The sequence below is a fragment of the Sitophilus oryzae genome, unplaced genomic scaffold, assembly GCF_002938485.1.
Source record: "Sitophilus oryzae breed Bouriz unplaced genomic scaffold, Soryzae_2.0 scaffold_466_pilon_pilon, whole genome shotgun sequence".
In the NCBI taxonomy this organism is placed as follows: domain Eukaryota; kingdom Metazoa; phylum Arthropoda; class Insecta; order Coleoptera; family Curculionidae; genus Sitophilus; species Sitophilus oryzae.
Window position 1 is genome coordinate 2772680 of NW_022147047.1, and position 288358 is coordinate 3061037.

A 288358-nucleotide genomic window follows, 5' to 3' on the forward strand; every position below is an offset into this window, starting at 1 on the left:
AACTAATGAGTAAAAAAATTTACATTTATGAGGTTTTTTACGTAAGAAAGGTCTCTTGGTAAAAATCGCTATGAGTAATAGTTCTCCAAATATTTGGAATTGAAATTATCAATACCTGTCATCATTGACATAAATTAAACACGTTAACTAAATAGTTATTAGACTGAAATCATAAATTTGAAATATTTTTGTGCCAGAAATTCAACAGAAATTGTTTTATAATATTTTTTTCGCAGAAAAATTTATGATTGATTTAAGAATAAAAAAAATTTCCCAAATTTATCATTTCAATCAAATAACTATCTACTCAACGGGTTTATTTTTTGTGTATACTTTAAATATAAATAATAATATTTTTTTTTTGTTTTTTTTATACAGGGTGTCCCAGAAATAAGTGCAAATATTTTAACTGGTAGTATAGTTCAACCCCAGAAACACGCCTATGAGGTTTTTTCACGAGAAAATTTTTGAAAATTCGAATTTTTTTGAAAAATTTTTTGGAAATTTTTTTTAGTTTTTAGTTACAAACATAATTTCTTGATAATATGGCAACATAGCTATTAGATTAAATTTACAAGAAAGAAAATCCAGAGAAGATCCAGTGATTCTCAAAATTTTAGCAAAAAATAATTTTTTTTGGAAATTTTCAAAGTAAAATAACTCCATTATTTTGGACTTATTTGAAAAACGATAAAGAGAAAATATGTTTTTTTTATCGAGATCTACCACCCCTTAAAATATTTGCACTTATTTCTGGGACACCCTGTATAATACTTTTTTTTGACATGTATTGACTATTTCCACATTCTAAATATCTTGAAAACGGTTGCTCGTAGCGATTTTTACTAAGAAACCTTTTTTACGTAAAAAATTACGGAAAAGTATATTTTTTTATTACGTAATTTTATACAGGTATGGACAAAAAGTTATGACTCTTCAAAACAGTTAAAACACATGTAGATGGCGCCTCCTACAAATTAGAGTCATATTGATATCAAAATCAAATTTCTCATGTCAAAAAACTTCCAGACACCAATCTCCATCCAAAATATTGACGTTACTTCAGAAATTATTAGGATAAAATCTCGAAATAAAAATGAAATTTCTACACCCTGTATCTCCGAAATTACGCATTATAGGACATACATTTATACAAACTTTTTTACTTAGTTTTGTCTGCTGAATATGCTGCCGAAGTTTCCGGATACCTACTATATTATACACCCTGTATAAGAACTGTCAATTATTTGCATTTTTACCTCATCTACAGAAATATAAGATTTGTTGGTATTTTCTTTATTCGTCAGAGATATGATGATTTTGCAAAAATATTTTCCCATATAAATATCTTGAGTTAAATCTTAGAAGAGACATATTTTACATTAAGAATTATAAATGTTTTGACTTATTAAAATCTTAAGATATAACTTTTTATTTGTTAATTTGAACAAACGAGAGTTAACACCCTGTACTTGACTGGTAGGTAACTGCCTACCCCAATATTATTGTTTATATATGTTTAAAGTACTCACGTCACATTAAAATCGTCCTATGCGCGAACGATGTCGCTAAAAGATTAAATAATTCGTTGTAAATAGTATTCGTAACTTTAATTAGAGTAATAGGTGATAATAAATTAATTAATTTTACTAGAGAATTGTAAAATATTGTGTAAATGAGATTGAGATTCGACAAGAGTTATAAAGTAACACGTCTATACCTTTTTGACGGATTTTTCCAGCAATATTTTGGGTACAACGTAAAACCCAATTTTTCATGGCTTTCTTACAAAACCAATTTACTTAAACCGATTAAAACACTTAAAATTATGGTAATGTGTTATGACCAGAATATTGTTGTTAGGGTCTGTATAAGTTATTTTGTTAACATTTTATTTTAAACTGTTTGTAAGGTGTTCAGGTACTGATCTGTATTATGAGTATTTTTTAGGAATCATGTATTGATTCATTATAGTTTTAAGTACGCATTAAATAAATTGTAAAAATTGTATTAGATATCCAGAAACATTTGATTATTTAATAAAAATGTTATTATTACCAATTGGATTTTTATTTCCCTGTACAGGGTGGGTCAAATTCGACGCTTTTAAATGGAAACACCCTTTTCTATAGGAGATAGACAAGAACTAATATCGGTGTCTGGAGCTCAATTTTTGTCAAAAACATGTTGGTGAAAACCGCATATCGATATCTGTTACCGTTTCGGAGTTACAGGGTGTTTTTTAAAAATATGAATTTTTAACAAATCGCTGTAACTTTTTTGATATGAAAAATGTTGTATTTTTATGAAAACATTTCCAACACACCTTTTTACATACAATTTAATGGTTTAAGTATAATTTTTTTAATATTAATAATTTAAGAATTATCAACAGAAAATTTGATTTTTTATATGGGACACCCTGTATATTTTTAATTTATTGAAAATAATTTAAAATTACCTTTCCAAAAATATAACTCTAACTCTTGGAGACGTTTTCATAAAAATAAAAAAATTTCCATAGCAAAAAAGTTACAGCGATTTGTTAAAAATGCATATTTTTAAAAACACCCCGTAACTCCGAAACGGTAACAGATATCAATATGCGGTTTTCACCATCATGTTTTTGACAAGAATTGAGCTCCAGACACCGATATTAGTTTTTGTCTATCTCCTATAGAAAAGGGTGTTTCCATTTAAAAGCGTCGAATTTGACCTACCCTGTACATTAATAAATAATAAATGACCCATAATAACGCTTAGAATAATCTTCATAATGAACTAGTTTTTGCCAATATGTAATAAGTAAAATAAGCTATAAAACAAATAAATCAATTAATTACAAAAATATTAGTTATTAAATAAAAAAAATATTATTATTTATAAAAATAAAACGTAAAGATCTTTAAAAAATGATATAATAAATATATTGTTTGTGTTAATTTAAGATTCATCTCATAAATCCATCACAATCTGGCAGCGCTTTCGCCATCGCCTGTCACTCAAAGTTGATCACGTGCATCTGAAATTGTTTTGCGATTACCATATAGCTTTTTTAATTGTTCAGATATTTAGATCAACAATTTTCAACTAAATGGTGGATGTTAACTGCTTACTCCTGGTATCGAAAAATACCTCCTCGCTTTTATATGCTTCTGATACAAATTTAAGGATTCTGTTCTTTATATTATGACATTTAAAATTTTTGTTGACTAAATGGTGAATGTAACTGTTTACTCCTGGTATCGAAAAATACCTTCTCGCACTCATATGTTCCTGATACAAATTCAATTTTTCTCCAAAAAGATTTTGACAAAACGGACCAAAAATAATTTCGACCTGGCAAATAAATGGAGCAACTGACCAACGAGTTAGAATTGCTATATTTTTTTGGAAAAACGGGCTTTGTATAGCCAAACTATAAGAGATATCGAGAAACGGAATACGGCATTCAATAAGGAATTCAACCCTCCATAAGGGTGCAAAATTAGGGCGCGAATATGTATAGGCTCTATATCACAACCGAAATATTAGGGGTTGAATTTTGGAAACGAGTTCGAAACGCTAGAGCCAGCAGAAATATCTTTGATTAATGCTATGGTGGTACAAAATTTACGCCTTACCTCTTCGCCCTTATGCGTTCCTGACAGAAATCGGAGATTTTATTTTTAGGTTTAAAAAATTTTGTGGAGTCGTTAGTCAAAAGTGAAATTTTCTCGGATTTGTACCAGGAGAACATACGAGCGACCAGGTAAATATTGGTACTCAATTTACTCTTTATCTCTTTACACTTATATGTGTTCCTGATAGAAATCAGTGATTTTGGACAAGGATTAAAAATATTCGTTCAATTTTTGTTAAAAGTGAAAGTTTCGTAACATAAGAGCGAAGAGGGTATAGACTTAAAAAGCTTTTCGTGCAATTTTTATTAAAATACGAAATATCAGGGATTTGTATCAGGAGTACAGAAGAGTATGGAGGTAATCTTAGGTATTATTTTTTATTTAAAATTCTGTCTATTTCCAGAATAATTAGTTAAGATGTTAAGTTGTTTATTATTAGAATATATTATTTTTTTGATAAAATTAAATGATTTTTGTTTATCTCCAGAATTAGACAGTATTTCTAATATAGGTAAAGGTGTGGATCCGGTGGCCGACCTTGAAGGTCCCTTCAAGGCCAATTACAATTTAGCAAATACTAGACATGCGCACATCGTCGGTGTTCCCAGAAGTTATTTTGGAATTATTTTCTATTACCTTTAACTGGTAGTATAGTTCAACCCCAGAAATACGCCTACGAGGTTTTTTTCGCGAAAAAAATGTTTTGAAAATTCGGAATTTTTAGAAAAAAAATTTGGAATTTTTTTTTAGTTTTTAGTTAAAAACATAATTTCTTGATAATATGGAAACATAGGTATTAGATTAAATTTACAAGAAAGAAAATCCAGAAAAGATCCAGTTTGAGCAAAAAATATTTATTTTTGGAAAATTTTGGACTTATTTGAAAAACGATAAAGAAAAAATATGTTTCTTTTATCGAGATCTACCACCTCTTAAAACACTTGCAGTTATTTCTGGGACACCAAGTATATTATTTGCAATATTATATTATTATTTTAATTAAACAGCAATAAAACTCTAGATTGACGTTTAAAAAATGCTTTATTAAAAATTCGGAAAAATAAAAAGATGTGTGTCCAAGTTTCTTCTTTTTTTTGGTATTTTTAAATGCTGTAGCTCCTTAAATATCATGTTCATACTAAGTTTTATAACATTCCATTAAAATTGTAGAATCAGCAACATTACTAGTTACCTTGTTTAATTCCTCTTATACATATTGAATTATTTTTTCTGCTACCTTAAGATTTTTATATCCTTACACCTAATTTATGTGATTTTCTTAGCATATCTAAAATATAAAAATATTTCTTTTTGGATTATATCATTCTTCGGACAACAGATATACAGGGTGATTTTGAACCTATACGCATAATGTTGGGAAATTATTGCTGATGACAAATAATGACTAATAATGAAAAAAAAAGTTAGTAAAATATTTTTATTTACGAAGATAACAAACTATTTGGAGTAAAAACAAAAATCGTAAATTCCATTAAATTGAATGTGCACTAAATATTTTTATTTACGGAGATAACAAACTATTTGAAATAAAAACAGAAAACGTAAATTCCCTTAAATTGAATGTGCATTACTGATGAAGTTGATAAATTTTTGTGAAAAAAAAACTCAAATTATTTCAGAATCTAAAAACATTTTACTGACATTTTTTTTTTTCATTATTAGTCATCAGCAATAATTTCCCAAGTTTATGCGTACCTATAGGTTAAAAATCACCCTGTATATATTTTTCCCCCATGAAACAATTTTCAAAAAAAAAATATAAAAATGTATGGGTTATTATATCGTCGGCTTTATGACGAAAAGGCGTATCTCGATTTTTGCTACTTTTCAGGAGAGCAATTTAAAGAAAATCACTTACTTTATTTGGCCAATAAATGTAAAGCCTTTAATTTTTTAATAGTGTTTTTGTATTAACACCTTAACGGAGACATTGAGGAAACGTTCTGAAGATAAATTGAGCGTAAATTCTAATAAATAATTTATTTTTAGTTGTTTAATAGAGACAGGCCTTTTTGTTATAATAATAATAAATTTATTTTTCCGAACGAATAGTATACATACGCCCATGTAAAATAAATTTAAAAATGACGGTAAAGTGTTCTTAATAAGAAAAAAAATGATACAATATTCACATTATGGAATACTTACAAGAAAATACAATACATACTTACAAGAAAAAATCTGAAAATCCCCAAAAAATCAGAAACAAATATTTTTAAATACTTTTATTCGCGTTGGATTAGATCAACTGAAAACAAAGACAATTTTCATGCCAGAAGCAAAGACAATAATCAATTAAATTACTCTTATCTAGCTTATTTTAATAATATTGTTTTTTATACAAAAATGCACTATTTTAAATAATATATTTTTAGTAATTTTTTAGTTAATTGAGGGCATTAATACAGGGCATTTAAACTCACGGTCCATATAATAAAAACCAAACTAAACAAAACATGTTTCTTCATTCGTTTTTTTTTTATACAAATAACTGTGGAATAACAGTTTCTGTTTACCCTGTTCAATGATAACAAATTCGACTTCCATTCTACGTGTTTATGCTGGATGATGATAGGCAAAATAAATAAAAATTTCCAAAAATTGGTAGGGATGACAATACCAATGGCCTGACAATGATAATGAGATGAAAATTATTGTATTTTTCGGGCAAGTTTTTGGTTCGCTAAAATGTTCTTAGAGAAATTATGATTTCGGGAAATTTTCCATTACGGCAATTTTCGTTTCGTTCTTTTGCTTTATATCAAAATTTTCCTTTTATTCGGCCATTTATTCTCGGACAATCTTTTGCATACACGATACAGCTATGTGCAGAGTCTAGCTCATTCTAACAATGGTTTTTGGCAAAAAAATAGACTCTAAAATCACACTGTAAAAGAGAGCTGCTGCCATGATAGAAGTTTTATTTTGTCCCAAGCAACCGTCAGAAAATAATTAGATAGAATTGTGATTTTCTCTCGCATGCATTTTCATAACTTAAAATAAAAGGACCTATCACAAATTCCATCTTTCTTTTAGTATAACAATTGGTATAACAATAATTGATATAACAAAGAGCCCTATCTCAACATACGTCTCTTCGTCATAACGAAGAATTGTAGTATCTGAGATGGGGCAAATTTTTAACTAATATAAAATGAAAAAGGTACAATATTGAGATGCACAAATTCGCTATGTTAAAATATGACCCATTGGGCATGTCATGACGTTGATATCTCAAAATCGCCAAAAATTGAGATACGCCTTTTCGTCGTAAAGCCGACGATATAATTAAGAAATCTTAACAGGTTATTTTCCACACCACAAAGCCATAATATGTAGTATTAAGTCATAAAAAATATCTCAATATCAATCCAATACCACCAATACTCTCAAAATTCAACCTTTACCATATTGTCAAGATTTTATTTTGACATTACGGGAGCAAGAAATTACAGTAAATTAAGAAAAGAATAATCATAATAAATATACCAATATCAATATATCGAGTACAGGGTATTAAATACTACTATGTATTTCTACGACATAAACCACCATCTCTCTTCTAAAGAGTAAAAGAAAAGATAAAACATAAATCTTATTTTAATCCTATCAGCATTCTTCGATAAAATATGTGCCTACAATGGCTATTAATCCACTAACATGATAATTTTAAGAAATTATGATATAAACATTATAATCTTTAACTAGGTGAAATGTTACCTCTATCTCATTGACCTGTATTGTGTTATAAGGATCATCTTCTTCTTCATGTCCCATTTGCATGTCCCATTTGCATGTTGGGGTCATTTGTTCCATCTTCTAATCGTGCCAATGCAAGTGTGTTGTCCTCAGCTCTGGGAAACAATGTTTTCGCATCCGAAAGATCTAAAATGAAAAGAAAAATATCAATAAATAATATATGAGAGAAACCAGAGAGTTTAGGAGATACAAGATAAGTTAACGAAATGCTTACCTATTTTTGTGTAAGTCCAGCGCTTCACAACTGCCTCCCATCGTCAAATTCTTGCAAGAAGGAACATCCAACATAGTTTTAACCTGAAATATTAAAATAAATATTCGTTTTTTAAGTTGAGTATAATAATATACTCATATAAAATCTTAAGAAAAGATAACAAAAAGAGGTTAAAAAATAATATAAAGTAATAATTGCTGTTCTCACCGTAGCGAGTAGTTATTTCAAAAACCAAAATAATTTGGCAACTGCTACTAATATCTGAATATTTTATCTTCTACTCCTATTCATGCCCCCATATATTTATTTCTTTTTTTCCATTTTCCAAAATTTTCTTGACTTTATGATGAAGGAAGATATAATTGGATTCCAATTAATTCCCTAGAAGTTTCATACAAAAAAAGAAAGAAGTATTAGTATTGATATACTTTAAAAATACAATATTATTTTATTGAACGAGCAATTTATGTTAGCAATTATTCACGCAAGGTGACGTTTGCGTCACGAGCCGTAGGCGAGGGGCGCAAGTCACCCGAGTGAATAATGGCTATAAATTGCGAGTTGAATACTATACTTTGTCCACGGCCATTATAATAATTATGAGGAGTGTTTGAATTTTTATTTTTAATGTTAATCTTACTATTAATTATTGTATTCATGTTTTAGGGGAAAATGTCACTACCTACTTAAAATTTGGCAATTTCAAACGTCAAAATTAACTAAAAGATAATAAAAACGTCAATAACATCAGTTGCTATGCATCGAGAGTTGCAGTCATCTCGAACTATTCTATTTTCAAATATTTGGGAAGTTTATTATTAGATGTGTTTTACGACATACCTGTATATTAGTACTTTTTTCTACCACCTTTAGTAAAATAAATTCGTTCAAAAATGATAGATCGTACCACCAGCAGCTGACTTTTGGTTGTTTTGTGTAACTAAAGTTGGTAATTTATGATTTATTTATCGTTATATATGTATTTGAATTTTATTGATGCCTCTTCAAGTTTTTTGCAATAAAACCTACTTCTACAGGCTTCTCCCAACTTTAATTGAGTACAGTTGTTGGAGAACGATAAATTGGAGTACTTTGTGTTTTTTTTAAAGTTATATATGTATTTGAATTTCATTGATATTATTTCAAGTCTTTGCATGAAAATATCGTACAAACATTCTTTAGTCAATAAGGAGATTGATTTTTGTTCCGTTACAATGGCAACTAAATTTACTAATAACGCAGATTCGGAAAACGAATTTATGCCTTTAGAAATCCTCCAGTCTAGAAAGTTTTTATAGGCAGACATGTAATGATCCTTAGACTTTTGTGGTAGCAATCCAAGACTTGTTAATTTGGCCGCCTCTGCTATCTCTGGTGGTGTACAGGGCTCATTATCACTCTCATATTAATTTTTTGATTTTAAACGACTTCTTGATATGCCACTTAATAATCACTACCTACTTAACATTTGACAATTTTAAACGTCAAAACTAACAGAAAGAAAAAATAAGAAAAACGTCAAATCATCAAAAGCCGCGCATCGGGATCATTGCCTGGAAACTTATATGATGAAATTTTGATAAAATAATTTAGTACATACTAAAAACACGGTATGTCGTTAGTGGTAGGAAAAATAATTTTTAGATGTTACTAGCTTATTTGATTGCCTGTGATATGCATATACAGGGTGTTTCCTAATTAATCTAAAAAATAAAAAATCGTTAGAAAACGGATTAACGCGGGCTCTTAATAAGTATATTTATTTTTTTCTCGACAACCGTTTGATGGACAAGAAAAACTCAAAAGATCAATTTTGGTTGAAAAAGGATGGCCAGTCAAGAAAAAAATATATTTTCTTTAAAAAAGCAGTGGTGTACCACTTATGTTAAGCAAAAATCGATTTTTTTTAATTTTTAACACCCAGTAGATCAGAAAGGAAGTACTTTAGACCCAATGGTTATATAAAAATTGTGGACAAATATAATTATAAACTAAAATTTTGTCTTAAGCGGCCCATACATTATCAAACAAATTGCGCAACGCAAGCTGTTGCGCAACGAGTTGCCAATGTATGGTAGTTTTTGATGCGTTGCGCAATTGTTTGATGAGTTTCAAGAATGTTTGAATTCTTTTGTGCAACAGGAATGTTTGCGCAACGCGTTGTGTAGTGTATGTGTGTGTTGCGCTTCGTTGTGCAATATTTTAGTTCTTTCATCCAAATTGTTTGTTTTCTTTTTCGTTTTTTGGTATCATCGACATCATCTAGGGTATATACGATAATAATTGACGCAATGGCAATTCAGGACATGATTGTTTCTCAAACAATGCACAACTTTTAATAAAAAGTTTGATGAAAATTTTACAAGTGCATGTGGGTAATGCAGTTGTGCAACGGAACGTTGCGCATCGTTTTGTTGAGCAACTTGTTTGATAGTGTATGGACCGCTGAATCAGTTGTGCAAGGCAACGTTACGCATCGCTTCGTTGCACAATTTGTTTGATAATGTATGGGCTGCTTTATAATAATAAATATTATGGTTTACCAAAATAACTCACAAATTTTCCACATATTTATACTTGTTTTTTCATAAAATAATTTCGTACTTAGACATGCAATATATTTTATTTGTACACGTCAGTTTCGATGCAAATGATTTTATCTAAAAAATATAAAAAACATATTTAAAAATCTAGAAAATTATGAAGCTGTAAGAAGATACTTTCTTACCTGTAGTGATCATCATTTTCAGCTTATTCGACAAACACTATGGTGTAGCCTCCCTCACATATTTAGATAATCTCTTTGTAGTTGGGCCCATTGGTTATCTATTGTTGGCTATGCGAGCTCAAGTTATCCCTCCTAATTTCCTAATATCATGGTCTTCTAAGTCTCTTAATTCCTATTCTTATATGATCTCTCTTGGTTATTCTCAGCATATTTCGTGCCATTGAGCGTTGTGCGACCTGCAGTTTCCTTATAATGTCCGTTTTAAATGTCCAGGTTTCGCCTGCCTAGGTCATGACTGGTAGCTGTGCTGGTAGTACATATTGGTCGAATGTTTTCTTCTTTAGATAAAGTGCCATTCTGGATTTGAATATGATTGAGTTTCTTCCATAAACACTCAATACTAACTTAATTCTTCTGTTGATTTCTGGTGGTAGAGATCCCGAGCTCTGTATTAGTTGTCCCAAACATATTTAATGTTCTACTAATTATTTGTCTACTATAGTATTGTGCTATTTAATAGAATGTCTTTTCTGTCTACTAGTTCGTTGTACATTACTTTAGTTTTTGCTTGTAGAAGATACATTAATTCTGGTTGTATTTAGTTCGTTAATTTGGGCTTGTAGTTCTTCAGGACTATTGGCAATTAGAACTATGTCATCAGCGAATCTTAGATTGTTAAGATATTCCCCATCTATTTGTAATCCTTTATTGACCCAGTCTAGTTGCCAGAAGATTTCTTCTAGTGTTGCTGTAAACAGCTTTGGGGCTATCGCGTCGCCCTGTCTTACCTGTAGTATATATCACTATATATTTTTTACACTCAATATTTTTTTTTCACATTCAAAATCTGATATCTTCACAGCACTCAACACTACCCTCCCAAAAATTCCACATATAGCGCCCTGAAAAAAAGGATATGCAACAACCAATCCACAACACCTACAGTGCAGCTCATAAAGAGAACGTTAGTCCCTGAAGAGCTTGGAGCTGAACGAATTGAGACACTGAACATTCAAAAATTTGAACTTGAACTGACGATGACCTCAAAAAGTCCTAAAAATTTCTACTGCACTACTAAACAACTCGATTCCTTTTTTCTAGGCCCTAGAATCATACCTGAACTTGAAATGAAAATACAAAAATAAGTTTAAAACATTTAGATTATTTGTATTGAAAATTTAGTTACTGAAATGCTTTGAAATAGTTTAAATCAGAGAGAATCTAATCCCAAATAACGTTAAAAAGAAAACACTAAAACAATAAGACTTGAAATCCTCGTTATCTTAGCACCCTCGATTCAACATTACAGATACTAGAATAGGATAATTATTCTATTAAATTTAGTTTAAAATTACAGACAATACTAATAGTGTCCTAGAAAGTCATAAATATCTGTATTATAGAACTTAAAAAAATTGGTTCCTTTTCTCTGGGGCCTAGAGTTATATCTGAACTTGAATTGAAAATGTAAAAATAAATTTAGAAAATTTAGATTATTTGTATTAAACATTTAGTTATCGAAATGCTAGATATTGACATGCGTTTACTCTAAAATAGTAATAATTATATAAAAGTGAGTTAAAAAAAATTAAGAAGTTAAAGAAAATTACCTACACCTACATGTTTAATTTAAGAAAATAAAAAATAACTGATAGAGATTTTCTAGATTTTAATTTGACTTAGATAATATGAACAGAGCTAGTATAAGAACATCAAATACATTCTTAAGAAAAACCGATAGACATAACAACCCAATAAAAAGACCGATAGAGAGAACAACCCAAAGGACCTCTGCTGCTTTCGAGAGGAAAGCATGTTCTTTGCTTCTGTGAGGAGCCTCCACAGAGGACGTTAGCCCCTGCGGATCTCAACCCAACGTGCTTCTGTGAGGACGCTCATACAGGGGACTTTAGCCCCGGTAGAGGTCGACTCGACACTCTGCTTCGCTTCTGTGAGGGGCCCCACAGGTGACTTTAGCTCCTGCAGGACCGCGCTCACGCCATCTCCGGGAAAATAAACGAACAACCAAATAAACCAGGAAAATTAAAAAAAAACTTACTTTTTTTGCAGAGCACTCCCCACAATGTGCATCCCTTGTACAAAAAATATACGCTCACTAACCTGAAACAACAGAAAAAAATACGTTAGTTGAAAATAATAAAAAAAAGAAATAAATCTTATAACATACCTGATTTCATCTCGTTCCATGCTCTCCATCCTATCCTTTTCCAGAAAATCTTCGTTCCAGACCTGCACCAATCGTCGTGCCTCCTCAGAAACAGCCTTAAAGACAAGCGTACCTTAAGGCAACAGTTAGTGAAGAAGGTACTACGACTGAGACCTTGCACATCGGACATCTTAAGACCACTAAAATTATGGATTTACTACTATAGGTAACAATTGTGGTAACAAGAAAGATTTAAGGTGCCTTTAACGAGATAATCTGTATAGAGTACTCTAGAGATTGAATAATAATAAACGAGGAAAATATGAGTTAATGATATTTTCAACGAAAATTTACTTTACTCGAAAATACAATTAATGATGTGTAAAACGCATTATTTTAAAATTATCAAATTTAAGTTTTATTATATTAAACATGAACAAAATTAAAAATATTTTGAATGGTTTTAGCAGAAACGTACAAGTTTATTAAAAAACATGATACCTCACACCTTTTTTAGATGTAAATTCAATTAGAGATTAATTAAAAAAATAGTAAAATGATGAGAGAAAAAATTAGATTTAATCCTATGACAATGCCCTACAGAAAACTATTACAGAGACTGGAGATTGTTTTAAATTTAGTTTAAAATTACAGAAAATAAAAATTATGTCCTCTAGAATTTTTTGAAAAGAACCTAATCCCAAATAACGCTAAAAAGAAAAAAAGCATTGTTTTAAATTTTTATAAAGAATATAGTCTCAAATAAACACTAAACCGGAAACGCTAAAATAACAAAGGCTGTGAACTCAATTTTTATGAGAGAGAATCTAATCCCCAATAACGCTAAAAAGAAAACACTAAAACAACATGGAAGACTTGGAATCTCCATTGCCTTAGCACTCTCGATTCAACATTACAGAGACTAAAATAGAGTGATTAAATTTAGTTTAAAATTATAGAAAATAAAAATTATATCCTCTAGAATTTTTGAAAAGAACCTAATCCCAAATAACGCTAAAAATATAACACTAAAACAAAATGGAAGACTTGGAATCTCCATTGCCTTAGCACTCTCGATTCAACATTACAGAGACTAAAATAGAGTGATTAAATTTAGTTTAAAATTATAGAAAATAAAAATGATATCCTCTAGAAATTTTTGAAAAGAACCTAATCCCAAATAACGCTAAAAATATAACACTAAAACAAAATGGAAGACTTGGAATCTCCATTGCCTTAGCACTCTCGATTCAACATTACAGAGACAAGAATAGAGTGATTAAATTTAGTTTAAAATTACAGAAAATAAAAATTATATCCTCTAGAATTTTTGAAAAGAACCTAATCCCAAATAACGCTAAAAAGATAACACTAAAACAAAATGGAAGACTTGGAATCTCCATTGCCTTAGCACTCTCGATTCAACATTGCAGAGACTAGAATAGAGTGATTAAATTTAGTTTAAAATTTCAGACAATAAAAATGATATCCTTTAGGATTTTTAGAAAGAAAATCTAATCCCAAATAACACTAAACAGAAAACACCAAAATAAGAAAGGCTGTCAGCCTCAATTACCTTAGCACTCCCCATTCAACACTACCGAGACTAGATAAAAATATAAAAAATAATAATTTTTGTTATAAAAATACTTGAAAAAAAGAAAATGGTTAATTGAAAATCCGATTTCCTAACACACAGTTCATTAAACTTTTGAAAAAAAAATGTTTTTAATAATAAATTAAACATAACAGAGTAAATGTCAAATTGGGTTTAAATTATTTTGAGAAATAGACACCTCAAAAAAAATTAAAGATATTATTTCTTGTAATTTTTACAAACTACAAGAAATACAACAGATTATATTATGATTCAAATCAAAGAAAGTATGAACGCAAATAAAAAGTGTGACCTTAAAATGCTGTGAAAAGCCTTAGAACAGCTCTAGAACCACGAACCGACACGACCGTTATAATTATGCTTTAGAAATGGTTCTTCTACATTTTCTCTTCATCTGCATACTGAAACAACGATAAAAAGAAGATCAGTAAATATGCCCGCGTCCAGAAAGTCCAAATAAATTCAACTCACCTCCATTCCACATCTTTTTACTGGCGATTCCTGCTACACGTCGTAAAAAGCAGTGTCGTCACACCGCGGGAGCAGAAGGACGCCCCTGGTCCCTCAGGAACTACGGACGGTTCCTGGGGAATCCCATTTAACGCGTCATCAGGATCGACAAAACCTGGAAGTACTTTTTAGTAGCAGGACATCTAACACAGACCGACTAAATTCACAAATAACACGCGCTGCGTACACGATCATAGTTCTGGAAAGATACAAAATTTCTGAATTAGATTTATGGAAAAGAAATGGACAGGTGTGTGTTCAGACTTACCTCACTATCACTGACACTAGGCTGAATATGCTGGACTACGGCCCATCCCACCATTCCGATTAGACGTCAAGAAGTATGTCCCTCCCCCTCAGTGCTGGCTGTCCATCGCGGGGTAAATTTTATATTTTGAAAGAGCTCTATCGCTTTGACATGAGATTATTAGGAAAAATTAGTTTAGATAAGATAGAGAGTTGTGCAAAATAGTTTAGATACAGCGATAGAGTCGAAATAAATTTAATGGGGCAGAGCAAAATTTAAAAAAGAAATGGTCCCTTATTCCAATCTCTTACAACAGTGAAAAGAAAACCCTAAAATAACGCCAGACTGGAACCGGCACTATTTTAACATTATCAATTCATTCATCTCAAAGACCAGTAAATTTAATAAAAATTATTATAAGTTTAATTTGAAATTATATAAAAATATAGAGAATAAAACAGTTTAAATCAGAGTGAATTTATTTTATTTATACGTGAACGGGAATACTAAAACAAGAAGGATGTTACTCTTCGAATCGTAATAGTATCATCCATTCACAAGAGACCACGTAAAAAAGATTATTTTGAACAAAAATTATGTTTTTTAGCATAGTTTTCAAAAGAGAATATATTATAATCCCAAAAAACACTAAAATGAAGACCTAAAACAAAGAAGGCTGTAAACCTCCATTGTCGTAGCAGCCTCGATTCAACATTACCGAGACTAGAATAGCATTATTTTAAATTTTTATAAAGAATATAGTCTCAAATAAACACTAAACCGGAAACGCTAAAATAACAAAGGCTGTGAACTCAATTTTTATGAGAGAGAATCTAATCCCCAATAACGCTAAAAAGAAAACACTAGAACAGTGAAAGACTTGGAATCTCCACTGCCTTAGCACTCTCGATTCAACATTACAGAGACTAGGATAGGGTGATTAATTTTTTTTTAGTTTAAAATTACAGAAAGTAAAAATTATATTCTTTAGAATTTTTAGTGCGAACCTAATCCCAAACAACGCTAAAAAGAAAACACTAGAACAATGAAAGACTTGGAATCTCCATTGCCTTAGCACTCTCGATTCAACGTTAGAGACCAGACTAGCACTAAGTAGAAAAATAAGAAAAGATGTGTACCTCCATTACCTTAGCACTCCCCATTCAGCACTACCGAGACCTGATAAAAATAAAAAACGTGAATTTTTGTTACAATAATACTTAGCAAAATGAGTGGTTTATTGAAGATCCGATTTCTTGGCACATATGCCGTTTAAGTTTTAGAAAAAATAGGTTTTAACGCTCATAACTCCAAGAAATAGAACTTTCATAAACCGTTTAAATGGACAGACCAAAACACCGGAGAGACCCAAAGGCACGGCGGGTGTTGTTCCAGTCAATTCGAACCTTTACGGAATCTTGGTCAAGCCTCGACCCTCCGATACCAGCTTGATCCTCCATTCCTGAGGACATTTGTTCCTTGGAACCCTGGCCAGACCAAAAATCACCGGGCTACAGGGCGACCCAGCTCAAGAAGAATCAGATTAAGAAATTTGACGGTGTCGTCGAGAAAAAGCCATTCGACAACGGTTTTTATTTTTCGAGTAACGAGGCAATCCGGAAAACAAGTTTATATGCCTGCGTTTTTCGGTTTCGAGAGGAGAAGTAAAAATATAAAGACTTTTACTAGTAAAAGCTTTATATTGGTGGTTAATTAGCAAGGCGACATCGGAGGCTGAGAATAACCACATAGTTTTATGACGTTCCGATCGGACAATTTAACGTAACGTCTTCTGCCACATTCCCCACACCCAAGGACCAGCGTTTACCTGCCCTTTCCGGTCCAAGAGTGCCAGATGATCCCAACCCACTGCACCCCTTTACAAGCCTCCTAGTCCTCTAATTGAGCTGAGCCCCACTCCCCAGACACCCTTTACGTTTAGGACAACAACCCGGCCCCATGGGATAGCCTGCATAGCATGATATAAGCTTACGCCCGGTAATGGAGCGGTCGAATAACATACCCACTGGCAAACTACAACGCAACGAGCACCTGGGAACCCCGGCCTGTTACCGGGGCTGTAATAATATGCGAACGAATCCAGGGCGAAACAGTCCCAGGCCTCCGAGACTGGCCCCTCGCGACAGTCCCCACAGCCTACAGATTGCATCGCAACCACCCCGCAACGCTGCTTTTTTTGTGTCTATCGATTTTAGAAAAATACGAGCACTAAAAAGTACTCGTCTTTATTATATTAAAATACTAGCACTAAAAAGTACTGGCATTTATTAGATACATCATGTGAAAGATTCTTTTAAAGTGACATTTATTTAATTATACTTTCAAATATAAAGATGAAAATCTCTGTTTTCATGGATAAAAGTCTATAAACATTTCTTATAGAGTTTCATTTGCGTTAGAGAAAAAGTGACACTTGTGATATTGAACCCAGACTAGGTAAAACGACGGATTAATCTAACACGAACTCAGCGGTCATGTCTTTAGAGCCTGATAGTAGAGACATTAAACCGCACGCTTACTAGCTGGGAGCGTTGGTGGATGTTCACGTGATAGCATTCCATGAGCCGTCTGCATGGGTAAAGTAAGTGTAGTTTGGTAATTACAATAATTGTGTGTCCCCATTCGATTGCGATCTGAAAAAAGAAAAAAGAAAAAAACTTACAAAAATACCCCAAACAACCCTCTCGCTTTTAATAATATATAATTTTGAATAATAATCAACGACTGGAGATATTGAAAGTAAAAATAAAAAATATATGTAAAACTAAAAATGTAAAATAAATAAATATACAGGGTATCTCAGTATTCGCGATTTTAACTACTATATGTGACAGAGAAAAAAATGTTTATAGAGAAAAAAGTTTCCAAATTGACTGATATATACATACATTAAGAAACTATTTATTTACAAATTGGTTGTAGAAAAAAAATATAGTAAAATATTATAAGTTAAGTAGCTGCGTGAACCCCCTGTATACTGTATATAACCAAATAATTATTCTTAATTTAGAAAAATGTGATTTGACTACAAAAAAAATAACTTTTCATAGTGTGAGCTGTTTTTGAAAAAGTGGGTGAATAATATTGTAATTTTGGTTGAGACCATATACACCTTGTTCACCACCTGAGTTTCAAAAAAATTTTAACGAAAAAATTAAAAAAAATATCTAATTAAAAATAATTTCAAAAATAAATATAGATATAAGTAAGCCAAAAAAAACGAAGAATGAAAAATTTGAAATTACAATAAAGTAGCACTATTTAAAAAAAATCCTATGAAATTATATCATTGAAATCAGCTAATATTTTTTCTTAAAAATGTACCTATATACAAATATTATAAAAAACCAATAAATATACACATATTTCTGTAGAGATTAGTTAGTAGTGAATACGAAAAATTAATAAAACACCAGTAAAATATTTCAAAATCTTCGTGTGATCTGTTTTTGGAAAATGGAGTGAATAATATCTATTGTGATTTGGGTTCACCCTATATAATGATCCTATGAGTGCTAATAAAAACTGTTACCAAGAAATTTAAATAACTATATTTAATAAAAAATTATTTAAAAAATATATTATGTAGATGTCATTAAGAAATAGTATAATAAAAACAAAATTACAAAAAAATAAAGTAGTCTGGAAAGTAGCATTATTTTAGGAAAATCTAATGAAATTATATCATTGAAAACAGCTAATAGTTTTTCTTAAAAATTTCTGTGCCAACTAAATGTCCAAAAAAGAAAACAAAAATATATAAAATATATTTCTGTAGAAATTAGTAATGAACGAAGAAATAGTAAAATATAATTAAATATTTGAAAATCTTAGTGTGTCTGTTTTTGGAGTGAATAATATAGATATATATATTATTCACTCACAATAATATAATATAATAAAGAGTAGGTGAATAATATTGTAATTTTGGTTCACCCTATATCTCTATAGGTACTAAAAAAAATTGTTACCAAGAAATTTCAGTAGCAATTTAATAAAAAAGTTTTTAAAAATAAATAGATAAAAGTCATAGAGACAAAGTGTAACAGTATAAATTAAATATTACAATAAGTACCATTATTAAAAAAACAGCTGATGATAATATAGCTTAAAAATTTCTTCGCAAATATTAAAAAAAGAAAATATATATACATATTTCGGTAGAAATTAGTAGTGGGTGAAAAGTTAATAAAATATCAGTAAACTATATGAATAATCTTGCCAGAAGCAGAAAAAAGATATTATAGTTTATCAACCCCAAGCACATCTAAGAAATAAATAAAATCTAAGAAATAAATCTAAATCTAAGTCTCTAAGAAATAAATAAAATCAATGAATTAGCAAGCAAAATTTACTACCTACAGAAAAACTATCAATAACAATAAACTACCTATATTAATTTTCTAAATGTTATTTTGTTTAAATACATCTTTTGTAAAAAAAACATCTACTCTAATACATCTAACAAGTGCTTATATAAAATGAATGAAAATATATTTAGAAAAAAGTAATCAATGCACAATTAATAACATAGACTATGGAGAAATATTTCACAAACTTAAAAAACAAGGAACCAGTATTTTAAATTTTAAAGTTTAGATCAGTTTCAAGAAAAAAATCAGCTGATTATCAATATAAATTTCAATAGTTATTCTTCATTAAATATTTCACTAATTAAAGCAGCTACAGGCAAATGCAATTCTGTGTTTTACAGCTTTCTAAACTTTATTTAGATTATTTTATAAAAGATGTAATACATAAGTATTCCCCTATTATATAATATCTTTAAGAAGAAAACATATGAAATGCACTACTATTAGAAATATTCTTCAGAAAATTCAGTGATTATTATATATTCACTTATATAAGGCTTTATTTCTAAAATACTATATACATCAAGGTATCTAAGTCTAAAAGTTATTTATTTTAATACATAGATATCCTGTACAACCATAAAAACATCAAATTTAGAAAACTGTCAATCCACAACAAATTACATCTTTTTATAGCAAGCAGAAATTATAAAAAAGGCAAAACTTTTATACACTGCCCGACAAAATTTCGACCAATCGGAAAAGAAATGACGTTACATTCAGCCAATAGAATGACTTTCAAACCAGCCGCTTTAAGAGGGTCCGATTTGTCGAAAAATATCAGGAAATTCATAGGAAAATGGTCGTACTTACCATCTCTCGAGTCCAGCTGGGCCCTACACGCGATTGTACCGAGCAAAATGGCAAAATGTGTAAAGGCGCACATTCACTCCCGGAGTGCAGCACGTCTGGATACAGCGCCCGAGCTCAGGTACGACCTGAGCTATATGACGTGTCCAGACCCATACCGATCCTTAGTCCATTCCATCCAAAGGCAGCCTGGTTTCTTTACGACTTGAAGATCTGTTGCTGTGTTCACATTCGTCATCTCCATCTTCACTGGCAGCGTGGTCGTTGGATATCCGTAAGCCTGGATAATTTCTGGTATAATCTGAAACAAGAGAAAATATCTTTTAGTTATATAGTTCAATGTTAATAATTTCCTATACAGGGTTGTTCACCACATACGACACGGAGTATTGTAACTAAACGATTAGATTTTTACAAATTGTAAGTTTTGGGTTCGTTGAAGGACTATTAGAGCTATAATTTAAAAATATTTAGTATTAAAATTTAAAATTTAATATTAAAAAAGATACAGAGTGTCCCAAATAAATAAAAATATCAAAGTTGTATTTTTTTAAATGGAACACCCTGTATATTATTACATGTTTAGTTTCTACGATTAAAATAAAGGTAAATTTGATTAAGGTTTATTACAGTTAAACCTTACCGTTTTTGAAATATTTTCAATTTTGTGAAATTGCAGTATAAATTTTAAGGCTTCATTTCTCCGAGGGTATCAAAGTTTTTAATACTAAATATTAACTAAACTTTATTTATTGATCAGTTATTGTGTTGCAATAATATAAATTTTACTACCTTAAAGAGAGTGTCTAAAAATTTATTTTAAATAATTACTAGCTTTAAACGGCAATAATTTATTTAATTTAAATCGAACACCCTGTATATTTTATGAGAATCAGATGCACAATTTAATTGTCTATCAAATTGTATTATACTATTTTTTACCTATCTCTTCAAGTTTCCGTAGAAAATGCATTTTCTTGTAATTTTGAACTCATTTATCAATATACCCATGGAATACTGATATTTTAGATTATTTTTAAAAATGTACCAAATTTTTAAGAAGTACAGATACTAATATTGTCGATATAGTTCGTTCATTTCATTAAAAAATAAAAAAAGTGTTTAAATATTTATTAATAATTTGTATGATTCCAGTATTCAAACTACAATAATTGACTGTTTGCGTTGATTAATAATAATTACCTCAAATACTAAAAAACTGAATTTTGTATGCGTATTAGACTGTGTGGTAATAAGAATAAGTAACACCTTAAAAATATTTAATTTTTTGACAAATGCTTATTTATAACAACAGAGACGTTTATTTTCATAACTTATTATTATATTGATTTCTGATTCAAATCCACATTTATTTAGAATAATTTATTAAGTATGTAATTAATTAGTATTTGGGCGGAAATACTCTGGTGGTATATTTAATTGATGATTAATGGTATACTCTTTTATAAAGATTTAAATAGTTTTCTTTTTGCATACAAATGGGCTAGTAATATTATCGTTTTACTAAAAACAATAATATTACTAGCCTGTACATTTTGTATATTTGTTGTTTTAAAAATAATTTAAAATGTCAATATTCCATATGGGTATATTGATAAACGAAAACTACGATACTACGAAAACTTGAAGGGATAGGTAAAAAGTGGTATAATACAATTTGATAGACAATTAAATTGTGCATCCGATTCTCATCAAATATACCGGGTGTTCCATTTAAATAATTAAACAAGTTATTGCCGTTTAAAACTAGTAATTATTTTAAATAAATTTTTAGACACTCTATATAAGGTACTTTAATTTTTATTATTGCAACACAATAACTGATCTATAAATAAACTTCAGTAAATATTTAGTATTAAAAACTTTGATACCCTCAGAGAAATGAAGCCTTAAAATTTATATTGCAATTTCACAAAATTGAAAATATTTCAAAACGTTTAAAAAAAGGTTTAAGCTCTGGTTTAAGTGTAATAAACCTTAATCAAATTTACCTTTATTTTAATAGTAGAAACTAAAAATGCAATAATATACAGGGTGTTCCATTTAAAAAAATACAACTTTGATATTTTTTTATTTGCGAGTTTATTTGGGCACTCTGTATCTTGTAAAAATATTTTTAAATTGTAGCTCTAATAGTCCTTCAACGAACCCAAAACTTACAATTTGTAAAAATCTAATCGTTTAGCTACAATACTCCGTGTCGTATGTGGTGAACAACCCTGTATACAGAATTTAAAATAGATCCTCTAGTTCTATACTATACATGGTCCGGCAATAGTGCGTCGAGCATCTGTAGCACCTAGAATAAAAAACTTGGGAAGTTTCAGACCTAAACTATGTACAGGGTGTCCCACTAAGAATAGCTCTCGGCTGTATCTCGGAAAGTATTAGCCGTAGCGGCTGCGGAAAAAAATATTTATAACTAAAGAGGCTAACAGAAATTGCTGGAAATTATTTTCAAGTTTGTAGAACGACCGCTAGGGGGCGCAACTGCAACAAAAAATAAGAAAATGGAGTTTTTACACAATTTTGTCTTGATAAGGTGTACTATAAGTACAGCTTCATAATCTTCAGTAAATTTTGAATATTTTTTGTTAGAGCCATTTTCCCCTATCTACCAAAATAAAGTGGTGGGAGAAGGTTAGATCTATTTTTATTTGAATATTAATAACTCTGGACTGGATGATCGGAATCCAACAAGCGAGGGCTCGTTTAAAAGAGCGTTTCTTACTCTATATTGTACCATATAAACAATAATAATTAGCTTTTGAACGTAGACGCTAGGGGGCGTTATCTTACAATTTAACAAACATTGCGCGTTTTTAAAAAAGAATTAAATACGATAGTATGTGTTATTTTAGCTGATAGTAAAGTAAAGGTAAAATAGGTAGTAAAAGCTTAAAAAGTCAGCAAAAACCGCATCTTGATATCTTCTTTCAAACCGAAGATATTAGCAAAATTATAATAAATACCAAAAAATAAGCCCTTAATTACCTTATTTTTACAATACAGTATCAGTAGCCCTTTAGATTAGGCCCATTCTAACAAAAAAATAAGACAGAAACAGTTAGGTTAGTTTATTTTAAAGTCGACGATATACCACAATTTCATAATATCAGATGTATTAATATCTAATAATTAAGATATTTATAATAGTGAACAAGAAACGATGATTCAGTGAAGTCATGGTAGGCTTTGGAAAAAAGTTGCTTTTCGCGTAATAGTATAAACGTCAAATTGTTATTAGATCAACATTTTGATAGTCTTACTAGCGTTTTTTTATCTTTTGATTGCTTTTTCAAAATGCCAACAACTTCAACTACTTCAAATAATAAAGGCATTTTGAAAAAGCATTTAAAAGATAAAAAAAACGCTGGTAAGACTATCAAAATGTTGATCTAATAACTATTTGACGTTTATACTATTACGCGAAAAGCAACTTCTTTCCAAATTGAATCATACTTCATACTCACTGAATCATCGTTTCTTGTTCACTATTATAAATATCTTAATTATTAGATATTAATACATCTGGTATTATGGTATTCTGGTATTTCGTCGATTTTAAAATAAACTAACTCTTTCTGTCTTATTTTTCTGTTAGAATGGGCCTAATCAAAAGGGCTACTGATACTGTATTGTAAAAATAAGGTAATTAAGGGCTTATTTTTTGGTATTTGTTATAATTTTACTAATATCTTCGGTTTGAAAGAAGATATCAAGATGCGGTTTTCGCTGACTTTTTAAGCTTTTACTACTCTTTACTATCAGCTAAAATAACACATACTATCGTATTTAATTTTTTTTAATAACGCGCTATGTTTGTTAAATTGTAAGAAAGCGCCCCCTAGCGTCTACGTTGAAAACCTTATTACTATTATTTTTATGGTATAATATAGAGCAAGAAACTCTCTTTTAAACGAGCCCTAGTTTGTTGGATTCTGATCATCCAGTCCGGAGTTATTAGCATTTAAATAAAGATAAATCTAACCTTTCCCTACCACTTTATTTTAGCAGATAAGGGAAAATGGTTTTAACAAAAAAAAATCCAAAATTTACTGAAGATTATGAAGCTATTATTTATAGTACCCATTATCTAGGCACAATTCTGTAAAAAATCTATTTTCTTATTTTCCATAGCAGTTGCGCCACCTAGCGGCCGTTTTACAAACTTGAAAATAATTTCCAGCAATTTCTCATGGCCCTTTTAGTTATAAATATTTTTTTTCCGTAAGCCCTACGGCTAATACTTTCCGAGATACAGCCGAGAGCTATTCTTAGTGGGACACCCGGTACATATACATATAAGCCATATAAGTATGTATTCCAGGAAAATATTTTAAATTCTATAGGGTGGCCCAAAAAAGTGTGTGAATGGATAACACTTTCTATAACCCTAAAATATGGGTATATTTCGATAGTTTATGGTATATTCGATAGTTTCAAATATATTAATAAATAAACAAAAAAAAATATTTTTCAGCCTTTCCTAAACAAATATTAAAAATACAAGAACTGTTCTGAACTCCAAACTATATTAGGTACGTACTTACTTTGCTATAAATATGGTAATCGTAAATCATACAGGATATTCAAAATTCTACACTTCATGGAACTTAACTGGGACACCTTAAATGGAACACCCTGTATATTATTTTTTCAGTACATGGAGAATTAAAAAAAAATTTTTTGTATTTAAGTAGCATGATTTTTATCTCGTATTTTACCGTTGAAAAAGCCATAATATGAAATAATACTACGAAATAATAAAAAAATTTGAAATACTTTAAATACAAAAAAAATCATTTTTTAATTCTCCATCTAATAAAAAAATAATATACAGGGTGTTACATTTAAAAAAAATTATTTTATATTTTAGAAAGTTTGGCGTAGAAATTTGAATATCCAGTATGATTTAAGATTACGATATTTATAGGAAAGTAAGTATAGACCATCTAAAGTAAATAAATATCTAATATAGTTTTCATTTCAGGACAGCTCTTGTAGTTGTAATAATTTTTTTAAAGAAATTGGAAAAATATATTTTTTTATTTATCTCTGAAATCTGAAATTATATCAAATTATCAAAATGTGTTTACTCCTATCTTAGGATTATATAAAGCTATCTGGAAGAAAGCCAAAAATGCAATAATATACGAATGTTCCGTTTAAAAAAAGCATCCCTATCCACTCACACTTTTTTGAGCCACGACTCTATAGTTAGAAATAGACAAATAATAAAAAAAATACCAATTTTTTTTATTCTAGAAGCTACAGATGTCCGACGCACTATTGCCGGACCCTGTACAAAACAGAACATCTAGAAACATAAAAACCTAAGCAAAAAGTCTCTAAGAAATAAATAAAATTAATGAATTAGCAAAGAAAATTTACGAGCTTCAGAAAAACTATCAATAATAATCCTACCTACAATATTACATAAGTACTAATTATTATTACCTTATATTAGGTTTCTAAATGTTATTTAGTATAAATACATGCAGATGTATTTTTTCAAAAGTATATATATTCTTCGATTATGTAATATATCTCAGAAAAACCATATCAAGTGCACTACTATTAGAAATATTCTTCAGAAAATTGATTGACTATGATGAATTTATTCACTTATATAAGGTTTTTATTTCTAAAGTACTATATTCATCAAAATATTTAAGTCTGAAAATGATTTATTTTAATACAACTGTAAACAGTACAACCGTAAAAAAGAACTATTTATAGCAACAGAAAGACAGAAAGTATAAAAAACCAAACAGAAAGAAAAGGAATGTTTAACAAAAAAAAGGTGGCTTTGACTTTTTCTGCTGATCTTGCGCTTCTACCGGCCGCCTTTAGATGGTCGGATTTTTCGAAAAATATCGGGAAATTCGTAGGAAAATAGTCGAACTTACCCTCTCTAAGAATCCATCTATGCACTACACATGATTTCCGAGCACAATATACAAGAAAAAGGCACTTTTCCTTAAAAATTCTGGAGAGGCAACCGACAAAGACTTTACATCGTCAACGGTTTGTCTAGAAATGACGCGTGACGAAAAACGACCAATAAAATTGAGTTTTGGCGCTCGGTTTCTGATTTTTGACGCTAGAGGGAGCGCCAACTCGCGTTTTTCTTTTGTTTTACCGATGGAAAATTATGTAATTTTATGACCTAAATTTCAAGTTTAAATGAAAATTTAGCAATATAACGCTAGATTGGAGGCAAAACTATTACCAGGGAAATGTAGCTACGTGTTTTCCGAATAAAATGACACTAAACAATAAACGAATAATGCAAAATTCACAAAGATATCGCATTTTAATTACCCCAATGTCCCTAATTGTTAATATCATAAAAATAGATTTTTGCCATAAAAAAGATTTTGCAGCTTTAAAATAGTTAAATAATAAATAGAATATCATCAAATATCGTTAATTAAGCAGTTTCAGACCTATTAAACCCATATAAATTAACATAAAACCCATAAATATGGTGGCGGTTCGATAGCCTTGAGAATCTTCAGTTAATATAACTTTGTTGTTCGATATTTTCCGAAATAATCTAATATTTAGTTAAATAGAGACTTATTACATCTATAAATTATAAAACAAGGCAGTAATACCCCTATTTATAACATCTACAAGACATCTTCTTAGTCAATGTAATGGCCAAGATTTTTTGCTTTTATTTCACCAATTTTGCTTTGAAATCAATTAAAAACCTCATTTAACATGATTCTGTGCCCTATTAATTATGTTTTTGTAGATTTTTAACAATTTCCAACCTCCGAAACAACACAAGAGTAAACAAGAATTGGTTGTCTTTTCGATACAAAATTTGTTCGATGAAAGCTTACATATTTAGTCTAAAAAAAATACAGGGTATGATTGCTCAAGTATTTTTAAGAAAAAAAAATCTCATATAAACATAGGGTCTAAAGTGCTCCCTGTCTGATCTTCAGGGTGTTAAAAATCTAAAAGAAATATATCTTTATGTTTTATCTTTTACTCTTTAGAAAAGGGATGGTGGTTTGTCGTAGAATACATTACAGTATTTAATATCTTCTACTTGGTATATTGATATACCAATATATATATATATGATATTGGTATATTTATGATTATCCTTTTCTTAATTTCCTGTAATTTTTTGTTTTTTGTAATGCCAAAATAAAATCTTGACAATATGGTGAAGGTAGAATTTTGATCGTCTTGAATTGATATTAAGATTTTTTTTGTGTCTTATTACTACATATTATTATGCTTTGTGGTGTGGAAAATAACTGTTAAGATATCTTAATTATATAATAAATCATATATTTTTATATTTTAGATATGCTAAGAAAATCACATAAATTAGGAGGTGTAAGGATATAAAAATCTAATTTTTCTGCTACCTTAAGCAGAAATTAATGCAATATAGAGTACCGCGGCAATAGTAATATTGGCTTTACCAAATGAATTATAAACCAGAATTAATACGAGAAAAAACTTTACTGTACGTCGAAGAAAATTCATATATCAGTATAGTCTTCAGCAATTAGGTAATCTAGTATTACCCTAATCTGTGGCTATTCACCCCGACGAAAAATCCCAAGTGTCATCTTTCATAATATAGAAATACACCAAGAAATTCACTACTGCGATTTAATTTATTTGAGTAAAGTTAATTAATTTTAACTAATACCAGCAATTGTAACGTTATTTACTGATTATGAAGCTACTTGTTAAAGGTAAGTAATAAATAGTTTTGTTTTGTCATGGCAACTATGATTTGATAGGGTAATTGCATGATACAAATAGGGTTCCCAACCGTCCCGGTTTGGCCGGGATTAACCAGGAATCAGAAAGTTTGTACCGGCGAAAGTTTTGTCTTGGCCGGGACAAGCCGGGACCTGGTAACTAAAAAAGTGTGTACTACACACATAATATATTTTTTTTCTAATATTTAATGTTTTCTTTCAATTATTTAAAAGCTTAAAGATAATTGTCCCGGAATCGCCGATGCTCAAGTTGGGAACCCTAGATACAAAGAATACAAGGTATGATATTGCGCAGGTTGGTCACTACGTCACAGGTGATAAACGGCACCATTGGCAGGCAAGCTCCGCGCGCCAATTTCAAATTTTCAAACAGATGACATTATAAATGTGAAAATAATGTTTCAAATGTCAAGCTCGATGATTTGACATAACTTTTGGGGTTATGTCCTAATTCTTCCCTATTTTAGGTCTTTTTTTATTAGTGGCAATTGGACAATATGATTATTTTTTTTGTATGACGTATGACGTCACAGGTGGTATGCGCAAACTTAACGAAATTGGAGCCGCTATCGATCATACCTTGTTTTCTTTGTACCATGGGGTAATTGTATTAAAAATATAGGTAAAAATAGAAAAAATGGGAATAAATCGCAAACTATTAAAAATAGGGATATGACATACTTAATAAAAGTTGAAGAGTTTTGTTAAATCTATCAGAAAAAATGATAATATATAGGGTGTCCCATTTAAAAAAATTGAGATTTTTTAATTTTAAGTAGTTGAAATTCACAAATATATTTTGAACACCCTGTATCATTTAACTAAACTATCTTTACGTATATCTTTTTTTTCATCTCTATAAAACTCTGCTAAGAAATTTTGGTACTCCAACTTCAGACACAATGGAACCACTGACAATCTTTTACCACATTGCAATTTAACATTTGTTTAAATAAATTGAAATATTACAAAAACTATTAATTTTAGGTATATAACATTATATACAAAAAAAGTTATGGAATTTTACGCAGAATCTAAAAATAAAATAAAAAATGGGGTGTTGCATTTAAAAAAACATATGTTATAGCCGCCACACTTTTTTGAAGCACCTTGTATACTCTATAATAATTTTAAAATGTGTATCTTAACCATCCCTATAACTTTTATATTAAACATTTTTTTGTAAACCTTGAAACAAATGAGATAATGGACTTTACTCTATTGTTGACTCACCCTGTACATAGGTACAATAATAACTCTGAACAAATTCATTTTTGACCTTTGTCGATATTTGGTCTACTAACTCAAATTTTGGCTTTGAATTTGCCGTCATTATACATATGTAACTTAAAAAAAACTTTTTTAGTTTAAAACAGTTTAAAACCCGATAAAAAATAATCCATTTATTGTCCAAATTTTAGCGAAGGGGGTGGAAAATGGTACCTAGGGTACCAATTTATTTTAACACGGCCCTAGGCACATCTGGCTCATATTATAGTGCATTTTTATAACAGAACTATTAGTCTAAGAGCTAGCAACGTTTTCAAGAAAGTATTTTAAGAAGTTTTGATATATCTTTTACTATGCTCTCTGGAACAGCATGCGGCCCGTCTGGCTGCCGATACCCGTTGCGTTCGCTACTGCGCATCGAAAGAAGATCCTATATTTTTTGTTAATTTAGTCCTATAAATTATAGTATTGAATAGAAGTCGAACATGTCTCCATAGCGCAGTGCGTAGAGTTTCCGACCACGAACCGATTGTATTGTATTGTATTGTATTTGACTAAGAGTGGGTCCCATAGGGGACCCTCCACTGAGGCCGCGAGGGCCTATTGTGGCTCAGTTTCTACAAGCTCTAATTTATAAGAGCGTCAAAGTTCATCCTCAAGACCCAGCCTCTTAATATAGGCCGTTATGTCTGAGGGCGATATGTCTCCTAGGTCTGATAGGTCTAGCAGGGTTTGCCAAACATCTCAAACCTGGTCCTGCTCCCAGCGGGGCAGGTACACATAACGTGCTTCATTGTTTCATCATCTTCCATACAGAGTCGGCATTCGGCGTCTTCCACCAGTCCCGTCCTCTGTAGGTGAGATCTCAGCCGGCAGTGGCCCGTGTACACTGCAGTGAGCACACGCGTTCCATTCCTACCGGCCTTTAGGAGTTCTCCTGTTCTATGTTTGGATGGCCCTGCTAGGATTTTCTTGGCATGCTCCATTCCGGGACTGTCATTCCAGTCTCGGAATGTCTCACCCCTAACCCATTCACAGAGCCTGTCTCTTGCGAGATTTTTGGGAACGCTAAGTGTCGGTTCTGGGCCCACGAATGGCGAGCCTGCGCCAATTTTGGCGAGGGAATCAGCACGTTCATTACCCTCTAGGCCGACATGTCCCGGTATCCATATTAGCGACACTTTGTTCCTATCTCCCAGTATATTGAGTAGTTTCTTACAATGAAGAATCGTCATAGACGTGCTTTTCGTTGCCTCAAGTGCTTTCAGCGCAGCTTGACTATCCGAAAATATGCATATTGTTTTCCCGGTGTATTGTTGTTCTACCAGCAGTTGCACACAGGTTTCAATAGCATATAGCTCAGCTTGAAAGATCGTGATGTGTTTTCCAAGACTGTGGTAGATCTCAGTCTTTGGACTGCTGCAGTAAATTCCTGCGCTAGATCCTTTTTCGTTTTTGGATCCGTCCGTGTACCAACACATTTCCGCATGTAATAAGCCGTTTCCCGGCTTATCCCATTCGTCCCTATTCGGAAACAGGACGTTGTAGGTGCGCGTCAAGAGTTGGACTGGTGGTGTAAGATCCGAGATCATTCCCATAATCTCATCCGACTGTAGTTCTTCTATTAGCGGTTTTGTATGAACATAATTGTTCCTTGGCTTCCTCGTTCTATATTTAGAAACCTATATGTAGCCCATCTCGCCTCTCTTTCCAAAAGAATTTGAAGAGGAGGTAGATCGAGTAGGGTTTCCATAGCTTTTGACGGCGTGGAATGGAAGGCACCAGTCACCGCTAAGCATGCTTGTCGTTGTAGTTTCGACAATTTATTCTTTGCCGTTATTTGGTTGGCTTTCTGCCACCAGGCAACTGCACCATACGTGATAATAGGTCTGATGGCCGTCACGTATGATTCAGAGTTCGAATCCGGGTCAGGTCAAAGACTTTTTTTATTTTATTTTCGTTTATATTCTGATAGTCAAGTATTAAATAATTCTGGTAATTAAAAAAAAAAACAAATATTTAATACTTTACTATCGGAATATAAACGAAAATAAAATAAAAAAGTGCTTGCCCTGACCCGGATTCGAACTCTGAATCATCGGTTCGTGGTCGGAAACTCTACGCACTGCGCTATGGAGACATGTTCGATTTATATTCAATACTAGAATTTAAAGGACTAATAAAAATATAGGATCTTCTTTCAATGCGCAGTAGGGAACGCAACGTTTACCGGCAGCCAGATGAGCCGCATGCTGTTCTAGAAAGCATAGAAAAGTTCTTGAAAAGATATATCAAAGAGCCAGATGTCTTAAAATACTTGTTTTTCCGACGTTGCTAGCTCTCGTACTATATTGCTAGCGATTTTTTCATTGATATGGCATCACTGGTTTTTTCAAATATATTGTTAAGAATATAATATTATTTTAATATATTTTTTACTAGTTTAATTTACCAAAAAAAATATTGTTGGCGAAAAAATATCAGCGATTTTGAGATGCAGTATATAATGCACTGTTATCAAAACAAATACATTTAGTCAATACCTTAGTAAAATTTCACACATAATAATTTTATTATTATAACAGTGACAATAATTAATGTTTTTTTTATTTTTATTACTATTTTCCTTAATTTTTAAAGCTAAAATTATACATTTTTGAATAACCTTCAACAGTTCTTATTTATACAATTTTCTCTTCAACTTAGGACATCTACATCTGTACTGATTGGTGATGGGGTAGGAATATACTGATTTGAAGCTTGGTATGTCTTCAAATACTCTGCTCCCATTTCCTACAATATTAGTAATGATAAAAACGTAACAAATAAAACCGTATACAGGGTCCTGCAACAGTGCGTCGGGGTACCATCAGTAGGTTTTATGAAATAGAATTGAGAAATTTTGTTAAACTCGCCAGGGCAGAGACAGGCAAAGACAAAAAAGTTCATTGTAGAACATTCTCTAAAATTCACGGTAGACCTGATAAGCAATAACAGGGCATTGTAAGCTGAATAGGGAATAATGTGGACTAGCTTCTACGTCCCAGTAGTCAACTCGCATACCCAACAATGTTGCCGTTTGCTGTCGCCTTATTTTATGAACGGTTTACATATTATACAAGATATTATACCGTATATGTACCCTATAATCTAGGAAATGAACATTGATGACATTCCCCATATAATTTATTTGGTTATTAAAGTGAAACGAATACCAGTATTTCTTATAGCAGTGTTTGCTGCAAACGCATTTGCTTAATCGCAGTTTCGTGTGTTTTAGTGTGCTTCGGAAACACGTTAAAAATTTCATCCGAATCAGATAGAGGAAATAGCAACTTTAAAAACTATATGCATTTACATGCGAATTTTATAATAAAAATTTTAGTGCAAAGAAAAGTTTGTAGTTCGGGAGCACAACGTATAAAAATAGCTTTCCGTAGGAAACTTCATGAAGGGAAGGTGCCAGTGGAGTTGGTTTATCAGAGTCGCCGCTATTTAATCCATTTCAATTTTTTTTAGCTTGTTAGAAAGGTAATGTAAAGAGAAAAACAATTAATTCTTCAAAGTATTGCGAAAAAATAATATTTTGGTTGCTGGTTGGATTTAAAGTGAAAAAAATTTAAAAATATTGTGTTATTTTATTTTGGTAAAAATATGGTCTACGTTATATGAGTTCATGTATTTAAAAAAAATTTAATTGATACATTTGCACATATATATTAATAAAATTACAAATCGGCATCGGCACACGGTGGTGAACATCGACTTTTAAGACACGAACATCTAATTAGTTGAACAAGAGACTCTGGAGCACATGGTTCTACACACAAAACAGGGGTAAGCACTCCCTCTTCCAAATACCAGCCGTGTCCAACTGGATTAGAGATAACTGCATTTGGTTCATCATCTTTTGACCACACAAAGGCTTGAAGGTTAGCTCTCTTAATTACGAGTACAAGGGAACCTCTAGTGGGGGGTAACTTATCTCCAAGCGCTTGTTTGGCAGTATACATTGACCAACGTAATTCTGCAAGTGATTTTGTTAGAGTGCTTGCTTTATAAACTCGACAAATAAATATTTCTAGCTGATGCAAAACATCATCAGGTACTAAATCACTGGTACCAAGTTCCTCCAAGGCAGTAAGTTCTTCTTCACTCGCTGAAACAAATGCCTTCCAGTATGACAACTTTCCTTTTCCAAACAAACTTCCGGTGGTGTCACAACCAGATATTGCATGGAACCCGGGCAGTGCTGAAGACTTTAGTGGTCCGAGTGAAATATATATGTTTTTAACTGATATTGCCTCGCCTGACGATGGTACAAAAAAGGTGTTTTCGGGAAGCCTTGCATAGCGCCTCACTAGCAAAACTAAAATATCTGTATCATTAGCAAATACCAGTAGTGTATCTGTACCTTTAACTTTTGCATTAATAGCATGAAGTTTAATTTTTATGTCGGCTTCTTCTTGAGTAATCTTTAAACAATCCAAAGAGCAGTGCGTTGTAGAAACTTCAGTGCGCGTTGATATGTCAGTTGTGTCACATATTTTGTACTGTGTTGCGACCAAGTACGTGTCGAAAATAAAATGAAGTTCGTCATATTGCCAGTATTTCCTTTGGATCTTTTGGGCGAACAAATCTGCAAGATCTTTACAAGTTTTCACTGCGCTAGTTTTATCAAGAGCCTGCAATTCTCCCATTGCATCTACAATTGCAACGCAGTTATTTGATTGGTGAACTTGAGCAGATGACAAAGAATCTTTGGCAGTGGATTCCACTACAGACTTGAAGATTTGAATTAATTTACTTTTAGCTGGGCACTGATGCGTTGTTCCGTCTAATGCAAACATGGATCTGGGCACAGCTGACATTTCATGTTTTCCTAAGGTTGTGCGTAGGTCTATTTCACGTTGAGATCGTGCGACAATGAGAAGTCAAGCAAAAAGAGAACGGTCTGCATTTAACTCTGTAAGGGATCCAGCAATTTTCACTTTTTATTTGTTTCTTGTTGTTAAAACATAGTTTAAGTTTATTTTTTTTATAGGTGCCCAAAGACTGACTGATCCATTATGAAGTCTATCTGTCTTGAAGGCTCAAAATAAGACAAATTTGAATCGGTTCAGCAGGGAGATATGTCACTTGGTTCATAATAAAGCGACGGTCATCTTGGATGACGTCATCATAGCCACACGCAACATCTGTGAAAGTGTCACCATCGACATTATTGGACTACACGTTTTTATCTATCGATTAGTACCACTAGTACCTTCACTTCATTAACTGTCCCACGGGACACATAATGCTTTCGTACTATAAGGCATTTAAAATCACATGCACAAGTGGCACAAGGTAATTGACCAAATTATCAAAGAAGTGAGACAGAGTCAAGTGAATTGTAAGCATTATCATCCAGGATATTAGTAATGATGGTGCATAGACTTTGACTGTGTCTTTCTTTGTTCTCTTTAAGAATGGAAAATTTGATCTTAATATCCTTGATTGATGGATAATAATAGAACTGTTTTAGGTCATGGTTTAAATAATACCAATATCACTGTACAAACTGTTATAATAAAAATACCCTATGTGTGACTTTGTCAGTAGGTTTGAAGATGACTTACATGAACATTTTAAAACAAATTACCTGAACTTTTCCTCAAAATAAACAAAATATAATATCTGAATTCAAAAATAATAGATAAAAATATTGCTAGATCATTTAACTAACATTCAGTCCGAATAAAATGCAGTGAAAATTAAGATCTAGCAGCTTATCATAAGTTTTTTTTACTAATAAATTATCAATTAATATAATTTATTTTCATAAATAAAAATATTTGAATTTAATCTATAAACAAAATTTAAATCTCTCGAAAATATTAAATTATAACAGAATAAACAACCTACACTAAGGGCTCAAACTCACTGACGACCAGGTCGCAACGACCTGGCCGTCGGCTGGCCGGATGTATTGCGTTTTTAGCTGCGGCCAGATGAACGACCAGTTTCAACAGAGTTGTCAAATCTAACGATTTTTTACGTTTTACCAATTAGAAAATATTGTTTCAGAAATGTTAAAATATCCGAGTTAACTAAAAAGCGAAGTTGCTATTCACAACAAACAAAAAGCATTGTGTACGCGCGACCGACAAAAAGGGAGATATTCTGTTTCTTTTTTCTGATATGGCGCCCTTATCGACTTTAGAAGTAAACATATTAGGGCCATCGTAAAAAAAGATCGTCAGACACTGGCTCTAAATATAAGCAGGTAGAAAGTTTAGCTTCCAGTTATTTCAATGTTTACAATATAACGAAGAATCTACAACAGTAATTACTTCTATTTTTATGAATATTTAAGTTGTTTTCTTAATTTTTTTTTCAAAATAATGTACCTAGTAGAAATATAGTCTAATGAACCCTGTTTGAAAAACGTTAAATTAAATATCATATTTAAAATACAGTTGTCCTCCTTGTACATGACTAGAATACAACTAAAAAAACTAATTTAATAAAAAAAAACAAGTGGTTGTAGAAAAACTTGAAATATTATTTTTTTTATTTTTTAAACATCGAAACTCAAAGGTATAATAACAGGTGTTATACCAACCATAAATAGAGTAGGTATGTCATATAAAAATGTTTTTACTAGAATCGACCCTTGATAAAAAAAGGGATTAGATTTAAGTTTACCTTTGATCCAGTCTGTATACTATTTGGATTTTCTGCACGTGTGCAAAAACTACACTAAAACCCTAAAACACTATATCTTATAGAAAATAAAATATTGTGGCTTGAATTTGAGGGATTTCATCTGAAAAATTATTAATTTGGAAGAAAACCGGCAACAAGCGGCAGAAAATAATAATATTTCCGTGCAGCCTTCTGGTCGCCACGACCAACGGACGGCCAGGACGTTAGTGTGCGCTATTTCATTTGATTTAATGGTTTTAGAGGTAGGTGCGGCCTGGCCGGTGCGACCTGGTCGTCAGTGTGTTTGAGCCCTAAAGCGCACAAAACGTCATTTCAAACTGTTCATTTCACTTATTCCTACTTTATCTAGTATTCTGATTACTATTAAGAACGTTCTAACAAAATAAACCAAATAACAATCAAACTTTGAAATAAACCATAAAAATAAACGTCTCTAGTTTAGGTGACAATTGAAAATCGTGAAATTAAGAGACAACAAACGGCAACATTGTTAGGTATGCGAGTTGGCTAGTGGGACGCAGAAGCTAGTGCCATGTGCAGGTTCTGTCAATCTGAAGAAGAAACGACAAAACGCATTTTATGTCGGTTTCGACACTCAATGTGGTAAATGTGCGGTTCTCGGTAATAGGCAATGATAAGCCACTGCCAGAGAGCTATATGGAGGGTTCAGTCTCCATGTTGCCAGACTTTGTGAAAAGTATAGAACTGGGGAATGTAACCTAAGGATAAGAAGACGACCTAACCATAGTTATTCGATTTTTAAATTCATCGTTACCAACCATGGACATATTACGCGCCGGGCTGACTAACTGGAATTTAAATTTCTCCGCTGGGGATTCAGGTGGTAGCTTTGTTGTAAAAAATGTCAAGTTGCAACATTTATTTATTTATTTCCTGACATTGTCATTAGTTTTGACACTTTAGTTTTGTATTACGAGTTTTTGGTTTAAATGAATTGTGTTGTGATACTTTAAGCTTAACTTTCTTTACTAACAGACCTCGCAGTCAAACATTGTTCTTTTTAGAACATCTTTTAGAGCGAAGTGTACAAGACAGCTGAATAGCCAATGCAAAAAACTCATCGCAACCTTATTAGAATATTTCGAAAGGGAAAGCGGCAGTAATGGCCCTTTATGTCACTTTAGTGCTGTTAAGGAGGTGAGTTTTGTGGATGAAATGAATTTATTTTTGTTTCCTAAAATATTTTGATTAAAAGAAAATATGTAAAAGCGGGCAACGCTGTGCCGGTCAAGCTTATAATCACGTGACTAAAAGTTTAATTGGTATGTATTGGTTGTGTATGCTTTCGGTTTACACTTAAATAGAATGCCTAAGTTTTTTTTATTATAGGAGCTACAGATGCCCGACGCACTGTAACAGTTTTTGTTGTTTGTAGTCGTTTTGTACCTGATACATCTTTTTCGTTACCAACGCCCGTTGAAATTCATCGCTTCTTGAGAAATTCCTCGCTCCATACCACGCAGCCAAATTCGGACTGTTCATCACGTTGATGTTCACAGTCGATTTGAACGGTCTCACTGAAACGAGATCGGTGACCAGTCTCTCTTTGAGGCCGGGCAAATTTGCTAAACTGCCCGTCACGATCACGTTCGAGGCTAATTTTAGTTGGTCTTCGGGTTCAAAAAGCGAGATTACATAAGCTAAAAATCAGAAAAAAATACTTATTACAGAAAGACCGGATTATTTTAATTTTTCGTTTAATTTTAGCATTTTCATATCTATCAACTAATTCATATAAATTATTCAAAATGAACAACTTGCTTCATTTTAAGGAGTTCTATAATATGTTTCAAATGAGTTTTTCTCTAAAATAAAACGATCAAATTTAATTCATCATTTAAAAAAAACAACGCTTTATTGTACAAAAAGCGAAAACAGCTTCATCGACAAAGGATTCACAAAACAAAAAAGCACAAAAACAAATATACAAATAATAAAAAAAAATGTCATACAATACAAATCAATTCAAAAAAATTTACGTCATAAAATTACAAATAAAACATATCTAGACATTGCAGAACACAGGCGTATCTAGAAAATTTTAGAAAAGGAAAACTGTAAATGGATAAAATCATGTTATATATCATAAAATCAAGAGTTATAAAATATTAAATTTTAAATACTAGACATTTAACCAGTGTGCGAGATGATCATAATTTTAAAATTCAAAATTGTTCAAATTGTTCAAAAAAATTGTTAAAATGATTAAACATCAATAAAAAAGTCGTTTACCGCTCTCTCTAGTAAGTATGATTTCAGAGCTTTGCGAAATGCGGGAAAGAATGAAAGTAACTTGATATTCGAAGGCAAATGATTGTACATTTTCTTGGCATTGTACAGTATTGAGCCCTTAACTAGCTCTGAGCTTGGGGTTGGCAGATAAATATCGTGCTCCGCATTCCTAAGTGTATAGTTGTGAGAAGGCCTTTCTGGAATAGAGAATATGTGCTTGCGGATTAAGCAAACGGATTCAAAAATGAATAAGGAAAGAAGAGTCAGTATTGTGAAATTTTTAAAGAAATTCTGACAGTGAGTTCTACTGTTTAGTCCCAATAAGTATCGAACTGCTCTCTTTTGAAGTTTGAAAATACGATCAAATTTTGTCGCGCAGCAAGTACCTCAGAATGGAAGGGCATAACGAAGATGCGACTCAAAAAGGGCATAATAGACCATTCTAGAGGTTGATGAGTTAAGTTCCTTAGAAACTGATCTTAGCGCAAAACAGGCAGAGCTTAGTTTCTTTGATAAGGCTTCGATGTGTAAGTCCGATTTTAACGAGTTGTCTACAAGTCCTAAGAATCTCACAGAGTCCACGACGTCAATAGTGGTGTTATTAAGTACAAAAGGTTGTATAGTACTTTTATATGACAAAACTTTAGTTTTTGAAAGGTTGAGGCATAGGAGATTAGAATCGCACCAAGATTTAATGGTGCGTAAGTCACTGGATATAGTAATATATAGTGCCGTAACATCTGGGCCGCTCCAAGTGAAACTAGTATCCTCCGCAAAGAGGCAGATTTTACCACTAATGTCTAGATTTGCAATGTCGTTGATAAACACCAGAAATAAAATAGGGCCAAATACTGAACCCTGAGGGACACCACATTTTATAGGCTTACAAGAAGACATAGACGTATCAATCCTCACAAGCTGCCTTCTGTTGCCAAGATACGACTTAAGCCATTCGAGCGGCACTCCCCTGAATCCATAGTATTGCAATTTGTTAATTAAGATATTATGATTTACACAGTCGAAAGCCTTAGAGAAATCACAGAAAATTGTAGCTGTAGAGTGATGGTTATTCAGGCTAGAGTATACATTATTAAAAAGGTCGAACATAGCATCATTTGTGCAACTGTTACTTAGAAATCCAAATTGATGGGTATAAAGTACTTTATATTTAAGGATAAAAGATAGAAGCCTTCTTTTAACCAATCTTTCAATGATCTTAGATAATGTGGGCAGGAGAGCAATTGGTCGATAGTTCGAAGCTTGACCTTTATCTCCTCCTTTATGCAGAGGAATAATTATTGCTGTCTTAAGGCAGTTTGGAAAAACTCCTTTTTGGAATGACTCGTTAATTAAAGTAGTAAGATAGATTAATTAAACTGAACATTGTCATTGGTAGATATGCCAATGCGACAATGATTAGAATGGTCACTAACGGAATTAGTACTGGGAGAATTGTCAGATCAGGGGCTTGGAACACCCTCAAAAAGGAAATACCACTTCTGCAACTCCCAGTGGACGATATGCCAAGAACGTACAACTTTGACAAACATGTCAATGTAGTATTGAGCAATAAGAAGGATTGGAAGAGCAAAACGCTTGCCCAGCAGTTAAAAGACCATACCATAACTTGGTATACTGATGCTTCCAAAACCAATACGGGAACAGGGATCGGAGTGTTTGGGCCGAGAGCTAATTACTCTGAACCAATGGGCACTTACCCTAGTATCCTACAGGCAGAAATCTACGCTATCGAGAGATGCGTACAACTTATCTTAGATAGGAACTATCGGAAACAAGAAATAGCCATCTTATCTGATAGTCAAGCAGCATTAAAGGCGATCAACTCAGTATCAATCAATTCGAAATTGGTCAAAGAATGCATAGAGAAGCTGAATAAATTAGGCAAAGAAAACAAAGTCCTCCTACACTGGGTGCCTGCTCACCAAGGGATAGAAGGCAATGAAAAAGCAAATAATCTAGCTAGGAAAGGAGCGAACACTCCACTAACTGGACCAGAACCGTTCTGCTTTCCAAGTGGTAACCAACTCAAGGCGGAACTCAAGAACTTGGAAGATTCCATTCGCAACCTGGAATGGAAATCTTGCAATGGTCTAGGACACTCGAAGAAGTTTCTGAGGGCTTATGATCAAGAAAAATCACAGATCTTCCTGGGTCTGAGTAAGAACAATCTTTGGATTGTCACGGGGTTTTTAACAGGACACTGTCTCCTCAATGAACACCTCAGTAGATTGAAACTAAGAAGAAACGGCGAATGCAGATTCTGTGGGGAAGATGGTGAAACACCAGTACACCTCATCACTGAGTGCGCCGAGACTACAACCATTCGTGCCATGAATTTTGGTACGACTGATATTGGAGATGGAGAACTACCCTCTATAAAACCGTCCCAGATACTGGCTTTTGTCAAAGCCCTGGGACTGTATGATGAGTTATGATTCAAGAAAGGGGGACACAATGGATCTAAGGTAAGGTCGAAGTGATTAACCCCCCTCCCACTCATTCTAAATTCTAAAATTCTAAAGATAGATTAATGTGCATTCCGGAAGTTCAGAGAACATTTTGAGAGTAAGCCCATCAGTCCCAGATGAGAATTTATTTTTAATACTTTTAATTGTACTACGGAGCTCATCTAATGCTACGGGCGTGAAGAAGAAACTGTGTAAATTCTCATTTGCTTTAGGGAGATATGAAAGTGAATCATGGGAAGGAGTTATGGTGTTTACTAAATTTTTAGCCACATTAACAAAGTAAGTGTTTAAATCTTCAGGTGAATTAAAGACTGTGCCAGACGAAGAAGTCTTATTCCTTAAGTCATTTATAATAGCCCAAGTCTCTTTAGCAACATTACCGGATTTGGCTAGCCTCCCATTATAATAAATGTCCTTGGCAGCTTTTATAGTCTTACGATAAACCCTTCTATAAAGTTTCACGTAATTATGAAAGAAAACGCTGTCTATGAACTTTTTAAGGTGAGATAATGAGCGCATGTCCTTTGCAGATATACGCAAGCCTGTCGTAGACCAGGGTATACCTTGCTTACTTTTGATAGGCCTAAGAGGAAACGCCTGCACGCCAGATTAGACAAGGTATTTATAAATCTAGAAAATTCGGAATCGACGTCAGCCGAGAGGACAACCCACTCAGTTGTTAGACATAGGTGGTGAAAATTTAGAAAATTTTTATCCGAAAAAATACGGCCCAATTTGCGCGAGGTATTTTTGCATTTGGATTGTGGCAAAAACATTGTCAATACTGCCGCATGATCAGAGAAACCTGAGTGAAAGACTTTACACTCAATGAATTCCGGGTGAAAAGACGACACGACATAATCTATAGTACTAGAGCCAGTTTTAGTTATTATATTCTAGTTGGTGAGTCAACATGCATGAGTATACCATAAGAATGAAAAATGGACTGGAGAGACACCCTAGCTGCACACACACTGGAAAATTCAATATTTAGGTCGCCACACAAAATCAATTTACTTTTTATAGGTAGGGATTCAAGCAAGCTTAGCAATTTTTAACTGAAAATATGCACATCAGCGTCAGGTGTTTTGTTTCTGTAAATACAAATAATATAAAAAACAAAAGCATTATGATAACCGACGGAAAATTCAAAAAAATTTTCGGATATTAGAGTATCGAACTTAGTTACTGCCGTAAAGTCGTTGTTAGTAGACATTATCATAGTACCTCCATGAGATGAGTTACTTCTATTGAATCTAAGTTACTGTAGTGTAATTTTTGGATATGGAATATTGGAACACCCTATATAGCACGGAACATGCACGGAACATTCATTTTAAATTTTGATCTATTTTTTTTAATTTTTTTTATTGAACTTACCAATGACTTCGGATAATCCAGCCTCTTGACTGCCCAGCATGTACGGCTTAAACAGTAGTTCGGGAGCCCTGAATATTTCTATTCCAATGTGAAGCTGATGCGTTTCTCCTGGATTTGAGGACTCGCCTAATTCCGAGGGTTCGTGAGCTCTCAAAACCTCATCAAATTCCACGAGTTTTTCGTTTTCAGCCTCACTATCGGAATCGCCACCTGAAATTACAGACAAATAAATAAATGCTTATTGACGGTCAATTTTTACAAAAATAAAACATAAAAATAATGAACAACTCGATAAACAACAGTATCGCAAAAAATTGTCTTTTTATTTTTCTTATTTCTTTCTTTTTGTATTTTTAGTTAATTTTCAAAATAAAAATATATATTTTCCTTACCATCTTTACTAATAGTTTTGTAAATATCCCAATCCTCATCTCTCAGGCCAAAATCATCATTTCCTTTCTCTTTCCTGGCCAACTGAGAAATAATTCTCATCCTTTCTTGACCAGCTGCAGTCCGTCTTTTAGCCATATCTTGCTTCCTTTGTTTCCTGATCATTTTCTTAGTCAATATTTCTTGTCTCTACAAAAAAATAGAATCTAAAAGAAAGTTAAAAAAGAGGAAAAAAATGCCATAGAAATTAAATTAATGAATTGTTTCTATCCATTTTATTTGTGAATATTTCTTGTTACAGTTGGGGGTTGGAATCTTTGGTTTTATAACAGCAAAATATAACACTAATTCACTATAATACATCAAAACACTTTACTTTTACACTGGGCTCAGTGAGTTTTAATCATCTGTTGATGATGCTAACACGGTTAGTGAAACGTGCATCTAGTTCAAAAGTAAAGTGTTTTGGTGTATTGTGGTGAATTAGTGTTTTATTTTGCTATTTCTTGTCTCTACAAAAAAATCCAGAGGAAATAAAATACTTAAAAAACTTAAATAAAAAACAAATATGACATGAAAATTAAATTAATCTTGTTTCTTAAACCGTTTCTTGGTAAAAATTTCTTGCCTAAAAAAAATAAACACAGCAAATAAAGGAAAAAACAAAAAAGCCATAGAATTAAAATTAATATCTTTTACTTGGTGAATAATTCTTATCTCTACAAAAATCTACAGAAATAAAATCACAAAAAAAATTACATAGAAATTAAATTAATCCTGTTTCTTAATCATTTTCTTGGTAAAAATTTCTTGCCTCAAAAAAAAATAAACATAGCAAATAGAGGAAAAAACAAACATGGCCTAGAATTAAAATTAATATCTTTTTCTTGGTGAATAATTCTTATGTTTACAAAAATCTACAGAAAAAAAACACACAAAAATGACATTGAATTTAAATTAATACATATATTGTTTCTTAATCACATTCTTGGTTAATATTTCTTGTCTCTACAAACGAAAATTCAGAAGAATAAAAAAAGAAAAAAAAAGAACAAAAATTACAGAAATTAAATACCTGTCTTGTTTCTTAATAATTTGCTAGGTAAATATTTTTTGCCTTAAAAAAATAAAAAAGCAAACAAAGGGAAAATAAAAAATGACAGAAATAAAAAACAAAGAAAAAAAAACAAAAGTGCCATAAATTAAAGTAAATTCATATCTTTTTGTTTTGGAGGTTTGTTAATAATTTCCTTAGTATATATTTCTTGCCTCAAAAAAAAATAAAAACAGTAAATAAAGTGGAAAAAAAAACAAATATTACATAGAAATAAATAAATAAAATGAAATATGAAATAAAAATAAAAGAAAAAAACAAGAACTATAGAAATTAAATTAATATCTTATTTCCTTATTACTTTCAAGGCTGAATATTTCTTGTCTGTACAAACAAAAATTCAAAAAAAAATTAGAAGAAATTAAATTAATAAGAATCTCGTTTTTTAATAATTTCATTGGTCAATATTTTTCGTCCCAAAAACATACACACCACAAACAAAAGAAATAAAAAAAAATTAAAAATGTAATAGAAATTAAATAAAAATCTATCCTTACCATTTTTCTGATGTTTTGTAAGAACATATAAAGTTCTTTTTCACTTTCAAACGCCATTTTACTATATTTTGATTGTTTAGCGGGCGGTTCTTCCACTTCTTCCAAATTACTTGCAGCAGCCAGAATTTTCAGTTTAGTTTTCTCAATTCTATTGTTCAAATGCAAAATATTCTTTTCCAGTTCTGACGTACTCTTAATCTGAAATTCAGTCAATGTCCTTTCCACCTAAAAATTAAGCCAAACTATCATTTAATTTCAAATATTATTAATTTTTCATACTGTAGCTTTATCAGCACCATACTCAATCATTTCTTTAATATCCAACAACTGTCCAATTTTTTCTTCGTCTTCCGCCAATCTTTCTTCCCTTTTTCTTGCGTTAATTTCTGTTAATCTTCTTGCTAATTCCTTCTTTCTCTCTTTTTGTTGCTCAACTACAATAATAAACTCCAAAATAACACTAATACATCTAATAAAAACTTAAATTTACTTGTAACTGCTGAATTAACTACTGTAGCTGTGAAAGGAAGCTGAATTTTTATAACATGCTCCTCGTAATAATCTGGATTAGCCCATTTACTCAATTCCACTCTGTAATCCACCGCAATTTTACATAACCTACATAGTAATTCTTCAGCTCGACTCAAAGTGATTGAGGTAGCATGCGATGGGTATTTTAACTGTAGTATACGATGTAGAAATGATATAATATGATATCCACCTAGATTATATTGACTTAGATAAAAAAAAATAAGAAATTAACATTTTACCTGTATTCAGTCTCCTGGTATTTTCAAAAACTGTTTTGTTATTAATTACTGGTATTATATGACATGACTGGTAACCCACATTAACGATCAAAACATCTTTTAAACCTTCTGGTTTAATTTTTTCATGATAAAAGTGATGCGCAAATAAGGCATCTATCCCATAACACACTCCTGGTACATCGTAACATTCGAACAATAACTCAGACATTACTAAAAAAATCTAACAAATATTCTACATAAAAACCCTTATAGATGTGATTTTCTTACACTGTCTGGATGAATTTGGATTTAGCACAGCTTCAGTACAAACTATTGGATGCGGCACACAGTTTTCAGTGTTAATTCCCAAATGACTGAAAGCATAATCAAAAAGATGTTCTTGTGCTTCGAAATGCGTGACCACATTTCTATCAAATTGTGTTTTTAATTGAAATCTTAATGCTTCGATGTTAACAATGTCATTGCCGACTTGAAGTTGAGGAGCTTGAGTTAATTCTACGGACTCTTTTTTCGATCTTTCTCGTCGCGGCTTGGCTATTAGGTTTTTAAATTGTAAAAGAGGTTCGGTACTCGTAGCCCAACCAACTCTAGCCATATAAGATCCTGAAAGAAACATTCTTAATATGAAGTAGAAAAAATTTAGGAAATAATTGCCATTATCGATTATAATTGGTACTGAATTATTTCTCAGAGCAGGCGTATATTCGTGAACAATATCGGGTACTGTTTTAGCATCTACAAATTGTAATATTTCCATTTTATTGTTGCTTTTGATAATATAAAAACAAATCAAGTAGGAATCCGTTATTTACAAAAACAAAAGCATAATTTGAGGTTAATGTTTTGACCACAGAATATATACTGTTTTGACGTGTTTATGATAGGGACTAGAAACGGGTTGCTTTAACGATAGTTTAAGTGATCGATTGTAGCAGAATTATTTATTTTAATAAAAATAATAAATACAGTGTGACCCACACAAGACCGGGCACCCTCCATAAAATCTGTGTTTATAGTCCGATTTTGATGATTTTTTTTTCAAATATAAAGTTTCAAAAAATGTACTTTAGGGCTCAATGTCATGTTATTTCACAAAAAACAAGGCCTACTTAATAAAATTTTTGTGGTGAAAAATTTGCAAAATCATATTAGCGATTTTTTTTCAAAAAATTTGAGTACACCCCTACATTCGGCATCCCCCAAAACAGTTCTGTACCAAATTTCGTTTAAAAATATTAATTATTAATAATTCTGCAGTTAAATTAAATAATTCCCTATTTTTGCCAATTTAACGATGAGTTATCACGTAACCCTTGAAAAAACAATCCACAACAATGGGTTTTATTAGCTGTCAATTCTTGCAGCGTAGAATTGAATATTAATTTAATAGCACGCAGAAAAGTGTTGTATCAAGAAATATTATTTGCATTATGGAACAATTAAATATTAGGGATAAAATTGAAATTATTCGTTTAGTGGGTGATAACTATCTTCAAGCAGGAGAAGCTGCCAGAGAATTTAACAACAGACATCCCGACAGACCTGCAGTAAGTAGAAGCACGGTTCAACGAATAAATAGAGTTTTTAATGAAACTGGTTGTGTGTCAAAATACTTACTAAAAAACAGAAGGCCGGAACATCGAATAAATAGGCGGAATGAGGAAATATTAGAATATTTTCGTAACAATCCTCGTGCAAGCATTAGAGGCGCCAGTGTTGATTTGGATATACCAAGGGAAAATATTAGGAGATGTTTGCGAACTAATAAAGTTAAACCCTTTAAACCAAAGATTTTACACACTTTGGAAAACGGAGATGATGTTAGACGATTAGAATTCTGCTTATGGGCTCAAGCAGAGTATTTAAATAATAGAAATTTCTTAAAAGAAATTTTATTTAGTGATGAGGCAACATTTAGTACAAACGGAGTAGTATCCTCTCAAAATTCGCGATTCTGGGCAGTCGAAAACCCTGAATGGGTGATCAATACAAGAAGACAGTATTCTCAGAAATTAAATGTGTGGTGTGGCATACTTGATGATAGAATCATTGGTCTATATTTTTTTGAGAGAAATTTGAATAGTCCAACGTTTTTGAATTTTCTGATTAATGACTTTTGGGATGCAATACATAATTTACCATGCCAAACCCGTTTGAATTTAAAATTTCAATTGGACGGATCACCTGTGCACAATGCGGCAGTTGTCAGGGAATGGTTAAATGAAAATTTTGAAAATAAGTGGATAGGTTGAAATAGCCCGCTTCTTTCTTTGGGGTTTCTTAAAGCAACAAGTTTACAAGTCTAGACCTCAATCTGTAGATGAATTACGTATTAGAATTACAGAGGCTTCTGCAAATATTACACCACAGCAGCTTAGGAATGTAACTGTTAATTTAAGAAAAAGATGCGACAAATGTATTGAACTGAATGGAGGGCTGGTAGAAGCAACTAGAATTATTTGAATATGTTTAACTTATTATTCGGTTATTGTGTTGCTTGTAGTATTTTTATCATTGTTTGTAATAAAACTCGTTGTCGTGGATTGTTTTTTTCAAGGGTTGCTTGATAACTCATCGTTAAATTGGCAAAAATTGGGAATTATTTAATTTAACTGCAGAATTATTAATAATTAATATTTTTAAACGAAATTTGGTACAGAACTGTTTTGGGGGATGCCGAATGTAGGGGTGTACTCAAATTTTTTGAAAAAAAGTCGCTAATATGATTTTGCAAATTTTTCACCACAAAAACTTTATTAAGTAGGCCTTGTTTTTTGTGAAATAACATGACATTGAGCCCTAAAGTACATTTTTTGAAACTTTATATTTGAAAAAAAAATCATCAAAATCGGACTATAAACACAGATTTTATGGAGGGTGCCCGGTCTTGAGTGGGTCACACTGTATATATTGGCTATATTATATCATAGAAAAACTAAAAAATGATATACAAGTAAAGTAATATTAAATTATGATCATAGAGTTGTAAAATAATAAATTATTGTAAAATATTGTAAATATGAGATAACCAAAGATTAATGATAAGGGAAGGCCATTTGAACTAAAAATAATGTTTTATTTTTTTATCATATATTTTTATAAACTGAATTATAAATTAGTTTAATATATTATATATGATTTTAATATTTTCAAAATTCCAATTTAAAAAAATAGGAGAAGATAGAGTAAATCTGAACAAATATAGCTAATTTAGTAATAATCTTTTAAAATGTATGTAATTTCATACCATGCTTGATCTGCTTTTAATGAGACATTTCAATTCCTTTATAATAAGTGTTTTAATAATTCTGGAATTAGATCATTTTTAAAATCCAATAAAAATAATATTTAATTATTTATATAACTATTGTTTAAATATATTTTTATTTAAAGAAATGAACATGTAATAATTTCAAATTATCTGCTATACTGTCCCTTTGCAAATTATCTGTAAATGATATAGGACAGACATATATATTGCGTTTTAAAAATATAAACTATATGTATGCCTTGCATTTAAAATAAATGATTCATAATGAGCTATTGCATAATCCATTCTTGACCTTGCGTATGCAATAAACAAAATAGTTTGTTTTAAATTATATCTAGTATGTTATAAAAAATGAATTATTTTTTCTGACACATAAGTGTGGTAGGCCAACTTGAAAAATGTGATTAAAAATAAAACGTAGATATACAGGGTAATATTTTTCTTTATACAATGTGAGTCTTAGATAAGTGCAATTATTTATTATTTCAGGGCTGCTAGATGTCGATAAAAAAAAACATATATTTTCTCTTTACCGTTTTTCAAATAAGTGCAAAATAACGGAATTATTTTACATTGAAAATTTCCAAAAAAAAATATTTTTTTGATTAAATTTTGAGGACCATTGGATCTTTTCCCGGTTTGCTTTTTTTGTGAATTTAATCTGCTACCTATGTTGCTATATTATCAAGAAATTATGTTTTTAAGACTCACCCTGTCCAGGGAGAGATAGAAAAGATGCTTTATGTTAAAAACTATATAAATACGTCTTCAATAGCTTAAAACTAAAAAAATAGTATTATACAAGGGCGTATGATCGAAAAAAAAAAAAAATGGCGCCGGGAGGCACGTGTATAGCCGCCTATACTAAAACATGTTAATAAAAAGTTGATGGGCAGTTCTTTTAGTTTCAAAGTAAAGGAATTTTTCCAATTTTTTTATCTCAAAAACTGCGACTTTGACTGATTTTGATGTTATTACAAATTTTGTTGCAAATATTATTCCTAATCTTAAATTGAAAACCGCGTTTCGCTAGCTACTGTAATTTTGGAGTTACGATTTTTTTAAATTATCAACCCCCTCCCATACCCCCTTACTATCCCCACAACCCCACCAAAAACTAATGGCCAGATTCTCGGGTGCCACAGTATTTTTGTGCCAAATTTGGTTAAAATCGGTTTAGCGGTTTTTGAGTTATCGTGTTACAGACGGACAGACACTATGAAAATATTTTGTATTTGGGTCATTTATGACCCAAATGACTTATTTTGAGTGAAATTAAAAAAACTTTTTTTTTGCCGATCTTAATAGCCTACGATACCTATTGGTATGGTCGGCTAAAAACAGCTCGAGACAGATCAATGCTATCACATCTCCTAAAAAATAATTTTTCATATAAAATGACAGCGATATTTCTAGACAAATGTTAAAACACTATTTGTTTAAGCAAAAATATGAAAACTTAGCTAAAATCATAATATGTTAGAATGGGCCAAGTAAATAACGTCTAGGGCTTGACTTCGTCAAAATTATCATCGATTGCTATTCCCCAGCCTTCTTTCACGCCGTTTTTTTTTCGATCATATATATTTAAATCATCTGGCATATTTCGGTATAAAAATGACAAATCGTAAATAGAAATATTACTTGTAGCTTCATGGGAACGTTTGAATAAGAAGACTAAGGAAGGAGCATATCAAAAATCTTAGGTATACCGCGATGGGCTTCAAAGATGGCCGACTTAAATTCCGGTTTATCAGTGTCTTTCTAATTTTATTTAAAAAATGTAAAACTATGATGTAGGGTAGACGTGGGGTAGACTCAATAATTTGTTGTTTTATTTTACGTTGTGAATAAATGTTGGTAGTTATTAAAATTGTTATAAAAATATATAATTCTAATAAAAATAGAAAAGTTATAATAAGTATTTATTACCACAAACATCCGATACGCTACTGAAGCAGGTAAGTCAAATTAACGTATCTAAATTCTTTGACATCTAATCTTTGACAAGTAATAAATAAAAGCTAAAATGCAAGAAAAATATATAATTTAGTTAATTTAAGTGAATTTTATAAATGATCGGTTTACTACACGTGTGTATATTATATAGTCACTTACTAGCGAAAAGTTGTTCCATTATTTCACTCAATTTTTGCCGAGATCTACCGCACGCTACACAACCAACTATTTTAGAGTCTTCTTCGATAAATCGCGATAGTGTCACTGTTAATTTAAGTGCTGCCACAATTTCCATCTAGATTTACTACCTTTATACAACTATCATAGTAGTAGAATAAATAATAAATAACATAAAATAAGCTCCTTAAAGACTGACAAATCCACAAAATTTCAAATCAAATTCAAATGTGTCAAATGAATCGTCAAACAGAACTGTCAAGGATCCCCACCCTAGAGTGCTTTTATGGCACTTTTTCCGCCCACCATGCATGAATACATGGATAGCATTATGCTCCTTAGTCTTCTTATTCAAAGATGGAAACAATAGGTTATGTGTCGTCAAAATCACATTAAATAAAATCGTCAAAAAGACATCTAACGAAAATGATTATTAACTTTTGGTACACTTTTCGAATGGAACCGTCAAAAGCACTCTCTGTAATTGAGATAACCTTTCAACCTCAGATAATTTAACAAAATTACATTCTGAAAGTAAGAAAAAACTGTGTAATGCATCAGTTTTTGGCGGGTAAAAACCGACTATTTAAATGGGTTTGAAGCGCAGGCGCTGGCATATTCTATTTTTGCTAAAAATTTCGAAACTATAACGCAATATTGCAGGAGCGGTTTCTATGAGCGTTTAGTCAGAATCGGGACTAGGAACTGTCGGGACTCTTGGGATAAATTTAGAATTCCGGGATTGCGAGGTACAAGACGCGTGTTTAAAGTTTTGTAAGACAATAATGCGAAAGAGCTTTTTTTTCATAGTGCGAAAAACGTTAAAATAAGGATAAAGTGACTTAAGTAACAGTGATTATAAAAAGAAGACTGGGAATGGAAGCAATTACTTTATTTTTTCTCTGTAAGTTTTTTTTAAAGAACATTAAATGTTTTTTTTTCGGCTTTAAAAAAAATAAAAAGAGTATCTACAGTATGTTCCCGGATTGTCTTTACAAGAAAAAACACTTTTTTATTTTTAACATTTTGAGAAAAATGGATTCTTTAAAAAAAACTGCTTGCTCTAGCTAGAATGGTTATAGTCTTACAAAACGTCATATTTTTTGCTCAATGAAAACGTTAAAGAAGCACAAAGTCCTTTAGTAAAGACGATACGCGGACATACTGTATATAATAATCATTTTTGAATTATTTGTTATAATCTTTTTTTTTTGGTATTTTTGTTTTGTTTGTTATCAACAGTAACAAAAAACTATTAATATATAATACGAGATATTGATTGACTGGATTATTGGTTGACAAATTGAAATGTAGAAAACGGGAAATATATTTTAGATAAAAAATACTATCAGGTAGATCTCATGGCAAATATACAGAGTTATATTACACAGAGTATTTATTGGTAGCTAAATGATTACAAATTACAATTTTAGAAATTGTGACCGGTGAGGTGGTATACAAAACTACTAGAGCTATACAACTTAAAATTATTTTTTATTTTTCGTAAGGTATAGAATGTCCCAAAATCCCGAATGAATAAAGTCATATTTTTAAACGTAACACCCTGTATATTGTGCCATTTTTCGTTTTACGATAGAAATAAAAGTATTTCGTTTAGTGTTTGCCTCACTCCTTCGCATCTTTTTAAAATCGTTTTTGAAATATATTTACAATTTTGTGAAAATGCAGTAACAATAATTTTAATGCATAATAAAATATGATTAAAAAAAAACGGCGTCAGCAATGATGGTTATGAAATAAAGATCGCTGCCATTTTATATGTAAAATTATATGAGGAATGTCATCGATGATGTTCATTTCAAGCCCACTGGGCGCCTTTTTTTTCGATCATACGGTATATATAAGCGCGTATTATTATTCTGTTTAAAAAAAATGCACAGCTTATTAGTAGTGGCGGACTAAAGGGGGGCGGTAGGGGCGGTCCGCCCCGTGCCTCATCTTTTAGGGGGCCTCCGAATCTTAATAAATCATTTTTTATTCAACTGGAAAACAAGGCCAATTCAGTTCAGTAGTTATGAAGCAGTTTGTAGGAGGAGTATGCAAACCATGCGTATACGCAAACTATAAACAATAAACAGTATAAATGGGAGCAGATATTTACTTAATTATTATCAATTATCAGGCCCCAGTAATTGTCAATGGCATTTTCTATTTAGGAAATTAAATCAAGGGGTAATTTTCTTTATTTAAAATATCGAATAATTATTATTTTTTATATATTTTGAGACTGAATTTATTTATTTTAGCTTTTAAGTGATTTTTCAATGGTTTCATTATTTATTTTTACTGAATAAACATTTCAAATTGCAACCAATGCACAGCATAACTTCTTCTTAATAGCTTCTTTACCGATGATGAGCAGTGCCGTCTTTAGTATATCGGGAGCCACGGGCCTGAGACAGCAAAGGAGCCCCTCGAATCTTGGAGGACTTACAAAATCACTCTGACTGTTTTCCATCATAAGTTGCCATTAAATACTTGCGAACATTCGGTCGGGGATTTCCTGATCTAATACAGCATGGTCCGTGAATGGTATATGGCTCGTCAGCAAAATTATGTTCAATAATTTAATACCTCCAATTTATTACAGTTGGGGTTGGAACTTTTGGTGTTATAACAGTAAAATAAAACACTATAATTTACCACAATATACACCAAAACACTTTACTTTTGCATTTACTTGTTTTATTATATCAAATTGCATTCGTTTTTCAATTTAAAAATATTATTATAAGCTTTAAAAAATCGATGTTGTCGTTTTTGAGGCCTTTTTAGAGCTGGGGCCCTTAATACTCTGGGGGCCAGAGCCCATCAGGTCCTTACGTAAAGACGGCACTGCTGATGAATAACATATTTATATCTATATGGATTTTTATTTTAATTGTTACAGTATACAGGGTGTCCGGAAAAACGATTTATTTTAGGTACAGGAACATGTATACTCAAAAACTAACAAATTTTAAAAACGAAAGTAACAAAAAAACCTTTTCACGAGTGAAATAAAAAAAGTGGATTTCCATTTGAAAAAAATGATTTATGATAATTTTTTAATCGCTCATTTGGACAATTTAATTTTTGAAAAAGATAGCCACATATCTTCTCTTTATGGTACAGTGGCTGTGGCAATCACTAAATTTGACGTTTAGGCTATACATGTTGTTAACTCGACAGTTACTTATAAGGGAACAGAATGGCAACACTGCCTATTGAGAACTTTTTGAGAAAATTTTTCTAAAAACATATTCCTAGATATTTTTGAATATTTAATACAAAATTTTGAAAAACCTTTTTTCGAGAAAAAAATCATCGTGTGTTCCCTGGGATCGAAATATACGACACCGTAAAATATTTGCACTTGATTGAGACTTATCACCCTGTATATTAAAGATCTTTCTGGTAGTATTTTTTGTCTAACGAGATATTCCCGATTACTATACTGTATGTACTTCACCCTGTATACAGGGTGGTCCGAACTGTATTCCAGAAACTTTGGCAGCATATTCTGCAGTTAAAAAAAGTAAAAAAGTTCGTATAAATGTAGGTCCTAAAATACTTAGTTTCGGAGATACCGAGTGTAGAAGTTTCATTTTTATTTCGATTTTTTTCAAATAATTTCTGAAGTAACGTCAATATTTGGATGAAAATTGATCTCTGGGAGTTTTTTGACATGTCGACTAAATAGTTATTAGCCTGAAAAGATAAATTTGAAATGTTTTTGTGCCAAAAATTCAACAGAAACTGTTTTATCATCATTTCTTCGCAGAAAAATTTATGATTAATTCAAAAAAATAAAAATTTTCCGAATTTATTATTTCAGTCAAATAACTATCCCCCCAACGTGTTGATTTTTTGTCAATAATGACATGTATTGACTATTTCCATTATAAATATCTTGAGAACGGTTACTCGTAGCGATTTTTATCAGGAGACATTTTTACGTAAAAAGTCATGGAAATGTATATTTTTTCGGACGAAAGTTATGACACTTCAAAACAGTTAAAACACATGTAGGTGGCGCCCCCTACAAATAGGAGTCATATTGACATCAAAATCAAATTTCCCATGTCAAAAAACTGCCAGACACCAATTTTTATCCCAGTATTGACGTTACTTCAGAAATTATTTGCAAACGTTTAAATAAAAATGAAACTTTTACATCCTGTATCTCTAAAAACTAAGCATTTTAGGACATACATTTATACGAACTTTTTTACTTATTTTTATGTGCAGAATATGCTGCCAAAGTTTCCGGAATACAGTTCGGACCACCCTGTATATTTTTGAAAATAACTTTGACTTTAAAATTGTTTATCTTATATTAATTGAAAAATCTTTTTATTTATATTTCATAGACGTTATAAACTTATACAACAGGCGTCATATAAACTAATTATTATTATTTTTATACCCTAAAACTTACAGTATTGCTGTGAAATTAGGCTCTATATGTATATTTTCAACAAGATTTTTGTTTTAACGATCATTTAACATACTCTCGGTATGAGTTTCATTTAAAATTTTAAGAATTCCAAAGTTGTAAACACAATCCTTCATTAATTAACAGATCATAATAAAAAGTTTTATTTAGAGTCCTTTTTAAACTGAAAATTCATCAAAACAAAAAAATTGCCAATGATATAATCCAGAGAAATAGAATTTGATTCAAGGCCAAAAGACTGACCAATTAAATTCTACGTAAAAAAACATACATTTGGATTTAGGTCACTGCCACCTATGATTTATGATAAACAGTCCACTCTGAAATCTAGCAATCTGTTTTTCGTGTGGATTTAAATTTAGAATTTTTTCAAGATTCCTGACCACTAAAAGTGGGATAAGAAATGTAAACTTTATAAATAAAAACCTTAATGGATACGAAGTGGTAGCAGTAAATTTTTGTTTGTAAATATTGAGGTTTTTGAAAGCCTATTTTAAATTTTTATAGCTTTAAGCTTAATTTAATTTGAACTGTTTTCAATCAACTACAGAAATAAAAAAGGTTTGTTAAATAATGCTAATATAATTACTAGAACTAACTGAATGTGTATTGTTAATAATGGTCTATTATTACATAATAATTGTAACAATAGCTTCTAATTTGTGATAATTACACTGACTCAGACTAAATACAAATAAGTTGGTATTAAAATGTAATTTAACGAAAAAAATGCATACTTATTACTTTGAAACCAGTTGGAATTTTTTAATTCGTGTATATTGTTACTAATTGTTATTTACGAAGAGTAAAATTACAGCTTTAATGTTACTAAACTACTCGGTGATTAAATAAAATCGTCAAAAAGCGTCATAATAGGCGCAGAAATATTCTCTTTATTTTTATAATGTTGAACAATAAATAAATATGTGAGGTAAGAAATTAAGTATTTATTATAGTGAAATTTTTTTTTAGTTTTTAGTTAAAAACCCTAATTTCTTATATAATATTATGGCTGCATGGGTAGTAGATTAAAATTTACAAGAGAAAAACCCTAGAAAAGATCCAGTGGTTCTCAAAATTTAAGCAAAATTTTTTTTGGAAATTTTCAAAGTAAAATAACTCGATTGTTTTGGACTTACTATATTCCAAAAACGGCAAAGAGGAAATATGTTTCTTTTATCGAGGTCTACCAGCCCTGAAACAGTCCTGACACACACCGGAAAAATCTAGGGATATCATTTTATTAAAGTTAAAAATAATTGTTTTGAATAAACAACCACATATTTGAAGGCCGATTCTTTCTACTTCGATTGAAACGAAGTAGTCACACTAGTTATTTCAAAATTTGGGATATTTGCAGAAGTGTTTGTGCATTTTATGTCAAATCTATAAAAAGCACCTAGCATCAATTGTTCGAATTTAACCTGTACTGGCTATGTTTTTATGATAACTGGCCAGAATTCATTCAAATAACTCTGTTTAGTATTAAACGACATTATGGAGCATAGACATCTTAACAGAGACGAAATGCTAAGGGCCATGGGTATGCTCGAAGCTGGAATGCGCCAAATCGACGTAGCTAGAGCCTTAAATACAACGCAAAGTGTAATATCGCGATTAAGTGCACGCTACCGTGAAAGTGGTGATGTTGCTGAAAGGCACACATGGCGACATCGCATTACTACCCCTCAGCAAGATCATTTTTTACAATTAAATGCTCGACGCCGACCGACTCTTACAGCACCAGAGCTTAGTTTAATTCTCCAGGAAACACATAATGTAACCGTTAGTCCTGACACTGTTCGCAATAGATTAAGAGAGGTCAACTTAAGAAGCAGACGCCCCTGGAGAGCTCAACCCTTAACGAGAGGAAATCGAGAGGTACGATATTTGTGGGCTCAAGATCATGTTCAGTGGTCGAATAAACAATGGGCCAATGTTCTCTTAACGGATGAGTCACGCTTTGGAATTCATCCGGATTCGAGAAGGCTTAGGGTATGGAGAGAATCGGGAAATCTTATTCGGTTGGATCCTGGTTGGATCATGTTCAGGAAGTGCACCGTTATCGAGGTGGAACAGTTGTTATGGTCTGGGGAGGAGTCCAGTTAGGCCGAAAAACCGATCTCGTTTTTCTTGAAGGAGGAATCACATAGCGTGATTTAATTCTTGAGCCTGTCGTGTTACCATATGTCAATGATTTTGGGAGAAACTTCATTCTCATGCATGACAATGGACGGGCTCATACAGCCAGAGTGGTAAGTGACTTTATCAATGCTCATCAATTAAACGTCTTACCCTGGCCGGCACAATCTCCTGACCTCAACCCCATCAAGCACGTATGGGACGCGGTCCAAAGAAGAATTTTGAGAATGGGTATGGCTTGTGAAACTCGTAGGGATCTGGTTCGGGCCGTGAATGCAGCGTGGCAGGCTCAACCTGATCAGGAGCATGGAGAGACGATGTAGGGATGTAATGAACAGTAGAGGAGGTCATACCCTTTATTAAGTAAAAATGGTTTTATCTTTTTTTTTAATTCACAGTTTAGAATAAAAAAAATATGTGTATTTTTTGAGTTCAATAAAAATCAAGGTAAATTTGAAAAATTCGGTAAATTTCGCATTTTTATTTCCATTACGTCCTGTAAACTATTTGTTTATTTTAATTTTATTATATCAGAAATGCAAATAATAAAATTACTGACGATGGCTGGATAAAATTGTAATATCCCTAGACTTTTCCGGTGTGTGTATTTGCACTTATTTTTTAGACTTATCCTGTATGTATAACACAAAAGTGTGATCTAATTACTACATATTAAAAAATTATTCACAGTTAGTTTAGTACCTTAAGCTCGTTATTGGAACTAATGGTATTATTGGATGTTAACTACTAATTGAAAAATTCTTACTCTAATGTATGTACCTAATACGCGTAATGGGAAGTACTTAGACTGTCTACATCGAGAATATAAATTAGTACACTCATCAACAAATAATTTGTTATGCATAATTTGTAACATTCTTCAATCTTTATGACAGATACCTAATATTATACTGGGCGGTGCAAATTTTGAATTCTTGAAATATAATAATAGTTGACATGTACCAGCAAGGAGTCTACCGAAGCCAGTAAAATTTTGTAATACTATACAGGGTGGCGCCTCTCATACGCCGCGGAAGCTCCAAGGAGAACGGTAGTTTATATCGAAACGAAATTTTGGCAGCTTATATAGGTTAACTGAAAGCATTTTATAAAAATATATAGAATTATACAGGGTGTCCCCCTGTAATTAATTCCCAATTTTTTTTGGAAGGTAAATCTTTGTTTGAGGGGTAGGCAACCTTAATAGTATTTTGAAGAGACATGAATTCTCCATTGAATATCGGAATAATATACTTGGTGTTCCATTTAAAATAAAAGAGTAACATGCTTTTAAAGGTGACCAATGTTCAATATTAATTTTGTCTCACCCTGTATAACTTTTTGGAGTTTTTTTAAGTTTTAATTTAATTTAAAAGACAGTACTTAATTTAATTACATATTAGGCTATACCGGGTAAATTCCAATTTAGGTAGCTTTTATTGTAATTTAAAAATTGTTCTTTATCTTAAGAAAATGTTAAATATGTCAAAAACCTTACAGTTTAGTCATATACTTCTCTTATAAAACTCACCTTTATTTTTCTCCCAGAATCCGAAAATCAATTAATATATAGGGTGTTTCATTACAAAAAACACAACTTTGATATGTAACTTTTTTTGGGGACATCCTGTAGAACTCTCTATATTTTTAAAAAGTGTTCTGAATTAACCTACATATGGTCACAAAATTTCATTTCAATAGTAACTATCTTTCTCCTTGGAGCCTCTGCGACGTATAAGAATCGCCACCTTGTATTAATTTTTATTAGCTTTATAATCGAGGATGGCCAATTAAATTTAAACCATTTAGTTCTACACAAACAGGCCTCTATTCAAATCAAAACTACCGGTAATTTTTCAATTAGAGCCACATATCATCCATTAATAGCTATTAGAACCACTCGAAAAGATAACCGCCGTCTCTTATACCAATTTCCATTTGCTATAAATCAAATGCTCGGTTGAGCGCGTTCAAAAAACGGTTTCATCTTGTATTAGTTCAATAGAATCTGGGCTAGTTCCTGTGCTGGGTGAATAATGGGCCACTTGTTGAAATTATGTTGAATGTGTGTGCGTAGGATCAGATTCGCAAAATGTACTGTGTGCCACACCTTTTCTTTACCGCACCCTTCTATTATATCGGTTATTTTTTCAGGCCAGTGCGGTATAGTTCAATAAATACTCCTAGCTCAATATTCAAATTAAATAAAAAATATATTGTAATATTGTCTATGTATTTATTTCTATGTATTATAAGAAATATAATCAATTCACAATAAAAAAAAATATATTATAATATTATCCTTAATAACTTTCATGAATTTTAAAGTTCAGTATACCAGTTTCTCAAAAGTGGCCTATTTCACGAACGTTCTCAAATGGCTTAAAATTTTTTTTTTATAAAAGTAATTTATGAAATTACTTCATAAATTATTTGGAAAAATCATCGAAATAAAGTTGAACTGTATCTCCAAAACTAAGCATTTTTCGAACATACAATTATACGACCATTTTTACTTATTTTTATTTGCAGAATATGCTGCCAAAGTTTCCGGAATACAGTTCGGACCATCCTGTATATTATAATTAAGGATGTAAAACTAGCGTCAAACTCGTAAAACCTATTCATTCCTTATACTGTCATGGTTAAATATAGAATCAATCTAAAAGACTTAACTAATTACCATTTTTTGCACTAGCGTGCTATAATTTCGTGCGGTAAACCCTTAAGCTAACCCCACCCTGTACTTATTCCACCCTACTAATCTTTTTAAGTTATATTCGCGACCTAGATTTGTCCAGTGACTTAAATCCAGTATACAGGGGAATTATTATATAAAAAATTGTGTGTGCACTATGAACGCATGTTTGAAGCGGAACTTCTTACTTTCGTCTGTCTGTCTGTTCCTCTGAGAACTACATTTAGGTACTTCTATCCACGTGCCGAGTTTGGTTCCAATCGATCCATAATTAAGACAAATCCTGATGATTTAGAGGCATACGTTCGAAACGTCGAAGGCGTCTTCCTGAAGCCCCGATTATGCTGAAATCGACCCACATTTTTCTTCAATATGCTAGCTCACATAAGTTACCACTTTTCCTCTCGCGTCTCGTGTGTCACGGCCTTTCCTGAAATACATTCTCGGACATACTTTACGTTTGTACTTAAACAAAATTCCTAAGTTTTTTATTCTAAGAGCAACAGATGCCCGACGCACTATTACCGAACCCTGTATATTTGTTCTAAATACTGGCGAATGCGCCGGAATATACCATTGGAAGAAATACACATTCTCCATCCCCTACAAAACCTCTGTCAAGCGCGTCGCGCCGCACGATGCTTCTCCTCCCTCCCCAAACAACAATTCTCCATCTAGCAACCCGATCCCCGCACCACCGACGTTCTTCTGTTCTCCTGATGGCCAAAGATCACTTGTGGCACTTTCGACATCGCACGTCAGAGCGTTCCCGCGGTTCGGCCTTGTCTTAAGCCTTTCCGGGCGACACCAAAGGCGACACGCACAAGAAAAACAGGAGAAAAAATTGTGAAATTAACTTGGAACAGGTGTCCGTGTGGCGGTGTGCACTTCCCCGATTATCTTTCAATCGGCTGTGCAGTCATGCGTGAATACATTGGAAATAAAATCCACATAAGCATCAAGGAAACATAACGGGGAAGAGATAAAAGGACACACATGGTTTCGGGAGGAACGTGTGCGTATAAAAGGGCAAGTGGAGAAGATAATTTAAAAGAATCATCACATGTGAAACAGGATATTTGTTCATTAGCCAAAAAAAAACATATGATTTTTGTTTTGAAAACACACAGGTTAATTGAAGAAATAACATAGCCTGTGTAAACGTTTGTACAAGACTGGTTCTAAGTGGTTTTTGTGGGAGTTATATGTAAGATTTTTCGATATTCGATCGGTATTATGGGGGGATTGCGATAAATTGCAACGGGGGGATTTGGGGAAATTAAAAATGATGTGTGGGAGTGTTTTCAAGTTACGTGGATTTTCTATGGGGAGCGCAGAAAGGCACGTAGGTATGTGCTGAAGAGTTAGGTCGCTGGTTGTACGGCATGAGATGTGATGGCTGATATAGTAGAAGGCTTTAGAACAGGGGTCGGTAACCTTTTGTTATAAGAGGGCCACAATTAAAAAAAAACACTCATATGCAAAATAAACGGAACGGAAAATTCTTGTTGTATTTTTTTAACTTTAGCCCTATTTTCATGAATTTTTTAGCAAACTATATACAGGGTGGTCCGAACTGAATTCCGGAAACTTCGGCAGCATATTCTGCAGATAAAACTAAGTAAAAGAGTTCGTATAAATGTATGTCCTAAAATGCTTAGTTTCGGAGATACAGGGTGTAGAAGTTTAATTTTTATTTCGATTTTTTCCAAATAATTTCTGAAGTAACGTCAATATTTGGATGAAAATTAGTGTCTGTGAGTTTTGTGACATGGGAAATTTGATTTTCATGTCAATATGACTCCTATTTGTAGGGCGCGCCACATATACATGTGTTTTAACTGTTTTGAAGAGTAATAACTTTTCTCGTCCGTACCTGTATAAAACTACTGAGTGAAAAAATATACATTTCCAAGACTTTTTACGTAGAAAATGTCTCTTGGTAAAAATAGCTACAAGCAACCGTTCTCTAGATATTTAGAATGGAAATAGTGAATACATGTCATTATTGACAAAAAATAAACACAGGTTCAGTATAGTTATTTGACTGAAATATTTTTTTTTAAATTAATCATAAATTCTTCTGCGAAAAAATAATAATTAAACAGTTTCTGTTGAACTTTTGGCATAAAAACATTTCAAATTTATAATTTCAGTCTAATAACTATAGTCTATAAAATGAATAACTTTGAATTTTGACCGTTAGTTTTTACCAACACGGCAAATATAAAATCCCTCTGTCAAAAAAGTTACTGATATTCTTTAAATTGAGTGCCAGAACGAATCAGACAGGTAACTCTTTTTACTTTCGTGAAATAGAAAACGAAAATAATAAAACAAGTGACAGTTCTTCCTCTTCTACCAAAAATCAACACGAAATGTCATATTTGTCAAAAGTAAAATGTCATCAGCTTTTGACATTTCTAAATATCAGGCCAATGCCGTCTCTAATAGAACAGCCTCGGAGCGAGATTTATGACGTCACGCTAGTTAGATACTATGGATTAATAAATACGTTTTAGAATACATGGAAAACATAACTATTCCTCGTATTTTTGAAATCAAATGAAAATCAAATTTCTCATGTCAAAAAACTCCCAGACACCAATTTTCATCTAAATATTGACGTTACTTCATAAATTATTTGAAAAAAACCGAGATAAAAATGAAACTTCTACACCTTGTTTCTCCGAAACTAAGCATTTGAGGACATACATTTATACGAATTTTAATTTTCAGAATATGCTGCCGAAGTTTCCGAAATACACCCTGTATAAATCTCTCAACATTAATTTATAAACTCAGTTTTTTTAACTGTAGTATTTGGCTTATTACACAGGGTTAATTGAAGGGTTGTTTTTATCCTAATTTTAAAACACCCTGTGCAATAATTTCGTGAGTAACTTTTCTTAAAACATCATTTTTTCGATCGGAACCATGCAACCATGTCCATGTCCCCTCAGCATTTTTGTTTTTTGACTCATGTCCTTGGTTTTTAAGAGCGAAATGAACTTGCCATCAACAATTTGTAATTTTTAATCATTATTTTATGAGGTTATTTTTTAGTATCACGAGGTGGCTTTGGTGACCATTATTATAAAGTCGTATCGACAGTGATTACAACTCAGAACACCAAACATTAAAAATATTTCACATAGAAGATTAAAAAGTGACACAATACAGGCTTGGTTTTAATAAATATTAGTAACACTCACAGAACTAAGGATATTAAAAAAAAATACTGTAATAACCAAGTGTACAAAAAAAAACGAAGAAATGAATTCAAGTTATTTAATAAATAGACGAAGTTGAGTTTTATTAAAAAAATTAAAACCAAAATGAAAATAAAAAATATAGTCACGCACATAAAAAATAAAAATAAAACAAAAAATCTCATGCAAACAAAAATTTATTATTAATATATTTTTTTAGATAAATAACAGAAACTAAAAATAAACAAAAGAAATAATAAGAACAAACAAAAAAAGCAAAAATATACCGAGCATGCAAGGAAATACCTTTATCATTATAATTATACAGGAAAATATTCTTCAATCCTCTACATCATTTTTTAAAGTTCAACTTGAGTGGTCAAATGGAATTGCAACTGTAGACTTTGACGTAGTCTTGAGCCCAAACTTATATCCACCTGGTCGAAGTTACGAATAGCCCTTTCTGCTATTACCTTATTGGTTTGTTTCAGCCAGTTGACCATGTTGTCAATTGTCCTTTGTTTTTCATCTTCTTTCAGAACCTACATTTAAAATTAAAATCCTTTTAGATTAATTTATTCAATCTAAGGACTGAGGAAGGAGCTATTACTATCTATATATTTTATATTCATGCATTAGAGACGTCATGACCATTTTTTGACATTTGTGAGCAAAAAAAAATAAATAAAATAAATGGTAATAACAAATAAATAAAAAAAATAAAAAAATTAAAAAATAAAAAAATAAAAAAATAAAAAAAATAAAAAAATAAAAAATAAAAAATAAAAAAATAAAAAAAAAAATAAAAAAATAAAAATAAAAAATAAAAATAAAAAAGAAAATATTATACCCTCGTCCACAAAAGCCCAGCCTGAGTAAAGTTATCTTCTGAACCGTTGTCTGTTCTTTGAGTGTGAGCAGATAGAGGTATAGAGGGATAGAGAGCCTTAGCTCTAGGGTCGTTCCTAGGTCCGTTGAAACTGTTCGGGAAATAATTGGGAGCCCCGCCCTGGCTTTTGATCGTGGCGAATCCGTCTCTGTTGAAATTATGTATCATCTAACGAATAAAAAAGAACAACTGCATAATAACATTGAAGAGATTTATATATAATATAGAAATTAATTATTAATATTATAAAAAAACGGTTTTCTGTAACAAAAATCGTAAATAAAATTTGGCTCAATAATGAGATGTGTTTTATAAATAAATAATAAATATCTCATTAATGAGATTGGTTTGTAAATGAGACTTCTGGAAAAAATTAAAAATAAATTATTATATAAATATTATTATTTTTGTGAATAATTGCTTGGAAACAATAATTATTTTTTTTGCATTTCTTTCTAATTCAGATTATATTTCAAAATTGTAAGTATATGACAAAAATGTTTCTTATAAAAAACTTTCCAATAAAATAAAGTGTCGTTTTTTACTCGGGAATTTTATATTAACTTGATTGACCTAAATACCGGGTGTGTCTCAAAAGTGGTTCACTCCTATAAGTTTTTTATTTTTTCAGATAAAAAAAACGAGATTTGGTATGTTAGTAAATATATGACATAAATTAGGATTGATTGACGTATTCAATTGTTTTATGTAACTTTTTTTGTTTCACCGCAAATGAACTTTTGATTTTTAAATGGTACCCTCCTTTCAATAAAAAGGTACCCTCGGTATATTTTTACTTTATTCGATAGAAAATGACACTCTGAATAGAATGACATATCATATGTCAACTTTTGACTTTTTCGCTTAAAAAAATAAATCGTACTTTAAATTTCAACCTAGAGTGTTATGGCTGTATTGAAAAACAATTGAATATGTCAATCAATCCTAATTTATGTCATATACTAACATACCAAATCTCGTTTTTATCTGAAAAAATAAAAAACTTAGAGGGGTGAGTCACTTTTGAGACGCACTCGGTATATGTTTTTTTTATTGAAACATAGCAAAATAAAAACACTATATCACCACAATACACCAAAACACTTTTACTTTTACACTGGACGCGCGTTTCGCTAACCATGTTAGCATCATCAGCAGATGATTATAAACTAAAGTACAATCTACAAGTTGAGCGTTTATATACTCGCTCAGTGGACACCGAGTGAGCGTGGCAAAATCTAGCCAACCGAGTCAGAGCCCACTGAGCGTAACAGTTAGATTTCCGCCACTAGAGTGGTAGGAACAAAGAACTTGAAGGAATTGGACCGTTGTCTCTGTTCATACTATCTTTACATTTATTAATTCTGATGCTTTCATATGCATCTAATTGCCTGTAATTTGAGACTTGTTTAATTAATTTTAAATTATTAAGATCTATACAATGTTCTTTATGAACAATATGTTCGGCAACGCAAGATTTATCCGGTTTACCATATCTATCTGAGCTAAATGTTCTTTAAATCTAGTTAATATTGATTTTCTAGTTTGCCCAACATATTTCTGATTACAATCTTTACAAGAAATTTCATAAATACCCGACCTTTCCAGTGGAGGTGTTTTATCCTTTGGATTACCTAATAATTGTTGTAATTTATTATTAGCACTATACACAAGTTTATAATTTACATTCTTCAAAATTCCTTTTAGACCACGGGATAACTCTCTATCAAACGGCATCGAAAAATATTTAGACGTGTCTTTCTCCACTTGAAAAGTCGAATTTTCAGAAATCATTAACCTATACCTACGTTTTCTAATTAATTTATCAACTAGTGAAGGAGAATATCCATTACACTCAGCTACATTCCTAATGTAATCTCTTTCTATTTCATATCTTTCTTTGGAAAGTGGGAAACTAAGTTATCTATGAACTAGGAAATTTAAACTAGCCATTTTATGTTCAACACTATGATGTGATTCATTAGGAATATATCTGCGTGTGGTCGTATTTTTCCTATAGATATTAAATTCCAGGCAATTATTAATATTTCTAATAACTCATACATCTAGAAATGGTAATCTGTCGTTGTTCTCAATTTCATGCGTAAATTTAATGGAAGGAAAACGATTATTTAACTTAGAAATAACATTATCTATGGTGTCTGAATGTGTGTCAAAAACAGCAAAAATATCATCCACATACCTAAACCATACTCTTGGAAAATACTCAAACTGATTCTTAGCCTCCACTTCAAACCTGCTCATGAATAAAATAGCCAAAAATGGAGACAATGGATTACCCATTGCTGTACCGTCCCGCTGTTCAAAAAAGTTGTTATTAAATTGAAAACAATTTTGTTTCATACATAACGATGTAAGCTCAATATATTCAATCACAGTTTTGTTGTCGAGACCATTTGCGTTCAGTAATTCCTTCAAGTAGCCTAAAGTATGTGGAATTGGAACACTTGGGAACAACGAAGATACATTAAAGGAGACCAAAATTTCACCTTCATGCAATGTTATATCTTTAATTTTGTTAATGAATTCAATATTATTTTTAACTGAGAAAGAAGGTTCATGATCAGGTAAATTTTCGAACTCCCTTGATAACCATTTTGCCAAATTATAAGTCGGAGAACCTACAGCCGAAACAATTGGGCATAGACTTGTCCGGTTTATGAATTTTTCCTCTTTTTTTTGCTTGCAATTTCCTCTTTAAAGAAAGATCAATAAGGGTGTTACATTCTTTTAAAGTTTTTTTAACGTCTGCTACCTTCTTAGACAAATTATTCTTTTTCAAATTTATGTAGGGGCCATTATCGATTAAGTTGTTAACCTTATCGTAATAGCCTTTTTTATCTAATTTAGCAACCTTATTTCCCTTATCAGCTTTTAGGTAGAAACATTCTTTGTTACGCAAACTCTTGACAATATTGTGCTCCTTGTTAGATTTTAATGATTTACTTGAAACGATATTTTTTGAAACATACCAAATTAAAAAAATATAATTGATTTTTTTATTTCTATTTTTAATTTTTAAATATTTGAAACAATACTTACGGAAGGAGGGGCGTTGACAGCTAACTGAGTATTATTAACGCCAAGTCTGTACCTGTGCGTATCAGCGTAATTGAAAGTACGTCCCTGCAACATTCTGTCTGGGGAAAAGTCGATACCTAAAAATATTATAATCCTAAGTTTGACTTTCTTGGGATATAGGTTCAGGAAAACGCTGATTAGGTTTTCATTTGGTTTAAAAATCTTTATTTGGTTGTAAAAAACAAACGTTTCGGCTAACAATTTAGCCTTCATCAGTGTCCTCTCACAACAAAAGCAGTGTCGAATATTAATATCCAAAACCACACTTACAAATTATCACACCACACAAGTGTTAATAAATTTCGGTGTTAAGAATAATAACTTTTTAAAATGTTATGGTGGTTTAATCAATTCAGAAATTTTTGTTTGATTAATTGTAATGAACATTATGTTATGTGTGCTGTGCTAATTTTAAGTGTGATTTTGGATATTAATATTCGACACTGTTTTTATTATGACAGGACACTGATGAAGGCTATAATGTTAGCCGAAACGTTTGTTTTTCAAAACCAAATAATGATTTTTAAACCAAATGAAAACCTAATCAGCGTTTTCCCGAACCTAAATCCCAAGAAAATCAAACTTAGAATATTTAGAAACAAGGTTCAAGAACTCAAATTTTCCAAGAAAATATTAAACTATGTTTTATAATGAACTTCATCTTAAGAATCTAAATACTATTGCAAAATCAGCCACGCAATAAGACCCAAGCAGCATTTGGACGTCAGGACAACGTTGTGTCACGCGACCAAACGTCGGGGCGCAACGTCGGGACAACCTCGTGCCAACCCTCGTCAGCACTAGTTTGGAGAATAATTTTTGGGTCGAAACGACGTTGGATACCGACGTTGGCTAGCAGCCTAATTTAGTACAAACTGCAACGTTGTTTAAAATTCCTAATTCATAGAAATACAAAACTATAATAATATGGCGTCTAAGTCGCGTTTTATCCTAAATTGGGATAATTATAGTAAAAATATTATTTTTATGATTTAGTTAGAGACATATGCCAGATGACAGTAAAAGAAAACAAAACAAAAGTATTTAAGTGTGGAGGATGTTTGAAGATCATAATTATTGAAACACTTTAACCGACTCTGTAACTCGTTACCCAAGGCAAAAAAGTTAAACGCAAACAACTTTATTGATAAATGTATTGTTTCTATTTTGAAAAATACTAATGGGCCTTAAAATTAAAGAAGTTTTAAAAAATTTCTTGAATTTTTTTTAGTAAAATGAGAATAATTTATTCGCAGTCGAAAAAATTGTTTCCGCGTGTTGTTTAGGGTCAAATATTTTAAGTTAATGTATTCAAAAAGCAGGAATTGCTATTTTAGGAACGAAACAGTTTCTTATTCAACAACATGGCGGCTTTCACTTTGTTGTTTGGGAGATTAAGATGGACTAGTTCGAGTAGTCGCATGCCTGGACTAATAAAGTCGTAATAATAGTCGCAAGATTGCCTAATTGAGTCATCCTAGAGTCTAGCTTGTGCCGACCTCTATATTCTAAATAAACGAGGGAGTGGATAAAGTATCGGTAATATGTCGATGTATATTTAAATTTAGTTTTAAATGTACCTTTCTTATGTCCCATTTTAATTAAGTTTTTTTTATAAAAACAAAAACAGCACTGAACTGTCTGACTGAACAGAACAATGAAGTGAAAATTTAAGATTTAAGGTTATGGTTCAATAAAGGTTCAATACAGTTGCAAAAAGGTAGTGGCTCGACGTCCTACCAACGTAAGAATAAGGAAATCTAAACAACATTGGAATTAGTAAAACAGACGATGTTTGCATAAGGTAAGCTAGGTAAGGTTTGCATAAGTAAAGCTGTAGATCCTGAAAGTGACGTCGGAAAACTCTTTATTGCCCAACATTGTAACTACGTTGTCCGAATCACCTAAAGATCACTTAAGCAAAAAAGGTTACAAGACAACGTTTATTCGACGTCGCAGAAGCTTTTACTTTGTTGTAGTACTAGTTCAACGTCGGCACAACGTCACAACAACGTTTACATTTATTTTAATACCCAAGGTACGGAGCTAACTATTTTTTGTAACTAATCCAACGTTGTGTTTAGTAAACATGTGGTCGCAAGTCGTGAAAATGCTACTTGGGGACCATCAAGAATTTAGGCGACCTAGATGGCAAATTTAGGCGACCTAGATGAGATTAGAATTCAAATAAATTAAAAAAGAAGCAAATCAAAGATAAAGAACAAATTGACGAGATTAAAAACAAAGAACATATTCAATCGCTTTCATCATCATCATTTTCAGCTTATTCAACCATTTCAACTCACATACTTAGAGATACTCTCTTGGTAGTTGGGCTCATTGTTGTCTATTCTTGGCTATGCGGGCCCAAGTTATCCCTGCTAATATCCTATTATCATGGTCCCATCTCAGGTTTGGTCTTCTTCTAGGTCTTTTAATCCCTCGTGTGTACCAAGCTGTAATTTTTGTTGTCCATTTGTTGTCTGTTCTTTTTGCCAGGTGTCCTACTCATTGCCACTTTGGGGATTTGATTCTTTGGATGATAACCTTTGAAATTTTTTATTACCTAGGTCTTTTGTTGTATTCACTCTATTCTTTTATGGTCTTTGTTGGTTATTCCCAGCATATTTCGTTCCATTGAGCGTTGTGTGACCTGCAGTTTCCTTATAACGTCCGTTTTAAGAGTTCATGTTAACTTAATTCTTCTGTAGATTTCTGGTATTAGAGATCCCGAGTTGTGTATATTAGTTGTCCGAAATTTACATATTCTTCTACTATTTCCAGTGTTGTGTTATATATTAGAATATCTTTTCTGTCGATTAGTTCGTTGAATATTACTGTATTTTTTGCTAAATGCATTTTGAGACCTACTTTATTGCTAGTTAGTTAATTTGTTTCTAGTTCTACAGGACTATTGGAAATTAGGACTATGTCATCAGATAATCTTGGCTAAATATTCTCCATCTATTTTTAATCCTTTGTTGGTCCAGTCCAGTTGACGGAAGATTTCTTCTAGTGTTGCTGTAAACAGCTTTGGGGATATCGCATCTCCCTGCAGCATTCTTTTGCTAGTTGGGAACTCTGGGGTTGTTTTATATATCATTATATTCTTGCTTTGGCTTCTTTGTATATATTGGCGAGAGTTGTTTCTATGTAAGGCTTGGCATTATTATGTCGATCCCATGAAAAATACAAAAAGTCTCGCCACAATACAAAAAGTAATGAAATCCCATGTAAAACCAAGTTAGTTATTTCGGTTAGTATCTATGAAAACACCTATTGAACAACTTTGTTATAATTTTTTTTTGATCAATAATTGCATTCGTCTTTATTTTTATAACAATTATAATGACTTAACAATTGCACGTGAACATCGAATAATTTAGTTTAGATTTTGAATCATATGTAATAAATAACTATTCAAAAACAAAAATTAATTGTGTGAATCTTCGCCTGATGCAACTCTGGATGCTTCAATCCCATCTAAAAATATCCGTGTGAATATTACAACGGATTTTTATGGGACAACAGCGGGGACAACATTATTTTCGAAAAATTCTCACGAAAATACGCGTGTTTCTCTATTTTTACACTGAGATCTATAAATAAACGCCTAGATTCTTTTTTCTATTGGATGCTTTCGAGAATAATGAGATCCAATTAATAAAAAATTGCATCGCGCTGCTCAAGAAGATATTTTTAGTTTTATGATACATAGATGCAGGGTCACACTAAATATGATATATGAGATTGATAGATACGGATATTCTAGAGTTACAGAAAAATTAAATTATCGTTATTTTTTGATGTTATTTTTTGATATCACGAGGTGGCTTTCTATATTAAAATTTAAAAAATGTTAAAAAGTAACCATACAGGCTTGGTTTTAATAAATATTAGAACTAAAAATGAAAGTTCCAGGGCTGACACTTGCTTGGGATCATCCTCCACAAGTGGCACACAAGCTACCACCTTCTCCAGCAAGGGTCGGGAGCCTACCTCTAGACCCAATAAGCGACACAAGCTACCGTTTCGTCTACCCGGCCTGGGTCAACCAGGCGGGCTAGACGATCCTCTGAGAGTAGGTCTTAGCGGAGCAGAAGCACGGTGATACCTCCGACTGCTCCACGAAGGACTTGCTCCAGAGGAAGCAAAAGCGAAAACACTCCTCCGAAAAGGGGAGAGTAAAGAAACCAAGAAACAACCTGACTCATCTCCAAAGAGCAAGAGAGGGAGCGAGAACCTCTCACCTCTTCTCCGGCAGGGAGAGAAAAAAGCCAGGATGGAAAGCTGTCCAACACCGGGAGACAAGCAAGGACATTATCACCAGCTTTGCCGCTATTGCTGGACAAGTGAAAATGGCGGTGCTGCCAAAGGATTTCCCAGAGGTTGCTCGACCCAGAGGACGACCAACCAGCAAACGTCTCTAGAGACGTTTGCTGGTTGGTCGTAAGAGGCTATACTGGACGAAGTAGTGGCGATCGGATCGCAACACAACGATCTACAAAATGTGGGTCAGCTGCGTTTTGCGGGGATACACTGTCGGGTGGGCATGATCCTCATAGATTGTGTATCTCAAGAATCGGTGTTGGTACACGGACGGATCCAAAAACGAAAAAGGATCTGGCGCAGGAATTTACTGCAGCAGTCCAAAGACTGAGATCTACCACAGTCTTGGAAAACACACCACGATCTTCCAAGCTGAGCTATATGCTATTGAAACCTGTGTGCAACTGCTGGTAGAACAGCAATACACCGGGAAAACAATATGCATATTTTCGGATAGTCAAGCTGCGCTGAAAGCACTTGAGGCAACGAAAAGCACGTCTATGACGATTCTTCATTGTAAGAAACTACTCAATATACTGGGAGATAGGAACAAAGTGTCGCTAATATGGATACCGGGACATGTCGGCCTAGAGGGAAATGAACGTGCTGATTCCCTCGCCAAAATTGGTGCAGGCTCGCCATTCGTGGGCCCAGAACCGACACTTAGCGTTCCTAAAAATCTTGCAAGAGACAGGCTGTGTGAATGGGTTAGGGGTGAGACATTCCGAGACTGGAATGACAGTCCCGGAATGGAGCATGCCAAGAAAATCCTAGCAGGGCCATCCAAACATAGAACAGGAGAACTCCTAAAGGCCGGTAGGAATGGAACGCGTGTGCTCACTGCAGTGTACACGGGCCACTGCTGGCTGAGATCTCACCTACAGAGGACGGGACTGGTGGAAGACGCCGAATGCCGACTCTGTATGGAAGATGATGAAACAATGAAGCACGTTATGTGTACCTGCCCCGCTGGGAGCAGGACCAGGTTTGAGATGTTTGGCAAACCCATGCTAGACCTATCAGACCTAGGAGACATATCGCCCTCAGACATAACGGCCTATATTAAGAGGCTGGGTCTTGAGGATGAACTTTGACGTTCTTGTAAATTAGAGCTTGTAGAAACTGAGCCACAATAGGCCCTCGCGGCCTCAGTGGAGGGTCCCCTATGGGACCCACTCTTAGTCAAATACAAATACAAGAATCGTTGAATTGGTTGGTGGAAATCGCACCTAAGCGTAAAAATTGGCAAGAGCCGGAACTGGTTGCAGTGAAGGGAGAAAACATCCCTAAAGGGGCGGCCATTACGGTCTTTCTGCCGAGGAGCAAGAAACACATCTTCGATCTGCACAATCTTCGACATTAAGAACCATATTCAATCGTACAAAACAATAATCACCAAAGCCACCTCGTCAGCAGCGGTGGATACAGAGGGGGGCCCCATGGGGCCTGCCCCCCTTAAATCTATGAATTGGGTTAAATATTGCGTTTTTGGGTTAAAAATGGCGACCTAAAAAGCATATTCAACATTACTTTTTATTTCGGTCCCCCTCCCCCTAAAATAAATTCCTGTATCCGCCCCTGCTCGCCATTATGAAGAATAACATTAAAAGTAAAGATAACTTGAAAACATTGCAAAATGTTTGTGGAAAGTTCATTTTGCTCTTAAAAATTAACCAAAGACATGGTTCTGACGAAAAATAATGTTTTAGGAATATTTGCTCACAAAATTATTGTACAGGGTGTTTTAAATATTGAGTAAAAAACAATCCTTCGATTAACCCTGTATAATAAGTAAAGTACTAAAGTTTATAATAAACAGATTTTTCGAATTAAAGTTGATATGTTTATACAGTGCAAATATTTTCAGGGGTGGTATATTTCGACTCCAGGAACACGTCTATGAGGTTTTTTCGCAAAAAAATATGTTGACAATCGTGCATTTTCTTTTAAAATTCACTGTATATTTTTCGAAAACTTTTTTGAACTACCTGTTCACCGCAAATTTTCCCACGGTATAATTTCTTAATCTCTGAAATTACCATAGTTACGGCTACTCCATGGTTACGGCACTAAAAGGGATGCAAATACAGAAAAAATCCGGTGGCTCTCAAAATTTTTTCAAAAAAAAAACCATTTTTTTTTAATTTTCAAACTTAAATAACTCGGTTATTTTGGACTTATCTGAAAAATGGTAAAGAGAAAATATGTTTCTTTTATCGAGATCTACCAGCCCTGAAAATATTTGCACTTATTTAAGACTCACCCTGTATATAGTTTGCTAAAAGAATCAAGGAAATTTATATTTAAGGGCATTGTTATATTTTTTATATTTTTAAAAATATAACATATCAGACTTGACCAAAATTTTTTTCGTTGTGTTTTTTGCATCTGGGTGTATAAAAAATACACAAACATTTTGTTCTCTGATTGTTTAAGTAGGTATTCTGTGAGCATGAAGTGTGCAGTGAAGCATGCAGAAATGTCTACATAAAGTGCTATAAAAATAGTTCACTAAAATCCATAAATTTAATGCTTGCTGAAACGCTGGTAAATATGTCTAGTAAATTATGCCAAAGTGTTAAATTTAATAGGAGAATTTCGTAGCTGTCAATTTAAACTAAATTTAAAATCCATTTTATTTGATTTTATCGATTTTTGACATGATATATGTTTTACAGACCAGCCTAAATAATATAAACGTCACTAAACTATTTTAGATAGAATATAAATACATACATAGAAATAAATTGATTATTATTACCGGAAAATGTTATCAATAAATGAGTTTCTAAAACGTTGTTTTTTACTTATTTTAAATGGAACACTCTGTATTTTGTGTCGTAACTAAATTTTTATTTTTTATTCAAATTTATGTGTTTTGTTATACATATTTTATTTTTATATACATATAAAAAAAGGTTTATTTATATAAATGTTGCATGCTTTATAAGATGCAAGTTTTTTAGTCTAGAATACCCGATGTACTATTGCCGGACCCTGTATAGTTTCATTTAAGTGAGTCTTTTAGTCAATGAAGTGATGAATTGAATGTTTTTGTATCTGTAAGATATAAAAAATAATTATTAACACATATATTTTACCTGGAATGATATTTGCAACATTGTAAGCCATCTGCTCCACGTCAGCAAAATAGTTACTAGGGTTTTTATTCAAAACAAATCTTCCAACGGGAATCAGAGGATAGTCTCCGTGCAGCCACACTTTGGTGTCGTCAAAAGGGTCGTACTTGTTAGCCGCAGCCTGCTGGGGAGTCATTATTTGCACGTAGAACGTCCACGAAGGGTACTTTCCACTCTCTATGGCGTTGTACAGGTCCTCCACGTGGTAATCTGGTACCACTCCGGCAATCCTGTCGGCATCGGCTTGGGTCAAGCTTGCCACACCTAATTTTTTCAAAATATAATAAGTTTAAAAATTGTTCTTGTTTCTATAAAAATTATACAGGGTATCCCAGAAATAAGCGCAAGTGTTTTAACTGGTAGTATATTTCGACCTCGCAGAAACACGCCTATGTGGTATTTTTTTGCAAAAAAAAAATTATGAAAATTTGGAATTTTTTGAAAAAAATTATGTAATTTTTTTTAGTTCTAAAGTTAAGTTAAAAACATAATTTCTTGATAATATGGCAACATAGGTAGTAGATTAAATTTACATAAAAGAAAGTCTAGAAAAGATCCAATGGTTCTCAAAATTTAAGAAAAAAAAGCATTCTTTTAAAGGCCATGGGATGATAAGAATACCGAATCGGCCCCAGAAAGAAATCGGGCTCATAATTTCAGGAAATATTTGTACCCATAAAATACTTCGATACAGCAAGTGTCAGATTTTTATCTATAACCCTGTCTGAATAAATCGAAAAATACTGAAAATCAGTAAAAAATTGTAATTCTCAGCGTCTTGTGAATCGAATGATCTAGGGACCGGATATGTTTTGGGGCTCGATGGTAGCTTTTTAGAAAAAAAAATAAAAGCTATATCCGTCCCCAAGAACCTAAAAAAACGAGGTTTTATTCTTCATTTTAATTTTTTAACCGTGTTACGATAACCGTAAAAATATGAAACTATTTTTTTGAATTCCTCATTCAATTTTCGATCAAATTATCGGCTTGGGAATTTTTTTTAAACGGTACTACACATCGAAAAAAAAAAATAAAAATCGATTTTTTGCCCAAAAATCGATTTACAATATTAAAATAATTACTATTATACAGGGTGGTCGGAACTGTATTCCGGAAACTTCGGAAGCATATTCTGCAGATAAAAATAAGTAAAAAAGTTCGTACAAATGTATGTCCTAAAATGCTTAGTTTCGGAGATACAGGGTGTAGAAGTTTCATTTTCATTTCGACTTTTTCCAAATAATTTCTGAAGTAAAGACAATATTTGAATGAAAATTGGTGTCTGGGAGATTTTTGACATGAGAAATTTGATTTTCATGTCAATATGGATCCTACTAGTAGAGGGCGCCACGTACATATTTCTTAACCGGTTTGAAGAGTTATAACTTTTCTTCCGTACCTGTATAAAACTAATGGGTAAAAAAATATACATTTGCGACGTTTTTTACGTAAAAAAGGTCTTTTGGTAAAAATCGCTACGAATAATGGTTTTCGAGATATTTGGAATCGAAATTATTAATACCTGTCATCATTGACATTAATTAAACAGGTTCACTAAATAGTTATTAAACTGAAATCATAAATTTGAAATATTTTTGTGCCAAAAGTTCAACAGAAACTGTTTTATCATCATTTTTTGCAGAAAAATTTATGATTAATTAAAAAAAATTCAAATTTATTATTTCAGTGAAATAACTATCTACCCAACGCGTTTATTTTTCGTCAATATAATGACATGTATTGACTATTTCCACTCTAAATATCTTAAGAACGGTTGCTCGTAGCGATTTTTACGAAGAGATATTTTTTACGTAAAAAGTCACAGAGATGTGTATTTTTTTAGCTCGGTGGTTTTATACAGGTACGGACAAAAAGTTATTACGCTTCAAAAGAGTTAAAACACATGTAGGTGGCGCCCTCTACTAGTAGGAGTGATGTTGACATCAAAATCACATTTCTCATGCCAAAAAACTCCCAGACACCAATTTTCATCCAAATATTAACGTTACTTCAGAAATTATTTAGAAAAAATCGAAATAAAAATGAAACTTCTACACCCTGTATCTCTGAAACTAAGCATTTTAGGACCTACATTCATACGAACTTTTTTATTTATTTTTATCTGCAGAATATGCTGCTGAAGTTTCCGGAATACAATTCGGACCACCCTGTATATTAAGTAGAGTTAAAGAACATATGACTCAGATAACATATGGTAGACCGGATAAATCTTGCGATGCTCAGCATATTAACATTCAGACGATAAAGATCATTGTATAAGATATTAATAATTAAACAAGACGCAAATTACAGGCAATTTGATGCATATGAAAGTCTAATTCCTCCAGTTTCCTGTTCCTATTGCTCCAGTTTCGGTAATTAATTATTAAATCGGTTGCTTTTGATTCTCTTGGCTAGTTCTGCCACGCTTGGTCGGCGCCAACTGAGCGCCTATATAAACGCTCCATTTGTAGATATTAGTTTAGTTCTAATCAGCTGCTGATGATTTGTGTGTTTTGGTATATTGTGGTGACCTAGTGTTTTATTTTGCCATTCTATTCTATTATAACCAACAACAAATGACATTTGTTGTAGTGATGGGCAAAACTGTTATTTTTAGATAACAGTTGAAACTGTTATAGTTATTTATAAAAAACAGCTTAAAATAACAGCTTAAAAATAACAGGTTTCTTTATTTTACTGCTAAATATCTGAAAGAGTATGAGACGGTCATCGCCAGGCGTATTAACGCAGTTGCAAGTTGCAACAATGACGTGTTCGGTGGTAGTATTTCCAGGGTGTCAAAACATTTCTAAATATCGATTGTTATCTAAAATACCTCTCTAAAAACGGTGGTTATTTACAAATAAGCGCTGTTTACAAATTGCGATATAAAAAAAGCCATAATTAATATCAGCGTCCCGAATTTATTTAGTTGTTTTTACTAGTACAATAATCGCAAAAGTTTTGTATTTTATCATTTCACGAGTTGATGATCCTGAAAAAATCAATTTTTGAGCAAAAAATCGATTTTTAATTTTTTTAGATGTGCGCGGTACCGTTTAAAAAAAATTCCCAAGTTCATAATTTCTTCAAAAATTGAATGGGGAATTAAAAAAAATAGTTTCATATTTTTACGGTTATCGTAACACGGTTAAAAATTGAAATTAAGATATAGCTCTTATTTTTTTCCCAAAAAGCTACCATCACGCTCCAAAACATATCCGGTGGCTAGATCATTCGATTCACAAGACGCTGAGAATAACTTTTTACTGATTTTTAGTATTTTTCGATTTATTCAGACAGGGTTATAGATAAAAATCTGACACTTGCTGTATCGAAGTATTTTATGGGTACAAATATTTCCTGAAATTATGAGTCCGATTCCTTTCTGGAGCCGATTCGGTATTCTTATCATCCCATGGCCTTTTCAAAATAAAATAACTGGGTTGTTTTGGACTTATTTGAAAAACGGCAAAGAGAAAAAAATGTTTCTTTTGACCAGATCTACCATTCCTTACACATGCACTTATTTCTGGGACACTCTATATAGAAAAGAGTACCTTGGTCGCTTAAATAATGAAACTTGCAATAGAAAAACTCTCCTTTGGCGTTGATAAACGAGAATGTATTGGCGCCATAACCGTGCATTTGCCTGTAGCTAGCGGGAATGCCTCGGTCAGTAAACATCATCAGAACCATATGCGTAGATTCCGCTCTCAGCGAGACAAAGTCAAAGAAAGCATCATAGTCAGGGCGAATGTTTGTCACCGGATTCCTATAGAAAAATAGTTATTTTTTTATACAAGACAATAAAATGGTACGATAAATTCAATTTTATCGTCGTGTATAAAACAATATTTTTTACCATAGCGAGTTACATTTTAAAAATATTCTTAAATTATTATTTCAAGGAATTTATTACGAGTAGAAAAAATATTGTGCTGGGTTGGCGTTGGTTTCTATGTAATTTGACAAATAAATAAAGCTGTCTCATGGCTGAGAAACTTAAATGGAAATGACGGTTCATTAAAAATAGTTTTTCCTCCAAGATGCAGAGGCGCAAAATATTAAAACTGTCAATATTATCAATGCAAATGTCAATATCTGACAATAATAAAATTTGATTTTTAACTGTCACTCAGAGACGCTTCTGTTGTGATTTTACGGTTTGATTTCGTTTTGATTTGTCGAATTATTGTAAAATTAAATTCCTTCAGAGTTTTTGCCAGTAGTCTGTTTTAGACAATGTTTTTTAAAAATGGTGGGACAATTTGTGTTTTGTATAGACTCTTAATTATTTTTTATCATGGAGTTTAATTGTTGTACACCTGGTTTCCGAAGGATATAATGGTAAGTAAATTAAACATATCTACTTACAGTTATAGATTTTTTAAATTAGTACTGCTAATAAATGCTACTTGCTGAGCAGTTATTTAATTTTTTTACGGTGAATTAAGGACGCGCGTTGAGTTATATTAGCATGATCAGCAGATGATTACATCTAATTTAATTTGTTTTTATTATTTCAGGTCTCAAACGGAAACAAACTGGGAATCTTGCCTACACCAAAATTATATAGCCGTTTCCAATTCACTTCAAAGGGAGGAAAATTATGTAAAACTGCCTGCTATTTGCTGAAAACCGCCAAAGATTAAATTATAACTGTAACAACTTAATATATACTATTTCTAGTCTTTTTAATATATTTTTTTAATTAATATCCGACATAAGAACACTTTGTATGCTTTTAATTAAGTTGATTTATCGTTTATAATATGTTCGACCTAATTAAAAGCACACAAAGTGTTCTTACATGTATGTCTAAATTTATTTTAAATTAACTAAAACAACCCCCCTTCCCCGCACCCCTCTCTTCCATTAGTATTTCTTCCTCCGACTACCAGAGGCGCCCTTGTATAATAAGATTGAAATGTATTATAAGTTGCCTATCTATTTAATAGTATAAGTCTTTCATCTATGAGCTGTCTCTTTAGTTGTCAGTTTTCAGTCAATATTTTTTAATTCTTGTTCGTGTCGATTGCTGATTGAATTGGAGCCAGAAATGGCTCAAAACAAAATAAGTAAATTACCAACAGATATTCAGGCTGAGGCGACAAATGCCATATCCAAACTACTTTCATTTAAATCCCGAATAACTTGAATGAAAAGGAATACAAAAATTTTCAAAAATGGAAGCAATTAAAAAACGTGCGTGAAGACATAAAGTTTTTAACCTGTCCTCGCTGTTAGAGTATCATTTAATCTACCCTTGTGGTTAAAGTACTATTTTATCCACTATTTTTGATAGACAGCTGCTATGGAAAATATATATTTAATTAGAACTAAATTAGGCGTATTTAGTTCTAATAATAGAAGATTATTTTCTTTTATCTATGGTTCTAATCATCTTTTGATGATGTTAACATGGTTAGCGAAATGCGCGATTTTTTTCGTAAAAAATGGAAAATGGATGTTCATGCAAACGAGGCTTTATAATTTAAAAATACAAATAAATTAACAGTTACACGGAAAAAATAATAAAAAATGGCCTATTACCTTTTGAGGGCATGTATGAAGCTGGGAAAGTTGATAGCATCGTTAACGAAAAATATGGGACTGTTGTTCCCTACCAGATCCCAAATACCGTCTTCAGCATAGAACTTGATGGCGAATCCACGGATATCCCTGTAGGTATCCGGATATCCCCTCTCACCGGCTACTTGAGAAAATCTGAAGACACATAAAATAATCAAGCAAAAAAAAATTAAATTACTTTAAGAGACATAATTAATATAATACTTAAAAACATTTAGCGTAAAAATATATTTGAATCATCTTGTATATTGTTACAGTTATAAAAAAACGCTGAACTGAAAACATTAAATAAGAAACCAAAAAAACTTGATATGAAGTACTATGTAATAAAAAACGGCGTTAAGATGGTTTGAAACTGACGATCGATTGGTATTCCCCATATAATTTTACATTTACATATAACAGCGACTAGTTAATATTGGTGACTGCGATCTTCACCGATCTTCATTTCCAAGCCAACTCTGACGCCGTTTTTTTCTACCGTATTATACACTGGTTCACCCTCTATATTTTGTTAAACAAATAATAACAAGTTTATTTCGATACTTTATTATTTCTGTTGAAATCAGTTTGTATCTGTGTATTACAGTTATTATAGATATATGTTGGGATAATGAGACGTTGAAACTAGGAAGAAAAAGACTAGCTTCACACTTGTCTCTTTCTAAATTAAAATTGAAAGTTTCCATCTGTCAATTATACGGAGGAAAACAAAATGTTGATATTTTAGTGAAAGTTTGAAACACTCTGTGGAATATTTTAACAAAGCAAAGAATTTAAAAATAATTTTATCGTCTACGTACGTCTTTTCCCGATAGTTTGTTTTTGATTCATCTCAATAGCTTTATTTTTATTGGAGATATTCGCTTTTGAATAAGTCAGTAATTATTACAGCAATTTTAGTATTGATTTTGGGTCCTCATCAACACACTTATAAAATATGTAGTGTATATCTTTTTTGTAATATCACAGTCATTGAAAAGTGAAAAGTCATATTATTTTTTATTGGCGTTTACTTTAGTAGAGATGGTTTTAAGTTCTGCTATTGCTGCTTTAATTGATCATGGTAGATATAAACTTTAGGACTTAAAACCCATATCTGTTAGAATAACTGCCCAACTTACATAAATTATAAACACTATACACTATTGTATAGGTTTGTTGACTAGGACCAAAAGCAAAGGAATGGCTTTAATGTAAAAAATTCAAAAAAATGTTAGTGTCTTCTTCAAAAGCGAACTCTCCAAAAAAAATAAAGCTATTAAGATGAATCAAAAAACAAACTATCGAGAAAATAAAAACCTAGATGACAAAATTATTTTTAAATTCCTTGCTTTGTTATCGTACTCCACAGGGTGTTTCAAACTGTCACCAAAATATCAACGTTTTGTTTTTTCTCGTATAATTGAGAGATGACAACTTTCATTTTTAATTTAGAAAGATATATTAAAAAGTCAAATAATTTAGGTACAAATTGCTTAAAAATTTATTATGAAAATTTTAAGGTGCCCGTTTTTCGTACCGGTGAGTGTAGTTGTTATATTTAAAAAAAAACATTAAAGGAGTCTCTGAATGCCCTAGGATTATGTTTAAAACAAAATAACTTACCTGACAGCAATGGGCGTCTTTTTTCCGATATTGGAAAACACAGTGGCGGCGGTGTATCGGGTTATATCGTGGGTAACCTCGAAATATCCGAACGCCCCTGCTCCTTTGGCATGTACCACTCTCTCTGGTATCCTCTCTCTGCTGAAATGAGCCAATTCATCCAATAAGATCCAATCTTGCATCAGGGTGGGTCCGTGGTACCCTACAGTCTCGCTAGCTGTTTTCATACCTACAGGATCACCACCACTGGTGGTAATGACATCTGTATTATCCTGAAAATTGATTATTTAATTAAGAAATGTCATTCAAAAAAGCATAAAGTTAAGAGTCCATTTCACTAGTCCGAAAAAGTAGCAAAATAATGCGTTCGGCATTTAACGTTTTACGTAAAACTGGCTAGGGATTTTTACACAAATGAAGAAGGAAATTAAAGATAAAGGATTATGCTATATCCGTATTGTAGCACATTTTTAGACAACTTCTTTATTTTTAAGATTTTGATGGTCAAACATCATCAAAATATTCCTTATGTTTGGACTAAATTTTCTCGAAAATAAAGACAATTTAAAATCTCGTTGCAATACGGAAATAGATTGAAGTTTTGTGATTACAGTGATATATAATTTATATGATTTTGTAACAAATTGCTCGCTATTTTATGGTAAATGTTGAACCTCTGCAAACCTTAATTAAGCCTTCCAAGCACGAGTGTTTGGAATTTTTGGTGTGGCTTAACACGACAGGATCGGGTTACACCTAGGGAGATTTCTGAAATATAATATACAGGGTGGTCCGAACTGTATTCCGGAAACTTCGGCAGCATATTCCTCAGATTAAAATAAGTAAAAAAGTTCGTATAAATGTATGTCCTAAAATGCTTAGTTTCGGAGATACAGGGTGTAGAAGTTTCATTTTTATTTCGATTTTTTCCAAATAATTTATGAAGTAACGTCAATATTTGGATGAAAATTGGTGTCTGGGAGTTTTTTGACATGAGAAATTTGATTTTCATGTCAATATGACTCCTACCAGTAGAGGGAGCTCCTACATATTTTTAACTGGTTTGAAGAGTAATAACTTTTCGTCTATACCTTTATAAAACTACTGAGTAAAAAAATAAATATTAGACAGTTAAAGCACAGCCAAAGACGTAGACGTAAAAGTGTCGTTTGACATGTACGCTTGCGCAGTGAGAAATTCACTTGCGTTTACGGATACGTGATACGTATCTTTACGTGCCTTTACGTACGTACAAAACGCAAACGTATCGAGCCGAAGGAGTTTCGATTTTCACCCGAATGATGCCGAAGGTACAAATTCACAAACAACTCGTTTCCACAACTGGCTAGTAATTAAGTTATTTCATAAATTTGGGGGCTAGATTAAGAGAACTGGGCCTATTTTATTACAATAAATTAGTATGAAAATATTAAGCATCATAATAAACTCATTTTGGAATCTATCTAATTAAATGCTAGTTCTTAGCCAAAGTCCATATGAGGATTCTAAAAGATGGAATCTAATAAATAATCATAAAACTGTGTCTGTTTTCCAATATTTTTATTACTAAGAGCATTTTAAGTTGTAAGGACTACTTTCGGTAATAAAATAATTTCCATTTATAATTTTCTTCATTTTTCGATATTACTTTTATATATTTAATGTGGAATCAATGGAATAATAGATACCGGGTGAATAGAAACATAGTGGTGAATAGAAACAAAATTTCTGAAAAAAATCAAATCACGATTAAAAATATTCAAAGTAAAAAGAGTCGACATATCTAATTTTTCTATCATTGGTAATACACAATAAAATGTAAAAACTATATTTTTATCTGTGGCAGCACTGTTTCTGTCAATCAGCTCATCAATAAATGTGAGATCGATTTATCACCTATTTTGTATGGCGCGAAAACTTTATAAATAAAATATTTATTTTTAAAGTAATACATAAGCTGGTACATGTAAGTTGTCATATTATATGTATTGTTATTTATTGTTAAACCTACTTAAATATGTAATAATTTACTGTTTCTAATCACCTTGTTGGAAGTAGAATAGATAAAAACATTAACATCAATGTGTGTTTCTATTCTCCCCAATAGCAGGTGAATAGAAACACAAATGTTATTTTTATTTAATATTTATATGCATATTTTTCAAAAATCAAATTATATGTATACGCAAAGAACAAACAAAGACCCATGTTTTAAAATATTCGGGAAAATAATACCACATTTTTATCAACCGGTATATCGCTAATAGCCTACGAAACTGTTTCTATTCACCCCATTTTACGGTATCCATTTTCAATTTTAAAATTAAATAAATTGTTTCACAAAATAATTTGGAATTACAAATTGCGTTACGAAAAGTACCATTTGCGTTACGAACGTCAAAATACTTGCTTTAACTCTTGTTTACACGACAACGCAACGGCAGACGTAACGTAGGTTTCTGCGATACGTGTCGAGAGATACGTATACGTATTGTACCTTGCTTTAACTGTCTATTTACGACGTTTTTTTGCGTGAAAAAGGTCTCTTGGTAAAAATCGCTACGAGTAATGGTTCTCGAGATATTTGGAATCGAAATTATCAATACCTGTCATCATTGACATAAATTAAACATGTTGACTAAATAGTTATTAGACTGAAATCATAAATTTGAAATATTTCTGTGCCAAAAGTTCAACAGAAACTGTTTTATCATCATTTTTTGTAGAAAAATTTATGATTAATTAAAAAAAATAAAGATTTTCCAAATTTATTATTTCAGTGAAGTAACTACCTACTCAACGTGTTTATTTTTCGTCAATAATGTCATGTATTGTCTATTTCCATTCTAAATATCTTAAGAACGGTTGCTCGTAGCGATTTTTATAAAGAGATATTTTTTACGTAAAAAGTCACAGAGATGTATATTTTTTCGCTCGGTAGTTTTATACGGGTACGGACAAAAAGTTATTACGCTTCAAAACAGTTAAAACACATGTAGGTGGCGCCCTCTACTAGTAGGAGTCATATTGACACCAAAATCAAATTGCTCATGTCAAAAAACTACCAAACACCAATTTTCATCCAAATATTGACGTTAGATACTTCAGAAATTATTTGGAAATAATCGAAATAAAAATGAAACTTCTACACCCTCTATCTCTGAAAGTAAACATTTTAGAACATCTATTTACACGAACTTTTTTACTTAATTTTATTTGCAGAATATGCTGCCGAAGTTTCCGGATTACAGTTCGGACCAGCCTGTATATTTCCTTTGGCCATACACCCGCTTTACCCGACTCCTGAGAGGGACCCGAACAGTACAGCGTAATATACTCTAAAGCTCTTTTCATTTACACACTAACTATTTTAAAACATTATTTGAAAAATAATTTTCATCGTAGGAAAATTTTCTATTTAATTCAGTTTTAAAATTTATTAAAGTAATCGAAAAAAAATATAGCAATGTACTTACTTCATGTTTGTTCGAGTACAGCAACAGCTGATTGGCTGCAGGTGTTCGATCATCATAGTTTTCGTGGAAAGACATCTTCTTGTTTGAAAACTTCCCCTTGCTTGAACAACATCAACTGAAGCACCTTCGGCTGGATCCAAGACTTTTATATCAAGCGAATTATATTTTTGTTCTCACATTATGCATTTTATACCGCAGCGGACGATAAGGATATTGCCGAAAAAAATGCGTAAACCGCACGAAAATATTTTCTTGCAATATCAATCTTAACCAAAAACGTAAATATAATATGAGAGCATCGTACCCTGAAGAAACCTAAAGATTTTTTATGTAAATATGATTAAATAAACATATAATTGAATCTAAAAATAATTGAGATTGTCAACTAGTTGATAAAAAAACTTAGACTCATGTTTGAATCTTATGTGTACAAAAAATTATTATTAATAATAATAATATATAGTTTATTGAATACTAACAACACACCTCTACAATTCATACAATACAAAATCATAGTTTTTAGTACCCAAATGGATACTGGAATCATTTCAAAAATATTCTAGTCCAGATCCATAAAAAATATATTATATCCGTTCACTTATTGTACTGTGTTCTTAAATTCATAATTACAATTCTAAACTTAGTTTACCCTAATATAAACTACAAAAAAAACATAAGCATATATATGATCAAAGACGGGAGAAGAGGAACAGCAAAGAAACAAAAGGTATCAATGAAATAAGGTTTGGGCAGGCACTCCAGCCGGAACAAACTATAAAGCCTTACTTAATAATGACTTGTAGGAAAATTTGAACGATTCAGGTGAAAGATTTCTTAAATAGGCAGGTACCAAATTATAGAGTTTGTATATGTTATAAGTAAACGACCTCTGAAATATTTGTGTTCTATGAGCAGGAGGCGAGATGCGACCTCCAAATCGAAGGTTGAGATTATGAATGTCGGTCCTATATGATATTTTCTGCACTAAATAGGGAGGGCAGTTATTAAATATAATTTTGTGAAACAATATAACTGAGTGAAGCTTGCGTCTCTCTAACATGACATCCATGATGCACTTTACAGTTTATGAGATATTCGCGAGTATTTTCTAATTCCGTATATGAAACGGAGACACGAGTTTTGTGCTTTTTGTATACGTCTTATATCAAACTGGTCTAAACATGGCCCATAAACCGCATCAGCAAAATTAAAATGTGAAAGAACAAGTGAATCGGAGAGTGCAATCTTGAGTTTCTCTGACAGAATATGACGATGAGGAAACAATAGTTTTAAATTAGTATACGCTCTTTTGAGGCATTTAGTAACGTGAGGTTTAAAGCGTAAATTGCTATCAAAAGTAAGACCCAAATTTCGAGCTACATCAACACATTGAAGAGTACTATCTTTTATTTTTAATTCAAAATCAACAGAAATTGTTTTATTATGTTTTCCAAACACCATAAAACACGATTTACTTGGATTGATATTTAAAAGAGATGCGCTTCCGAAAACTTACTTAGACTTTCCAAATCAGTATTTAGAAATTTTGAAGCATCGGCCGATTTATCAGGATTAAATGACATTACTAATTGCGTGTCATCGGCATATAATTGGCTCATGCTATATTCAATATACTGAGATATGTTGCAAGTATACATGCTATATAGAAGAGGCCCCAATATAGAACCTTGCGGCACGCCACTATCAATATATAGAATCTCAGATTTTCCTTTATTTGTTTCCACATACTGTCTTCTATCCGCTAAGTAATTGCTTAATAACAAAGTTGCACCCTCCGAAAATCCTAAGTAATGCAATATCGAAACTAAAATTTCATGGTTAATTTTGAATAAAAGCCTTAGTATAATCTAAAAGTACCATTACTGCTGTTTCACCCTTATCTATAGCTCTAAAAATCTCATTTGTGACATTGAGCAAAGCTGTTGTACAGCTGTAACCCTTGCGAAATCCCGATTGACTAGCTAGAAAAAGATTGTTTTGGTTCAGACGATCTGTTAGTTGTAAACACATAATCCTCTCCAAAATTTTTGATAAGATTGATAAAATGCTTATTGGCCTCATGTTTAAACGATGTTGGGTTTGTTATCTTAGCGAGAGGAATCACTTTTGCTATTTTCCAGCAATCTGGAAATTGAGATTCCAATAAGCATGAATTGATTATATTTGTTATGAAAGGTAATATTCTGTTTAGACATAAGAGCAGCATATCCAGTGAAATTTCATCCACACCGACTGCTGATGATTTTATATTAATAATGCTGTCCTTAACTGTACTTTCTGTTACTGAACAAAACTCAAACAAATGCAATAAATTCGGATGCGTCTTGTTTAAATAAGAGTTTATAACGTTTCTGTCCACTGAATTGGTATTAGTAGAGAATGCTGAAAAAGCTTTATTGATATCATCAGGAACGTTTAGTAAATCAGGGATGGTATTATTAGAACTAGTGGCACAAATGTTCAATTCTCTAAATTTTCTCCACGATAATCTCTGATTGAACTTAATTTTTTCAAGTGAAACTTCAAAATATTGTTTTTTTTTTCATAATGTATAGCTCTATTCGTAAAATTCCTCAGTTCCTTGTAATAATTCCATTTAGACTCAGACCGATCGTTTTTGAAGGCGTTATAGGCTTTATTTTTTAATTTGACCATTTGTTTAATAGTATCAGTAAACCATGGCTGCCTCCTTTTTTCAATTATTTTATCAATAATATTATCTATTAATAATATTATCTATTTATCAATAATAATATATATATTATAATATCAATATAAAAAAGACAGTTAGAATCTTAGAAGCATTATGAAATCAAAAATGTAGAAAAAATAACACAAGTGAGTAGAGATGTCCAAAAAATATGCTCATCTTTAATTCAAAAGTATTCCAAAATTGACGTGTATTCCGTTGCTTACCTTGGTTATGGTTTTATGTTCCCTTTCTATCGGTTTCCTGAGAGTTTTCTTATTACGGAACACGGTTCCTGAAAAATTCTGTTATAACTGTCACCAAACTAACAAGCGCGAGAAGGCTGTTTTTTCTGGTTTTATTTGTCAATCAATGTCATTTATGTGACAGAAATCAAGCAAATGTTGGAAGTTCGGGTGAAATTTCTCATTTAATTTCTAAAATTTGTAATAATATTTTGTATTTACATCCAAAAGCAATGAAGGTAGGCAGTAAAGGTAAATAAATTTTATTAACTAAATAGAATGACTTTTTAGGATCATTTAAATTTATCATGCAGCCATTGTTTCTTAAAGTCAGGAACATTTAAAGAAAACATGAAAAACAAGACAACAAGTAATCGTGAATGTTTTGTAAGGTATTAATTAATTATTAATTATTCGTTTCTTTGACCTGCATACTATATATATTTTGTTTTTACTCTTAAGTAAGTAAAAACAAAAAAAATATATATAAATACTGATTAGAGTTGTTTATTTATTATTGATCTGTTTTAATATTGGACCTGCAAATCTTCACTTGAGCTGTCTAACGAATTTAACAGTTTATTAAGAAAGTACTTTTCAATATTAAACTCCATTGAAAAGAAGAAGCAAACGTAAAAGCAGAGAATAGGATCATTAAAAATGCATAAAAGATAAATTTTATAATAGAGGTATTGAAATTTAGAAAACGTCAACATTTGACGTTTCCAATATTTTACCAAACCATTCCGTATCAAACCGATGTTTTTCAGGAACCGCTCTTTACCGTAGTTTACCGGTCTGGTTCGCCTGATTTTGCAACGGAATACAGCCTTAATTCCTATAAGGGAAAGACAGCTTAGTTGTCAAAAATTACTCTAGTTAGAGTAGTTTAAATTGTCCAAAAATTTACGAATACATTAAAATGTAAGTTCAAATAGGAATCAAATAAACTAAAATAAAGTAAATATTTTAGAATTCTATTTCTTGTATTAATTTAATTAAAACAGAATTGCGTCACCTAAATAAATCAAGTAAGCTTTCTAAATGATTACTATTTTGTAGTTTTTTGATGAAGATTGGCGTGCATTACTGGTAAAGTTGATTTATCTAGGTCATTGTAAATAAAACACACCGAAGATGTAAAAATAACTTATAAAATTGTGTTACGTAATGACAAAATAACTTGAGAATAGTATACACGGTGGTCCAAACACCATTCCGGAAACTTCGGCAGCAGATAAAAATAAGTAAAAAAGTTCGTATAAATGTATGTCCTAAAATGCTTAGTTTCGGAGATACAGGGTGTAGAAGTTTAATTTTTATTTCGATTTTTTCCAAATAATTTCTGAAGTAACTTCAGATGTGTCAATACGATTCCTATTTGTAGGGGGTTTTAACTGTAATAACTTTTCGTCCGCACCTGTATAAAACTACTGAGTAAAAAAATATACATTTCCGTGACTTTTTACGTAAAAAATATCTCTTGGTAAAAATTGCTGTGCGCAACCGTTCTCAAAGACATTACGGTCAGCTCCAACTATTTGAGCACCAGGATATCCAACTGAGGGTATCATCTGAGCCATCGTGCTCGGATCCCAGATACATACAGTTTGAAATAAGCGAAGGTGAAAGAACTCTCCTGCAATATAGGGATCCAAAGTGCACAGATTGGAAAGGATACAACCGCTCACTCGTGCATCTGCTGGAACCCACAATTGCAAAAGTGAGAGATCGCGATGAGATCGAGATTGCAGCGAAACAACTGCGGTGTGCAATCATAACGGCTTATAGTGAAAATTGTCCACTTAAAACAAAGAAGGATAATAGGAAGTCCTCTTGCTGGAACAACAAACTGGACAAAAGAAGAAAAGAAGTGCGACAGCTCTTTAATCGCGCTAAAGTGTCAGGTAACTGGGAAACCTATCGTACGACGTTGACGGAGTACTATAAGGAAATAAGAAGGGCGAAGAGAGAGTCTTGGAGAAGGGTCTCTGGGAGTCTGGTCGATCTACCCCAAAGCACCAGAATTCACAAGATTCTCTCAAAAGAACCAGTGAATGAGCTAGGGACGATACAGCGTCCCGACGGTAACTTCATAGAGTCCAGGAAAGAAACGCTAGAGATTTTGGCCCAAAAACACTTCCCAGGCTGCCTGATTCTAGGTGATGAAGAACGACCTCCCCCAATACTCATGAGTCGCAAAAATCGGCCCACAAAAGAGGATTGGGAGATAGCGAAGAAAGTAATCACCTATAGGGAGACTAAGGGGGCCATCGAAAGTTTTGACCCATTTAAATCTCCAGGAGAGGACGGGGTGTTCCCGGCCTTATTGCAGAAGGCTGATAGCATTATCGTCCCTCGCTGAGTAAGGATCTTTAGGGCAAGATATTCTTAGACATTGAGGGAGCATTTAACAATGTTACCCCTCAATCGCTCCTAGGCGCTGTAAAAGCCCGAGTAGTCGAAGCAACCATAACTGAATGGATTGAGCAAATGCTCAAAAATCGAATAGCAACGACCTCGCTCAGCGGTGAGTCCGTCAGGTTTGTTCCGGGCAGGGGATGCCCGCAAGGAGGAGTTCTCTCTCCTCTTCTGTGGACCCTGTTAGCGGATGACCTGATGGCTTGATACAATATTGTTATTTTATTGGGCTGCTTAGCCCGTTGATAAATAAATAAATAAATAAATATATTAGGAGATGGGAACAAAGTGTCGCTAATATGGATACCGGGACATGTCGGCCTAGAGGGAAATGAACGTGCTGATTCCCTCGCCAAAACCTGGCGAGCCTGGTGCAGGCTCGCCATTCGTGGACCCAGAACCGACACTTAGTGTACCAAAAAATCTCGCAAGAGACAGGCTCTGTGAATGGGTTAGGGGTGCGGCGTTTCGGGACTAGTATGACAGTCCCGGAATGGAACATGCCAAGACAATCCTAGCAGGGCCATCCAAACGTAGAACAGATGAACTCCTAAAGGCTGGTAGGAACGGAGCGCGTACGCTTACTGCAGTATACACGGGCCACTGACGGCTGTGATCACACCTACAGAGGATGGGACTGGTGGAAGACGCCGAAGGCCGACTCTCTATGGAAGATGAAAAAACAATGAAGCACGTTATGTGTACCTGCCCCGCTGGGGGCTGGACCAGGTTTGAGGTTTTTTTTGTTTTCTGTTTGGTAAACCTACGCTAGACTTATCAAACATATCACCCTCGGACATAACGGCCTATATTAAAAGGCTGGGTCTTGAGGGTGAAGTTTAATGCTCTTTTTCTATTAAAGTGCTTGTAGAAACTGAGCCACAATAGGCCCTCGCGACCGCAGTGGAGGGTCCCAATTGAGACCCACTCTTAATCAAATACAATACAACCGTTCTCAAGATATGTAGAATGGAAATAGTCAATAGAAGTCATTATATTGACAAAAAATAAATAGGTACGTTGTGTAGATGGTTATTTGACTTTTTCAAGACAACATTTTTAAATTAATCATACATTTTTCTTCGCAAAAATGAGAGTTTCTCTTGAGCTTTTGACACAAAGCCATCATCAGAAATATAGTCAACATGTTTAATAATTTATATAAATGATGACAGGTACTGATAATTTCGATTCCAAATATCTCGAGAACCAAGTAACCAGGAGACCTTTTTTATGCAAAAAATGTCGCAAATATTTAAAAAAAAGTTAATTTCTTCAAACCAGTTAAAAAATATGTTGGTGACGCCCTGTACAAGTTGGAGTCATATTCAAGAGACATCAAAATCAAATTTCCAGACATACAAAACTCCCAGACACCAATTTTCATCCAAATATTGACGTTACTTCATAAATTATTCGGAAAAATCGAAATAAAAATGAAACTTCTACACACTGTATCTCCGAAACTAAGCATTTTAGGACATACATTTATACGACTTTTTTACTTATTTTTAAGGCAGAATATACTGCCGAAGTTTCCGGAACACAGTTCGGACCACCCTGTATAATTATTTATAACGACTATTTCCATGAATTATTTCAAAATCTCAGCAAATCTCTGTTTATTTATTTCTCCGAGACTTCTTATAATTCAATAGACGTATTTAAAAAATCTATTTTTTTTAAGTTTCTATCAGAACTCAATGTGGTATTCCTGATCCAAATGCAGTGCCTCTTTCAGTCTGCTTCCGAGCGTTTTATCCACTTGTTCAAAATTAGAAATGGCTCGTAACTGAATGACTGTTGTAGTGCGTTTCAGCCATTCAACCAAATTCTCGACCAGTCTTTGTCTTTCGTCTTCTTTCAGTACTCTGACGTACAGTAGACGAGGTTGAGTGAAGTTGTCATCGTTTCCACTGTCGATTCTGGCGGTTGAGAAGAAAAAAAATGATATTTTTGTAAAACAAAAAAATAACAAAAAAGTTCTTAGGTTTAAGAGATGATTGGAGGAATTAAAAAGAAGGGTAAAAATTGGTATACTGGGTGTCATTCTATTCAGAGAGTCATTTTCTATCTCTTAAGGTAAAACAGTTACGATGGTGCAATTTAAAAATCAAAAGTTGTAGTCATTTCCGGTGAAACAAAAATTGACCAAAAACAATTTTATACGTCAATCAATCCTGATTTATGTCATATACTAACGTATCAATTCTTATAGGCGTTTATATAAGTTATAGGGGTGAGCCACTTTTGAGAAATACCCGGTGTACGAAATTAACCATTTTAGAACAAGCGAAAACTTTTTTGGAGAAAAAAATGTCGATGACAAAATGTATAGCATAGTATTTTTACTCTATACAAAGTCAAAATTTATAAATTTATTTTGAACACTGTGTAGTATCTGGATAAAAAAAAACATATAAAATATCCGACCCTTTTGGAGGACCCTGTATATTTAATAATAATTTTATATTGCGTACCTGTATAGAAATTTAAAATTTTAGAGGTTCAAAAACGGTTCTAATAAAGAAAATTAAGTTACAGTAAAAAGCAATATGTTTGAGGGGGATGGATATACGAATCACTTTGATTTTGTACGTATAAGAAAAAGAAACATTTTTTATTTAATATTGATAATGATATGATCGAAAAAAATGGCGTCCAGTTGGCTTGAAGGTGACGATCGATGACATTCTCCATATAATTTTACATATAAAATGACAGCGATCTTCATTTCATAGCCATCGCTGACGTTTTTTTTTTCGATTATTCGGTATATTGTTGCATTTGAGAAAGAAGAGAAGAAAACACATTTCTAAACTAAAATTTCTCCTTTAGAAATTTCTTCTAAAAGAGAAAATAAAAATTCAAATAGAAGAATTTTCTATACAGGGTGAGTCTTAAATAAGTGCAAATATTTTTATGGGTATAGTATTTTTCGCGAATATTTTTTTTTGAAAATTTGGATTTTCTTGAAATTTTTTTTAACTTTTAGTTACAAACATAATTTCATGATAATAATGGCAACATGGGTAGTAGATTAAATTTTTATCAAAGAAAACCCAGAAAAGATGCAGAAAAAGGTATGAATAGAAAATATATGTTTCCTTTATCGAGATCTACTAGCCCCAAACATCTTTTTGCTCTTATTTAAAACTCACCCTGTATAGTAATTGCTGGGGACAATACAACAATAATAATAAAAATTAGAAATTTGGTGGTTTTTCCTAAAATATTAACTAAAGCGCTAACCTTTTAGCTTCTCCATGCAGTGGTATGCTTGGTGACAAGGCTTGAGCTCTTTTATCATCTACAGGCCCTTCGAAACTGTTAGGGTGATAGTTTGGAGCACCACCCTGACTATTGGTCGTACCGTATCCGTCACGTGAGTAATTGTGAACGACATAGGGCCTGTTCACAGGCAGCTGGTTGTAATTTGGACCTAAACGGTACTGGTGAGTGTCTCTGTAGGCAAACATACGTCCTTGCAACATGCGATCCGGAGATATCTCTACTCCTATGTTTAAAGAATGAATTCATTAGGAGAATCCGGGTAAGAAAAAGGAAGAATGTTATGGAGTAATGCATGTTGGTTAGGTTGTAGATGCAAAAAAACAAAATAAATTATGCGTGTCCAAGCGTTTTCCCGAAAGACTAACCGTTTTTTAAATAACAAATATTGTAATATTTGAGGAGCGTTTTCACCCTCTTGGAATTTGAGATTCAAGAAACCCCTCCTTATCCAAGCGTTTTCCGGAAAGGCTAACCGTTTTTTAAATAACAAATATTGTAATATTTGAGGAGCGTTTTCACCCTCTTGGAATTTGAGATTCAAGAAACCCCTCCTTATCGAACATCTACACCCCACAGTCAATCCGTTTGCCAAAAATCAGCTTATGAAATTTTACCATTACATTTTTAGAAATAAATATACCGGGTGTTTCTGAAAAGTGGTTCACTTCTATAACTTTTTTAATTTTTTAGATAAAAAACGAGATTTGGTATGTTAGTATAGGACATAAATCAGGATTGATCGACGTTTTCATTTATTTTCGGTCACTACCTATTTCACCGGAAATGACAACAACTTTTGATTTAAATGGTACCCTCGGTATTTTTTTACCGTATATGATAGAAAATGCCATGCTAAATAGAATGATATATTATATGTCAACTTTTGACATTTTCAATTTAAAAATGGCCATAAATAAACGTAACGTCAATTTTACTCCAAATACCAAGTATGTGGTACCAAATTATTTGTAAAAAATGCTTTTTCCAAATATGCTGAGCCAGCCTCGTACCATTTGAAAAATTTGAGTTATCATTAAAAATACGATTTGGGCATCTTTTAAGCGGTCATGAAAGAATACGAAAAAAAATTACACGATCAAATATATGTTTCCAAAGTTCTGTGATTACAAATTAATAGTTTTAACTCAGTCTTGGCACTCTAGACTGAAATTTAAAATTCTATTTTTATTTAATTGGAATTGTCTAAAATTGACGTATGGTATGTCATTCTATTTAGAATGTCGTTTTCTATCAAATAAAGTAAAAAAGTACTTAGGATACAATCTAAAAATACAAAGTTGTTGTTTTCCGGCGAAACAGGAAGCGACCGAAGGTAATTGAATACGTCAATTAATCCCGATTTATATCATATACTAACAAACCAAATTTCGTTGTATTATCTGAAAAATTAAAAAAGTAAAAAAAATGAGCCCCTTTTGAGAAACACCTGGTAGAATCGGCTGAAAATGAAACATACAGGTCTTAAAAATACACTATAACAAATAATCTACCAAAAGACCCCTGTGACCCTCCGCCTGCTAAATATTGATTCTTCAACGACAAAAGTTCTTAAACTGTTTACCGGTTAATTTATTTATTAAAATGCTTGCACTCGAAATCCGGGCACTCGAAAAAACAGCGACTACCTAAACGCATCCTAGATCTATAGAGCAAACTGGTTGTCGCATTCTTCCCCGCATCTCAGTCCTCGGGACCGATGCGATGGGCTGTGCCGTCGTTTACGACTTGCTGCTACGAGTATATAGTGTGAATTATATATGTTCGCGAAGTTTTGTTCGAGTAGCTTGGACGCAGCTTTACAGCAACAAAACAAATAAATATTCGGGAAATACAATAATATTCGGACAACACTGTAGAAAATCGTACCTGGTATCAAATGAGCCACATCCATAGCAATCTGCTCGATCTCAGCATAATAATTGGTAGGGTTCTTGTTCAGCACAATCTTCCCTACGGGTATCAACGGATAGTCAGCATGCAACCAGACTTTTGTCAGGTCAAAAGGGTCGTAGGGACTTTTCAGAGCTTGGTCATGGGTCATCACTTGAATGTAAAAGTCCCACGAAGGAAAATTTTTAGTTGCTATGGCATTGTACAGGTCTCTGGTGTGGTAGTCCGGATTTTCGCCAGCTATTCTTTGGGCGTCTCTGGCCGATAAGTTTTGGATACCTCGAGAAAAATAAATAAATCAATTAAAAAGAGAAATAATGTACCGGAAAAAACTCAGCGAAATAAGTAAACATAGAAAAAATGCTCTATATCAGGTTTTTAGTTTGGTCTTTTTTATTTTCTCGTTTATTTTTTATTGAAAACATATTTTCAAAATAAATTTGAATGTTTTTTAATGGTATGCTATAGATTTTTTAGGTCAGTGGATTTTTTATTAAATTCCTATTAGAAATATACCACTGTGTTACATTGTATACCGAGTGATTTATAAAATACATTCAGATGCAAAAAACGCAACGAAGAAAATTTTGTTCAAATTTAAACTGTTATATTTTTGTTATTTTTAGCCCTATTTTTATTATTTTTTTATCAAGCTGCATATAATTATATCAACTTTAATTTGTAAACTGAGTTTTTTATAAACTTTGGTATTTGGCATATTATACAGGGTTAATCGAGGGGTTGTTTTTTCCCCCTAACTTTGACACACCCTGTGCAATAATTTCGTGTGTAGATTTTCCTGAAATATAATTTTAGGGTCAGAACCATGTCTCCTGAGAATTTCGTTTTTTGGATCATGTCAATACATGCCTTGGTTAATTTTTAAGAGCGAAAAGAACTTGCCACCAACAATTTGCAATTTTTTCAATTATAATTTATTTTTGAAGTTTTTTTTCAATATGACAAGACAGCGTTGGTGATTATTGTGAACTATATACTACTATGAACGGCCCATCACGTTCGAAGTTTGGGAAATGCTTGGCAGGAGGCAGGGGTGGATGGGCCGGTGAGCCGGTCTTGATCAGAGCTCAAAAAAGATTGGTTTAGCAAAAATTAAATGGTTAATCTTCTAACTAAAATTATGTAAGATTCTTAGTGACTGACTAACTAACTAATCAATGATCATCAATATAATCGTTAGTTGCTTTTAAACACATAAACACCAATTTGTAAAATAACTATTGTTAGATGTCCTCCTCTGAGACACTTATAATTTTAATAAACATCTGTTGTTTGTTGTTCCATTTGAAATGTTTTATTATACAAGGTGAGTCAATAAGTGCACCTTATTTATTGTGCTGCTTTGTGCAAATATTTTCAAGGCTGGTAGATATGAATAAAAGAAAAATAATTTATTCTCTTTACCGTGTTTCAAATAAGTCCAAAATAACCGAGTTATTAAAGTTTGAATTTAAAAAAAACTGATTTATTTTTAAAAATTTTGCCACCTCAATCTTTCTGTATTTGCATCTCTTTTTGTGCCGTAATATCAAATATTAAGAAACTATACCGTGGGAAAATTTGCGGTGAACAAGAACTTTTAAATTTTTTTTTTAAAATATACAGGAAAATTTAAACGAAAAGTTTTTCAACATCTTTCTTTACAAAAAAGATATCAAATAGACATGTTCCTGAGGTCGAAATATACCACCCCTGAAAATATTTGCACTTATTTAAGACTTTTATTAAAACACATTTATATCCACTGCTTAGGTATTGTCTAGATTTTTTTCGTTTGAGTCATGGCATTATCATACAAGATGCCAAATGTAGAAACTAGGAAAAGTTACGTGATGAGAATTATACCAAAATTAAAACACGTATACATGACGAAGCTGCTGCTGTACGAGAAAAGAGAGAATTTCTTTCTACAATCTGTAAGAAAGTATATACCTGGAAAGCTAAAAATAATGTATTTCACAGAGGATTGCGCCAGCTGAACTGAATGAATCAGGAAGTCTTAAAGTTTCTCAAAACCGTGATTCAAAATATTCAAGATCAAATTAATTACCGTTATCGATAATGGAAATAAAACAGTAGGTAGAACCCTGTGAAACTGAGCGATTTTCTAGTAAAAATTCAGTCATGTCCGACCCGATATATTGATCTTTATAAACATTTTGATCAAGACAATTTCAATATTTTTAAAAAATCGGAGGCAAAAGAGATTTTTTCGTCCGAGCGAAAATCACCATTACTTGAGGTGATTTGACCCTTACCCAGGGTGTCCCAGAAATAAGTGCAAGTATTTTAAGGGGGGTAGATTTGGCCAAAAGAAACATTTTTTCTCTTTATCGTTTTTCAAGTAAGTCCAAAATAACCGAGTAATTTTACTTTGAAAATTTAAACAAAAAATGCTTTTTTGCTTAAATTTTGAGAACCACTATTATAAAAAAAAATAATAGCAAAAAAAAAATATTTTTTAATAATAAAGAATAATAGCTTCTGGTGTTCGTAGAGATAGTCGAGTATTTCTATCCATAAAACTTTTAAACCAGTCCGGCCCAGCCATATTAGTTCTAAGCCAGCTGGGGGAAGTCAGCTTTGTATTTGTTAATTCGAGTTTTACATCATATTGGTAAGCTAGTTTTCAAACTTCTGTTGGTAGTAAACCAAAATATATTTCTGAACTTCTGAGTAGATAAGAAGCTAATTTATGTTCTGTTTCTTGTGAGAATACCAATCTAGGTTTAACGTAATCCAATGAACAACTTTCGTTGTTTTGTTTTTTCTGACATCCCTGGATAAGGACGTCGGACACAAATTGAACATTTCGCTTGCTTTACGAATGCTCGATTTATTCTGCAGTACTTGTTGCGGTTCATAAATTTCTTGACTAGTTGTACCTCTTTCTGTTTTTCTTTTATAGTTTCTCTACAACAAAGAATATTTAGAATTTTTAAAATATGAAGACGAACGGTACAATAAAAGGCATGGTAATTTTTTGGGGTAAGATGTTACATGTAACAACTTACCCCAATAAATTGTAACTACCTGCCCCATGGCACGTTTTTAAATATAAATTGAAGTCAGCATTAATGGATATCGATAGTAGAAGAACACAACATTGCAAATTAAAGGTAAATATATTATGAACGTTCAAAGTAAACATTTTTGAGAAAATAAAAAGTATAGACATCAGGAATCAAAAATTTCGTAAAGGATTTGTTTACTTACTTGGTTCAAATCGAGACACATGCACACAACTTAGCAGTTTGGCGCTTGGAGAGTCACTGATAATTTTTATGTAATGCACAATGTTATAAGAAAACAAATGAGTCCACTTATGTCCATCAAAGAGTTTAAAATCTTGGTAAAAAAAGCGTGTGTAACTTCTTACCCGTGTAACAACGTGCCCCCCGCTCCCCTACTTCGCTTGATTCTAAAAGAAGAATGGGAAAACATAACGCGATATGATATATGCAGCCTCAATGACAGTATGACCGGACGCATACAGGCAGTTATAGCAGCCACGGGAGGCAATACAAAGTATTAGGGTATTTTTTACATTTTTTTTTCTGTTTGTATACTTCAGTATTACAGATGTTTTCCTTAATATCGCTATTAATGTTTATGAAAACCAGGACTGTATCGTTAGTCTTTAACGTTTTTTTTTAATTTACTATTATAGAGTATCCGATGCAGCATAATATAACGTTATGACAATACTCACCAAAACCATCTCGTCTTTTAAAAAATTACATCAAAAGTAATGATAACTGAAAAAATTGCAAATTAGTCGTGATCAGTTCATTTCGCTCTTAAAAATTAACCAAAGCATGTATTGACGTGATCCAAAAGAACAAAATGCTCAGGAAACATGGTTCTTACCGTAAAATTATATTTTAAAAAAATTACACACGAAATTATTGCACAGGGTGTTTTAAAGTTAGGATAAAAGAACAACCCCTCGATTAACCCTGTATAATATGCCAATTACTAAAGTTTGCAAAAAACTGAGTTTACGAATTAAAGTTGATATAATTATATACAGTTCGCTAAAAAATGCATGCAAATAGGGCTAAAAATAACAAAAATATAACACTTTAAATTTGAATGAACAATTTTATTAAAAACTTATTTAAAGCTCAGTCAGAATTTTGAATAATTTTTTATTTGACGTACCGTATAATAATATTTTCTTCAAAATTTAGGTTACTAAAGTTTGCTACGTTGTTTCATTTATACAGGATTACTCAAAAATTAAATTTACACAACATTGACAATTTATTTTAAATCATAAGCAAGCAGAGTTTACATTTTTTTGTCCCGTTATGCATTTGTTATGCCTGAAATGCTTCGTTTCGGAGATACAGGGTGTAAAAGTTTTTTTTTTCAAATAATTTTTGAACTAAAGTCGATATTTATTCAGACCACCCTGTATATCATTCGATCTAAAACTATACAACTTTAGTTTGAAAATATATTTGAATAACACTGATGTAATATTAACAAAAATATTTTTAATTTAATATTTTAAATAATGTAATTGTTAACACGCATTTGTCTACCTATTTCTTTATCTCACTGTATATTTAGATACCTTGATTGGTAATGAAATGGTACTTGATCCAATGCACCACGCCTTCTTTGTTCACAAACGAATACGTATGTGAACCATACCCATGCATATTTCTGTAAGATTTGGGAGTACCCCTGTCAGAGAACGTAATCAGTGTTTGATGGGTACATTCGGGTCTTAGAGAAACAAAATCCCAGAACATGTCGTAGTCTGGACGAATATTTGTTACCGGATTCCTAATGACAAAAATTATTACAAGAATGGAATTTACAAAAAATACATTTGATAGTAATATCGTTTTGAACAAAAAATATATAATTTTTTTATTAGCAGATCTCAAATTGACAATGCAGAACTTCCCCACTATATGTAAGTACGTCAGAAACAGTTAAAACTGTTCATTTACACTTGCAGAGTTATTACACTGACATAAAAAAAACTACTAACTGCCATCACAGTTTAAAGAATATACATAGTATACTAGCGTGTACCGGCCACTTCCTTCGCGTCGAATTAATCATTTGTAATGGTGATAAAGCAAAGCAAGAATTTCCATTACATCTTGCTTTGCTTTATCACCATTACAAATGATTAATTCGACGCGAAGGAAGTGGCCGGTACACGCTAGTATACTATGTATATTCTTTAAACTGTGATGGCAGTTAGTAGTTTTTTTTTTTATTGAATTTCAAGAATTTCCATTAGCATACAAACTGAAGAAAATTTTCTCACATTTATGTCAGCATGAGAAAAAACAATATGGCGATATTATTATATGTATAACTTGGTAATATTTGAGGCGTAGTTTCATCTCGTAGGAATTTGACTCTCAAAAAATGCGTTTGCCAAAAATAAGCTTTTTACGTCAAGCAGTTTAAGCAGAATCGTGGTTAATCAATTACCCAACTTTTTGGAACACCCTGTATGATTTAAAAAAAATCAAAATATGTAAAAAACAAAATAAATTATGCGTGTCCAAGCGTTTTCCCGAAAGACTAACCGTTTTTTAAATATCAAATATTGTAATATTTGAGGGGCGTTTTCACCCTCTTGGAATTTGAGATTCGAGAAACTCCTCCTTATTAAACCCCTACACCCCATAGTCAATCCGTTTGTCAAAAATCAGCTTTAAACGTCAAGCAGTTTAAGCAGAATCGTGATTACCAAATGGTCATATTTTATGAAACACCCTGTATAGATTTTTAAAAAATCCAAAAATATGTAAAACAACAAAATAAAATATACCTACGTGTTTAAGAGTTTTTCCGAAAAACTCACCGGTTTTTAAATAAAAAATATTCTAATATTTGACAGGTGGTTTCACGCCCTTAGAATTCGAGTTTCGAAAAATCCCTTCTTATCGAACCTCTACACCCTAAAGTCAATCCGTTTTCCAAAAATCAGCTTTTTACGTCAAGCGCTTTAAGCAGAATCGTGATTAATCAATAACCAGATTTTTCGAAACACCCTGAATACATATCTAAAAAATCTTAAAATATGTAAAAAAACAAAATAAGATATACGTGTTTAAGCGTTTTTTCGGAAACTTGACCGTTTTTTAAATAAAAAATATTGTAATATTTGAGGGGTGGTTTCACTCCCTTGGAACTGGAATTTCGAAAAATCCCTTCTTATCGAACCTCTACACCCTAGAATCAACCTGTATGCCAAAATTGAGCTTCTTACGTTGAGTGGTTTGAGCAGGATCGTGATTAATCAGTGAGTCAGTTACTTAAGGATTTTATATATTAGTATAGAAATTCTTTAAACTGTGGTACTATCCGGGGACATTCTGTATGTTAGATACTAATTTAAAACAGTGTTAAATAATAAAATCAGTAGAGTAATTCTAGGCTGAAGATGGGAAAGTATACCTTTTCATTACATGAATAAAACTGGAGAAAACAGCTGCGTCCTTAACAAAGAATACGGGCGTGTTGTTTCCCACTATATCCCAAATTCCGTCGTCTGTGTAAAATTTGATGGCAAATCCTCTAACATCCCTTACAGTATCGGCATAACCACGTTCTCCAGCCACAGTCGAAAATCTAGAAGTGTTTTATTGAATTTTGTTACTTGAATAAAAATTCTTTGAAATGAGGATTTTTTGGTCATCTTGACAACCCCGTATTCGTTGTATAGACCGGACGAACAATGTTTAATGGAAAATAATTGACTTTGAAAATTAAATATTAAAAATTTATCAAAAATCGAATTTTTGATTAATTAGATAGATTATTTTTTTAGAAGTAAAAAATAATTAAATACCAACTTTATAAATATAATATAATATATTTTTTAATCACTGTACATTGACACCAATATCAATAATAATGAATATTTTAACTTAACTTACTATATTTTATTTTCTAAATATTTGCTTTCAATTTACCTCATCGCTATGGGAGTTCTTTTACCAATTTGAGCGAAGGGTTTGGCAGCAGTGTACTTGGTTATATCATGGGTGACCTCGAAGTACCCAAAAGCACCCGCACCTTTGGCGTGGACCACCCTTTCCGGGTTTCTTTCTTTGGTGAAATGACTTAAGTCATCTAGAAGCATCACATCTTGGAGCAAAGTTGGTCCGTGGTAGCCTACCGTTAAACTAGCATCTTTGGTTCCTATAGGGTTGCCAGAGTTCGTGGTTATAGAGTTTTTTTCACCCTGTAACAATAGTAGTCCTTTGTTATACGCAGCATATTTATACCATTGTCGTTGGAAACATATTATGCAAATTTTAAAAATGGTGAATAAGTTTTCCCCAAATAAAATTTTCGGATGAGTTTTCTAAATAAAATAAAAAACTGCACTTATTCTTCCAATCAAAAATATTTGACATTCATTAAAATGAATTATTTTATTAATGGAAATAACAGTCTGGTACATCCCAAAGGGCGGAAATTCATCAGTCTGGCTGAAAATTTGCGGATGCAAAAATTTGACAGATTTTTGAAATCCATAACCCTTAATTTCCCATGTTTGAGATTTAACGTATCCTTTGATAATATCATAAACTTTAATCAAAAGCAAGTTTGGTTGATTTACGAAATTGGAAAATAAGTCTGGATGGCGACCTCTTGAAAATTGTAAAAATTACAACATTTTTGCTCTTATTTTCCCCGATTTGAAAATTTGTCACATGCTAAATAATACTATAATTTCATGGGAAATACACGTCTGGCTGTCATTTACAATCACGAAAGCCCCGCCAGACTCACAAGTTAGGTCGTATATTTCGTATTTTTAGATGCAAAAATTGTTGCCACTCATACTCAATAAAAAATGTGGACAAGTCACCTTGACCACATTTTTTATTGCTATTGCTCAAAAATTAAGGGAGAAACCAAAATAAAGCCAAGAGATCAATTTTGTAGAGAATTACATTTCCTACCACAAATATTTGATATTTATTAATACAACGTTCTTATATCTCTAATAATTAGTACAAAAAATCAAAACGTTGAGAAAAGTGTTTGTGGCCAAAGTCAAATTTTGCCCGAAACCAATATTTTTCTTACAAATTATAAAAAGTAAAAACATGTAGAGATGACAATAATCACCTGTATAATTGAACATGCCGAATTTAGCGTGCCTGAGCGTTGGACGAGTCTGGCAAGGCTTTCGAGATGTTCCACATGAGCCAGACTATATTTACAGCTGTAATTATAATATAAACTATCATCTGATAAATTTTTAGGATTGCGAAAATAAGGGCGATGGTTTTAATAATTTTTATCTATTTTTTCACCTGCCAGACATACCTATTACTCATTCTCACAGATTAGCCAGACTATTTTTTTTCTTAAAAGACAAAGAATTTATAAATTTCCTCAATTTTTTCATTTCTAAGATAACATAACTTACTTACTTCATGTTTTTCAGCATACTCTACTAACTGATTGGCCACAGCATCTCTAACAAAAGCTTTTTTAGACATTATATAGCACTATTTTCTCTACCAAGAAAAAAAAACAGAAAAAATAACTAGAATTTCTAATCTGACTATGGAGATATAAACACACTAAACTATTATTTTTATTTTCCTAAGTTTATATAATATTTCCGGGTCTAGTAATCTGACCGCAAAATTTGGAACCCGAAAATAAAGAAAAAATAGAAACATATTATCTATAAACGTGTGTGTATTGTGGATAAGAACCCCAGCCATGAAGAATAACAATAACACAAAATTCCTTCGAAGGGTTGATAAATGTTTAGTCTGACATTTAAACCGAAAAGGTCCTTTCTGATGATTGAAGGGATAATATGGGTGTTTATACAAAGTACTTAACATTTAAAAATCTCATATTTTTTAATCATAGAAAATGATAATAAAAACATTGTCATCATAGGATATAAAATAAATATCAAGGATATAGAAAGTGTCCCAGGCTGAGTGTCTTTTTCGATAAACCGTAATAGTGTCACTGTTAATTTAAGTTCTGATACAAAAAAAATCCTTCTAAATTCACTACCTCTAAACTAAACTAATTGTAGAATAAGTAATAAATAAGATTAAATAAGCTCAGTAAGAACAAACAAATCCACAAAATTTCAAATCAAATTCAAATGTCAACAGAACTGTTAAGGATAGTAAGGACTATGGTGATTCTGTCCACCATGAATAAATATATTGATAGCAAAAAATGTTTATACCTTTATGGCGGATCTCTGCAAAAAAAGTTATATGGGTATATATTTATACCTTGCGATATTGATGATTGATTCCGATATTGATATCGGAAAAGGCCAATATCGACTCTGAAATTCAGCACAGAACTAGCAGCGCCTCAAGAGCATTCTGGAAATTAAAAGACAGATTTTTCTACAATCATGACTTGAGCACAAAAACGAAACTTGCAGTGTACCGAGCAATAATAATACCCACCATGTTATATGGAGGCGAAACCTGGGTGCCGTACCGCCGACACATGAACGCATTAAATAAGTTGCAACAGAGACACCTTAGACAACTGTTAAGAATCAAATGGTACCACCATGTCTGAAACGTTTCAGTCCTTGAAAAAGCAAGCTGCGAGAGCGCTGAAGTCATGATTACTAAATCCCGCTTAAGATGGGCTGGCCACGTATGCAGGGTGCAAGAAAACCGCCTACCGAAATCTCTTTATTACGGTGATCTTGTAGAGGGTAAGAGGAAACCGGGTAGATAACTCAAAAGATACAAAGATATTTTCCATGAAAACTTAAAGGGGGTACTATGCAGCATCAGTGGGAGGACGCAGCGCAAAATAGAACGCAACGGAGGAGAATTGTTAACTCAGTTAACAACGACAACCAAAAAGTAAAGAGGCAACAAAGTATGAGATGTTTGAATGTCCGGAGTGCGGAAGAGAGATAACATCACGCATCGGGCTTTTCAGTCACAGAAAAGCTCATGAAAGAAAACGCCTTGCGTAACCACCTTCTGATGCGTGTCAAATACTCGTCAGCGAGTAATGGCAGCAAGTAAGTAAGTATACCTTGCTGGCAAGCGAAACCTTGGCTCGGCGTTTGCATGTATAGAAGTGAATCGCTATGGCAATCTAGTCGGAGAGGGTAAAAATACGAAGTATTTATTACATAATCACTTAATTTGACGCTAGATTCCATGCGCTTGGAACAATACTTGCCTTCTGTCTTTATTCAGTACATCTTACTTTACTAAGCGTTACCAGCAAAGCCACAAAGGCTCTCATGATATGCAGAAGACTGGCGGGAAATAGGTGGGGCTGCGCCCCTAACATTTTGCGCTGGATGTATACCATGATAGTAAGCCCCATGATTACTTATGGAGCAGTTGCTTGGTATACAAAACTAGAGCAACGTACAGCAAGGCAAAACCTGTGCAAAGTACAGAGACTGGCATGTATCTGCATCACAGGTGCCATTAGAACATGTCCAACAGCAGCAATGGAGATCATTCTAGACCTAACACCACTGCACATTGTCGTCAGTAGTTATGCCAATGCGACAATGATTATAATGGTTACTGACGGAAACAGTACTGGGAGAATTTTCAGGTCAGGGGCTTGGAACACCCTCAAAAAGAAAATTCCACTTCTCCAACTCCCAGTGGATGACATACCAAGAATTTACAACTTTGAGAAACACCTCACTGTAGTATTGAGTAATAAAAAGGATTGGAAGAAAGAAACGCTTACTCAGCATATAAAAGACCATACCATCACGTGGTATGCTGATGCTTCCAAAACCAAAGCAGGGACAGGGATAGGAGTATTTGGGCCGAAAACTGAATACTCCGAACCAATGGGCACCTACCCTAATGTCCTTCAGGCAGAAATTTGCGCTATAGAAAGATGCGTACAATTTATCTTAGATAGGAACTATTGAAAACAGGAAATTGCCATCCTATCCGATAGTCAAGCAGCACTTAACGCGATCAACTCAGTAACCATCAATTCGAAGTTGGTCAAAGAATGCCTAGAGAAGCTCAACAAATTAGGCAAAGAAAATAAAGTCCTCCTACTCTGGGTGCCTGCTCACCAAGGGATAGGAGGCAATGAAAAAGCAAATGATCTAGCTAGAAAAGGAGCGAACACTCCACTAACTGGACCAGAACCGTTCTGTTTTCCAAACGGGAACCAACTGAAAGCGGAATTGAAGAATCTGGAAGACTCCATCCGTAACTTGGAATGGGTGTCCTCCAACGGTCTAAGACACTCGAAAAAGTTCCTTAGAACTTATGACCGAGAAAAATCAAAGGTTTTCCTTGATTTAAGTAAAAACAATCTTCGGAACGAACACCTCAGTAGGCTGAAACTGAGAAACAACGGCGAATGCAGATTTTGTGGGGAAAATGGGGAAACACCAGAACACCTTATCACTGAGTGCGCCGAGACGACGACCATTCGTGCCATGAACCTTGGTACGTCTGATGTCGAGGATGGAGAGCTGGTCTCTGTGGAGCCGTCTCAGATACTGGCTTTTCTTAAAGCCCTGAGACTGTATGATGAGTTATAACTCCTTATAACTCAAGAAAGGGGAACACACAATAGATCTATAAGGTCGCGGTGATTAACACCCCTCATAAACATTCTACATTCTACATTCTACTAAGCGTATTGACCGTACTCTTCATACACACGAAAATCGGCACCCAAGACCAGAAATGCCGACCCTTACTATGGATAGCATTACATTCGTTCCTTAATATTTTTATTCAAAGGCCATCTCTGACGGTTTTTTTGCGATCATGTGGTATATAAAATTACCATTATTAATATTTCTCAAGATTTAACTAACAACAAAAATTTAAGGCTCATGTATTTGCACTAATTAATCCATATTTTTCGAGCGATTATAAATTGACAAAGATTCTGATACTTATATTAATAAAACCATATTATGCCCATATAATTAAATTATTTTCGTGTAAATAAAATAAACTCCAAATCTGGTTTTATACTGAAGTATTATACACGTGTCTAAATAAGGGTATTTATTCTTCATCCCAGACACGTGTGAATGATGCTCGTGAAGTTCTGCATCCCTGATATCATATGTGTCTGCTTATGTAGGGGGAAACCTGTTGGCTGCCTCTTAACCTTTACATATTGGCAATGGGAAGGAATTTTCAAGAATAATATAAAAATAATGTCATTTCGATATATTGGATATTTTGTTTACAACTTTGCATCATTGAAGTCCATTTATTTTCCACTAAATTTAATTTGTCTTTAAAAACTATAATAAATCGATTCTAGTGATTGTATTAAAAAAGTGTTGGTTTGGTCTTGATTTGTTCAGTTGACATGAAAGATAAGTATCCTAGTTTTGCACGGTTGCTCGACCACCGCTCGACTCTGGAAGACCAAAAAATGGTAAAATTCTTGGACTTTATTCAGATTTTCCCTTATAGTTCCGAAACGTTGCCTTCTAGCCAATATTTTATTATTACAAAAATTAAAGACCATTAAATTCTGCGTATAATGAGTATCAATTCGTTCAATTCGGTCTAGTAGTATGGCAGAAACCGAAATATGAAGAATGGTGATATTTACCTATTTTGCTGATAAACGCATTATAGTGACATTCAAACGTTCGTGACACGGAAACAATCATTCTAAATAATATACCATACAATAAAAGTTACAGAGCATCAAATTAGCATTTTACACCAACATTTTCGCGTTCTGTCGTTCAACAATTCTGCGTAGAATGTGTGTAAATTCGTTCAATTCGGTTCAGTAGTATAGCTAAAATTGATGCTTAAAATTAGCTATTTTTACCAGTTTTGTCACTTCAAAAGGGCATTTCTTATCCAACGACTGTAATTAGAAATTAGACCGTTTCTATGATAATATCATTTCGATTTCATTCTTTGATAGATTGTTATTGATAGAATTTTAATTAATGTCATATTTTTTGTTAGTCTGAAACGTTAAAGCACAAAATTTATTTAGTTCAATGCTGAATGATGGAAATTAAGTATGGAAATTTGAAAAAGTATAAACGGGATTTGGTTTGGTTTGGTTTGGTTTGGTTAGATTGTAGTTGTCAGATTTTTCCCTATATAGTAAGTTTCATAGTTCTATATAGGTCAACGGAAAACACCCTATAAATTTTGATTCCGTTGAGAGTGTCGAAATACATGTATACTACTTTAAAAGTTTGATTTTTTTTACAGATTTGAGGGACTGTAGACTGAGTATGTGGTTTTAATTTCAACTCGATACCTCGACGCGTTCCCGAGATAAAGGTTCTTGACAGACGGACGGACAATAATGTGATCCTATAATACGTGTTCCGTTTTTTTTCATTTCAGTTACGGAACCCTAAAAACACAAATTAAGTTAAATCTGTAAAATGTAATATTACGGCAAATGAGACCAAAATCCATTCAAACTGAAACGCATAAATCGAAAATGTCAAACCCCAAATCCGTACCTATTATAAAGCCCCTAGCCGTTTGACACCACTTCGAATCGTGCACAAAAACGACATTTGAGCATTCCCGGGATAATCCGGGATGTGCACCGCCGCATCCTCCTGTTCTCCTGGTAGCGTTATCCAGGTTTGAGCTCCCACGCCGCTTGGATAAGGTCCCGAATCCCAGATTTTAATCCAGGATTAGGCGACAAAAGTCTGGAGAGGCGAAGCAGGGTCGGTGTTGGGGAGTTTAGTTGTGTCGATGTTCGTTCAGGGTTGGGATGAGATTAGACTGAATAAAATAAGTCTGGGTAGTTGAATATAGACTGAATAAAATAGGTCTGGATAAATAAATGTCATAGACAAAATGTTTCTAATAAGCATCAAAAAATTGAAGTCTCTAAACATAAAAACGATAGATTTTAGTTGATTCATTCTATTTATACGTTGCATAGTCTAAATAAATACTATAGAATTAAAAAAAAACGTCGTCAGCGATAGCTTGGAAATAAGGAAAAAGATGTCATTTTATATGCAAAAATATACAGTGTGTTTCAAAAAACATGTGTCATCTCTCGTGGGGAGATTCCCAGAGTAAAAATAAGATTTATTTTTCATATCAACATAGGTCCGATTCTGCTTTGTTTCGTAGCTACAGGGTGTTAATCCTAATATTTTTTCGATTTATTATAATTTTCTTCCAATTACTTTTCGCGTTTCGAATGAAATTTTGAGGGTAAAAGTTACTGTAAATGCGACATATTTTAAAGCTAAAAAAGTGTCGATATATCCACCAGGGACGTGCATATGGGTTACCACTGATATATTTTCCTAAAAAATGCATGTACGCCACTGACTTTTTTTCTCTTGTTAGCGAAATAGTGTACACAGTTTAATGCCGATTAAAAGTGTCTCTTGATATTTTGTCGATTTCGGCCTATTTGATGAGATAAACGCAATTTTATTAATTTGCCGCAATCCAAGTCTAATAGCAATTAAAACATTTTAATGTCATTAACTTGCGAAAGTTTTAAATAAGTACTAATTGATTCCTCATAAAAAAATGAATTAAAATCCTGTAGAATGGGTATGAAAATGCATAATTTTACAGTTACAGGATGTTAAAACTTTTAAAAATTAGGTTTTTTGTAATTATCTTAAATACCATTATTTTTTTATTTGAAATTTCTGTAGGTTGGATTAATAGTAATAATAACTAATAGTAATAATATTTAATAATAAATTAGGTAAAAAATATAGGGTGTCCCAGAAATAAGTGCAAGTATTTTAACTGGTAGTATAGTTCAACCCCAGAAACACGCCTATGAGGTTTTTTTCGCGAAAAAAAATTTGAAAATTCGAAATTTTTTCAAAAAAATGTTGGAATGTTTTTTAGTTTTTAGTTAAATAAAATAATTTCTTGATAATATGGCAACATAAATTTTAGCAAAAAATATTTTTTTTGGAAATTTTCAAAGTAAAATAACTCCGTTATTTTGGACTTATTAGAAAAACGATAGAGAGAAAATATGTTTCTTTTATCAATATCTACCACCCCTTAAAATACTTGCACTTATTTCTGGGACACCCTGTACATTATATTTTATTTTTATTTTAATTTTATTAATTGTGATCAATAAGATTGCGTTTATCTTATCAAGGAGACCGAATTCGACATCAAGATATATCAAGATATAACTTATAATTGGCATTAAACAGCCTACACAATTTTGATATCAAAAGAAAAAAAGTCAGTTGCGCACATGTTTTTTTTTAAATATTCCAGTGATAACCTATATGCACGTCCCTGATGAATTTATCGACACTTTTTTAGAATTAAAATATGTACAGTACATCTGCTGGATCTGTGTCTATGAAAGGAATGCGGACAAAAAACATTTAAATAAACAGCAATATATTTTATACGTCGACTTGACGAGTACGTCACCCCAAATCGCTCCGCCCACTCATTTTATTGGCTACTTGCAAAATTGGAAAAAGGAATTTTTCCATTTTTTTTATCTCGAAAACTGCGATTTGAAAATTTGTTATACATAACATATATTATCGAAAAATGCAAATCGCAAAAAACGGCACAAATCAAAATACTTATCAAAAATATTAATATATGGACAAGACTGTAATTTTGTCATTTACTTGTCAAATATAAATTAGAAGAAATATGAAGTGATTCGACTAAACGCTGTAACACAATGCTTTCCAGATTATCCAAAGCCAAAACTTTACTCGGCAAAATCTGTTATATCAAGGCGTCGCGCGTCGGCGTCAGCGTCGGCATCGCCGAGCGTCACGACGCTCACATTCCTGCTATCCTGCTAGCCAGTGAGGAGCTTTCTGGAAAACTAAGGACGCTACGTGCGTATCCAGACGTTCCCTCTGGATTCCTCTGCAAAAATTCCATCCTCAAAACCTTAAAAACATCCAAGTTCTATAAAAAAAGGTTCATTTTTAAAACAAGTTTTTATAATGTAATTTATGTTGAAAAAAAGAAAACTGGGATCAGAATCGTTAATTTTCTTCTTGGAAAACATGTTTATCTTACAGTAAATTCCTTACTTTTTATCCTCACAGAGTTTTAAAGGCGTTTCTAAGTAGAAATCCCAAAATAATTCGCAAAAATATAATATGATAAAGAATATAAAAAGAAAATGGTTTAAAATATTGTTTAAGTTCGATTTTATATTAAAAAAAAAAACATTTTGTTAAATGTGAGGTAATTATACATATGCCCCAAGCTGGGGGTGTTATATTTACTTTTTCTGGAAACTAGCGTTTCAGGGAATAACTTCTGGTCGCCTGTCTGTGAAATGTCGCGCCATCCTGAAAATTCCTGAAACTACAGTAGTAAGTAAATACAGTAGAAGACTGGAGTGAAATGTTTGGTTACGTATTATAAACGTGTAGATCTATTTTTAGTGTAGTGGAAACTATATAGATTTTTTAATCAGTTCGATTTAATAATAATAAACGATAACATTGTGTTCTATGGAAGCGTATTTGGGGTACATTTTTTATCAGTTTTGCTCGATTTTTATATTGACAAATCTATTTTTTTTTTTATTTAATTTGTATTAGTTTTTGTTAATTTTTTAACTGGTTGACTTCGTACCACCTGGAAAGTGAGAGTTTTTATTAATTAATCTTGCGGTATAGACATGACTGGTTGACGATTGGTTCCTTGAAGAAAAACTCACATTACAAGGTAAAGATATACTTTATAGGTCGGTCAACATTGCAATAAACAATATTTATAGTTATTTAAAAAAAAAATATTATTTCAAGGATTTTATTACTAGTAGAAAAAATGTTGTGCTGGGTTGGCGTTGGTTTCTATGTAATTTGACAAATAAATAAAGCTGTCTCTTTAGTTGTCAGTTTTGAGCACAAAACATCCCCCTTTACAACTTTTTCTTTAATGGCCATAAGCGGAAGTAAAAGACCAACCGCCCGAACAAACACTAGAGGCGCCACTGGTCATCAAATGGTGTAAAAATTGCGAAATTTTAATCATCTAATTTTGACACAAGGGGTCGCGCTTAATTTTTTCAATTTTAATTCAATATTCATCTATGATATTCATTGTTTTCAAACTATATGATTAGACTTTGTTGTATTTTGTGAATGTATAAATGTTTTCTTAGTATAAAGTTGCACTATAGTAATTTAAATTATATTACATACATATTTAAGATTCAAATATTATGACATATATGTCAGTTGCCGTTTTAAAATATAATCTTGATAAAAAGTTAGTTATTGTCAAAAGTAGTTAAAATCATGTTAAAATATTAAAATTTACAAGTTATAATTAGATATTTTATATTATTTCAACAACAAACACATAATAGTACAGCGTAATGTTGATATGCAGGTCCAAAACAAAAAGTGCCGTTATATTTTTCAGTTTTCGTTGTCAGCCGCGGAAGTTTCAGTGATTTTAGTGTTGTCGGATATTTTTATTTGTGAAATAGAAATATTGCGTTTGGATTGCAAAACTAAAAGTGGAAGTTTTATTGCAATGTAAGTAAGCGTTTGTCCATTTTATATTTTACTTTTTTCATGCCTACGACAAATATAGATATATTGAAATTTTATAATTCGTTTTATTTAAAAAATGTTAGAAAACAAGCTTGTAATCCTGTAATTGACATAATTGTTATGTAATATATTCCATTTAAATGTAATATATTACTTTGCAATTAAAAAAATGTAAATTTAAAAAATATATTAAAAATATATACAGGCATTAATTGAAATTTTTGGAGTGCGAACAAACACGAAAGGCGCTTTATTATTTACTTTCATTTCTTAACATGACAGACGAAGTTCTAAAGGGGAATATTTTGTGGTTTTGAGTCAATATTTTTTAATTCTCTTTCGTGTCGATTGCTAATTGAATTGGAGCCAGAAATGGCTCAAAACGAAATAAGTAAATTGCCAACAGATATTCAGGCTGAGGCGACAAACGCTATATCCAAACTACTTTCATTTAAATCCCGAATAACTTATGAATAACTTAGGAATACAAAAATAGTACTATTTTATCTATTTTTTTTTTGATAGATATAAGGCAATTGTAACAGTTGCTATGGATTTTTTTTTAAAAAGCAACACATTTTTTAACATTAGTTTTCTTTTAGATGCATAATTAAAAAATAAACATTTTTGACAGCATCTTTGTCCACTGTAAATCAGTGACGTACTAGACATTATAGAATAGAAATTTAAGAAAAAATAGTGAGAAAATGGAATATTCAAGTCAATGAAACCTACAGAAATGTTTGATTCGAAATATAAATTAATATACAGGGTGGCGCACCTCATTCGCCTCGGTTGATTATACGAAAACGAAAAGATGTAGACACAAAATATTTAATGGGTATATGTGGGAAGACAATGTGCATAATTTAAAATCAGTTTGAAATGTACAGGTTATGTCAGAACTAAGATCAACACCAAAGTTACTAGCCGACCATACCAATAGGAATGGTAGGCTATTAGGATCGACAAAAAAAGTTTTTTTAATTTCACTCAAAATGAGTTATTTGGGTCATAAATGACCTAAATACAAAATATTTTTTCGTGGTGTCTGTCCGTCTGTCCGTCTGCCCGTCTCACAGTGCTTCGTCCCATGGACAAAAATCGAAAAAAAAGTAAAAATTTACTAATATCTGAATATGTAATTTTATACTTATAGCAATGTTCAACCATCCCGTATATTATTTTTCATAAACAGCGTTTTTTGTTAGCAAATATTTTCACTAAAAATAAATTTTGCGATCATTATCTTATCCGTGAAAAGAATAACATTCATAGTAGTTCTGTATATTATGGAGTTAAACGGTACGTAGTTAATTGAAAACCACTATGGATATTGTTAAACAAGGAATGTACTTTAAATTTATTTCTAAACAAGTTCGTGATTGTTTAGTTTTAATTTATTTTTTAAGATGATTCTTAAATGGGTATAAAAATTTTACGTTTTCAAACTTCAAAAAGGCATTTAAAAAAAACATATCAAAACATATCGTATTTATATGTGTTGTCATATTCATACACTTTTAATTTTTGTATAGTTCACCTGCGTCTGCTTGCGACGAACTTTATTTTATAATACTTTTCAGATGGAGTAAAATTGATAAGCAATGCCGATCTGGTTAATACTTGGCTTGATCATAAGGACAAGAACTCAAAATTATTTGTATTTCAAAAAATGTGTTCTTTATTAGATATCGATCAACCTTCCAGTCAAATGAGACACCACTTGTGCCTGAAAAAGCCCACTATGTTGGAGCGAAACGTCGCATAAAAATTTTCCAACTTTCAATTTATTATAAAACCTCATGCCCAAGAAAAGGAAAAAATAATATATGGATATGGTCTATTAAAGAGGTAACTATTAATATCCGAACCCCTCATACCAGCAAGAAGAACAGTAACAACGCGAAAAATTTACTTATTAGAAAATGATGTACAGAAATATCTTATATGTGAGGATACTTCATCTACTTGTGATTTGGATACTATAAATTTGGAAGATTCTGTCAGCAGTGATTCTTCTGAATCAGAGTAGTTACGATCTATGCATTTTGTTGTCCTAAAGTAAATTTATAGTATCTTAAGTTTTTTTTTAATTAAATATAACATTAATGTTTCTTTTTCATTAAAGAAAAACATATTTATCTTATATTAGGCTTATATTGTAGGAATCATGTTCTAATGTTATTTCAATTCTTTTTTATCACAGGGATTTATTTAATACTTACACCGTTTTCATACTATAAATTATTATTTCCTTAGATGGAACACAGCTCCAACATTTTTATTATTTATAAGATTTTTTTCATAAACGTGGGACTAAGAACATCATCATTTAGTACAATGAGAGTACTCATCATTTGTGTCAAATAAACCTAGTTTGAATAAATTGCCTACTATAAAAGAGAAGTTTTGCATTTTTGTCCTCTAGAGCCATATGTTCGAAGCACTGTGCGTCTGTCCGTCTGTCCGTCTGCCTTCTGTAAAACGATAACTCAAAAACCGCTGAACCGATTTTAACCAAATTTAGCACAAAAATACTGTGGCACCCGAGAATCTGGCCATTAGTTTTTGGTGGGGGTGGAGGGTTGGTAAGGGGATATAGGAGGGTGTTAAAAATTTAAAAAAATCGTAACTCCAAAATTACAGTAGCTAGCGAAACGCGGTTTTCAAATTAAGATTAGGAGTAATATTTGCATCAAAATTTGTAATAACATCAAAATCAGTCAAAGTCGCAGTTTTCGAGAGATGTATTAACATATTTTAGTATGGGCGGCTATACGTGCCTTCCGGCTCCAATTTTTTTTTCTTATGGAACACCCAGTATTTTATTCCATTTTTGGGATTCTTGGGCCCAAAAAATGCATATATTATGAGGGTTCAATATGTTTAAAATCTTTGGATGTTGAGATATTTAAATATACATGCTATGCAGTTAGTAGCTATTTTCAAAATCGAAATTAATTTATGGACTTTATTTAAATTTATAGCAGTTTACTTTTATTTAATTTGCCTACAATAGTTTAATAAAAAATATTTATTAAATATGTAAGTATTTATTATTCTATCAAGAAAAACCAAGAAGTAGTTCTTTGATTTATTATACGATGACTTGTAGATATATGGATTCTATATCTTTTATAAAAAAGCTAATTAGGACAAATTCATTTTCTTCACTTCCAACGACAGGTTTCTGCCTGTCTGCCTGCTAGGTTGTATTGCTTATAAACCAGATTACCAGCTCTGCGAAATAGGAGGGCTTATCAGGAAGATTCATATTTGTATATCTTTGAGTATAAGCCCTTGAGGTCAAGAAGCAATTTTCTTCACAAAATAAAATCACTATTTAGTAACATATCCATGGGCGCCGGACAGGGGGGGCAAGAGGGGGCATTTGCCCCCCCCCTGGATCACTGAAACAATAAAAATAAAATCTTCTTACATCCATCTGTAAAAAAAATAATCATTATTATGAAATTGTTAGGTGTTACCTGTAAAATAAAAATGTGGTAATTATTGGGAAAACTGGAAATCGTCCGATTTTCACCAAAATTGGTATACACACTATTTTGAGGTCGTAGATTACGAATCTATTTTTTTCTTGGCGGTCTCTTACCGTTTTTCAGAAAAACGGAAAATTATTTCAACATTGCATTTTTCTTTATTTCGGCTCTATAAAGTAATAATTTCACTATATTTTCATTATATTATAGTTTATCTAAAAGCCACACTTGATTGGGGAAGAAAAGTGTCCAACATTTTACTGAAAAACACTTTTCTTAACAAAATAGCAAAGAAAATTGAGACCAGATGGAAGTTTGACATTTGATATATCCTTCTTTCTCTCTCCTATGTAATAAGAGAGACAAATATATTCTAGACCTAATCTAGAAATTTGAAAATTTACAACGTTGCCATATCTTCTATTTTTTCGGGTGATTAGGGATTTTAAATAAATTACCTATTATGAGATCGACAATAATTAAATATACACCTATATCCACAAAATTACGCGGAAGAGTTTTGATTGCATTGGTTTTAACTTCTTTGCGGAGGGGGTTAATCTTTTTTTAGTTAATCTAATAATATAACAACAAAAGATTAACACCCTCTGCATGGAAGTTGTAACCAATGCAATCAAAACTCTTTCGTGCAACTTCGTGGGTATAAATAGTCAGATCTCGTTGGTAAAATAGCAGTTATGGGAAGGAGCCGTTCTTCTGGCGACCGCCTTTCGTAATTCCAGAATGAGCGAAAAAAACACGCTAAATTTAGGTTTAGCATTGGCAACGTTGCTTTAAATGCCAGAAACACATAAACTTACTTCGGGTTTCTCTTATTACCGATTCTGAACCGTCCTAGAACTGTGATGCGTATGCGCAGAAGGAAATATGAAGACATTATTTCATTTGCGCATGCGCTGCAGAGTTCTTGGACGGTTCAGAATCGGTAATAACAAGAACCCGAACAAAGCTATAATCTAACATTTTCAGATTGTTTACAAATTTATTTTAGCAAATTTTCCTCTATTATGCATGGAATTGGTTAAAAAAACAAGTAACAGAAAATAGCAAAAACATTATTGATTATTGAATACCTAACAAAATATGTGCTAGAAAACCTTAAAAATATGAGAAATTAAGAAAAATTCGACATTGAAATTATTTTCCGTTTTTCTGAAAAACGGTAAGAGACCGCCAAGAAAAAAGTTCAGATTCGTAATCTACGACTTCAAAATAGGGTGTATACCAATTTTGGTGAAAATCGGACGATTTCCAGTTTTCCTAATAATTACCAAAAATGTCAATTTTTTATTCATTTTTACCTTGCCCCCCCCCTAAATTTCATTCTTCCGGCGCCCATGAACATATCCATTCGTTCCGCCAGCCGTTACTGGTTTATTTTTCTTGATTAAATCTGAGCTAAATAACTATGCTATAGGAAACCCAAATATAGTTTGAAAGAGCATTTGAATCTGCTTAGATTTATTTAAAAAATATACAGGGTGTTGCATTTGAAATAACAAAGTTTTTATGTAAAATAAATATTTAAAATAGGTCAGCAATTTTTCGTGCTCCTGTATTTAAGGAAGCAATAAAATTTTCCAGTAAAGTTTATTTCTCTACCTTTAAACTCAGCACAAGAAATAATTTTGAAAAGTAATGTACAGAATGGTGATAATACATATAATCTAGGTATTCTATCTTAGAAACCAAAGATTTTAAACATATTTAACCCTTATAATAAATATCCTTTTTTAGGCCCAAGAATCCAAAAATGAAATAAAATACCGGGTGCTCCACAAGAAAAAATAAAACTTTGGTATAGGGATCTTTGTTCTGAAACACCCTGTATATTTCAAAATGATTTTAAATTGTGCACGTTGTCTCACCACATGTTACCTAAAAATATTTTGTTTCTACATCTTTATCCCAGTGCAGTTATGACATTCACCATGTTGAAATTGCAAACATTTTTAGAAAGCTGCGACCATTGAAAATAGTTAGCCTTAGTAGCCTTTATTAACATACTAAAAGTCCCCATTTGTCCGATGTGTGCGTCATCAAAAAAAAATGGCCGCCATCTTGAATTTTGGTACTTTTTGGGAAAAAATGTAAATAACTCGAAAACGGTTTGTTATAGCGAAAAACTTCAAGAGGTAAAATTTAAAGCGAATAAAAGACTCTATTAGAATCAATAAAAAATAGTTTATTATCCTAATGCAATGACGTACAAAAAAATTTTGAAAATCGAGCAATTTTTAAAAGAAATCACCGAAATGCAAATTACTAATTTTTTAAGCTTATTAGCAAATAACATGGATATTTAGCATCAATTCAACTGAAATATAATCCTTGTGATATTTTCAAGAAATATTTTTTATTGGTGGGTTAATAGTATTTCAAAATTAACAAAAATTGTAAAAGTTATCCTTGACTAAATACATGTGTACCAATAATGCGCGAAAGCAGTCTCCATCTTGTCCCGGTCGGGGCTACTTGCACTTAAACCAAGGTCTTATTGTTACCATTTTGTAAACAACTTGTTTTTAAAAATACAGTGACAGTTTGAAAAATTAGGCTACAGGTTGGAAGAAAAAAATAAAATGTAATGCAAACTGGCGACTTTCAAAACATTGCAAAAAGATCCTCATCTGCGACAAATTACATCCGTTTTTTTAGATCCTGCAGCACAAAAATCTGAGCTAGTCGAAGCTGGAAATACATTCTTATTTTCATTATATGGACGACATAGGCTAGCAAAAGATTTAGATCAGTTGAGGTATTTTAAATATAAAGCTCTTACATCTCGTCAGGTACTTATAGTAAAAATTTTGATTTAGCTGCCTTACCTCCAACAACTAACGCAGCTGAAAATCATTATTTTAGAACCTATTTATAAATGCAGTATTGACTAAATAACGGAGAAGAGGGAACAGAATGTGGATGGAGTAAAAAAACGGATACCTTAGTTCCAACAAAAATGTCAAACGCAGTGGCACCAGAATTTGTATTGAAAATGATTTACTGTAATTGCAAATCTGGATGTAATAAACTATGTAAAATTGCGATAAAAAAAACAGTACAAGAATTAGTAGTCCCAGATGGAACTCCTGGTCTATAAGGATATTTGAATTATATTGATTTTTTTTGGATTTAGCCAATAACACTGTTTTTTTGTTTATCCCTAATGCATCTGCAATGCCCCTTATGGGAACCCCATCCCTTAATCGCGTAAATATAATCGATTTTTGCTCTGAGGTTAAAGGCATTTTTTAAAAATTACTTGACACTGACACAAGAATATAGACCAGCAGATTAAATCATATTTTGTTGTACTATTTTTTTTTAATCGCAATGGTACATGTTTAAAATCCAATATGCCATGTTCATGCTTGTGTGGTAACTGTAATGGTATTTCTTGCGAGAACCAACAAATATCGGTCGATGAAGAACAAATCGAATAAAATTGTAAATTTCATTTTCTTCTTCTAGAGATCAAGTTGGTAAAACATTATTATTAAAATGGTGATAATTTGAATTATTGTTATTCGATTTGTAGGGGTATGTTTTAATGTATTTATCATAATGAAAAAGTGTTAAGATTTTAGGTTAAGATCGTAGATGATATTTATGTCAAATAGACATTCGCAAGTAGTTTATTACATTTTATTTTTTTCTTCCAACCTGTAGCCTAATTTTTCAAACTGTCACGGTATTTTTAAAAACAAGTTGTTTACAAAATGGTAACAAAAAGACCTTGCTTTAAGTGCAAATAGCCCCGACCGGAACAAGGTGGAGGCTGCTTTCGCACATTATTAGTACACATGTATTTAGTAAAGCAGAGTTTTGACAATTTTTGTTAATTTTGAAATATTATTAAACCACTAATAAATATTTCTTGAAAATGTCACAAGGACTGCATTTTAGTTGAATTGATGCTAAATATCCATGTTATTTGTTAATAACCTTAAAAAATAGTAATTTGCATTTCGGTGATTTCTTTTAAAAATTGCTCGATTTCAAAAACATTTTGTACGCCAATGCGTTAGGATAATAAACTATTCTTTATTGACTCTAATAGAGCTTTTTATTCTCTTTAATTTTTACCTCTTGAAGTTTTTCGCTATAACGCACCGTTTTCGAGTTATTTACATTTTTTCCAAAAAAGTACCAAAATTCAAGATGGCGGCCGATTTTTTTTGATGACGCACACATCTGACAAATGGGGACTTTTAGTATGTTAATAAGGGTTACCAAGGCTAACTATTTTCAATGGTCGCAACTTTCTAAAAATTTTTGCAAATTCAAAATTATTTGCACTGCCCTACTTTCCGTTTTCGTAGTATAATCAACCGAGGCGAATGAGGTGCGTCACCCTGTTTGTATAGAGAACAAATGACAAGAACTGTCAAATCGATTCTCAATAATTCTAGATTATTGGGTCAATCATTTATCCGTACCACCCAAGATTGACAAAAAAAAACTCTCAGTTCACTTCACAAAGCTAGAACAAAGTAAACCAGGCCAGGAATTTAATTTAACAATAAATATTCCCTTTTTTAATATAAGAAAAGCATAAATGTGCACAATTTTCTTTTAAATTATACATATTTAAGCTGTAATATATGCTTTTTGGAGTGTTTGGTGGTAAAATTACGTCCAAATCAGCCGCATTCCAATACCCCTTCGTCTTTCTGCTTTTCTGCTCCCAAGAATCCTCAAAAAGAGACGTCCATTATGCGATCCAAATTCCTCTTCTAAATTCCATCTCTCTTCCCGCATTGCATACACCCCTCCATACAGCTATCTGTCTCCTTTTACAACGCTTACACACATTCGTTCTGTCTCTTGTTCTTATTTAGATATCCATCTCCCTCTGAGTCTCTCTTAAAAGACTCCATATTGTACACTCTGTACTGGTAAGCGAGCTTACTACTCTTTTTATTCTTATTCGCTCTTTTCGATTTCATTTCAGGTTCCATTGGCGTAGAGTTAGTAACTATTTATAGATTAGGTTAACTAATATTTTTGATATAATTTAATTTGTTGAGCTATCTAGGCATTCTTTGACCAAATTCGAATTGATGGTTACTTCGAGTTGATTGCTTTTAGTGCTGCTTGACTATTGGACAAGATGACTATTTCCTGTTTCCGATAGTTCGTTCCTAAGATAAGTTAGTAGGTGCCCATTGGTTTGGGGTACGTAGTTTTCGGAGTAAATACTCCTATCCCTGTCCCTGCTTTGGTTTGGGAAGCGTCAGCAATAGTATGTATATACGTTCTGGTATGGTCTTTTACCCCTATTGAGGTTCAATACTACAGTTAAGTTGTTCATTCTTGGTATGTTATCCACTGAGAGTCGGAAATGGAGTGAGATGGAATTTTCCTTTTGAGGGTGTTCCAAGCGCCCCTGAGCTGACAATTTTCACAGTAGCTTTTCCATCAATGACCATTCTAATCATTTTCACATTGGCATAACTACCGACAACAATGTGCGATGTTGTTAGGTCTAGAGTGACCTCCATTGCTGCTGTTGGGCATGTTCCCATGGCACCTGTAATGCAGAAGCATGCCGGTCTCTGTACAGGGTGACTCGAATTCGACGCTCATCATTGGGATTGCGGAAACCGTAAGAGATACAGGATCGGTTAAATGGAGGCAAAGTTGCGCAATTTGATGCTCAATAAAATGCCGTATTGCGTTTTGAAAAATTTCGAATGCTTCGGAATATATTCGAAAAAAAAAACCGGAATTTTCAATTTTGTTTTCTATTGTTTACCAGGCTTACCAATTTACCGTGTACCAGGCTTGCCTGTATCACCTCGGTTAATTGAAACAGAGCAGTTTCTGTGGATCTACCCGCTCTATATGCATGCTGACTATCGTGCAGTGGTGTGATTTTCTCCAACTTTGTCCACTACTTCCTCCATCGTTTTTAGTGTGAACAGTATGAACGATGCGAGACTAATAGGCCTAAATGATTTAAGGTTGGCCCAGTCAGTTTTGCCTATTTTGGGTATAAAGGAACAATTCCATCTGCTCCTGCTGCTTTATAAGGCTGAAAGGTATCAAGCCCATTTCAGTTTTTGCACTTATTACTAGCTTGGCCACCTCCCAGTCTTCCCTGAAACGATTGTATTTGAGTTCGGTTGGAGTTACTTGCATATCAATAGATAGATATGCTACCTGGAAAGTGTGTATGAAGTAGGAGGTAATAACAATAGCCGCTATATTGACTCGCCCAAGCTTGTCAATAAAATACAAACAACTAATCCTCGAAAATTTCTGAAATTTTAGTGACCTCTTTGAATTTTCAAGAGATGTGCAAATAAACCGTGCATATGTCCACGTAATTTTTTTCATTATTTTTGTGACAAAAAAAATAAATTCTAAAGAACGCCACTGTTACACTGAATACAGTCGAACTGAAACCATCTGTGTCTCTCCCTCTAGGCCAAGTTTAAAGGGCTTTAGAGATATAGAGACAAAAGAAAATATTATAGGACCGCCCCAGATGGTCACGAATGAATTGACTACTGCACTGCGTTACCTACAGGGCCATGTGCCGAGAAATATGTCTCTTTGGAGGAGGCTGCTGGTCCATAGGGTCGCTCGCGCGTTAGTTCTTGCAGATGACGTCAACAACTTATCAGGGTCTCAGCAACGGGATGCTGGTAAAAGGGAGACGAAGGTTTTAAAGATTTTAGAGCCGGAGAGAGATTAAGGAATGTCGTAAAAGAAGCGGCAGAGAATCTACAACCGGAGAGGTTTTCTTTAAATTTTTCTTTAATTTCTTGTACTCAGTTGCTTATTTTCTCGAATTTATTTCTATTTTTGTTAATATTTACGGTTTGAAAAATATACGGAGATGCGGTTTTCGCTGAATTTTTAAGCTTAATAAAATTAACTTAAATTACATTGTATTGTTTTTGATTTTTTATTAAATTAAAACACTGTTAAATTGACTATAAAATAACTGTAAGACACAATCATTATAAATACTTACTTACTTACTGCCATTACTCGCTGACAAGTATTTGACATGCATCAGAAGATGGTTACGCAAGGCGCTTCCTGTCATGAGCTTTTCTGTGACTGAAAAGCCGAATACGTGATGTTATCTCTCTTCCGCACGCCGGACATTCAAAAATCTCATTACTTTGTAGGCCAGTCAATCTGGAGGTTGAGGTGGAAAAAATTAGTAACCAACCGATCTCAACGGAAATGTGTAGATAATGATCTCCTATTTAACCCCTCAAAAGTCCCATTCGGTCCCAGTGGGGGAAGTTTGAAAAAAACCGCCGCCATCCTGGATTTTTTAGTTTTTTTCAAATATCTCCGTTCGCTTAACTTTTTTCGAAAAAACTAAAGATACGTTTTTTATAGAGAATTAAATTTAGAATATTTTACCTTTAATCATTTTTTTTTCTAAATTGAATAGTAATAGAGATAAAGCAATTTTTACTATACGTTTTATAAATTTTCCATTGTTTTTAAACCAATCAGCTTTAATTTTTGCGTTAACAGTATAGTGTTAATATAGATAACCAAGTATAAATTTAAGCATTAAAACAATTAAAAATAACGTTTAAATATTATTTATTAATTAAAATTATTGTTAAAAAATGATTATTAAATTAAAGTTATTAAATGAAATCTGGTATGGCCGTCATCCTGAGGGTCATTTTCGTCCTCAACTAAAATACAAAAGTTTGTGCAACAGATTCCGTAGCACTAACCACACCGTTGAAGAACATTTAAGACCCAGTTTTCTACAAGAGCAATTATTATTGAAGCACTGACTCTCTTTGCAATTGCAAACAATTTTAGTAGGTCAGGAGGAGCCACATCTTCTGTTGATTGAATAGGTGTCAGATGGCCTTTCTGATCTTTCTTTCATCCATATTGTAAAGAATATAACTTGTTCCCAATCTATTCTTCATGTGGGGACATACTGTATGACTACCTTCGTTTATGTTGTTTGTGCTTGTGTCAGTAAAACATGTTTTGACCATGTTTATTTTAATTTTCTATCCATACATATACTAATTAAAACCGCATTAATATTACCCGCAAATGTAGAATAGGAAGGGGATTGTTATGGGTGGTGGATTTTTTTAGAGCGTTGCCGTTTGTTTCTTCATTCACTGCAACCCTACCCCAACAACCAACAAGTCTCAATTTCCCGCTTCTGCCTGCGAACCAGCCGAATCGACAACGCCGCCGCAAACCCGAGCCGATCGGCCTTTCGGGCCGGACCGCCACTGTGGGGCCCCTTCGGGATGAATACGGGATTCTCCCTCGACAGGAGCGCAGGACATGGGGAGGGTAAGGCGTGGCAGAGTGGCGCGATAAGGGGTTCGCATCGTGCGGGATGCGCCTGCAACGCGACCAGGCGCGCAGTCGACCAGGCACAGAATGCAGTAAAGTGCAGCGGAAGCGTGTGTGGCTGAGAGCATGCAGACCCGAATTTCAATAAACAATGCGTCTATACCTTTGTAGCCAGTTCATTTCTTCAAAAAAACTTCTGGGTTTTTCGCGACTAGATAAAGTGTTTTTTTTTTAACTTTTAGCCTTATTTCCGTGAATTTTTTCGCAAACTGTACATAAATCTATCAACTTTAATTCATACATTTAGTTTTTTTATAAACTTTAGTATTTGGCTTATTATGCAGAGCTAATTGAAGGGTTGTTTTTTACCCTAACTTTAAACACCCTGTGCAATAATTTTCTAAAGTCTAGTCTCCTAAACATTTTGCTTTTTGACTTATGTGTATATACATGCCTTGGTTAATTTTTAAGAGCGAAATGAACTTGCCACCAAAAATTTACAATTTTTTTGAACCTTGATCATTACTTTATGACGTTATTTTTTAATATCACGAGATGGCCTTAGTAACTATTTAAGGACCAAGCGAATATTCATAATTTCGGCTATCTTTAACAAGATTAATGACTTACGCACAATCTTCGGCACTAAGAACCATATTCAATCGTACACAATAATAATCACCAAAGCCACCTCGTCATTATTAAGAATCACATAAAAAAGTGACGATAATTTAAAAAATTGCCTAATGTTTGTGTAGGTTCATTTTGCTCTAAAAACTAACCAAGGCATGCACTGAAAAAAGGGATCTCTCAGTCGAATTGAATATGACTTTGACCCAAAAGATTGGCGCTTTTCAATAGGGCCAAGAACGACGTTTCTTTGCCCAAAGCATTAACTATCTTTTCATAAGTTTTAAAAAATTACTTTAGAGAATAGAAGAATCTATCTGTCCAAAGTATTTCACTATTGACCTAAAGTGAATATGCAAAAAAGTTCTTGCTACAAGAACAAAAGTCTCTTTGATTCATGCAAAAATTCTTGATTGAAAAGGGTCATTTCTTGATTAAAGAGACACTTTTCTTAAACCAATAGCGAATACTATTGACTCAGCTAAAATTTATTTCGATATAAGAGAATTCTATACATCATATACAGGCATATTAGATACGTGGTAAATTATTTTCTGATAAATTTACGTTATTTCTGCTTCTTCACTCCTTGGTATTTTTTGGGGTGGTTCATCACTCTACAAATTACAAAAAAATGTTACATCACGATTAATCAAAGTAAAGCAAATAAATTATTAAAATTATAAGCTTTGGTCACATTTTGAATTTTTTAATACGACGACTTGAAATTTTAAAATATTTGTAATTATTTGCATAAAAAAATCGATACCTATATTCTTATTCTATAGTCACGCATGCATTATCTAAACAGGTGCATTAAGTAAATGTCTCTTACCTTCAAATATAGTAAATAAATGCTCTAATTTCCATTTTTTCAGAAACTCCTTTAAAGAATCTATATATCCTAAAATTTGTCCATAAAAAATGACAAATACATGTTAACGATCACTAATTTGCTATACGATATGCGTTTAAAAAGCAAATTATGCAAAATTCCAAGTGAACTGATTCCAAGCAACAAAACCCGTGCGTACTATGATGTGCGACCTATGAAATGCGACGTACGACTGATTGGACTGCCGACTGATTGTATATACCGTCCTTCGTCATCGTCTTTGCATCTCGTTATTATTTTTCATCAAAAGAGTATTTAGCTATTGGAAAAATGGCCATGTTTCTTGAATGAAGTACTTCCTAGCGTATTTCTGTTATTATCTTAAAACAAAGTAACTTGCACTTGGTTGAATGAAAATAGATTCAAGAGAAATTTTCGAATTTTTCAAGAGAATCAGTTTTCTTGAGTTAATAGAGTTTTTCTTCAGGCGAAATATTTTCTTTTACGCTAAAATAAATTCTCTTGCCACTATTTTTTTTTTTCAAGAACGATGACGACTTTAGTTCTAGTCTATCTTTTTTATCAGTGTGTGTTGGCATGAGTCAAAAAATAAAAAATTCAGGACACATGGTACTGACCGAAAAATAATGTTTTAAGACGGTCCTACACAACGTGGCGAAATCCTTCCAACGTTGGACGCACGGACATTCGCCACATCGTGTGGGGATGCAGAGATCCATGATCCAACGTTGGAAGCAAGTTCGGGCTCTGGTCGCGTCTGTAAACTTCGCGCGTCAAAGGACCTTCCAACGTTGGAAGCAATTGTTCGATGCGTTCCTACAAGGAAGTTTTCACGTGGCTGATATTTTACTGGGGATCATTAGCGGCCTAGCTTTTAACCTTTCCGGGACCGTGCGGGGTATTTTAGGTACCCCAGATGCATTTTTTCTTTAATAACTTTTACAATTTTTATTTCTCGCTTTTTGCCTGTCAAGTAATCCTAGAATATATTCTATTACAAAACCCTTTTTTAACAAAAATAGCCAAATATTTTTTTTATTTTCGGCGAAAAACTGAAATTTACTGCCTGGGGTACCTCCGTTACCCCGCACGGCCTGCAGTGATTCGAAGTTCTACACGCACTATTCATGTTTTTTCCTGTTGGTAACTTTGTATGAAGACGTAAACAAGTTCTATATCCAGTTTAGCATTGGTATTTACTGTGATGTAGTAAGTTAGTGTGTGTATTTATTGGAAAATGGCGCAAAAGGAATATACTGATCATGAGCTAATAAAAAAGAAATTCCTGCCGAATTCGCTTCGAGAGCTGCGAAGAGCAATCCTTCAGCACAAGGACTTGTACTTCTAAACGTTCTAAGAAGTAAATAAAATGGTAACAAGTTTCACAAAACTGTAAAAACAGCAATAAAATTAGTTCTTGCCAAAAGCACATTTCCTATAAATCCTGCTAAAGAGATTCAACCTAATTCAAACCGAAGATGCGGCCAAAACATTCCGGACATAAAAACCGAGATGCATTAAATGGTGCTTGGCTTGACATTTCTCAACAAATGAGCATGGTCTTGTCCATAGTAGAATTAAAGAAAAAACTGAAAAAAGAGAGTCTATTATGTCTTATATTATATACCTTTCCCTGCTTTTATTTAAAGATAGTATCCACCATCTCCTATTACGTCTTCTTTTTTTGCTTCTGTTGCAACAGTTTAGCGCAACTTAAAACTATCATACCAGCGGCAATCCCAGCACTTAATATATTATCCGTATCTGCCGAAGCCAAGAGTACGTACGACACTGAGTTAATTTCACAAATGTAACGCCAGGTTTGCGTCCAACCAAACCAAACCAAACGTGGCGCTACATTTGTGAAACTGGCGTTGGAAGAGGTTGGAAGCATCGTGTAGGATCGTCTTTAGGAAAATTTGCTCAAGAAATTATTGCACAGGGTGTTTTAAACATAAGATAAAATACAACTCTTCGATTAACCCTGCATAATAAGCCAAATACTAAAGTTTATAATTAAACTGAAGTAAACGAATTAAAGTTGATATATTTATATACAATTTGCCAAAAAACCAAGGAAATAGGGCTAAAAATAAAAAATATAACATTTTAAACTTGGCCAAAAGTGTTTCCGTTGCATTTTTTGTAGGTATCTGATCGAAACATTGGCTGCAAAGAAGTCAGAGAAAAAAGAAAAAAATAATACGAATTTGGATACGAAAAAAAGTCAAATCTCGAACCACGGTCTCGCTCGCGGTTTTTGTACAAAGGGCCTAAACTCTCCACGCCCTTCTGCAGTCCTGGTAGCTTGTTGACGTCATTATCCACGCTACCCTCCTACACGAGCTACCTGCGGTGACCCTTCGTGCGGTGCTAATGACCTTGCCAGTGGAGGGTCCCTTGTCAGAATGACGTTTGCTTTTCGACAGATGGAAATGGATGGAAACAATAACAACAGCCTACTTGTTTTGAGGGTTGTGACTTTAGGATGTGGGTACACAAATTGAAGAAAATGTGTCGAATACACTGCTCAACAAAATAGAAAAAAAAATGTAAATAATATCCGTCAGGCTGCTAAATAAGCTTGCAATAAATTGCAACATTATTTTCAGCTTATTCAACCATTTTCAATTATGTTGTAGTCTCCCTCACATATTGAATATGATTGAGTTTCTTCCATAAGTACTCCATGCTAACTTAATTCTTCTATTCATTTCTGGTAGTAGAGATCCCGAGCTGTGTAGTAGTCAGGGGTGGATGGGCCATATGGGAAAACGGGAAAATGGTTGGAAGATGGGCCGGTCCTGATCGGAGCTCAAAAAAAGATTCATTTAGCAAAATTTAAATGGTTAATCTTCTAACTAAAGTTACGTAAAATTCTTAGTGACTGCCTAAGTAACTAACCAATTTGCAACAATATAATCGTTAGTTGCTTTTAAACATAAACACCCATATGTTAAATAACTATTGTTAGATGTCTTCCTCTGAGACACTTCTAATTTTAATAAACATCTGTTGTTTGTTGTTCCATTTGAAATGTTTTATTATACAAGGTGAGTCTATAAGTGCACCTTATTTGTGCTGTTTTGTGCAAATATTTTCAGGGGTAGTAGATATGAATAAAAGAAACATAGTTTTTTTTTCTTTACTGTGTTTCAAATAAGTCCAAAATAACCGAGTTATTAAAGTTTGAATTTAAAAAAAAATATATTTATTTTTAAAAAATTTGCCACCTAAATCTTTCTGTATTTGCATCTCTTTTTGTGCCGTAATGTCAAAGATTAAGAAACTATACCGTGGGAAATTTTGCGGTGAACAGGAAGTTCTAAAATATACAGGAAAATTTAAAAGAAAAAGCACAATTTTCAACATCTTTTTTTACAAAAAAAAATCATAGACGTGTTCCTGGGGTCGAAATATACCAACCCTGAAAATATTTGCACTTATTTAAGACCCATTCTGTATAGTTTTACTACTATTCTCTTATTAAAACACATTTATATCTACTGCTTAGGTATTGCCTAGGTTTTTTTCGTTTGAGTCATGGCATTATCATACAAGATGCCAAATGTAGAAACTAGGAAAAGTTACGTGATGAGAATTATACCAAAATTAAAACACGTATACATGACGAGGCTGCTGCTGTACCAGAAAAGAGAGAATTTCTTTCTACGATCTGTAAGAAAGTATATACCTGAAAAGCTAAAAATAATGTATTTCACAGAGGATTGGGCCAGCTGAACTGAATGAATCAGGAAGTCTTAAATTTCTCAAAACCGTGATTGAAAATCGTAGCATATTCAAGATCAAATTACCGTTATCGAAAATGGAAATAAAACAGTAGAACCCTGTGAAACTGAGCTATTTTGTAGTAATTCAGATGTCCGACCCGATATTGATCTTTATAAAAATTTTGATCAAGACAATTTCAATATTTTTAAAAAATCAGAGGCAAAAGAGATTTTTTCGCCCGAGCGAAAATCACCCTTACTTGGGGTGATTTGACCCTTACCCAGGGTGTCCCAGAAATAAGTGCAAGGGGTAGATTTGGTCAAAAGAAACATTTTTTCTCTTTACCGTTTTTCAAGTAAGTCTAAAATAACCGAGTTATTTTACTTTGAAAATTTAAACAAAAAATGCCTTTTTGCTTAAATTTTGAGAACCACTGGATCTTTTTTGTATTTTCTTTCATGCAAATTTAATCTACTACCTATGTTGCCATATTATCAAGAAATTATGTTTTCTTAACTTAAAACTAAAAAAATTTCCAAAGTTTTCTTCAAAAATTTCTTCATTATTTCTTCGTTATGGTCATTTTGTTTCTGTGGATTCGGGCCGGTTGCCTGTTATTCCCGGGCCGGTTTCGACTTCCCCATCCACCCCTGGTAGTAGTTGTCCCAAATTCTCCTTTTCTACTATTTCCGGTGTTGTGTTACTTATTAGAATGTCTTGTCTGATTAATAGTTTGTTGTACATTACTTTTGTTTTTGCTAAATTCATCTTGAGACCTACTTTATTCCTGGCTGTATTTAGTTCGTTGATTTGTGCTTTTAATTCTTCAGAACTATTAGCAATTAGGACTATGTCATCAGCGAATGGTTAAGATATTCCCCATCTATTTTTAATCCTTCGTCGGTCCAGTCCAGACGACGGAAGATTTCTTCTAGTGTTGCTGTAAACTGCTTTGGGGATATCGCGTCTCCTTGAGGTGCTCCTTTACTAGTTGGAAACTCTGGGGTTGTTTCATTTATTCAAATAATATATGTATGATTCAAGAAGTTGACATCGAAATGACTACTATTTCCGTATTTTAAAGGAATTTTAAATAATGTTTGATTTTCGAAAAAAATTAGTCCAAACATAAGGAATATTTTGTTGATGTTTGACCATCAAAATCGTAAAAATAAAGAAGTTGTCTAAAAATGTGCTACTATACGGAAATAGTATAATCCTTTATCTTTAATTTCCTTCTTCATTTGTGTAAAAATATCTAGCCAGTTTTACATAAAACGTTAAATGCCCAACGCTTATTTTGCTACTTTTTCGAACTAGTGAAATGGACTCTTAATGTAAACTATATCATTTTTAAAGTACAAACCAAAAATCTGAGGAATAATTATGTTTTCCATGTATTCTACAACATATATATTAATCCGTTATATCTAACTAGCGTGACGTCATAAATCTCGCCCGTATGCTGATCTTTTAATAGAAGGCACTGCTCTAACCATGATTGTTTTTCGGTTGCCGAACCGCCATACAGAATCGCAATGCGCGCTACTGAACGTAACATTCGACAACTCTATCGTTCGGTAGTGAACCGAATCGAATTTTCGGATCCGAAACCGAAATAGATACAGAATAGGGTTCGGGTAAGCGGGTGTGTGGGGTCGGGTAAAGCGGGTGTGTGGCCTGTAAGGCTTAGCCCGATCCTGTCGCGTTAAGCCACACCCAAAGTTTCAAACACACGTGCTTTAATTAAGGCTTGATTAAGGTTTGCAGAGCTTCAGCATTTGCCATAAAATAGTGAGCAATTTGTTACAAAACCATATAAATTATATATCACTGTAATCACAAAACGCCAATCTATTTCCGTATTTTAACGGAATTTTAAATAATGTTTGATTTTCGAAAAAAATTAGTCCAAACATAAGGAATATTTTGTTGATGTTTGACCATCAAAATCGTAAAAATAAAGAAGTTGTCTAAAAATGTGCTACTATACGGAGATAGTATAATCCTTTATCTTTAATTTCCCTCCTCATTTTTGTGTAAAAATACCTAGCCAGTTTTACATAAAACGTTAAATGCCCAACGCTTATTTTGCTACTTTTTCGAACTAGTGAAATGGACTCTTAAGAGTAAGTTTATTTAGAGCAGTGTAGTTACTTTCAGATACCCTCATCTCATCTCTTATCTCCATTTCGCCTTAACGGCCGTCTTTGTGGTTGCTCTTTCTCTCGGCCAACCCTAATTATTGACAAGCTTCCACTGGGCCGAAACATTGTACTTTACTCTTCCAGCTCGACACTGCTGCTCTCCTATTGAAAAGTTGACGTCATTTCACACACTTGGGGCCTCCTTCCCACGGGGGTTCTTTCAACTTTAGCTCGCTACACACAGACTGACAAGCGGTGTTGTTATTATTTCCGCCGCGTGACGTCATCGAATGCATAAGATGCACTGACTGCACCGCCATCAATCGCAATGCGTACGAATAATCAATCGAGTCGCATTGACACAAACAAGTATTGTTAGCAAGCTTTTTTTTCGCCATTTGTAGCAGAGGTTGTAGCCTTATTTACTCGTATACAGGGTGTCCCAGGCTGAGCGTGCATTAGAAGTTTCTAGATATCATTGTTTTACAACGAGATATATCCATTAAAAATATTTTCAATATGGCGGCACTTCCGGAAATACTGAATTCGAGCAACGTTCTTGTTTTCAATATATTATATATTATACCGATATTTTTTATTGCATACTAATAACGAATCATCCATATTTCCGCCTCTCTTGAGAGTTTTTTAGGATAATTAGGGTATGCCAAGTACGTTTAAATAAAATTTTACTTTATTACTAATTTTACCGTTGAAAGAACCATATGAGATAATAGCTTTGTTCGGGTTCTTGTTATTACCGATTCTGAACTGTCCTAGAACTCTGCAGCGCATGCGCAAATGAAATAATGTCTTCATATTTCCTTCTGCGCATACGCATCACAGTTCTAGGACGGTTCAGAATCGGTAATAAGAGAAACCCGAATTAAGCTTTTATTTTAAACGTATTCGGGGTATGCACTGTGTTGTAACCCTACCTTTTAACATATTTTTTATATTTACTACATTTACATCTTTAACGATATTCTTCTTCTTCTTAAAGTGCCCGTCCATTGTCGAATATTCCTGAGCCATGAAAGTTTTTTTCTTCCTATTCCCCTTTTTCCTTCGATTTTTCCTTGTAGGATAAGACGTTGGAATTCATAACGAGGACCACGCAGGATGTGTCCCAAATAAGACGTCTCTCTTTTCTTAATGGCGTCGAATAGTTCACGGCTAGTCAGACCGGCTTTTCCAAGGACTTCTTCATTTCTTACCAGGTCTGTCCAAGGGATTCTAAACATTCTTCTAAGAGTCCACATTTCAAATGCCTCCAGTCTGTTTATCGAGGTTACTTTAAGAGTCCAGGCTTCGACACCATACAACAAGACGGACCAGACATAACATTTAACCATTCTATATCTGAGTTGAAAGCTGAGATCATTATTCGTTAGGAATTTTTTAAGTTTAAGAAAAGTTGATCGAGCTTGTTCAATTCTGCTTCTGATCTCGACTTCTGGATCCCATCTGTTTGTAACGAGGCAGCCTAGGTATTTAAATTTAGTGACTTCCTCTATTAGAATGCCGTTTAGATATAAAGGGGTGGCAGGGATGTTATTTTTGCTAACCACCATAAACTTGGTCTTCTTTGAGTTAATTTTTAGGCCCAGGTGCTCACTTTTCTCCTGAACCATATGCAGAAGTGCTTGAAGGTCGTCAGCGTTGTCTGCCAAGATTACTGTGTCATCGGCATATCTAATGTTATTGATTGGGATGCCATTTACTCTTATACCAATTGTACACATTGACATTACCTCGGCAAACGCTCTTTCAACATACAGGTTAAATAGCATAGGTGAGAGAATACAGCCCTGCCGTACCCCTTTCTTTATTTCAATGTCTTCGGTGGTTTTAAAATTTTGAAGCCTTACTTCGGCAGTTTGGTTCCAGTACAGGTTAGCTATTATTCTGATATCTTTATTGTCTAGTCCTAGGTCTTGCATGTATCTTATCAACAGGTCATGTTTCACATTGTCGAACGCTTTTTCGTAGTCAATGAACACAATGAATACATCCCTTCCCCGGTCGAGGCAGTTCTGGACCAGTGTTTGTAGACTAAATATAGCTTCTCTCGTGCCAAACCCATTTTTAAATCCAAACTGACTGTACCCACTGGCTGCTTCACATTTTTTGTATAGCCTAGTATGTAGGATGCGTAAAAAGAGTTTTTAAAAATGGCTCATGAGGCTTATCAGTCGGTAATCCCTACATAATTTTGCATTGGCCGTCTTTGGAAGAGTGATGAACGTGGATCTCAGCCAGTCTTTAGGGAGTTGTCCGGTGTCATATATGATGTTGAAAAGCTTGACTAATTTTTTCATGTTATTTTCGTTTAGCATGTGTATAGTCTCTGCATACATATCATCTGGCCCGGGAGCTTTGTTGTTCTTCATTAGTTTCATGGCATATCTTACTTCACTCTCCAATATGCTTGGTCCCTCCGGTATATTGTTAATAACTTCGGGCGTACTCTGCGTTCTGTCGTCACTGAAAAGGCTGGACACGTATGATTTCCAGGTTTCCTGTAACTCTTAAAACGCTGTGTTAAAAACACTAATTTTTAATCAAGGAGCCTTGGAAAAATAGATTTGATCCTCTAATGTTTTTCGTGTCTTGTATGGCCGGGTAAAAAATGCCCAAATCGTATTTTTAATCATCATATCTCAATTTTTTCAAATGGAACAAGGTTGGCTCATTAGGATATTTGGAAAAATCATTTTTTACGAATAATTTGGTAACACACACTTGGCATTTAGTTAGTACTAAAGTTGACATATGCTATGTCATTCTATTCAGAACATAATTTTCTATCAAATGAAGTAAAAAATACCAAGGGTGTCAGAAAAATCAAAAATTGTAGTTATCATTGGAATGAAACAGGAAGTGACCGAAAAGAACTGAATGCGTCAATCAATCCTAATTTATTTCATATACTCACATACCAAATCTCGTTTTATCTGAAAAGATAAAAATGTTATAGGGGTGAGCCAATTGAGACGCACCAGGAATACGTAAAAAACCATGAAATATACGTAAATAAAACATTTGTTAATAATGGACTTGGTCACTTTGTCTTGTATACCAACGATATTTCAATCATTGTTGGTAAGTAAATCCGATTTTCCGAATTTATAAGCAATTTAGTGTGTTAATATTGTACTCGTACAATGCATACATTAATTTTGTTTTGAGGTGTAAATATTATTGTACGAAAACTGTAAGTCAATGAACCTAGCTCAGTTGTAGGATAGAATAAACAAAATAAAATTGCGGTTTTTCATTCTGCCTGTGATTAGCAGTTAAAACAACATTATAAAACCACACTTGTTTGTTATTTTATTTGTTTATTTCCAGTTTAGACCGGAAATTGTAACAACTTTCAATAGATTCTTTTGATCTAACGTTATAAAATTAGTTAAATTTGTTTTGTCTTACAAAAATAAACTAAAGTAGGCTAATGAAAATCCAGGTCCGTATTTAAAAAAATATACTCGATGATGTTATTTCGGAAAAAAAAACGTCGTTATGACATTTAATAGTACCGTCTTATAGAATGAAGAGAAGTGACAATGATACACTGAAAAATCTCTCGGATCTCTCAGTCGAAATGAATATGAATTTGACCCAAAAGATTGGCGCTTTTCAATAGGGCCAAAAACGATGTTTCTTTGTCCAACGCATTAACTTTTAACATTAAGATCTTTTCATAAGTTTTAAAAAATTACTTTAGAGAATAGAAGAATCTATCTGTCCAAAGTATTTCACTCTTGACCCAAAATTAATAGGCAAAGAAGTTCTTGCTATAAGAACAATAGTCTCTTTGATTCATGCAAAAATTCTTGATTGAAAAGGGACCATTTCTTGATTAAAGAGACATTTTTCTTAAACCAATAGCGAATACTATTGACTCAACTAAAATTTATTTTGATCTAAGAGAAGTCTATACATCATATACAGGCATACTACGAGGTATATTATTTTCTGATAAATTTAGGTTTTCCTGGTCTGTAGTAAGTAAAGTGATATTATTTTCCTCGATAGTAGTTATTTCTGCTTCTTCACTCCTTTGTATTTTTTGGGGTGGTTCATCACTCTACAAATTACAAAAAAATGTTATATCACGTTTAATCAAAGTAAAGCAAATAAATTATTAAAATTATAAGCTTTGGTCGCATTTTGCATTTTTTAATACGACGACTTGAAATTCTAAAATTTTTGTAATTATTTGCGTTATAATGCATTATCTAAACAGGTAATTAAAAACAGGCATTAGATAATTGTCTCTTACTTTCAAATATAGGAAATAAATGCTCTAATTTCCATTTTTTCAGAAACTCCTTTAAAGAATCCATATATCCTAAAATTTGTCAAATGCAAAAAATGACAAATGCATGTGAATAACGATCACTAATTTGTTATACGATATGCGTTTAAAAAGCAAATTATGCAAAATTTCAAGTGGAAAATGCCAAGCAACAAAACCCGTCCGTACTATGATGTGCGACCTATGAAATGCGACGTACGACTGATCGGACTGCCGATTGATTGTATATACCGTCCTTCGTCATCGTCTTTGCGTGTCGTTATTATTTTTCATCAACAGAGTATTTAGCTATTGGAAAAATTGCCATGTTTCTTAAATGAAGTACTTCCTAGCGTATTTTTCTTATTATCTTAAAACAAAGTAACTTGCACTTGGTTGAATGAAAATAGATTCAAGAGAAATTTTCGAATTTTTCAAGAGAACCAGTTTTCTTGAGTTAAGAGAGTTTTTCTTCAGGCAAAATATTTTCTTTTACGCTAAGATAAATTCTCTTGCCACTATTTTTTTTTCAAGAACGATGACGACTTTAGTTCAAGTCTATCTTTTTTATCAGTGTAGAGTGTCATTTATCTCAAGAGTCTATTACCACAGCTATTACGCTGTACTTTTCGGGTTGCTCTCAGGGGGCGGGTAAAGCGGATGTGTGGCCGAAGGAAATATATATTAGGTATATTTCAAAAATCTGCCTAAGGCTTAGCCTGATCACTGTGCTTTAATTAAGGCTTGATTAAGGTTTGCAGAGCTTCAGCATTTGCCATAAATTAGCGAGCAATTTGTTACAAAACCATATAAATTATATATCAGTATAATCACAAAACTTCTTGTAACGGAATTTTAAATTATATCTTTATTTTCGTGAAAATTTAGTCCAAACATAAGGAATATTTTGTTGATGTTTGACCATCAAAATCTTAAAAATAAAGAAGTTGTCTAAAAATGTGCTACAATACGGATATAATATAATCCTTTATCTTTAATTTCCTTCTTCATTCGTGTAAAAATTCCTAGCCAGTTTTACATAAAACGTTAAATGCCGAACGCTTATTTTGCTACTGTTTCAAACTAGTCAAATGGACTCTTAAAAGATTTTTTTTTAAAATAATGTTACTTTTGAAATGCCGTTCAATTCTTCGTGTGTATAGAATCTGTTAACACTTTCCTTTTATAAACTTGACGGTGGAAGAAAAATAAATAAAAGGAATACCTTTTTTAATGACCTGAATATCGCGCCGTGCTTCCTATATACACAACAACAAACAGAAGGTAATTTGTGTAAACATGATGGAATCGACCAGTAAACAGATCACCAGTGGATGTTTATGCATTCTTTTACGTCTAAAAATATATTGTAGGGTAGATGGAATCATTTTTTTAAGGATGGTTTGGTTTTACATTATCATTATATGTTATTAGTTATTAAAACAATATATTTTTAATAAAAATAGATAAGCTGTAGTTGTTTAATGACAAAAATATCAGATTTTTATTTTTATATCAAATATGTCAAAAACATAAGCCGACGAGTCATATGTTTAACAATCAAATTAAATAAAAAATACTCTGTAAAGGTTATTCAGGCATATGCACCAACTACCGAAAGTACAGATGACGAATTGGAGAACTTTTACGAAGATGTATCCACTGCTCTACAAAATGGAAAAACACACTATAAAATGTTAATTGGAGATTTTAATGCCAAAGTTGGTAGCAAACAAGATGAAGCGGAAACTTCAGTCAGCTATCATGGATTGGGAAGCCGAAACGAAAGAGGTGATACACTGATAGATTTCGCACACCACAACAAATGATATATAATGAACACCTTCTTCAAGAAAAGAAACAGCAAAAAGTGGACATGGACCAGTCCAGATAGCAAAACCAAAAACGCAATAGATTGGTAGACCAGAAAAATCATCATAATCAGCAATAGAAAAGATGTAATCAAAGACGTAAGTGTATTAAACAGATTTTCGATAGGAAGCGATCACCGCATTGTAAGAGCCGAGATAAAAATAAATATAAAGAAGGAAAGAACTAACATGATACTCAAGAAAAACCACAAGAAATGGGTAGCCCCTGAAAATAAAGATTCTTATAAGGAATGTATAGCCTCAAATCTAAATTATGAAAATACTAATACGATAGACGAAATATACGAAAACATCAAAGGGGCCACTCAAACAGCTATCGAAAAATTTTGTCCCAAAAAAGTAAAAGAACAAAAACTGAATCAAAGAACAGAACTTTTAATGAAACAGAGAAGAGATATGGAGGACAAGAGTACACAAGAATATAGAACTTTAAACAGAGAGATATCCAAAGAAATCAGAAAGCATAGGAGGCAACAGAATACGGAAAAAATTAGGAAAGTCATAGAGAAGAATCAAAGTTTGAAGATATTGAGAAATAGTACAATGGGAAGAAAAGAAATACAAAAGATCAAGGATATGCACGGCAACAGGAAATCCTACACTCTATTAAACTTTTCTATCAAGAACTTTACACATCAAAACAGCAGGGGATCAGAACCGACATCCGAAAGGCAATAAATCAGGGGTCGGAAGAAATTCCAGAAATAACCGAGGAAGAAATTATCAGTGCCCTTAGAGATATGAAAAACAATAGAGCTGCCGGCGACGATGGACTGGTAATAGAGTCAATCCAAGAAGGAGGACCAGAAATCATCAAAGCTTTAAATGTCCTATTTAATAAATGCATTGAAGAAGAAATAACCCCATCACAGTGGAACAACGCAACCATCATTATTGTACACAAGAAAGGTGACGTTACAGACCTTAAAAACTATAGGCCCATCAGCCTTCTTAGCCACGTATACAAATTATTTACTAAAATACTCACCAAGCGTTTGACAAATAAAATAGACTTTTTTCTTTCGAGCGAACAAGCAGGTTTCCGATCAGGTTACGGAACAAATGACCATCTTCTAACAGTCAAGGTCCTTATCGAGAAATGCATTGAGTATAATAGACCACTAATGCTTGTCTTCGTGGATTTCGAGAAGGCCTTCGATTCGGTAGACCAGCGGAAGCTTCTAGAGACACTAAGTGAGAGTCGCATCGATCATCGATACTCCTCAATCATAAGACATATATATGATAATGCCACGGCAAACGTCAGAATATCGACAAATCAATGCACAGATAAATTCAATATCGATCGAGGGGTAAGACAAGGCGACACACTGTCCCCTAAACTATTCGTTGCTGTGCTAGAAAGTATGCTAAAAATGATAAACTGGGATTCAACAGGAATTAACATCGATGGCAAATTGATAAATCATCTCTGTTTTGCAGATGACATTATTTTAATAACAGACAACATACAGGAGGCACAGAATATGCTGGATATGCTGAATGATGCTTCGGAAAAAGTCGGTTTGAAAATTAACTTGTCAAAGACACAATACATGACAAACCTAGTACTAAGTGGAAATTTAAACATTAATAACATACCTTTGGAACAAGTGCATATATATAAATACTTAGGGCATGAGATCGGTATTAGAAGGGATAATCAGACCCACGAAATTCTACGAAGAATAGGTTTGTCGTGGGCGGCATTTGGCAAACTAAGGCATATACTGAGATCTGATATTCCCATATGTTTAAGAAGAAAGATCTTTAACCAGTGTGTCTTGCCTGTCCTCACGTTGGAGCTAAAACGCTTACTTTGACAAAAAAGAACATACATAGAATACAGGTCATGCAACGGAAAATGGAAAGGTCTATGTTGGGAGTTACACTCAGAGATAAAATACCCAATCATACAATACGAAATCGAACAGGAGTACGAGATGCGGTGATATCTGTCTTACATCTTAAATGGAATTGGGCAGGACATGTGGCTAGGATGACAGATGGACGGTGGACAAAGCGACTTGTGGAATGGAGACCGAGACACGAGGCCTATAGAAGCAGAGGACGACCTCCTAGTCGATGGACAGATGACATTAAGAGGGTGGCTGGAAACTGGATTCAAGTGGCACAAAATAGAAGGAAATGGCTAGAGTTAAGGGAGGCTTTTGTTCAGCAGCGGACGGTATAAGCTAAATGATGATGATGATGATCAGATCGCTACTAAAACACCTAGGTCAAAATTTTTAAGTAATTTAATTTGAAAAAGTTACCTACCTCCTGTGAATAGCATAATATAAACTACTCAAAATAATTATTATCGCATATTTCCTAAATAAAATATTTATTTGAAAAACAAGACACTCTGAATTCCCTGACTTACGGTTTTAAATATTTTGGATACTGTGAAAGGAAATTCGAAACAATACGCCTACGCGTTAAACTGTAATTTTTAGTCGGCCGACTATTTAGTTGCGAACGTAAAAACAATACATATTTATAGATAGGCCGACTATTTGATTGCATGTGAGCGCGGCTCCATAAGGATATATTGGTTACAAAGATGTAACTAGTCAGCCGATTAAAAATTGCCTGTCAGCGTATAGCCTAAGCCTACGCAATGCAATCAAATATTGGGCCGATCGGCTCCATAAGAATGTATTGTTTTCACTTTTGCAACTAAATAGTCGGCTGACTAAATGATTAAATGTAAGTGCGTACCCTATTTATCCTAAAAAAACTCTCAAGAAAGGCGGAAAATGGATGCTTCGTTTAGAGAAATGTAATAATTACTTTTATTCAAATATGCGATAATTGTTTTGAGTAGTGTACTTCTTCCGTAATCTTTTAATTCTAAGGCACAAACTGAACAAACCAGAACAACCCTTATTGATCGGTTGTTTACCTTTATCCTCTCCCCCATTCTGTCAGCCCAATAGGATGTTGACAACGTTTTTGAATATGTTTATTTTATATTACAAGAATGTATAAGTATAATATAACAATTTAAATACTATGCTTAGTGTTACCGGATTATGCGTGGGCTCAGGATAGATAAGTTGTACTTATAGAAAATCCCCTGTATGTTTTAAAGGTGAAGGTTACGGAAAGGGTGATAAGCAGGGTTCGGAAGTAGTTAATTAAGACGTAATTTACCTGATTAGCTACGTGCAGTTTTTCTTCAAAAACTACGTCTTTTCCCGTTCATTAACTACATGAAAACTACGTTAATAAACTATTTGGTATTACCAACTATCTATTGATATTATGAATAATTTTGCTTTGTATGAGTTATGAGGAATCTATATAATATAATTAGTTATACCGTATGATCGAAAAAAAAAACGGCGTCCAGTTGGCTTGGAAATGACGATCGATGACATTCGCCATATAATTTTACATATAAAATGATAGCGATCTTCATTTCATAGGCATCGCTGACGCCGTTTTTATTCGATCATACGGTATTTAAAGCCATATTTCTTCTGTTTTCTTAAATACATTATGTGCTTTCGAAAGCTTCAACTTATTATAACCTCACCTCAAACCTTTGACATTTGAAAGTTACATACATACAGGCACAGAATATCTAGCTACGCAAGATATGCGTAGCTAGATATTCTGTGATACAGGGTGGCGCACCTCATTCGCCTCGGTTGATTATACGAAAACGGAAAGATGTAGAAACAAAATATTTTATGGGTATATGTGGGGAGAAAATGTGCACAATTTAAAATTATTTTGAAATATACAGGGTGTCTCAGAACTAAGATCTATACCAAAGTTATATTTTTTCTTATGGAACACCCGGTACTTTATTTCATTTTTAGATCTTTGGCCCAAAAAAAGACATTTATTATAAGGGTTAAATATGTTTTAAATCATTGGTTTTTGAGATATTTAAAGATATTTAAATTTGCATGCCACAAGAGAATTGATTATCAATACCCTGTACATTACTTTTCAGAATTAATTCTTGTGCTGAGTTTAAAGGTAAAGAAATAAACTTTACTGAAAAATGTTACTGTTTCCTTAAATTTATACAGGGGTACGAAAACTAGTGATCTGCTTTAAGGATTTATTTTACATAAAAACTTTGTTATTTCAAATGCAACACCCTGTATTATTTTAAATAAATCGAAGCAGATTCAAATGCTCTTTCAAACTATTTTAGGGTTTCCTATACCTATCTGTCTCAGATTTTCAATAAAAAGCGATTTTTAAATAAAATGGCAATCAAGATGGCTGGTATCACCATGGCAATTTTCTAGTCACAGTTAGTAACTATTTTCAAAATCGACATTAGTTTATAGACTTTATTTAAATCTATACCAGTTTACTTTTATTTAATTGACCTACAATAGTTTAATAAATAATATTTATTAATATGTAGTAGTTCTTTGTTTTATTTTACGACTAGTGTGTACCCGCGACTTCGTTCGCGTCGGATTAATCATTTGTAATGGTGATGATCAAGCAAAGCAAGAATTTCCATTAACATACAAACTAAGATAAAATTTTCTTACATTTATGTCAGCATGAGAAAAAACAATATGGCGATATTATTATATAACTTGGTATAATATTTGAGGGGTAGTTTCATCTCGTTGGAATTTGACTTTCGAAAATCCGTTTGCCAAAAATAAGCTTTTACGTCAAGCAGTTTAAGCAGAATCGTGATTAATCAATTACCCAACTTTTTGGAACACCCTGTATGATTTTTTAAAAAATTTCAAAATATGTAAAAAACAAAATCAATTATGCGTGTCCAAGTGTTTTCCCGAAAGGCTCGCCGTATTTAAAAAACAAATATTGTAATATTTGTGGGTCGTTTTCACCCGCTTGGAATTTGAAATTCGAAAACCCCCTCTTTATCGAACCTCTACACCCCACAGTCAATCCGTTTGCCAAAAATCAGCTTTAAACGTCAAGCAGTTTAAGTAGAATCGTGATTACTCAATGGTTATATTTTATGAAACACCCTGTATAAATTTTTAAAAAACCTTAAAATATGTAAAACAACAAAATAAAATATACATGTTTAAGAGTTTTTCCGAAAAACTCACCGGTTTTAAATAAAAAAATATTCTAATATTTGAGGGGTGATTTCACCCCCTTAGAATTCGAGTTTCGAAAAATCCCTTCTTATCGAACCTCTACACCCTAAAGGCAATCCGTTTTCCAAAAATCAGCTTTTTACGTCAAGCGCTTTAAGCAGGATCGTGATTAATCAATGACCAATTAATCAATTTTTCGAAACACCCTGTATACATTTTTAAAAAATCTTAAAATATGTAAAAAAAGAAAATAAAATATACGTGTTTAAGCGTTTTTTCGGAAACTTGACCGTTTTTTAAATAAAAATATTCTAATATTTGAGGGGCGGTTTCACCCCCTTAGAATTCGAGTTTCGAAAAATCCCTTCTTATCGAACCTCTACACCCTAAAGTCAATCCGTTTTCCAAAAATCAGCTTTTACGTCAAGCGCTTTAAGCAGGATCGTGATTAATCAATGACCAGATTTTCAGAAACACCCTGTATACATTTTAAAAAATCTGAAAATATGTAAAAAAGAAAATAAAATATACGTGTTTCAGCGTTTTTTCGGAAACTTGACCGTTTTTAAATAAAAATATTCTAATATTCCACCCCCCTTTTTACCCCCTTAGGGGATGAATTTTTAAAAATCCTTTCTTATCTTACGTAAACATCATAAAAGGAACCCCTGTGCAAAATTTCAGCTTTCTAGGGTCAAGGGTTTGGTCTGGGCGTTGATGAGTCAGTATCAGTCAGGACAGTCAGATTTATATATATAGATAACTTGTAGATATATAAATTTTTTATAAAAGAGCCAATTACGGCAAATTCAATTTCTTCACTTCCAACGATAGGTTTCTGCCTGATAGGTTTTTTTTATAAACTACACTACCAATTCTGCGAAACATGCAGGAATGTTGACAAGTGGTTTTCCAAATTAACGCTTATCAGGAAGATTCCTATTTTGATATCTTTGAGCATTAGCTCTTGAGGCTAAGAAATAATTTTCCTCGCAAAATAAAATCACTAGTAACATATACATTGGTTCCACCAGCGGATATGGCTTTATTTTTCTTCATAAAATAAAGAATACTTACTTATTAAACTATTGTGGGTAAATTTTAGTAAACTGTTTAAATAATAATATCCATACACTACTGTCGATTTTGAAAATAGTTACTGTCACCGGAAAATTGCCATGGTGATACCAGCCATCTTGATTGCCATATTATTTAAAAATCGCTTTTTATTCAAAATCTGAGATAGATAGGTATAGGAAACCCTAATATAGTTTGAAAGAGCATTTGAATCTGCTTCGATATATTTAAAAAAATACAAGGTGTTGCATTTAAAATAACAAAGTTTTTATGTAAAATAAATCCTTAAAGTAGATCACTAATTTTTGGTACCCCTGTATAAATTTAAGAAAACAATAACATTTTTCAGTAAAGTTTATTTCTTTATCTCTAAACTCAGCACAAGAATTAATTCTACGAAGTAATGTACAGGGTGAGTCAAATTCGAAGCTTTTAAATGGAAACACCCTTTTCAATAAGAGATAGACAAAAACTAATATGTCTGGAGCTCAATTTTTGTCAAGAACATGATGGTGAAAACCGCATATCGATATCTGTTACCGTTTCGGAGTTACGGGGTGTTTTCCAAAAATATGCATTTTTAACAAATCGCTGTAACGGTTATGCTATGGAAAATTTTGTATTTTTATGAAAACATTTCCAAAGCACCTTTTTACGTAGAATTTAATGGTTTAAGTTTATTTTTTTTTAAATTAATAATTTAAGAATTATCAACAGAAAATTTTATTTTTTATATGGGATACCCTGTATATTTTTAATTTATTGAAAAGAATGTAAAATTACCTTTCCAAAAATATAACACACTTGATATTTTGCTCGATTCCTCTTCGAGATTATAGAGTATATAAAAATTCGCCCGCTTTAAATAAGTAGGCTTTGAACGGCACCGGCTGTAATGCAAAAAAATTCTATCTGTGAGCATCAATTAAAACTAAAATAATATTTGCTATGAGAGATGCAGAATTTTATAACAATTTAAAATATATTTAACCAACATCGACACCTTGAAACTATTTATATCTAATAACAATAAAAATAAATAGGAAATCAAGACATGAGATTTTGCTACAGGTGTTCGACATATCAACCGTCTTCTGTTGTGGACACACGGGGTCGTTTTTGAACGTTTCTCGCGGAATTCATTAACTCAGTGGGGGTGAAAGATACCCTCTCATAACTGCTAAGTATTTCTAATTCTTGTCTAGATTATACGGAAGAATAAGAAACCTTTATTCTTCCGCAAATTACTAGAGGAGGTAATCACTGGTAATCGGTATTGTTAATTTGTCTTTTTATCATTTGTTATAACATTTATCTGGGGAGTAGGTCTGTTTCCCTGTAAGAACTCTCGCTTTTCACCCTCCTGTCTACTGGAAAACGGAGTTTCTAGAAGGGACATCATAATGTCATATACATGGTTCATTTTAAAGTCTGATTATTACAAAATAAATCACTAAACTCTGAATTACGGCTAGATCACACTACTTGCTACTCACAAAAGCATAAAACAAACTGACCGAACAGACGTGACGTTTAGTAATTTCCCGAAATATCTAAAGTTAATTATTTTGACCAGTATTGCGTGGATGCCAAGAGTTCATATTATTCAAATTTATTCTATACTCTCTTCGATATACGATATTATTTCCATAATTATTGACGGGGTATTTCGTGAAGATCAATTAATAGATTAATTTTAATTACAAAGAGCATTATAATATCGCATTATCTAGCCATATCAAGCACGAACTATTTTTGAACTTAACAATCAAGTTTGTAAAGAATGGATTTTTTCATGAATCTGGCAACAAGCGATTTGGCTGTCGCCTCTGCAGCAGCTATTTTCACGCTTTCCCTCCGCTTCCCCGACCCCCTGATTTCAATGTGTGACGTTTTAGTTCATTGATAAAAAAGGTCGGCAGAGGCGCCAAAAATTACGCCTCAGGAACGCAGAACGAAAAGATGCATTGTAGTCCAGTTAAAACAGAAACGATATGACGCGATCGGTTGGTTTAGACCGGTCGAAAAGTAAAAAGCTTGGTATATTTTAATAAAATTATTCAATATTAATATTGCTATAATATAAATATACGATTAGCTGGAAATAAATTTGTGTACTACTAAAGGCTAGAATTTCGAGGTGAGGCGGCGCCTCAGTTGCCTCACCTGACGGGCCGCCACTGGAAAAAAATATTGTTTTATACACGACGATAAAATTGCTCCCGAAATTAATTCACTCGCGATTTCATCGCTCGTGAATTAATCTTTTCGGTCGACGATAAAATACCATTTTATCGTCTTGTATAAACAAATAACTATTTGTTTAAACCTGAAAGTGAATTTATGTAATTTCGAACAAACTTCTTGACACTTGATCCTCTAATAAAATAAAAAGAAAAATACAAAATTAAATACAATCCAACGAAAACCAACGTGAAAATAATGGAATTAAGACTAGCGCATTCGTTGCATATAATATGAAAGTACTACAAAGTCAATGAATGGTTTAATTTTCAAGCTGCAAATGACCTTTAAGTGGGTGGAATGGATATCTTACCAATGATCATGAACGCTTTGTGTTTGTTTACTTTACAGTTCCTTATGGTTCTGGCACCCTGGTACGTTGTTGACGTCGATTTTCAACCTGCTGTGTCTTCTTGCCTCGTACAAACGAATAATTTTTTAAGCCTTCCCGGATTTTCATTAAATTTTCCCTTTTAATTATAATTATTTAAACATTAAACTCATAAAACGTTTTCATTTAACTTAAGTTCATTATTCTACCGTAATATTCAGGCAAACAAGTATGATAAAAACACATAAAAATATATAAAATATTAAATTTGATTTTTTCTTTGGTGTTTTTTATATTCCTTCTTCAATATTTTTCTTCATCGGCCCTCAAGACAAATAGACTCAAACAATAGAGATGACGTAATAAAACATCAGGAATACAGAGAGCTGAAGAGATACACAGGCAGCTGACGAGGTTACAACGTTTTACATGGGGTCTCTTTTATGTGTATGTTTGGTGTATGTATACTACAATAGTTTGCGTGATGGTTGATAAGAGAGAAGTTCTGATTAAGTTTCAATGAAGAATACAGAATGCATTTTTCTGAAAAAAAAAAATAAAAAGTGTTTTCTCTTGTAAAGATAATCAGGGGACATACTATAGACATAGTTATATTTCTTTTCCCTTTGGTCACTAAAAATTCAGATTCTTGTTTTATACCCAATGAAGTTACAGGTTACAGGGAGGTGAAAAGTGCCCTCAATTACTTTAATAAAAGATGGTATGGCTAATGGCTGTGCTCGATTTGGCTTAGATTGTGGTGGTAAATGTCATTAGCGTAACTAGCAATTCATCTCCTGGGGGGCCTAGGGTTGAACAAGGGGAGCCTAGGGATTTTGTTTTTTTTTAAATTAAGAATAATATTAAAAATAAATACATATTTTTGAATAAAATGTTTACGTGAATTTGTCTATCAATAAATTTGATAGACTTGGCTATATCAACCCGTGTTTCCGTGGATTACTTAAATACCTACCTACAAATTTTGTAAAAAAAATAAAAACTAACACACATTTTTTGACCACAGAAAAATAATATTAACTAAATAAAAATGGAAAAAATAATTTTTACTACATCACAAGCAAATAAAAATTAATATTTAGCCAAGAGTCATCGTTCAGTCAAAATTCAAGATTTCTCTGGGGGGTGTCCAGCAGTACCAGGTGGGGGGGCGGCGCCCCCGGGCACCCCTGTAGTCACGCCAATGGTAAATGTCCAAATTATCGTCACTTTAAGAAAACATCTGAGTTCAGTTAGCCATAAAATCCGAATGATTAATATAAGACTTAGAAGAAAATTAAATATGACCCTAGGGAACATTTTAATTTAAAACTTAATAAAACTTTAATAATTTGACTAATATTTTCAAATATTTTCAAGAAAAACTAAAAAAAACACACAATTGCTCTTGATAATATGGCAACATCTCTTAGATTAGTCTCGTAGATTAAATTTACAAGAAAGAAAAACTTAGAAAAGATCCAGCGGTTCTCAAAATTTAAGTCAAAGTAAAATATCTCAATCATTTTGGACTTATTTCAAAAACAGTAAAGAGAAAATATGTTTCATTTATCGAAGTCTACCAGCCCTGAAAATATTTGCACTTATTTAAGACTCACTCTGTATATCGTCATCAACTTTTTTCGTCATATTTTTATAAGTGTCTTCTCAAACAAAATCCATTGTTTTATACAAAAGTTTATTTAGGAATTGCATAACATAACAGAAAGAAAAAACAAAAATAGAACATAAGCATTCAAAAAAATAAGCATACAAAATAAAATCTGAATTAAGAATATCTCCGATATCAACTTAAAACCAACATAAGCATTATTAGTGAACATAATTAAACATTTTTATAAAAGAGAATAAACAAAATAGTAAAATCATGTATTAGTAGATAAATAATATACTTCTAACTCTTGAAAACTACTTCTAACTTGAAAAAATATTTTTACTTTAGCATATCAGTAGGTACATCATAAACACCTTTTTTATTTATTTCGTTTTAATTTTTGTAACAATATCACGTTTAACATAGTCCAAATGTCTTCAGAACTGAAGAAAAAAGAACAATCATACACTTAAAATTTTACACTTTCTTTAAGGATAGTATTCTTTCCATGAGTACAACAAATATTTGGAACTATTTTACTTTTACACTTGATTTTTAAATTATAGTTATAGTCACTTTAAGTAATTTTGAATCTAAAAAAAAGAATAAAATGACTTATATTTAAGAAAAACTTATATTACTATCAAGTGAATAAATCCTTTAGCAACGAAGAAACTATTATTAAATGAAGTATAAATGCTTTTATATAATAATAAGTAGTATTCTTAACTTTTTTAAAACTTTTACTTGAAATCGGTGTATTAAGACTTTAAATAAGTATATTATTCTCGGCGCGAGAATAACACCCTAATTTCCAAGAGTTACTATTCTTATATTAAGTGACCATCCCCAACAGCAACAACGCAACAGTGCATTCCTGATTCCTATCTTCATTTGGTTTCTGTTTCTCCTCTGCGACACGAGACGCGCCGTTTATTCTAATAAAGACGCGTTTTTTTGTTATCGTTTGTGCTTGTGATATGTTAAAATGGAGGACCTTCTTCAGGCATGGGAGATGGCGGATTTGATCCCAAATTTTCAAGGTAATTTTAGCAATAATCCTACATTATTTGATGACATTGGTTTGAGGTTAGGGGACTCCATTTTAATATGCATTATTTTTTATACATTGGTGGGATTGGTGGTAAACTAGGTATGTACGCGTTTGGAATGATTCAATTATGTTTTAACAATTTTTATTATCGTTTCTCGTCTTCAATTAGCGATGCCGCTGTTCAATATCTACCTATATTGGGAAATTACACATTTTTATTGTATTTTCTTATTACGAAAAACATATAATTTGGTAGGTGATGTTTGGCTAATCTAATTTAAAAAGTATTTACCATATTCGGGGTTATTCTGGTGATGTTACAATATTCCATGCCTATTGGAAATGGAAATTAAAATTTTTAGCATGTCCCAACTCTATTATATTCATGTATGTTACCGGGCAAACCCGATTTTAGGATAAACTAGTTTTTCTGAGCACGAATATTAACCGGGATCGAAAAACTATATAGTTCTTAATTCAAAATTCGGTAACGTGTTCCCTATGCTTTCGGAGGTTCGGGTTCGATCTTGTTAGAAACTCTTGTTTTGGTAAAATCTTTTCTTAATTTCCATTTACAATAGGTATGGAATTTTGAAATATTACCAGAATAACCCCGAATATGGTTAATACTTTTTAAATTAGATTAGCCAAACATCACCTACCAAATTATATGCTTTTCGTAATAAGAAAATACAATAAAACTGTGTAATTTCCCAATAAAACTGTAGATATTGGACAGCGGCATCGCTAATTAAAAACGAGAGACAGTAATAAAAATTGTTAAAACATAATTGATTCATTCCAAACGCGTACATACCTAGTTTACCACCAGTGTATAAGAAATAATGCATATTAAAATGGAGTCCCCCTAACCTCCAACCAATGTCATCAAATAATGTAGGATTATCGCTAAACTTATCTTGAAATTTTGGGATCAAATCGTCATCTCCTATGCCTGAAGAAGGTGCTCCATTTTCACATATCACAAGCACAAACGATAACAAAAAAACTTTATAATTTTATAAACTACCTAGTCGGCGCGTCTAGTAACTAACCTAAAAGTAAGAAGAGGCTTTATTTTATAGTAGGTGATATTACACTTGAATAAAGTAATTATTACATGTACACAAAGAATTTCTATACTTAATGCAATCATTTGTTAATTTACAAATAAGTATGAGTAGTACTTGAAATAAGATTTTATCTCGAATTGTCTGGAGTGTAGTTATAATCTTAATTTCAATACTAGGTAAATCTTAAATAAAAGATACATTTTCTTAGCTTCTAAGGATAAGGTTTTCTTAAAAAGAAGTATAACTAGATTTGCGGAATGGGGAAACTAGCATATCGTTGGTTCAAGATTAATAATCTTTAAGCCAGTTTAGCTTTTTTTCCGTGTACACTGGTCATTGTTTCCGGCGCAGCCCTGTAACAATGCTGGCAGATTCAGGAGCGGACATAACAGTCAGGGCCAGTCAACTGAGATATACGACCCTGAACGATCTTTTTTTGGGGTAGTAATTTCCTGGGGCGCTAGATGGCGCATTTTTATTTTAATTTTTCTAGTTGCCTAACAATTGCGTACAAAATTGTTTTTATAGTTGCCTAAATAGGCCTATTAATTATGTTCTGTCATTGTTCTGTATGTCAAATCAGTTTTCCGTTTCCGGCTTCCTCCTTCCTCTTCGGTTGTGTTTTGCAATTGAACGGAGATGTGCGTTTCGCTGTTTTCTGGTTGTTTGGCTGTGTTTTTTGCAATCTTCATTTTACAATCGTGATTTTGTATTTTTGAATTTTTTTGAACTTTGTTTTGTGTTTGATTTTTAAGGTCTTTATTAAAGGTAAGGTTTAAGTTAAAGGTCTTTGATTTATTTAACAATTTTATTTAATAATCCGAGAAAGTGAGGTGAGGTAACCTAACCAAGTCCAAATGTTCCTGAATTTTATTTTTTAACAATGTAATATTTACAACGCCATATATTTTTACAAAAAAAAAATTGATCAACTCCATATTTTTGTACATAAACTCCACAATGTGATATTACACAATTGTTCAAATCCATATGTAAAAAATACATGTAAATAAAACATTGTTTCTAATGGACGTCACTTTCTCTTGTATTCCAACGATATTTGTTATGTGTTCTTAAATCTGGTACTATAATAAATATTATACTTTTTAATCTGTTGTTTTATTTGTTTGCAAAATGTTTCATGGTATAATTTTCTGTAAATTAAAATAAATTATTTATTGTAGGTTTTTATGCACATAAAATGATATAAGCAAACCATTTAATACTTTACAATAGTTTAACCTGGTTTAACCTTTATATATAAATCTTGTTTTTTACCATTTGACTTGTTTGCCAACTTGGGACCAATCAGATGACTACACATTATTTTGTAGTAATCTGATTGGCTCTAACTGGCGAACAAACCAATACGTCTTGCTTAAAAATAAATTGCATTGCTATTTAAATTTGCCGCCACATTTGTTACTTTCCTGGGTGGCTAGATGGCGCCACTTCAATATACAGATTACAGATTTCTTTACAAATTTGAAACCGTTTTGAAACTAAAAAATGCATGGGAGTTAGCGTTCTTCTTTAGTGTGTTCTATGATAACAGTTTTAAGGCGATCAAGCTCGGCTACTGACAGTTACATTGAAAATTCAATTGAACAGAAAACCGAAATGGCAAAAAGAATCATGGGACAAAAAGATACGCCAAATAAGAAGTTAAAAGCAGTTCACGTAGAAGCAAAAGCTACCAGCATTGCCAGTACAAGAAATTTACTTATTCCGACTCCTACAACTTGCATTTCCCTTATAGACGAAAAGTTGGATGCCTCTTGTATTCACTTTAATAATTTAAATAATTGTTACCTTTAAGATTTATAATAAATAAATATTTTCATTGTTTCTAACGTTTTATTTTGTACTTTTAGATACTAGTGCCTAAAAGAATGTCATTTCGAATCTCAAATAAATATCAAAAACTGTCAATTTTGTAACGCTTTCACAAAAAAATATTTAAAATCATAAATTCTGTTTATTGACGATTTTCGGCATTGGAGAATGGCCTTGTGGTTTACCTTGCGCAAGGGTGTCGGAAATTAGGACAGAAAGGGCAAAGCGAACAGGAGTGCAGGAAATTTAAGATGCGAAACAGCCCTGAAACGGTGCGTAAGGGTGCGTGAAGGGATAGAATTGGACCTTCGCCGTGACCTAGTCTCGAGGATACGCAGAAAGGCACCCCAAAGAATAGGGTGCGAAGGGTGGTTTGTCCCTTAGTCGTTTCGTTATTCGACTAAAAGATAAATGAGTTCGTTGATGTCAAAGGGGATGGAGATATATTTAGGACTTTTTTTAAATATAGACAGATCAATACGGATTTTTACATTATTTTATTATACCGTGTAAATCCCATGTAAATTTTAAAAATGATGAATAAGTTTTCTCTACTTTATTTTGCAGAAAAAGTGTATTGGAAACTTTTTAAAGAACTCCTTATAAAGAAGCAAATTGTTCATTCTGAATGATTTATACGAATTCGTTCTTGAGTTATAGGAGATAATGAGTTATATTCTCTATAATTAGTTACAAAAAGTAGTAAGTCGTAGATAAGTAAACACACTTGCTTCAAATAGTTATTTTTTATACAAGACGATAAAATGGTATTTGAACTAATTTCGGGAAACGATAATGCAATTTTATCGTCGTGTATAAAACAATATCTTTTTTCATAGCGTAACTCGCTTTGAAAAAATATTCAGAAATTATTTTTTCAAGGAATTTATTACGAGTAGAAAAAATATTGTGCTGGGTAGGTGTTGGTTTCTATGTAATTTGACAAATAAATAAAGCTGTCTCTTTAGTTGTCAGTTTTGAGTCAATATTTTTTAATTCTCTTTCGTGTCGATTGCTGATTGACTTGGAGCCAGAAATGGCTCAAAACGAAATAAGTCAATTACCAACAGATATTCAGGCTGAGGCGACAAACGCCATATCCAAACTACTTCCATTTAAATCCCGAATAACTTATGAAAAGGAATACAAAAATTTTCAAAAATGGAAGAAATTGAAAAACGTGCGAGAAGAAATAAAGTTTTTAAGCTATCTTCGCTGTTAAAGTATCATTTAATCTACCTTTGCGGTTAAAGTTCGTTTTATTTTATCTACTATTTTTGATAGATATAAGACAATTTTAACAGTTGCTATGGAAAGAAGATAATTAATTTATTAAACCCTAAACAATTCACAAAATTAAGTACTTAATAATTAAAAAAATTGCCGACGTTCTTCACACCCCGTCCAATAATTCTTGATGTTTGGAATATTTAAATGACTTAAAATTATGCTTCTTCAAATTCGCAAAGCAGTGGTACGATGTTTTTCGACTATTTCTCCAAGTATTCTGGTACTTTCTAGGTTTTGATATTCCACTTGTTACAGAATTTTTAATTCACTTTCATTTATTATTTCTCCAGGATCCTCATCAATATTAATCTTCTTTTTATATTTATCAGTCTTTAATAACTGTTTGTGTTGGAATTTATCTCTTACATTTATAGTTTCCATTAACTTGTTCGGCATATTTGGAAAATAAATCCTTTAGAGCCTGTAGACTTTTTTTTTCATATATTACCGCTTAACTATTTAATAAATTATATTTAAGACGTATAAAATGAATATTACAAAAAAAAATGATTTCTTTTAAAATTATTTTTGGTAACAATAAAGTCAATTTGATATTAAAAGGTTGAATTTGAAGATGGCATGTTTGTTTATTCTGATCAGCACCGTATTATTTTTTTGGATAATTTAGTACGTTTGAATCTCTCATAGCTCAAGAACGAATTCGTATAAATCATTCAAAATGCACAATTTCCTTCATTTTAATGAGTTCCTTAATAAGTTTGAAATACATTTTTCAGTAAAGTGGGGAAAACTTATTCGTTATTTTTAAAATTTACATGGGATATCCTATGTCCAGATGCAACAGACTGTATGAATAAAAATTGAAAATTACGAAAAATCTGAAGTATAATTTTTCAACAAATTAGTGACTAAAAAAAGTTAAAGTTAAAGTTTCATTCAGCGTAGAAATGTCTTTCTTTTCTAATTTCAATGTTCAAACGTCAAAATTTCCGGTAGTAATTTTCAATTGGTAGAAAAAGTTAACAAACTTTTAACTTTTTCCACTAATTTGTATCTGAGATACAGCCGGAGTCCATTTTTAATTAATATTAAACTAATTAGAATAAATAATTAACTTGGAAAACTAGGGAAAAATGTTGTCTTTAAAAAAAGAGTTTTGATTGTTGAAAAATGTTGATTTGTTTCAGGTCTGGCATCTCTGTCCCACGCTTACGACCAAGAACTTTTGGAAAAAGGAGAATTAAGGAAAGCATGTTCCAGAAGAGGAAACGCCATACAACCTGTGAGAAGAGTCAATAGTACTACCAGGTAGGAAACCATATACCTAATATACTTAGGTACCATAAGTCATCTGCACCATTGTGGCATAATATTAACTTCAAATAATAATAATAGTGTGATAATAGGCAAGAGGCTAATAGCCTACATATGAGTAGAACTCCTGAAAAAATCAACTAAATGTCAATAAACATTAAAAAGTACCTAATTGACAGAGATATATTTTGTATCTCTTTCAAAACTAATTACGAACATTCCCATCTGTCAATTATACAAGGGAAAACAAAATGTTGATATTTTGGTCAAAGTTTGAAACATCTTCTCGACAGTTTGTTTTTTGCTTCATCTCCATAGCTTTATTTTTGTTGTAGATTTGAGACATTTTTTCGTAACTTTTACATTAATTTTTACTTTTGGTCCTAGTCAACAGACCTAGTAAATTGTAGTCCCGAGACAGGCCTTCTTGAGATAAGATTTGCTTAGTTTAACCTCCTTACAGTCCGTTCACTTACATGAACGTGGAATTTATTATTAGGTGCCTTAGGTGCAATTTATTATAAATTTGATAAACGACGGTTTCTTAGCGATAAACTGACAATAAGTCGATCGTTTCGATTCGAAGTTCTCATATGAAGGTTCCTGGACGTCTAACATATGAACTTGAACATGTCTCGAGGAAGCGACTGTACTGTACAGGGCGAGTCAACGATAGAGTAAAGTCCATTATCTCATTTGTTTCGGGGTTTACAAAAAATATTTAATATAAAAGTTATAGGGAAGGTTAAGATACATATTTTAAAAATATTATAGAGTATACAGGGTGCTTCAAAAAAGTGTGGCGGATATAACATATGTTTTTTTAAATGCAACACCCTATTTTTTATTTTATTTTTAGGTTCCGCGTAAAATTCCACAACTTTTTTATATATAATGTTATAGACCTAAAATGAGTAGTTTTTGTAATATTTAAATTTGTTTAAACAAATGTTAAATTGCAGTGTGGTAAAAAATTGTCAGTGATACCATTGTTTCTGAAGTTGGAATACCAAAATTTGGTGTGAGAGTTTTACGGAGATGAAAAAACAGATATACGTAAAGATATTTTAGATAAATGCTACAGGATGTTCAAAAAATATTTATGAACTTCAACTACTTAAAATTAAAAAATCTCAAATTTTTTAAATAGTACACCCTATATATTTTCATTTTTTCTGATAGATTTTGCAAAACTCTTCATCTTTTATTAAGTATGTCATATACATATTTTTAATAGTTTGCGTATTCCAATTTTTTCTATTTTTAGACATATTTTTAATACAATTACGCTATAACATCATAGTAACCGTGACAAAACAAAAATATTTATTACTTATTTTTAACAAGTAGTTTAATCGTTAGTTACAATTGTTATTATTAGTTAAAATTAATTATCGTTACTCAAATAAACTAAAATCGTAGTTGGGAATTTCTTGGTGTATTTCTATATTATGAAAGATGACTTTCCGTCGCAGCGAATAATCACAGATTACGGTAATATTAACTAGATTACCTAATTGTTGACGACTACTGATATAGGAATTTTCTTCGATATATAGTTTTTTTTTTCTCGTAGTAAATAATATGATATGAAAATGTTTTCTAGATAATCTACATTTATTCTTATAGTACTTAGCAAAGTACTATATAATATGTAGAACTGAACCAAAAAATATGTTTATCTTGGCTTGTTCGTGTATATCAGTCACACTGACTAATTCATTTTCAGGAAAATCTGTAACTATTATCTCTACCTTCTACTTATTCTCATTACAACAAATTAAATTAACATTCACGTTTTGTTCTTAACTTGCTTAACAGACATATGGAATTTTGATAATTATTATTCTTTGTCATGGTAACTATGATGTTATACCGTAATTGCATTAAAGATATTGGTAAAAATAGAAAAAATTGGAATAAATCGCAAACTATTAAAAATAGGTATATGATATACTTAATAAAAGCTCTTCAACTTTTACTTTTTTTTTACTTTGCAAAATCTATCAGAAAAAATGAAAATATATTGAGTGTACCATTTAAAAAATTTGAGATTTTTTAATTTTAAGTAGTCGAAACTCATAAATATATTTTGAACACCCTATAGATACTATGAACACCCTGTAGGACTTTACTCTATCGTTGATTCACCGTGTACTTTGTGCACACCTAAATCTGTTAGCGATACAATTTTGATCTCTATCAGCTTCAATTAAAGCAACTATAGCGGATACAACTTCTGGCCTTAAAACCATCTCTGCTATAGTAACTGTCCAACATCCAACAGACAATAATATAATCAATAACAGTGACATACATTAATCATAAACATTACTTCATAGGTCTGTTGACTGGGGCCAAAAGCGGAGGTGTAAAAATTACGAAATTATTAATGTAAAAATTAAGAAAAAATATTAGTGTCTTCTTCAGAAGCGAATATCTCCAAATAATAAAGCTATTGAGATGAATAAAAAATAAACTAATTTACACCACTAATTTGGAGCCTCTGAACCGAGGGGTGTCTCACTCGGGTAAAAAATGTACACGTACTGCCAAAATAATCTTTCGCTGTCAAGCGACTGCCAATGACTACGAAGAAGACTGCGTATGACGGCCATGTAATTATTATAGGCGACTGCCATAAGACTGCCAATGACTGCCAGCGACTGCCAAGAAAATGTACATGTAATTCCAATAGTGAGACACCCCTCGCTCTGAACATAGCCCAGACCATAAATTTTCTAATAATTTAAAAAAAGCACAGAATAATCAGTACAATATTGTTTCTCCAGAAGTATATTGTGAAGAGTGAAAATTATTCTTTCTATTGTAGGTTGATTGAATTAAGAAATCTAATGAGTTCCGAAGTACGACTGGGTACCATCCCTATAGACGCCTACCTAGTAACTTCTAGCGACGAACACCAGGTGGGTTTAGGTCGGTAAGTACTTTTAGAGCACACAGATAAAAAAGAAATAACAATCGCACCCCACATAATGTATATACCCAGTTTGTCCAAGCCCATATATAGGTTGCAGTTTTTTTTTATTTTTTTCAGATAAAAAAACGAGATTTGGTACGTTAGTATATGACATAAATTAGGATTGATTGACGTATTCAATTCTTTTCGGTCACTTCCTGTTTCACCGGAAATGACCACAGCTTTTGATTTTTAAACAGCACCCTCGGTATTTTTTTACTTTATTCGATAGAAAATGACACTCTTGAATAGAATATCACATTTCAACTGTTAACATTTTCTCTTTAAAAAATCGCATTTTAAATTTCAATCTAGAGTGCCATGGCTGTGTTAAAAACACAAATTTTTAATCAAGTAGCCTTGGAAAAATATATTTTATCGTCTAATGTTTTTCGTGTCTTGTCCTAGCAGGTTAAGATATGCCTAAATCGTTTTTTAACCATATTTCAATTTTTTCAAATGGAACGAAGCAGGTGGCTGCTTAGCATATTTACAAAAACATTTTTTACGAATAATTTGGTACCACACACTTGATATTTCGAGTCAAATTGTCGTTATGAATTGCATGTTACATTTTCAAATAAACCATATGCGAAATTGCGAAACTATGCAAAAAAAAACTATTCACGACTTCGCTGTAAAGTCAACAGTGCAGTGGAGCCAATATTTGGAGAATTCAAAAATTGCATTTCCTGTTTCCAATGACGATTGACGATGCACAGAAAGAAAACCTAGAAAAGATCCAGCGGTTCTCAAAATTTAAGCAAAAAACATGTTTTATTGAAAATTTTCAAAGTAAAATAACTCGTTTATTTTGGACTTATTTGAGATACGGTAGAGAGAAAATATGTTTCTTTTATCGAGATCTACCAGCCCTGAAAATATTTGCACTTATTTAAGACTCACTCTGTATAATAGGACCACAATGTCATAGGTCTTCTAAAAATCAACCCAGTAGTTAATTTTTATTATATCTAATTTTATGTTAAGTTATAAAAGCAGATGGATCAAAAGCGTGGGGGCATTGGGGGCAATATTACTTTCCGAAAACCTGGTCTCCTACTATGACTGCCCTTTCAAGTTCTAATTTTAAACTCCCACGCAAAACAGAGAGGGTGCATAATTTCAATGAATAAGGGTGAAAATTCTCAGTCATAGAAAGAATAACTTCGATTTATATACCTATTATACGTCATATTTTTTTTCTCCTAACCTTTGAATAAGAAGATTTCAAACCAATATTTTCAGAACATTTAGTTATCATTATTTTCAATCCATTTCAGAGTGTTGAAGTTGATGAATTCGAACGTAGAAGAGAATATATCTCTGGTTTTAGTGGAAGCTATGGAGACGCAATCATCACAATGGACAAAGCAGCGTTGTGGACAGATGGAAGATATCATCTCCAAGCCGATGAGCAAATAGACTGTAATTGGTTACTTATGAGAGAAGGACATAAAAACATTCCAACAAGGTCTGTATGCCCTCCTTGAATATTCCTCTTTCTTTTTCTAATTTTAATTTTTAAAGCATTACTCCGGTTTGCACGAAACTCGGTCTTGGCACCATTTTTGCCGATTCTTAGGTAAAATAGCCGGTAATTGTTGCAGAGACGGTTTTCGCCTATTTTTGGATTATATAAGAAAATTTTTATATACTCACATTCTATTGTTTTTAGAGATTGCAAATTGCAAATATGCTGAGGGAGAAGAGAAATTGTGTTTCTTTAAGTATTTTTTCAACCAAACAAACTTAAGGGACCGGGGAGAGAATAATAGGGGTGCTGGGCGGGGTAAAAACAATATTCTGATTAAATATACTCATAACACAACCATTTTACAATCCTTTAATTAAGCTTTTAATGTAAATTTCTTCAAAAAAACTATGAAGAACTGTTTTATTCAGAAATCATTGGCAGGTTCCATTGAAGGCTTTGAATAAGAAGATTAAGGAAGGAGCATAATGCTATCCATGTATTCATGCATGGTGGGCGGAAAAAGCTCTCTAGGGTGGGGATCCTTGACAGTTCTGTTTGACGATTCATTTGACACATTTGAATTTGATTTGAAATTTTGGGGATTTGTCAGTCTTTGCGGAGCTTATTTTATGTTATTTATTATTTATTCTACTACTGATAGTTGTATAAAGGTAGTAAATCTAGATGGAAATTGTGGCAGAACTTAAATTAACAGTGACATTATCGCGATTTATCGAAAAAGACTCTAAAATAGTTTACAACTTTTCGCTAGTAAGTGACTATATAATATACATACGTGTAGTAAACCGATCATTTATGAAATTCACTTAAATTAACTAAATTATATATTTTCTTGCATTTTAGCTTTTATTTACTACTTGTCAAAGATCAGATGTCAAAGAATTTTGATACGTTAATTTGACTTACCTGCTTCAGTAGCGTCTCGGATGTTTGTGTTAATAAATACTTATTATAACTTATCTATTTTTATTAGAATTATATATTTTTATAACAATTTTAATAACTACCAACATTTATTCACAACGTAAAATAAAATAACAAATTTTTGAGTCTACTCCACGTCTACCCTACATCATAGTTTTACATTTTTTAAATAAAATTAGAACGGCACTGATAAACCGGAATTTAAGTCGGCCATATTTGAGGCCCAACGCGGTATACCTAAGACCTCTTCTTATTCAAAGATTGAAGGATATGCTGAAGGGTGAATTTTGACAAACATTGTGAATTGATGCATAGTTGCCAAATCAGCTAATAAATTGTCGTGAATTTCATGCATCCTTTTTTTTCAAAGGGAAAAATGACGTCAATGTTTTTATTTAATATTTTACTTACTTTAGTTTAACATATTATCTAAATCGCCACCAGCGGTATAGAGAATTGCTTAGTTATAGCGGTTTTGTTGGTTTTGGTTTAGATTGAGTTGGTCTTGTTGGTTTGATTCTTTGTTTTTTTTTCGTAGGTTAGAAAATGTTTTCTCTTATTTTACCAAAATTACATTTTTCCTCAACTCAAGCTCTTTATGTTTGTCTCAACAGCATTAGAATCTTTGAATAAGAAGACTAAGGAAGGAGCATAATGCTATCCATGTATTCATGCATGGTGGACGGAAAAAGCACCATAAAAGCACTCTAGGGTGGGGATCCTTGACAGTTCTGTTTGACGATTCATTTGACACATTTGAATTTGTGGATTTGTCAGTCTTTACGGAGCTTATTTTATGTTATTTATTATTTATTCTACTACTGATAGTTGTATAAAGGTAGTAAATCTAGATGGAAATTGTGGCAGCACTTAAATTAACAGTGACACTATCGCGATTTATCGAAAAAGACTCTAAAATAGTTGGTTGTGTAGCGTGCGGTAGATCTCGGCAAAAATTGAGTGAAATAATGGAACAACTTTTCGCTAGTAAGTGACTATATAATATACATACGTGTAGTAAACCGATCATTTATGAAATTCACTTAAATTAACTAAATTATATATTTTTCTTGCATTTTAGCTTTTATTTATTACTTGTCAAAGATTAGATGTCAAAGAATTTAGATACGTTAATTTGACTTACCTGCTCTACTGAAGCCCTACATCATAGTTTTACATTTTTTAAATAAAATTAGAACGACACTGATAAACCGGAATTTAAGTCGGCCATATTTGAGGCCCATCGCGGTGTACCTAAGATTTTTGATATGCTCCTTCCTTAGTCTTCTTATTCAAAGATTAGAATAGACACTTCATTTTATAGAAAATTCAGTGGGACTGGCAACATTGCTTTCCCTTCTGTCGGTGTCATGTCAAATCAAGTGTTGAAATTCTCATAACGTCAAATATGTGTCAAATTTTAAACTAAAATATTTTGAAATTCCGTGCATAGTCTATATTTTCTCAATTTTTCTATATTTGTATGTCATGTTTTACCCAGTTTGTACACTTTTACCCCACCCAGCACCCCTATTCGCTCCCCGGTCCCGGAGTTTGTTTGGTTGAAAAAATACTTAAAGTAACATAATTTGTCTTCTCCCCCAGCATATCTGCAATCTGTAAGGTCAATAGAATGTGAGTATATAATTTTTTTTCCATATAATACAAAAAATAGCCGAAAACCGTATATGCAACTGTTACCAAATAGCCTAATGAAGGTATAATAAAATAGTTCTTTCTTTCTCTACAGATCTCACTGGTTAAAAACTCATTTTCCAAATGGAGCCAGGCTGGGGGTGAACCCCAAACTAGTGTCCGAATACACGTGGAACCAGTTCAAACAAGAACTGAATAACTCCAAAATAGAGCTGATAGCTCTGAATGTTAGTTTGGTCGACGAAATTTGGCCTAAAGAAGAAAGAGGACAGATGAGGACGAAAGACGCATTTGTGTTGGACATTAAATATACAGGTAAAACCCAGAAACATACAGTGGGACAAAGAAACAAATTGGTAAACAAAATAAGTTGCTCAGAAATATTGTTTCTTGAAGAAAATGTTTTAATTTAAAGTAACATTGTCAATAATTATGTATGTTATTGTTATTTCATATACAGGAGAGTTTAAAAACACGAAATTATGTCAATTATGTCAATTCAATTTAAAAACAACATTCAGTTTATTCAACCATTTCCAATTATGGTGTAGTTTACTATTTCTCTTAGTTACAGGCAGGTAAAAACTACAATATTTTAGTTTTTCAGGTAAAAATTACAGTACAAAATTGGAAGAAGTACGGAGGCAGGTGAAAAAGGCCGGCGCCGAAGCAATGGTCGTAACTGCTCTGGATGAAATTGCTTGGTTGCTGAACATTAGAGGGAGAGATACCCCATTCTCGCCCTTTGTGAGGAGCTACCTCTTCCTGGACATGGACAACATTTTCATGTACGTCAATGCCAGCCAATTGGTGACCAATGAAGTTCTCAGATATCTGCACGCGGAATCTTCATTCAGGCATTACGACACAGTACAGTAAGTATTTTGTTATAAGCTTGGTGAATACCAGTTGATTTTAAAAATTTCGATCAAAGCGCTCGAACGGCAGAAGTCAGAGGTTTTCGCTCTGTTTTTCAAGCCGTCGCGTCCCGGTTGCAGTTCATGTTGATCGCATTAAAATAATATTGAAATCGTGGCTTTGTCATAATATTAAATATTTTAGCTTTTTGCTAGTGCAGTTATTGAAACTATAAAACCCTCAGATACGAGGTTTGTGGGATGTAACGCTGTTTCGGGTAAAAAGTATCATCGATCGTCATTTCCAAGCCAAATTGCCGCCGTTTTTTTTTCGATAATACAATATACAGGGTTCGGTAATAGTGCGTCGGGCATCTGTAGCTCCTAGAATAAAAAACTTGGAAATTTTGTTTAAGTGCAGATCTAAAGTATGTACTAGGATGTATTTCAGGAAAATATTTTAACTTCTATAGGGTGGCTCAAAAAAGTACGAGTGGATCGGGATGTTTTTTTTTAAACGGAACACCCTGTATATTATTGCATTTTTGGCTTCCTTTCAGGTCACTTTACATAATCCTAAGATATGAGTTTCTGAGATATTATTAAATAACTATAAAAATATACATTTTTCATCCTTTCTTAAAAATAGTAGAAATGTCCTGAAATCAAAACTATATTAGGTAGGTATTTACTTTAGATGGTCTGCACTTACTTTGCTATAAATATGGTAATCGTAAATCATACAGGATGTCCAAAATTCTACGCCAAACTTTCTAAAATATAAAATAATTTTTCTTCTTATTTTTTTTAAATGGTACACAATGTATATTATTTTTTCAATAGATAGACAATTAAAAAATACACATTTTTTTGTATTTAGAGTATTTTAAAATTTTTAACGGTTTCGCAGATATTCGCGGTTTGATATTTCATTTGGCATTTTCAACAGTAAATTTTTATCAAAGCCACCCAATGATTTTTCTCTCGTATTTTACCGTTTATTTTTGGTTTTGGTCTTGCGTAAGTCTTGCACTGTCGGTCTTGGTCTTGCAGATCTAAAGTTTCAAATAAGTTTTTCCTATAAATAAAATAGGGAACTTTTTTTCGTCGTTTTAAAAAATTGGATGGACATGGGATTCACACAGATCAACACACGGCTTAGATTTAAATCTTTATTTTTTTCAGGCTCAGAAATTACTCAGATATTTGGCCAGACTTACGAACCAAATCACAGCGCTACAAGAAGATTTTGGTACCTTCTCATTGCGTGTACAGCGAGGGGGCAAGCCATGCGATATACGAACATATTTTCCCCAGCAGAAGACTGCCAAAACAATCGCCAATTATTTACTTGAAAGCGGTGAAAAACTCTGTGGAAATTGAAGGCATGAAAATGGCAAACATCAAAGATGCCGCTGCGATGTGCGACTTTTTTGCATATATAGAAAAACAGGTAAAGTGGAAATCTTTTTTTGTTCTAAAAAAAAATGGTTACGATGTAACATAAAGACCTCAAGAGTCTATTAGGCTGTACTGTTCGGGTCGCTCTCAGGGGTCGGGTAAAGCGGGTGTGTGGCCGAATTAAATATATATTATATTTCAGAAATCTGCCTAAGGTTTAGCCCGATCCTGTGTGTGTGTTGTTAAGCCACTCCCAAAATTCCAAACACGCGTGCTTTGATTAAGGTTTGCAGAGCTTCGGCATTTGCCATAAAATAGCGAGCAATTTGCTAGAAAATCAAATAAATTATATATCACTGTAATCACAAAACTTCAATCTAGTTCCGTATTGTAACGGAATTTTAAATTGTTTTTATTTTCGAGAAAATTTAGTCGAAACATAAGGAATATTTTATTGATGTTTGAACTTCGAAATCTTGAAAATAAAGAAGTTATCTAAAAATGTGCTACAATACGGATATAGTATAATCCTTTATCTTTAATTTCCTTCCTCATCTGTGTAAAAATACTTAGCCAGTTTTACACAAAACGTTAAATGCCGAACGCTTATTTTGCTACTTTTTCGGACTAGTGAAATGGATTCTTAAAGACGACATAAGGCTTCACGTGAACAGTCAGTTAATTCTTAAAGCACTTTTTCACGAGCTAAAAGTCAACTGATCAAGTCACTTAAATTCATTTCGCATCAGTGTAATATGACCGTCTAAACTCGAATAATCTATATACAGGGTGGTCCGAACTGTATTCCGGAAACTTCGGCAACGTATTCTGCGGTTAAAAATAAGTATATACCTAAAATAATAGCTCCCGTATATAGCGTTTAACGCCTTGGGAGTAGCAATAAGGTACAGCTTGCCATACTAGAGCCGTTCGGTATACAAAATCTAAGCCGTAAAATGCTTAATTTTTGGACATACAGGGTGTAGAACTGGGAGTTTTTTGACATGAGAAATTTGATTTTAATGTCAATATGACTCCTACTTGTGCCCTCTACAAGTAGATTACCTACTTATTTTTTAACCGGTTTGTAGAGTAATAACTTTTCGTCCGTACCTGTATAAAACTACTGAGTAAAAAAATATATATTTACGACGTTTTTTACGTAAAAAATGTCTCTTGGTAAGAATCGCTACGGGTAATGGTTCTCGAGATATTTGGAATCGAAATTATCAATACCTGTCACTATTGACACGAAATAAACATGTTGAGAGACTAAATAGTTATTAGACTGAAATCATTAATTTCAAATGTTTTTGTGCCAAAAGCTCAACAGAAACTGTTTTCTTCATCATTTCTTCGCAGAAAAATTTATGATTAATTGGAAAAAATAAAAAAAATCCCAAATTTATTATTTCATTCAAATAACTATCTACTCAATGTGTTTATTTTTTTTCAATAATGACATGTACGAGGCTGGGCTGAAAAATAATCGGCCTAGGTAAGAAAACCCAACTTTTTTCGGCAAAACTCAATTTATTTCTCAACGTAGTCCCCGTTAAGCTCTATACACTTTGTCCAACGATTCTCCAATTTTTCGATGCCCTTCGAATAATACGATTTTTCGAAGTCCTTAAAATAGGCCTCTGTCGCAGCGATGACCTCCCAATTCGACTTAAATCTCTTACCACCGAGCCATTTTTTCAAGTCTGGAAACATATCTGTTTTGCTGGGCGTCAAATCTGGGGAGTATGGCGGATGAGGAACCAATTCGTAATGCAATTCATACAGTTTTGCCATTGCGACTGCACATTTATGCGCCGGTGCATTGTCCTGGTGGAAGGGCACTTTCTTCTTCGCTAAATGCGGTCGTTTTTGCTTCAAATCGGCGTCGAATCGGTCCAACAGCTTTGAGTAATATTCGCCGGTGATCGTTTTGCCCTTTTCAAGGTAATCGATATGGCTTTCTTTGGCTTTGACTCGCCCTGAGAAACCCATCACTGCTTTGAGTGTTCCTTCGTCTCTGGCGTATTGTGATGGATCCAAGTTTCATCCACGGTTACAAAACGGCGCAAAAAGTCCTTCTTATTGTGGTTAAACATTGCTAAACACTTCTTTGAAGTTGTCACACGGTTTCGCTTGTTGTCGGCATTGAGGAAATGCGGCACCCATCTGGCAGCGAGCTTCCTCATTTCCAAATATTCGTGCAATATATTCTCCACTCGTTCACGTGAGATGCCCCCAGCCTCAGCAAGCTCGCACACTCTTACCCGTCGATCGTCAATTACCATACCATGGATTTTATCGACCACTTCTGGTGTGGTGACCTCTCTTGGACGACCTGGACACCCATCATCAAAAATTATCGTACGACCGCGTTTAAATATACACATCATCCAGTTCGATTTTGATCTCATCCTTCGTTTTCTTTTTCAAAAACAAGAATCTAATCACTGCGCGATATTCGATTTTATTCATTTTTGTAAAAATGCAAAATCTGTTCGCCTTCAATCACTGTCAAGTACAAACTAAGTGACGCAGCTCGCTGAAAATTTGACAGAAGTCACTTGAAACATAGTTTTTACGAAAAACAATTGCATTTGTTCCTAGCGCCGCCAACTCTTGCCGAGGCCGATTATTTCTCAGCCCAGCCTCGTATTGACTATTTCCACTCTAAATCTCTTGAGAACGGTTGCTCGTAGCGATTTTTACCAGGAGACATTTTTTAGGCAAAAAGTAACGGAGATGTATATTTTTTTACTCGGTAGTTTCATACAGGTACGGACGAAAAGTTATTAAAAACCCTTCAAAACAGTTAAAACACGTGTAGGTGGCGCCCCATACAAATAGCAGTCATATTGACATCAAAATCAAATTGCTCATGTCAAAAAACTCCCAGATACCAATTTTCATCCAAATATCGATCTTACTTCGAAAATTATTTCGAAAAAATCGAAATAAAAATGAAACTTCTACACCCTGTATCTCCGAAACTAAGCATTTTAAGGAAAACATTTATACGAACTTTTTTACTTATTTTTCTCTGCAGAATATGCTGCCGAAGTTTCCGGAATACAGTTCGGACCACCCTGTATAATAAGATCGTTCTCTGATTTCTAGATGTCGACAGGGCGTGTATTCACCGAAGCAATATTGGCAGACATCTTGGATGCTTTCCGTTACGAACAGAACCAGAGCTTAGGGAATAGCTTCCGTACGATCGTTGGATTCGGTCCCAACAGTGCCCAACCCCACTATATCCCCACCAAAAATACCAACAGTCGTATTTTTAACAACGGTACATTGGTCATAGAGTCTGGAGGCCAATATTACGGTAAGTACAGGGTGTTTAAGTATATTTTAGCCAATAGCTAACTCTGAAAATGTTATTATGCTTAGCACATCGTATCGCGGATTCGCTACACATATAAAGGGTGGTAATTCTAGTTCCTTGGGAGGAACTAGTTCCTTAGTCCTAGTTCCTCTAGAGAAATAGTTCCTTGGACTAGGTATTTAGTTCACAGTAGTTCCCGACTAACATTGATATCCCCGTTCCCCGTTGCTTACTAATGGTTTTTGTTGTCAGTCAGAACTATTCACAGTATGACCTGTATAATTTATATAATGTACAAAATATAACGAGACGTGTAATTGCGTATGTTAAAAACATATAGGTAAGTTTTATTACAGATAAAAAAAACAAAAAAGAAGCTTTTAGAAAGAGTTTAAAAAACTATATCACAAATCAATTGCAGCAAATATACGAGAATTTTCCGAAAAATTGCATTTTTCCTCACTTCAAGCTTTTTGTTTTTATCTAAAAATTCAGAATATCTACTTCGCTTTATAAGATACTAGCGTGTACCCGCGACTTCGTTCGCGTCGAATTAATCATTTGTAATGGTGATGATAAAGCAAAGCAAGAATTTCCATTAACATACAAACTGGATAAAATTTTCTCACATTTATGTCAGCATGAGGAAAAACAATATGGCGATATTATTACATAACTTGGTTATATTTGAGGGGTAGTTTCATCTCGTTGGAATTTGACTTTTGAAAAATCCGTTTGCCAAAAATAAGCTTTTTACGTCAAGCAGTTTAAGAAGAATCGTGATTAATCTATTATCCAACTTTTTGTTGTGACACCCTGTATGATTTTTTAAAAAATTTCAAAATATGTAAAAAAACAAAATAAATTATGCGTGTCGAAGCGTTTTCCCGAAAGACTAACCGTTTCTTAAATTACAAATATTGTAATATTTGAGGGGCGTTTTCACCCTCTTTGAATTTGAGATTCGAAAAACCCCTCCTTATCGAACCTCTACACCCCACAGTCAATCTGTTTGCCAAAAATCAGCTTTAAATGACAAGCAGTTTAAGCAGAATCGTGATTACTCAATAGTCATATTTTATAAAAGACCCTGTATAAATTTTTAAAAATCTTAAAATATGTAAAACAACAAAATAAAATATACGTATTTAAGAGTTTTTTTCCGAAAAACTCACCGGTTTTTAAATAAAAAATATTTTAATATTTGAGGGGTGGTTTCACCCCATTAAAATTCGAGTTTCGAAAAATCCCTTCTTATCGAACCTCTACACCCTAAAGTCAATCCGTTTTCTAAAAATCAGCTTTTTACGTCAAGCGATTTTTCGAAACACCCTGTATACATTTTAAAAAATCTTAAAATATGTAAAAAACAATAACAAAAATATACGTGTTTAAGCGTTTTTTCGGAAACTTGACCGTTTTTTTTAATAAAAAATATTGTAATATTTGAGGGGTGGTATCACCCCCTTGGAACTGGAATTTCGAAAAATCCCTTCTTATCGACCCTCTACACCCTAGAATCAACCTGTATGCCAAAATTGAACTTCTTATATTGAGTGGTTTGACCAAGATCGTGATTAATCAGTGAGCTAGTCACTTAAGGATTTTATATATTAGTATAGATTTCTTAATTTAGGGACCTAAAGTGAAACATCCCCATAAAATAATCAAAGAACAAAATAAAAATCAAAAACAGTATCCACGGCAATTTTCTGTGGTAATTACGCCGGCTGTGGCAATAGACAAGGCCGAATCGATCGTTGTCGTCTTGTATTATATCTCGGATCTGCCGACTGAACAGATTCCCGTGAACTAGTTTTTTAATTAGTTCCTTTCAGTCCTTTCGGTCCGGGATAGGTAACATACGACTGGCACTCTGCACTCCCGCCTAGCATAGGGCTAAGATCGCGCTGGCCGATCCGTCGCCGTATTGTATATCGGTCACAGTCTCGATCCCGGAATAGGTTCTGAGGAACTAGTTCTTTGAGAAAAAGGGAACTAGTTCCTTTCATTCCGGGGTCGGAATAGTTCAGTGGAATTAGTTCGTTCACGAACTATATACCTCTAACCCATATAAATAAATAAATAAATAAATAAATAAATAAATAAATAAATGCCTTTATTGTCAAAAAATTTTTCAATTTGTGGACAAAGGTAAACTAACAAACAAAGTAAAAAATAACAAGGTACACAAACAAACAAACAAAAGATAATACAAAACATTATACAAATAATATTGTCAGTCTTATTGTTAAAATAAACATATATAATGTTTACAATGTCAAAGAACAAAAAAAATTAAAATAATATTCAAAAATATTTAGCCAATTTATAGCAAAATATCAATGACCTCTAAATAAATTAATTTCGATGTCATTCGTAAATATAGCAATAGCAAACATTAGACCAGTGTTTTCAAGATCAAATTCGATTTTCAATTCAAATATAATTCATTTACGGCGTAGAAAGCCTTGTCTAGTAAATAAGAGTTCAATGATAAAAATGATGTTATGGATTTGATTTCAAATGGCAGGTGATTGTGCATTTTTTTCGAGTTGTATAATATTGAACTTTTAACTAACTCTGAGCGTGGGGTAGGTAGATAAAGATCTTGCTCCGCGTTCCTGAGTGGATAAGTGTGAGATGGCCTTTCTTGAGAAGCTGGTACATGTTTACGTATTAGGCAAACGGATTCAAATATAAATAAGGAAGGAAGAGTCAATATTTTTAATTCTCTAAAAAAGCCCCGGCAATGAGTTCTGCTGTTTAGTCCCAGTGAATATCGAACAGCTCTCTTCTGGAGCTTGAAAATGCGGTCAAATTGAGCCGCACAACACGCACCCCAGAATGGAAGGGCATACCTGAGGTGCGACTCAAAAAGTGCATAATAAACAGTTCTAGCCACTGACAAGTTAAGCTCTATTATTTATAAATAAGTAAATAGACTACTCCACTTACCTTATTACCTCTTCATAAAACTTTCACTATTTTCATCCCTAGAGGGCACAACTGACGTCACACGAACTCTGCACTTTGGCAAACCGGACGACCTGATGACGGAGGCATATACTCGCGTCCTGGTTGGTCAGATGACGTTCAATTCGCTCACTTTCCCTAACAACATGAAGATGGCGCACGTGGACGTCTTGGCCAGGGGTCCATTGTGGGAAATGGGATTGGATTACTTGCACGAGAGTGGTCATGGGATTGGATCGTTCCTGGGAGTGAAGGAATGTGAGTAACAAACGATCAAAAAATTTTGTGACCAAGTCATTTCTTTGACCTTATAAAAATTGCAACTATATTTTCATATTTATTTGTTTACTTAAATTTGAAAAAAGTAAAATCAAAATTTAACATTTGGAACAAGTAAAAATCGCGCTTCAGTTTTCCTATATTAAAATATTTCTCAATGCGAAATGCGAGTTTCAATAAATACAGGGTTGTTCACCGCACACGACACGGAGTATTGTAGCTAAACGATTAGATTTTTACAAATTGTGAGTTTTGGGTTCGTTGAAGGACTATTGTATTGTATTGTATTGTATTTGACTAAGAGTGGGTCCCAAGGGGGACCCTCCACTGAGGCCGCGAGGGCCTATTGTGGCTCAGTTTCTACAAGCTCTAATTTACAAGAGCGTCAAAGTTCATCCTCAAGACCCAGCCTCTTAATATAGGCCGTTATGTCTGAGGGCGATATGTCTCCTAGGTCTGATAGGTCTAGCATGGGTTTGCCAAACATCTCAAACCTGGTCCTGCTCCCAGCGGGGCAGGTACACATAACGTGCTTCATTGTTTCATCATCTTCCATACAGAGTCGGCATTCGGCGTCTTCCACCAGTCCCGTCCTCTGCAGGTGAGATCTCAGCCGGCAGTGGCCCGTGTACACTGCAGTGAGCACACGCGTTCCATTCCTACCGGCCTTTAGGAGTTCTCTGTTCTATGTTTGGATGGCCCTGCTAGAATTTTCTTGGCATGCTCCATTCCGGGACTGTCATTCCAGTCTCGGAATGTCTCACCCCCTAACCCATTCACAGAGCCTGTCTCTTGCGAGATTTTTGGAACGCTAAGTGTCGGTTCTGGCCCCACGAATGGCGCGCCTGCACCAATTTTGGCGAGGGAATCAGCACGTTCATTTCCCTCTAGGCCGACATGTCCCGGTATCCATATTAGCGACACTTTGTTCCTATCTCCCAGTATATTGAGTAGTTTCTTACAATGAAGAATCGTCATAGACGTGCTTTTCGTTGCCTCAAGTGCTTTCAGCGCAGCTTGACTATCCGAAAATATGCATATTGTTTTCCCGGTGTATTGCTGTTCTACCAGCAGTTGCACACAGGTTTCAATAGCATATAGCTCAGCTTGGAAGATCGTGGTGTGTTTTCCAAGACTGTGGTAGATCTCAGTCTTTGGACTGCTGCAGTAAATTCCTGCGCCAGATCCTTTTTCGTTTTTGGATCCGTCCGTGTACCAACACATTTCCGCATGTAATAAGCCGCTTCCCGGCTTGTCCCTCGTCCTGTTCGGAAACAGGACGTTGTAGGTGCGCGTCAAGAGTTGGACTGGTGGTGTAAGATCCGAGATCATTCCCAGAATCTCATCCGACTGTAGCTCTTCTACTAGCCGGTTTTGTATGAACATAATTGTTCCTTGGCTTCCTCGTGCTATATTTAGAAACCTATATGTAGCCCATCTCGCCTCTCTTTCCAAAAGAATTTGAAGAGGAGGTAGATCGAGTAGGGTTTCCATAGCTTTTGACGGCGTGGAATGAAGGCACCAGTCACCGCTAGGCATGCTTGTCGTTGTAGTTTCGACAATTTATTCTTTGCCGTTATTTGGTTGGCTTTCTGCCACCAGGCAACTGCACCATACGTGATAATAGGTCTGATGGCCGTCACGTATAGCCAGTACATATTTTTTGGGGGTTTAATCCCCAGTGTCTACCACAAATTCGGCGGCATGCCCATAGAGCATAGCAAGCCTTTTTTGATGTTTTTTCCAGATGAGAGGTCCAGCTAAGTTTTTTGTCCAGGTTTAATCCCAGATACTTAACTTCCTCCGCAAACGGAATTGTCTCACCAAGAAGAATGGGCGGTTTCAGTTTGTCTGTTTTCCTTCTTCTGGTGAATGGTATGATCACGGTTTTCTGTGAGTTTTGGGTTCGTTGAAGGACTATTAGAGCTACAATTTAAAAATAACTCTACAAGATACAGAGTGTCCCAAATAAGAAAAAAATATTATAGTTGTATTTTTTTTAAATGGAACACCCTGTATATTATTCTATTTTTAGATTCTGCGATTGAAATAAAGGTAAATTGGATTAAGGTTTATCACACTTAAACCTTACCGTTTTTGAAATATTTTCAATATTGTAAAATCGCAGTAAATTTAAGGGTTTATTTCTCCAAGGGTATCAAAGTTTTTAATACGAAATATATACTGAAGATTATTTTTTATTGTTCAAATATTGTGTTGCAATAATAAAAATTATACTACCTTATACAGAGTGTCCAAAAATTTATATTAAATAATTACTAGCTTTAAACGGCAATAACTTGTTTAATTTAAATGAGACACCCTGTATATTTTATGTGAATCAGATGCACAATTTCATTGTCTATCAAATTGTATTATACCATTTTTACCTATCTTTTCAAGTTTTCGTACAAAATGTATTTTCTTATAATTTAGACCTCATTTATCAATATACCCATGGAATATTGACATTTTAGATTGTTTTTAAACAACAAATGTACAAAATGTACAGGTACTAAAAACGATAATATTACTAGTTCATTTGTTCACCACAAACAGAAAACTATTTAAATCTTCATAAAAAGTATACCATTAATTAAATATACTACCATTATTTCCGCCCAAATATTAATAATTACATACTTATTGGTGTTAGTTAATAAATTATTCTAAATAAATGTGGATTTGAATCATAAATCAATATAATAATAAGTTATGAAAATCAACGTCTCTGTTGTTATAAACATTCGTCAACAATGAAATACATACATTTTTAAGGTGTTACTAAAGTGTTACTTTTTACCACACTGTCCAATACACATACAAAATTCATTTTTTTAGTATTTGGAGCAATTATTATTAATCAGCGCAAACAGTCAATTAATGTAGTTTGAATACTGGAATCATATTAATTGGTCCTCTTTCACAAATATTTAAACAGTTTTTTTTATTTTTTTCTGTGCTCTTTAAAAATTTGTTACATCCTTAAAAATAATTTAAAATGTTAATATTCCATGGGTTTATTGATAAATGAGGTCTAAATTATAAGAAAATGCATTTTCTACGAAAACTTGAAGAGATAGGTAAAAAATCGTATAATACAATTTGATAGACACTTAAATTGTGCATCTGATTCTCATAAAATATAAAGGGTGTTCCGTTTAAATTAAACAAGTTATTGCCGTTTAAAGCTATAGTAATTATTTTTTATTTATTATAATTTATATTATTGCAACATAAAATTTAGTAAATAAAAATACTTCAGTTCAATATTTGGTTTTATAAACTTAAATAATTAAATATATCAAAAACGGTAAGATTAAAATGCAGTAAACCTTAATCAAATTTACCTTTATTTTAATGGCAGAAACAAAAAATGTAATAATATGCAGGGTATTCCATTTTAAAAAAAAACAACTTTGATACTTTTTATTTATTTGGGACAATCTGTATCTTGTAAAAATATTTTTAAATTGTAGCTCTTATCAGTGGCGTAGCAAGGCGGGGGCGGTGGGGGTGGACCGCCCCGGGCGTCGACCCTCCAAGTACCTGCGGAGCGACAAAAAATTGTTATTAGGGCGGCGGACGGAATCTGTAGGGGCGGCAATCCTCTCTCCTAGAGTCACTCCGCCCCGGGCGACCCTAACCCACGCTACGCCACTGGCTCTAATAGCCCTTCAAAGTATCGAAAACTTACAATTTGTAAAAATCTAATCTAATAATAATATAGCAGCATCTTGTTTTCAGGTTTGACATTCAGATATACACACAATGTTCAAATTGGCTTTTATTTTGCTATACTACAAAATAAATCTTAATTTGGAATCATTTATTTACAAAAAATCACGCGTCAATAGTCAATAACATTAATGGTTGAATAGGTTTAAATATATCCAAAAAAATCCTTTATGGGTTTTTCGCCACTGCACTGCAAGAAAAAGCTACAAAATAAAATAGTTATTTTTGGTAAACACTTCTGCGTTAAACCTGAACGGACGCACGGTGGGGTATTAGCATGAAAAAGGTGATCGAAATTCGAAAAAGCAAATGTGTTTAAGATTTCCCAAAAATAGATAAATGATAAGTTAAATCATCTCTGCCATGAATGGCGTTGCTATGGGTGTGTTTAGATGCATTCATTTGTTTCAACGAAACGTCAAAGTTGTTACTTCTCACAGATAAGAGCAATAAGAGGTAAATGGCTAAATTTTATGTTTAAAATTATAAATTGTTGTTGTTCTTGTGCTCTTTTTACGTTTATATTGTCGTTTTGATTGAAAATGGCTCAGCAAGCTGCAGGTATGTATTCTAAAAACCTATTATTTATTTTGATATTCTCTATACTAACGATTTTTTTGCAACTAAAAGTTAGGCGTTCAGAAAATTTGATTAAATTTGTGACATTTTTATTATACTTAGAGATTTAGTTGCGCATTTCGAAGAATTCAGCATATTGTCTATATACGTTTTACTTAGTAAACATTGGGCTTTCATACTGTAAAATAAAATACTGCGACTTTTTGCGATTTTGCTGATAAAATGAGAAAAACATTCTTGGTTTCCTCTAATTTGCCAATCAGTGATATACTAATGCGAGGTGTAAACCGCGATGGCATTGTTCTGTACAAAGCGATCGAATTAGTGCCATTAGCAGTATAGCACAATTTGGCATTAGTAGCGACTTTAGTGGTATGGGCATTGTTCGCGGATCAGTCGTAACATTAGTAGTAGTAGTTGCGATATTACTACTGGCACTGACCGTGGAAACACTGGAACAGTGATATTTCTTTCTTTTTTTAGAATCGACGAATTATCCTTTATTTTGTTCATATTATTTCCTCTTTAATTGAAAATAGCAATAATTTATATAAGGTCTACATAAAAAAATTTCGATCAACTATCAGTGTCAAATACCCCACTGTGGGACGCTGCTTGTCAGAAGTTGTAAATAGGTTAAAAAAAGGTTTAAATTTAATTTAAATATATTTTTTCAGCTCCTATATCAGTACAGTACGATTTGGAAGTGTCAAACAGACAGACATTTAAACCAGGCTACTTTCTAACCAATGGTAAATACTTATTATTATACAATATGTAGATTATACAAGGTGTGGCAGAAATAAGTGCAAGTATTTTAACTGGTAGTATAGTTCAACCACAGAAACACGCCTATAAGGTTTTTTTGTCGAAAAAAAAAATTTCCAAAATTTCAAAAAAAAATTTTGCAAAAAATTTTGGAATTTATTTTAGTTTTTAGTTAAAAAAACATAATTTCTTGATAATATGGCAACATAGGTAGTAGATTAAATTTACAAGAAAGGAAATCCAGAAAAAAACAGAACCACTGGATCGGTTCTCAAAATTTGAGTAAAAAATCATTTTTTTTTGAAATTTTAAAAGTAAAAAAAAACTCCGTTATTTTGGGCTTGTTTGAAAAACGATAAAGGGAAAATATAATATGTTTCTTTTATCGAGATCTACCACCCCTTAAAATACTTGCACTTATTTCTGTGACACCCTGTATATTTTATACAGGATGTTCCAATAACCGTTGCCTTCAAATGAAACAAGAATGAAACCGTGCAACAGTCAAAAATAAACGCAAAGGTTAATTGATTTAAAATGTGTGAATAAGTTTATTATGATATTTTATTTGTGACACTGACAGAAGACTCAATATTTTCGCCAACTAGATTATTATCAAAAATACGCATTAATTAAGTCCAAAAAAAAATTGGGACCCTGTATACAAGCTATATAAAATTGCAAAATAAAAAAAGAAAAATAATAATTCATATAACGGAAAATAATAATTTCATTAAAATAGGTCCAGGGTATTACAAGGAAGGATATTTTGGAGTCAGACTGCAAAACATCTTAGAAGTCATAGAAAAACCATGGTTAGAGCATACATCAGGACATAAATACTTAGGTTTCAAGGTGATTTCATTGGTTCCCTATCAACTCAAACTTATTAAGCTGAGCTTACTATCTACACATCAAGTAAGTACACTTTTTTACATCAGTAGGTTTACAATTTGAGTACGTTTTATACCTACAGGCACAGCTCATTCAGTACCAGCTGTTAATTTTTGCTTGTTTTTGAATATTTGCGTTTAAGAGTCTATTACGCTGTACTGGTCGGGTCGCTCTCAGGGGTCGGGTAAAGCGGGCGTGTGGCCGAAGGAAATATATATTATATTTCAGAAATCTACCTAAGGCTTAGCCCGATTCTGTCGTGTTAAGCCACACCCAAAATTCCAAACAAACGTGCTCTGATTAAGGCTTGATTAAGGTTTGCAGAGCTTCAGCATTTGCCATAAAATAGCGTGCAATTTGTTACAAAACCATATAAATTATATATCACTGTAATCACAAAACTTCAATCTATTTCCGTATTGTAACGGAATTTTAAATTATGTCTTTATTTTAGAGAAAATTTAGTCCAAAAATAAGGAATATTTTGCTGACGTTTGGCCATTAAAATCTTGTTACGTTTTTCGTCGATTCCGTGTGGATAGAAAATCACAATTTATTTAAACACTATTTATTTAACACTAATTAACAAAAACAATCACGATAAAAGACTTATAGAACTATTTACAAACGATTTATAACTAAGAATTTATTTTGAATTTTAGCGCGTCAACTGCACTCGTCTATCTATAACTGCCCTCTCTAGGCCACAGCCGCCGGCTTTTATACCTACAGCTAAAGATTTCTAGAATAGTCCATAGATCGTTAGGTGCATAGAGAAGGTTTCGAATGTTCTCGTATGTACTACTCCATTCCAGTGGGACTCGATTCTTCTCGAACGAATGAATCATTACGGTGTCTATTCTTTAATGCGATGTTAAGGTCATCTGAGGGCGGGACATATAGTTAGGTTAGGTCGAGTCCACACGGGTCCGCAACACTGCCCCCTTCTTAGGTACATGCTCGTCCCGAGATGTACACGGTGAATGAAGGTATTTGCAAAGCTGGCCCCTGGTACATTGAGAAGTCTGGTAGAAATAGCAGTCTACAGTTTTCTCTCCCAATCTCAACTCTTGGTTTTAGCAGCAAACGAGGATCTCGATTCCCGTAAATCTGAACAAGACTTCAATCATGTTCCGGATTGTACGCCAACTCAAACCATCGAGTCCACATGCCAGCTTCGGAATGGCTAATCGTGTAAGGTTGTTGTTTAGCAGGGCTTCTCTCAGTTCAATCAGGGTCTTCCATAGATTGAGATAAGTCGGCTTACTTGGGAACCATTCCTTGGTGACAAGGTAGAAAATGTGCCTTGCTTGACCATGTTCATTGTCGGTTAGCCTCAAGACGCTTCCAACCTCTGGACCCTGTCGGCGTAGTTCTCCGACACACCCAAACTTCTCATTGAACGTCGCAGCGATTCCTCTGGACATCCGCAAATCTCGGGTCACACAGTGAGCGAGCGAATAATCAGGAGGCACGGAGAAGAGGTCTCGTTGTTCTTCTTTGGTCACACCATAGCGAGCCTTCTCACTGCTGTTGTATCGGGCTATGAAACTATCAAAGGACATCTCCGAATCAGGGGGGTCAAAGCTGCAGGTTCTCACGGTCCCAGCACGATCTTCTATTTCGCCTTGGTAGGGGCTCAAACGGTTGAAATGAACTATCCTCGGTTTTTCTTTTGACAATTTTCTGATACGGTATACGACGTCATTAATCTTATCCATGACTTCGTATGGGCCTTCCCACGAGAATTGTAGCTTCGGAGATAATCCACGACGTCTCTGCGGGTTGTACAGCCACACCAAATTCCCTGGTTGGTATCCCCCATGCTCAGCTTGAATGTCGTAGTGTTCCTTCATTCGGTCACTAGCGCTTTGAATATTCAGGCGGACTCGCTGATGGATCTCGTCCATCCTTTGACGTAGTGCGTGGACATAATCTTCTCCAGCGACATCTTCTCCCGGTCGGCAACCAAACTTCAGATCACAAGGTAGGCGCACTTCCCGTCCCATAACGATGCTGGCTGGAGTTTGCCCTGTAGATTCTTGGACGGATGAACGGTAGGCCAACAGGAACAGGTGAAGAAATTTGTCCCAGTCTCTATGGTGGTCAGAGACTACTTTAGCCAAATAACGGTTGATGGTTCTGTTCATGCGTTCAACCATCCCATCAGATTGTGGATGCAGAGCAGTCGTCCTGGTCTTGCGGATGTTAAGAACTTCACAGACGCCTTGGAACAGATTGGACTCAAAGTTTCTTCCCTGATCTTCATCGTTCGTCTCCGGGAAAGGACCAGCCACGTCGATCGCTATTCGTTCGAAAGGACTGCCTACATTTTACTGGCGCATTGGGGTTTTACCACGCTTTTGTGGCCCATTGATGGCGGCGCAAACGTCACATTTCTTGCACCTGGCCCTCACGTCTTCTTTGCAGTTCACCTAATAGAACCGTTCACGCAGCTTGCCAAGTGTCTTGGTAACACCAAGATGTCCACCGCTGGTTCCATTGTGAACTTCCTCCAAGAGTTCCGGGATTCTCTCCTTTGGAATGACGATCTGCCTTCTCTCTTCTTGTCCCTCCGGTCTCTCGATCACACGGCGAAGTAGTCCGTCATCTATTACCAAGGAATTCCACTGGGCCCATAAATACTCCGTAATATATAATATATTCTAATAGTCTCGATTTTTTCCCAATATTTTTTAAATAATGGAGCCAAGAAACTCGATATAACATAATATCAAATATTTGAATTGACGGCTGTTACTTGGTTTATCTCCATAATCAGACGGAAATAAATTAAAAGTGATTCTTAAATCCACGATATTGAAACATTTTAATTATCAAATTTTTGACCATGTTTCGCTAACACAATCTTGAGAAATACAACATAGTCTTGAGAAAGCTACTGTGTTAGCGATTTATTTTTCATTTAATATGAAATAAGCAAATGTCTAGGTAGGTGTACAGATTAAGATGGCATGATGGTGTGATTAGGGATGTCAATCCCGGGATCCCGAAAGAAAGCTTGCCTAGAAAAATATATTTATTTTGCCCAAATGATGGTTTTTGTCCATTGGTTTTAGCAGCGCACGCCAGAATAGCTCGCAAATGGCAGAATCTGGCAGAATGTTTTCCTACTGACTTGTCAATTATGGTTATATTACCTTTATACAGGGTGTCCCAGGCTGAGCGTACATTAGAAGTTTCTAGAAAACTACAATACCTAGAACAGATATTTTTTGCACATCATTGTTTCACAACGAGATCTAACGAAAAAATCTCCGATCTAGATATTATGGTTCTCTAGAAACTTCTAATGTACGCTCAGCCTGGGACACCCTGTATACACACATTATCTTTATAAATTATAGCCTATGTGTTATTCTGATGTATAAGCTATATTACTGTAAAGTTTCATTAAAATCCATTCAGTAGTTTTTGCGTGAAAGAGTAACAAACATCCATACATACATATGTACATACAAACAAGGTTTTGATGAGATTATAATATTCATTTTTAGAGACGTTGGTTGAACAGATACAACGAAGAAATACGGCAAGAAGTAGGGGCCGAATTGAAACGTCAAAACAAAATGGAAGGGTTCTACTGGATGATGGAAAACACGAAATACATTCCAGAAAATGGAATTCCAAGAACGCCACTGGCCAATTCCCTGCTCGTTTTGGGTGGTTTCATCATCAGGATGATCGTGGTCAATTAGGTCCATTTATTTAAAAAATGATTAGCTTTTAAGAAAATTATTTTTGTATTATTTATGTCGTCGTCTTATACGTATTTATGTTTTGTAGTGATAAAAAAAAACAAATAATTTATACCACATTGTGTTCACTGAAAAAAAAACAAATACTCAAAAAATCTGCTAGTAATAGAGGCACTAAAAGGGTGTTCAAAATTCGAGAATGATTTAAGAATATTTTCACCAAAAGAAATGACAGTTAAAGCTGCTCTTTATTTGAAGAACAATTTACCTAACCAAGAATATGTACTTTTTCATTTTTCTAAGTGCCGTGTGGATTTTTTACAGATACGTGTATATGTTTTTCATTCTGATATATTATCAATACATGGCATGTTTCCAACTTTCCAACTAAGACATATTTAGGTTATATTATACCTGCCTGAAATCTCAGTCTTGAATTTGGGACACCCTATACATATAAAGACAAATTTTTCAATAATGTATGTATAGACTTACAACAAAATGACCTTTACAATATTTAAAACACCCTGTAACAATATGCAATCAATAAACACCTGTTAAATAAATACCTGAATTTAAATAAATCATTTTTATACAGGGTGTTTTAAAAAACATGTGCCATCTCTCGTGGGGAGATTCCTTACGTAAAAATAAGATTTATTTTTTATATCAACATAAGTCTGATTCTTAGGCCAGTGCAAATAATTTTGAATTTGCAAAAATTTTTAGAAAGCTGCGACCACTGAAAATAGTTAGCCTTAGTAACCCTTATTAACATACTAAAAGTCCCCATTTGTCCAATGTGTGCGTCATCAAAAAAAATCGGCCGCCATCTTGAATTTTGGTACTTTTTTGGAAAAAATGTAAATAACTCGAAAACGGTGCGTTATAGCGAAAAACTTCAAGAGAATAAAAAACTATCAGAATCAATAAAGAATAGTTTATTATCCTAACGCAGTGACGTACAAAATTTTAACGCAGTGACGTACAAAAAATCGAGCAATTTTTAAAAGGAATCACCGAAATGCAAATTACTATTTTTTAAAACTTATTAACAAATAACATGGATATTTAGCATCAATTCAACTAAAATACAGTCCTTGTGACATTTTCAAGAAATATGTATTGGTGGTTTAATAATATTTCAAAATTAACAAAAATTGTCAACGTTATCCTTTACTAAATACATGTGTACTAATAATGTGCGAAAGCAGCCTCCACCTTGTTCCGGTCGGGGCTATTTGCACTTAAAGCAAGGTCTTTTTGTTACCATTTTGTAAACAACTTGTTTTTAAAAATACAGTGACAGTTTGAAAAATTAGGCTACAGGTTGGAAGAAAAAAATAAAATGTAATAACTACTTGCGAATGTCTTTTTGACATAAATATCATCTACGATCTTACCGTTAACTTGTAATCTAACTTTTCAAATCTCTAGAAAAAAAAACGTTGTTTGACGATTCATTTGACACATTTGAATTTGATTTGAAATTTTGTTGATTTGTCAGTCTTTACGGAGCTGATTTTATGTTATTTATTATTTATTCTACTACTGATAGTTGTATAAAGGTAGTAAATCTAGATGGAAATTGTGGCAGAACTTAAATTAACAGTGACACTATCGCGATTTATCGAAAAAGACTCTGAAATAGTTGGTTGTGTAGCGTGCGGAAGATCTCGGCAAAAATTGAGTGAAATAATGGAACAACTTTTCGCTAGTAAGTGACTATATAATATACATACGTGTAGTAAACCGATCATTTATGAAATTCACTTAAATTAACTAAATTATATATTTTTCTTGCATTTTAGCTTTTATTTATTACTTGTCAAAGATTAGATGTCAAAGAATTTAGATCATAGTTAAATGAAACAAGTTTAGATTGGAAAGTGCCCATAAGGACAATGTAAACACTATTTGGCGCTATTCTTGCAACGGTCGCGACCCAGAACTTTTGAAAATTTCGGAGCGGTTCGGCTTTTTCCGGAATTATATCGCCAAATATTGTTTATTCAAATTTATTGTTATTTTCGTTTAATTTTATAAATGAAATACAATGTGTTGCATACAAGAAACTTTATTTTATATAAGGACGCATGTATGAAATACCTATGAAACATTGCAAACTGACGTTATGCCACGATCCACGATGGTTTTTGCAGTTCACAGTTCACAGCACAGCTTTTTAAGCATTTATCTATGATTTAGATACGTTAATTTGACTTACCTGCTTCAGTAGCGTATCGGATGTTTGTGTTAATAAATACTAATTATAACTTATCTATTTTTATTAGAATTATATATTTTTACAACAATTTTAATAACTACCAACATTTATTCACAACGTAAAATAAAACAACAAATTATTGAGTCTACCCCACGTCTACCCTACATCATAGTTTTACATTTTTTAAATAAAATTAGAACGACACTGATAAACCGGAATTTAAGTCGGCCATATTTGAGGCTCATCGCGGTGTACCTAAGATTTTTGATATGCTCCTTCCTTAGTCTTCTTATTCAAAGGTGTCACGTAATTTTTAAAAAATGCCTTTAACTTCAGAGCAAAAATCGATTATATTTACGCGATTAAGGGATGGGGTTCCCATAAGGGACATTGCAGATGCATTAGGGATAAACAAAAAAACAGTGTTGTTGGCTAAATCAAAAAAAAAAAATCAATATAATTCAAATATCCTTATAGACCAGGTGTTCCATTTGGGACTACTAATTCTTGTACTACTTTTTTTTATCGCAATGGTACATAGTTTATTACATCCAGATTTGCAATTACAGTAAATCATTTTCAATACAAATTCTGGTGCCACTGCGTTTGACATTGTTTTTGGAACTAAGGTATCCGTTTTTTTACTCCATCCACATTCTGTTGCCTCTTCTCCGTTATTAAGCCAATACTGCATTTGCAAATAGGTCCTATAATAATGATTTTCAGCTGCGTTAGTTGTTGGAGGTAAGGTAGCTAAATCAACATTTTTACTAAGTACCTGACGAGATGTAAGGGCTTTATATTTAAAATAGGTACCTCAACTGATCTAAATCTTTTGCTAGCCTATGTCAATCATATAATGAAAATAAGAATGTATTTCCAGCTTCGACTAGCTCAGATTTTTGTGCTGCAGGATTTAAAAAAACGGATGTAATTTGTCGCAGATGAGGATCTTTTTGCAACGTTTTGAAAGTCGCCAGTTTACATTACATTTTATTTTTTTCTTTCAACCTGTAGCCTAACTTTGTTAATTTTGAAATATTATTAACCCACCAATAAAAAATATTTCTTGAAAATGTCACAATGATTGTATTTCAGTTGAATTGATGCTAAATATCCATGTTATTTGTTAATAAGCTTAAAAAATTAGTAATTTGCATTTCGGTGATTCCTTTTAAAAATTGCTCGATTTTCAAAATTTTTTTGTACGTTATTGCGTTAGGATAATAAACTATTTTTTTATGATTCTAATAGAGTTTTTTATTCTCTTTAATTTTTACCTCTTGAAGTTTTTCGCTATAACAAACCGTTTTCGAGTTATTTACATTTTTTCCCAAAAAGTACCAAAATTCAAAATGGCGGCCGATTTTTTTTGATGACGCACACATCGGACAAATGGGGACTTTTAGTATGTTAATAAGGGTTACTAAGGCTAACTATTTTTAATGGTCGCAGCTTTCTAAAAATTTTTGCAATTTCAACATGGCGAATGTCATAACTGCACTGGGGTCGTATCTGCTTTGTTTCGTATAGCTACAGAGTGTTAAAATCTTAATATTTTTTCGATTTATTATAATTTTCTTCCAAGTACTTTTAGAGTTTTGAAGGAAATTTTGAGGGTAAAAATTACTATGAATGCGACATTTTTTAAAACTAAAAAAGTGTCGACATATTCACCAGGGACGTGCATATGGGTTATCACTGGAATAGTTTAGAAAATTATAATAATAAATCGAAAGATTATTAAGATTTTAAAACTCTGTGGCCACGAAACAAACCAGAATCGGGCCTGTGTTGATAATATGAAAAATAAATCATATTTTTACGTGAGGAATCTCCCCACGAGAGATGGCACATGTTTTTGAAACACCCTGGTATAATAAAACCTTTATCTTATTAGCATTATGCCAACATACAGGTACTTACATTTTTACAGATATATCACAGGGATGAAATCATAGATGAAATAAACAAAACTTTCTAAAAAAACTACTGTTCAGGTAGTAACTCCAAATGTATACCTAAATACTTAATATTTTTTCTAAGAACTTTTTTTTAATATGTTTGTTATAGAACTCTATTTTTAGCGCACCTATATCTTGAATGAGAGTATCAAAAACCGTACTCTCTGTAAGCATTGTTGTAAAACATGTATCCAAGCATCCAATGCTATTTGTATGCTCTTGGTGTACTGTAAACTCGGCCAAACCATTTCCATTACCTATTGATACTAATTTTACCTAAAATTATTTTTTTTCTAAAAAATATGTTGTTTTATAAAGTTATAAGGCAAACCTTATCAAATACAGTGTTAAATAGTTTACTATTTTTTATGTGACGAATTAATTCATGTGCTCTCATCTTAGTAAATGTATTAAAAATGATCATCTAATATAAAAGAAAAAAAAAAAGTGGAAACCTTTATACAATGCGCTCCAATTAAGAAAACTTCATTTATTTCCTCAGTTCTACTAAGCGAAAGTATTTTATAGCACTATTTTTTCTTTCCTGGGGCTTCAGAAACAAACGAATTCTAAATACGTTCTTTTGCAGAAAAATTATTCTAATTTTAAATTGCCTCCTTTGATTTTTTTTATCAAATGTTTTCGTTCATTGCAACTACGATAAAGTTAACCCTAATAATTATTCTATGGTTAGCCTAGTAGTTCTTTTGGCAGCAATTCCATAGATCAACTATTGCGCAACTGTCAAAATCGAATTTATAGGTTTTGAAATTTGAAAATATTTTTTAAAAAATGGATTTATCCGACGAAGATATAATAAAAATATATAGGGATTTGCAAGTAATTAAAATCTCAAGCATTATCCTAATTATTTAACCATTAATTACTACTATCGAGATAAAGTAAGTAATCACACTATGACTGCTTTATAGAATTGTTCAAACAATCCACAAACTCGCGAAAATCTGTATAAAGAATTAAAAGATTATGAAGCAGAATTGGATAATTGCAGATATAAAGACTTTAACTTACATAAAGAACTAAAGTTGCTGTATAGCAATGATAATTTCGACATCACAGCCCAATATGTATGTTTACAAGGTAATTTGTTGTTTTCAAATAAACTTTTTGCCATATTACCTTTATAACATGTTAAAGAAAAATTGCAAGGCTTGCTAAACGATACACTGTTGTTTGAAAAAGAGTTTAACATATTAAAGACCTCAACAAACTGTGAAATGCAAGAGTTTGCAGCACATTATGAGAATGATAATAAACTACAAACAGAATTACACGAATTTAAATTAGATCATATATATGAGCAAATGAAAGATGAAAATGACAGACATAATATAATAGGTACTTCTATATCGATATTTTCTAAAAGATTGTGTATACATGTTATTTTTTAGTACAAAAATTACAGAGTGAATTAGAATTACTTGGAGCATCAACAGCTTTAGAGGAGGATGATATTGAAACAGAAATGCGCAAAGAACTGGTGGATTTAAACATGAGAATCAGGCAGATGCATCAAATAAATTCAAACATCCAGAGAGACATAGACGAAATAAAAAACAAAAAGGTGTGGTCCTTTTTGTGCTATTTTTGGAGATATAATTTTAATTTTTTTAGCAAAGAGAATATTATAACACAGATGATGTAAATGAATTACAAAACATTAAAGAAGAAATAATTATAAACTTGGAACCTGAAAATAATAAAGAAAATTGTTCCGATTTAGTTACAGTGCAAATGTCTACCAGTTTAAAAAAATCTTCTGTAGAAAAAAAGAAGAAAAATAAAAACTTGAAGAAGTTAGAGATAATTCAAGCACCCATAATTAAAGAAACTAACAGTAAAAAGAAGCGTAGAAAATTGTATGACCCAGATGATTTAACTTATTTGGATAAGATTGAATTAAGGGATTAAATAGGTTTATAAAACAATACTACCTATTTGTACTTAAAAATAAATTTATTTAAATCATAAAACTATTTTTTTCTTCTACTATAGTATTAAAATATCATCTTGGTAAAAAATAAATGCTTTTTAAAAAAATAATTACTTTGGGTTCATCATAAACTTGGTATGAGATCCTTTAACCAGTAATGTTCCTGTCGCTTTGTCTTTAATAGCTACTTCTAAAAAGGCTAAGGTTTTTCCTACCCTAATTGTATTAGCTAGAATCTGTACTTCATCGCCCACTTTAGCACCCTTAATATACCTAAAATATTATTAAAAAATAATTTCTTTCTTAGAATAGAAGGTACAAACTAACTCCATATTAATATTCACAGATACATTAGGCACTTGTCCATATTTGTGGGTCATTAATGCATAAGTTGACACACCGTCTACTAAAGTAGCGGAAAGACCACCGTGGAGAGTTCCTAAAGCGTTCGTATGCTCATCCTCGACCTTCAATTCGGCATTGCATTTCCCATTTTCTAAAGAGATGACTTTGATCTACTTAAAATTGAATAAAACATTCAAATAAATTACTTGGGTAATCGTGGATTTACACAGACCTTACTCAGAACTCTTTCGAAGCCTTTGGTGTTCTGTAAAACTTTTGATAATTGTGCTGCTGTAAGAACCATTTTTACTTATTTAATATATTTAAAGAACTTTTCTGTTTTTAAAATTATATAATAAATTTTGACATGAAAACGACAAAACGACCGGTACTTGTCAGATTATTAGTGCTGTGCTATATTAAAGTTAATCTATGGTCATATCGAACTTTTATTTGATCCAACCCATAGATAGTAAAGGAAATAAATTCATATATCTATGACCTAACCACGATCTAACCTTAAATTTGCCTTGTTTTGTCAATATTTTTATTTTTATTTGCAACCTTGATTGGCAATAAATGGCTTTAAAAATTGAAAACGAAGATGGATTTTTAATAGACACAAAGACATATTTTAACAGTATACTTCCGAAGAACGGGTGTGTGTCAGGTATAAATGAAAACTTATTTAAAATTTTCACACCCTATTCAACAAAAAACATTTCTAAAAGAAAGAAAAGTTTGAAAAAGCAAGATAATGAAACTAAACAAAATGAAAACGAAAGCATTTACTGTGATTTTAAAAGTGAAGTTCAAACAGTTAAAGAGAAATACTTGAAATTTACGAGTTATCTTAGAAAAAGAGGTTTTTTTCAAGAACGCGAAGCTGTACAAATTAAAAATATTCTAGCTTTAGAGACCGCAGAAAAAGTATACTTTGAATCGGGAAAAAATATAATTAAAGATACTACTGGTTGCAATTATGGGCCTGCTACAGTACAAACCTTGGACAGTTCCAAGTTTCTATTCCCAGAAAACTGTAAATTTTACAGCAAAGATATTTCTAACATCGAAACACATTTAAAAGATACAAAATTTGATGTTATTCTACTAGATCCACCTTGGTGGAACAAATACATTAGGCGGAAAAGGAAAAAGTCTTCTGAAGCATATAATATGATGTACAATACAGATTTAGAAACAATACCTATAGAAAACTTACTTAAAGATGATGGTTTAGTCGTTGTTTGGTGCACAAATTCATTGCAACACTTGAACTATTTGACCGAAAACATTTTTCAGAAATGGGGTGTTAAATATGTTAGTAAATGGTATTGGGTAAAGGTTACTATGAGTGGGGAGCCAGTTTGCAAATTTTCTGAACCACCAGGTATAAAAGGAAATGCATAATTAAAGAATAGTTGGTATTTCAAAGAATTATTTTAGGTAAACAACCCTTTGAGCAAATTATTTTTGCTTGTAAAAATCCAGAAAAAAATCCCATCCCTGAGTCAGGAAAATTACTTATTAGCATACCTAGTGCCATCCATTCTCACAAACCACCTCTAATCGATGTTATTAGACCATACATGCAAGAAAATGCAACATGTTTAGAAATATTTGCTAGATATTTACTACCGGAATGGACCAGTTATGGTAATGAAGTGTTGAGATTCCAGCATGAATCTTTATATGATTTTAAACAATAAAAAGATTATACAAAATCATTTATCTTCTTAAATATCAGATATACCATGTTCTCAGGTGTTTATAATAACAAAAAATATTCATATTTACAAAAAATGTACTTTTCTGTTAGAAAAAACAAATTCTATTTGTAAGTTGTTATATATCTTGTTTTCTAATGAACTTACAGATAAATTTGGTGATTTTGACAAGAATATAAGTTTGTTAAGATTGCCTGATTATACTGGGCATATTAAAAAACAGTATTTTTCTGAAATATCTTTTAATCAAAAAAAAAATAATTTAATAAAAAATTGTACCTTTAAAGTGGTGAATAAAAAAGAAGAGAACAATTGCATAACATTCAGTTATTTCATTGAAAAAAGTTACATCCAAGTCTATTCCCTGTGAATTAAGACATACAATCCTAAACAACCCAGAACAGCATACTAAAAAAAAGCAAAAAAAAAATCAAACACATTAAGAAGAATCAGGATAAAGAAAAAATAATTTTACCTTAAATTTAGGGTATTCATTCATAAGAATAGTGACCATTCCAACATAAGGTAAAAATCCCCTTGCCCTACCGACAATATCTTTCTTAGTTAACCATAACTGACCTGGTGCATACAGCCCTCTATCATCAACACTGTTATTATCACCCTTAGTTAAGAATTTTACAGTCTGGTTATCTCTGAAAATTTATCTTTTAAAATTGATGACTTAATAAACAGCCAAATAGTTACTTTTCATGTAATTTCAATACTCTATGCACTATAGGAATGTCTCGACCTTCAACTTTGAAAACAACAATTTCTCCTACCCTCACTGGTTCTTCGGGGTAATTTGTTAGAAACAGTAAGTCACCCCTATGAAATGCTGGTTCCATACTACCTATAATACAAATTCTAGCATGATTAAAACGTTCCTTGGTATAATACAAAGCTCTAGAATAAAGAGACCTGACAATACAACTACAATTGGACTCTCACTGCCTGTTACGACCATTAAACCCTTCCATATCATTAATGCCGACGAAACTATCATTCCAAAGCTTAAAACCTGGTATAAGAACTGAAACAAATACATATTATTTTCGTTAAACAAAATCATATATTTAGTAGATACTTCGCATCTGGAAGTGCCGGGTAGAGAACGTGCTGAAAATGCCTTACCTGTCTTTTGTTCATACGTTGCACATCGTCGAATAGTGTGGCGATATCCATTTTTGAAATGATTACTGAAATTTATTGAAAAAGTGTACAATAATTCAGCTTTAGTGAATTTTCAAATCCACGTCAGTTAATATCAGGATAATTTTTTGACAACTAAAAACAAAAGTTGGGTTAACAAACTTCAACGCCACAGAATACAAACTTCTTTGCATTAACATCGAATCCAAGGCTCGAAATTTGAAAAAAAATCCATTTGAATAGAATTTCAAACAAAACAATTAAAAATTTAATTTATTTAACTGAAATATTATTAATGTATATATTAAATAAATTCAATTATTCTTTTTCTTTCATATCTTCCACTGGCTCGTCTTTTCTGGTATTCCATTCGTCCACTATAACTTGTAATGGAACCAAAGTTTCAATGCTGTTCTTAATTTTCAGCATTTCCATTTTACACAAATTATCAGCTTCAAATATTTTCTGTCTGTACATATTTAACGCTATTTCTTTGTTTATTTTCGCTTGAATCATATCGTGCGACAAATAATTTTCCCAATTTATTCGAGATAATTTATTCTCTAACTCGATGGTTTCTTTAATTTCGTCCTTCCAAAGAGCTTTTTCTTTACTAACAGCCCCTTTCAATGACTTTACAGAAGCAGATAAAGATACCAATCTTTCTTGAAGTTGCGTACATAGAGATTTGCTTTTTTCTTCCAAGTCCTCAAGAATTTCTTTTGAATCGTCTGACAAGTTTGAGCTTAATAAATATTCTTCAGTTGTCATAATTGCTCTATATTTCTTTTTAAGAGAAGTTTATAACAAAAATATTACAAACGCCATAAGAGGAAGATAAGAGGGAAAATTTCAAAATTGACATTGACTTGACAGGTCGCAATCTGGCCAATCGCAAACAAGTTTGCAAAGCGCAAGTCTTTTTTCCTTGTTTGTTGAATTTGACAAGATGAAGTAAGTTTTTCGGTGAAATTCTTTAAATATAATAATCATCTTGTACTATTATTTAGTTTTAGTGTTAAAATATAGCTAAACAGAAGATATGGAAACGTTTCTACTAATGATTTTTGTGTTTTTAGGATCGGACTTTGCGCCTACAGTGGATACAAAATTCATCCTGGCCATGGCAAAACTATGGTCAAAGTTGATGGAAAAGTAAGTTTACTACACCTTCTATGTAAATCTTTCTTGTTTTTATTGAGTCAAGCTCATCTCTTCGTGTAAAATTGCTTTGAAAGTAATGTTTTGATTTTGACAACTAATCATAACCTATTTTCTAGACCTTCACATTCTTGAATTCAAAATGCGAAAGGGCCCACTTAATGAGGAGGAATCCTCGTAAAGTTACGTGGACCGTACTTTACAGACGTAAACACAAGAAGGGCCAGGAAGAAGAAGCCACCAAAAAGCGTTCGCGTAGGACACAAAAGTTCCAAAGAGCCATTGTTGGTGCCTCAATAAATGAAATTAATGCAAAGAAAAATCAGAGACCCGAAGTAAGAGAGGCTCAAAGAGAACAAGCTATCCGGTAAATTAATTTATTTTTACTTATGTGGTATATTGTGTAATATTTTTAATTAATAGTGCTGCTAAAGAAGCCAAGAAATCACAGAAAGCAGCCAAGAAAGCTACTGCTCCGGCTAAACCTAAGAGCGCACCTAAACAGAAAGTGGCTAAAGTTATTCAAAAAGCAGCTCCCAGAGTTGGAGGAAAACGATAAGTTATATTCTGTATTAGGCTTTTTTAAAATAAAACATTAAGAACTAGTCAGTATTTTATTGTTGTGTTTTAAATATCTACCTAAAAATACGTAAAATCTGAGTCTAATTTATAATAATAATGTTTTAAATGTAAATTTAGGGGCTATTTGGTTTTTAAATAAATGATAAAATTATTGTGAATCAGAAAATATGTTGTGAATGGGGCTGCATATGATGTAGAAAACGCACAGAAATTTTTTTTTTGGTTACATGTGGCAGTGGCTACTGGTGGCTACCCTGATTTCGTTTTTGGCGGGTAACTGAATGGCTATCTCTGATTTAGTTCATAATTTAGTTGTAAAAGTGCATTAAAGGATTTTTATCAGATTAATAAATCTTTTTCGGAGTTATATCCATTAAGAAATATTCTGGAAGTATGCCTCCAAAAAGGAAAGTTGCAGTAAGTATCAAAATTCTTATTTTTTTACTACCTATATTTTCAAGGTTTAACCTCAAGGAATTGTTTTTTTTAATTAAATAAACCTATAATTTGAATTATTTATATACTTTAATGACATCAAATCATGAATAATACACCAACACTTTTTCGTAATCTGTTTTTAAGATATTTTAAGCATTGTTTTACCACTAATGCATTTTGTAATGAAAGATATTCCTTAACTTCTTGTGTACCAAAAAAAACCCTAAGTTCAACATTTATCAGACTTTATGTACGTATTGTTCTTGCATTTTGCAACGCAATCATATTTATATAATCTTACCATGTGTCTGTTTAGGATAAGAAAGAGGCTGGTGAACCCGCACCAAAAACTAGAAGGCAGAAAGCTACAAAAGAAGCAGAGATTGAACCCAAAAAAAGCACCAAGGCATCTAAAAAAGTTGCAGCAGATTCAGAAAAACCAGCTAAAAAGGAAAAAGATACCAAAAAAGAAACCTCAGCCTCTGCCACAGCTAAAAAAAGCACAGAGACTAAACAAAACCAATCTTCGACCAACTGGGAGGATACAGATTTTGGCAATTTGAAAAAGAACAAAAAAGGTAAAACCCACTCCCTGAAAATCACTTCTTGGAATGTGGACGGGATTAGAGCGTGGCTAAAGAAAGGTGGACTGGATATAATTGAGCACGACAAGCCGGATATATTTTGTCTCCAGGAAACTAAATGCAGCGATGCCAAGTTACCTGAAGAAGTAAAAACTGTTGAAGGGTACCATAAGTATTGGTGCAGCAGTGAAAAAGAAGGTATTATAAATTGGTTGATTCATAAAAAAAAGCATAAATAATTTTTTTAAATTTATATAGGATATGCAGGGGTAAGTGTTTACAGTAAACAAGAACCTTTATCTGTTAAAAATGGATTAGGAGATAAAGAGCATGATAATGAGGGCAGATGTATTACTCTGGAATATGACAAGTTCTATTTGGTGAATGTCTATGTTCCAAATGCCGGTGAGTATATATTATAGTTGTGTTTTTTGCTTTAGATAAACACAATTTACACAAATCACACCATAGAAGAAATATTGTGATTTATACCTACATTTTTTTTTTATTTTTACTCCACTTTTGTATAGGATCAGTCTAAAATAAGTGCAACTATTTTAGGGGTAGTATATTTCTACCCCAGAAACACGTCTACGAATTTTTTTACACCAAAATTTTAGAAAATTTGGAATTTTTTGAAACCTCTTTTGGAATTTTTTTTGTGATTTTTAGTTAAGAACAAGAAAGACAACCCAAAAAAATATATAATCCTTGTTTATCTTTATTCTGATTGGTTGTTTAATTTGAATAAAATTCCTGCTTCAAACACTAGAAAAAGCAGAATAAAAAAAAACCGTTCTGTCATCTAGTATAGTCTTAATTCATAAACGTCTTAGGTTGAGATACTTTAAATACATAATATACAAGTTCAAATAATATACAGGGCGATCCGTTCCCTAAAAAGCTCCATAATATCTTAATACTCTATGATTTTTACTATAATCATGTCTACAAAATACACTGGCAATGATCTGTCACATTTTAAAGATATATTTTTCATAGATTTACAGAGGAATTCAAATTGCAAATATATTTTTACATTTACACTATGCAGGGTGAATCTTAAATACCACCCTGTATAACATAAAATATACAGCAAATTGCATATTATAATCTGTAATTTGTGGTTTTTAAAATAGATATACATATAACCATTTTAAGCCTTAATCTTACAGGGTGATCACAAATATTTAGCCTGTAATATGGGTTTAGGAAATACAAACTTCATGTCAAAATATCACAGTTTTTTTATGGTTTTTGTTATTTTTGAAAATTAGAATAATATGGTGGTTCAGACGGAACCCCTAAACTTTTAATAACTGTTTTCTTAAAGCAATATTCAGGGAGACCGAAAAATAATGTTTAAGGAAAATTTGTTCACGACATTGTTGCACAGGGTGTGGTGAAATAACACATTCTGTATAATAAGCCAAATACTAATATTTATAAAAAACTGAGTTTACTAATTAAAGTTGATATACAGTTTGTTGAAAAAATTATGAAAATATAGCTAAAAATAAAAAAAATATATAACACTTTAAACACAGCTGTAAATTTGAAGACATTTTTTTCTGCGTTTTTTGCATCTGAGTGTATATTTTTCTATTCTAGGTCGTGGATTGGTGACATTACCAAAACGTCTAAAATTTAATGAATCCTTTAAAAAATTCATTAAAAAGTTGGACAAGAAAAAACCGGTTATAGTTTGTGGTGATATGAATGTGGCTCATAATGAGATTGACTTGAAAAATCCAAAAAGCAATAAGAAAAATGCTGGATTTACACAAGTTAGTTTTTTTTGCGTTATAATATCATACAAAAAAATGGAAAATGTAAATGATTTTTTTGTTGAAAATAGGAAGAACGTGATGGTATGACAGATTTCTTAGGTGATGGATACATAGACACCTTAAGAGAATTCTATCCAGATGTAAAAGATCTGTATACTTTTTGGTCTTATATGAGCAGTGCCAGATCCAAGAATGTTGGATGGTGAGTATTTTGTAGTGATCCTTATTTTTAACATACAGGAGGTCCTTATTTTTAACCGAGGGGTAAACACATAGGGCAAAAAGTGTACACCTACATCCTCTATCCTTAGTACATCCCCTACATCCTCCAGTACATCCTCGGTACATCCCCTACATCCTCGGTACATCCCCTACATCCCCTACATCCTCGGTACATCCACTACATCCTCGGTACATCCCCGGTACATCCCCTACATCCTCTAGTACATCCTCGGTACATCCCCAGGAAATCCTCTCATGTGTACGCCATACATTTAGAATAATTTTCGTGATGAACCGTTTTACGTATCTATAAAATACTTTTCGAGATATACTTATCTTGGACACACTGTATATATTTTTTTAAAATTTTATTTGAATGGTAAAAAGAAAGTTAAAATTTTGAACGCTATTATCTCCGAAACTTTTAAATATATAAAAAAAAGATGAAGCACCATTTCGACTTACATTTACTAGAGGGATATAAAAATTTACAGGGTGTTTTTTTATTTAAAATAACAAAATTAAGGTTACTTTACTTACGACGAAACCGGAGTTGTTATTTATGTTAGAGCGATCTCCCACTTTATTACGAGCTTTATTATATGTATAACTACACAAAATTTCTCAAACCTCTACAATTTATTGGCTAGTAATATAGTTGACACCTAATATTTTTGTTGAATTCAAAAGGATAAAAAAAATCAAAACCATTTAAAAAAATTATATGGGGTCATCGAGAATCGAACTAAGGCGCGCCAACCCATATCAAATCTTGCCAGAGCTGTAACAATCTCGGCTATTATTGTGCCTACAACAATTCGCCGTTACTTTTATTATACAGGGTGAGTCTTAAATAGGTGCAAATATTTTCAGGGCTGGTAGATCTCGATAAAAGAAACATATTTTTTCTTTACCATTTTTCAAATAAGTCCAAAATAACCGAGTTATTTAAGTTTTAAAATTTAAAAAAATGATTTTTTTTTAATTTTGATAGCCACCTGATTTTTTTCTGTATTTGTATCCCTTTTAGTGCCGTAACCATAGAGTAAAGCTGTAACTATGGTAATATCAGAGATTAAGAATTTATAACGTGGGAAAATTAGCGATGAACAGGCAGTTCTAAAAAGTTTTCGAAAAATATACAGGGAAATTTAAAAGAAAATGCACGATTTTCAACATATTTTATTTGCAAAAAAACATCATAGACGTGTTCCTGGGGTCAAAATATACCACCCCTGAAAATATTTGCACTTATTTAAGACTTACCCTGTATAACAGCAGTTTATGCCTCGGTTTATGCAGTTTATGTCGGCGGAAAAAATAACCTAGTCATGCGTAAAGCCCTATATTATGTGCAAAGTTATCAATCTCGTGTTTTGAACCCTAAATAAAAATGAGATCTAGTAGCTACCGAGGATCTACTTTAACAGACCTAAAAATAGGCAACGTTAAAGGCATTCGCATTTATGAACTTCGTTTTTGACGTATAGAGGGTACAATAATAATTATTTACACACACTTCCCTTTAATTCATAACGCTTACGGCACTATGCAATAAGATATGAACACACATGCCAAACACATTTTTGCATAAACTTATACCAGAGATATGGATTAAAGTCTATATATCTGACTTATACATACATTTTGCGAGATATTTTGAGGTTATGAGTAGGGGTGAGCCACAAAGCCTTGAGTATCGATATTTTTATCGATATATCAAATAAAGGTCCATTTTCACTCCCATGAAATTTGTGCAAATCGGCTTGTGCAAACTTTATTTAATAAATTCATTGAGAAAAACGGATGTGCACAAGCTAATTCACATACGTGAAAACCAAGTAACGATATATTCGTCCACAAATATCGATATAGCTATCGATATAACAGATACCGCTATATCTCTTTATGAATACTTCATATCGGAAATATCTATAACTATCTATATTCTCAATATCGATATTCGATCCTATTTGATTTCGTACAGGGTGGTTGTAAAATATTGAATAAATATCAACATCTCGAGAACCACATTTTTTTGGAAATCGCTCGCCCACATCAATTATTTTAATTTTTCCGGGGCAGATTATGCAAAAAATGAATATTATACAGGGTTTCTCAAAAATGCTATGTCCAAAACAATTTCTTTTAATGGCAACCCTCGTGGCAACATAATTATTATTTTTCTGCATTTTTGAATTGCTCTTAAAATTCTGAATATTTTCCATGTAAGTGCTATACCCAAATCCAAGCTTTTTGGAGTTATTCGCATTTAAAAATTAAAAAGTAAAAAAAAATATTAGAAAAAAACCTTTTTTAAGAGGATACCGAAGAGGATACCTTATGGAAAATGTATTCAAAAGACAACCCACAAATTTGGATGACTTGAAACATCGCATTCGGCAAATTACGCCCCAAATAATTCGAAATACATCCCCGGTAAATCCTCGGTACATCCCCTACATCCTCTAGTACATCCTCGGTACATCCCCTACATCCTCGGTACATCCCCTACATCCTCTAGTACATCCTCGGTACATCCACTACATCCTCAGTACATCAACTACATCCTCGGTACATCCCCTGGAAATCCTCTCATGTGTACACCATAAATCCCCTAAGTGTTCACCCCTCGTTTTTAACATACAGGTTACATTTCAGATTGTCTTCTTGATGGGCACCATGCTGTAATTTTTGTGGTCCATCTGTTGTCCGTCCTTCTTGCCAGGTGTCCTGTCATTGCCATTTGAGGGATCTGATTCTGTGGATGACATCTATTACCTGGGGTGCAACTTTGTTCATGTTTCAAAGCGATAGTAAAGTAATTTGTAGCTTGAGGCACTATGTTCAGTAGCAACATCGATTCGTAGCGATATTCTGATTTCTCGCTTTGTGGCGAGGCGACTGCCTAGACATAGCCTAAACCGTGTCGCACACGTGTGCAAGAGTGTGATAGTGATATCATATTTCGCAGCATTTGAGCGACAATAGTTTTGCAATGAACATAGTACCGATCTGGTTTCGACATCGCTTCGAAACGATCGGTTGCTAACTTGAACAAAGTTGCACCCCTGGGTCTTTTGTCATATCCACTCTATTCTTTTATGGCGTCTCTTGGTTATTCCCAGCATATTTCCTTCCATTGAGCGTTGTGCGACCTGCAGTTTTCTTGTGATAGAGTTTCTTCCATAAGCACTCCGTGCTGACTTAATTCTTCTGTTGATTTCTAGTAGTAGAGATCTCGAGCTGTGTATTAGTTGTCCCAAATATATATATTCTTCTATTATTTCCAGTGTTAATATTTATTAGAATGTCTTTTCTGTCCACTAGTTCGTTATACATTACTTTAGTTTTTGCTAAATTCATTTTGAGACCCACTTTATTGCTGGCTGTATTTAGTTCTTTAATTTGTGCTTGTAGTTCTTCAGGACTACTGGCAATTAGGACTATGTCATCAGCGAATGTTAGATGGTTAAGATATTCTCCATCTATTTTTAATCCTTTGTCGGTCCAGTCAAGCGACGGAAGATTTCTTCTAATGTTGCTGTAAACAGATTTGAGGATATCGCGTCTCCCTGTCTTACTCCTTTGCCAGTTGGGAACTCTGTTGTTGTTTTGTTATAAATTTTATATTTATATATATTTTATATATAATTAAATTCATTTATTTTATTGCTTTCGTTATTTTCATTTATTATTTATTTTTTAATTTTTACATTTTTTTCATTGTTTTTTTTTCTCGTCACTTTTTTAGTATATTGATTTTTAATATTTTAGGAGACTGGATTATTTTATCTGTTCACAAAGAATCAAAGATAATATTTGTGACAGCGTAATCCGTGACAAAGTATTTGGATCTGATCACTGCCCAATTTCCTTGTTTTTGAACTTATAATAAATAAAAATAATAATAAATAATCTCAAGCTTCTGTATTTGCTTTTTACTTAATATTTATTTTATTTGTTTTACTTATTAGTATTATTCGCTTTCTGAACCGTTACCATATATTTTAAGAAAATATACATTTTTATATTATTTTCTGAATGAATTAAAACTGCTTTTTTTAGTTATTACTTTTAATGTTTTGTATTTATTTTGAGCTCATCTTAATTTGAAATGTTAACCATTGTTTTATTACTAATTATTATTATGTATTAGTGTTAGTTATAAATTGTGTAAGTTCAATTTTTGTTTTTTTTTGAAAAATAAAAACATTTTTGTATTATGTTGTGATTTTATTTCAAAAAATACTGTTACGTTTTTCGTCGGTTCCGTGTGGATAGAAAGTCACAATTTATTTAAACACTATTTATTTAACACTAATTAACAAAAACAATAACGATAAAAGACTTATAGAACTATTTACAAACGATTTATAACTAAGAATTTATTTTGAATTTTAGCGCGTCAACTGTATATTTATAACTGCCCCCTGTAGGCCACGGCCGCCGGCTTTTATACCGACAGGTAAAGAACTCTAGAATAGTCCATAGATCGTTAGGTGCGTAGAGAAGGTTTTCGAATGTTTGGTTTGGTTTGGTTTGGATTATGTTTAGGATTGATTGACGTATTCAATTGTTTTCGGTCACTTCCTGTTTCACCGGAAATGATTACAACTTTTCATTTTTAAATGGCACCGTCGGTATTTTTTTACTTTATTCAATAGAAAAAAAACATTCTGAATAGAATGACATTTCATATGTCAACTTTTGACATTTCGCATATGGTTTATTTGAAATTATAACTTGCGGTTCGTAACGAAAAATTGACTCGAAATACCAACTATTTGGTATCAAAAACATTGGTACCAAACCACACCCTCGTTCCATTTAAAAAAATTGAGATATGATTAAAAATACGATTTGTGCATTTTCTAACTGGTCAGGACAGGACACTAAAACATCTATTTTTCCTAGGCTCCTTGATTAAGAATTAGTGTTTTTAACATAGCCATGGCACTCTAGATTGAATTTTAAAATACGATTTTTTATTAAGCAAGAATGTCAAAAGTTGACATATGATATGTCATTCTATTCAGAATGTCATTTTCTCTCGAATAAAGTAAAAAAATACCGAGGGTGCCATTTAAAAACCAAAAGTTGTAGTCATTTCCGGTGAAACAGGAAGTCATTAAAAACAATTGAATACGTCAATCAATTCTAATTTATGTCATATACTAATATACCAAATCTCGTTATTGTATCTGAAAAAATAAAAAAGTTATAGGAGTGAGCCACTTTTGAGACGCACCCGGTATAGGTTTACTCGGGTTTTCTTCTTTCATTCAGATTTATGAAAAAATATTTTTATGAGATTTTAAATTCAAAAAATAAAACACGCACATACAAATTTTATTTTTATTTATTACTTTATTTATTTAATACCTACTTAAATATAAATACTATATGTAAAGTAACAAAATTAACAACTTAAGAGTTCAAATAATCAATTTTATACACCACACAAAATCTCTGCATCTTCCTCCTCATTCTCTGCAGAACCTAACGAGATCATTTCATTATGGAAGGGATAGAGCTTAAAATTGCCTACTTTTTGACCGTCCACGTAATGGTAAGACTGAAGACACTTTGTGCAAAGAAAGGTCTTCCTTACTGGCAACCTATCGCTATCACAAACCCACCAAAATGCTTGATCGTGCGTACAGATGAAACAGTGACGACCATGAGTCCTCTTCATTGACGTTAAACGAGGATATCTGTAAAAGTTTTCAAAAAGAGCTAACTTGACGCCTTTTTTTTCAATCATTTGGTAAGTATACCATATGAGGGCTAGTAAGTCTAATGCATGCGACAGAGATAAATATAAATGACTGGTTGACATACAGAGGGAGAGACAAAATAAAATATCGGCATACAGTGTTGCCGGTTTTTATGTGTGTAGAAAAAAATAAGCTATTTTACTATAAATTCTAGTATTGAATATAAATCGAACATGTCTCCATAGCGCAGTGCGTAGAGTTTCCGACCACGAACCGATGATTCAGAGTTCGAATCCGGGTCAGGTCAAAGACTTTTTTATTTTATTTTCGTTTATATTCTGATAGTAAAGTATTAAATAATTCTGGTAATTTAAAAAAAAAACAAATATTTAATACTTTACTATCAGAATATAAACGAAAAAAAAAGTAAAAAAATCTTTGACCTAACCCGGATTCGAACTCTGAATCATCGGTTCGTGGTCGGAAACTCTACGCGCTGCGCTATGGAGACATGTTCGATTTATATTCAATACTAGAATTTTTAAGGACTAATAAAAATATAGGATCTTCTTTCAATGCGCAGTAGGGAACGCAACGTTTACCGGCGCACAGTGGGGTATTTGACACAGATAGTTGATCGAAATTTTTTTATGTAGACCTCATATAAATTATTGCTAATTTCAATTAAAGAGGAAATAATATGAACAAAATAAAGGATAATTCGTCGATTCTAAAAAAAGAAAGAAAAATCACTGTTCCAGTGTTTCCACGGACAATGCCACTAATACCCCCCATAAGTAGTAATATCGCAACTAATACTACTAATGCTATGACTGATCCGCGAGCAATGCCCATACCACTAAAGTCGCTACTAATGCCAAATTGTGTTATACTGCTAATGGCACTAATGCGATCGCTTTGTACACAACAATTCCATCGCGGTTTACACCTCGCATTACTATATCACTGATTGGCAAATTAGAGGAAACCAAGAATGTTTTTCTCATTTTATCAGCAAAGTCGCAAAAAGTCGCAGTATTTTATTTTACTATATGAAAGCCCAATGTTTACTAAGTAAAACGTATATAGACAATATGCTGAATTCTTCGAAATGCGCAACTAAATCTCCAAGTATAATAAAAATGTCACAAACTTTAATCAAATTTTCTGAACGCCCAACTTTAGTTGCAAAAAAATCGTTAGTGTAGAGAATATCAAAATAAATAGTACGTTTTTGTAAAATTAAAATGGCGCCCGACCTTGCCAGAGGCCTCGGGAGCTGACGCTGACACACAGACAAAAGACAAAAGAACAAGACGCCGACGTGCATAAAAATGTTCCGTAGCAGAAATTGACAGAAATCATATAGAAATATTCAGATTTTTGTCTAGGACAGTCTAGAAGGCCATGCTTTCTGCCTGGGTAGAACCGCGCCACAACTGTTTCCAATTTTCCGGTTTACTGTCACCCCCCTGCCCATAGCAACGCCATTCATTGCAGACATGATTTAACTTATCATTTATCTTTTTTGGGAAATCTTAAACACATTTGCTTTTTCGAATTTCGATCACCTTTTTCATGCTAATACCCCACCGTGCGGCGGCCAGTCGGACCGCATGCTTTTCTAGAGAGCATAGTAACAGATATATCAAAGAGCCAGACTTAAATACTTGTTTTTCCGACGTTGCTAGCTCTCGTACTATTACTACAAACAACAAACCATTAAAAACGCCAGAATTGTCCCTGAAGTCACCTCTTTTGTTTGGAACATAGATTTTGCTCCACCCTGTATATGACCGTTACACGTCCGTGTATTCTTTTGTGATTGATATAAATTTATATAAGGTCTAACTCAAGATAATGATTTTACTTTAATATGAAAAGAAATTTTTAAATAGTGACTGTTTTAGAGGACAGTAAAAAAATTCTAAAAAAAAGGTTACTGCAACGTCTTTTTTTTGGGTCATAGTGCATAATTTAATAAGGTTCAACTGGAAGCAATAATGTAATAGTGACTTAAAGAACTGAAACTTCTTACTAACAGCTATTAAATTGAAAAATTTGAAGGACATGTTTGAAAAAGTGAAGTTTGAAATGTTGAAAAAGTAATAAATTAAAAAAATATTTTTTTTACGGGTAAAAAATAGTTTTTACATGTAAAAAATAATTTTTTAGCCTTTAATTTTTACTCCCAGCGCGAGTAAAGAAGTTCCACTTCAAATATTAATTTGTCTCTTACCTTTTTTGTACAAGGCAGTCATTTTTTTGTAAAATCCTACTGTCAGCAAACATAACAATATGCTCGCAATTCCCTTGATGTATATAGACATATCCATAGCCCAATCGTGTCTTTAGTTTATCAAAAGTCACCTAAAACACCATAAACTCATCAATAAATTCAACTTCTACACGCATGTTACATTTTTCCGCATTATTTAACTTAAAAAATACAACAAAATATACCCTAACTTACATTCTCCATTGAGTCAGTTTTAAATTCACCAATATTATTTTCTTTAGCCCATTTTCTCACAACTTCCGAATAATCTATTGCTTTTGGATGTTTCATATCATTATAAAATACGTTCTCTATAAAAAAACACCTAGAGGGATATTTTTCCTAAAAAAAAATCAAAGTCAGGGTCATAGATAAAAGGCTTATAATATTAAGTCAGGGTTAAATGATTTAAAAATGAGACATATCATATTTAGATAAAAAATGAGACATTTAAATAAAACTACTGAAAATTTGTATTCAGGCTAATTTTTATGGGAGAAATACTTTAGTATTTTAAAAAGTTGTAACTAAGAAAAAAAAGGTTTTGGAAAATGTCTCATTTTAACAGGTATATTTATTTAGACTCAAAAGAACATTTTACTTTGGCATTTAGATGTTCAGTAAAATCTAAGGTGGTAGTCTCAATTTCTTTGATAATAAAATTATCCGAAGGGCACTGTATAGCATTTGCCAAGTCCAATAGTGTGTTGGTGCCTAATACTTCAATTACATACTGTATCTTTAAGTCATCAGATGTTACTCTATTTTCTGTCGAAGAACAAGAAGAAAATGGTGTGAAAATGTTTATAGTGTTGATAAATGTTGAGCTAACTTGTAAATCCTTGACTAAACCTGAATCTTCCTAAAATTATAAATTCTATCGCATAAAGTAGATTTTAGTAAGTAAAAACATACCACTTTGGGGTCAAATTCGACTCTTCTAATTTTTAATTCATAGAGAAGTTCTTTTGCCAAATGATTAAACTCTTCTTTGCATTTCACTGTCTGGAAACTCCTAGCTTCTGGTATTAAGGGATGTACATGAGGAATTACGTGACTTTTAGGCACGTGTTTCAAAGGTAATTCTGGATTTTCTTCGGGAAGTTTCAACTTATCTGTACTAAAAAACTCATCTATTTTATTCAAATGGATAGTTTAATAAGCGCAGAAACTCACGTGCATAATTCTTCGAGATTCTTAAGTTCTTCAGAGCTCAGTGCCAAACCAAAATCTTCCTTTAAAACCGTTTGTACTTCATCCAAGGTATGTGTTTTTTCCGATTTTGGTATGTAACAATTTTTCATGAACTTGTCAAAGTAATTTTTCATATGTATCACTTCGGTGGCATTGTAATTTTCTGGAGGATATAGATTTTCCATTTTGCATTCAATTGTTCATGTCTTTTTATCTTAAAATAAGGAATAATTATTAAAATTATTATTCAATAATTGTTTACAAAAATGTTAGGTTAGATTGTTTGACGTTTAGTAATGCAACTAGTAATACATATCATTGTTTGCGCTGTTGCATAATAGAGAATTTAAAGTTGTGGGAAAATTTAAAATTTGAATTTACAGAGAAGTAGGTATATTTCTCAGAAGCAATGTATAAAATATTGGTTTGCATTTGCATATTGAGTAGAGATTATATTATTCATCCTTTTATCACTAAGGTTTTCAAACCGAAGGACCATGAATTGCATATATGGTGGCATTATATACATTTGTTTAAATAAAATTTAAAACTAATCTATTTAGGTAAAGGTTAAGGAAATAAGGTGTACAGATAAGGAGCTTTAACTGGAAGTTTATCGGAAAATAACAAAATAAAGTGCATTGTTGACAAGGTCGTCGGTATTAAAAATGTATCTGGTTCATTAACAATCAATTTGAACGTTTTTGTTATAACAAATTAGTTAGAAAGATCGTGTATGGTGATATTTTAATGTTTTCATTTGAAAATTTCCATGAAATAGTGTCAATGTTACCGAGAAAATAGCAGTTTTAAGGTATAACGGTTATCTATTGTTAAAATTTCTTTACAATTTAATAATAAATATTTTCCAGGAAATATCACATTACAGAAATTAATCAAAAGCAAAGAAACATTTATATTTCATATTTCCTAATAATTATAACGAATTTTAATTTTAAATAATCTGTAGGATCTATGTGATGCATTGTTATCTCTCATTGTCTTTGAAATATGCAGGGAGTTTCAGAACTAAGATCCATACCAACTTTATATTTTTTCTTATCGAACACCCGGTATTTTATTCCATTTTTGCATTCTTGACCTAGAAAAACACATTTATTATAAGGGTTAAATACGTTTAAATTTTGAGATATTTAAAGATATTTATATATGCATGCTAGAATAGAAAAGATTATCAACACCCTGTACATTACTCATCAGAACTAATTCTTGTGTAGATTTTAAAGGTAGAGAAATAAACTTTATTGAAAAATATGATTGCTTCCTTAAATGTATACAGGGGTACCAAAAATTGCTGGTTTATTTTAAATATCTATTTTACATAAAAACTTCCTTATTTCATACGTTCGGTATTTTTTAAGATAAGTTGAAGCATATTTAAATGCTCTTTCAAACTATATTAGGTTTGGTTTGGTCAAACTATATCTGGCTGAGATTTTGAATAAAGAATGATTTTTCAATAAAATGGCAACCAAGAAAGTTAGTGTAGTCATCGCAATTTTCTAGTGATATTTAGTAATTATTTTCAAAATGGAAATCTTCGCCTGTAATGTCAGTCAAACGTACAGTCTCACCACAAAAAGAATAATTTTTACTTCTAATAAAACAATATACCATATGATCGAAAAGAAACGGCATCAGCGATGGCTATGAAATGAAGATCGCTGTCATTTTATATGGCAAATGTCATCGATCGTCAGTTCTAAGCCAACTGGACGGGTTTTTTTCGATCATATGACAGAATCCTTGACAGTGATAGATGTGTCTGTCATTTTAATTTCAAAGAATTTTATTTTATTTTTCAAAGCAAAAAGTGGTACAATTAGAACGCAAAGTAGGAAATAATATGTGGCATTTATTTAAGACTCGCCCTGTATTTAGAGTGACAAATTATAAATAAAATAAAGTTAAAATTTGGTTTAATATAGTGTAATCAAGAAACATTTTCTTACTGTCAGTCTTATTGGGTTATTCATTTTGTAAATTAGCAACTGAGAAAAAAAAATGAAACATATTCTAGTATATGTAATATATATTTTTCCATATGACATACTTTTTACATCAACCTAAATTTTAGTATGTGACATTTTTGTTACATAAATATATGATAAATTAGTGTTTTAGTTTATCAGAAATCGCCTTATTTAAAATGCACTTTTATTTGCATAATTTTAGATATTGAAATGCAATTCTGTAAGGTCAAAGAAAAATAGGCAATGTTGATTTTTGTGACATACTGACCCACAAATTTCCGAATATTGTTTTTAATATAATTAATAACCAATGTCTAATTGCTGCTAAAGTTATATAATAAATTAAATACCTTTTCTTGACGATTACATACGAAAAATTTATATCTTATTGATCTATTGTGTCCCCATTTAATCATACAGTTTATATGATGTTCTTCCTGTTGTTGGGGGGACAGGATTTGATGAAGTTCATTTATTAGATAGGTTTTTGATGAGAATGGGATTTTACTGAGTAGTTTTATACAGGTACGAACGAAAAGTTATTACTTTTCAAACCAGTTAAAGCACTTGTAGGTGGCCCCCTACAAATAAGAGTCATATTGACATCAAAATCAAATTCCTCATGTCAGAAGACTCCCAAAAACAAATTTCAATCCAAATATTGTTACTTCATAAATTATTTGAAAAAAATCTAAATAAAAATAAAATTTCTACACCCCTGTATCTCCAAAACCAAGCATTTTAGGACATATTATACGAACTTTTTTATTTATTTTTACTTTTTTACTTGAAAAATATGTTGCCGAAGTTTCCGGAATACAGTTCGGACCACCCTGTACAGATCTAACTCATAAAAACGACTTAAATAACGTTATATTGATTTAAGTCTTTACAAAAATGACTTGTGTTGAATTAAAACGATTTAAGCAGTGGCGTAGCTACCTAGGGGCTAGGCGGGGCAGTGCCCCGGGACCCTCAAGCTCAGGGGGCCCTCGAATCCTTACCAGAAATTTCGATCGAACTGAACTTTTCGAAATTTCTCCCATTTTTAAAATAAATATGACAGGTACGTTGCAACCTCACTTTAATCATGACAACTCAGTTGAGAGAAATTCAAAAGTTATGCCTAGGGAATTCCCCTAAATTCTTTCTGTAGGTTGGCAGTGTTGTCAATTTGACGGATAGTGATATGTGCGTTTTATGTGCAGTGTATTGAACGACATCAATTATGTATCCAAAACTTTACAAACATGGAACATTAATTTAGGCGAGGCGAGTAAAGTTTTAGCAGAGACCAAAGCAAACTTGCAAATTTATAGAAATGATTTCGAATTACTCAAGTGCAAAGCCAGTGAAACTACAAGAAAATATGGTATTGATACCCATTTTCAAGAAAAAAAGGCAAAGAAAAGTTAAAAAAACATTTTGATGAATTAGCTGCTGTTCACCGATTTCCAACCCGAGAAAAAATATTTAAAATTGAGATTTTCAATAATGTACTAGACACTGTAATATCTCAATTATCGATTTTTTAACACCAACATTTTTATTACATGTTGATGAAGCAACTTTATTACAAAAGTGTGACGAATTCCAAAGAAAATATGCAGATATAATAGGCCCTAGTTTTTTACTTCAATTTACTAATATTTACCACCTAGTTTTACCTCAACTAACTCAAGCATGGACTGTTCACCAGTTATGTAAGGAAATAATGAGCAAATATGGAGTGCTAGAATGCGACCTAACGGGAGTATTTACAGCAATGTTATTATTCTTTACAATTCCTGTCACTTCTGCAGCAGCTGAAAGGTCATTTAGCAAATTAAAAATAATAAAAAATTATTTAAGAAATAATTTGGGCCAAACTCGACTCCGACATTTATCGCTAGTAGCAATTGAAAACAAAACCGCATCAAGCCTGGATTTAAACGAAGTCATTGCTACTTTTGCGAAAACTAAGGCTAGGAAAAAATTGTAAATATAATTGTTATTTAGTCAGTTGGTAGGCCCGACCTTTATATAATAAACCCTTGAATCTTCTCTATTTCGTTTTATTAGCCAAACCTACACCAAGTATTAATTGTAATTTATGTTGTTACTGTTTAATATTTTTATTACCTGCCTTGCAGTGCAAAAAAAGAGCTTCCCAAGTAGCATTTTCACGACTTGCGACCACATGTTTACTAAACACAACGTTGGATTAGTTACAAAAAATAGTTATCTCCCTACCTTGGGTATTAAAATAAATTTGAACGTTTTTATAACGTTGTGCCGACGTTGGACTAGTACTACAGCAAAGTAGAAGCTTCTGCGACGTCGAATAAACGTTGTCTTGTAACCTTTTTTGCTTAAGCGATCTTTAGGTGATTCGGACAACGTAGTTACAACGTTGGACAATATTGAGTTTTCCGACGTCAGTTTCAGGATCTATTCCAACGTTATGCAAACGTCGTCTGTTTTACTAATTCCAACGTTGTTTAAATTTCCTTATTCTTACGTTGGTAGGACGCCGAGTCACTACCTTTTTGCAACTGTATTGAACCATAACCTTAATCTTAAATTTTCACTTCTTTGTTCTGTTCAGTCAGACAGTTCAGTGCTGTTTTTGTTTTTATAAAAAAAACTTAATTAAAATGGAACATAAGAAAGGTACATATAAAACTAAATTTAAATACACATCGACATATATTACCGATAGTTTATCCACTCCCTCGTTTATTTAGACTATAGGGGGCACAAGCACAAGCTAGACTCTAGGATGACTAAATTAGGCAATCTTGCGACTAGTATACTACCTGTTAAGGCCGAACTGCGACTTTATTAGTCCAGTATGCAGTATGCGACTATTCGAACTACTCCATCTTAATCTCCAAAACAACAAAGTGAAAGCCGCCATGTTGTTAAATAAGAAAATGTTTCGTCCCTAAAATAGCAATTCCTGCTTTTTGAATACATTAACTTGAAATATTTGACCCTAAAAAACACGCGGAAACAATTTTTTCGACTGCGAATAAATTATTCTCATTTTACTAAAAAAAAAATTCAAGAAAATTTTTAAAACTTCTTTAATTTTAAGGCCCATTAGTATTTTTCAAAGTAGAAACAATACATTTATCAATAAAGTTGTTTGCGTTTAACTTTTTTGCCTTGGGTAACGAGTTACAGAGTCGGTTAAAGTGTTTCAATAATTATGATCTTCAAACATCCTCCACACATAAATACTTTTGTTTTGTTTTCCTTCACTGCCATCTGACATATGTCTCTAACTAAATCATAAAAATAATATTTTTACTATAATTATCCCAATTTAGGATAAAACGCGACTTAGACGCCATATTAGTTTTGTATTTCTATGAATTAGGATTTTAAACAACGTTGCAGTTTGTACTAAATTAGGCTTCTAGCCAACGTCGGTATCCAACGTCGTTTCGACCCAAAAATTATTCTCCAAACTAGTGCAGACTAGGGTTGGCACGAGGTTGTGCCGACGTTGCGCCCCGACGTTTGGTCGCGTGACACAACGTTGTCCCGACGTCCAAATGCTGCTTGGGTTAAGTAGCTTAGCATTTTTAAAGTATTTGTATATTTCATATTTTTATTTGATAAAACCTAATCAGTTTACAAAGCAGTGGGGCCCCATCTTTAAATTTGCCCCAGGGCCCTTGGTTACCTAGCTACGCCACTGGATTTAAGTCAAAGACTGAAGACTTAAATCATTTGAACTTTATGTTGAATTTGACTTAAGATTTAAAAATCATTTTGATTTTAGAAATGATACTTAAGTCTTTTTAAAACTGACTTGTTGCACCTCTGTAGAGGAACAACCTTTAAAATACTCAAAAGGATTTATTTAAGAGACAACCTGTTTAATAAATTTGAATATTTTCTGAAAACAATTAAAATAATATTGTCTAACTTTAGTCTGTTGTTATCAGCACCTTCAGACCTGTAATTAAGAGATCTGAAACACACATCGACAACCGAACGGAATTAATAACACTGATGGCGGCGTCTTATCATCTCGAAACGTTGCGTAAGTGTGTCAACCGCGTGCATTTTAATGCATACAGGCGGCGATGTCGACCCTGAATTTCAGTCAAGGCCAGGGATGGGTAACAGATGGCATAATTTATAATTTTATTACATATATTACACTGTATTTTTATTATACGCTGTGTGTTAATATTTTTTTGCGTTATGGTAGGTATTTTTTTAAAACTCTATTACGCTGTACTTTCGGGTCGCTCTCAGGGGTCGGGTAAAGCGGGTCTGTGGCCGAAGGAAATATATATTATATTTCAGAAATCTGCCTAAGGGTACGAACATAGTGGAGGCAGGTTTCTGCTTTCCGGCAACCAGCGTCGTCTCAGGGTACCTATTCTTGACCACTCGCATCTTCAAATATCGCTCGCATCTCGCATCTCCTAAAAAGCCATATAACAATACACAGATGCGTAACTATGCGTATATGCATCACGTGTATTGTATATGGCTTTTTCGGAGATGCGAGCAGGGTTCGGAAGTAGTTAATTAAGAGGAAATTTACCTGATTAACTAACCTAACCTAACCTAACCATATTCAAACGCCGCGCCCGCCGCGCCGGCGCCGCACATAGGGGTATTTGGTCTATAAACCTGGCCAAAAGTGATATTTTTTTTAATTTCATTTTTTATCTTTGAATACAAATCTATAAATACTAAATGTAAGCACGTTTATTAGCTTTTTTTAAGTCGTAAGTTGACTATCAAATAAATAATATATTTCAATTATAAGTATGAATTATCTTGAGTGTATTCTGAATATTTCTAAGATTATAAAATAGTGGAATTGTTTGTAGTGCTTTCTTTGTGCAAATTGTTTATAATAACTGTCATGATGGATACAGAGCCAGCTGGCAAGTCCTGTTTTATTCCATATTTTTATTTTGAAACGTTTCCTTCTATTCTATTTCTTTATAATATTTTATATTTAAAAAATCAGAGGCATTTCTATAAGGTGTAAGAGTATTCGGCAATATTCCGCATGGAAATTAGTATCCGTTCAATGCTTAAAGTCTCCAGCTCTGGAATATGTACAAAAATCTTGCCAATATTTGCCACTGCCAAAATAAACATTAATTTAAATGGATTCTTAAAGGAAATAGTCTTTACCCTATAACACCCATCCTCGCTCAAATAGCTTCTATAATATACAAATTACTTTCTTGTTCTAGCATCCTCATCCAATTGCTTGGTTTTGCACAGAATGGCCCTATTTGATCGGTGGAAAGGGTTTCAGAGCAGAGGAAAAAATATTGTGTAGGAAAAACAAAATGGGTTTCCATATTAGCAACCTCTCCTCTAATTAGTAATTAATATTACTAGCAAAAAAATCATAAAACATAATTTTGGCCAACTTTTAGTTCTTAATACCCTCTGTGCGCCGTCGGCGCGTGCAAAAGCAGAAATAAATAAATTTTCGTTCCGGTAAAAGCGAGAACGCCGATGAACGCTGGTTGACGGTGCCTGCCTGCTGTCACTGTGAACTAGCCGATTTGATAACACGCTTTAATTTTTCAAGGTTATAAGCGCGAGGCGGCGCGGCGCGGCGCTACTATGTACCCATATACAGGGTGTCCCAGAAATAAGAGCAAGTATTTTAACTTAACTGGTAGTATAGTTCAACCCCAGAAACACGCCTATGAGGTTTTTGTCTAAATAATTTTATTTTGAAAATTCGGAATTTTTTGAAAATTTTTTTGGATTTTTTTTTAGTTTTTATCAAAAAAAAATAATTTCTTGATAATATGGCAACATAGGTAGTAGATTAAAGTTACAAGAAAGAAAATCCAGAAAAGATCCAGTGGTTCTCAAAATTTTAGCAAAAAATCATTTTTTTTTGGAAATTTTTAAAATAAAATAACTCCGTTATTTTGGACTTATATGAAAAACGATAAAGAGAAAATATGTTTCTTTTATCGAGATCTAACACCCTTTAAAATAATTGCACTTATTTCTGGGATACCCTGTTTATAACGATACACGTGATGCGTATACGCAAAGTTGCGAACGATGTCAAGAATAGGTGCCCAGATTGGCGCTAACTACCAGTAAGCGGCAAACCTGCTTGCACTGTGTTCGCACACTAAGGCTTAGCCCGATCCTGTCGTGGTAAGCCACACCCAAAATTTCAAACACACGTGCTTTGATTAAGGCTTTATTAAGGTTTGCAGGGCTTCAGCATTTGCCATAAAATAGCGAGCAATTTGCTACAAAACCATATAAATTATATATCACTGTAATCACAAAACTTCAATCTATTTCCGTATTCTAACGGAATTTTAAATTATTTCTTTATTTTCGAGAAAATTTAGTCCAAACATAAGGAATATTTTGTTGATGTTTGACCATCAAAATCTTAAAAATAAAGAAGTTGTCTAAAAATGTTCTACAATATGGATATAGTATAATCCTTTATCTTTAATTTCCTTCTTCATTTGTGTAAAAATATCTGGCCAGTTTTACGTAAAACGTTAAATGCCGAACGCTTATTTTGCTACTTTTTCGGATTAGTAAAATGGACTGTTAAGAATAAAAATATCTAAATATATGAAATCTATCCTTCCAGTTTTCATGCTAGAATAGTGTAAACTCAAGTTTATACTTGCTAACTTCTGACCGAAACGTTGTGCTAATCAAAATAAATAAAGACAATGGAAGTTCGAAACTCACTTAGTTTCAATATTAAAGAAGTTTGGCTGGCGATATTCACAAATTTTGTATGTAAATAAAAGAAGACAATATCAAATCGGTTATTTTTAGTATTCTAACTTTTTGTCGACTGGAAAGTCAGTTACCGGGAGCGGCTATAAACTTAACTTTTAATCCATATAGATTTTTAATTTTTTCCTTTCGTTATGAGCTTAAAAAGACCACTAAAATCAAACATTTAAAGTTTATAAAAAAATGTTGTGATAACGGTGAGTGAATCACTATCGATATTAAAGAAGTTTGACTAGCAATAATTTATAACCTTTGAATTATTGTATAAAATCAGATAATATCAAATCGATTAATTCTAGTTTTCTAACGACTTTTGTTTTGGATTTTCGTTATAACCCATATTTCAACTTTAAAAATGTTCAATTCATGATTTTACCAATGCTTATTGAAAATCATGTTCTTGTCAATTTTACTATGATAGGGAATTCAAGGCGTTTGAAGAGTGGATGAAAGTAAAACATGTCAAAGGTATAAACGAAACTATCTTGCTTGCTTACTTCTTTGAACTACAGAAGAAATTTGTTCCATCATTCTTTATGGACTAAGCATTCAATGCTCAAGTCTATTCTACAGATTTATAAGTAATTGAATTAGTAATTTATGAAAAAAGCTTAATAATTTCTATAAAATGGTGTGGCTTTGAAGTTATAACACACTAGTTACCACACTAGTTCTGTATAAGTATTGGCTGTTGGATAAATTAATATTTTTGCTTTATCCACAACGAAGTTACAGGGTGGTCAAAAGTACCGCTAATACCTTCGAGAAGAGGATGGACAAAAGGATGCTCGAGTTCCCCCAGATGTAACATTTGCTAAAGTTTTTTAAATATCGGTAATATCCTGTAATATCTATATCACATGTGGTTGTAAATAAGATATTTTAAGCAATTACAAAAATAAAAAAAAATTGTTTAATTCCTTTTATTTATTCACCCCGTTTATCAAACTAGAGTAATAAATAAACAATTTACTACCGTGAAACCCAACCCTGGCCAGGGCCGTACTACCGATAAGGCTGCCATTGTGAATCACCTTACGAAATATCAAATTCATCGCTGCCAGGGCCAAGGCCTAAGGTAATCTCTCGATCCCTTCCAAGAGGAGCGACTTTGAAAAAAATGTTACGTAGCCGTACGCTTATGCAGCTCGGCAATCGTATAAAAAATAATGGTTCCTTGTCGCCTTCCGTCAATTCGTTGCGTGCGGTGTCCAAACAAGAGTACTACCCGCTCTGTCACTTGATTTTAAAACAAGAAAAAAACCAAAACAAACCGGAAAAATGAACCAATTCAAACAAGAAAGGGTTTTCATAGTGTTAGTGATTGTTTTTTGTGTTTTATTGGAACATATTCAAAGTGTACCTTTACAGGTAAGTACTTTTTAGTTGATCCGTTTCGATTTAATTTGAATTTTGGCGGAATTATTCGGTTCTTCGGATGGAGATGATTTATTTAAAATGGAACACCCTGTATATTATTGTATTTTTGGCTCTCTTTGCGACCATCTTACATAACCCTAGAATATGAGTAAATATGTTTTGATAGTTACGGAGATATTCATGAATAAAAAAAAAAATATATATATATATATATATATATATATATATATATATATATATATATATATATATATATATATATATATATATATATATATATATATATATATATATATATATATATATCTAAGGTGTACCATATTTCGTTCGCGTCGAATTAATCATTTGTAATGGTGATGATAAAGCAAAGCAAGAATTTCCATTAACATACAAACTGGATAAAATTTTCTCACATTTATGTCAGCATGAGAAAAAACAATATGGCGATATTATTATAATAACTTGGTAATATTTGAGGGGTAGTTTCATCTCGTTGGAATTTGACTTTCGAAAAATCCGTTTGCCAAAAATAAGCTTTTTACGTCAAGCAGTTTAAGCAGAATCGTGGTTAAGAAACTACCCAACTTTTTGGAACAGCCTGTATGATTTTTTAAAAAATATCAAAATATGTAAAAAAACAAAATAAATTATGCTTGTCCAAGCGTTTTCCCGAAAGACTAACCGTTTTTTAAATAACAAATATTGTAATATTTGAGGGGCGTTTTCACCCTCTTGGAATTTGAGATTCGTGAAACCCCTCCTTATCGAACCTCTACACCCCACAGTCAATCCGTTTGTCAAAAATCAGCTTTAAACGTCAAGCAGTTTAAGCAGAATCGTGATTACTCAATGGTCATATTTTATGAAACACCCTGCATAAATTTATAAAAACTCTAAAAATATGTAAAATAACAAAATAAAATATACGTGTTCAAGAGTTTTTCCGAAAAACTCACCGGTTTTTAAATAAAAAATATTTTAATATTTGAGGGATAGTTTCACCCCCTTAGAATTCGAGTTTCGAAAAATCCCTTCTTATCGAACCTCTACACCCTAAAGTCAATCTGTTTTCCAAAAATCAGCTTTTTACGTCAAGCGCTTTAAGCAGGATCGTGATTAATCAATGGCCAGATTTTTCGAAACACCCCGTATACATTTTTAAAAAATCTTAAAATATGTAAAAAAACAAAATAAAATATACGTGTTTAAGTGTTTTTTCGGAAACTTGACCGTTTTTTAAATAAAAAATATTGTAATATTTAAGGGATGGTTTCACCCACTTGGAACTGGAATTTCGAAAAATCCCTTCTTATCGAAACTCTACAGCCTAGAATCAACCTGTATGCCAAAATTGAGCTTCTTACGTTGAGTGGTTTGAGCAGGATCGTGATTAATCAGTATGTCAGTCACTTAAGGATTTTATTATATTAGTATAGATTTATCAGCTCTTTTAAAAAAATTATTAAAAATACAAGAAGTGTTCTGATATCAAAACTATATTAGGTATTTATTTTAGATGGCCTGTACTTGCTTTGCTATACCTATCGTATTCTGAAATCATACAGGATGTTCAAAATTCTGAGCCAAACTTTCTAAAATATGAAATAATTTTTTTTCGTTTTTTTAAATATTAAAAAATTAACTTTTTTTATATTTAAAGTATTTTAAATGTTTAACGGTTTTGCAGATTTTCGCGGGTTTATAATTTCATATGGCGTTTTCCACAGAAATTTTTTTATCAAAACCACCCAATGATTTTTCTCTCGTATTTTACCGTTGAAAGAACCATATGAGATAATAGCTTTGTTCGGGTTCTTGTTATTACCGACTCTGAACCGTTGTAGAACTCTGCAGCGCATGCGCAAATGAAATGTCTTCATATTTCCTTCTGCGCATACGCATCACAGTTCTAGGACGGTTCAGAATCGGTAATAAGAAAAACCCGAAGTAAGCTAATACCGCGAATATCTGCCAAACCGTTAAAATTTTTGAAATACACTAAAGACAAAAAATGTTAATTTTTTAATTCTCTATTTAAAAAAAATAATTTTATATTTTACAAAGTTTGCCGTAGAATTTTGAACACCCTGTATGATTTAAGGTTACGATATTTATAGTAAAGTAAATATAGATCATCTAAAGTAAATGCCTAATATAGTTTTGATTTCAGGACAGTTCTTGTATTTTTAATAATTTTTTAAGAAAGGCTAAAAATATATATATTTTTTATTTACTTATTAATATCTCTGAAACTATCGAAATATATTTACTCATATCTTAGGATTATGCAAATTAATCTGAAAAGAAGCCAAAAATGCAATAATATACAGGGTGTTTCATTAAAAAAAATAATTCCGATCCACTCGCATTTTTTTGAGCCACCCGGAGGATGCTAAAATATTTTCCTTAAATACATCCTAGTACATATTTTAGGTTTGCACTTAAGCAAACTTTCAAGATTCCCAAGTTTTTTATTCTAGGATGTCCTTTGCTCCATAGCCGAACCCTGTAGATATTTATAATATTACATTAATGCAGTTGACATAGTTTTTTTAAACAATACACCACTTATACCTATACAGCTTGAAAATCTCTGCAGTGGAAAATTGTTTGATGTGCTAATTCCGAAGCCACAATAATTTAGTTATTATCTTTATTATCATTATTCACATTTAAACATAGTTATTAACAGGAAATTTTTATAAAAAAAAATATTTTTTTTAGAATGAAACAAGACATAGAAGATCAGCAAGTCAATGCAATTGTGGTAAGTTTTATATAAATTAAAAAAAATACTATATCTGATTCATTACCAAACCACATATTAGGGCAAACTAGATCTACAGGGTGGTCCGAACTGTATTCCGGAAACTTCGGCAGCACATTCTGCAAATAAAAATAAGTAAAAAAGTTCGTATAAATGCATGTCCAAAAATGCTTAGTTTCGGAGATACAGGGTGTAGAAATTTCGATTTTTTTCCAAGTAATTCCTGATGTAATGTCAATATTTGGATAAAAATTGGTGTCTGGGAGTTTTTTAACATGAGAAATTTGATTTTGATGTCAATATGACTCCTATTTGTATGGGGCGCCACCTACACGTGTTTTTACTGTATTACTCGTAGCGATTTTTACTAAGAGACCTTTTTTACGTAAAAAATGTCACAAATGTATATTTTTTTACTCAGTATTTTTATACAGGTACAGGTTGCTTCAGAAATTATTTGGAAAAAATCGAAATAAAAATGAAACTTCTACACCCTGTATCTTCGAAACTAAGCATTTTAGGACATACATTTATACGGACTTTTTTACTTATTTTTGTCTGCAGAATATGCTGCTGAAGTTTCCGGAATACAGTTCGGACCACCCTGTATATTAAGTAGAGTTAAAGAACATATGACTCAGATAACATATGGTAGACCGGATAAATCTTGCGATGCTCAGCATATTAACATTCAGGCGATAAAGATCATTGTATAAGATATTAATAATTAAACAAGACGCAAATTACAGGCAATTTGATGCATATGAAAGTCTAATTCCTCCAGTTTCCTGTTCCTATTGCTCCAGTTTCGGTAATTAATTATTAAATCGGTTGCTTTTGATTCTCTTGGCTAGTTCTGCCACGCTTGGTCGGCGCCAACTGAGCGCCTATATAAACGCTCCATTTGTAGATATTAGTTTAGTTCTAATCAGCTGCTGATGATTTGTGTGTTTTGGTATATTGTGGTGACCTAGTGTTTTATTTTGCCATTCTATTCTATTATAACCAACAACAAATTACATTTGTTGTAGTGATGGGCAAAACTGTTATTTTTAGATAACAGTTGAAACTGTTATAGTTATTTATAAAAAACAGCTTAAAATAACAGCTTAAAAATAACAGGTTTCTTTATTTTACTGCTAAATATCTGAAAGAGTATGGAGACGGTCATCGCCAGGCGTATTAACGCAGTTGCAAGTTGCAACAATGACGTGTTCGGTGGTAGTATTTCCAGGGTGTCAAAACATTTCTAAATATCGATTGTTATCTAAAATACCTCTCTAAAAACGGTGGTTATTTACAAATAAGCGCTGTTTACAAATTGCGATATAAAAAAAGCCAAAATTCGGCCACTCGTCTATAGTATATACCTACGCCCTAGATCCTGAATTGCGTAGCAGTGTACAGGGTGTATCTCACTCGACGGGCGAGAAGCTCTTAGTTATGATTTTACCATTTGCGGTCAAAAAATAGCAGTATAAGAAAATGTGTAGTATATTCTTCATAAGTAAACCAACTACACACTTCGAAAGTTCGAGTTCGAATTAATTTTACACTTAAACTAGCGTGTACCCGCGACTTCGTTCGCGTCGAATTTATAATTTCTAATGGTGATGATAAAGCAAAACAAGAATTTCCATTAACATACAAACTGGATAAAATTTTCTCACATTTGCCAAAAATAAGCTTTCTAACGTCGAGCAGTTTAAAGCAGAATCGTGGTTAATCAATTACTCAACTTTTTGGAACACCCTGTATGATTTTTTAAAAATTTCAAAATATGTAAAAAAAAAAAACAAAATAAATTATGCGTGTCCAGGCGTTTTTCCCGAAAGACTAACCGTTTTTAAATAACAAATTTTGTAATATTTGAGGGGCGTTTTCACCCCTGTTGGAATTTGAGATTCGAGAAACCCCTCCTTATCGAACCTCAACCCCACAGTCAATCCGTTTGCAAAAATCAGCTTTAAACGTCCAGCAGTTTAAGCAGAATAGTGATTACTCAATGGTTATATTTTATGAAACACCCTGTATATATTTTAAAAATCTCTAAAATATGTAAAACAACATATTAAAATATACGTGTTTTAAGAGTTTTTCCGAAAAACTCACCGGTTTTAAATAAAAATATTCTAATACTTCAGAGTAGTTTCACCCCCTTAGAATTCGAGTTTCGAAAAATCCCTTCTTATCGAACCTCTACACACTAAAGTCAATCCGTTTTCCAAAAATCAGCTTTTTTACGTCAAGGGCTTTAAGCAGGATCGTGATTAATCAATGACCAGATTTTTCAAAAACACCCTGTATACATTTTTAAAAATCTTAAAATATTATTCTGAAAATTTTTCAGAATAAATATATACCTAAATATTGAAACTTAATAAGTAAGTACTGAAACATACAGCGCCATAATATCTCGACCTCCGTCCGTTATGCTTGTAACAGGTTGAAACAGAATGTATCTAAAACAACTGATGCGTTATTCCCCAACCTGTTTCGAACCTCCATCGACAATCGACCGATGCAGCAGCGTTCCTTTTCCACACCTATTATCTCGTCCGCCGCCCTGTTATGCTTGTAACAGGTTGAAAAACAACATATCTAAAATGACTGCTTCTCCAACCCGTTGCGAGCCTCCATCGACAATCGACCGATGCAGCAGCGTTCCTTTCCCACTCCTGTTATCTCCACCGCCAGGCGTTATGCCCGCAACTGTTTCAAAAAACCTGCTTCTTTTATATCCTATTATTTTTAAGCTGTTGTAAATACGACCATTGACGGTATCGGTATCGACCGAAGCAGCTACGTTCGTCGTAGCGCTTTCGTCACTCCGTTGTCCGTTGTCTCGCCGCCTGTATCGATGGTTGACGAAATAACATGTTTTCCATCCATACTAGTTGTTTTTTGGAATTGCTTCGAGCAGCATAGAATTTCGAGGTGATGCAGAGCGCCAACTTCGTTTTTCCTTTCACGAGCGGCCGATCTCTACGTGTCGTTATTTTATATCTGTTATTTTTTAGAAGTAGTAACGGTTGCGTTATGTTATTTATAAATAATTGTTATAAAATAACAGATAGTTAAATAACAACCCATCACTAATTTGTTGACAGATGGTTTTTTTCTTGTAGATTGCGGAATGGTCAGAAGACAGATGCGGGTAGTGGGAGGAAACATTACAAGATTGCACGAATTCCCTTGGATCGCTGGATTGAGCCACGGTGGAGAGTACCACTGTGGAGCTGCTCTTATATCCAGAAAACATCTGATAACTGCAGCACATTGTGTGAATGGGTAAATATGACCATGTTTTTTTTTTGGTAATTTCCGTGATAGTAATTTTAATGAAATAAGAAGTAAAGTCTAAATATTCTTATTTTAAAATTTTCTAGAAATACCATAGATTTCTAGCTTAGTAACTGCAACACGGATATATCTTTTGTAAAGAACTCGAATCTAGAGATTGTGATATAACCACTAGGGTTCAGAACGGGGATATCACTAATGTGTATTACGGGTACTCGAAACTACCACGAAATGACTTGAAAGAAAATGATTTAAGACAAGTACTAAATCAATTGAACTTTATGTTGAAACTGCTTTAAGATTTAAATCTTTTTGAATTTACATATGACTTAGGACTTTGATTGATTTTTTAGCAGCTCTGATGACTGCAACTGGCAGTAACTTAGATGAGATCGATGTTTCATCATCATCATCATTTTTAGCTTATTCAACCATTTCCAATTATGATGTAGTCTCCCTCACATATTTAGATACTTTCTTTGAAGTTGGGCCAATTGTTGGCTATGCGGTTCTAATTTATCCCTGCTAATTCTAATATCATGGTCCTATCTCAAGTTTGGTCTTCCTCTAGGTCTTGATTCCTCGTGGGTACCATGCTATTAAATGCTGTATTTTTGGTGGTCCATCTGTTGTCTGTTCATTTGAAAAACGCTTTTACCATCTTTTGACGGGAGATGCATTAATATCTCACCGACACTTTACGACATCGTCTGTAGATATAGAAGAAGTTTTGCTTGCCGTATCGGTGAGAACCAGCCCCTGGACAGCCCACCTGATGAAGGGTAGGCCCAGAAACCGGTTGTGGGAGTGGAGCTTGGTTCCCCCCTTTACGACAAGCAAAACAATTTTCTTTTTACTTTTTAGTTTTTTTTTTAAATTTTTTCTCTACTTTCGATTTTTCGAAATTATATATATATATATATATATATATATATATATATATATATATATATATATATATATGTATATATATATTTTTATCTTATATAAATAGAGAATGTGTCCAATGTAATTGATACATATTATGCAATTAGATTTGACGTAAGGGACCTATCAGTGACGCTTGGCGACCATGACCGGACATCAGCAGACCGATTCAATCACATAGAGGTGAGGAGACTGAGATCTGTCAAAAAGCACGAACATTTTGACGTGTCCACGTACAACAACGACATCGCCATATTGGAAATGGACATACCGATCAGTTTCAGTGACAAAATGAATCCTGTATGCCTGCCAAATGCCGGTAAGTAACATAGAAGGTTTAAAATATATTTTTTTGATTGGATACTTCCGAGGATCTGTCAAAATTTACTATTTACTATACTAAACACTAGTGCATTGTTTTATTAGGAGTAAAAATGATACCTCTGGTGGCGAGGCTGTAAATTTGACTTTGTGCTCCAAAGCGAGGCACAAAAAAAGTTCATTCTTCAATGTCACAAATAATTTTTTTAACAATTTCTAATGTATCAATATAAAAAGTTACAGTTGGGGGTTGGAACCTTTGGTGTTACATAGCAAAATAAAACACTAAATCACCACAATACACCAAAGCACTTTTACTTTTACACTGGACGCGCGTTACGCTACTACCGTGTAAGTAATAATACATTGTACCGTAAGTAATAATACATATCAGTGAGTCTTTTTAAATAAGTGCAAATATTTTCAGGGCTGGTAGATCTCGAGAAAATAAACATATTTTCTCTTTACCGTTTTTCAAATAAGTCCAAAATAACAGAGTTATTTTATTTTGAAAATTTCCAAAAATTTTTTTTTTGCTTAAATTTTGAGAACCACGGATCTTTTCTTGGTTTTCTTTTTTGTAAATCTAATCTATTAACCATGTTGCCATATTATCAAGAAATTATGTTTTTTAACTAAAAGTATATCCAAAAATTTTTTCAAAAAATTCCAAATTTTCGAAAAAAAAAATTATAATCGCGTTTCTTGGGCCGAAATATGCTACCCCTAAAAATATTTTCACTTATTTAAAACTCATCCTGTATATCGAGCAACAATGGGTACACTATACTTAGCTTCAATTTACTGAGATTACCGAAGATTGTTCTTACTTAAATCAAGGAAACTCTTTGATTTCTCTCGGTCGTTCTGAGAAATTTCTTCGAGTATTACAGTTAGTGGTTGGAACGTTTAATGTTACAACAGGAAAATAAAACACTAATTCACTACAACACACCAAAACAATTTACTTTTGCACTGGACAACACATGATTAAAACAGTTTTAATCATCTGCCGATGAATGAAGGTCCTCTGCCTTTCAGTTTTCTATTTTTTTCTTATTATTAGAAAGAAAAATTCATATCTCGGTATCCACTATTTGGAAAACTATGTTAGAAAAAATGCAATAATTTTTTGTTTCAATGTACCCAAACATAACAACAAAAGTTTAAAACATTTCTTTGTTCATAGACACTCAAATTTGTACAAATTTTCCCGAAATTCAAAAAATAAATTGGAATTGTTTTCGAAATATTAATCAAAAACTTAAAATTATTGTGCCTTGAAGTTTGACGATGAATATTTTTTAAACGGTCAATTTAATCGACTAATCATAAGAAACCTTTTTTGTAGAGCAGTGAATTTACCACAAAACCATGAGTTGCTCGTATCATGATGATTTTTTGTTAACGCGTTATAAAATTCACGAGAAAAAAGAAATCTGCACTAAAATAATTAAACTTCAACCTTTAATAACTTTCGAAGAGTGAGGTTTACGAAAAAATTGTGAGAGACCTTTTTTGTAGAGAATTCAATTTCCTATAAATATGTGAGACGAGATATTTTTTCCAAATAATAGAAAACTGAAAGGCACAGGACCTTCCTATTCAAATTAAAAGCTCATACTTGGAGTGAATTTTTTTGAGTGTCTACCAATCTTTTTTTCAAAGTATAAAAAGAAAAACATAGTCGATGTTTTTGATGTAATTTGATTTGATTTCTTTTTTTGTAGATTTTGTAGATTACAGTGGTAGAGTCGGCATAATCGCAGGATGGGGCAAAACAGAAGAACGCGGTGACACTTCCGACGTCCTCAGGAAAGTCGCCGTTCCAGTCTGGAGCAAACAGGAATGCTACAACTCCGGATACGGTGAAAGGAAGATTTCCGAAAATATGTTTTGCGCCGGCTACGTCGAAGGACAAATTGACGCATGTCAAGTAAATGAAAATAAATTTAACATCAGCGGCGTGCGGTGACAATTATAGGCGGGGAAGCGAATCGGTAAAAAACCCTATTTCGAGACATTACTTTTAAACACGCATACATCACAAACACAGTCGAAATTATTGTCCACAAGTCGAGGAAGGCGGCCTTATTATTATTAAATTTGTCGTTTGCGTTCGAGGTCAATAACACCTACATGAAGGAGGGATAGGCGACCGGCGGCGATTTCCAGGCGCGCATCCATGCGGTAAAAGGCTAATTAAATTTACTACGTTTATGTAAGGTTTCAAATAAATAATTTTAACAAATTAAATTAATCTTTTGTTATAAAGTAACAGTATTATTAACGTTTAACTATTTATTTTTTTTATCTTTAAAAAGTTTAGGGAAGCGGTGCTTCCCCCGCTTCCATGCACCGCACGCCGCTGTTTAACATACATTTTTATTTTTTATTCATATTTTTCTTTTAAGGGAGATAGCGGTGGTCCTTTGCAACTCAGCAACAGCCTGGGTGATATGGAAATCATTGGTAATTATGAATGATATATTTATTTTGAGTGATTCTTCGTAAACAAAAAAAAATAATTATTGTTGTTTGTGTTTGGCGCCAGGTGTCGTGTCATGGGGTAGAGGATGTGCCAGACCAAACTTGCCAGGAATCTACACCAAAGTAGCTAACTATCTTCATTGGATTGAAGAACAACTCGAAGGCGACTGCATATGTCAAAAAGGAGGAAGATTTTTTTAAGACATCTGTACAAATCAGAGGGGTAAAAGCATGTCACGTATAAAAATTAGACTAACAAATATACACTTACTGGCACGAAAAACGGGCACAATAAAATTTTGATATATTTTAAAGTTTTATTTGTTGTGTTTTAGAGGACCGAGATTGATAAATGTTTGATAAATGTTTGATAAATGTTTGATAAATGTTTAAGCAATTTGTAGCTAAACTACTTGACTTTTTAGTGTCTCTTCCTATTAAAGTAAGATTTCAGAGCGATCAGACATAACTTATTTTTACAAGGATGAAACCTTAGGCTCTCAGTAGTGTTCTCATGTGCTTTGAATACCGGTGTGTTTGTGTGGGGTTCGCCCTGTGAAACCTTGGCAGATACCAAATGAGAAAGGTAACTAAAAGAAATAAATGAACTTTACTTATTTTTACATGTCTGATTTTTACATATGTTATTAAGTCAGCTATTATAAAGTTATATTTAATCAGTCAGACAATTTGTAACGACCAAACATCCTCTAAACACAAAATATTATTCAACTGTGACTATGAGCGCGGGAGAACTATGGGTTTCCGAGTAGGGAATGCAATCCCGCACCACAATCTCAATCCCGCAAACCCGCGGGATTAAAATAATCAATCCCGCGGATCCGCAAAACTGCGGGACTGTAAGCAATAGTCATACATTTGGTCCTAAATGGTACAAAAAGCATTGTACATTTTGCATAGGCCCACAATATATTGATATAGCGTGTATCTTAAACTAGCTATACAGAAATTTGGACCGATTTATACAGGGTGTTCAAAAAATATATTTAATATTAAATAAACTTAAATTTTATTACAATTTATCTACTTAATTTATAAATAAAAATATTATTAATTATATTATGTTGAAGTTTTTTAACTTGTGTTAGTTATCTGCTTTTAGATACACTCTATATCAATAATTTTTTGGCATATGGAGAATGTACAAAACTTTTTGTACCACTTAGGACCATATATATGACTAAAAATGCATATTTTTAGAAAAAAGTCAATTTTCCTTATAATAAAAAAAATTAAAAAATCGATCAAATTGTTTTTTTCTAATTTCAATACAGATTAGTCGTACTTGGTAAAAATTTCGATTTTTTAAAACTCGTAAATTTGCGGTAAAAAGATTCATGACCAAATTTTTACTCTCTTATAATGTATATGAGAATTCGCTAAATATATTTTCGAAAACCAATAGCAACTTAATCACAATAGATGCATCTAAAACCTGGTCCAAACCGCATTCCAAAATCTTTTTTAGTTCAAGAGATATTCAACTTTAAATTTACCCTAAAATTTTGCTTGTGCCGATAATAATGTCCGGCAGTTTATTTGACGAAATTGTCCACAAGTACTAGTTAAACGGGTCCCCCGGGTTTCGAGCGTCGACTCATCGGTCCGGAATGAAGGGGTTTGACCTTGATCGAGATCGATTCGGTTACCCAGTAGTAATGTGCCAATCCCGCGGATTCCCCATGATAAATCCCGCAACTTCGATCCCGCGGAATCTAAGAGGGATCCCGCATTTGCGGGATCCAGCATTGACGGGATGGCATTCCCTATTTCCGAGTAAAGTATTTAAATATTTTAAAAATACTTACTGCTTTCGATTTAATATTTTTGCATCTCTATTTAACTACTGTTTTTTAAAGTAATAATTAATAATTATCAAAGTAAATTAATTTATTGAATATAAACTACTCAAAACAATTATGGCATATTTTCTAAAAAAAATATTAATTTGAAACACAAGACACCTAAGACACCTTGAATTCTCTGACTTACGTTTTTAAATAGTTTGGTAAGAGGAAATATTGGAAACTAAGCCTGGGCAAACATGCAATTCTTAGTCGGCCAACTATTTAGTTGCAGATTTGTAAACAATATAATTCTTATGGAGCCGTGCTCACATGCAATCAAATAGTCGGCCGATCGGCTCCATAAGTATGTATTATTGTCCATAAGTATGCAAAAATATTAAATCGAAAGCAGTATTTTTAAAATATTTAAATACTTTACTCGGGAAACGCATAGTTCCCCCGCGCTCATAGTCACGGCTGAATATTTTTTGTGTTTAGAGGATGTTTGGTCATTACAATCTGTCTGACTGATTAAATATATCTTTATAATAGCTGTCTTAATAACATATGTAAAAATCAGCACATGAGAGCACTACCTAAGGTTTCATCTTAGTGAAAATAAGTTATGTCTGATCGCTCTGGGATCTTACTCTATTATAAATGGGTCGATGGCCCAAAAGCAAAGGTATGCTAAAATTGCTCTAAATCGTTACTGTCTTATTCAAAAACGAATACTTCGAATAACACTCAAGCTATTGAGATGAATCAAAAAACAAACTAGGGAAAAAAGATATGTACCTAGAAAATAAATTAATTTTTAAATTCCTTGCTTTGTTAACATATTCCACAGGGCGTTTCAAACTTTTACCAAAATATCAACATTTTGTTTTCCCTCGTATAATAGAAAGATGCGAACTTTCATTTTTAATTTAGAAAGAGATACATACTGCTTAAAAAATCATCAAAATCGGCCAACTAGAACAAAATATATTAAACTTAAAAATACATTAAATTTTTTTTAAGGTGGCCGATTTTGTGTAGTACAGAAAGGTTTTTCTATTTATGTTATAGAGTAGGTAATAATATTCTAAAATTATTTATCAAGATAAATTAGTTTTGTAATGATTAAGAAGTATTTTTTGGTAATTTGTAGGTAAAAATGTAGGACTCTCATAGAACAAAACCAATCCAGTTGAAAGAAACAAGAAGGTTACAAATAGAATACAATGGAAATAAAAAAATAAAAATACGTAAAAAAAATTGACAAATGAATCAATACTGCGGAACAAATAAAAAAAATCTTTTAGTAAACGATACTAAATGGCAGGTATATAAGTTTAGTTTTAAACAATATTTGTTTTTGGTCGGTAATTCTATACGTGCAAGTAAAAAATAATAATTGGAGATAAATATTCAAATACACACACAAAAAAAACTCGTTAAACATTTTGTCCAAGTTATTGAAATTACTATTTTAATTATTACTTTATTCAGTCTCTAATTATTATTATATTGTATTACCTATATATGTGTTGTTGATAGGTACTATTTATTTAATTTTCTGTAAATTTACGGTTTTTTTGGGTTTGTTATAAGATTATTTAATAATTACTGTATTAAATAGTCTTAGAAAAGTCACAAAAATGCCTTTCAGTGTTTGATGTTCTAGAGAATTTAATACAAATATTAAATTATTTGATATTTATAGGACATAAAAAGAGCAATATTTGCGATATTTTATAAGAAAAAGCTTTAAAATATTTGACAGATATTTAACTTTCTTATAACTAAAACAGACTTAAAACATTATTCACTTCCTATAAATTGATAATTTTTAACTGGGTTAAGGACTGTCCTTACTGTCACAATGGAACTTGTTGACAATATAAATGCATTTCTCATTGATAATTTCTAAAAAGATACACAGGAAGCTTTTAGGAACTACCAATATAATACTATATCCCTATTGTATTAAAATTAATATAATTTAATGTGTCTTTAACCCTGAATTTTTGATATCAGTTTGCGTAACAATCAGACAAGGTCGATATCGAACTGTACAGTATGTCCCCGGATCGTCTTTATAAGAGAAAAAACATTTTTATTATCAGTTTGAAATAAAAAAAAAGACATTTTTTGAAATTTTTGAAATTGAAAAAGTATTAGCGGAATTAATTATATTAGAATACCCAAAAAAACATATAAAGAATGCATTTTTTTCGAAATGTTAATAATATACCGGGTGTTTCTCAAAAGTGGCTCACACCTATAACTTTCTTATTTTTTCAGACAAAAAACGAGATTTGGTACATTAGTATATTTGTATATTCATAACAAAATCAAATAGATACATATTCGTGAAAAAATGTTTTTTTTTCCAAATATACTAATGAGCTCATTGTTCCATTTGAAAAAACTGAGATATGATTAAAAATAAAATTAGGGCATCTTTTAACCAGCCAGGACAAGACACGAGAGACATTAGATGATCAAAACTATTTTCCTAAGGCTCCTTAATTAAAAGTTAGTGTTTTTAACACAGCGATAGCATTCTAGATTGAAATTTAAAATACGATTTTTTTAAAGCGAAAGTGTCAAAAGTTGACATGTGATAATACCCAGAGTATCATTTGTTATCGAATAAAGTAAAAAAATACCAAGGGTGCCATTTAAAAATCAAAAGTTGTGGTCACTTATAGTGAAACAGGAAGTAAAAGAAGAAAATTGAATACGTCAATCAATCCTTATTTATGTCATATAACTAACAAACCAACTGTCGTTTTTTTATCTGAAAAAATAAAAAAGTTATAGGGGTGAGCCACTTTTGAGAAACACCCGGTATATTTTCGTTTTGTTAAGACCATCAGTGGACATACTGTATATATTTATAGACTGGATGTCCTCTACAAAAAATATTTACATATTTATACAGAGATACAGAGCGATCCTTAAATATGTCCAGTAACTTAAAGGCAATTCTTCAGATACTTTGACATAAAAAAGTATTTGTAAATATACAGGGTGATCGAAAAAAATCATTTTTATAAATATATGTAATGCAGCGAAAGAGTGAAAGAAAAACAACTTTCTATTGAAAAAAGCTACAGCTGTGGTGTAAAAATATATTTGATTCGGCCTCTATATTTAAGAAAACGTTTTTAAATTGTACTCTATTATTGCTCGCACTATTTATAAAATTACTGGATTGAAATTATCAAGCTTTTTCATTATCACCCTGTAGATATTATTATCAACAATGATTTTGTCTTTTTAAAACTTGACATTCACAACTGGGTTAAGGGATTTCTTAAATGTCATAATAAATCTAAAACGAAACTTGAATGCATTTTTGTCATTGACAAGTTCCAAAAATAATCTAGGAAATGAATTTTCAATCAACCAAACAACATAAATATATTATTGAATTATTGATATTGTATGTAAATTATAAAAAGAATTATTGAATTTTTGACCATGAATTTTTGCATCACTTTTTTTAACACCAGACAAGGTTAAAAAAAATAACATAAGATTATTGTTACAAGCGAATTACTGACCTTTAACAATGCAAGGTTATTGAGAAAGCATATTAGCAGCTTCTATTACAACCAACAACAATTATGTCTACGAAAATAGAATGTAGAGTGTGAATCGGAAAAATAATCAAACTTTCCACATAGTCTTGTCTATTTTCGAACATTTCCAGTATTATATAATGTGTTATTGTTTAAATTTAGTTTATGTAAGGTTATGTATGTAGAAGATTATTTACAATTTTTTTAAAGGTCTATGAAACAAATTTATGGCATTAATATATATTTACTATTTAAGAATATTTTCCTAAACAGCAACTATAGTATTAGAATTATTTTCTGTTTAAATATACAGGGTAGCCCATTAGTGTTACCTCTATCTCCGATTGACGTTTATTGTTCTATAATAAGACCCGTCATGGTAGTACTTCAAAACATCAATACATATAATCAAAACTATTGTTGCCTGTAAATAACTAGAAATTAAATAACTTTTAATGAAAAGAAATAAAATAATTCTAATAAGTTTAAAACCATTAAGAAAAAATCCATAAATGATAAATTTTAATTCTAATGTAAATATATAACTAAATGTTATTATTATTACAATTTTATATATTCATAATACTTTCATTTCACAATCTTCATTATTCTTCTTACCTTAATTTTGGATATCAAGATAAATCTGAAATTATAAAATTAATTATAGAATTTGTATTATTATTGATTAACACGCAAAAAAAATTTTCAACTGCAAATAATTCGAAAATAAACTGTAATTTGGCAACATCGACGATGTGCGCTTGCGTAGTATCGATGATCAAAAGCAGCAAATATGGGCTTCAAGGTCAGCCACCGGATCCACACTTTTACCTAAATATTTTATATACATGTCGGAAATAAAAGGTGGTTATAAAAAGTCTAGCAATATACAGGGTATTTCAAAAAACATGTGCCATCTCTCGTGGGGAGATTCCTCACGTCAAAATAAGATTTATTTTTCACATCAACGTAGGTCCGACTCTGCTTTTTTCGTAGCTACAGGGTGTTAAAGTCTTAATATTTTTTCGATTTATTATTATTTTTTTCCAAGTACTTTTAGTGATTCGAATGAAATTTTGAGGGTAAATAAGTTAATTTAATATATATTTTAATGCTAAAAAAGTGTCGACATATTCATCAGGGACGTGCATATGGGTTATCAGTATAATATTTTTCAAAAACTGGCCTATCCAAAAACATTTGCGCCACTGCCTTTTTTCTTTTGATATCAAAATTGTGTAGGCCGTTTAATGTGAATTAAAAATTATCTCTTGATCATGATGAAATAAACGCAATTTTATTAATCATAATTAATAAAATTAAAATAAAAATTACCTACTTTAATAAATTACATATTTTGCCATGATATGCCATGAATTTTGGCACGACTGATTTCGGAGATGGAGAACTAACCTCTATAAAACCGTCTCAGTTACTGTCTTTAGTCAAAGCCCTGAGACTATATTATGATGAGTTATAACTCAAGAAGAGGGATACAATAGATCTCTAAGGTCGGGGTGATTAACCCTCCTCCCATTTGGTTGTTTTTTACCATAACTTTAAAACAGCCTGTGCAATAATTTCGCGTGCAAATTTTCCTAAAATATAATTTTACGGTCAGAACCATGTCTCCTGAGCATTTTGTTTTTTGAATTATGTCAATATATGCCTTGGTTAATTTTTAAAGCCGAAATGAACTTGCCATCAACAATTTGCAATTTTTTCAATTATCATTTCTTTTTGAAGTTGTTTTTCAATATGACAAGGCGGTTTTGGTGATTATTGTGAACTATATACTACTATGAACTGTCCATCATGTTCGACGTTTCGGAAATGCTTGGCAGGAGGTTTAGGGGTCGCGAAGAGCTACCAGCTTTATTAAATGAACTTCGTTTGGTCCTTAAAGAAGAATGAGAAAACATATCGCAATATGATATATGCAGCCTCAATGATAATATGAACGGAAGTACAGGGTGGCCTATCGAAAACGTTCCGCAAGGCATAACGGCTAGGGTATTCTTTTTTCAAAAAATCCAAAAGCACGTCAATTTTGTTTGTTGTTGTTGAAGGAATTTATCCTTATCATTTACTCTGATAAATGTTTAAATAAACTTTTCAAATTTCAATCCTTCATATTTTCTCAATGACTAGACCGATTTTAAAAAACGAGGCGAGGAAATATAGAGAATAGACAGCTCTTTTCATTGCGGCGCCACTTGATCCCCTTCCCATTTGAAAAAAGTTGGGGGATGACACCCCCGCTTAGAGGGTTGAAGATTTTGCAATCGTTTTTGGGTCAAAAGTTGTCCTCCTCACAAACAAAATTGACGTGTTTTTGGATTTTTTGAAAAAACCCTGTATACAGGCGGTTATAACAGCCAAAGGGAGGCAATACAATTTATTAGGTTATTCTTTACAATTTTTTTCTGTTTGTATACTTGATTATTAAAGATGTTTTCTTTAATATCGTTAGTTCTCTTATCGTTATTAAAACCAGGACTGTATCTTTAGTATTTAACGTTTATTTTTAATTTATTATACAGTATCCATTAATGCAGCGTAATATGACGTTATGACAATAGTCATCAAAAACTATCTCGTGATATTAAAAAATTACATCAAAAAGTAATGGTAATTGAAAAAATTGCAAATTGATCGTAATTACTGCACAGGGTAAAATTATATTTTAGGACAGTTCCCACACGAAATTATTGCACAGGGTGTTTTGAAGTTAGAAAATAAAAACAACCCCTCGATTAACCCTGTATAATACGCCAAATACTAAAGTTTATAAAAAATTTAGTTTACGAATAATTAAGGTTGATATAATTATGTACAGCTTGCTAAAAAATTCATGAAAATAGGGCTAAACATAACAAAAATAATAACACTTTAAAATTGAACAAAATTTTCTCCGTTGCGTTTATTTTTGTATCTAACAGTAGTATATTCAAATCTCGAAAGATATTGAAATACAAAAAAATGCTTGAATTGAAATGTAAACAAAAATAATTTGTCTGTACTACAAGATTGAAAAAAAAAAACTCACTTCACTTCATTTCAGACCATACAAAGTTAGCCGTATCATCTAGAAAAAAAATCTCCATTGTCAATATTATAACTGGAAACACTGCATCCAGCTTTGACAACCGATTCGGATGCACCGGGTGCACTCTAAATCCGCGCAACTTTGTCGCTTTGCGAATAATCCAGAAAATGCAATCATCGTCGCCCGACGAACTGTGCTAACCACCCGATCCCGAATTAACAACAAAGCCCCCGGATTCGTATCCAGCGCCGAAAATCCAACTCACCGGAAACGGGAAAAGGTGTGTATGTATCCGATCGGTTTGATCCTTTTCCGGACTGGATCGCGCGAAAAACAAAGCCGCGCATGCAACACCGTGAAGTGCACACCAAGAAACGTGGAAAATCTGGATGAAACACGGCTAGAAACGGACGAAAATCTGAAACGGATGGCTGATAAGTTCGAAAAAGCGTGAGAGTAAAGGAATAAAGGTCTGGATGTGGGTCTAATCGGGCATAGAGCGGTATAAAAAGTGCAGTTGATGTTGCTTCGATGCGACTAACAGGGAGATTTTTTATGTATAGATGTAACAGCATTAGTTTATTAGCGATATAATTGAAAAAGGTGCTTCTCCTGTAGCGTGAGTTAGGCTTTCCTTTTTTTTTGCTTCATAAGTAAAAAAGTATATCTGGTTTCATAAGTAAAAAAATATATAATAATATTTTTTATATAAACAGATATTATCTACATCAACAAAACTTACCTTAACAGCACTTAAGGGACATAATATTTCCCATTCAAAATATTCTTATAAAGTTACGATGATTTTTTGCGGCTATTAAGCTATCTTGTACAAGGCCAAGTAAGCTCTTTCGTATATTTTGACTCACCCTGTAGAGGAAAGGGTGTGTCAAAATACGTTGTATCATGTTTCAATGAATTTTTTATATGTACAGGGTTAGAAAGAGGTCGAGATCAGTTAGTAGCGATCCGATTTTTGTTATATGTATTATGACGCACTTTGTATACGAAAAGTTTGCAACAAATGAATTTTTTTCTTATTGTTGTACTTAAACGACTTATTAAGCTGTCCATTATGAAATTTCGTTATTTTTTATATATACAGGGATAGAAAGAAGTCTAGATCGGTCAGTAACGATCCGCTTTTTGTTGTATGTATTTTCACGTATCCTGTATATGAAAAGTCTGCTACACTAATTGATTTTTATAACGACTCATTAGGATGTTTATTATGAAATTTTATTCAATTTTTTTTAGTGTGTGCGTCTCACCCCTATAACTTTTTTATTTTTTTTGGATAAAAAAACCGAGATTTGGTATGTTAGTATATGTACAGGGTGGATCAAATTCGACGCTTTTAAATGGAAACACCCTGTTCTATAGGAGATAGACAAAAACTAATATCGGTGTCTGGAGCTCAATTTTTGTCAAAAATTTTTGTTTGTTTTAACAAATCGCTGTAACTTTTTTGCTATGGAAAATTTTGTATTTTTATGAAAACATTTCCAAAGCATCTTTTTACGTAGAATTTAATGATTTAAGTATGTTTTTTTAAAATTAATAATTTAAGAATTATCAACAGAAAATTTAATTTTTTATATGGGACACCCTTTATATTTTTAATTTATTGAAAAGAATTTAAAATTACCTTTCCAAAAATATAACACACTTGATATTTTGCTCGATTCCTCTTCGATATATAGAGTATATAAAAATTCGCCCGCTTTAAAAAACAAGTAGGCTTTGAACGGCACCGGCTGTAATGCAAAAATGGCTGTAAAACGAAAATAATATTTGCTATGAAAGATGCAGAATTTTATAACAATTTAAAATATATTTAACAAACATCAACACATTTAAACTATATAATAACAATAAAATTACTGTTGAACTAAACAAAGTTGCCTAAAAGTAAAAAATGAAACGTTAGAAACAATGAAAATATTTATTTATTATAAATCTTAAAGTACATTATTTAAATTATTAAAGTGATTACAAGAGGCATCCAACTTTTCGTTTCTAAGAGAAATGCAAGTCGGAATAAGTAAATTTCTGGTACTGGCAATGCTAGTAGCTTCTGCTTCTACGTGAACTGCTTTTAATTTCTTATTTGGCGTATCTTTCTGTCCCACGATTTTTTTTGCTCTTTCGGTTTTCTGAATACTTACGAAATACATATAAGAAATTGATACCATCTATTGGTCCCTCAGTAATCGTAAACACTCTTGGAAAATGAGTTTTTGTATTCGGAATCTTCATACTAATAAATGACTGACAATCTTTAATGGCATCTACGGTCAAAAACGTGGTTTCTTCCCTTCCAAATACTCCAACGATTAAGGCAACTTTAGCTAACAGGAATTCTTTGTCATCGGCTTCTTTCATAAAGCGTTCTATTTCCAGTTTTCTAAAAAATTTTGATTTCTTTGCCTGATATCCGGAAGCTTTAGAAAACCAAAATCAGAAAAATCTTCCTCGGTCATATTTTTTTATAGAACATCGATCTGCTACCTTTTCTAAATTGGACAACAGATATATCAGCAAGGTAAGGCTTATCTTTATTTCTCAATCTTGATTTGCTTTCTCCACTAACCCATTTTAAAATGTCTTCATTTTTCATGTCATAAACATTTCCCCCAGACACGTGTTTCATTGACATTTCAACGCCATGATGTACTTAATCCGCACTCAAGAATGTATGTCCGGCTTCAAAATACTCGATAGTTATGTCATTTGCCACTATAAGATTTGAATTCACCATCGAAACAAGCATTGTAAATAAGATTCAATTCTTATTCTTATTGTCGCACCAATATAAGATATGATCCACGTCTCTTTCTTCAAGAAGTGCCTTGTAAAACGTAGATGCTATCTCTTCTGCCTTCCTACCGGCAAGTGCCTTGTTCCATAAAACAGAAATATGTTTTTTGGTACTCTTTGAGGACTTGTCTTCCATTGTGGCGAATGTTTGGTGAAATGCTACAATGCGTCTTGTAAAGCAAGTTTTTTTGCTCCCCGGTATGCGAGGAAGCATAATAACTTTTTGCAAATCTACGCTTCGGATGGAAGTTGTCATGACAATACTATATTCCGTCCTTGATATTTTTGCTTTTTCAGACTGCTCAGTCCATTTCTTGCAACACGTTTCTTGATATTTAACAGATGTTTCTGTAAGACTGGGATAATAATTATTGTGCAGAAATGCAGTTGTGGACTGTATTAATTTTAAATTTTAGTTTGACTGGTCTTATTTTATCAATGAAAATTACGTTAATAGCTGGGAGAAACCGCACAGAGAAATGAGAAACCTGCTCCTACCTTTAATGGTCGTCTCAGACAGCTTCAGAGGGCCCTCTTCTCGATCTTGATCTTCTCAGCGCTAATTTTCACACATACACTAACATAAATCGTCTTTGAAGGGATTTAACTTTTAAGTTCAGACTTTCGGCGCGTACCGGTTAGCTGACCAATTTCGTCGTACGACGGTTTATAATAGACGGTGTGCCACACTTCCTAGTGTTCGGGCATGCGTACACTGATGTTGCAGGAAGCAGGTATAAGTGCGGCAATTTAAAATTTAAAGAAATTAAAATAATTAATCTTAATCTAAGAAATTACATAAAAGAAAATAATTTTATAAGAAATATTAAGTTTCCTTAAGAATTATTGAGGTTTGACTTACTCAGTATATTACGAGGTGAAGCAATTTTTGTCGCAGAGACACTTGTGGGGTCTATATCTTATCTTCGCTTACTGCCTTTTGCCAAGTATTCCTGATAACCTGAAATCAGATGTTTTTTCGGTAAAAAGCAGCATCTTATTATAATTCAATTTACAGCCTTTTGCCAGAGCATATTTTTTAAATTTCGTAATCTTAAAATATGTAATATGGAAGTATGTCAAAAAAAAGTTACATACTGCTACTTGCCTTGTTATGACAGGCAATTTTATCACTTACTGCTAGATTCCATGAAGATTTTTACACACTTAAAACTGAGGTAGCATGTCTTAACCTATTGCAAATGATAAAGCACTTACTGCTAATGCTGTTTGTAAGAAAATCGCGATTTCGTAATAAATGTCACTTACTGCCTTTTTCCATTTCACGGCAGTACTGTTAAAATTGCCTTATATCTATCAAAAATAGTAGATAAAATAGTACTTTAACCGCAAGGGTAGATTAAATAATATTTAACAGAGAGGAGAGGTTAAAAACTTTATTTCTTCTCGCACGTTTTTTAATTGCATCTATTTTTGAAAATTTTTCTATTCCTTTTCATAAGTTATTCCAGTTTTATATGGAAGTAGTTTAGATATGGCGTTTGTCGCCTCAGCCTGAATATCTGTTGGTTATTTACTTATTTCGTTTTGAGCCATTTCTGGCTCCAATTCAATCAGCGATCGACACGAAAGAGATTTAAAAAATATTGACTCAAAACTGACAACTAAAAAGACAGCTTTATTTATTTGTTAAATTATATAGAAACCAACGCCAACCCAGCACAATATTTTTTCTACTCGTAATAAATTCATTGAAATAATAATTTCTGAATATTTTTTAAAACGTAACTCGTAAATGGAAAAATATATTGTTTTATACACGACGATAAAATTGGATTATCGTGTCCCGAAATTAATTCACTCGCGATTTCATGAATAAAATACCATTTTATCGTCTTGTATAAAAAATAACTATTTTCGAATACAGAGTTAATTTTTATCTCCAATATTCAGTATTAATATGTTTCATATACATATGATAAATCAGAAACCGTTTATAGCATACGAGTATAATTTTTACCAGCTAAAACAATACTATTTTTTTAAGTTACGATCTACCTCGTATACACAGTGTCGGCTTGTTCAAAACGTACTGGTTCAGCGAACACTAAATCTACCAGATCCAATATAAATATATAACGAGACAAACAGACATTAAACGTAATCAATAAAACCGCGATAGCCAATCAAAACGTTCGCAAGTTATAGAGCACATAACATTACCCTACACTCCTTTCCTTCACGAAGAGAACCAAGCCTTTGTAATTTTCTTTGAAATGTTAACTCTAACAAAACAATACTCCAATAAGTCTTTAGCGGGTGAAATACCATAAAAAAATCGGTTTTGGGTGTGGTGGTTACGTAAAATTTGAAAGTCAGTACAAGGAGTATGGACAGATTTTTATTTTTTCCATGCAATTTGTGTTTTAGTATTAATAAAATAATAAAAAAAAAACAATTTTTTCTTTTAAACGGTACATCAGAATTACGTCATATGGTACATCAGAATTACGTCATATGGTACGTCATATTTCGAATTAATTGGCAATAAATAATTTATTGTATTTATTAAAGAAAATATTTTTCACTCATCCATTCAATTTTTTTTATTTTAAACGTAATTTAGAGCCAGGAAAATATATATTATAAAAATAAAAACCTTGCTATTATTTTTTTTAATTTGGATCCTATAGTATATCGATCAGAAGTGTAAATTTGTTTTTGGGTTTTAGAAGAGCCGTATCCTTGCTTAAAACAAAAAAGCAGCCACCAAACTAGCGCCGAATGCAAAGATTTTTGAGGTGGCACTTCCCAATTAATCATTTTTGTTATATCTCTAAATAAAACAACAAAAACAACTCTCTAGTTTATAAAATGAGTGCAGGCAAACAAAAAATGCATGAGAATATATACAGAACAATCCATTATGGGCCACCTTGTTATACCTAAAAGGAGTACTTCATCGTTTGTGATCCTTTGTACCCATGAGATTCGCAGCATCCGTCTGTATACATACATTTCGAAGGCTTCTATTCTCTTTTCGGTCTGTGAATCCAGTGTCCAGCTCTCACATCCACAGAGTAACACAGAGAAGACGTAGCATCTGGCCATTCGAGTTCTGAGATCCGCACTGAGGTCTCGTCTTGTCAAAAATGATTTCATTCTCATGAAGATTTTTCTCGCTTGCTCAATTCTTGAAAATATTTCTCTTTTCGAGTCGCACTGACTATTGATGTTAGCTCCTAAATACTTTTATTGAGGTCACTTGTTCGATTGTTTGTCCCTTGACACGCAGGTGTGCATATATTGGAGTCTTAGAAAAGACCTTTGAATAAGAAGACTAAGGAAGGAGCATATCAAAAATCTTAGGTACACCGCGATGGGCCTCAAATATGGCCGACTTAAATTCCGGTTTATCAGTGTCGTTCTAATTTTATTTAAAAAATGTAAAACTATGATGTAGGGTAGACGTGGGGTAGACTCAATAATTTGTTGTTTTATTTTACGTTGTGAATAAATGTTGGTAGTTATTAAAATTGTTATAAAAATATATAATTCTAATAAAAATAGATAAGTTATAATAAGTATTTATTACCACAAACATCCGATACGCTACTGAAGCAGGTAAGTCAAATTAACTTATCTAAATTCTTTGACATCTAATCTTTGACAAGTAATAAATAAAAGCTAAAAAGCAAGAAAAATATATAATTTAGTTAATTTAAGTGAATTTCATAAATGATCGGTTTACTACACGTATGTATATTATATAGTCACTTACTAGCGAAAAGTTGTTGTTAAGTTGTTTGTTGAATTTTTGCCGAGATCTACCGCACGCTACACAACCAACTATTTTAGAGTCTTTTTCGATAAATCGCGATAGTGTCACTGTTAATTTAAGTTCTGCCACAATTTCCATCTAGATTTACTACCTTTATACAACTATCAGTAGTAGAATAAATAATAAATAACATAAAATAAGCTCCGTAAAAACTGACAAACCACAAAATTTCAAATCAAATTCAAATGTGTCAAATGAATCGTCAAACAGAACTGTCAAGGATCCCCACCCTAGAGAGCTTTTATGGTGGCTTTTCCGCCCACCATGCATGAATACATGGATAGCATTATGCTCCTTCCTTAGTCTTCTTATTCAAAGGAAAAGACCAATAGTTTGATCTTGGAGACATTGACATTGACAACAAACATCTCACTAGTGGACTTCTTGTATATCGTTGGCTATTATAACCGTATCATCGGCATATCTGATATTGTTTATTGGGATTCCATTGAACTTGATTCCGCCCTGGATTTTCAAAAAAAATGTCTTGATTTCGCACTGGAATTCAAAGAAATTAGAGTTAATTTAAAACCGTATACTATTCTAGCTTTATAATTTTATAGCGTTTTTTCAAGTTTTATTAAAAAAAAACGATAATTCTATTACCCGGCTGGATAGCTGTGGCCAATAAACCAAAATACTACTACATCTATATCTCTGACTACTACTAACTGCTAATAACCAACAATTTGTTTTGTGTGGTCTGTGGTGTGTTTTTGTTTAAATGTTTTGTTCATTATTCATGTTGGGGATTTATGTTAATCGTTAAGCAAACTCATATAGAATATGTATTTCTTTTGCATAATCAAAATTGTTACTCTAAATTTTACATAACCAAATTGTCACTCTAAATCGCTGTCTTTTTAGACAGATGTCACTTGTCTTGTCATTATTCAATTCGTTATTCGAATTCTCAGAATGTTGTGAACAAAAGTTTCATCTTAAAATAAAACTTTCATCAATCACAATTGTTTATCTCCATCATTTACCGGATTAATTAATATAGAAATTACAGTTCAATTACAAACAATTCATTATTTACAGTGATTTACAGTAATTTTATTAAATCATACGAATATTCTCGTTGATTATTGGTTTGAAATAAATATGACAGTGTCCTTCAATAAAAATGCTAGTTACTAAATCTAAACTCTAATTCTGAGATGGCCAATGAACTATATACTTTAACCTAGAGACCTAGACCGTTATTCAGAAGCTTCAAACCTATTGATGAAAATATGCATGAAAATTAACTTCCTAGCACACAAGGTTGGTACAATATCAATTATATTATAGTGATTTTCTTAGACGCGTATGGCACATATCGTTACCCAGTGTTGCCACAAGCTTATTTTTCATCGTGGTATTTTTGATAACTGGAGTACGTTTTTCATAAATAGAAACACCAAAATTACAGCCGTCCATTACAGTTGTAAAACAATAGGCTCCTAAACGGCGCATAAGGTCGGGTCAAACTGCACCACTAAGACAGAGGCGTAGAGAAAGCAAGTAGACAGAGGACCAGGAAAAAATCGCGTTGCGGCTGCATCGCCACGTCTATTTAAGGGGGCGGCGTGGGTTGCCTATACACTCCCAGAAACGTGTGAAAAAATCGCGGCAGGACAGAACGAATAAATCATAATTTTATAACGCGGGTAGACTCTTTTCACGCTCACCTCAAGTTTAGTTTGGTTTTATTTCAAGTTTTGTTGACAAATAAATGGCATAAGAATGACTATATATATATACGATATTTAATTTTTTAAATTTCGATTATTACGATGTATTTTTAAGAAAATCGAGCTGAATTAATAGTTATTTTTTAAACAAGACGATAAAATGGTATTTTACGATAATGCAATTTTATCGTTGTGTATAAAACAATATTTTTTTCCATAGCGAGTTACGTTTTAAAAAATATTCAGAAATTATTATTTCAAGGAATTTATTACGAGTAGAAAAAAATATTGTGCTGGGTTGGCGTTGGTTTCTATGTAATTTCGCAAATAAATAAAGCTGTCTCTTTAGTTGTCAGTTTTGAGTCAATATTTTTTAATGATCTTTCGTGTCGATTGCTGATTGAATTGGAGCCAGAAATGGCTCAAAACGAAATAAGTAAATTACCCACAGATATTCAGGCTGAGGCGACAAATGCCATATCCAAACTACTTTCATTTAAATCCCGAATAACTTGAATGAAAAGGAATACAAAAATTTTCAAAAATGGAAGCAATTAAAAAACGTGCGAGAAGAAACAAAGTTTTTAACCTATCCTCGCTGTTTAAGTGTCATTTAATCTATCCTAGCGGTTAAAGTACTATATGTTATCTACTATTTTTGATAGATATAAGGCAATTTTAACAGTTGCTATGGAAAAAAATCATGTACCTACTCAGGTCTACAGTCCTTGAAGCTGTGAAAAAGCCAAACTTCTAAGTTAACGTTGTAACGAAAATATTTTCGTTACATTTTTCCTTTTATATCGTTTATCCGTTTTTTTATATATTATGGATTTTTTGCGGAACCTCGATAGTGGTACACATCACTAGCGATGGTTGTTAGTTTAAATTGTTTAAATATTTTATATATTTTCTGGTTGCCTATGGGTTACCGATAATAATTGGTTTATTTTTAATGAAAACGAAGGTTTATTATTAATATTTTGTTTAGATTAATTTCGACGCGAACGATGTCGCGGGTACACGCTAGTTAAAGTATGAAAATGATTGTCATGTAGGAATAGAGATAAAGTATCCTATCTCTTAAACTTCTCTTGAAGAAAGAATGTTGTCCCTAGTTTAGTACGTCGATGATATTTCATTTCCTCCCGTGATCCCGTCCGAAACCTCGATTTTTCGGCAACAGTCCCTTCCTCACTAACCCCCCGCTCTACTAACCCCCCTCACATACCCTTACAGTGCAGCTTCGTCTCGACAACAGCTCTCTCTCTCTCTCTCTCTCTCACTTCCATCCATTCTAATCCACTATATCTCCATCCTTTTCCGTCACGTGCATTTCCTTGTGCATCCGATCGGCGCCGAAGAATCCCGATAGCCGCCGGCCGAGTTTTTGTCTCAGCAGGCCAGTGTGCCAGCAGGGTATCAGTGAGGTAGGTCGGAGAGGGTTTGTGGGGTTGCACTGGCGGCTGACGGCCGTTTGTGCAGCTGCAGGAAAGGCGAATGTGATCGATAAAATGTGTGGGGGAAAATGGTTTGAAGAACTGAGCATAGATGGCGTTGGAGGACGGATTTTCGGGAAGGAACGTTGTTTCATTATGATTGTACAATATTTTTCTTGCTATGAACTCACAATTATTTTTGGAACAACAGTTGATGTTATCAATGTGAAAAAAATAATCGGGTGTCTAAATGGAGCAAATCAATAACAAATCGAAGAAAATTCAATATACAGGGTGGCGCACCTCATTCGCCTCGGTTGATTATACGAAAACGGAAAGATGTAGAAACAAAATATTTTATGGGTAAAATTGGGAGGCAATGTGCACAATTTAAAAATTATTTGAAATATATATAAAGAACTTAATCGCATACCAAGAGTTATATTTTTTCTTAATGGGAAACCCGTATTTTTATTTCATTTTTGGATTCTTGGGCCCTAAAAAGGCATTTATTATAGGGGTTAAATATGTTTAAAATCTTTGGTTTTTGAGATATTGTTGTGAACATACATTTAATATGGTTATATGTATATGTATATTCGACAAATTGTATAAAATATTATTTTTACCCTTATTCTACGGCTATGCCTAAAGAATTTAAGGTACGAAAAATACCATCAACATTATTATTCTTCTCAGAAAGATGGGTGATGCAAATAAACAGAACCATTACCTTAAGGTGAAATTTGGAAGAAATAGTCATAATAGTTGCATCATTTTTAGTTTCCCTTTGTATTTCGTTTACTTTCAGACGCGATGCCTGGTTTCTATTTACTTAAGAATTGGTCATGTTTGTCCCTTTGCAAACCACCTGAAAAATATTATTAAGAAATAGTAGGTACGCCCGTGGATTTTCGGAGAGGGCATTCTCATAAAAGCACGGTCACAGAAGGGACCGGGGACATTTCATAAAAATTTTTCATAGACGTAATACGCTAAAATTTATATTTGTATTATAAAGTTTTTTTTTAAAAATAAAAAGTAATAACAACTTAGTAAGAAATTTTAATTATAAAAAAATAAGAATAACATTCCCAACCAGTGGTGATACCAGTCAAATAGAGAACTACAATATTTGGTGGCAGCGACTACAAGATTGGTGACGACGGTGGTCCAATCCAGGATAACGACATTGGTGGCAGCGGTAAAAACTACCAAGGTTTACTGAAGGTGCGCCAGACGCAGCAGAAAACATACCAGTTTTTGGAAGAAGATAGAGGCAACGGGCAGTTCTTGACGGTGCACCAAGAAGCAGCAAGAAGGCCCGACACGAGACGTAGACATTGGGGACGCTGAAGGAGCGCCAGACGCAGCAGCAAGTCTACAGGGAAGCTTTTGTTTTTACCAGATGATGACGGGGTTAGTCTTTCATTTGTTTACTGTATTGTGACGCTACTGTTTTTCTTCTGATTTTAGTTTTTTTTTTTTTTTTTTTTTTTCTTTTATATTTTCTGCAAATGAAAAAAAAAAAAAAAAAAAATATTGCTTAAAATTCGTAAATGATTTTTTTTTCTCTCTTCAAACTAAAAATACATCTATAAAAATAATAATTAATTCTTAAACTAAAGTAATAATCATTAAATAAAATAATAATAATTGGCAGGAAGTAAAGACGCAACTGATGTTCTTGAATTTAATAAAAATTCATTTGATGGTCAGGGTGACGCAAATTCACTCCAATTTTTTTCTTAAAAAATTTTTTTTTTTTTAATAAATATTAAAATTGTCAAAGTGGATCAAAAAGAATTACTAGTAGAATTTAATTTTGTACAAATAAGGAACCGAGAGGTAACACAATATAAACAATTTCAAATTGGGAAGAATAAAAGATTTCTTATTAGAGCACTTTACTGATAAAACACCACCATCGTATTTTCTAACACAAATAATAAATATAGCAACATTTTAGGGAAAATGTAAAAGAATATGGGCGATAGAATAACAATTCTCTTTTAAATAAATATAAAGAAGAACGTGTCACTTAAATTATGCAAATAACGAAACTACTGTTTTAATAGAAAAATTTAAACTCCATTTTAGTCATTACTTTTTAGAAAAGAACTCAACGATGAAAAAATTCAAAATGCGTAATTATTGCCGAAAATCATACATATTTAGATAAAGCTTATCATTAGCAATTGAAATGGAACTTGAGAATAATGACAGGTTTAAATACTCGCAATTTTAAAAATATAGGTTTGTAGAGCGTGGAAATAGACAATTAATAATCATTCTTCTAATAATTCCTGTTTATTTTTGGGTTTTAGAAAAATAATCATTTAACATCACAGTGTAGACAGCTTAGGCAATACGAACAAAAATGTAACTAATATAATAGAAATGTACCTAGCAATAATCAGACACGCCCACCGCAAAATTTTAATAGCAATAATAATTTTTTCAAAAATAGACAAAGACGTAAATAAGTCTAATATAATCAAGGACGTTCACTAATCGAAACTACAAAAATCAAAATTTTAAATTATAAAATATTTTGAAACATCTGGTGTATTAACCTAAGTTACAATATAACATAATAATCCTCGTCAAATTACAATAATAAATATTCTCAGAATCCAAGAAAATTTAATAACTCACAAGTTCCTCAACGGTAGCAAAATGTTTCGATACCTCAACAATCTCAAAATTTTTCCAATTACAATAATGAATTCAGTACTACCAATTTTAATAGTTCAAATAATAGATCACCAAACAAAAAAATTCAAACTATAAATTCTCAGTCGTTAATCAATTCAGCAGATAACTATTTTTCAAGAACCGAGCACATTCAAAATTTTTCGGGAAACGAAAGCGAAGCCTTGGTCGCGAGCAGCCGATTAAGCGCTTCTCTTAAAATTAGATAATAGCTTTTCTATGAATTGAATTACACACTAACCTGAAGCATAAAAATAAATTAAAATTGAGCAAAACTTTATTGACATACCGCCATAAATCAGTATATTTTTCCGATATTACAATTAGATAAATTAAAAATCCCTTCTTTTAGATATAAAAGATAAAGAATTACATCCTTTATTAGATACAGGGGCAGTTATATCTTTATTGAAAGAATGTATCTATTTACAAAATAATCTTAAAATTAAATAAAACTTGCATTAAAGAATTAAAAGGTATAAGTAAAGAACCTGTATTTACTAAAGGTGTTTTTAACACCAATTAAATTAAACAAAATAACAAGCAATAACTCATCCTTTTAACATTGTGCCAGATAGTATACCGATTAAAAGTTATGGACTATTAGGACGCGATTTTTGCAAAAGTATAAAGCCAAAATAAATTACGAAGACGGAGTCATTAATTTTGAAGACAATTTTTTTAAAATTTTGCCTGTCAAAGCAACACATAATTCCCTGCCGAGATTGTCAAATTATTGTAACTGCTCTAGCTAATTTATCTTCGTTCGAAGGCATAGTAGTTTCTAAACAATTATCCGAACATTTATATCTAGGGTCAAGCCTAACAAAAATCCAGAACTATAAATGTTTAGTTAGCCCCATATTAAATATTTTCTAATGAAGCTCATAACTATCCATACACCTAAGTGAATGTCCGAACCTATTTTTAATGAGTACGAATTTATAGAAAACATATAATTATGAATTATCGATCGTTTTGCTAAAATAAGAAAAGAAATTAATCTAGACCAATTAAATGAAGAAGAAACTAATTAAGTATTAGATAATTTGTAGAGATTTTTAAACGATATTTTTTACTTAGAAGGCGATAAACTAACAAGCACCAACACAAATAAACACACTATAACCGACAGAAAGTAATAAAGGTCCTATTAACGTAAACCTTATAGATTGCCTATCAAACATAAAGAAATAATTAATGAACAAACTGAGCAATTGTTAAAAGACGGGGTAAATTCCGCTTCGGACAGTCCCTGGAATAGTCCTTTACTAGTTGTTACTAAGAAAAGCGACCCATTATCACCTAATTTTAGAGTATGCGTTGATTTTCGAAATTAGAATAAAATTACCATTGGAAACGCATATCCTCAACCTAATATAGCAGAAATTTTAGACCAGTTAGGAAAATCTCATTATTTTACTACATTAGATCTTACTAGTGGATGTCATCAGGTAGAAATGGACGAAAAAGATAAAAATAAAAAAAAAACCGCTTTTAGCACTAATACAGGACATTACGTTTAAAACAGAATGCCTTTCGGTTAAAAAGGAGCTCCCGCCACATTTAAAAGACTCATGAACACAGTTTTTAAGCGTCCTTAATGGTATGGAAAATGCTTTAATTTATTTTTTTTTTTTTTTTTTTTTTAAAAAACAAAATGAACATAACGATAGATTAATTAAAGTTTTTCAAAGATTTGACAACATAATTTTAAACTTCAACCTTCGAAGTGTCAGTTTTTACGAAAAGAATGTTTATACTTAGGTCACATTATTAAAGAAAACGGCATTAAACCAGATCCATCAAAAATTCAATGTGTAACAAACTTTCCGCAACCTAAAAATTCTAAAGATATAAAATCTTTTTTAGGGCTTGTAGGATATTATAGAAATTATCAAAAAATTTCCTAAAATTGCTAAAACTTTTAACCGAATTATTAAAAAAGATTCTGTTTTTAATTTGGGTATAAATGCGAAAAATTCTTTCCCAAATTCTTAAAGAATAGTATATACTTTTCCACCTGTTCTCCAATACACAGATTTTACCAAAGAATTTAATTATAACAACAGATGCGAGTAATTTCGCAGTAGGAGCAATTTTATCGCAGGGTAAGGTTAATCATGATCGTCCTATAGCGTTTGCTAGTAGAACTCTTAATAAAGCAGAACAAAATTATTCAACTTCAAAAAAAGAGCTAACTGCAATCGTCTGGGCAGTAAAACATTTCCGTACATATATTTTTGGCACAAGATTTAAAATTTGGTTACAGATCACAAAACCCCTACCTATATATTTTAATATCAAAGACCCTGGTTCTCGTTTGACGCGTTTTAGAATAAACTTGAAGAATATGACTAATGAAATAATTTATAAAGCTTGGAAAGATAATACAAAAATGCTGATGCATTGAGTAGAATAGTTAGCACAACGAATGTCAATTCTATTATTACAATTATGAAAAATTTAAAACACATCTCGAAAGCCATATAATTATTAATTCCAAAGTCAAAGAAAAAAACACAAATCTGTTTGAAAAACCACAACTTAACCTATAGATTGATCTTGCCAAAATTATCAACAAAAACGACATTAAAATTCTAGAAAAAAATAAACAAATTAATACATTTTTAGAACATACGATAACACAAATCCTTTAGACATGCGGTCAGTTTTTCAGTATCAACAAAATAATTGTAAATATATTTTCTATTAAAGAAAACGAAAAATACATTCATGATATTAATTATGAAAATATTTGGTCTTGCTTACTAACTTTACGAAATATTGTATTACTCTAATTCGAAAAAACCGACTATCATTTATGAAAATATCATTACAACTCATTAGTCAAATGGAAATCGTTCTTCCTATGATAAGAATAAGTATTTTAAAGACCTCTATTCAGAAATTACAATAATTTAACAACAGTCTTATCAAACCCTCAGATGCTGAAAAAGTTGTATTAATTAAATCGAAAATCACATTGTCCATTAGGAAGTCATCAAGGGTCCAATCCCCACATATAAAAAATTATCTCAATTATATAAATGGAAAGGTATGAAAAAGACATAAAAGAGTTTATAAAAAATGTGAATTTGTCAAAAAAATAAAACAGATCTCAGAAACAAAAAAATGGCCTAATGGTAATTACGACCACGGCATCAAAAACGTTCGAAAAATGTTTTTTAGAATAAGTGGACTACAGAAACCGAAAATGGTCACAAATACATAATAACCTTTCAGGATGATTTTAACAAAATATATTAATTAATAACCTATGAGAAATCAAGAAGCTGTAACTGTAGCGCTTCATTTTGTAACGAATATTATATGACATTTAGGAATACTGACAATGCTAGTCAACAGATCAGCGGGTCAAATTTTTAAAAGTGAATATTTTTAAAAGTACTTGCAAGTTTTTAGAGATAAAAAAGATCCAAACAACAAGTTATCACCCAGAGTCAAACGGAGCACTATAACGCTCTCATAAAGTTCTAGAAGAATATTCAAGACACTTCATTAAGACATATCAAACAGACTGGGATAATTGGATTCCCTAATGCAACATTTACATATAATACTACACATCACACTGCTACACAATTTTCTCCATTTGAACTTTTATTCGGACATATTCCTACATTACCAACATCAGTTGAACAACCACCTAAAGTCAATTATACTTATGATGATTTCATAAAAAATCTAAACAAAAAATTGCAACATTCTAATCAATTAGCTAAAGAAAACTTATTAAATGTAAAAACAATATCAAAAAAGTAATTACGATAAAAACAGTTATACCAGAATATTCGAAATTGGAGACAAAGTGTCTATACTCTTACGACGAATCAGTTCGGCGTGGCAGAAGTAAAAAACTTTCCGCCTTGTGGATTGGTCCATATACCATTATATTAAAAAAATTCAGATGTAAATTATCAATTCAAAAGGAAAATAAACAAACTATTCATGAAAATAGATTAAAATATTTTATTATTAAACTAAACATAATCAGTATATATTAAATTATAAAAACTAGAAATTAATAATTTAATTAGCTTATTATTAGTATATAATATTTTGTTTTAAGGTTAATTTTATTTATAAAATTACCAAGTATCCTAGCAGTAGTCCACTAAGAATACAATATAACCACATATGACTTGAACCCTGGAATACACTTTGAGCACCTGGGCGAACTAAGGTTTTTTAATAACAAATGAAAACTAGTAACTTTTGTTAGATTAGAAAATATTAAAGTAATAAGTTATTATCAATTAAAGAATTACGTAAGTATACACAGATTTATGCAATATAAGAAATGCTCAATATCATATATATTTGTCAGTTAATTTTTGAAAAGTTTTTTTTTTTTTTTTTTTTGGAAAAAATTGAAAAGGAACTAGAAGTCTTACACGAATTGATCGGTCATAGTCATTTATCAGAAAAGTAGAAAAAACGAGGTTTTCAGAATATTGTAAGAAAAGCAAACTAAAGTTTTATTCGGCGTTTTAGATGAAGAAGATGCTAAATACTATAATGATAAAATTTCACAGATGAATAAAGACGAAACTTCAGTACTTCCAACTTTTAAAAAGAACAAAACAAAAAAAAAATTGTTCAATCAACAATAAATTAATTTCAATAATACTATTGGAACTTTAGATTTTTAACGAAAATTTATTAAAAAATAATATAAAAAAGATTAGCGATGAATTAAGCAAAGTCAAAGAAAATTTCATTTTCTAATATAAAAACCGGCATAGAAAAACACGTCACTATTTTAAATATGATGCTAAATCAATTACAATTAGAAATCATGACGATTACGAATGCTATTTTAGTAGCAAGAAAGGGAGTTTACACCCCTCAATATTAACGCCATTAAGGTTAATTAACGAATTAAAAGATGTGTCCGAATCTATACCTCATGGATTAGAATATCCTGTACCATTAAATCGCTCAAAGTGCAAATCCAATTCTAAATGTTATCGAAGTTCAAGTTTATTTTCGAAAACAACGATTAATATATATTATATAAACCCTTAAATTGAAACAAATTTATTCTATATTTATAAATATCACCTTTCCAAAATTAAATGTCAAATAACCAGTTTATATTAATTCAATCCTCATCTATATATATCAATTGACGAAAGCAAACAGCAGTTTATTACACTGTCTGAAATAGAATTTAATACTTGTTTAAAATTAATAGAAAATAAATTTTATTGTGAATGCAACAAAAACCATTTTCTCTTGCTCATTTGGCAGATAATTGCGAAGTTAAATTATTGCAATTCACAAATATCATACCTGATATCTGTGACAAACGTATAATTCAGTCAGATAGACAATTTTTATTTAAACTACAAACCAGTAACACTTGTTTATTTGCAGTTCCTCATCCAGAAACTCTTTACGATAAATCAGTAATAATAAAAAATCACGTAGATGTAATACTAAAAATTGCGGTAGTGTCACTATAGGAAAACAATGTAAAGCTTATAGCGCATCATCAATGCTAATCCTTCATGGAAATACAGTCCAGTCTAATATTTCAAGTGATTTTATTCCACCATTCGACATTATTGATAATTGTTGCGAAAGGATAAAGGAAGAAAAAATAAACATAGTGAAAAATCTTTCTCACGAACATTAATAGAATTAACAAAGCACATCCCCGAACTTAATGTAGCGAGCCATAAACTAGAAGATATTGAAAAGTTAGGTGATCAGAAATTCTAAAAAAGGAACTTGAGTAACAATTTATACATTTGCAGCATCTGTAATTGCCTATAGCTTAGCTCTTCTTGCTATATTTTTATTATTTATAAATTGTATACAAAATGTACTAACGAGACGACAGACTGTTGCGGAATTATTCCAAACTTATGCATTAGAGTTAATCAGTCTGTGGAACCATCTTCTAGAAATAGTGATAGATATGTTGCTCATTATAATCGTATTATTAGCCAAAACTCTGAAAAAGTAGGTAACTATGAAAACACCGAAGAAGAGAATGTTAAATTACAGGCGCCCTCGCGCAGACCCATCGGGTATGTACCATCAAGGCGACCATTAAAAGAAAAATAATTTCCGCATTTGATACATTTTTAAAATCTGGCAATGAGTTTATAAAAAAAAAATGTTAGTTAGTTAGAATGTAAGTTGTTATATTTAGTAGTTAAGACTTGTATAATCTTATATAATGTCTTTTATTCATTTCCAATCTGATTATACTAATTAATTAAATAAACATTGTTGACGATTTCATATCACTTTCACCTCATGAAATCTCTCATTTAGGGGGGAGGTGTTGTGAACATAATTGTAATATGTTATATGTATATGTATATTCGACAAATTGTATAAAATATTATTTTTTACCCTTATTCTACGGCTATGTCTAAAGAATTTAAGGTACGAAAAATACCATCAACATTATTATTCTTCTCAGAAAGATGGGTGATGCAAATAAACAGAACCATTACCTTAAAATGAAATTTGGAAGAAATAGTCATAAATATTTTTTTTTTTTTTTTTTTTTTTTTTTTTTTTTTTTTTTTTTTTTTTTTTTTCTTTGTTTCTATTTTACTTAAGAAATGGTCATGTTTGTCCTTTTGCAAACCTACCTGAAATATTATTAAGAAATAGTAGGTACGCCCGTGGATTTTCGGAGAGGGCATTCTAATAAAAGCACGGTCACAGAAGGGACCGGGGACATTCATAAAAATTTTTCATAGACGTAATACTGCTAAATTTATATTTTGTAATTAAAAGTTTAAAAATAAAAAGTTAATAACAACTTAGTAAGAATTTAATTATAAAAAAAATAAAGAATAACATTCCCAACAAGTGGTGATACGAGTCAAATAGAGAACTACAACATTTGGTGGCAGCGACTACAAGATTGGTGACGACGGTGGTCCAATCCAGGATCACGACAATATTTAAAGATATTTAAATATGCATGCTACAAAAGAATTGATTATTAACACCTTGTACATTTCTTTTCAGAATTAATTCTTGTGCTGAGTTTAAAGGTAAGGAAATAAACTTTACTGAAAAATGTTATTGCTTCCTTAAATTTATACAGGGGTACCAAAAATTGGTGATCTATTTCAAGGATTTATTTTACATAAAAACTTTGTATTTTTTTAAATAAGTCAAAGCAGATTCAAATGCTCTTTTAAACTATATTAGGGTTTCCTATACCTATCTGTCTCAGGATTTTGAATAAAAAGCGATTTTTAAATAAAATGGCAATCAGGATGGCTTGTATCGCATGGCAATTTTCTATGACAGTAGTACTTATTTTCAAAATCGAAATTAGTTTATAGACTTTATTTAAATAGTTTAATTTCATTTAATTTACCTACAATAGTTTAATAAATAATATTTATTAATATGTATTTATTATTCTATCAAGAAGTAGTTCCTTGATTTATTTTACGATAACTTGTAGATATATGGATTTTCTATAAAAGAGCCAATTACAGAAAATTCAATTTCTTCACTTCCAACGACAGGTTTCTGCCTAATAGGGTTTTTTATAAACTACACTACCAACTCTGCGAAATAGGAAATAGGATAAGTAGTTTTTCAAAGGAACACTTATCAGAAAGATTCCTATTTGGATATCTTTGATCATAATCTCTTGAGCTCAAGAAATAATTTTCCTCACAAAATAAAATCACTAGTAACATATCCAAATATCCATTCATTCCGCCAGCAGCTACGGCTTTATTTTCCTTCATAAAGTAAAGAATACTTACTTATTAAACTATTGTGGATAAAATTTAGTAAACTGTTTAAATAATAATGTCCATAAACTAATGTCGATTTTGAAAATAGTCACTAGAAAAATTATTCTATTTCTATAAAGTTTATTTCTCTACCTTTAAACTCAGCACAAGAACTAATTCTGAGAAAAGTAATGTACAGGGTGTTAGTAATCTATTCTATTGTAGCATGCAAATTTAAATATCTTTCAATATCTCAAAAACCAAAGATTTTAAACATATTTAACCCGTATAATAAATACCTTTTTTATTATACGGGTTAAAGAATCTAAAAATTAAATAAAATACCGGGTGTTCCATAAGAAAAAATATAACTTTGGTATGGATCTTAGTTCTGAAACACCCCGTACATTTCGAAATAATTTTTAATTGTACACATTACCTCCCCACATATACCCATAAAATATTTTGTTTCTACATCTTTCCGTTTTCGTATAATCAACCGAGGCGAATGAGGTGCGCCACCCTGTATATAGGTTTCTAAATATGGCACGAGAAAGCCAAGGAACAATCATGTCCATTCAAAACCGACTAGTAGACGAATTACAGTCGGATGAGATTCTGGGAATGGTCTCAGATCTCACACCACCAGTCCAACTCTTAACACGCACCTACAACGTCCTGTTTCCGAATATGGACGATTAGTATAAGCCGATAAACGGTTTATTACATGCGGAAATGTGTTGGTACACGGACGGATCCAAAAACGAAAAAGGATCTGGCGCAGGAATTTACTGCAGCAGTCCAAAGACTGAAATCTACCACAGTCTTGGAAAACACACCACAATTTTCCAAGCTGAGTTATATGCTATTGAAACCTGTGTGCAACTGCTGATAGAACAGCAATACACCGGGAAAACAATAAGCATATTCTCGGATAGTCAAGCCGCGACATAGCCATATCACCCTCGGACATAACGGCCTATGTCTTGAACTTTAATGCTCTTTTTCTATTACAGAGCTTGTACAAACTGAGCCACAATATGTAGCCTCTCATCTGCTGAGATGAGAGGCTACTAGCTTAAACATCTTGATATCATATTCTGTATCCTGTAATAAAAATATAATGTAATTTTTAAAACCAATTCAATAAAAAATAATGTAATCAATATAAGTCCTGTAATAAAAATTAAACATCCTTCTTTTTTCTCCTTTACATATCACAATACACATATGCCTATAAACCCATCCACCACGCCATAACACAGTAACTCTTTCTTCTTCGCTAACCTTTGACCTCCCGCTACCCATACACCACAAGGTAGTACCACTACCGTAGGTACCCGACGATCCGATAACATCCGCCAAACCGGACGCGTATCGTTACAACAGCGTTCACGACGATACCCAATCCGATCGATCGCATCGATCGATACGATCTACGACCTACGGCGCCAGGGCATCGGAAGCCGCCCGCATCTATCTACGACGGTCGACGGTAGCGCACGGTCACGACCGATGTCGATACGTTGATGCTGCTGCGCGGTCGTCGGTAAATAATATTTGGCGACGGAGGAGATCGTTATCTGCGCAGACATGAGGATAATCGTGAGATCGGAGAGCTACAGGTACATTGAAAACTCTTTATTTCTGTTATAATTATAATGACTTGGCAATAATTGTACAGCACCATAATTATCAAAGAACAATCTACCAGCAAAATACTACTACTACTGCTACATACATTCTGCCATTAATTGTTGACATTTGACACGCTCAGAAGATGGTCACGCAATTCGTTTTCTTTTATGAGCTTTTCTGTGGCTGAAAAGCCCGATACGTGATGTTATCTGCCTGCCTCACTCTGGACATTCAAAAGTCTCATTGCTTTGTTGCCTCTTTACTTTTTGGTTGTCGCTCTTAACTGAGTTCTCTCTAACTCTCTCTTAACAATTCTTCTCCATTGAGTTCTATGTGAGTTGCTTCTTCCCACTCATTTTGCATGTTAGTTCCCTTTAAGTTTTCGTGGAAAATGTCCTTGTACCTTTTGAGTTGGCGACCCGGCCTCCTCTTACCGTCTACAAGCTCACCGTAAAGCAGCGATTTTGGTATGCGTTTTTCTTGCATTCTGCATACGTGACCATCTGCTAAATGACAAAGTAAAGTGTTTTGTGATGATTTAGTGTTATATTTTTCTGTTCTAACACCAAAGGTTCTAATTCCTAACTGTAATAATCTGCCATTTCTAATATTAAGTAAATCTAAACAGTGCCCTTAAGAATATTTTTTTTATTTTTTTAAACAATACCCATCCCAAGAACTGCTTGACAATAGAAACTGCTTTAAAAAACAGTATAGAAGGGCAATTAAAGTCGCGAAAAGGGAATATAATGATAGACTTATTTCTAACTCAACAAATAAGTCAAAAAGTATTTGGAAAATCGTGAATAACAACCGTGCAAACAAGCAGAAACAAAATATCTCAATGACAATTGGTCCCGATGCATTTAATGATTTTTTCTCTAGTGTGGCGGATGTCTTGGTCGGAAATGGACAGTGTTCTACACAAGATATTCCATTTCGGATTACTCATCTGCCGGATGAGGAATTCAAGTTCGGAGATGTGGGTTTTAATGAGGTCAGGGACGTAATACTTAACTTAAAAAATAAAGATTCGCGTGACAAATTTGGGTTCAGTGTTAGGATTATAAAGATGATAAGGGAGCTTATCCTTATACCGCTAACAAAAATAATTAATTTGTGCTTTAGGGAATGCATTTTTCCATGTTGTCTCAAGGAGGCTGTTGACGTACCGGTATTCAAAAACGGGGACAAGAATAATATATCTAATTATCGTCCGATTTCACTGCTTCCTGTTTTTTCAAAAATCATTGAGAAATGTATGGCCTCAAGAATGGCGTTATTCCTTGAAGAGAATTTATTGCTGAACGACCAACAGTTCGGCTTGAGGTCCGGACGCAGCACTGTGCTGGTTATTCTGGACCTCGTGTATTCATCTTGGATGGCTTTGAGGGTAGGGAACATGTTGGCGCGGTATTTTGCGATTTAAGTAAAGCCTTTGATTGTGTGTCTCACGAGTTGCTCATTAAAAACTGAGTATTATAAATTTAGTGAGGGTAGTGTTGCCCTTTTGAAATCCTACATGGAGGACAAATTACAGAGGGTGGTCGTTGATGGTGTGTGGTCGAACCCAAGACCTCTTAAAAATGGTTCCACAAGGCTCAGTACTGGGCCCTTTACTTTTTTTGATTTATATAAACAACTTACCACATATCCGACGTGACGACCACTACGTTTTGTTCACAGATGATACAGCCGTCTCGGTCAGAGGAAAAGAGCTAAAAGACCTAGAGGGAGGCGCGGATGACGCTCAAGCGACGGCGGCTGACTGGTTCCGGAAAAATAATCTAGTTTTAAATGAGGCCAAAAACAAATCGTGTAGATTTTTCTTTGAGGAGTGTGCCTGAGGACTGTCGCTTCTCCAGGGAATCTGTTCCATTTTTAGAGTTTCATCAGTTGGACAGTGAAATGCGATGGAATGCTCATATTGAGCAACTATGCAAGAAGCTAAGAAGCGCGCTCTTCGTTCTGCGTAATTTGTCAGGTACCGTTTCCTGTTGTGTATTGCGGACGGCTTACTACGCTCTTTTTCATTCTGTGATGCCCTACGCTGTTTGGGCTTGGGGTCACGCACCTCAGTGGCGCAGGGTTTTCGCGCTTCAGAGGAGGGCTGTGAGAGTTGTCGGAGGATTGGGCTACAGGGATGATTGCAGGGAAACCTTGTAATAAAGTCCGTATATTTTTTTATTTAACCGGTTAAATGCTAGGCGTGAACACAAATCAAACACGGCACGATGGCGCGGCGTGAAAGTACTTCGCTGGTACACCGAAGGGCCCGGGTTCGATCCTGCCTTGGGACCTAATTTTTTTATTTTTTTTATCGTTAATGTTCTCATGGTAAATGTTTAAATATTTGTTTTTTTGATCACCAGGACGGATAGCGTTTGTGGATTTATGAACCATACTGTATATAAGTAGAATTTTATATGTTCATTAGTTTTGAAGGATTATGGTAACAAATAATTCTTAGATAAGCTTAGTATGGTTTATTTTTATTTTTAGAACTGTTATGGTAGTCTAAAACTGAAAAATACTTTTAATATTAAAAATTATTTGCTAATAAAATTGTGTTAAATATTTCGTCGATTTGCATGCAGATGTTGAAGTTTATTTTTGGTACAAACAGCAAATGGTTTTTTGTAGGATCGACAGGTAAAAACCGTTTTTTTACTGTAAGGAATCTTGATGGGAGATAGGACGATGGTAATCGAACGTGGTTCGTGGTTCCCGACGGGAAAGATTATTTAAGCGACGGGAGCGTGAAAACGGGGTTCTTCCTGTTGAGACTAAGTACCGGTGAACTTTTCTAAGTAAACCTCGCGAGTCTGATCCGTTTTTTTTATCAGCGCTGCTGTAAAGACCGAATTCTTGAGTTTTAAAGTAAAAGTACCGTATCTCCGTTTTTGATTTCAAATAAGTATAAATCGTGGTCGCAGAGATTTGATTTAAAATAAGTCTAAACCGTATTTCTGATTTATGAGTATAGATAGTTAAAAACCGAGCATTTAAGTTCTTTATACCTGACCGTGAATAATTAGTGTGCCTGGATTCCGGGCTGCTGTAGGCGATTCAGAAAACCAGACCGTTTCGTTTGATCCGACGCCGATTTACTTCAAAAACAAAAGAGGTAATCACATTCTTTCTTTTGTTTTGTAACCGCCAGATACCCCATCGGAGTTCTAGTAATCACAAATTTTAGTTTCAGCACAGTATTGACATCAATAAATTATTCTATTTTATTCTATTCTATTCTATCCATACATCTATATAAAAATATGTTTCTTTTTTTATTATTTTATTAATTCTATTTATTAATTTATATCTACATGTCAAAGAATGCCTGGAGAAGGCAAAGAAACACATACATATTAGGCAATGAAAATAAAGTCATCCTACTCTGGGTGCCAGCTTAACAAGGACAAGGGATAAAAGGTAATGAAAAAGAAAACGATCTAGCTAGAAAAGGAACGAAGATTCTATTAACTGGTCCAGTAGAAATCAACTTAAAGCAAAATTCAAGAACCTGAAAGACTCCACCCGTAAACTGAAATGCGAATCGTCCAACGAACGGTCTAAAAGAATACAAGACATTTTTCAGAACGAGAAAAATTAAAGAATTTCCTTGATTTAACGGGGTTTTCAACAGGACATTGTTTCTTCACTAAATTGAAGCCAAGGAAGAACGATGAATGCCGATTCTGTGAAAATGGGGAAACACCAGAACACCTCATAACCGAATGCCCAGAGACGACAACCATTCGTGTCATAAAAATTTAATTGATTAGAATTATTGGTTATAAAATATTATTTTCTGATGCAATTAAATAATATATTAAAAAGGTTTTAACTTATTTTCTAAAACCCTATTCATCGTAACACATTGTTTTACGAGCCAAATATCACGGTCCCAATATATATCAAATCTTAACTTAAAACGATCAAAAACCAGTCGACAATATAAATCACTGATCGCTAACAATTCCATTTGTCTTTCAGGGCACAAAGTGTCAGGATTCGTTAGATTTATTTCTTAGGATCTCTTCTTTTGCCAATTAATTGAAAAATATGGAAACAATTTCGAAAAATTGACAGGTCTTTGAAAATAAATATATTTTATTTATTTTCATCTGAAATAAACGAAGCAAAAAAAATAAAAATCAAATATTGCTAGTTTCGTAATATCATGTTCCCATCTCAAGTTTGGTCTTCCTCTAGGTGTCTTGATTCCTCGTGGGTACAATCACAGTTTAAAAAATACATTGCTTTATAGATGTTTGCATTTTACTTTAATTACCTACCCGGAAAGCCCAAATTTTATCGTAAGGTAATAAAAGTAACTTTGCATACAACTTGTGTTGCCATTGTCAATTTTTTTGGGAATTTTTTCTAAATTTTATGATTATCATGAACAGTAATTATGACTGTTAGTAGTTAATTGTGTAATAAATTTTACTGGTCGATAAAATTTAGTAAAAACTGAAAAAAATTGACAATGGCAAGACAAGTTGTATCCAAGTACTTTTTATTACCTTTTGATAAAAAGGTAGATAAATCAAGTCAAATGCAAACAGCTAAAAAGCAAAACATGCTATAACTTATGCAAATATAAAAATATGCAAATATAATTTATTACAGTATTTACTACTAATTGAAGAGCACACGGGAAAAATAATGAAATTCCCAAAAAAGGGGGGGGGGCTACACCTTTTGGTACCTAAATAAACGGAAATATCGATAACGGTCACATAGAAACAGGCATTTAAAAATGGGAAAACGATATAAACTCGGATATAAAAGTACATGCGTAATTTGAATTAAAAAAAAAAGGGTTTCCTGAACATTTCTGGATACTCATCGTTTTTCCCATGTGCTCGTCAATTGTTATATTTACTGTTACATAAAATTTAATAAAAACTCTAAAAAACTTGTCAATAGCAGAACAAGTATTTTTATTACCTGTCGATAAAATTTGGACTTTTCAGGTAGGTAGTTAAAGTTAAATACAAACATCTAAAAAGCAAAACATGCTATTTAAAAAAATGCAAATATCTTAAAAAATAATTTAATATGCACTTTGCAAACCGGTAAATACTGCAAAATCCAAAACATAATAGTAAAGTATCTACTACTACTTTAAAATATCTACTAAAATAATAAACTAATTGTTAAAAATAAATATTTTGTGCATATTCGGAGTAAAATCTTTTCTTAATTTATATGTATATTTTTTAAACAATTTTTTTATAGTTAGGTTTCCATAATTATAATATACTTAATATGTCTAATACTTTAATTATTATATACTTAATATCCTATACTATATAAACACATACCTTCCTTCATCTTTTGGGTACCTAAAGAACGATATATTGTCTGTCATTCTACTTTCACAACCATCCACTGCACAAATATTTCTAGTAGACATTTTATTCACAATTCGAACAAAACAACTGAAACACTATTTTTGGTTCACCCTATGCGTCGGACCGAAAACAAAACTAAAATAAACTTGGAACGCTGTGTACACGTCGAGCAACGGATGTAGACTGGCCCAAGTCTACAAGACAGGCGGGGGGCGGCGGGAGGAATTTTGATATGGGCGAAGAGTGGGTCAACTGATATATTTATATTCTTTAAACTGTGGTACAATGCTGTAATTTTTGTGGTTCATCTGTTGACCGTCCTTCTTGCAAGGTGTCCTGCCCATTGTCACTCGAGGGATTCGATTCGGTGAATGACATCTATTACCTGGGTCTTTTATCGTATCCACTCTATTCTTTTACGGTCTCTCTTGGTTATTCCCAGCATATTTCGTTCCATTGAGCGTTGTGCGACCTGCAGTTTCCTTATAATATCCGTTTTAAGTGTCCACTACCATTTCCAGTGTTGTGTTATTTATTAGAATGTCCTTTCTGTCCACTAGTTCGTTGTACATTATTTTAGTTTTTGCCAGATTCATTTTGAGATCCACTTTATTGCTGGCTGTATTTAATTCGTTAATTTATGCTTATAGTTCTTCAGGACTATTGGCAATTAAGATTATGACATCAGCGAATCTTACATGATTAAGATATTTTCCATCTGTTTTTAATCCTTTGTTGGTCCAGTCCAGTTGACGGAAGATTTCTTCTAATGTTGCTGTAAGCAGCTTTGGAGATATCTCGTCTCCCTGTCGTATTCTTTTGTCAGTTGGAAACTTTGGGGTTGTTTCATATATAATTACTCTTGTATGTAGATATTAAATAGAGTTGCCAACTTTCAAAATAAAAATAGAAGACGAGAGTGTAAAAAAGTGGCACAGGCGGAATATTTTTTGAAACCTAATGTACCGGGTGTCCCCCTAAGAATAGCTCTCGGCTGTATCTCGGAAAGTATTCGCCGTAGGGCTTACGGAAAAAAATATTTATAACTAAAGGGGCTATGAGAAATTGCTGGAAATTATTTTCAAGTTTGTAAAACGGCCGCTAGGTGGCGCAACTGCTATGGAAAATAAGAAAATAGATTTTTACAGAATTTTGCCTAGATAATGGGTACTATAAATAATAGCTTCATAATCTTCAGTAAATTTTGGATTTTTTTTGTTAAAACCATTTTCCCCTATCTGCAAAAATAAAGTGGTGGGGGAAGGTTAGATCTATCTTTATTTAAATGTTAATAACTCCGGACTGGATGATCAGAATCCAACAAACGAGGCCTTCTTTAAAAGAGCGTTTCTTACTCTATATTATACCATAAAAAGAATAATAATAAGGTTTTGAACGTAGACGCTAGGGGGCGTTTTCTTACAATTTAACAAACATAGCGCGTTTTTTCAAAAAAATTAAATACAATAGTATGTGTTATTTTAGTTGATAGTAAAGAGTAGTAAAAGCTTAAAAAGTCAGCGAAAACTGCATTTGCCTCTATTACTTGAAGTAGTTGAAGTTGTTGGCATTTTGAAAAAGCAATCAAAAGATAAAAAAAAAACTGCTAAGACTATCAAAATGTTGAATTAATAACAATGTGACGTTTACACTATTACGCGAAAAGCAACTTTTTTCAAAGCCTACCATGGCTTCACTGAATCATCGTTTCTTGTTCACTATTATTAATATCTTAATTATTAGATATTAATACATCTGGTATTATCGTATTCTGGTATTTCGTCGATTTTAAAATAAATTAACTGTTTCTATCTTATTTTTTTGTTAGAATGGGCCTAATCAAGAGGGCTACTGATACTGTATTTTAAAAATAAGGCAATTAAGGGCTTATATTTTGGTATTTATTATAATTTTGTTAATATCTTCGGTTTGAAAGAAGATATCAAGATGCGGTTTTCGCTGACTTTTTAAGCTTTTACTACTCTTTACTATCAGCTAAAATTACATATACTATTGCATTTATTTTTTTAGAAAAAATATGCATTGTTTGTTAAATTGTAAGACAACGCCCCCTAGCGTCTACGTTCAAAAGCTTATTATTATTGTTTATATGGTACAATATAGAGTAAGAAACGCTCTTTTAAACGAGCCCTCGCTTGTTGGATTCCGATCATCCAGTCCAGAGTTATTAATATTCAAATAAAACCGATCTAACCTTCCCCCACCACTTTATTTTGGTAGATAGGGGAAAATGGCTCTAACAAAAAATATTCAAAATTTACTGAAGATTATGAAGCTGTTACTTATAGTCCACCTTATCTAAGCAAAATTGCGTAAAAACTCCATTTCCTTATTTTTTGTTGCAGTTGCGCCCCCTAGCGGTCGTTCTACAAACTTGAAAATAATTTCTAGCAATTTCCCATAGCCTCTTTAGTTATAAATATTTTTTTCCGCAGCCGCTACGGCTAATACTTTCTTATTCTTAGTTGGACACCCTGTACAGAATATACCAAAAAGTTCCTAAAAATATTTATACTCAAAACTTGTTAAAATAAATCAAACCATTTTCAACGAAAAAAACTTTTCTAAACATAAGCAAAACCGTAAGAAAACATTAAATAGTTAAATATGTTTATCGCTTCAACAAACATTTCTTGTACAGGGTGTCCCACTATAAGAATAACTCTCGGCTGTATCTTGGAAAGTATTACCCGTAGGGCCTATGGAAAAAAATATTTATAACTAAAGGGGCAATGAGAAAATGCTGGAAATTATTTTCAAGTTTGTAAAACGGCCGCGAGAGGGCGCAACTGCTATGGAAACTAAGAAAATGGAATTTTTACAGAATTTTGCCTAGATAATGGGTACTATAAATGAAAGCTTTAGTAAATTTTGATTTTTTTTGTTAGAACCATTTTCTCCTATCTGCAAAAATAAAGTGGTGGGGGAAGGTTAGATCTATCTTTATATAAATGTTAATAACTCCGGAGTGGATGATCAGAATCCAATAAGCGAGGGTTCATTTAAAAGAGCGTGTTTCTTACTCTATATTATACTATAAAAATAACAATAATAAGGTTTTGAACGTAGACGCTAGAGGGCGCTTTCTTACGATTTAACAAACATAGCGCATTTTTTTTTAAATTCAATACGATAGTATATGTAATTTTAGCTGATAGTAAAGAGCAGTAAAAGCTTAAAAAGTCAGCAAAAACCGCATTTTGATATCTTCTTTCAAACCGAAGATATTAGCAAAACTATAATAAATACCAAAAAATAAGCCCTTAATTGCCTTATTTTTACAACACGCTATCAGTAGCCCTCTTGATTACGCCCATTTTAATGAAAAAAATAAGATAGAAACAGTTAGTTTATTTTAAAATCGATGATATACCAGAATACCATAATACCAGATGTATTAATATCTAATAATTAAGATATTAATAACAGTGAACAAGAAACGATTATTCAGTGAAGTCATGGTAGACTTTGGAAAAAAGTTGCTTTTGACGTAATAATAGTATCAACGTCAAATTGTTATTAGATCAACGTTTTGATAGCGTTTTTTTATCTTTTAATTGCTTTTTTAAAATGCCTTTATTATTTGAAGTAATTGAAAAATTACATATACTATCGTATTTTTTTTTTAAAATGCGCTATATTTGTTAAGTTTTAAGAAAGCGCCCCCTAGCGTCTACGTTCAAAACCTTATTATTACTATTTTTATGGTATAATATAGAGTAAGAAACGCTCTTTTAAACGAGTCCCCGTTTATTGGATTCCGATCGTCCAGAGAGAGTCGGGAGTTATTAATATTTAAATAAAGACAGATCTAATCTTCCCCCACTACTTTATTTTAGCAGATAGGGAAAAATCGTTCTAACAAAAAAAATCCAAAATTTAGTAAAGATTATGAAGCTATTATTTACAGTACCCATTATCTAGGCAAAATTCTGTAAAAATTCTATTTTATTATTTTCCATAGCAGTTGCGTCCTCTAGCGGCCGTTTTACAAACTTGAAAATAATTTCCAGCAATTTCTCATAGCCTCTTTAGTTATAAATATTTTTTTTTTCGTAAGCCCTATCACTAATACTTTCCGAGATACAGCCGAGAGCTATTCTTAGTGGTACACCCTGTACATAAATATTTCATTTTCTTTTCTGTAAAACCGAGAGGAGAGTAGCGAAAGATACAGATTATATAACAATTTTTAAAGCATTACGGCGATAGACGAATATTTTTTAAATTTTAAGTTCGATATGTAAAAAAAGAGGACTTTTTCAACATGCCAGAGAAAAGAGGACAGTGAGATCAAAAAGAGAACTGAACTCTGGAATAGAGGACGGCTGGCAACCCTAATATAAAAGCCTGTGATGTACTGGCCTTTTGAGCCTTTTTAAAAAGTTAATACCCCAGTCTAGACCGACCGCCAAGACGTTAACTACGTTAAAAGGTCCGTCAACCTGACCCACCCCCCAATTTCATCCCCCAATTCCCCGGTCCGCATCGCTATCAGCGTGTGAGTGCGTCTGTGTGTGCACCGCATCGGCGGGAGGTGAACGAACGCAAAAGGCCCAAACCGAAGCGGCGGCGTCGGCGTCGTCGTGGAGTTTAAGGACCAGCAGGCGTCGCGGTGCGTCTTGGTGGTTGCGCCGGGCGCTGCAGAGGTCAGCGAGGTCAACGCATAGGCTCGAGGGGTCCGTCTGGAGCGGTGGGGGCTGCAGGAACAACGAGAAAATCGTTGGAGTACAGTGCCTGGAAGTGATTACAGGCCAAAAAATTATGTACAGGGTGTCCCACTAAGAATAGCTCTCGGCTGTAGCTCTAAACGTATTAGTCGTAGAGCTTGCGGAAGGGCGTGTCTAGGGTTCTTTGAGCAATTAAGTTTTTTTCCGAGTAACAGGTCGTTAGCCCATTGCCTCAACCCCCAACCTGGAGGACCAGGGGCCTTTCTGTAGGGATGCCCATCCTTAGCCGAGAGAACCGGTTTTGAGGCGCCGGAATCTCGCCTTCGCCCTATTCCTGTTAGCTGCATAACACTCATCCATTGGATGCCATACATTACCAGTGGTCACGCGGCTCTCATGAGCCTTCGAGGACGTAGGAAATAGGACTTGCTGGCAGAGCTTATGAAACAGTGGACATTTCTCAGTTTTTGATGAAATACTCCTACTCGACATTGGATTATCTCCTTGAGATCCGTTACCAGCCTTCGACCACAATGGGGACCAACCTTCGACCACCAGGGAAGATATGGGAAGTATTGAATATCTTAGAAGTAGATAGACCTTTGCTTAAGATAATAAAAGAGCTATATAAAGAAAATGAATCGTCCGTTAAGATAGGACACAGGCTATCTAATCCAATTAACACCACAAAAGGGTTGCGACAAGGATGCAGCTTATCTCCTCTGATCTTCAACGCTTACGTCGAAGTAGCCCTTAGGGAATGGAAGCCGAAATGTCAAGGTATGGGAATACCCATTGGGGACAACACACTATTTACCCTGAACTTTGCAGACGATCACGTCGTGATTGCGCAGGACTCATACGATCTAGAGTTTATGACTAAGAGGCTTTATCAAGAATACAACAAATGGGGACTTCAGGTTAGTCTAAAGAAGACCGAATACTTAGCTGTCAATTCCAACACTTGTTTTGAAGTCTTCATTAATGATAACGTCCAGATTCAACAAGTAGACAAATTTAAATACCTGGGTGCTACTATCAACAACGAGGGTTTGGGCAAAGAAGAAATACAAACCCGAATTCAGAAGAGCAAACAAGTTATTGGATGTCTTAACAGCCTCTGGTGGGACCGAAACTTATCTGCAACAACTAAAAAGAGACTTGGAAGAACATTGGTGGAGTCAGTTCTTTGCTGTGGTTCAGAGCTGTGGACTCTGAGTGCAGACGCGAAGCGCAAAATCCAAGTTGTTGAAATGGACTACCTTAGAAGAAGTGCAGGTATATCTAGGATGGAAAAAAAGACAAACATCGAGGTCAGGCGTATCGGAGGAGACAGTACTGGATCGAATCGAAAAATCCAGCTTAAAATGGTTTGGACATGTTCTGCGTATGCCGGAGAACAGGTGGCCAAAAAGAGTTTTTCAATGGGCTCCCAGGGCAGAAGAAAGAGAGGTAGACCTAGAAAATCCTGGAACGGAACGGTTACGGAAGCAATGAAAGCTCGTAACCTAGAAGCTGATGACGCTCTAAATCGAGATGTGTGGCGTAGGGTAACGGGAAGGCAGCAATAGGCTGTAGTTGGAAATGAGTATTAAATACTTAAACCAAATCCCGTTTATATATATATAGCTTGCGGACAAAAATATTTATAACTAAATAGGCTATGAGAAATTGCTGGAAATTATTTTCAAGTTTGTAGAACGGCCGCTAGAGAGCGGAACTGCTATAAAAAATAAGAAAATTGGGCTTTTAAACAATTTTGCCTATATAACTAGTACTATAAATAATAGCTTCATAATCTTCAGAAAATTTTGAATATTTTTTGTTAGAACCATTTTCCCCTATCTGGCAAAATAAAGTGGTGGGACAACAAGCGAGGGCTCGTTTAAAAGAGCGTTTCTTACTCCATATTATACCGTATATAAACAATAATAATAAGCTTTTGAATGTAGATGCTAGGGGGCGCGGACTTACAATTTAACAAACATTGCGTTTTTTTTCAAAAAAATTAAATGCGATAGTATATGTAATTTTAGCTGATGGTAAAGAGTAACAAAAGCTTAAAAAGTCAGCGAAAACCGCATTTTGATATCCTCTTTCAAACCAAAGATATTAGCAAAATTATAATGAATACGAAAAAATAAGCCCTTAATTACCTTATTTTTATAAGACGGTTACAGTGGCCCCCTTGATTATGACCATTCTAAAAGAGAATAAGACTGAAACGATTAGTTTATTCTAAAATCGACAATATACCAGAATACCATAATACTAGATGTGTTAATATCTAATAATTAAGATATCAATGACACTGAATAAGAAACGACGCCTCAGTAAAGTCATGGTACAGAGTAAGAAACGCTCTTTTAAACGAGCCCTCCCTTGTTGTCCCACCACTTTATTTTGCCAGATAGGGGAAAATGGTTCTAACAAAAAATATTCAAAATTTTCTGAAGATTATGAAGCTATTATTTATAGTACTAGTTATTTAGGCAAAATTGTGTAAAAACTCCATTTTCATATTTTTTATAGCAGCTGCGCCCTGTTGTAGCGGCTGTTCTACAAACTTGAAAATAATTTCCAGCAATTTCTCATAGCCTCTTTAATTATATATATTTTCTTCCGCAGGCCCTACGGCTAATACTTTCCGAGATACAGCCGAGAGCTGTTCTTAGTGGGACACCCTGTAGATAGTAGAGATGAGCAAAACTGCGATTCTCCAATAGTAATTGAAACTGCGATTGCGATTTTTCAAACGCAGGGACTGTAACCCGCGATTGCGATTTTAATATTTTCCAAACCAAATTATTCGTAAAAAATGCTTTTGCACCCTTGTTCAATTTGAAAAAATTGAGATATATTAAAAATACGATTTGAGCAGCTTTTAACTGGCCAGGGCAGGACGCCAGAAACAATAGACGAACATTATTTTTCCAAGGCATCCTGATTAAAATTAGTGTTTTTAACACAGCCATGACAGTCTAGATTGAAATTTAAAATAAGATTTTTTAAGCAAAATGTCAAAAGTTGTCATATGATATGCCACATCATTTTCTATCGAATGAACTAAAAAAATAACGATTTCTTGCTTATCTCTAGTAGATAGTAGTAAAAATGCTTTGTAACAGGATTTGTTGTTTTAGAGAGAGTTTTGTTTGCAATTTGCTTGGATCAGGTACGAATATAGTTACGAGAGAACTACATTCTATATTCTAAATTCTACATTCTACATTCTACATTCTACATTCTACATTCTACATTCTACATTCTACATTCTACATTCTACATTCTACATTCTACATTCCACATTCCACATTATACATTCTACATTCTACATTCTACAATCTACATTCCACAATCTACATTCTACATTCTACATTCTACATTCTACCTTCTACATTCTACATTCTACATTCTACATTCTACATTCTACATTCTACATTCTACATTCTACATTCTACATTCTACATTCTACATTATACATTCTACATTCTACATTCTACATTCTACATTCTACATTCTACATTCTACAATCTACATTCTACATTCTACATTCTACATTCTACATTCTACATTATACACTCTACACTCTACAATCTACATTCTGCATTCTACATTCTACATTCTACATTCTACATTCTACATTCTACATTCCACATTCTACATTCTACATTCTACATTCAACATTCTACATTCTACATTCTTCATTCTACATTCTACAATCTACAATCTACAATCTACAAGCTACAATCTACAAGCTACATTCTACATTCTACATTCTACATTCTACATTCCACATTCCACATTATACATTCTACATTCTACAATCTACATTCTACATTCTACAATCTACAATCTACAATCTACAATCTACATTCTACATTCTACATTCTACATTCTACATTCTACATTCTACATTCTAAATTTACATTCTACATTCTACATTCTACATTCTACATTCTACATTCTACATTCTACATTCTACATTCTACATTCTACATTCTACATTCTACATTCTACATTCTCTAGAAGCAAAAAAAACACAAAAAAGAAATAAAATAATAATATGTGTTGTCGCAATTGGGATGGTTCCAATTATTGGATGTTTCGATTAACGTTTGCTTCAATTGAAGAGGTTGCACTGTATATTGATATTTATGACACACAATATGTTTCCGCTTTATAAAAATGCCAGACTAGCTAGCCCATCTTCAGCTGACTTAATGGATCACGCACTAGATTTTTGTAGCGGCATTTCACGGGGAGTCTCGAGTAAGCGTTGTAGACGACGGAATAAACGTGAGAAAGGGGGGATCGAAAAAAAAAGAAGAACACGAAGAAGAAGAAGAAGATGCTTTCGTCGAAGCAGAAAACGAGCAACAACGGGTGCGGAACATCGGATAATGTAAATTTCAACACGGATATTCCTGTTTCAGATTGTAATCTTCTATACGTAGCGCTTTTGTTTTTTTTACCTTTTTTTATATCTAAGAAAAATGTTGGAGATATGTCACAAACACATTTTTAAAATGAATATTTGGTATTGGCCGTAAGTAGTAACACTGTGATTTTAAATATGTAACCGTGATTTTTTAATATTAGTGATCACGACTTTTATACTTTTCCATGGCTAAAGGTAATGCAGGTAGGCAGCCAACAAATCTTTAGCTTTGTCTTTAGAATAATCTTTAGAATAGTAATAAAGGGTATTCCAATAAGAGCTTTCGGATGTTCATAACGAATAAAATAAAAGTTACACGACATACCTAAAAGTTATTTATGTCAGCAAACAATTCTTTTATTTGGCTGATTCTGTACAGTCCCGTATTAAATAATATAATATGTATAATTTTGAAGAAAATTTAATCTTGAACATTATACCGGGTGCGTCTCAAAAGTGGCTCACCCCTATAACTTTTTTATTTTTTTCAGTAAAAAAACGAGATTTGCTATGTTAGTATATGACATAAATCAGGATTGATTGACGTATTCAATTGTTTTCGGTCACTTCCTGTTTCACTGGAAATGGCTACAACTTTTGATTTTTAAATGGCACCCTCGGTATTTTTTTAATTTATTCTTAAGAAAATGACACTCTGAATAAAATGACATATCATATGTCAACTTTTGATATTTTCGCATATGGTGTATTTGAAATTATAACTTGCGGTTCGTAACGAAAATTTGACTCGAAATACCAAGTGTGTGGTATCAAATTATTCGTAAAAAATGATTTTTCCAAATATGCTAACGAGCCACCCTCGTTCTATTTGAAAAAATTGAAATATGATTAAAAATACGATTTGAGCATTTTCTAACTGCCCAGGACAAGACACTAAAAACATTCCACAATCGAATATATTTTTCCAAAGCTCCTTGATTAAGAATTAGTGTTTTTAACATACTCATGGCACTCTAGATTGAATTTTAAAATACCATTTTTTAATAAGCGAGAACGTCAAAAGTTGACATATGATATGTCATTCTATTCAGAATGCCATTTTCTATCGAATAAAGTAAAAAAATACCGAGGGTACCATTTAAAAATCAAAAGTTGTAGTCATTTGCAGTGAAACAGGAAGTGACCCAAAACAATTGAATACGTCAATCAATCCTAATTTATGTCATATACTAACATACCAAATCTCGTTTTTTTTATCTCAAGAAATAAAAAAGTTATAGGGGTGAGCCACTTTCAAGACGCACCCGGTATACCGTTTATTGTTGTATATTATCTATATGAAAAAATAATCTTTAAACGATACCAACGCGGTTCATAAAATCATGCCTCCATTAGTAAACCGAGTTTTCAATTTTTCTTCTCCTAGATATAATTTTTTCAACTGTATTAAGTAACACCTGTTTTTTTTATTGGAAATCCGCAAACGGCTAAGTTTTCAATCCAGGTAACAAGTTTTTTTTCAATTATTCTGGTTAAAACAAGTTCTAGTTCCATGTGTTTGCAAACGTCGCTTATTTATCTTTAATACGGTCCTGTACTGTTGACTTGGAATCCTGTACTGAGCGCATGTTTTACGCGATTTTCCCTCTTCTCGGACAGTTTGGACTGTTTTTTCTAATGGATTAATTGTATTGATGAAAACTCCCTTTTACTTCAGGCTTCATGCTTGAAAATAACCAAAATCTCATAAAAAATCAGTCTGGACTCTGCATTATGACGTCGAAAAGGGGCTACTGTCCTATCTGTCAAATATATTAAATTTAGCGTTGACTAGTGGTCAGACAACTTTTATTTCCTGATTACTAAACACTAGCAAAAAGTCATGTTTCATTATATTTCAAACAAAGAAGATAGTGGATATTAAATATCAATTAACAAGAAAAAGACTAAAACAGCAACAACAAGACAAAAACAACAAGAATTATTTGGTTTGTAGTGTCCGACTACTGGACTTACAAAATTTTTAACTTACCTTACAAACTATCTCACCTCCATCTTTAACAGACAAAAATTAGGAAGCACAAACATGTGGTTACTTTCTCAAATTTTTAAAGTTTTCAGGATGACAATTTCGGCAAAGAAAATGTTATAGAACAAAGCGGAAGAATTGGCAGAATTGGATTTTTAATTATTTGAAGCTTTTAACTTATTTCCCAATAAATACGTTTTGTCTGACCACTGGTGTATGTCCGACTACTGGCATATTCACCCTAGTTAATTATAAATTATCAAAACTTTATTAAAAAATATCTCTAAAATTTGTTAACCAAAAATATACCAAAATGCACCCTCCAATGTTATGCTGTCCGAATCTCGCAGCGTCTAAGCACAGACAACTGCAATACCTGTTTATCCCTAGGGAGATTCTAATCGACTAAACGTGTCCGTCAAAGAGGGACCTAATATGGTCCCCAACGTTCCAAATTACTGAACACCAGCCCTTGGGGTTTGGAGGGGGGTGGGTTTCAGGTAGCCCGAAGTGCACAGAAGAGAATGTAGAGAAGGGAGATGAGTTAATCAAAACAGTATACTGTACTTTGAATACTTGGGAAGTAGAGGTAACTTCGTTGTTTCGTAAAAGTTTGAAATAGAGATGCGAGATAATGGTTACCTATCGATAAGTTATCGTAATTCATCAATAGATCTATTTTAGTTATCGATATTATGTAGAATATATATTCAACCCTTTGAATAAAAAGAATAAAGATGCCCATTCATATACAGTTCGCCGGCAGTCCAAAACTGTCGATTTGTATATTTATCGTCAGTTAAAATTTCTCCATACATAATATATAGTTGGAAGTTTTGTAGGTTCGTATCAAGATGAGCAATTTAAGTTATAATATGATTTTTTTAACCGATTTTATTGATTTGTATAGGCAATTGCCATGTCTGTGGAAAATTAAAAGTAAAGTTTATCCAAACAGACCGGAAAAAACCAAAGCTTATGAAAAATTGTTGGTATTTTATAAAACTGTTGATACAAATGTTGATACAACTACTGATTCTGTAAAGGAAAGAATAAAAAATTTGCGAAGTGCTTTCCGAAAAGAACTTAAAAAGCGCGAAAATCAAAGCGTGAACTGTTTTCGTATTTTTCTTTGGCTTAACCATCTTTGAAAGTTTATTAAAACATGTGTCATTCATTCTAAGGTAGTTTTTAAGGTGATCTGTTGCACTTCTTAATTTTCGTCAACTATCCGATACTATCACTCAACTATCAATCAACCGTCAACTATCCGATCACAAACCAAACCAAACCAAACCAAACCGAAAACCAGATTGTTGAAAACCTTCTCTTCTTGTCGTTGGTAATATTGTTGCTGTTCTATTAAATCTCTAAGGATATGTATACCATATAATCGACTTGAAGAGTGATTGAAAAATCAGTAAGAAATGCAAGTTTTCAACATTTTGCAACTCACATAAAAAAATGTTAAGCTCTTTCCACACTGGAACTTTAGGTCTGGTCTACGCTACCGTACCAGCTAGCGTGATGGTTGGTTCGGCGACCACCGCGGGGGTTTAAACGCGACCTCTGTCGGTGGCTGGTGCGACTGCACTCTCATAAATCAGCCGTTCGTGACGCGCCATTTTTAATTTCGGACCGAGTTTGCGGCCCGATCGCGAAAATAAAAATCCGTCTACTCTCTAGCACCGTAACACAAGAGGTTCGCCTTATCTGATTGAAGCAGGAGACGCAACGGTGGTGTATATGGAACTTAAGAGTCAGAGGGTAATAGAGAGATAATACAAACACAACCAAACTTGTATGAAATCATCTATTGTTTTTCAGAATTTATGAGGCTTATGAACATTTTGTGTCTCTGGCTTTGTGTCTCTGGCAGTAAAATACAAGAGAAAAATCATTGGATGGCTTTGATAACAACAGTTTACTATGGAAAATGCCATATGAAATATAAAACCGCGAATATATGCGACACCGTTAAAAAATTTTACAAACCGTTAGAATTTTGAACATCCTGTATGATTTAAGATTACGATATTTATAGCAAAGTTAAGTACAGACCATCTAAAGTAAATACTTAATAGATTTTTGGTATCTTGACAGTTCTTGTATTTTTAATATTTTATTTTTAAAAAAAATTGAAAAATATATTTTTTATTTATTTATTAATATCTCTGAAACTATCGAAATATATTTTCCCATATCTTAGGATTATGTAAAGTGATCTAAAAGGAAGCGAAAAATGCAATAATATACGGGGTGTTCCATTTAAAAAAAGATCAGCCACTCACACTTTTTTGGGCCACCCTGTAGAAGTTAAAATATTTTCCTAAAATACATCCTAGTACATACCTTAGGTTTGCACTTAAACAATATTCAACCCAAGTTTTGTATTCTAGGATCTACAGATGCCCGACGCACTATTACCGGACCCTGTATAATCACAATTTTCCTTTTTTTTATTTGCATCTGCAGTATGTTCCCTAATCGCTTTTATAAGAGAAAAAACTTTTGTAAAGACCACATTTTGAGAAACATCCATTCATTAATAATAATAATAAATTGATTCAAAATGGAAACGATGTGACAATTAACCGAAAAATATCTATATCTATACAGGGTGCTACAAATTCGAGGTACGAGTATTGGTAATTCGGTAACCGTAATAGATACAAACATGTTTAATTTGGGGCAAAGTTGCGCTTTGGGATGTTTACCAAAGATGCGATCAAAAAAGTTTTTATGTTTCAATTTTATTTTTTCCTGTCGATACTTTTTAGAAAACCAAAAAACTAATTGCACATTCTCATAGCCACTTTATTAGGGCTATCTGACAGTATTTTTAGATTTTCAAATCAGCTGATAATTTGTGAGATACAGAGGCCAACTTAATTTTTTTTAAATACGGACCTGCATTTTTTATTTCGGATATTGAAAGAACTCGCTCTCCTGAGTACAATGATATGCCACACTTAATATATTTTTTGTTTTGGAAATTTGGACACAATTTATTTAAAGTAATTTCAAGTCCGGCTCTGTTTTTTTAATATTTAATATATTCATCGTTATAATATTGATAAGCTTTCAAACTTAACAGTGACGTGGGTTGAATACCGAAGATCAACTGCAATAAAATAATAAAAATAATATAAATAAAATGTTATATAAACAATTAAATAATTTACCCCGAAGATGGATTGGAAATGGTAGGGCAGTATGGGGCAGTATCATGGCCAGCAAGGTACCTGGACCGTCTGATGACGTCAAGTAATTCGACAGGTCCAAATTTTACAAAAAAGTGAAATCAACACATTAATCTAGGCAGTTACAATAAAGAGCACAAAATGCATTCGAAAGTATAAGAAGATCTACTCAAAAGCTATAAACACAGAATATACTAACGAAAAAGAAGCCCAAGTTCCTTGTAATAAATCGGTTCCATTTTCGTAACGCCATCTCTCGACAAAGCTGACATTTACAGATTAGCCAAAGGGGTGCGGGGCCGGGGGGAATTGTGAAATACACTTTTTTATTTTAATTATTTTTATTCGCTATTTGCAATTTTATTTTTAAAACATATTATCTGAAACAATCACATAATATGTCTTAAAAATAAAATTACAAACGGAAACAAAAGGAATTAAATAATCTGAAAATCTACAAGTTTATTGAAAATCTACAAGTTACAATCATATCAGATCATAGAACTAAAAAAAGTACTATTACATAAAAACAGGTGATAAATACTTCAAAATTAATTTTAACATAATATCAAAACCGAAAAATCAAACTGCAAACACAACCACACTTATCACAACAGAAATTAACACACACTTCCGCGGCAAATGTCCAAGAAAGACTGATCATTTTGATTGGTCCTGGTCCGGTCGTAGCTCACGTCGTATTGTCGGTAAGCAAAATCCCTGTCCAAAAATCTTGACGATCAGCGCCATCACCCGTCATAATTGGGAAACTTTTGCTGGAACCATTTTGAATGTTTCACTAGGCCCTGGCTATAAATAAAACTGAACGAAAAATAAATTTGTGCAATAGGGAGGGTGGTAACCCTTTCGAACATGTAGACTATGTAAAGCATTAGAAACTAGTTTGTAGAAGTTAATTTATTCATTATAGCTACGATTAATATTATGCAAATTATTAGATCGTACACTGAGAATTTCAAATTCACAATAAGAAAAGTTAAAAATAATATCTTTAAATTGCTGATCTGGATATTATTTATTTGAATCTTTCAATTGGCTCAATTTTCCTTATTCAATGTTAATTAGCACTGATCAATATTGTTGCGATGATTATAATCAGATTAAATAATTTAAAACACAGAGTCGGACTTATAGTTTTGTTGCTGTTAAGGTACCCAAAACCAAAAAAAAAGTATAAAGTGTGACATTCACACTCACAAATTATCAGCTAATTTGAAAATCTAAAAATATTATCAGATAGCCCTAATAAAGTGGCTATGAGAATGTGCAATTAGTTTTTTGATTTTCTAAAATGTAACGACAGGAAAAAATAAAATTAGTTTTCAAAAAAATCCGTTTTTTTCCAAAAAACTCTGCAATCCTTGAAATTTTTAAAACTTTTTTGATGGCATCTTGGTGAACAGCCCAAGGCGCAACTATGCCCCAACTTAACCATCTTCGTATCTATTACGGTCTCCGAGATACCAATGCTCGTACCTCGAATTTGTAGCACCCTGTATATACCAAAAAATATACTAAAAATATCAAATGGACGAATCGCAAGAGTCGATTCATTGTCACAGTCGAGAAATTGAATCAGGTGATTCGATTTACTAAAACGAATGGTAATAATGCTCATCACAATATCTATCCCAAAGAAAAAGAAACAATCTTTCTTTTACCTAGACTACACTGCACTGGCTCCAAAAATCGATACCGGTCTCTTGATGGGTTTCGGTATCCCCAAATTTGCGACGCGGGAGGCTCCCCACCTCCCACTTCAAAGACGTAACGCCGTCGTTAATTTCGTACGAGGCGTCGGATTCGGCCATTTGCAGGCGAGCGACGACGCCAGAGACGCCTTATCTCGAGACGGTCGGCGTCTCGACGGATTCGACTACGGTGCCTGCAACGGAAAATTCGTCGGCATTGGAATAGATGACGGCATTAAAGAAAAAAAGGGTTATCTACGTATTTTTTGTTGGTTTCTTAATACTTCTACAGAGTGACCGAGAAATAGGTGCAAGTTTTTTAAGGGGTGGTAGATCTGGTCAATAGAAACATATTTTCTCTTTACCATTTTTAAAATGAATTGAAAATAGCCGATTTATTTAACTTTAAAAATTTTAAAAAATAATAGCAACATTTTGAGGACCGCCGGCAGATATCGCCTACTACATCTAATTACCCGGATCTCAGGTAATTCGACGCCCTGTGTTGCCATATGGACAAGAAAGTAAAAATAACATAAAATCACACTACCTGAGGAGTTTGGCCGAGATTGCAGAGATGCATTACATTTTTAATAGGCTTCCTCACAATTTGAAAGACTGATTTACAAAACACCTTGAAAAGCGCACATTACTTTGAATACCTTTCTGAATGAATAAATGTTGAGAATTATTGTCTTTTATCGCTACACTGAAAAAAAAGTTCCTTCAGTCGAAATGAATATGACTTTGACTCAAAAGATTGGCGCTTTTCAATAGGGCCAAGAACGACGTTTCTTTGCCCAAAGCATTAGCTATCTTTTCAAAATTACTTTAGAGAATAGAAGAATCTATCTGTCCAAAGTATTTCACTTTTGACCCAAAATTATTATGCAAAGAAGTTCTTGCTACAAGAACAATAGTCTCTTTGATTCATGCAAAAATTCTTGATTAAAAAGGGACATTTCTTGATTAAAGAGACACTTTTATTAAACCAATAGCGAATACCATTGACTCAACTAAAATTTATTTTGATCTAAGAGAAGTCTATACATCATATACAGGCATATTACGAGGTATATTATTTTCTGATAAATTTAGGTTTTCCTGGTCTGTAGTAAGTAAAGTGATATTATTTTCCTCGATAGTAGTTATTTTTGCTTCTTCACTTCTTGGTATTTTTTGGGGTGGTTCATCACTCTACAAATTACAAAAAAATGTTACATCACGATTAATCAAAGTAAAGCAAACAAATTATTAAAATTATAAGTTTTGGTCACATTTTGAATTTTTTAATACGACGACTTGAAATTCTAAAATTTTTGTAATTATTTGCAGAAAAAAATCGATACCTATATTCTTATTCTATCTATAGTCACGCATGCATTATCTAAACAGGTGCATTAGGTAAATGTCTCTTACCTTCAAATATAGCAAATAAATGCTCTAATTTCCATTTTTTCATAAACTCCTTTCAGGAATCCATATATCCTAAAATTTGTCCATATAAAATGACAAATGCATATTAATAACGTTCGGTAATTTGTTATACGATATGCGTTTAAAAAGCAAATTATGCAAAATTCCAAGCAACAAAACCCGTGCGTACTATGATGTGCGACCTATGAAATGCGACGTACGACTGATCGAACTGCCGACTGATTGTATATACCGTCCTTCGTCATCGTCTTTGCGTGTCGTTATTTTTTTTTCATCTAAGGAGTATTTAGCTATTGGAAAAATGGCCATGTTTCTTGAATGAAGTACTTCCTAGCCTATTTTTCTTATTATCTTAAAACAAAGTAACTTGCACTTGGTTGAATGAAAATAGATTCAAGAGAAATTTTCGAATTTTTCACGACAACCAGTTTTCTTGAGTTAAGAGAGTCTTTCTTCAGGCAAAATATTTTCTTTTACGCTAAAATAAATTCTCTCGCCACTAAATTGTTTTTTTCAAGAACGATGACGACTTTAGTTCAAGTCTATCTTTTTTATCAGTGTACTTTACGAACTACTTTTAATCTAGGAAAATACATGTTTTCCTCAACAATTTTAAATACATAATTTGTTTTTCCGCTATCTTTTCGATGTCTTTCGACAATGCTATCGACAGCCAACCGTTCACCAAAAGTGCCGCGTGTCAACTGGTAACGCCGGTAACTGCTCTTTTCCTTTCTACTTTGTTCTTTTGCGCCGCCGCGACGAGCTTGCGTCATACGACGATATTAAGACACTCGAAGCAATCAAATTCTTATTAAATTTAAAAAAAAACAAAGAAACATGATAGAAAACAAACAAAACAAAAATGAATCGATTATTCGTTGGGCTTTTTTTTTGATATATTGAATTCTGAATTACGATAAACATTTTAGAAATTTCTTTTTTGCGACCTGATAGTGAATAAGATGATGAATCATTTTATTAAATTTATTCCAAAATAAAGTTATTTTGCAGCATAACACAGATTTTCGTAAACGTCATAAATGTAATGTTTTAGTTAATTTTCGGTGGTTTTTGTTAAGTTTTCATTGAAAGGGTAAGAACTAAAAATAATTAATGTGTTTTTTTTTCTAGAATTATTAATAATGAGCACTGATAAAAGATTAAATTTAACATTCGTAATTTTTTGGGTAGAAATTTGTCCGTGAATTTATAAATATAGAACTATGTAGAATGTGGATAACATAGGAGGTTGCCACACCGCAAGGTTTAGAGATACACCGTATAGTTCAGTCATTGGGGATTTTTGCTTGGAAAAAAATCCGGAAGTTTTGCAACTTTGCAGGTTTATAGGTTTTAGGGTCTCTAACTAAAATCCATAAAATGTACATTTTCAGACTTGCCGCCGGCGCCATCTTGCCAAGATGGCGCCCAAAACAGTATTTTGTAAATATCTCGAAAACTGTGCGTTTTTTGCGAAAATTTGCGGAGAGCAAAATTAAAGAGAATAATATTTCCTATAAAACAGGTTTTATAAAAATGTTTGCTAAAGTCAACCGTTTCGGCACAAAATCCCTGGAAATTTTACAATTTCGCGTAAAATATGATATATTATGTATAGTCGATTTTCCGAAATCAAATGTCGATTAGGGTTCACTAAAACTAGTTTTAGTTTAGTTTCTTCAATTTTGTCATAAAACAGTGGCGTATCATTGCGCGTTTATTTTAATTAGTCTCCCCCAAAACCTATAAACCTGCAAAATTTCAAAACTTCGGACTTTTTCCAAGCAGACCCCTTTCATTGATCCCCAATAACTGAACTAGTAGAGATATTTCAGTTGAATAAACAAGTGGTACTAAAGGTTTTAAAATTTTCTGGAAAATGTCAAATAAAAAATAAATTTTCAACAATTTTTTTCGCAAAAAAAACTCATAGGCATGTTTATAGGGTCGAAATACACTACCAGTTAAAATACTTGCACTTATTTCTGAGACACCCTGTACGGACATTTTTTAATGTACCCAATTACACAAAACTTATAATGAAACCTATGAGCTATAAGACTTATAACGAAACCTAGGAGCAAGCTTAACGGGAGATGTCAATGTTAGTCGGTAACTAATGTGAATTAAAGACCTAATTCAAGGAACGCTATTTCTCTGAAGGAACTAGAACTATGAGAAAAGCTAGTTTCTCACAAACAACTTAAAATTCCCACCTCTAGTTCTGCTACGTATTCTCTCAATGCGGCATCGTAATCTACGCACCGCCAGACACCGAACGTCCGGACTTTACCCGACGACAAGCGCATAAAAAGCGAATGGGACTCAGTAACAGCGTCCACGTACCGCGGGCCCCAATATTAAGACATAAATAAGGCCCATCGAGACCCGAGCAACTCGGCAGCACTAATTGAAAGCGGTATCACGTCGGCAGGTGACTAATGTACGGGAAGAATGTCCCAGGAAACGTGGCATGAGTGGTTTGTTGAGTCTTTTTTACGGTTCTTCTTTGTAGAAGTAAATCGTAGTTTGAAGGAAAATACTTAACATTTTCATCATTCGTTTCAGATATAATTAATAGTTGTTGTATAACATTAATAGTAAAAATTTCAACAGGGATTTTATGGCGAGTTTATTTCTTCAAAACCATTCTTCCAAAAAATTTTCCTCAAATGACTAAATTTCAAATTGACTTCTGACAATTATCTAATGTCTGCAAAATAAACCAGAGACATTCTTACGTGAATGTGGATAACATAGGAGTTTTCACATCCGCAAGGTTTAGAGATACACATGATACGCCACTGTTTCATGACAAAATTGAAGAAACTAAACTAAAACTAGGTTTAGTGAACCCTAATCGACATTTGATTTCGGAAAATCGACTAGACATAATATATCATATTTTACGCAAAATTGTAAAATTTCAAGGGATTTTGTGCCTAAACGGTTGACTTTAGCGAAAATTTTCATAAAACCTTTTTTATAGGAAATTTTATTCTCTTTAATTTTGCTCCTTTCAAATATTTTCGCGAAAAACGCATAGTTTTCGAAATATTCACAAAATACCGATTTTGGACGCCATCTTGGCAAGATGGCGGCGCCGGCGGCAAGTCTGGTAATGTGCATTTTATGGATTTTAATTAGGGACCCCAAAACCTATAAACCTGCAAAATTTCAAAACTTCCGGACTTTTTTCCAAGCAGACCCCTTTTTTGATCCCCAATAACTGAACTAGTAGAGATATTTCAGTTGAATAAACAAGTGGTACTAAAAGGTTTTTTAAAATTTTCTGGAAAATGTCAAATAAAAAATAAATTTTCAACAATTTTTTTTTCGCAAAAAAAAACTCATAGGCATGTTTATAGGGTCGAAATACACTACCAGTTAAAATACTTGCACTTATTTCTGAGACACCCTGTACGGACATTTTTAATGTACCCAATTACACGAAACTTATAATGAAACCTATGAGCTATAAGACTTATAACGAAACCTAGGAGCAAGCAACGGAGATGTCAATGTTAGTCGGTAACTAATGTGAATTAAAGACCTAATTCAAGGAACTATTTCTCTGAAGGAACTAGAACTAAGCAACTAGTTCCTCACAAACAACTAAAATTCCCACCTCTAGTTCTGCTACGTATTCTCTCAATGCGGCATCGTAATCTACGCACCGCCAGACACCGAACGTCAGACTTTACCGACGACAAGCGCATAAAAAAGCGAATGGGACTCCAGTAACAGCGTCCACGTACGCGGGCCCCCAATATTAAGACATAAATAAGGCCCATCGAGACCCGAGCAACTCGGCAGCACTAATTGAAAGCGGTATCACGTCGCAGGTGACTAATGTACGGGAAGAATGTGAGAACGTGGCATGGTGGTTTTGTTGGTCATTTTTTACGTTCTTCTTTGTAGAAGTAAATCGTAGTTTGAAGGAAAATACTTAATGTTTCATCATTCGTTTCAGATATAATTAATAATGCATGTATAACATTAATAGTAAAAATTTCTATACTTTTATGGCGAGTTTATTTCTTCAAAACCATTCTTCCAAAAAAGAATTTTCCTCAAATGACTTTCAAATTGACTTCTGACAATTATCTAATGTCGGCAAAATAAACCAAGAGACATTCTTACGTGAAATATCACGAAAATATGTATTTTTTCACTCCGTAATTTTATACAGGTACGGACGAAAAGTTATTAATGTTCACAACAGTTAAAACACATGTAGGCGCCTCCTACAAAAATTTCCCATGCCAAAAAACTCCCAGACACCAATTTTCATCCAAATATTGACGTTACTTCAAAAATTATTTGTAAACAATCGAAATAAAAATGAAACTTCTACACTTTGTATCTCCGAAACTTTTTAAGCTTTTTAGGACATATATTTATACAAACTTTTTTACTTATTTTTATCAGCAGATTATGCTGCCGAAGTTTCCCGAATACAGTTCGAACCACCCTGTATACTCAGAATAAATTAGACATAAATCTTTGAATAAGAAGACTAAGGAAGGAGCATATCAAAAATCTTAGGTCCACCGCGATGGGCTTCAAATATGGCAGACTCAAATTCCGGTTTTTCAGTGTTGTTCTAATTTTATTTAAAAAATGTAAAACTATGATGTAGGGTAGACGTGGGGTAGACTCAATATTTTTTTATTTATTTTACGTTGTGAATAAATGTTTGTAGTTATTATAATTGTTATAAAAATTTAAAATTCTAGTAAAAATAGATAAGTTATAATAATTATTTATAGCCATAAACATCCGATACGCTACTGAAGCAGGTAAGTCAAATTGACGTATCTAAATTCTTTGACATCTAATCTTTGACAAGTAGTAAATAAAAGCAAAAATGCAGGAAAAAATATATAATTAGTTAATTTAAGTGAATTTCATAAATGATCGGTTTACTACACGTATGTATATTCGCAGTTTGCGATTTTCTGCTCATCTCTAATAGTCACTTACTAGCGAAAAGTTGTTCCATTATTTCACTCGATTTTTGCCGAGATCTACCGCACGCTACACAACCAACTATTTTAGAGTCTTTTTTGATAAATCGCGATAGTGTCACTGTTAATTTAAGGTCTGCCACAATTTCCATCTAGATTTACTACCTTTATACAACTATCAGTAGTAGAATAAATAATAAATAACATAAAATAAGCTCCGTAAAGACTGACAAATCAACAAAATTTCAAATCAAATTCAAATGTGTCAAATGAATCGTCAAACAGAACTGTCAAGGATCCCCACCCTAGAGTCCTTTTTCCGCCCACCATGCATGAATACATGGATAGCATTATGCTCCTTCCTTAGTCTTCTTATTCAAAGACATAAATCAATGAAGCTGAATCAAAAAATGTGATGGAATATATTCAGCATAAGAATTACTTTGTGAACTTTATAACAAATGGTTTTATAATATGATAGACACATGTGACGGGTTTCCGGAACAGGCATAATAAAATTCCGTGATCCGGCACACCTTACCTAAATCCAGGATTTTCCCGGAAACCCCGGACTTCTGGCAACTCTAATGGAAAACCTAAAAATATTGAACTTTCATATTAAAAAAAAAACATTATTATAATATAATTATGTGGTTGTAAATATTGTTTATCCCCTTTCCATTTTCGTTATCATAATACCGAGTGTTTTGTTTTCGAGTAGTCGTGCCAACGATATTTCTCCTTAGTATCGAGGCGCCGAAGGGGGGGAGGGTCTCAATTTACGGCGGGTACTTGCTTTCTACCGGCCTCGGGTTAATTGCCGACATAATTTAACCCCGCCGGTTAAATTACGAGCGCCGCCGCTGGACGATATGGGGCGGCACGCAGTCGGTACTCTCCCGGGCCGGACTGATGGTGTTTTAATGGTACCAGTTTCGCGATGGAAGGTTTATGGCGACCATTAGTTACGTACTACGGCGAGGAGGTAACGCACGAAGATGTAATAATAGCAAAAATAACGATAATAAAGACGTGAGAAAGTAACATCAATAAAATAAAACAGTAAAATAAGTTTAGTACAGTTTTTCGATTTAATGTTATTAATAATCAAATTATGACTTGGTGAGAAGAATTTATAAGAAATATGCATTATAGACAGAGCTGCAACAAGTCAGTTTTAAAATACTTAATTATAAACTCTCCGGCACTAAATTCCGCCATCCTAAAATTTGGACGTTTCATGTTTCATAACTTTTTAATTTGTACTCCGATTTTTACGATTATGGTATTAGTTTGTAGATAAATTTGTCGGTATTATTTTTTATTATTTTAATGGCTTATACCGGGTGTTGCATCATTTGTTTTTGAATTTTAGTAATTTAAAACTCTAAATATTTACTAAGCCTAACATTAACTTTATAATCAAAAAAAAAACTAGCCGTAAATTGGAAATGTCATAATCACATTTTCTTGAAATGCACAGTAATTATTGGGACTTAGATCTGCAGCTTCAATCGTAGAATGCTTGAATAACTGAATAGTTGCAGAGCTTAAAGCAACCTGTTTAATAGCCTCAATAATTGTTAGTCGTTAAGAAAGATAAATCGGTGAAAGTTCATAAAACGTGACCACCCAAAAAAAAAAGAAAAAAGAAAAGCAGAAAAGTACTTTGATAGAATGGTCCTGGCAGCCTAGGCAACGCAACTCTCTCCTGAAAAGGAGAGTTTAAGAAGAAAGAAGAAGAAGAAATTTATCTATTTAGTGCTTTATTATTATTAAAAACCCCTACCTACATCGAAAATATTAGCCATGAATTACACTACCGAAGAAAAAGTATTGATGATTAAATGGCTTTCGTTTCGAATTTTGAAACGACATAAATACTATTTCTTCAAATATGAATTGTTTTGTTTTGATATGATGGAAAGAGCAAACCCGGATAGGGAATTTTTAAAAAAACATATGTATCACTGACGAATGCACGTTTACCTTAAATAATGAACCCAATATTCAAAATTATCGATATTGGAACAAAGAAAACCAACACAGGTTTGTCGAAACAAGGACGCAATATCCACAGAAAGTAAATGTTTGGGCAGGGATATTCGGACACAATATTATCGGGCCATTATTTCTTACACGAAATTTAAATGCAGAATATTATTTGGAACTACTCGAAAATCATATTTTACTTGCTTTACATGATGCCGCTAGGGAAAATCAGGAAGTTTGGTACCAAATGGATCGCTGCCTGGCTCATCCCTGGCTGTTCGGAAATATTTAGACAATAGTTTTAACGGAAACGTTATCGGCCTAAATCATACAGTAAATTGGCCAGCAAGGTCTCCTGATATTTCGCCAAATGATTTCTTTCTCTGGGGCCATTTAAAAAACAGGATATACAAGGATAAAAAATATCCAAATCTAGACGAGTTAAAAATGCTATTTCTGCCGAATGTAATAGAATTTCAGTTTACCAACTAGCGAATGTAAGAAGAGAATTTTATGATCGCCTGGGTTATTGTCTAGTAGTCGATGGAGGAATATTTGAACATCTTCTTAAATCTAAAGTTCTAACAATTTAATAGTAAATTAATAAGTTATTGAATATTGTAATAATACTATAATTAACCTTGTAATTGATTACTTTATTTTACATTAATTCATATTAATGTGTATTTATAAATACATCTTTAAGATTTCCGATGTAGGAATGAGTTTTGAATAATAATAAAGCACTAAATAGGTAAATTTCTGAAATGACAACTTCATTTGACAGTTATCTTTTACCTTGACCGGTTCTCATAAGTAAATACAGGCCCATAAGAAAGGATAAATATTTAAAAAGAAATCGGCGATAACTCGTAAACGGGCTAATCAAAAATATCTAAAGTTATTCTTTTGAACGTTGGTTTTAGTGCTCTTCAATAAACCTAAATAGAATTATCCTCTAAAATAATTAGGGAAGTCAAAAATTGACTCCATTAAAATTTACATGGGATTTCCTATGTCCCGTCCGACGATGCAACACCCGGTATATTTCTGTTAGGTGGGCTTATACCGGGGTAAGTCAAAACTTCGTTTTTAGCAATAAATTCAAAACAGCCTATGGAAAAAATGGGACGGGCATTTTGGATAAAAACCATTTTCCTGTAGTCTTGGATGTATTCCTAACATTTCATTTTTGAATTATCCTATTATTCCTATTCTTTTATGAGCTAGAGATTTTTAAACAAAATACTGATATTTTTACAATCTTGAATTTGTTGAAAATGAAATCCCATATACATATAAAAATACATATCATAAAAATGTATGAAAATTCTGATTTAAATCTTTTAAAAGATTTAAACCTTTTCTAATGACTTAAGTCTTTTTAAATTTCGGAATAAAGACTTAAATCACAAATCATTTTCAAATATACAGGGTGCTACAAATTCGAGGTACGAGCATTGGTATCTCGGAAACCGTAATAGATACGAAGATGGTTAAATTGGGGCAAAGTTGCGCTTTGGGATGTTCACCACGATGCCATCAAAAAAGTTTTAAAAATTTCAAGGATTGCTGAGTTTTCTGGAAAAAACTGATTTTTTTGAAAATCAATTTTATTTTTTCTTGTCGTTACTTTTTAGAAAATCAAAAAACTAATTGCACATTCTCATAGCCACTTTATTAGGGCTATCCGATAGTATTTTTAGATTTTCAATTTTTAGATAATTTGTGAGATACAGAGGCCAACTTTATTTTTTTAAATACGGACCTGCATTTTTTATTTCTGATTTTTAAAGAACTCGGTCTCCTGTGTACAATGATATGCCACACCTAATATTTTTTTTTGTTTCAAGCAATCCTTGAAAATTTTTAAAACTTTTTTGATGGCATCGTGGTGAACATCCCAAAGCGCAACTTTGCCCAAATTTAACCATCTTCAATCTTCGTCTCTATTACGGTTTCCGAGATACCCATGCTCGTACCTCGAATTTGTAGCACCCTGTATACAGCGTGCGTCTCAAAAGTGGATCACCCCTAGGGTTACCAGACGTCCTCTTTTTACCGTACACGTCCTCTTTTTAAGGGCATGTCTGGGTGTCCGGCCTCTTTTTTACAATTTAACTGAATTGTCCTCTTTTTACATATTAAATTAAATTTTGTTAAATAACGGTTTTTTTTTTCAATTGTGATATATCTGCTGATATGCTGCCAATGAGGAAGCCCATACTCTGAATAGAATAACATATCATGTGTCAACTCTTCACATTTTCGGGCATGGTTTATTTGAAATTCCAACACGCGGTTCATAACGACAATTTGACTCGAAATACCAAGTGTGTGGTACCAAATTATTCGTAAAAAAATGATTTTTTAAAATATGCTAACGAGTCACCCTTCTCCCATTTAAAAAAATGAGATATGATTAAAAATACGATTTGATTTTTTCACTAAAAACATTAGACGATCAAACATTTTTTTCCAAGGCTCCTTGATTAAAAATTGGTGTTTTTAACATAGCCATGGCACTCTAAATTGAAATTCTAAATAAAATTTTGTTTTAAGCGAAAATGTCAAAAGTTGACATATGATATGTCATTCTATTCAGAATGTCATTTCTATCGAATAAAGTAAAAAAAAAATACCGAGGATGCCATTTAAAAATCAAAAGTTGTAGTAATTTCCGGTGAAACAGGAAGTGGCCGAAAAGAACTGAATACGTCAATCAATCCTAATTTTTGTCATATACTAACACACCAAATCTCGTTGTTTTTATCTGAAAAAATAAAGTTATAGGAGTGACTCACTTTTGAGACGCACCCGGTATTATTTAAAAAAAAAATAATTCAAATTCACAAACCAAAAACTTAATAGAGATTTTTCGGTAGCCTGAATCACCTTGTAACTGGTTTATTTATGCATAAACAATTACTACATAATTAATGTAATTACACAAGAGATGTTAAACATTAAAAACGCAGGCTATATTAATACGAATTATAAACAAAATAAAAAAAAGAGGAAATTTTTGTTATGCATCTGCGCAACTAATTAAAAAATTACATTTTCAAATTTTATTACTGTATAATTGGATTTTTAACATTCAATAAAATATTTTTATGGACACTTAAGTTGTAATTCTTATGTTATTATTTTTTATGTAGTATTTGTAAATCTAGCAATCGTTTTTAACTAGCGGCTGAATATTAGTTATTGAGAGTTTTAATAAATATGAATAAAATTTTATGGAGAAAAATTAAAAGAAATATAATTACAATTATAGAAATCAAGTAAGTACGAAATGCGTGAAAGTGGTATTTAGTACAAATATATACAGGGTGGAAGTCCAATATCGTCGTTGTTGACAAACATATGTCGCACCCACTGAGTGTAATTGTTCGTTTCATGAAATGGATATCCACTTCGCGAACTGAAACCAACTAGTTCGCGAACCTAACCTAACCAGTTCGCTAGAATTTTTTTTTTAGAATTTAGAATGAGTGGGAGGGGGGTTAATCACTTCGACCTTACAGATCCATTGTGTCCCCCTTTCTTGATTCATAACTCATCATACAGTCCCAGGGCTTTGACAAAAGCCAGTATCTGGGACGGTTTTATAGAGGGTAGTTCTCCATCTCCAATATCAGTCGTACCAAAATTCATGGCACGAATGGTTGTCGTCTCGGCGCACTCAGTGATGAGGTGTACTGGTGTTTCACCATCTTCCCCACAGAATCTGCATTCGCCGTTTCTTCTTAGTTTCAATCTACTGAGGTGTTCATTGAGGAGACAGTGTCCTGTTAAAAACCCCGTGACAATCCGAAGATTGTTCTTACTCAGACCCAGGAAGATCTGTGATTTTTCTTGATCATAAGCCCTCAGAAACTTCTTCGAACCAGTTCGCTAAGTGGATATACAGTAAAACTTCCCATTTCGGCCACTTCTAAAAAGCGGTCACTTCTGTTAGCGGTCAATTTTCAGTTGTTTGAATTAATCTTAGGGGAATTCCTATATTAAAATATTTCTCAATAACGTTAATTCCGAAAGCGGTCACCGGCCGCTTCAAAGGTACATTTTAGGGAAAAACCCATTAAATTTATTGCCCCAATACCGGCCAAAAACCGAACCCTTCGAACCTTTTTTTTTGTCTAACAAGAGCTGTTTCAGGACACTTTAGGAAAGTCCAAGCAATAAACATTTATAATTTGTTTGAGAAATAGGTACAGAGAGTGACAAATACAATACAAATTCGTCAGTAGTTTGCTGAAA

The 288358-nt window shown here is 32.7% G+C and overlaps 11 protein-coding genes and 1 long non-coding RNA gene across 13 annotated transcripts; 5 read left to right on the forward strand and 7 right to left on the reverse strand.

The window, feature by feature from the left end:
- Positions 1-4873: 4873 nt before the first annotated feature.
- LOC115886023 lies at positions 4874-8100 on the reverse strand. Its single transcript, XR_004050826.1, has 4 exons — positions 7825-8100; positions 7618-7700; positions 7365-7529; positions 4874-4911 (listed from the first exon to the last, which is right to left on the reverse strand). It is a non-coding gene; the product is annotated as an uncharacterized LOC115886023 (long non-coding RNA).
- A 23614-nt stretch (positions 8101-31714) lies between these two features.
- LOC115886024 (actin-related protein 5) lies at positions 31715-45549 on the reverse strand. Its single transcript, XM_030905054.1, has 10 exons — positions 45364-45549; positions 44977-45312; positions 44710-44919; positions 44430-44660; positions 44219-44373; positions 43940-44164; positions 42331-42517; positions 41939-42148; positions 37224-37477; positions 31715-31898 (listed from the first exon to the last, which is right to left on the reverse strand). The coding sequence occupies exons 1-10, from the start codon at positions 45464-45466 to the stop codon at positions 31803-31805; spliced, it is 2007 nt and encodes a 668-aa protein (XP_030760914.1). The 5' UTR covers positions 45467-45549; the 3' UTR covers positions 31715-31802.
- Positions 45550-50756: 5207 nt separating this feature from the next.
- On the forward strand, positions 50757-181284 carry LOC115886051 (xaa-Pro aminopeptidase ApepP-like). Of its 2 annotated transcripts, none has more exons than XM_030905078.1 (12): positions 50757-51020; positions 155003-155123; positions 157963-158056; positions 159393-159583; positions 162282-162502; positions 162795-163062; positions 164230-164497; positions 167563-167776; positions 170777-171010; positions 176026-176100; positions 176859-177034; positions 180529-181284. In XM_030905078.1, the coding sequence occupies exons 1-12, from the start codon at positions 50993-50995 to the stop codon at positions 180727-180729; spliced, it is 2091 nt and encodes a 696-aa protein (XP_030760938.1). In that variant the 5' UTR covers positions 50757-50992; the 3' UTR covers positions 180730-181284. The 2 variants fall into 2 exon arrangements, with proteins under 2 accessions (XP_030760938.1, XP_030760939.1); XM_030905079.1 differs by having other exon boundaries at positions 50759-51020; positions 157963-158070.
- On the reverse strand, positions 62811-84920 carry LOC115886053 (catalase-like). The gene is made up of 8 exons (XM_030905080.1): positions 84770-84920; positions 81294-81565; positions 79647-79820; positions 77651-77865; positions 74049-74351; positions 66580-66695; positions 63478-63684; positions 62811-63169 (listed from the first exon to the last, which is right to left on the reverse strand). Exons 1-8 carry the CDS (start codon positions 84842-84844, stop codon positions 62987-62989), a joined length of 1545 nt encoding a protein of 514 aa, XP_030760940.1. The 5' UTR covers positions 84845-84920; the 3' UTR covers positions 62811-62986.
- LOC115886054 (catalase-like) lies at positions 91751-103929 on the reverse strand. The gene is made up of 7 exons (XM_030905081.1): positions 103801-103929; positions 102325-102596; positions 101807-101980; positions 99954-100168; positions 95327-95629; positions 93398-93662; positions 91751-92070 (listed from the first exon to the last, which is right to left on the reverse strand). The coding sequence occupies exons 1-7, from the start codon at positions 103867-103869 to the stop codon at positions 91839-91841; spliced, it is 1530 nt and encodes a 509-aa protein (XP_030760941.1). The 5' UTR covers positions 103870-103929; the 3' UTR covers positions 91751-91838.
- Positions 181285-185667: 4383 nt separating the features above from the next.
- Positions 185668-186900, forward strand: LOC115886005 (bromodomain-containing factor 2-like). Its single transcript, XM_030905030.1, has 5 exons — positions 185668-185760; positions 185853-186021; positions 186079-186279; positions 186333-186505; positions 186556-186900. The coding sequence occupies exons 1-5, from the start codon at positions 185713-185715 to the stop codon at positions 186850-186852; spliced, it is 888 nt and encodes a 295-aa protein (XP_030760890.1). The 5' UTR covers positions 185668-185712; the 3' UTR covers positions 186853-186900.
- Positions 186879-187602, reverse strand: LOC115886007 (acyl-coenzyme A thioesterase 13-like). Its single transcript, XM_030905033.1, has 3 exons — positions 187452-187602; positions 187202-187389; positions 186879-187147 (listed from the first exon to the last, which is right to left on the reverse strand). The coding sequence occupies exons 1-3, from the start codon at positions 187521-187523 to the stop codon at positions 186985-186987; spliced, it is 423 nt and encodes a 140-aa protein (XP_030760893.1). The 5' UTR covers positions 187524-187602; the 3' UTR covers positions 186879-186984.
- Positions 187603-187715: 113 nt separating this feature from the next.
- LOC115886004 (methyltransferase-like protein 4) lies at positions 187716-189266 on the forward strand. The gene is made up of 2 exons (XM_030905029.1): positions 187716-188609; positions 188666-189266. The coding sequence occupies exons 1-2, from the start codon at positions 187799-187801 to the stop codon at positions 188926-188928; spliced, it is 1074 nt and encodes a 357-aa protein (XP_030760889.1). The 5' UTR covers positions 187716-187798; the 3' UTR covers positions 188929-189266.
- Positions 189264-190247, reverse strand: LOC115886006 (signal peptidase complex catalytic subunit SEC11A). The gene is made up of 5 exons (XM_030905032.1): positions 190081-190247; positions 189868-189979; positions 189652-189799; positions 189422-189599; positions 189264-189354 (listed from the first exon to the last, which is right to left on the reverse strand). The coding sequence occupies exons 1-5, from the start codon at positions 190129-190131 to the stop codon at positions 189304-189306; spliced, it is 540 nt and encodes a 179-aa protein (XP_030760892.1). The 5' UTR covers positions 190132-190247; the 3' UTR covers positions 189264-189303.
- Positions 190248-190960: 713 nt separating this feature from the next.
- Positions 190961-199061, forward strand: LOC115886034 (DNA-(apurinic or apyrimidinic site) lyase-like). Its single transcript, XM_030905064.1, has 10 exons — positions 190961-191052; positions 191178-191253; positions 191379-191626; positions 191683-191812; positions 192374-192529; positions 192596-193061; positions 193122-193268; positions 194475-194650; positions 194722-194855; positions 198653-199061. Exons 1-10 carry the CDS (start codon positions 191048-191050, stop codon positions 198768-198770), a joined length of 1656 nt encoding a protein of 551 aa, XP_030760924.1. The 5' UTR covers positions 190961-191047; the 3' UTR covers positions 198771-199061.
- A 1204-nt stretch (positions 199062-200265) lies between these two features.
- On the reverse strand, positions 200266-204371 carry LOC115886055 (snRNA-activating protein complex subunit 3). The gene is made up of 6 exons (XM_030905083.1): positions 204050-204371; positions 203789-203993; positions 203475-203735; positions 203069-203215; positions 202835-202965; positions 200266-200592 (listed from the first exon to the last, which is right to left on the reverse strand). Exons 1-6 carry the CDS (start codon positions 204250-204252, stop codon positions 200328-200330), a joined length of 1212 nt encoding a protein of 403 aa, XP_030760943.1. The 5' UTR covers positions 204253-204371; the 3' UTR covers positions 200266-200327.
- Positions 204372-213981: 9610 nt separating this feature from the next.
- Positions 213982-228272, forward strand: LOC115886025 (proclotting enzyme-like). The gene is made up of 8 exons (XM_030905055.1): positions 213982-214197; positions 216931-216973; positions 220102-220264; positions 221311-221522; positions 223255-223460; positions 223939-223996; positions 224079-224237; positions 226976-228272. The coding sequence occupies exons 1-7, from the start codon at positions 214108-214110 to the stop codon at positions 224213-224215; spliced, it is 909 nt and encodes a 302-aa protein (XP_030760915.1). The 5' UTR covers positions 213982-214107; the 3' UTR covers positions 224216-224237; positions 226976-228272.
- Positions 228273-288358: the final 60086 nt, after the last annotated feature.

Excerpts from the sequence above, each read along its gene's own strand:
- LOC115886034 (XM_030905064.1), top strand. Across the intron at positions 191,254-191,378 it reads TGGTCAAAGTTGATGGAAAA|ACCTTCACATTCTTGAATTC; the intron begins GTAAGTTTACTA and ends CCTATTTTCTAG. Across the intron at positions 191,627-191,682 it reads CAAAGAGAACAAGCTATCCG|TGCTGCTAAAGAAGCCAAGA; the intron begins GTAAATTAATTT and ends TTTAATTAATAG.
- LOC115886006 (XM_030905032.1), bottom strand. The coding sequence starts at position 190,131 with ATGGATATCGCCACACTATTCGACGATGTGCAACGTATGAACAAAAGA. Across the intron at positions 189,600-189,651 it reads GTATTGAAATTACATGAAAA|AGATAACCAGACTGTAAAAT; the intron begins GTAACTATTTGG and ends ATAAATTTTCAG. Across the intron at positions 189,355-189,421 it reads ATGAATACCCTAAATTTAAG|TATGCTGTTCTGGGTTGTTT; the intron begins GTAAAATTATTT and ends GCTTTTTTTTAG.
- LOC115886054 (XM_030905081.1), bottom strand. The coding sequence starts at position 103,869 with ATGTCTAAAAAAGCTTTTGTTAGAGATGCTGTGGCCAATCAGTTAGTA. Across the intron at positions 95,630-99,953 it reads CCATTTCATTACCAATCAAG|GTATCCAAAACTTATCGGCC; the intron begins GTATCTAAATAT and ends ATTTTTCTCGAG. Across the intron at positions 93,663-95,326 it reads TGTGGCTCATTTGATACCAG|GAGTAGAGATATCTCCGGAT; the intron begins GTACGATTTTCT and ends CTTTAAACATAG.
- LOC115886053 (XM_030905080.1), bottom strand. The coding sequence starts at position 84,844 with ATGTCTTTCCACGAAAACTATGATGATCGAACACCTGCAGCCAATCAG. Across the intron at positions 81,566-84,769 it reads TGTACTCGAACAAACATGAA|GATAATACAGATGTCATTAC; the intron begins GTAAGTACATTG and ends ATCAATTTTCAG. Across the intron at positions 63,170-63,477 it reads CTGGGCTTTTGTGGACGAGG|GTTCTGAAAGAAGATGAAAA; the intron begins GTATAATATTTT and ends TTTTAAATGTAG.
- LOC115886055 (XM_030905083.1), bottom strand. The coding sequence starts at position 204,252 with ATGGAAAATCTATATCCTCCAGAAAATTACAATGCCACCGAAGTGATA. Across the intron at positions 203,994-204,049 it reads AATCTCGAAGAATTATGCAC|TACAGATAAGTTGAAACTTC; the intron begins GTGAGTTTCTGC and ends TGAGTTTTTTAG. Across the intron at positions 203,736-203,788 it reads TCGAATTTGACCCCAAAGTG|GAAGATTCAGGTTTAGTCAA; the intron begins GTATGTTTTTAC and ends TTATAATTTTAG.
- LOC115886024 (XM_030905054.1), bottom strand. The coding sequence starts at position 45,466 with ATGGAAATATTACAATTTGTAGATGCTAAAACAGTACCCGATATTGTT. Across the intron at positions 44,661-44,709 it reads TACCAGGAGACTGAATACAG|GTGGATATCATATTATATCA; the intron begins GTAAAATGTTAA and ends AATATAATCTAG. Across the intron at positions 37,478-41,938 it reads TGGATTATCCGAAGTCATTG|CTTATGTAATCTCGCTTTTT; the intron begins GTAAGTTCAATA and ends TCTGATTTTTAG.
- LOC115886007 (XM_030905033.1), bottom strand. The coding sequence starts at position 187,523 with ATGGTTCTTACAGCAGCACAATTATCAAAAGTTTTACAGAACACCAAA. Across the intron at positions 187,390-187,451 it reads TCGAAAGAGTTCTGAGTAAG|ATCAAAGTCATCTCTTTAGA; the intron begins GTCTGTGTAAAT and ends AATTTTAAGTAG. Across the intron at positions 187,148-187,201 it reads TCTGTGAATATTAATATGGA|GTATATTAAGGGTGCTAAAG; the intron begins GTTAGTTTGTAC and ends ATAATATTTTAG.
- LOC115886005 (XM_030905030.1), top strand. The coding sequence starts at position 185,713 with ATGGATTTATCCGACGAAGATATAATAAAAATATATAGGGATTTGCAA. Across the intron at positions 186,022-186,078 it reads CCAATATGTATGTTTACAAG|AAAAATTGCAAGGCTTGCTA; the intron begins GTAATTTGTTGT and ends AACATGTTAAAG. Across the intron at positions 186,280-186,332 it reads TGACAGACATAATATAATAG|TACAAAAATTACAGAGTGAA; the intron begins GTACTTCTATAT and ends GTTATTTTTTAG.
- LOC115886025 (XM_030905055.1), top strand. The coding sequence starts at position 214,108 with ATGAACCAATTCAAACAAGAAAGGGTTTTCATAGTGTTAGTGATTGTT. Across the intron at positions 223,461-223,938 it reads GACAAATTGACGCATGTCAA|GGAGATAGCGGTGGTCCTTT; the intron begins GTAAATGAAAAT and ends TTTTCTTTTAAG. Across the intron at positions 223,997-224,078 it reads GGGTGATATGGAAATCATTG|GTGTCGTGTCATGGGGTAGA; the intron begins GTAATTATGAAT and ends GTTTGGCGCCAG.
- LOC115886004 (XM_030905029.1), top strand. The coding sequence starts at position 187,799 with ATGGCTTTAAAAATTGAAAACGAAGATGGATTTTTAATAGACACAAAG. Across the intron at positions 188,610-188,665 it reads CAAATTTTCTGAACCACCAG|GTAAACAACCCTTTGAGCAA; the intron begins GTATAAAAGGAA and ends GAATTATTTTAG.
- LOC115886051 (XM_030905078.1), top strand. The coding sequence starts at position 50,993 with ATGGAAGCAATTACTTTATTTTTTCTCT. Across the intron at positions 155,124-157,962 it reads AGAGTCAATAGTACTACCAG|GTTGATTGAATTAAGAAATC; the intron begins GTAGGAAACCAT and ends TTTCTATTGTAG. Across the intron at positions 177,035-180,528 it reads GCTTACTATCTACACATCAA|AGACGTTGGTTGAACAGATA; the intron begins GTAAGTACACTT and ends ATTCATTTTTAG.